The sequence below is a fragment of the Cydia fagiglandana genome, chromosome 5 (genome assembly GCF_963556715.1).
Source record: "Cydia fagiglandana chromosome 5, ilCydFagi1.1, whole genome shotgun sequence".
Lineage (NCBI taxonomy): Eukaryota > Metazoa > Arthropoda > Insecta > Lepidoptera > Tortricidae > Cydia > Cydia fagiglandana.
The window spans coordinates 3,631,089-3,919,446 of record NC_085936.1 but is presented as its reverse complement, the minus strand read 5'-3'; the positions used below and the strand labels follow the sequence as shown (position 1 = coordinate 3,919,446).

At 38.1% G+C, this 288,358-nt stretch overlaps 4 protein-coding genes and 2 long non-coding RNA genes across 7 annotated transcripts; 3 read left to right on the top strand and 3 right to left on the bottom strand.

The window, feature by feature from the left end:
* Positions 1 to 24,407: 24,407 nt before the first annotated feature.
* On the bottom strand, positions 24,408 to 25,349 carry LOC134664786 (uncharacterized). Its single transcript, XR_010098283.1, has 2 exons — positions 25,191 to 25,349; positions 24,408 to 25,007 (listed from the first exon to the last, which is right to left on the bottom strand). It is a non-coding gene; the product is annotated as an uncharacterized LOC134664786 (long non-coding RNA).
* Positions 25,350 to 43,710: 18,361 nt separating this feature from the next.
* On the bottom strand, positions 43,711 to 44,652 carry LOC134664785 (uncharacterized). Its single transcript, XR_010098282.1, has 2 exons — positions 44,494 to 44,652; positions 43,711 to 44,310 (listed from the first exon to the last, which is right to left on the bottom strand). It is a non-coding gene; the product is annotated as an uncharacterized LOC134664785 (long non-coding RNA).
* Positions 44,653 to 102,728: 58,076 nt separating this feature from the next.
* On the top strand, positions 102,729 to 226,540 carry LOC134664314 (bone morphogenetic protein 1). The gene is made up of 21 exons (XM_063520884.1): positions 102,729 to 102,794; positions 122,031 to 122,265; positions 173,944 to 174,179; positions 174,600 to 175,177; positions 178,243 to 178,552; positions 179,143 to 179,366; positions 180,303 to 180,481; positions 196,276 to 196,506; positions 197,718 to 197,858; positions 216,421 to 216,624; positions 217,027 to 217,139; positions 217,662 to 217,810; positions 218,643 to 218,848; positions 219,390 to 219,562; positions 219,994 to 220,122; positions 220,535 to 220,761; positions 221,099 to 221,213; positions 221,499 to 221,679; positions 222,174 to 222,424; positions 222,863 to 223,080; positions 226,426 to 226,540. The coding sequence occupies exons 2-21, from the start codon at positions 122,076 to 122,078 to the stop codon at positions 226,445 to 226,447; spliced, it is 4,077 nt and encodes a 1,358-aa protein (XP_063376954.1). The 5' UTR covers positions 102,729 to 102,794; positions 122,031 to 122,075; the 3' UTR covers positions 226,448 to 226,540.
* On the top strand, positions 111,298 to 115,365 carry LOC134664307 (uncharacterized). The gene has a single exon (XM_063520876.1). The coding sequence runs from the start codon at positions 111,659 to 111,661 to the stop codon at positions 112,409 to 112,411; it is 753 nt and encodes a 250-aa protein (XP_063376946.1). The 5' UTR covers positions 111,298 to 111,658; the 3' UTR covers positions 112,412 to 115,365.
* Positions 226,541 to 231,556: 5,016 nt separating the features above from the next.
* Positions 231,557 to 239,240, top strand: LOC134664304 (ubiquitin thioesterase Otu1). The gene is made up of 4 exons (XM_063520872.1): positions 231,557 to 232,106; positions 233,783 to 233,955; positions 236,166 to 236,324; positions 238,937 to 239,240. Exons 1-4 carry the CDS (start codon positions 231,725 to 231,727, stop codon positions 239,144 to 239,146), a joined length of 924 nt encoding a protein of 307 aa, XP_063376942.1. The 5' UTR covers positions 231,557 to 231,724; the 3' UTR covers positions 239,147 to 239,240.
* A 2,924-nt stretch (positions 239,241 to 242,164) lies between these two features.
* Positions 242,165 to 268,897, bottom strand: LOC134664268 (calcium-binding mitochondrial carrier protein Aralar1). Of its 2 annotated transcripts, XM_063520816.1 has the most exons (14): positions 268,656 to 268,897; positions 265,443 to 265,581; positions 264,669 to 264,845; positions 261,299 to 261,585; positions 260,345 to 260,476; positions 259,280 to 259,386; positions 257,233 to 257,323; positions 252,461 to 252,536; positions 251,289 to 251,497; positions 250,700 to 250,780; positions 249,882 to 250,094; positions 249,018 to 249,243; positions 247,832 to 247,922; positions 242,165 to 246,887 (listed from the first exon to the last, which is right to left on the bottom strand). In XM_063520816.1, the coding sequence occupies exons 1-14, from the start codon at positions 268,704 to 268,706 to the stop codon at positions 246,716 to 246,718; spliced, it is 2,052 nt and encodes a 683-aa protein (XP_063376886.1). In that variant the 5' UTR covers positions 268,707 to 268,897; the 3' UTR covers positions 242,165 to 246,715. The 2 variants fall into 2 exon arrangements, with proteins under 2 accessions (XP_063376886.1, XP_063376884.1); XM_063520814.1 differs by lacking the exons at positions 264,669 to 264,845; positions 265,443 to 265,581; positions 268,656 to 268,897 and adding an exon at positions 264,041 to 264,140.
* Positions 268,898 to 288,358: the final 19,461 nt, after the last annotated feature.

Below are 288,358 nucleotides of genomic sequence, written 5' to 3'. Positions count from 1 at the left end.
CTTCGCCCTTGCGTAGCAAAGCGCAGGCGCTAATGCTATGTGCCATTCTGCTAAATGTAGCTTATGACAGATGCGTTTTAGATCATACAAGTTATACCAAATAGAAAGAATCGAAATACGTTTTCTGCGATGTAAATATTCGCCTAAATCCTATTATGCTAAACAGATTATGCAAATCACATTTCGGACATTTAAACAAACGCAAAATAAAATTATTCGTATCAAAAGTCGGCCAAAATAATAGTAGTCTATTTAAGATTCGGACTTGCAAACATTCGGCCTATTGCATATTATACAAACTGAAGCTTTCTGCAAATTTAACATTCATCGAAATACATTTCTGCGAAATAGGTTATGCCAGATGCGTTTCGGGTCACGGAAGTTATGCCAAATAGACGGAACCCCATCTGCACACCATTACAGGTTACATTTGTAATGTGTACAAGAAATAAGAACAGATTTTGAAGTTAGCACCACAGGTTAGCACCTCCATTTTATCGGTCATAATCTTAAGGCCCCAGTACACAGTGGTGAAGGATGGGCCATGCCACACCCTGGCCATTGTGTACAGGGGGCTATGGTATGCAATGGCGGACGACTGCCGTCAGTTGTCAGCCGTGGTGAGCAATCGGGGAGTTGTCGGTTTTTTGGCACACTTCAAAGGAATCGTGGCCTGTGGTGTTCACACAGTCGCCATTGTTTGTTTAGTTTCTTGAATTTTTTGATTTGATTGATTGTTAATTAATAGCCCAAAATGTCATTATTGTGGAGCAATGAAGAGACTTATCAGTTTATTATAGATTTATATCAATCAATTTTGATTTTTTTTTTGTTTTTTTTTTTTGATGCACCATTGTGTGAACACTTACGTGATATAGGCCTACTGTTGCGCATTGCAAAGCATGGCTTGGCATGGACCATCCTTGACCACTGTGTACTGGAGCCTTTACAATCGAATAAAAGGGAATCGGTGAGCAAAATGGAGTTTGCAACCACACCACACCACCTGATTTGATCAAACAATTTAATCAGATTGGAGCAAAACTGTTCCCGTCTGGACTGGCATTAAGTTAAGCGGTTTAGTTTTAAGTACCCTGATACAATTTATGGTAAATAATAAGCAAATTCATTTAAATTAAATCATTTATTAATATACGTAATCTACCGAATGTAACACAATCTTAAAATACCTACGTTTCAACATTTTCAATAAGTAGATAAGTGTGCACCTACTTTAACTAAACGTATTTTAAGATGTATTGAAAATGACCACCGCTTTTCTGGACACATAAGTCTGATTCTTATGAATACTCTTGAGATTATTTAGTCTGCCAAGAATAAATTCATTGGTTTCACAGAATTGAACACCTCAATTATCTTTTGCCGAAGTTCATCGAGGGCATATTTAATTCCCGTGCGAAGATCGGGACTTCGAGGCGGCTATGCGACTGGGCCGTTGCGTCCAATCCATCTGCCAGGGAACTCTTGGTCTAAATGATATCGCACACAGTGTTAACTGTGCTGGTGCACAATCTTGCTGGAAATGGAGGTTCTCCAAATTTTGCTCCTGCACCTTTTGTAGCAAACACGTTTCTCAGGTATTGTTTTATTTAAAAAAAATATTGTAAAATGAAAATTGCGGAAAATCTAATTTTCAATTGACAAGTGACAATTACTACTTAATCAAAACACGTTTACTTCATAAATATTGTGACAGGTGATTGATAACCAAAGAGGAAAGTGTTCATTTGAAATTATTTAACCTTCTTTGTTAATTATTACCTATGTAAGGATAACCATGTGAAGCTTAAAAAAATGGATGAATAAAAAAAATACTTTTAATTATTTTAAAAGCATGAGACTTAGTTGAGGGGCTTAATGAAGGGAAGATATATGTAAAACATTCATTTTGTATTACCAATTTGAAGTCACCCTATATAGTAGAGGGATTAACATAAGATAACAATTTTTTTCAGGCCTGGCTGCAGGCGTTCGGAATGTTCATTATGTTTCCGTACGGAATGACAGGTGGAAACGGGACGTCGCTCTACAAATGCATGGTGCTGTCTCGCTTACATCACACATCATGTCAATCAGTACCTTCATAAAATTCCGAGCATGTGCGGCCAAGCTAATCCGTGACGTGGCAAAAGGAGACATAACCGCGAGTCCATTTTCGTGGTAAACTTTAACGCTTACCAATTTTGTTAATATCTGTAGTTTTTAGTTATACTTTTGTATGTAATCTTAGCTTTAAGTTTACCACGAATAAAATGCTTGATTGATTGATTGATTGATAATATAGATAGGTGATACGAAGTTCACCGGGTCAGCTAGTAATTATATAATTCCTTCTTCTCTGTCGTATCGCTGTTGACAGAGCGGTCGTGGTCACGTCAAGGCGTCCGCATCGGTAGTAGAGGCGGACACAGCTCTTCGCATGATCTCCCGCCATCTCTCCCTGGTGGCAGACTGTGTGGCACAGTCAGATACGCGGTTTCCCACTGCGGATTTTATTTGGTCAGTCCAGCGCATAGGTGATTCCTAGATTTATCGCACCGAAAACCCGCCCTATAGGTATAGCAAATTTCATAGAAATATAAATTCGCAACTCGTGTCGATTTGAACACTCCCTTCGGTCGTATTTCAATTTATGGCCACTCGTTGTGAATTTCCTACTTTTCGTATTTGTATCGTAATGTACTATTGCGTGCGTATATACGAAAATCTCAAAGAAAAGAGCGTACTCCCATTTTAAAGGACGGCAATGTACTTGCAACCACAATGGTAGTGCAGATTTTCATGGTCGACGGTGATTGCTTACCATCAAGCGATCCGTGTGCTCCTATATATAATAAAAAAACATAATAAAATTATACTTAGGCAGGCGTGGCTCACTCCGCGATTTCGTCGCTTTGCTACAGGTAGCTAAAAGTACATCCGTTCGACCCCAATTTTGGGGTTTGCCATAAGCCGCGCGTGGCGCTGTCGCCACCTAGCGGCCGTATCTGTGCTGATCGTGACAGACGCGTTTTGTTAGAGAGTGAGTCTTCTGTACCTAGTACTATTATTTATTCTGTGACGTAGGTAGGTAATAGTAGGGTAGGACTGTTTTCAAAGTAGGTAAGCATGGCTGCCATGAGTTGGCATTTTACATTTGATAGACAGAGTCACTTTTGCAATTATATTATTATACATATACAAATATATGTTTCGATTGAAAATAACCTAAGCCCAGATGCGAAAATACAGAAATTTAGGGTTTTAGCCACAAATAGGTACTTATTAGGTACGGCCTTAATTCTCCGAAAATCTGATTAAAATGTTTCACTGTAAAATACAAGGGTGTCCTAATATTTTAATCCAATTTCCACTCCAAGAAATTAACTCAAGTGTACTAGCATTTGAGTACTTTTATGGCTCCTCTACACGATGGGCCAACGCCGGCCACTCCAAGGGACGCAGCTATGCGGTAGAATGAAATAGCAATGTCACTTGCTCCCTCTAACGCATAAATGCGTCCCTTGGAGTGGCCGGCCCATGGCACTTGGCCCATTGTGTAGAAGAGGCATTAGCGCCACTTGCACTATCCCACTAAGCCGGGTTTAACCGGTTAACGGGGTTAACCGCTGACAAAAAGACCGGTTAAACCGTTAATCCAGTGTCAAATTCTAACCATGTAACCGGTTAACCTCGGGTTAGTGAATGGTGCAAGTGGGTCTTAAGGGGCCCACTGATTAACAGTCCGCCGGACGGTATCGGCCTGACGGTTGTTTGGAACTGTCAAAATTTTATACCTGACAGGCCGATACCGTCCGGCGGACTGTTAATCAGTGGGCCCCTTTAGGGGTCTTATACCAGGTGTGGCCTGTAATATGAGCAAAAAATTAAACAGTAGGTAAGCTGTATACTCCTCATACTGACCAACATTTATTCAGCGACTTTTAAAATAACTTGTGGTTTGAATTTTAATACACTTTAAATTTTATTCTAAGACGCAATGTATTGCAAATTTTGTTATGTTTAAGGCGTGATAAGCAACGTCAGTCAGAATGATAATGGCGTGGCGATGGCGTCCATTGAAGGTAATATTTATTTTTCTCAAACATGCAATGAAATATTTATGTTATGTTCCTTATAATAGGCTGCGAAGTATGACGTTTCAGGTGCGGCTAGGACAAAAGGTTGTTAATGAAATTTCATACAAGTCTTGCAGGCCTAGGCCGGCAAAGTCATCTTTTTTAATTTTCATTTCACAGATATTTTGTGACACAGCATCGTGGCATTCATCCATTAAAAAAAACTAGAGGCAGTATTTGCTTTATGGTTCGTAATGACACTCTGCCACTACGCCTATAAAAAAAAAACAAAAAACAATGTTTGCTATAATTTGCAGTTTTATTTGTATAAAATCAACATGAATCACTAGAGCTGCCCAGAAATCTAGGACTGGCATACTTTATAGTTAATTAAGGTTTTGAGGTGTAAAATAGATAGCCTTGGCCTCTTAGAAAAGTTTCTTAAACTTTCTGCACCTGACGCGTACTGTAGTAGACGGAGGCGCCCGCCCATATTGGCCGTAATGCACTCGCGCACTCGTCTGCGCGTACACTCCCCCGTACTGCGCGCAACTGCGCTCGCCAACTCCTTACTCGCGGCACTGCCTGAGAGTGATTTGTTTGCGACTGGGACAGGGAGGCTGATATCTGAATGGAAGGGAGTGCTTGAAAGGATGCAAGACAGATATTCGTGTAGATGTAAGTTAGTTTTAAATTAGAAAATAAGTAGTTTTAAGTTATGAATCTATGTAACGCTTTGGCGCAAGCTGTAATGTTATATATAACTTGATTCAATAAATAAATAAATATGAACTTAATAAATAATACATTATTAAACAAATTCTATAATTTTAAATTATAAATTTAAATATTTCATCTAAACGTTAGCGGTAAAAAGGTCTACTCAAACACGCGTAGTTATTTTTTTTAAATTGTTATGGAGGTAAAGTTGAAAAATTTTCATTCTGTTTTATTGGATTTAAGGTGCGTTGTTGATTTTTTTACTTTAATATACTCATATTAACGACGAAATAATGAAATTAATATAAATGGTAATCGTAGGTGTTGGAATTGGCAGCGTAACGCTACGTCTTACGTAGGCGAACAACGCGCGAACGCGGCGCGGCGCGGCGCGGCGAAATCAATCCTTTGATGCCCATAGAAGTGTCATACGTAAGCGATCTCGTTGCGAACGCGGTGCGGCGCGATTTGCACGCGAATGTCAGGCGGCGCGGCGCGGCGCGGCGCGGCGGCGGCCGCTTTCGCCGCGCCGCGCCGCGCCGCGTTCGCGCGTTGTTCGCCTACGTAAGACGTAGCGTAAGCAGAATTGATTTTAAATAACTTGCTGCTTCTGCCACCAAGTCAAAGACGAAGTATGCATATTATGGTTGCTTATGGCAATTTTATTATTTGAGAAACTAAGAGAAATGGCTTACAGTTTATTAGAAACAGTTTTGTGGCATATTTTAAATGAATGTAACTACAAATTCGTCAACACTGTGGAAATTATACTTATTTACTCCATGCATAAAGCAACGATGTATGTGAAACATGATATCAACATGAAAGACTATGTAAACTTATGTTACGAAAACGACAGTCAGACGGATACAAGGCGAAAAAAATCAAAGATACATGAAAATATACGGGTAGTAAAAATACACGACTCGTGTAAAGGGGTCATCCATTAATTACATCACACGTTTAGGGGGAGAGAGGGGGTCAAGAAAATGTGACATATTGTGACATGGGGGAGGGGGCAGACACAAACTTTGTGACGTCACTTTAACTTCATCTGTAACCGAAAATTTATTTACATTATTTTATTCGCTGTACATTTAAATAACAAGTTTTTAAAACGATAATCGTTTTTTTTTTAATCTTATTTATTTTATAAGCCATACATCTTATGATTAAGTCGGCTTACGATAATCGTTTTTATTCGTTTAATTTTCTTTCCTAAGCTGTTTTGGGTTATAAAATTACTAATATTTATATCGTCAAAAATATATTGATAAAATATTAATAATACTTAGGTACTTACTTAATTCGATTTGGCGATTTCGTAGAAAAAATGTGACGTCACACTAGGGGGGAGGGGTTTGTCAAATGTGACCAAGTGTGACAAGGAGGGGGGAGGGGTCAAAAAACCTAGAAATTCGTGTGACGTAATTAATGGATGACCCCAAAACATACGCGTGATAATGATATAGGTACATGTTGGTTATGTTTACTTTTAGTTTTTTCTATAAATAAAACTTGGGTTTCGTGGATTTTTTATTTTATCTATTTCATTGCATGTTTGAGAAAAGCACTATACATACCTCGGCGGGAAATGGGGTTGCCCGCGCTCAGACCTATCCTATCACTATGTCTTCGGCCGGCAACCCCTTTCGTCCCGGCCTCTGTAGTAATGTACTATTGAATGAAACATAAATCATAATTTTTTAAAGTTGTTGAACAAAAGTGTCACCGTTTGAGGAGTACAATCTATGTTTTAATTATTTGCTCGTGTTTCAGGCTGCACCCGGTATTCTTTAAAATACACAGAAAACCTTTTACCAGCAAGTCATCAACGAAAATAAAATAGATTCCCTTTTATCTAGTTTCTTTGCCGTGAACTGTTCTCTTCCGTCTTTCATTCCTCCCCTTTTTCATCAGCGGTTTAACCACAGCCTTAGGTATGTGCGCAAATACTCCAATCGACGAGGTATCACCAGTGGGGAGACACTATTGACTTCGGGTTAACTCGGCTCCGTTGAGCCCAGCATTGTTCCGAGCAATTATTAGGGTTGGTACAACTTGACGTCACTTTGCGTGCACGACCACAGTATTTTTTTGCTGTCTTGCATTCATTTATCTTTGACCCGAACAAAATACTCGGATAAAAGTGTAACCATAATATTTAAAATGTAAAATAAGTTTTATTTAATTTTTGGTATAAGCTATCGCTGACTGTACTTTCCTTACGACAGACAACTAATACTCATCGAGAAAATTCTAAAAACCCCTAACACAATTAGGTTGCGTTGTTTCATCACAGAGTTCCTATAGCCACCTCCTGTCTCCATCATCAGATCAGCTCGATGGTACCATAATATTGCATTGTCATCCGATTTATTACATGCATGCAAAATTTCAGCTCAATCGGAAACCGGGAAGTGGACCAAATTTAACTTGCAAGATTTGATTACAGACCGACATACAGACAACGGTCAGGTGAAACTAAATAAAAGCTTGTAATTATAGTACTAATCAAAACTTCTATAGGTACTGTAATAATTTTCACATAACATAGGTACGGTGACAGGTGTCATCTCAGTACAATTTATAAGTTTTATAACCAACGCAAAATTGTAATGAGATAACATGTAGCTCATAAACACAAACATATAGCTATACCAAAGACATATGTAACTTCGTATAAGATGAATAAAGTCTAAAGGTGGCCACTGACGAGCCTTCCAACAGTCCAAATAGCGTGGCTGCAATCCAAAATCGGTCCGTGAATGTCAAAAACGTACAATGTTTAATATTAGGATGCCGTCCATTTGGATGAAACCATTGTAACGGCATCCATTTGGAAGGCTCGTCAGTGGCCTGCTTAAGAAAAAAACGTGCCTCGGAAATCAAGAAAAAGTAATTCCCGGATAGATGCCGCACACACCTTTAGCCTATTCTCGGCTAGATGGCGTGACGACACCGTTTCATATTTAACAATTTTAACACACAGATATCAGTGAATGAACATGGGTCATAATAATATAAAAATAATAAAATCATTTATCCATGTATATTAATTTTTTGATAATTTTATACGTGTTTATTTTGAGTTATAGTCGTGTGACGATAGATGGCAGTAAATTTACAGTGACTACAACATTTACTATGACAGGACCCCTGGGCTCTATAATATCTATTCTTTTTGGCTATACTTTGTTACGAGACAGGCTACGTCGCCTGGCGTAGCGCACAGGGCGGGCGGACAACGCCAGAGTGTCTCGGCCGCGGACGGCGCCGCACGCGTTTCCCGCCCGCCCAGCGCCCAGCCGCCCTCGCGATCTAAGTTGCCCGCCTTTCCTGAAACTGTACGGTGAGTTTGTTTTTATTACGGAGTTTAAATCGCTGAATAGGTTTTACGATTTAGGGGTTAAGTTTTTTTATTTGTTGGAGTGCTAAAAAATGAGTGATCTATTTTTAGGCTTTTTGTGTGGGTTTTTATAGGTTGAATCCAATTTGGTATAATCGTAACTGTGCGCTAAGTTAATGTCCTCTTTGGTTACCGTAATAAATAGTGACGTAGGTACAGTCACCTGCAATAATATGTTACTCTTCGAAGGCCGCAAAATTATGTGACACGCTCTTATGGCTCTAAAAATAAGATCGTGTCAGATATTTTTGCGGCCTTCGTGGTGTAATACATTACACATTATTGCAGGTGACTGTACATAAGTATTATTGTATGTAATATATTTACAAAAAAAATCGTACCTATTGTGTGAAACTGAATAGAATGTGTGAGTGAGTGAAATGTTTCGGCCACTGAGGGCTTTTAAGCGTACGGAATTATAAAATGTTTATTATTTTAAGTAACACATGTAGGTACAGTCGAGTGCATAAATATGTATATTTTTTTTCACCTTATTGCAATGGAAGAAATGTATACATATTATGCACTCGACTCTACAAAATGTATTATAAAGAAGATTCTTAGGGCTGATTAAGACGGCGCGCGAAGTCGCATGCGATTTTAGTTACATTGGTCCAATTCAGCCGATTACCGACCAACCAAATACCGCAATGGTATTAAACTCGCATGCGAGATCTCGCATCGTCTGTATCAGCCCATAGCAATACATATACTCGTAGCTAATTATTATCTAACCATTTGGTAAACTAATTTCGTTTTCGTTTGAATTATATTGTATTTGTCTGTACTGTACCATATCCGTTTATAACAGATTTAGAAGCTTTTTTTATGAAATGTTTTTTTATAAATCCCACATTTCATTCTACTATTTAATTAACCTAATGGCTCCATTTTAAAAGCAGACCCAGGCAAAATAAACAAAGAAGTATTAAAAGTAAAAGCCTAGATTACGCAAATCTATTACCTAAAGAAGCGAAACGAGGATGCCTATTTAAAAAAAACCGGGCAAGTGCGAGTCGGACTCGCGCACGAAGGGTTCCGTACCATAATGCAAAAAAAAAACAAAAAAAGAAACTGTCACCCATCCAAGTACTGACCACTCCCGACGTTGCTTAACTTTGGTCAAAAATCACGTTTGTTGTATGGGAGCCCCATTCAAATCTTTATTTTATTCTGTTTTTAGTATTTGTTGTTATAGCGGCAACAGAAATACATCATCTGTGAAAATTTCAACTGTCTAGCTATAACGGTTCGTGAGATACAGCCCGGTGACAGACAGACGGACGGACGGACGGACGGACGGACGGACGGACAGCGAAGTCTTAGTAATAGGGTCCCGTTTTACCCTTTGGGTACGGAACCCTAAAAATATGCCAACTTGATAATGTTTATTCGTATGATACGAAGAGATGATGAAGGAGATATACATACCAGTGGGATGTTTACTCTTATGTAAATACCTTAAGATACAGAATATAAGTTAAGATACTTTTAATGTCGAATAGGCCTCGGGTTTTTATTTTCAACGGAACCTTTCGCCCGCAAAATCAATTTAAGGGAGCATTAAAATGTAATCTGTAAGATCGGTCGCGTCATCACTTTGTAATGGTGAATTCAAGTAAATTGGTTCAGGAAGCCGTGCTTGGTTTTCATGATATTTGCATAGCGGTTTCAAGTTAATATCCTCAGGGTTAAAAGCAGCGGTTGGCAACCTTTTAGCTGCTAAGGGCCACATATCCGTTAACGAAGTGGACGCGCCGCACTTTGTTAATATTTATGACTTTATCAGACATTGTCGTTTGTCAATGTTATATAAAACTAGACGGGCCCGCAGCTCCGCTCGCGTAAATGAAATAAAGAGTTCGTCTTATGTTTAGTTAAATACCGACATTATTATGTATTCTACCCTGCCATGGTTTAAAACTGTAATAGGGATTTCTTATTTGTAGCCGTTATTTGGATTAACTCAATTCGCAAAGTCAAAAAATGATGTGATTTGATAAAAGGCAAGATTGTACTTTTTCATCTACACGTATTTATTTAAAACTTGTTTCAAGATAAAATTATTATTTGTTCTTATAAGCCTAGTTGCAAAAACGTTCATTAGATTAATTTTCGCCTTAAGACGAATATGGACGACCACCGCCCTTAAATCGCCTTTTCATACAAATAGGTAGTCTAGTCCTCTCGGTCTTGCGATAGCTCTCGCCAGTCGCCATGGCCGAGCTTGAGCAACTACGTCGTTTCAGCGGTACCTAGGACGTCCACTCGGGCGTCTCCCATTTTGTTGTCCCAAGTACCTGCGCTCTCTTCACGGCACGATCCTCTCCCATTCTCTCTAAGTGTCCGAGCCACCACTGAATTTAGCCGCTTTTGTCTCTCAATATTTCGCCACTATATCGGACCACATCCTTATTTCTATGGCAACAAAATTATATTGCGATATTTGGCTGACTGCTGACTGTATATTTGCTTATTTTTATCAGGTCGCTCAATAATATCTGAACATGCACTTTAATCTACCTACATAACTTACTATCAACTTTGTATTTTTGGCCCATCTCAGCATTCTTAGCCCGTTCCCCGGACGAATGGCAATGTTTGCCGAAGCCGTGAAAGTCAATCTGAATAATATAACTCAAAAATAAATTTAAAACAACAAAATACAAATTGATAACAATAATATAGTAATTACTTTGATTGATAAGAATGATAAGTCATATATGACATAAATCACTCGTATGGGCTCTATAGACTAAGGTTGAGGTTGACAGCACTTTTTATTTTACTTCGTGTAAAAAAACTCAGAAATACCTGTATACCAACATGACAAACATAATTTAAGTTACTTTAACTTACGGATAATTTGGTCTAGGCTGTAGCACCGCTAAACGAAAACAACCGAGAGTTGCCGAAAATGGGCGAATATCGTAAAATCAAGATTGTTATGAAAATTTCTTTTACTTATTGTAAATTAAATACGCATAGAAAGCGATAGTTTTTATATTCTAGTTTTATTCCCATATGTAGATAATAGATTTAAACAGTTTTTTCTTATCATACGTGCGTTGTATTCGAGATACGTGTCAAAAACTTTTTTAGAAATTTGTAAGGCGCCATCTCTCTTCTTCGGTCGTTTTTTATCCCGTTCTGGTTTTTCAATTTTATATATATGATAGTGAATAGAATGAGGCGTTAATTTGCGGAAATCCATATTAATTTAAACCAAAATATTACTTTGCTAATCCGCGTAAAAGATAACGTGCTAGGCAATCAGTGCTAACCCGTTATACTTAAGTACTTGCGTACTTGCGTAGAGAGGCGAAACGCGTGTCGAGTATTATTCTTTTTGTGGTGGTTTGTTATATTTATTTGCGTATTTATTTTTACGGTGGGAGGGTGGGAACATTAATTGCAGGTAAAAAATACGCAAGTATAACGGGTTAGCACTGATTGACTAGCACGTTATCTTTTATGCGGATTAGAAAAGTAATATTTTAGTTTAAATGAATGTTACATAATACAAAATAACCAGGGAGGTTGTCGGGCCGCCTGTAATGTTGCCGACTGTCCTTAAAGGAAGAAGTTGTTCGCATTTTTTTTTGTGACGTTCACAATTTTTTGTGACAAAATCTATAGCGTAATCTCAGGTAACTATAGTCCTATAATACAACTATGGTCCAGTTTCTAACGTTGATTTTTAATTAACTTTTTTGATTTGTACGCGTTACATTTATTTCGGAGCTTAGATAAACACCCCTATAATGGACGCGGTAATGGGACTTACACGCGTATTCGGGAAACGAGATAATCACAAGATCTAGAAACGATATAGAGATCAACTAGATTTACATTAGATATCGACTAGATGTGACTTGGATATCTAAGTCATAACTTGTCGAAATCGTTCAAGAGGACCTCCAGAATCGCGGAAACGTCAAATTTGACATATCTATCTTGTCGAAATCGTTCAAGAGGACTTCCAGAATCGCGGAAACGTCAAATTTGTAAAAATAATCTTTCGTCAAAAAATATCTTTAAATTATCCATATCGTAACTTGTTGAGGTCTAGCAGAGATCTAATACATTTTCAGAATCGAGCCGTTATAATTATAATGACCGATATAATATTTCGGGGTTAGTCCCATAGTAAAAATTGCTTAGTAAGTACTTATACTTAATCCCAAAACCTCCCTGGCAACGGGAATGCAGTTATGTTTAACCACCCTGTATATAACCAGTCACCCGTGTAACACGTGAAAAAATAGACGGTTAATACATTAAGGAAATTGAAATATCCTTGTTTTGCATTATATCCCGCTTGTGTAAGCAGATACCGCTCTTTCCATTAAATCAGAATATATTCAGATACCCTACCTTCTTTATATTTAATGCTATAAAAGATATTTTCTGCTGATTATTTCGTTGTATTTTTAACAAGCTTTTATTAGGTCGACCTGTATGTAACTATAACTATGTAATGGAATCTAAGGTAACTAATTTAAACATCTTACAAGGATCGTAGCGTCATGAAAATTGGCAGCTGTATGTAGTTCTGATGACAATACAATAATATGGTACTGCCGAACTGATCTGATGATGGAGACAGGACTGATGATGGCCATAGGAACTCTGTGATGAAACAACGCAACCTAATTGTGTTAGGGGTTTTTAGAATTGTCTCGATGAGTATTAGTTGTCTGTCGTAAGAAAAGTACAGTCAGCGATAAAAGCTTGTACCAAAAATGAATTTTTTGCCAAAAACTTATTATTTTAGGCATGCCCTGCGAGTGACGAGTAGTTTGTTACTCAGCTGGTATGTGTGGGCTAAATCATGGAAGCTAAAATAGAACTGTAATATGTAGGCACTTTGCTCCAGAATTTGCTCCAAAATTCGAAATTCAAAATTATTATGATATGATATCAAAATGATTTGAACTGTTGGTATATAATTAGGACCAACAACTACTATCATATTGTAACACTTAAATGAGGTTGTGATATAGTTTTATTTTAATTACTCTGTTGGGGGACAATAACTACCCAGTCATGGGGAGCAATGTAGGCACATTTAACGGAACCTCTTCTTACGTTCTGGACTAAGCGATAAAATATCCACTATCTGCTTACTTTTTTCCTCGCTATTCTGATCTGTTGGTAGCTAGTAAATGATAATAGAAAAACGAGAGACAGTCATGTAAAAACTTGGAGGATATAACCAAACGGAGTATAGCCTTTAACAGGCCTTCTCTTCTGTCGAAACTCTATGACCAATGACTGACGTTTATTTGACATGGTTATATTTTTGCCCACAAAAATCGGCAGAAAATTACAGACAAGGCGTCTCCATTTGATTATATCCTCCAAGTGTAAAAACTTTTTTTTTAAAACGGCTGTGTGTTGCCATCCCAAAATTTTATTTGTCCCTAATAATCCTTGTCCGGAATAACATTCTGCAGAATCCATATTAAGGTTTCCTGATTGAAACACGTTACGAGCCCGGTCACTTAATGATTCAATTAAGGATCTCTGAAAGAATTTATATGGTCCAGTAATCCCTAAAGACGGCTTTGTGGGGGACGTAAATATTGGGGGTCATTAGGGACGTAAATAGAAGGGTTGAAAAGTGCATTAATACGGTCGGGGTGGATGTTAAAACGCCTAGCTAGAGTTAGACCAAGAAAAGTATGCAGCGATTTTGATAGCCCACGCAGTGCAAGTGTTATTTATACGCCATAATTTCATACAAGTTTGACGTTTAAAATGACAAAAGATTTCTTTTTCTAATTCTACTAACTTATGTGCCACATTGCATGTTATTACCCTATACGAATTCGGTATTGATGCTGTTAAGGATGACTCACGCTAGACCGGGCCAGGGCCGGGCCGGGCCGGAGCTTCGTTTTCTATGGAAAGCACCACGTGATCACCGATCAGCCGTCATAGAAAATGACATCGGACGCCTCGGCCCGGGCACGGCCCGGTCTAGCGTGAGTCATCTATATAGTCAGTATTTACATTAAAATCTTCTTGACTATAATCGAAACTGTACCTAAATATACCTACGATTAAGATCTATAGTATCAAAGCACTTGGTGGTTTATAATTGAGTACTTAACTTCAAACTCGGGTAAATCCATCTGTCAGATTATGCGATTTTGGTATTAAGGAAAGGTAATAGGGTAGATATTTGCTGAGAGGGTCGAATGGATTTACCCGAATTTGAAGTTAAGCGACACAATTCGTCGGTTCGTCACTTTCGTTTTATGGCTCCTCTACAGGATGGGCCAACGCCGGCCACTCCAAGGGACGCAGCCATGCGGTAGAATGAGATAGCAATATCACTTGCTCCCTCAAACGCATAAATGCGTCCCTTGGAGTGGCCGGCGTTGGCCCATCGTGTAGAGGAGCCATTACATTCGAGCTAGAGTTAGACCAAGAAAAGACTGCTGTGATTTTGATAGCCCACGCAGTGCTAGTGTTGTTTATACGTCATAATTTCATAGACGTTTGACGTTTAAAATAACACTTGCACTGCGTGGGGTATCAAAATCGATGCAGACTTTTATTGGTCTGACAGGTCTGACTCTAATAGCGATGAATTCCCATCTGTCTCCGGTCTGCGTGACCATCGCCATAAATAAGGTGGAGTCAAATGGGAATCATTTATATGAAGCACCTATTCCCATATGTCCGGCAGGGACAATTGGAAATACAACCAAATAGCGCAATCTGGTACGAACGAACCTACTAAGAAACCACGAAACTACGAAGTCAATTGCCGAGTTTAAATAGAAAGAATATCATTTGTGGCTTTCCATTAGAGAAGGCTCCATATTTTTCATATGCATGCCCTTATCTGACGAAAAGGTCTTTAAATATGCACAAGAAGCACAAGGACCCTTCTTTGCTGGAAATCCACATTTTATGTGGACAAAATTGCGATTTAAAAGCCAATTAGTATAATCCTTTGCATCTATGTGAATGAAATATGGCGACTGGAGAGAAGCTAGCGCAGCGCAAAAAATTATAATTCTCTTGGCACGAGCCGCGGCTTGGCATACGGCTTCCGATTAGCTGGTCACAGATCACTTGCTAGATAAAACAGGAGACTCGAGGTCAATAGCGCCACCAATACCTACGGATTTGGTAGATAGAACATTCTTACGGTAGATGTCGCTAATAAGCGCCTCCCTAAGGCGTGTCAAACAAAAGGAAGGAATGGAAAATTCCATGCTTCGGGTAAGTTTTGGTAGCTTTTGATTTTGGTTATTAGCGATTGGACCGGTGTTCCAAACGTTTGAAAGTTCGAATCTTGCCCGAAACGGATTTTTTTTCCATTAGTCCGCTAATTGCGGTTGCTGCATCGCGTATAATTAAGCTTTAAAGCTTTAAAGCTTTAAGAGGTAATTAGGAAGTAACTGATGTGAAAAAAAATCGTAAAAGTTCAATCACTATTTTATTTATCCGTTGTATTCCATGATTACAAAACGAGAAAAAGAGCTGTACAAAATGAGAAAATTAGATAGGTACCTAGTTTATGAGAAAATGATGAATTAGATAGTTCGCAATTAAAATGATAATGTAATAATCAGACTTCGTAACTTTTACAGCATTTTTGGTGCAGCGGAGTGGTGTTAACGGACTTGGTATAGATAATTCCAACTGAAATGGTAAATTAAAGTTATCAACTATTAACGTAACTAACGCTAATTAATCATTGGGGTTTAAATTGTTTACACCGATTCCGTTAACACCATTCCGCTGCACCAAAAATGCTGTAAAAGTTACGATGTCTGGTAATTATAATGACCTCGCAGTCTTTAAACGTTTGGTCTATTTGTAGTAGTCAACAACTTGTCTTGTTCTTGTGCAAGCGCAAGCAAGAGTTCTCGTCTCTTGTCCATTCTAACGTGACCTCAAGATTAGTAACAACTATGAGTAATCAGAGCGCACTTACGCTGGTTTATGGGCCTTCGACTCGTGCTGGGTAAGTGGTAGGAATGACACGGTTTGTGCAAATCCTCTCCGGGGAATTTTATGTCATGTAGCATCGGGATAGTTTTAAAGCCGATTATTAAGTGGTATTCTGCATATTTTAAGGCTCTGTTGGTGGTTAGGTCAATGTGGTATATACAGTATGTAAATCAACGAAAAACATTTACTCAAGCCCGTTAATGAATGGGTCACACTGAGCAACTTTCACTATGGCACCAACCCCGAAATCGCAAAAAAAAAAATTGACTCTCCCATAGAAAATTTCAATGCTAGATCAGCAAAATGTATGAAACGACCTAATTTTTTTTTCGCGATTTAGGGGTCGGTGGCATAGTAAAAGTTGCTTAGTGTGACCTACACATTAACAGGTTTGAGTAAAGGATTTTCGTTAGTTTACATACCGTATTATTTTTGGTTGGGAAGAAGGCAAGAAATTCCAGTGATATTATGGACGAATAAAGGATGACTCACGTTAGACCGGGCCGTGTCCGGGCCGGAGCTTACGGCTCCTACTTTTCTCTATAACATGACAGGCGATCACGTGATGTTTTCCTCAGAAAACGATGCGCCGGAAGCTCCGGGTCGGACACGGCCCGGTCTAACGTGAATCATCCTTAAACGTGACGTTCCACCAATATTACGTAAATTTAGTTGATTTGACAAGTACGGTAAAATGGGGTGAGTTGGGTGAAATTTGACTTTCAAACCTCGATAAAATTTTGTTTTTACACGTGAAAACTGAATAGTGTACATGATAAGTGGTTCCGCCGTTTGTATTTTATTTTGGGTAGTTCCATTTCATATCTTTGACGATAAAGAGGAAAACCCACCTCACCCCGTAGTGCCTCGTATTTGGAGTGAGAGGGTTTTTCATACGAAGGTGATTTAGGAAGATTGTTGGATCGATTTTTTTTATTATGCGTATTACTATAGCCCCATTTTAAATTGGAATACATTATTTTTGTAGCAGTAGCCTTAAAATCCCTTCTCACCCCCCTCTCAAACCGTCTCTCCCCATTCATAACCCAACTCTCCCCGCGAAACCTACTCACCCCGTTTTACGGTAATCTAAGCTCCGAACAAAATGGACAGAAGTTAGACCTGACCACCGTTAGTGACGCCATCTAGCTGCTGAACATTGAAAGAATACGATTTTGTATTAGACATTGTAAGTCTTCTTGTTTTTTTTAATCCACTGTAATATAGATTTATATATAGATAGGTACTTAGATGATGACGTCGAGACCCAATTTAAAAACGTCCAATCTATTTTCAATTTCTCAGCCTGTAAATGAAAGAAGGATTGTCGCTTTCACGGCCAAATTAAGCCGGCAAATTGGTTTAATTTGAGTGCGCTTGATCTAAAATTGAGTGTTTTGTTCGTTCTTAACGGAATCTATTGGGGCATAAAAGCTGAAGGGAGAATGGCAATTGGCTTGGTAGATTGTGTCAGAAATAAACGGTTAAAATTAAGGAAAACCACTTGAGATAGAAGCTTTGATACTAGATAGAGTTAGACCAAGAAAAGTCTGCAGAAGTTTGAAAAACGTAACATCTGCACTGCGTGTGCTGTCAAAATCTCTGCAGACTTTTCTTAGTTTAAGCCTAGCTAAATAAATAAAAAACCTTACTATTCCTCATATAACTTCCCCTTCTTTCCTTTTATCGAACCTCCGCCTTTACCTGCCTTTTCCTAAAATATATTAAGGCTATTTTAAGCACAACCTTACCAAGTTCTAATAATAACCCAGCACTCGCTTGTAACGTCTGATAGGCACCAATGTACACAAATCGCTGATTGTATACGCAAACATGAAGTGACAAGTCGGAATCCTTTCTACAGGAATCGGCATTGAACCAACTCTTCAAACATCTCGGAATACCAGTATTACCTGATCCTTGATTACATATAGTTGTTACTGGTCATAAGGTCACATTAAGCTGGTTCGTTGAGTTGATAGGTGTAAGAGGAAATTCTGAATCGATCAAGGCGGCTGGGGAATTGGGACTTTTTGTGCAATATGGCCGCCCAATAAAGTTTTCCAGTGGTTATCCGATGTCAACTAAATGCTCGAATAGATTTGAGCCCTTTAGAATGTAGATAAATGGTAAATGTATGCAGATATATGGGGTGAAATTGTTATCTCTGACCAAGCTGAGAGGGTGAAGATGTAGGTCATACTTAACAATTTTTGCTACGGGGCGAACCCCGAAATCGCGAAAAAAATCTGCCGTTTCATAGGTTGTTTTCTATTGAACAGCTGTTTGATTTAGGAGTTGGCCTCGTGTGATCTACATAACCACCCCTCAGAGTATGGTCAGAACTTCCACTAACCCCGGGGTTAACCGGTTAAATCTAGAGTTACCATGGTTACCAGTAAAATTTGACACTGTGTTAACGGTTTAACCGCTTAACCCCGAGTTAGTGGGATGGTGCAAGTGACGCTAAAGTGATGAAGAGGGGGTAGAATTGAAAAATTTTAACAATTCCTCGCACGTAACCGCGTTTGGATGCTAGCATGAAATAAATATTACATCCTGTTAGATGTCCCACATTGTAGTGCAATCTATCGACCAAGTCAGACGTATACCTACATCAAGTTAATCAAGTACTAACTAGGATGAAACTATCTTCAAAGGCTTGCAAATCAGAAGTTAGGCTTCGGATTGAGTTACTAGGGATACAGATAGATTAGGTTGTCTCTATTGCAGCCTACTACATAATGCAATTGTCGGAGAAATCTCACCATGCAATTTGCACATGGTTACACTATGTTTACGAAAGCGTTCTAAAATAATATAGAACATAATAGTAAATTACGATACAATAGTTAATATTTTGTGAAGAGCCGCTGAGCATCTTAGGGCATTCTGGATGCAAGCGGCTGAATGGCGTCAGATCGCACAGGAAAGGAACGAATGGCGCAGTCTAGTGTCGGAGGCCAAGATCCACTTCGGGTCGCTGAGCCAGCGAAGTAAGTAAGTACGATACAAGTGCGAAAAGTAGGAAATTAGCAACGAGTGGCGATAAATTAAAATACTACCAACGTCAGTGTTTTAAAATTTAAATCAACACGTGTTGCGAATTACCTTTTCGTACAACGTTTTACAGTACCTACATATCGCCCTTTAAATTTTCGACATACGCACGTATAGTGCTAGTATACCGCACCATATTGAGTACCGTAAAACGGGGTGAGTAGGTTTTGCGGGGAGAGTTGGGTTATGAATGGGGAGAGAAGGTTTGAGAGGGGGGTGAGAAGGGATTTTAAGGCTACTGCTACAAAAATAATGTATTCCAATTTAAAATGGGGCTATTGTAACACGCATAATAAAAAAAAATCGATCCAACAATCTTCCAAAATCACCTTTGTATGAAAAACCCTCTCACCCCAAATACGAGGCACTACGGGGTGAGGTGGGTTTTCCTCTTTATCGTCAAAGTTATGAAATTGAACTACCTAAAATAAAATACAAACTAAAATACAAACGTCCGAACCACTTATTATATACAACATTCAGTTTTCACATGTAAAAATAAAATTTTACCGAGGTGTGAAAGTCAAATTTCATCCAACTCACCCCATTTTACGGTATGTACTGTAAACATTGATTACGGCATATTTAATTATAGTTCAGGGTACAGGGACTTGTGTGTATGTCGCTTATGTATTACATATAGTAGGTATAGACACACAAACAAAATACGTACCATCCAAACAAATTCAGGACGGCCTGAAAGAAACCCATTTTAATTTCCCGTGTTTGCAGCACCGACTCCGCAATGCAAACTGAACTGTAATTCTCAACACGTAAGGCACAATTCACGAGCACATTGCTATAAATTAACCAGTATTAAAGCCGACACATAGTGAGAATCAACGCACTATAGCGTCTCCCGAGCTTCACCGTCTAGTGAACTCTCGGCCTGGCCACGACAATTGCGTGACTGCCTTCGGCTAAGCCTACAACCATAGGTTGGAGCGAGACACAGCAATCGGACCTTTCGTTCCTACCCATGGTCTTCGCCTTAACCGAAGCCAGTCGCGCAATGTCGCGGCCAGGCCGTGTGGCTGCCGCTCGACCGAGCGTTGCTGCAACTGCGCAGGGACACCATTCCATTAAGCGCTGACTAGACGGCGATACGCCAAACCTCAAAAGACGCTATAGTGTGGGGTCTCTGTTACGGCTCGGCCACGACATTACGTGACTGGCGACGGTGGCAGCGACGATCATAGGTGTGTCTTGCTCCACCCTATGGTTATCGCTGCCGCCCTCGCAAGTCGCTCAATGTCGTAGCTGAGCCGTTAGCCTTGATGCAACTGCGCAGGCGCACCATTTTCCATTAAGCGCTGATTAGACGCCGATAAGCGGAACCTCAAAAGACTAAGTGTGGGGTGTCTATTACGGTTAGGGTGACTGAGGCTGGCTGCTTGTCATACTTGTTTTCCTCTAAACGCAACATAACTAGCCAATATATAGTTGGCCAAGCCGTTAGGGTACCTATACGTGTCACCATCAACTTTAGATTAAATCCCCACAGAAAACCAGCGCCACGGATGGCCGAGGCATTAAGGATGACTCACGTTAGACCAGGCCGTGTCCGACCCGGAGCTTCCGGCTCTTACTTTTCTATGATATGACAGGCGATCACGTGATGCTTTCCATAGAAAACGATGCGCCGGAAGCTCCGGGTCGGACACGGCTCGGTGTAAGGTGAGTCACCCTTTATGTAGAGTGGAGATTTTTTATTCTATTTTAGTGTCCAAAATGTATTTTATGTCTGCCTGCCTTTCTATTTTCATGTACTATGTTGTGGCGTTAAAATAAATGTTTTTCTTCTTCTTCTTCTTCAATAGATACTGGTTTTTCTAAAGCAATACGCTCTCTAAGTCTTAGGAACAAGTCCTGATCCCACGATCGTCTACCATTGAAAACGTCGTATGTCCTCATTAGATTCCTATAGACTTACGACGTTTTGAAGTAGCACAGAACGTTGTACCCAATCTGTGTAAACAATAAACACGCTCATGTTTAAACCTTCGGATATTTTTATTTACATCATATACGGGAGTATTTGTTTGCTTATCATGAATTCGCCCGCTAAGGCTTTTATCAAAATAATGATTTGCAATACATTTTATGAGACCCTAAGAAAGGAAAACAACAGGTTTTCTTTGTCAATTTTGGAATTTTAGAGGAATGGTAGGTAAGGTCAATTAGTTAATTGATCTAGAAAATATATGGATGTGACATTTCTTCGAACAAAAACGTCACTTTTGACACTGACATACCTATCTAAAGTATCTAATCCATATCTTTTCTAGATCTATTAACTGACGTATTTTAAAGTTCGAATTGGGCCAAGAGGCTATGCCGTCCACGAGCGTATACCTATTTCTTTGATTTTCAATGAAAGAAACAAAAACCATTTGCATTTGCTGAAACTAATAGCAATAATCGCTTAAAATAATCGCTTTGTCGATCAACTTATCAATTTATTGGATGTTCGAGAATAACGCTAGCGGACGGAATAGTCCCTATGACGGAATTAGCCACATTGACTTTAATGGTATATTCAGATTCGAACTTGTTTATTAATGTCATTGTCACTTACGGTTGTTATCCGTAGTTAGTTTTGCCACAAGTGATTAAAGTGATATGCGTGAGAATATTCACGTAGGTACCTACGTTATGTGTAGTATGGATGTCATGACAATCCATTAAATAAATGTGTGCCAAGGCGCGTTAATCTCATTAATAGACTAGGAATCCTCTAGACCGAGTTTAGAGCAATTATTTCATGCAACCGATGCTGCCAAAAATGCGGGGGCGCGCGGGACGAGGTGAGCGAAGTCCCGTGCGATGATTGGTCCGTTCAAAGACACGGACGTCACACAAAGACACTTTCGACTCGAACATGGAGTCAAATTACCATATGCGTACACGTGGCAGAAGGGGTAGCGCGATTATGCTCAGTCTGGAGGATATTTTGTCTGTGATCTCATTATACACGGTGGCTAAAAAATAACTGCATTCCTGTTGCCGGTGAGGTTTTGGGATTATACTTAGCAACTTTTACTATGACCAACCCCCAAAATCGCAAAAAAAATATTACTCTCCCATGGAAAATGGACCGGCTAAAATGTATGAATCACCCAAATTATTATTTCGCTATTTCGGGGTTGGTCCCGTAGTAAAAGTTGCTCAGTATGTCACATAGCGCCAGCTAGTGGTTTAGGTGGAACTTCGTTGGTTTTGATTATTTCTGTTAGTGTTAATTTCTTTTTAGAAATATTGAACAGGATTTAATTTAATTATAGTTTAGGTACAAATATAAATATTTGTATTTCACCTTTTTTCTTGATATTGTGTCGTTAGTTAATTAAACCTACATGTTTAAAGGGTAGCACGATATAACTGGCAACGTGCTGTTCGTATTGTAAAGAGCACTAATTTGAAATGGAAGGAAAATAGAATAAGAAGAAAAGACGGCATTGATTAGTGTGAGAACATAATATTGTTTGTTACAAAAATTAGAATATATTAATATAAAACTCAGCGTGGAAATCCATTGTCGCTGTATATAGTTCCAGAAATACATATTGATATATATTATTGAATACTGGGGTTTAATAGATCGAGGCAAATGTTGCTGAGGAGAGAGGTGTGTGCCCATGAGCGTGGCAAGCTGATGTAAGAGACGGGTCTTCTCAAGATCGGGACGCCTTTCATGGCCATTGTCACAAGTTCCGACCCAAATCCTATTCTTGACCGCTGCAGACTTTTCTGTAAGTGTTACGATTCGGTTCAGTGTTTAGGTGTCTGTCAGCAGTTGTGCACAAGCTAAATCTCATATTTATTATATTTTAGATCATCAGTCTCGTTCGTCTGGCGGAATGCAGAGGAGTTAGCTTGGAGGAATTAACATCGTCTGTGGCCGCAGGTATGTGTTGGCCCTTAGGTAGCCCTTAGGTAGCCCTTAGTACGCTCATAGTTTACTTGAAGTCCAATTTTATTATTGTCATAGATCGGTAACCTTTTGCTTTTGTCTCATTTATAATGAATAACTTTAATATCATAACTAAGGTTTACTGTGATCTAATGGACAGTGTTACTTGCCAAATTTAATGCTCAGGTGTAACTTTCGTATTATAATTATCTGAATAAAATTTTATTAAGCAACTAGTTTGTTGGTGGTTTATCCTAAGTGTAAGAATACAGATATTATTGAACCAACAGCTCTACCGTTAGCAGTCTGAGCTAGAAGTTGTAATTTTAGGGTATGTAGGAGAAGAAATAAATCGACTATCAAGTGGATTCTTGTGTTTTCTTTATTTTATACATCCCTAAGTATTATGTAACCAGCCGGGTACATTTTCATAGGTTTACAGGTTACATAATTGGCGCCCACAAGGAATCTGTATTTTACAATTCAGTCTATTTGGATAAACCATCAATTTTGAGTACTAAACTGGCAAACAAGGCATTTTTCAAGGTACTTTATATAGTTGTAGACAGGGCCAACACAGTAGCATTTGAGTATATTTATAAATAGAACCAATTGTAGTCAATGAATGTTTTTATTACTTTATGTGTAATTGTTGAAGTGATTCTATAGTATTCTAACATAACACGGTTTATCTTAAAAGATAGGAAATATAAAATATTAAACATAATTTGTCTGTGTATCTATGTGTAAAATGTGAATTTAAAGTGTGTAAAAAAATACTTTGCAAATTAATTGAAATTAAGTAATACATTCAATTAACATATTTTGTGAAGTTTAAACCACCAATTTTACAGATAATTCCAATTTACAATTTTTTTTTTCCTTTGAAAATAGTAGGGTCGTTTGAAGTAAAATAATTTAGTAATTAAATATTGACATTTGGAATTATTGCTTTTCTAGCATTTGAAAAAATATACATTTAGCAGTGTGTAGCTTGTTGGTTAACTTTTCATAATGGAGAAAAGAGAGATTTCAGTTAACCCTTTGTCCAAGGAGGAACTTTCTTATGAAGTTGAAATTAGGTCAGAATCTCCGGCTTCTACAGTGGACTTGCTTAGAAAACAACTTAAAAGTTTATTAAAAGACTGTCCATCTGATTCCATTGTGGAAACAGAACTTGACCCGGCTACGGAATCTAAAATAATAATAGCTAAATTATTAGATTTGGATAAATTATGGAAAAAGTATGAACAATCAAAAGAAAATTATACTTTTATTAAGGCAAAAGCATTGGCTTATCACTTATTTCACAGAATTTCTAGGGTTCGACCAGAGGACACAGTTACACAAACACAAATAAAGGCAAGTAAACAAACACTTGACGGTTTTTTGACTAAACTTGATAACGTCGGTAAGGTGACTTCTTTGTAAACGACAGGTGAAGGTTCTTCAGGTAATTTTGTGGAAGAACAGGTCGTGTCGGAGTCGGATCGTGGTCATAAAAGCATTTTGAAATGGAATCTCAAGTTCAACGGACACACGGACCCGAAGACATTTTTAGAAAATGTTCAAGATCTTCAGCAGGCTGATGGAGTTTCAGATTCCAAACTTTTGTATTCTGCAGCCAGGTTGTTCTCGGATCAGGCTCTTATATGGTTCCGTGCAAACAGGAATAAGGTGTCATCATGGCAGGAACTTGCATTGTTGTTGTTGAGTGATTTTCAGGATACAGAGTATGATTATAAGTTAGCAAATGAGATCCGTGTTCGTACACAAGGAGAAGATGAGCCACTTCATCTTTATTTTGCATTAATGTCAGGAATGTTTAATAGGCTGAGTACGCCTTTATCTGGAAAAGAAAAATTGGATATATTGCAAAGAAATATACGTCCGTTTTACTCTCAACAGTTAGCCTTGGTGAATATCAGGTCAATAGAGGAATTGCAGGAGAAATGTAGGATTATTGAAGTTACTAGGCAGCGTTGTTTGAACTTTAAAGAACCGCAGAAGAATAATTATGAAGTTATCTCACCTGAATTCTTGTATAAACCACAAAAGAAGACACAGCCAGGAGTTTCGGCTATTTCTTCTTTTAATCAATCTGATCCATCTAATTGCATTAGTCAATCTTGCAGTAATAATAAACACAAATATGGTGAAAAGCAAATGTCAAATAAAGCATCTAGTGATGTAACACTTTAAACTCTCGCGTTTTGTACACATATTCAATTACACAAACGGGTCTACCGCGATATAATTTCATTGTTTTTACCTTTAATTCCGACGTTTCAGCTGAGTTGCACCAGCTGTGGTCACGGAAAGACTGACGTCCCAACAAATTATCATAAATTATATTAAATTATTATTATAGATTACAAATTATCGTCTACTTGGGGACCAGTGATTCAAATGTTGAAACCAGCAGATATATCTTCGGACCAGTGTACGGATACTGTGAGTGTTGTGTGTCGTGCCGTGGACAATAAACATTAAACTTTAACGGGTAGCTGCAATTTCTTTGTCTACCCCGAACATTTTTATAAACTAATTTCGGGTAGTTTAGTGTTGTTTTATTAATATCTCCGTTGACATTTGTTGGGACGTCAGTCTTTCCGTGACCACAGCTGGTGCAACTCAGCTGAAACGTCGGAATTAAAGGTAAAAACAATGAAATTATATCGCGGTAGACCCGTTTGTGTAATTGAATATCTAGTGATGTACCACAGAGTTCACAGACGTCTACGTCAAAGATGTCAAACGGAGGTGAGGTACGTTCCAATACTAGGAAGGTTTGTTTTAAGTGCGGGAAAACAAATCATAATTTTAAAAAATGCATTCAACGTGGTTGTTTTAAGTGTGGAAAAGACGATCATTTTAAAGCGGATTGTCCTCAAATGAAGAACAAGGACCAAAAAAAACTAGTAGACGACTGTGACAATAGCACGCAAAACATGCAGGTATTGGCGGCGATTGAAAAATATTACAGCTACGGATCAATTGCCACAGTCTTATTTGCTACTAATGAGGATCTACTAATCTTCAAGTGAGTGTAGGGAAAGAACAGATTATAGGATTATTAGATTCTGGAGCTTGCGTTTCTTTGCTAGGAAATTCATCACACACTTACTTTGAAAAACTGGGTTTTACTTTGGTTAAGGAAAATCAAGTTTCTTGCACAGTTGCTAACGGATTTAAAGTAGATTCGTTAGGGGTAATTTATTTACCGGTCACTTTTAATAATGTAACTCATATAATTAAGTTTCATGTCGTACCATCAATAGTTTCGAATGTCATTTTCGGTTGTGATTTTTGGAAAGCGTATCGGTTAGCGCCTGAAATTTTTAATAATATCGATTACAGGAAAGTTCCAAAAACATTTTATACTTAGTTATCAAATTAATGAAAAACAAATTCACACGCTAACATCATTTGATAATTTAATGCCGTTTCAAAGGGAATTAGCATCGTCAGTAATTAAGAGATTTGAAGACATTTCAGCGGAAAACAAAGGTTTGGGTAGGACAACTTTAATTGAACACGTGATAGACACAGGCGATGCCTTACCAATCAAGGCCAAGCAGTATCCTCTTTCACCAGAAAAGAGAGTTGCGTTAAATAAAGAATTGGATAGAATGCTTGAGCTTGACGTGGTAACTGCTAGTGAAAGTCCTTGGAATAATCCGGTCATTTTAGTTAAAAAATCAAACGGTGACTGGCGGTTTTGTTTGGATTGTCGGAGATTAAACTCGGTTACTAAGGGTGATTCATATGCTATTCCATATATACCACAAATTTTAGATAGCCTTAAAGAGGCGAGATTCTTATCGTCTTTGGATTTATCAGCAAGTTTTTGGCAAATACCATTGAATAAAGATTCTCAAGATAAAAGCACATTTAATGTTGTTGGCAGGGGGGCCTTTAAGTTTAAGGTTATGCCTTTTGGTCTTTGCGGGGCGCCTGCGAGGCAACAACGGTTAATGGATATGCTTTTTCATCAAAATTTTTGTTCAGATGTAGAGAATGGCAAGGTATTTTGCTATATTGATGATATTGTTATTTGTTCATCAGATTTCGATACACATTTGTTGCTTTTGAATCGAGTACTTGAAAAATTAAAGTTAGCAAATTTAACGATAAATCGTAAAAAATGTAATTTTTTCCGAAGCTCATTAAAGTATTTAGGTTATGTGGTCGATGAAAATGGGTTGCGAACCGATCCTGATAAGGTGTCTTCTATCTTGAACTTTCGTACTCCGTCATCAGCTCATGATGTTAAAGTATTTCTCGGCACTTGCTCGTGGTACAGACGGTTTATCCGTAATTTTTCGACAATTGCTGCCCCACTGAACAGATTAACAGTTAATAGGGGAAAACATGAGCCTAAATTTAGTTGGTCGGATGAAGCGGAGCAATCGTTCAATAAGTTGAAGGATGCACTTGTGTCAGCACCAATTTTAGCCGTGCCGGACTTTGAGAAGCCTTTTTCCGTTCACTGTGACGCATCTGCTTATGGCCTTGGTGGAATGCTATCGCAGGAAATTGAGGGTAAAGATCACCCTATAGCTTATGTCAGCAGGTCGCTAAACAAAGCTGAGAGGAACTATAGTGCGACAGAAAGAGAGGCTTTGGCAGTGATATTTGCAGTAGAAAAATTTCAGGCTTATTTAGGTACAAGGAAATTTAAGGTTATCACGGATCATGCATCATTAAAGTGGTTTTTAAAATTAGAAAATCCGTCAGGCAGACTAGCACGTTGGGGGTGTAGGTTATCTCAGTTTAACTTCGAGATAGAACATAGGAAGGGGACTGACAATGTGGTTCCTGATGCATTGTCAAGACTCTTGCCGGTTAATGTTATTAACACGAGTCAACAAGACACGGTAGAAGATTTGTGGTATGATAAAATTTTTAAAACGTGCCAAGAACATCCCGCGAATGTACCAAATTTTCAAATCATAGACCAGAAACTGTACCGCTACAGTAAAAGTAAATATAGTTTAACATCAGAGTTTGATTGGAAGGAAGTGGTAAGGAAAGAACATAGACTGAAAATAATAGAGGAATATCATTCAATGCCAACTGCAGGACACTTAGGTGTATTTAAAACCCATAGGAGAATATGTTTACGGTTTTATTGGCCAGGAATGTTCAATGAGATAGGAAAATTCATCAAGGACTGTAATACTTGTTCTGCTTATAAACACTCCACTAAGCGAACCATAGGGTTAATGAGAAAACCTAAAGTTTGTGGTAGACCTTTTCAGGTGTTTTCGGTTGATTTAGTTGGACCTTTTTGCCACGGTCTCAGTCTGGTTATACGTTTTTACTGGTAGTAACATGTTGTTTTTCAAAGTTCACACTCTTGTTTCCTTTGAGACGTGCTACGAGTGCAATTGTCGCTAAGAACTTTGAAAATTACGTTATATTGGCACATGGAGTCCCAGAGACCGTAATTGTTGATAATGGTACACAATTTACGGGAACTGAGTTCCGGAAGCTGCTGGAACGTTACAATATTCCAAAACATCATTATACTCCTAGGTATACACCACAAGTTAACCTTGTTGAGAGATACAACAAAACGATAATGACAGCAGTGGCTTCTTATGTTCAAGATAATCATCGGTCTTGGGATAAGCACTTGTTTGAAATACAATTTGCCATAAACAGTGCGGTGAATGAGTCAACTGGATTTTCACCATTTTTTTTGGTACACGCAAGAGAACCTGTCATTAACGGTAACTTTTACAAAGATACTCAAGCCGATTATTCTCTTGATATACCAAGAGAGGAGTATGCTGGCGAATTTGGGTATTTAAAAAATGTATTTGAGGAGGTTAGGAAGCATTTATTAAATGCTCATGCAAAGAATGCTTCACATTATAACTTAAGACGTAGACATGCTAGTTTTAAGGTGGGTGATATTGTCTGGAAAACAAATTATACACAAAGTGACGCACAAAAGTTTAAAATGGCGAAGTTAGCTCCAAAGTTTGTGCAGTGTAGGATCACCAAAGTTTTATCACCATTGGTTTACGAGCTGGAGGCCATGGATGGTCGTTCACTTGGCTCTTGGCATGTCAAAGATTTTATGCGGTAGAATGAGATAGCAATATCACCTGCTCCCTCAAACGCATAAATGCGTCCCTTGGAGTGGCCGGCGTTGGCCCATCGTGTAGAGGAGCCATTACATTCGAGCTAGAGTTAGACCAAGAAAAGTCTGCAGTGATTTTGATAGCCCACGCAGTGCTAGTGTTGTTTATACGTCATAATTTCATAGACGTTTGACGTTTAAAATAACACTTGCACTGCGTGGGGTATCAAAATCGATGCAGACTTTTATTGGTCTGACAGGTCTGACTCTAATAGCGATGAATTCCCATCTGTCTCCGGTCTGCGTGACCATCGCCATAAATAAGGTGGAGTCAAATGGGAATCATTTATATGAAGCACCTATTCCCATATGTCCGGCAGGGACAATTGGAAATACAACCAAATAGCGCAATCTGGTACGAACGAACCTACTAAGAAACCACGAAACTACGAAGTCAATTGCCGAGTTTAAATAGAAAGAATATCATTTGTGGCTTTCCATTAGAGAAGGCTCCATATTTTTCATATGCATGCCCTTATCTGACGAAAAGGTCTTTAAATATGCACAAGAAGCACAAGGACCCTTCTTTGCTGGAAATCCACATTTTATGTGGACAAAATTGCGATTTAAAAGCCAATTAGTATAATCCTTTGCATCTATGTGAATGAAATATGGCGACTGGAGAGAAGCTAGCGCAGCGCAAAAAATTATAATTCTCTTGGCACGAGCCGCGGCTTGGCATACGGCTTCCGATTAGCTGGTCACAGATCACTTGCTAGATAAAACAGGAGACTCGAGGTCAATAGCGCCACCAATACCTACGGATTTGGTAGATAGAACATTCTTACGGTAGATGTCGCTAATAAGCGCCTCCCTAAGGCGTGTCAAACAAAAGGAAGGAATGGAAAATTCCATGCTTCGGGTAAGTTTTGGTAGCTTTTGATTTTGGTTATTAGCGATTGGACCGGTGTTCCAAACGTTTGAAAGTTCGAATCTTGCCCGAAACGGATTTTTTTTCCATTAGTCCGCTAATTGCGGTTGCTGCATCGCGTATAATTAAGCTTTAAAGCTTTAAAGCTTTAAGAGGTAATTAGGAAGTAACTGATGTGAAAAAAAATCGTAAAAGTTCAATCACTATTTTATTTATCCGTTGTATTCCATGATTACAAAACGAGAAAAAGAGCTGTACAAAATGAGAAAATTAGATAGGTACCTAGTTTATGAGAAAATGATGAATTAGATAGTTCGCAATTAAAATGATAATGTAATAATCAGACTTCGTAACTTTTACAGCATTTTTGGTGCAGCGGAGTGGTGTTAACGGACTTGGTATAGATAATTCCAACTGAAATGGTAAATTAAAGTTATCAACTATTAACGTAACTAACGCTAATTAATCATTGGGGTTTAAATTGTTTACACCGATTCCGTTAACACCATTCCGCTGCACCAAAAATGCTGTAAAAGTTACGATGTCTGGTAATTATAATGACCTCGCAGTCTTTAAACGTTTGGTCTATTTGTAGTAGTCAACAACTTGTCTTGTTCTTGTGCAAGCGCAAGCAAGAGTTCTCGTCTCTTGTCCATTCTAACGTGACCTCAAGATTAGTAACAACTATGAGTAATCAGAGCGCACTTACGCTGGTTTATGGGCCTTCGACTCGTGCTGGGTAAGTGGTAGGAATGACACGGTTTGTGCAAATCCTCTCCGGGGAATTTTATGTCATGTAGCATCGGGATAGTTTTAAAGCCGATTATTAAGTGGTATTCTGCATATTTTAAGGCTCTGTTGGTGGTTAGGTCAATGTGGTATATACAGTATGTAAATCAACGAAAAACATTTACTCAAGCCCGTTAATGAATGGGTCACACTGAGCAACTTTCACTATGGCACCAACCCCGAAATCGCAAAAAAAAAAATTGACTCTCCCATAGAAAATTTCAATGCTAGATCAGCAAAATGTATGAAACGACCTAATTTTTTTTTCGCGATTTAGGGGTCGGTGGCATAGTAAAAGTTGCTTAGTGTGACCTACACATTAACAGGTTTGAGTAAAGGATTTTCGTTAGTTTACATACCGTATTATTTTTGGTTGGGAAGAAGGCAAGAAATTCCAGTGATATTATGGACGAATAAAGGATGACTCACGTTAGACCGGGCCGTGTCCGGGCCGGAGCTTACGGCTCCTACTTTTCTCTATAACATGACAGGCGATCACGTGATGTTTTCCTCAGAAAACGATGCGCCGGAAGCTCCGGGTCGGACACGGCCCGGTCTAACGTGAATCATCCTTAAACGTGACGTTCCACCAATATTACGTAAATTTAGTTGATTTGACAAGTACGGTAAAATGGGGTGAGTTGGGTGAAATTTGACTTTCAAACCTCGATAAAATTTTGTTTTTACACGTGAAAACTGAATAGTGTACATGATAAGTGGTTCCGCCGTTTGTATTTTATTTTGGGTAGTTCCATTTCATATCTTTGACGATAAAGAGGAAAACCCACCTCACCCCGTAGTGCCTCGTATTTGGAGTGAGAGGGTTTTTCATACGAAGGTGATTTAGGAAGATTGTTGGATCGATTTTTTTTATTATGCGTATTACTATAGCCCCATTTTAAATTGGAATACATTATTTTTGTAGCAGTAGCCTTAAAATCCCTTCTCACCCCCCTCTCAAACCGTCTCTCCCCATTCATAACCCAACTCTCCCCGCGAAACCTACTCACCCCGTTTTACGGTAATCTAAGCTCCGAACAAAATGGACAGAAGTTAGACCTGACCACCGTTAGTGACGCCATCTAGCTGCTGAACATTGAAAGAATACGATTTTGTATTAGACATTGTAAGTCTTCTTGTTTTTTTTAATCCACTGTAATATAGATTTATATATAGATAGGTACTTAGATGATGACGTCGAGACCCAATTTAAAAACGTCCAATCTATTTTCAATTTCTCAGCCTGTAAATTAAAGAAGGATTGTCGCTTTCACGGCCAAATTAAGCCGGCAAATTGGTTTAATTTGAGTGCGCTTGATCTAAAATTGAGTGTTTTGTTCGTTCTTAACGGAATCTATTGGGGCATAAAAGCTGAAGGGAGAATGGCAATTGGCTTGGTAGATTGTGTCAGAAATAAACGGTTAAAATTAAGGAAAACCACTTGAGATAGAAGCTTTGATACTAGATAGAGTTAGACCAAGAAAAGTCTGCAGAAGTTTGAAAAACGTAACATCTGCACTGCGTGTGCTGTCAAAATCTCTGCAGACTTTTCTTAGTTTAAGCCTAGCTAAATAAATAAAAAACCTTACTATTCCTCATATAACTTCCCCTTCTTTCCTTTTATCGAACCTCCGCCTTTACCTGCCTTTTCCTAAAATATATTAAGGCTATTTTAAGCACAACCTTACCAAGTTCTAATAATAACCCAGCACTCGCTTGTAACGTCTGATAGGCACCAATGTACACAAATCGCTGATTGTATACGCAAACATGAAGTGACAAGTCGGAATCCTTTCTACAGGAATCGGCATTGAACCAACTCTTCAAACATCTCGGAATACCAGTATTACCTGATCCTTGATTACATATAGTTGTTACTGGTCATAAGGTCACATTAAGCTGGTTCGTTGAGTTGATAGGTGTAAGAGGAAATTCTGAATCGATCAAGGCGGCTGGGGAATTGGGACTTTTTGTGCAATATGGCCGCCCAATAAAGTTTTCCAGTGGTTATCCGATGTCAACTAAATGCTCGAATAGATTTGAGCCCTTTAGAATGTAGATAAATGGTAAATGTATGCAGATATATGGGGTGAAATTGTTATCTCTGACCAAGCTGAGAGGGTGAAGATGTAGGTCATACTTAACAATTTTTGCTACGGGGCGAACCCCGAAATCGCGAAAAAAATCTGCCGTTTCATAGGTTGTTTTCTATTGAACAGCTGTTTGATTTAGGAGTTGGCCTCGTGTGATCTACATAACCACCCCTCAGAGTATGGTCAGAACTTCCACTAACCCCGGGGTTAACCGGTTAAATCTAGAGTTACCATGGTTACCAGTAAAATTTGACACTGTGTTAACGGTTTAACCGCTTAACCCCGAGTTAGTGGGATGGTGCAAGTGACGCTAAAGTGATGAAGAGGGGGTAGAATTGAAAAATTTTAACAATTCCTCGCACGTAACCGCGTTTGGATGCTAGCATGAAATAAATATTACATCCTGTTAGATGTCCCACATTGTAGTGCAATCTATCGACCAAGTCAGACGTATACCTACATCAAGTTAATCAAGTACTAACTAGGATGAAACTATCTTCAAAGGCTTGCAAATCAGAAGTTAGGCTTCGGATTGAGTTACTAGGGATACAGATAGATTAGGTTGTCTCTATTGCAGCCTACTACATAATGCAATTGTCGGAGAAATCTCACCATGCAATTTGCACATGGTTACACTATGTTTACGAAAGCGTTCTAAAATAATATAGAACATAATAGTAAATTACGATACAATAGTTAATATTTTGTGAAGAGCCGCTGAGCATCTTAGGGCATTCTGGATGCAAGCGGCTGAATGGCGTCAGATCGCACAGGAAAGGAACGAATGGCGCAGTCTAGTGTCGGAGGCCAAGATCCACTTCGGGTCGCTGAGCCAGCGAAGTAAGTAAGTACGATACAAGTGCGAAAAGTAGGAAATTAGCAACGAGTGGCGATAAATTAAAATACTACCAACGTCAGTGTTTTAAAATTTAAATCAACACGTGTTGCGAATTACCTTTTCGTACAACGTTTTACAGTACCTACATATCGCCCTTTAAATTTTCGACATACGCACGTATAGTGCTAGTATACCGCACCATATTGAGTACCGTAAAACGGGGTGAGTAGGTTTTGCGGGGAGAGTTGGGTTATGAATGGGGAGAGAAGGTTTGAGAGGGGGGTGAGAAGGGATTTTAAGGCTACTGCTACAAAAATAATGTATTCCAATTTAAAATGGGGCTATTGTAACACGCATAATAAAAAAAAATCGATCCAACAATCTTCCAAAATCACCTTTGTATGAAAAACCCTCTCACCCCAAATACGAGGCACTACGGGGTGAGGTGGGTTTTCCTCTTTATCGTCAAAGTTATGAAATTGAACTACCTAAAATAAAATACAAACTAAAATACAAACGTCCGAACCACTTATTATATACAACATTCAGTTTTCACATGTAAAAATAAAATTTTACCGAGGTGTGAAAGTCAAATTTCATCCAACTCACCCCATTTTACGGTATGTACTGTAAACATTGATTACGGCATATTTAATTATAGTTCAGGGTACAGGGACTTGTGTGTATGTCGCTTATGTATTACATATAGTAGGTATAGACACACAAACAAAATACGTACCATCCAAACAAATTCAGGACGGCCTGAAAGAAACCCATTTTAATTTCCCGTGTTTGCAGCACCGACTCCGCAATGCAAACTGAACTGTAATTCTCAACACGTAAGGCACAATTCACGAGCACATTGCTATAAATTAACCAGTATTAAAGCCGACACATAGTGAGAATCAACGCACTATAGCGTCTCCCGAGCTTCACCGTCTAGTGAACTCTCGGCCTGGCCACGACAATTGCGTGACTGCCTTCGGCTAAGCCTACAACCATAGGTTGGAGCGAGACACAGCAATCGGACCTTTCGTTCCTACCCATGGTCTTCGCCTTAACCGAAGCCAGTCGCGCAATGTCGCGGCCAGGCCGTGTGGCTGCCGCTCGACCGAGCGTTGCTGCAACTGCGCAGGGACACCATTCCATTAAGCGCTGACTAGACGGCGATACGCCAAACCTCAAAAGACGCTATAGTGTGGGGTCTCTGTTACGGCTCGGCCACGACATTACGTGACTGGCGACGGTGGCAGCGACGATCATAGGTGTGTCTTGCTCCACCCTATGGTTATCGCTGCCGCCCTCGCAAGTCGCTCAATGTCGTAGCTGAGCCGTTAGCCTTGATGCAACTGCGCAGGCGCACCATTTTCCATTAAGCGCTGATTAGACGCCGATAAGCGGAACCTCAAAAGACTAAGTGTGGGGTGTCTATTACGGTTAGGGTGACTGAGGCTGGCTGCTTGTCATACTTGTTTTCCTCTAAACGCAACATAACTAGCCAATATATAGTTGGCCAAGCCGTTAGGGTACCTATACGTGTCACCATCAACTTTAGATTAAATCCCCACAGAAAACCAGCGCCACGGATGGCCGAGGCATTAAGGATGACTCACGTTAGACCAGGCCGTGTCCGACCCGGAGCTTCCGGCTCTTACTTTTCTATGATATGACAGGCGATCACGTGATGCTTTCCATAGAAAACGATGCGCCGGAAGCTCCGGGTCGGACACGGCTCGGTGTAAGGTGAGTCACCCTTTATGTAGAGTGGAGATTTTTTATTCTATTTTAGTGTCCAAAATGTATTTTATGTCTGCCTGCCTTTCTATTTTCATGTACTATGTTGTGGCGTTAAAATAAATGTTTTTCTTCTTCTTCTTCTTCAATAGATACTGGTTTTTCTAAAGCAATACGCTCTCTAAGTCTTAGGAACAAGTCCTGATCCCACGATCGTCTACCATTGAAAACGTCGTATGTCCTCATTAGATTCCTATAGACTTACGACGTTTTGAAGTAGCACAGAACGTTGTACCCAATCTGTGTAAACAATAAACACGCTCATGTTTAAACCTTCGGATATTTTTATTTACATCATATACGGGAGTATTTGTTTGCTTATCATGAATTCGCCCGCTAAGGCTTTTATCAAAATAATGATTTGCAATACATTTTATGAGACCCTAAGAAAGGAAAACAACAGGTTTTCTTTGTCAATTTTGGAATTTTAGAGGAATGGTAGGTAAGGTCAATTAGTTAATTGATCTAGAAAATATATGGATGTGACATTTCTTCGAACAAAAACGTCACTTTTGACACTGACATACCTATCTAAAGTATCTAATCCATATCTTTTCTAGATCTATTAACTGACGTATTTTAAAGTTCGAATTGGGCCAAGAGGCTATGCCGTCCACGAGCGTATACCTATTTCTTTGATTTTCAATGAAAGAAACAAAAACCATTTGCATTTGCTGAAACTAATAGCAATAATCGCTTAAAATAATCGCTTTGTCGATCAACTTATCAATTTATTGGATGTTCGAGAATAACGCTAGCGGACGGAATAGTCCCTATGACGGAATTAGCCACATTGACTTTAATGGTATATTCAGATTCGAACTTGTTTATTAATGTCATTGTCACTTACGGTTGTTATCCGTAGTTAGTTTTGCCACAAGTGATTAAAGTGATATGCGTGAGAATATTCACGTAGGTACCTACGTTATGTGTAGTATGGATGTCATGACAATCCATTAAATAAATGTGTGCCAAGGCGCGTTAATCTCATTAATAGACTAGGAATCCTCTAGACCGAGTTTAGAGCAATTATTTCATGCAACCGATGCTGCCAAAAATGCGGGGGCGCGCGGGACGAGGTGAGCGAAGTCCCGTGCGATGATTGGTCCGTTCAAAGACACGGACGTCACACAAAGACACTTTCGACTCGAACATGGAGTCAAATTACCATATGCGTACACGTGGCAGAAGGGGTAGCGCGATTATGCTCAGTCTGGAGGATATTTTGTCTGTGATCTCATTATACACGGTGGCTAAAAAATAACTGCATTCCTGTTGCCGGTGAGGTTTTGGGATTATACTTAGCAACTTTTACTATGACCAACCCCCAAAATCGCAAAAAAAATATTACTCTCCCATGGAAAATGGACCGGCTAAAATGTATGAATCACCCAAATTATTATTTCGCTATTTCGGGGTTGGTCCCGTAGTAAAAGTTGCTCAGTATGTCACATAGCGCCAGCTAGTGGTTTAGGTGGAACTTCGTTGGTTTTGATTATTTCTGTTAGTGTTAATTTCTTTTTAGAAATATTGAACAGGATTTAATTTAATTATAGTTTAGGTACAAATATAAATATTTGTATTTCACCTTTTTTCTTGATATTGTGTCGTTAGTTAATTAAACCTACATGTTTAAAGGGTAGCACGATATAACTGGCAACGTGCTGTTCGTATTGTAAAGAGCACTAATTTGAAATGGAAGGAAAATAGAATAAGAAGAAAAGACGGCATTGATTAGTGTGAGAACTATTGAAATATTATGATAATGTGATATTTGCAGTTGCGCCTACTTTAAGGTTCCACAGTACTGGCTGTAGGTGAACTCAGTCAAATTTGATTTTGGATAGCAACGGTTCCATGAAATGTTTGTTTACCTTTAGATTTGTCAGTCGATCAATAACAGTACTCATAAAAGGTCTGAATAAATTTATAGTATTGGTTTAACTGCGTTTTAAATCTCTGCAAAGTCTATCCCCCACAGTGGTTATGGGCCCAGCACGCTTCCAAGGGACCTGCGAAAAAGGCTACGCTGTTGAAAGAGTTGTTACTGCGTAAATTGGATGAAGATGGTGACTTGAGAGAACATGTCATGAGATTTTTCGATGTAATAAGCCAATTAGCGGACATGGATATTAAAATGAATGATGACTTGACGTCTATAATGCTCTTGTATAGTTTGCCGTCCAGTTTTGATAATTTCAGATGTGCCATAGAATCTCGAGATGAGTTGCCAAAACCAGACGCATTGAAAATTAAGATATTAGAAGAGGAACATTCCAGAAATCGAAAAGAAAGTGTAGATAAGGCACTTCTTGTGAAAGGAAAGAGGTCTTCTAAGCCAAAGAGTGGTACAGAGCAACGTCAACACGCATGTGATGAGCCGACTAATTCGAAATTTAAGTACAAATGTTTCAAATGTCACCAGCATGGACATAAAGCTTCCGAGTGTACACAAAAGAAGAAAGAACAACGTATAGATAGTGCAAAGTATGTGTCGAACTCAAGTGACTTACAAAATGTTGATTCCAATTTTGTAACATTCAATTGTGTTTCAGATGTTAATGCTGTTTGCAACGAGAATGGAGATTGGATCGTCGACAGTGGGTGTACGTCACATTTGTGCAACGATGCGGATAAATTTGGTACTACATTACTACCGTTGTCCGGTAAGCTAAATTTAGCGACGAATTCGAGCACAAACGTACAAGGTAAGGGGACAGTAAGATTTTCTTCATGCGATAATGATTCTAAAACTGAAGTGCAACTGCCTAATACTCTATTTGTTCCGGATTTGCGATGTAACCTAATTTCAGTAGCTAAAATTACTGATCAAGGGTATAGCGTTACGTTCAAGAAAAACATAGCTAGCGTTCAAGATAGCTATGGTAACACTAAACTTGTCGCGAATCGTAAAGGTAATCTTTATTACGTTGAGGAACATTGTGAAGGAGTGTCAGCGATTTCTGAGCGAAAGGCTGACGTATGGTCGTGGCATGAGCGTTTAGGTCACTTAAATGCGAAAGATCTTGTCCGAGTCTTAAACAAATCTGGCATGAACTTAAAGATGACAGATGTAACTGAGTTGTACGATTGTGATATTTGTGCGAAAGGAAAAATGAGTAGGTTACCCTTTTCTAGGTCGAGTGGGCCATGCGATGAAAAGTTAAGAATCATTCATTCTGACGTCGTAGGACCCATGCAGCATACGTCAATAAATGGAGCGAAATATTTCGTAACCTTTATCGACGATCATACGAGATGGTGTGAAGTGTATTTTCTTAGCAAGAAAAGTGAAGTCTTCACTACATTCAAGGTATATAAAAATCACGTAGAGAACCTATTCGGACGTAAAATAACTTATCTCCACACAGATAACGGAGGCGAATACTGTAATCGAGATTTCGACGAGTTCCTGAAGAAAGAAGGAATAGCAAGACAATTGACAATTCCTGGAGTACCTCAGCAGAACTCGGTAGCTGAAAGGAAGAACAGAACTTTGGTAGAAATGGCAAGATGTATGCTGATTTCATCAGGACTTTCTCCGGGTTTCTGGGCAGATGCTGTAGCAACGGCTTGCCACGTTAGAAACCGTTGTCCGACCAGAAGTCTTGAAGGTGAGATACCTTTTGAGAAATGGTTTGAGCGACCTGTCAAGTTAGACTACTTACATAAGTTTGGGTCTAAGGTACACGTCTTGGATAAGTCAACCGGGAAGGACAAGTTCGCACCAAGAAGTCTGGAAGGAATCTTTGTAGGCTATCCTAGAGATCGCAAGGGTTACAGAGTATGGATGCCGAAACAACGACAAGTTATCATGTCAAGAGATGTGAAATTTCACGAAACAAAAAGTGAAGATATAGAGAACGTGAACCTGAAGATTGACCCCTTTGAAATCGATAAGGGAAGATCGGTAAATATTCAAAATCAACCTTTATCGGTAGATGTAGAATTCCATCCGACTCAAACTAGTGGAAATCCGGTCATACATATCTTCAATCACGAGGATGAGTGCATCGACTCATCGAGTGATCGTGATCCAGAGCCCGAGGGAGGAGATGATGTTTCCGTCGAAGCCCGCCAAATGACAGACGATCCAGACACTGTCACCGAACCATATCAACATGATCATCATCAAGACGACGTTCATGTTGATGGGGGGAGGATAGTTAAGAGAGGTCCAGGGCGACCGCGACTGGAACGAGGTCATGTTGGACGTCCACGGAAGATATACAACATGGTTGACGTAGAGCCACAGGTTCCATTGGAACCACAAGTTCCCTTGGAAGGAGGCGTAGAATCGACTGATAACTCATCAGTAGACTCACTCATCAATGACGAGTATGCAGACTGTGAGGATTTCGTTGGAGTCGCTGAAATAACTCTGAAGGAGGCCTTATCCGGTAATGAGCGAAAAGGATGGAAAGATGCAATAATTTCAGAAGTTAAAAGTTTAATCAAGAACGATACTTTCGATGTTGTCAAGAAACCTATGGGTCGAAATGTTGTTGGTTGCCGCTACATATTGACAACGAAGTTGAATGTCGACAAAACTGAGAAGAAAAAAGCCAGACTAGTTGCGAAAGGTTTTAGCCAACGTTACGGCGTCGATTACCAGAAAACCTTTGCGCCAGTCGCTAGGCTTGACTCGGTAAGATTATTAGTCGCACTTGCAGTGGAACTAGATCTTGAAATTCATCAGTTGGACATCAATACGGCATATTTAAATGGATTATTAGAAGAGGAGATATATATGAAGGTTCCAGATCTCCTAGATGAGTGTTTGCAAGATCTAACACGATTGGAGCAGCCAGGTTCAGTTTTGCATGAAAAGGCTAGCAAGATGTTATGCGACCTGAGGTCTGGAGGCAGTGTGTGCAGGCTCAAGAGGTCGCTGTACGGGCTTAAACAAGCTGGTCGTCAGTGGAACATCAGACTGGACGAGCAGCTGAAGTGCATGGGAATGCAAGCATCTTTGAATGAGCCGTGCCTTTATTTTAAAAATATAGATTCGCAAACTAAACTCTTTGTATTAGTTTACGTAGATGACATTCTCGTCGCTTCGCAAAGAGGTGAATGCATACAAGATTTCAAAAAGGAACTGGCCACTAAGTTCGAATTGAAAGATTATGGCATTGCGAAATATATGTTAGGCATAGAGTTTGACAGATGTGACAAAGGAATGAAATTGTCACAAGAAAAATATATTGACGATTTATTAATTAAATTTAATATGCATACAGGTAAAACGATATCTACGCCTATGGAATTTAAACAAAAGTTAGAAAAACCTGTGAGTAAGTGCAGTGAAAGTGAACAGTATCCATATCGTGAAATTATAGGTTCTTTGATGTACCTCTCTACGGGAACGAGACCCGACATTACGAATACGGTGGCTGTATTGAGTCAATTCTTGGATTGCCCTAATGAGGAATGCTGGAACGCTGCAAAGCGCGTGCTGCGATACCTAAAGCATACTAAACAATATGGACTTGTTTACAAAAAGACAGGTAAATCATTGCATGGTTACTCGGATGCTGATTGGGGAGGGTGTTTGATAGACAGGCGTTCTTATTCCGGTTATGTTTTCATGTTAGGAGGTGGATGCGTGTCGTGGAAGTCACAGAAGCAGAAATGTGTCAGCACCTCATCCTGTGAATCGGAATACGTAAGCTTGGCCTCGTCAATGAAGGAAGCAGTTTACTTAAACAGCTTGCTTACTGAAATTGGGTTACGTAAGTTTGCACCATTATCTTTACATGTAGATAATCAGGGGGCGATTTGTCTTGCGAACGATCCAATGTTCCATTCTCGGAGTAAACACATTGACATAAGGTACCACTTTGTACGAAGTGTATTAAAGGACAATAAGAGTATTGAGTTAAAGTACTTACCGACCGACTCAATGCTTGCCGACATATTAACGAAGGCTTTGCCTAGAGAAAAGCACTACAAGTGTATGCGTGGTTTGGGCATTGCTTGTTAATTGTTTACTTTTGTAATAGTTGTTCTTTGATATCACTTTAATTTGTTTGTATGTTTTATTGTGTTACCATTTATTTAGAATATGCACATTAAAGGGGCGTATTGAAATATTATGATAATGTGATATTTGCAGTTGCGCCTACTTTAAGGTTCCACAGTACTGGCTGTAGGTGAACTCAGTCAAATTTGATTTTGGATAGCAACGGTTCCATGAAATGTTTGTTTACCTTTAGATTTGTCAGTCGATCAATAACAGTACTCATAAAAGGTCTGAATAAATTTATAGTATTGGTTTAACTGCGTTTTAAATCTCTGCAAAGTCTATCCCCCACAAGAACATAATATTGTTTGTTACAAAAATTAGAATATATTAATATAAAACTCAGCGTGGAAATCCATTGTCGCTGTATATAGTTCCAGAAATACATATTGATATATATTATTGAATACTGGGGTTTAATAGATCGAGGCAAATGTTGCTGAGGAGAGAGGTGTGTGCCCATGAGCGTGGCAAGCTGATGTAAGAGACGGGTCTTCTCAAGATCGGGACGCCTTTCATGGCCATTGTCACAAGTTCCGACCCAAATCCTATTCTTGACCGCTGCAGACTTTTCTGTAAGTGTTACGATTCGGTTCAGTGTTTAGGTGTCTGTCAGCAGTTGTGCACAAGCTAAATCTCATATTTATTATATTTTAGATCATCAGTCTCGTTCGTCTGGCGGAATGCAGAGGAGTTAGCTTGGAGGAATTAACATCGTCTGTGGCCGCAGGTATGTGTTGGCCCTTAGGTAGCCCTTAGGTAGCCCTTAGTACGCTCATAGTTTACTTGAAGTCCAATTTTATTATTGTCATAGATCGGTAACCTTTTGCTTTTGTCTCATTTATAATGAATAACTTTAATATCATAACTAAGGTTTACTGTCATTCATGACTAATGGACAGTGTTACTTGCCAAATTTAATGCTCAGGTGTAACTTTCGTATTATAATTATCTGAATAAAATTTTATTAAGCAACTAGTTTGTTGGTGGTTTATCCTAAGTGTAAGAATACAGATATTATTGAACCAACAGCTCTACCGTTAGCAGTCTGAGCTAGAAGTTGTAATTTTAGGGTATGTAGGAGAAGAAATAAATCGACTATCAAGTGGATTCTTGTGTTTTCTTTATTTTATACATCCCTAAGTATTATGTAACCAGCCGGGTACATTTTCATAGGTTTACAGGTTACATAATTGGCGCCCACAAGGAATCTGTATTTTACAATTCAGTCTATTTGGATAAACCATCAATTTTGAGTACTAAACTGGCAAACAAGGCATTTTTCAAGGTACTTTATATAGTTGTAGACAGGGCCAACACAGTAGCATTTGAGTATATTTATAAATAGAACCAATTGTAGTCAATGAATGTTTTTATTACTTTATGTGTAATTGTTGAAGTGATTCTATAGTATTCTAACATAACACGGTTTATCTTAAAAGATAGGAAATATAAAATATTAAACATAATTTGTCTGTGTATCTATGTGTAAAATGTGAATTTAAAGTGTGTAAAAAAATACTTTGCAAATTAATTGAAATTAAGTAATACATTCAATTAACATATTTTGTGAAGTTTAAACCACCAATTTTACAGATAATTCCAATTTACAATTTTTTTTTTCCTTTGAAAATAGTAGGGTCGTTTGAAGTAAAATAATTTAGTAATTAAATATTGACATTTGGAATTATTGCTTTTCTAGCATTTGAAAAAATATACATTTAGCAGTGTGTAGCTTGTTGGTTAACTTTTCATAATGGAGAAAAGAGAGATTTCAGTTAACCCTTTGTCCAAGGAGGAACTTTCTTATGAAGTTGAAATTAGGTCAGAATCTCCGGCTTCTACAGTGGACTTGCTTAGAAAACAACTTAAAAGTTTATTAAAAGACTGTCCATCTGATTCCATTGTGGAAACAGAACTTGACCCGGCTACGGAATCTAAAATAATAATAGCTAAATTATTAGATTTGGATAAATTATGGAAAAAGTATGAACAATCAAAAGAAAATTATACTTTTATTAAGGCAAAAGCATTGGCTTATCACTTATTTCACAGAATTTCTAGGGTTCGACCAGAGGACACAGTTACACAAACACAAATAAAGGCAAGTAAACAAACACTTGACGGTTTTTTGACTAAACTTGATAACGTCGGTAAGGTGACTTCTTTGTAAACGACAGGTGAAGGTTCTTCAGGTAATTTTGTGGAAGAACAGGTCGTGTCGGAGTCGGATCGTGGTCATAAAAGCATTTTGAAATGGAATCTCAAGTTCAACGGACACACGGACCCGAAGACATTTTTAGAAAATGTTCAAGATCTTCAGCAGGCTGATGGAGTTTCAGATTCCAAACTTTTGTATTCTGCAGCCAGGTTGTTCTCGGATCAGGCTCTTATATGGTTCCGTGCAAACAGGAATAAGGTGTCATCATGGCAGGAACTTGCATTGTTGTTGTTGAGTGATTTTCAGGATACAGAGTATGATTATAAGTTAGCAAATGAGATCCGTGTTCGTACACAAGGAGAAGATGAGCCACTTCATCTTTATTTTGCATTAATGTCAGGAATGTTTAATAGGCTGAGTACGCCTTTATCTGGAAAAGAAAAATTGGATATATTGCAAAGAAATATACGTCCGTTTTACTCTCAACAGTTAGCCTTGGTGAATATCAGGTCAATAGAGGAATTGCAGGAGAAATGTAGGATTATTGAAGTTACTAGGCAGCGTTGTTTGAACTTTAAAGAACCGCAGAAGAATAATTATGAAGTTATCTCACCTGAATTCTTGTATAAACCACAAAAGAAGACACAGCCAGGAGTTTCGGCTATTTCTTCTTTTAATCAATCTGATCCATCTAATTGCATTAGTCAATCTTGCAGTAATAATAAACACAAATATGGTGAAAAGCAAATGTCAAATAAAGCATCTAGTGATGTAACACTTTAAACTCTCGCGTTTTGTACACATATTCAATTACACAAACGGGTCTACCGCGATATAATTTCATTGTTTTTACCTTTAATTCCGACGTTTCAGCTGAGTTGCACCAGCTGTGGTCACGGAAAGACTGACGTCCCAACAAATTATCATAAATTATATTAAATTATTATTATAGATTACAAATTATCGTCTACTTGGGGACCAGTGATTCAAATGTTGAAACCAGCAGATATATCTTCGGACCAGTGTACGGATACTGTGAGTGTTGTGTGTCGTGCCGTGGACAATAAACATTAAACTTTAACGGGTAGCTGCAATTTCTTTGTCTACCCCGAACATTTTTATAAACTAATTTCGGGTAGTTTAGTGTTGTTTTATTAATATCTCCGTTGACATTTGTTGGGACGTCAGTCTTTCCGTGACCACAGCTGGTGCAACTCAGCTGAAACGTCGGAATTAAAGGTAAAAACAATGAAATTATATCGCGGTAGACCCGTTTGTGTAATTGAATATCTAGTGATGTACCACAGAGTTCACAGACGTCTACGTCAAAGATGTCAAACGGAGGTGAGGTACGTTCCAATACTAGGAAGGTTTGTTTTAAGTGCGGGAAAACAAATCATAATTTTAAAAAATGCATTCAACGTGGTTGTTTTAAGTGTGGAAAAGACGATCATTTTAAAGCGGATTGTCCTCAAATGAAGAACAAGGACCAAAAAAAACTAGTAGACGACTGTGACAATAGCACGCAAAACATGCAGGTATTGGCGGCGATTGAAAAATATTACAGCTACGGATCAATTGCCACAGTCTTATTTGCTACTAATGAGGACGATATTAGACCCTATCTTCAAGTGAGTGTAGGGAAAGAACAGATTATAGGATTATTAGATTCTGGAGCTTGCGTTTCTTTGCTAGGAAATTCATCACACACTTACTTTGAAAAACTGGGTTTTACTTTGGTTAAGGAAAATCAAGTTTCTTGCACAGTTGCTAACGGATTTAAAGTAGATTCGTTAGGGGTAATTTATTTACCGGTCACTTTTAATAATGTAACTCATATAATTAAGTTTCATGTCGTACCATCAATAGTTTCGAATGTCATTTTCGGTTGTGATTTTTGGAAAGCGTATCGGTTAGCGCCTGAAATTTTTAATAATATCGATTACAGGAAAGTTCCAAAAACATTTTATACTTAGTTATCAAATTAATGAAAAACAAATTCACACGCTAACATCATTTGATAATTTAATGCCGTTTCAAAGGGAATTAGCATCGTCAGTAATTAAGAGATTTGAAGACATTTCAGCGGAAAACAAAGGTTTGGGTAGGACAACTTTAATTGAACACGTGATAGACACAGGCGATGCCTTACCAATCAAGGCCAAGCAGTATCCTCTTTCACCAGAAAAGAGAGTTGCGTTAAATAAAGAATTGGATAGAATGCTTGAGCTTGACGTGGTAACTGCTAGTGAAAGTCCTTGGAATAATCCGGTCATTTTAGTTAAAAAATCAAACGGTGACTGGCGGTTTTGTTTGGATTGTCGGAGATTAAACTCGGTTACTAAGGGTGATTCATATGCTATTCCATATATACCACAAATTTTAGATAGCCTTAAAGAGGCGAGATTCTTATCGTCTTTGGATTTATCAGCAAGTTTTTGGCAAATACCATTGAATAAAGATTCTCAAGATAAAAGCACATTTAATGTTGTTGGCAGGGGGGCCTTTAAGTTTAAGGTTATGCCTTTTGGTCTTTGCGGGGCGCCTGCGAGGCAACAACGGTTAATGGATATGCTTTTTCATCAAAATTTTTGTTCAGATGTAGAGAATGGCAAGGTATTTTGCTATATTGATGATATTGTTATTTGTTCATCAGATTTCGATACACATTTGTTGCTTTTGAATCGAGTACTTGAAAAATTAAAGTTAGCAAATTTAACGATAAATCGTAAAAAATGTAATTTTTTCCGAAGCTCATTAAAGTATTTAGGTTATGTGGTCGATGAAAATGGGTTGCGAACCGATCCTGATAAGGTGTCTTCTATCTTGAACTTTCGTACTCCGTCATCAGCTCATGATGTTAAAGTATTTCTCGGCACTTGCTCGTGGTACAGACGGTTTATCCGTAATTTTTCGACAATTGCTGCCCCACTGAACAGATTAACAGTTAATAGGGGAAAACATGAGCCTAAATTTAGTTGGTCGGATGAAGCGGAGCAATCGTTCAATAAGTTGAAGGATGCACTTGTGTCAGCACCAATTTTAGCCGTGCCGGACTTTGAGAAGCCTTTTTCCGTTCACTGTGACGCATCTGCTTATGGCCTTGGTGGAATGCTATCGCAGGAAATTGAGGGTAAAGATCACCCTATAGCTTATGTCAGCAGGTCGCTAAACAAAGCTGAGAGGAACTATAGTGCGACAGAAAGAGAGGCTTTGGCAGTGATATTTGCAGTAGAAAAATTTCAGGCTTATTTAGGTACAAGGAAATTTAAGGTTATCACGGATCATGCATCATTAAAGTGGTTTTTAAAATTAGAAAATCCGTCAGGCAGACTAGCACGTTGGGGGTGTAGGTTATCTCAGTTTAACTTCCAGATAGAACATAGGAAGGGGACTGACAATGTGGTTCCTGATGCATTGTCAAGACTCTTGCCGGTTAATGTTATTAACACGAGTCAACAAGACACGGTAGAAGATTTGTGGTATGATAAAATTTTTAAAACGTGCCAAGAACATCCCGCGAATGTACCAAATTTTCAAATCATAGACCAGAAACTGTACCGCTACAGTAAAAGTAAATATAGTTTAACATCAGAGTTTGATTGGAAGGAAGTGGTAAGGAAAGAACATAGACTGAAAATAATAGAGGAATATCATTCAATGCCAACTGCAGGACACTTAGGTGTATTTAAAACCCATAGGAGAATATGTTTACGGTTTTATTGGCCAGGAATGTTCAATGAGATAGGAAAATTCATCAAGGACTGTAATACTTGTTCTGCTTATAAACACTCCACTAAGCGAACCATAGGGTTAATGAGAAAACCTAAAGTTTGTGGTAGACCTTTTCAGGTGTTTTCGGTTGATTTAGTTGGACCTTTTTGCCACGGTCTCAGTCTGGTTATACGTTTTTACTGGTAGTAACATGTTGTTTTTCAAAGTTCACACTCTTGTTTCCTTTGAGACGTGCTACGAGTGCAATTGTCGCTAAGAACTTTGAAAATTACGTTATATTGGCACATGGAGTCCCAGAGACCGTAATTGTTGATAATGGTACACAATTTACGGGAACTGAGTTCCGGAAGCTGCTGGAACGTTACAATATTCCAAAACATCATTATACTCCTAGGTATACACCACAAGTTAACCTTGTTGAGAGATACAACAAAACGATAATGACAGCAGTGGCTTCTTATGTTCAAGATAATCATCGGTCTTGGGATAAGCACTTGTTTGAAATACAATTTGCCATAAACAGTGCGGTGAATGAGTCAACTGGATTTTCACCATTTTTTTTGGTACACGCAAGAGAACCTGTCATTAACGGTAACTTTTACAAAGATACTCAAGCCGATTATTCTCTTGATATACCAAGAGAGGAGTATGCTGGCGAATTTGGGTATTTAAAAAATGTATTTGAGGAGGTTAGGAAGCATTTATTAAATGCTCATGCAAAGAATGCTTCACATTATAACTTAAGACGTAGACATGCTAGTTTTAAGGTGGGTGATATTGTCTGGAAAACAAATTATACACAAAGTGACGCACAAAAGTTTAAAATGGCGAAGTTAGCTCCAAAGTTTGTGCAGTGTAGGATCACCAAAGTTTTATCACCATTGGTTTACGAGCTGGAGGCCATGGATGGTCGTTCACTTGGCTCTTGGCATGTCAAAGATTTTAAAGCTTGAACTGTCAACAAACAATTTAATTCTCTCGTTGCGTTTTCATAGTATTAATATGAAAACACAAAAGTGAAAGTTGCAACAGTAATATTTAAGAGGAAATATTACTGGTAGTAAGTATGATGATTGTATGAGTGTTTTACCTATGAAAGGATTTATGTATTGGCAGAATTTATAAAAAAGTTGTGTTGAGACAGTCTAGTTTGGGGTTAATCTAACATTATTTTTGTATCAGGTTGTTGGTTAGATATTTTCTTCTGATTGGAGAATTGTTAAAACTTTCAAGTTTTATAACAGAAGTACTTGTATGTCAATTGTTTATCTTACTCTGGGTAAGTGACACAAAGGTTTGGTTATCGTCAACCGTTGGTTGTATTAAAGTTAAGATTTATATAAAATTTCACTTGGTAGTTGATAGTAGTTTTGTTAATGGTTATTTATTAACAACTGTCAGGTTGTACAGTTTGGTAAGTCGTTTAATTCATATGTACTTTGATGAAAAGTTTCGCGCGGCAGGTTGTTTTGGAATCAAGTAGGGTTGACTTTATTGGTTGTTGGTTCTGCTTGATTTTGTCGTCGCAAGTTTTGAATTTATTTCAAAGCAGTCATCCGGGAATATAGGTACATGGTAGAAGTTAGGTAGGTTTATTGTTAGTTTAAGGTTAATCGTGCCTGAGGACAGGCAAGTTCACTAATATATGGTGTTTGATATTAGTGAACCTTCTTGTTGGAAGGGGGGTATTGTCACATAGCGCCAGCTAGTGGTTTAGGTGGAACTTCGTTGGTTTTGATTATTTCTGTTAGTGTTAATTTCTTATTAGATATATTGAACAGGATTTAATTTAATTATAGTTTAGGTACAAATATAAATATTTGTATTTCACCTTTTTTCTTGATATTGTGTCGTTAGTTAATTAAACCTACATGTTTAAAGGGTAGCACGATATAACTGGCAACGTGCTGTTCGTATTGTAAAGAGCACTAATTTGAAATGGAAGGAAAATAGAATAAGAAGAAAAGACGGCATTGATTAGTGTGAGAACATAATATTGTTTGTTACAAAAATTAGAATATATTAATATAAAACTCAGCGTGGAAATCCATTGTCGCTGTATATAGTTCCAGAAATACATATTGATATATATTATTGAATACTGGGGTTTAATAGATCGAGGCAAATGTTGCTGAGGAGAGAGGTGTGTGCCCATGAGCGTGGCAAGCTGATGTAAGAGACGGGTCTTCTCAAGATCGGGACGCCTTTCATGGCCATTGTCACAAGTTCCGACCCAAATCCTATTCTTGACCGCTGCAGACTTTTCTGTAAGTGTTACGATTCGGTTCAGTGTTTAGGTGTCTGTCAGCAGTTGTGCACAAGCTAAATCTCATATTTATTATATTTTAGATCATCAGTCTCGTTCGTCTGGCGGAATGCAGAGGAGTTAGCTTGGAGGAATTAACATCGTCTGTGGCCGCAGGTATGTGTTGGCCCTTAGGTAGCCCTTAGGTAGCCCTTAGTACGCTCATAGTTTACTTGAAGTCCAATTTTATTATTGTCATAGATCGGTAACCTTTTGCTTTTGTCTCATTTATAATGAATAACTTTAATATCATAACTAAGGTTTACTGTGATCTAATGGACAGTGTTACTTGCCAAATTTAATGCTCAGGTGTAACTTTCGTATTATAATTATCTGAATAAAATTTTATTAAGCAACTAGTTTGTTGGTGGTTTATCCTAAGTGTAAGAATACAGATATTATTGAACCAACAGCTCTACCGTTAGCAGTCTGAGCTAGAAGTTGTAATTTTAGGGTATGTAGGAGAAGAAATAAATCGACTATCAAGTGGATTCTTGTGTTTTCTTTATTTTATACATCCCTAAGTATTATGTAACCAGCCGGGTACATTTTCATAGGTTTACAGGTTATAACAAGTATAATCCCAAAACCTCCTTGGCAACGGGAATGCAGTTACTTTTTGTATCTTATGAAGCAAATAAAGAACAAACAAACAAACAAACAAACAAACAAACAAACAAACAAACAAACAAACAAACAAACAAACAAACAAACCCTGTATTCACTGTATGCATTCTAAATACCAAGCTCCCATTTTGCGTAGAGTCTCCCGAATGTTTTACAGACCCTCCAAATCCTCTTTTACAACATCATCTATTTGCCTACAGTAAACTATCCGCACCCATCTGATAACTTGCGACCAGCATCCAGTGAAATATTATTGGAATTCCAACGTCCACGATAACCCGGTGACGTAGATTACTATACCAGATGGAGTATTTAAGAAACAGAATATTATGTCAATGTAAAAATAATTAATAGTACCTACTCTAAAGTGAAATTATTAGTGCAATTTACACTAATCACATAAGTCCGATTTGTAACAAAAAAATATGGTTATCTCTACAGTCGGTTTACGGACTATATTTTTCCGTGATAACGTCATAAGAAAACATTACCTTACGTAACGTTACCATGGAGATCTGTCCACAACGTTACGATAGAGATCTGTCCACAACGTGACACTTTTTCATGCATGCTACCGGTGTTCATCGATGTATAAGATGTATATCACGTCAAAAGTGTGAATTTATCCATGTCGAATGTAGGTATGCCGTATGAGCAATTCATACATTTGGGGTCATCCATTAATTACGTCACACGAATTTCTAGGTTTTTGACCCCTCCCCCCCCTCCTTGTCACACTTGGTCACATTTGGCAAACCGCTCCCCCCTAGTGTGACGTCACATTTTTTCTACGAAATCGCCAAATCGAATTAAGTATATAATTAATATTTTATCAAAATATTTTTGACGATATAAATATTAGTAATTTTATAACCCAAAACTACTTAGGAAAGAAAATTAAACGAATAAAAACGATTATCGTTTTAAAAACTTGTTATTTAAATGTACAGCGAATAAAATAATTTAAATAAATTTTCGGGTACTGATGAAGTTAAAGTGACGTCACAAAGTTTGTGTCTCCCCCCTCCCCCATGTCACATTATGTCACATTTTCTTGACCCCCTCCCTCCCCCTAAACGTGTGATGTAATTAATGGATGACCCCTTTTGAGAAAAATAAAATAGAAAGGTTTTAGGGTTATAATGGATACCGTGAGTTTCCAGGACGCAGTATAAGGTAAAAAAAATTGTATGATGTATTTTCGCCTCATAGGACATCATTTTAGTAATAGTTTTGAACTCAAAGCTTTGGGGGCAAAGTTTGAAAGAATGTTATACCCTTTTATTTGTTTTCTAATGCACAGTCCGTGGGGTGGTAGTCTACGCCCGACGGCTGTAGAGCCCGACAAATGCCGGCCTCTATCGGACTCGTAATAACGGATTGCACGTTTATCTACGATCGTCGCCGATACGGGGAGTTAGGAACATATTACACTCGCTTTTACGCCTTTTTTAGGGCCAAAGGGTAAAAACGGAACCCTATTACTAAGACTCCACTGTCCGTCTATCTGTCACCAGGCTGTAGAAAAAATGACATTTAAAATGACACTTTCTCACTTTGTTATGTTTAAGTCAGTGAAAAATTTGCTAAAACGGACTAACGCTTACACGATGCAAGTACGAGTACTTTTTTTATGTATAACGTTCGTATTAGCGTAGAATAAATAATAGTACTACCGTACAGAAAGTACACTGCCTACAAAACCGAAGTTAGACAGCGATTCAGGGACGAATCACGCTGTCCCTTTCTAATGCACTATCCCTTCTCTTCTGTGGTCGTGCACGCAAAGGGCTTCAAGTTGTGCCAACCCTAATAATTGCTCGGAGCAATGCTGAGCCGAAGGGAGCCGAGAATACCCGAAAGGAGGAGTGTCGCCCCACTGGTATTAATATTCGTACGTTACATTTTAGCATAGCAGAAACACAAATCTGCATGCATACTAGCAACTAGTAATTATGTTAACCAGCATGCTCACTTGCATGCCAGTAACTCGCCTCGTGGAAACCCCGTGGGTAATGAAAACAGCTCGGCCTGTGATCATTGACTGTAATACTGTATCCCGTAGATTCCGTAGTTACTACATCTTGTAAAACAAAGTCCCCCTCCGCCGCCGCGTCTGTCTGTTTGTAAGTTCGCGATATACTCAACTTCTGAACGGATTTTCATGCGGTTTTCACCTATCAAATAGAGTGATTCTTAAGAAAGGTTTGGGTGTTTAGGTTTGCATAATTTTATTTAGGTTTACCCGTGCGAAGCCGGGGCAGGTCACTAGATAATATTAATCTATTCTTACTTAATAATTATGACCACTTGCGTAGGGTCGCCACTCACAAGCGCGCCCCGCTTTGTTCGGTTGGATCCTACACTATTTATTTTTTTAAATAAAAAAAATATTTATTTCATAACACTTACACATACAACTTACTGAGACCTTTAGCTAGTTAGTCATATAATAAAAAATATTATTTATAATGTAGCTTTAATAATAATTATATTCTGTTCAAATAATAGCCGCAAGCCGCAACATATCGGTATTCTGTATTTAATTTCTCTAAGATTCCCAGGTTACAGGCTGAGCAGTGTGGGGATGACTGTACTGCTTCTCTAGGAATGCTAATTTCTTGAAATTTTAATATATTTTGAAGTTGAATTTGCTCCATCTAGAGTGTACAAATGATCAGTGCTGCAATCAAAGCCTGCATTACGGAACTTTTGATCCGCAGCCCTTTGACGAGCATCACTCGGATTAGTGCGAGCACTGCGAGTTTGCTGTTTATAGTTATGATTAGAAACACTAGCGACTGTAGAACGCATTTTACCACGGCATGGGACCCTGTAAAAAAAACGTTAGTATTAAGTAATAGAAAGAAAAAAGAAACATTAAGTTATATATTATTGATACAATCTACTTAGCTACCCTTTTTTCGGCCTCAGTTCAAAATCTCTAAACGAGGTCAGAATAAAATAATCCCATCAAAAACATTACATGTAAAAAGGTGCAAGTCTCGCAAGTCGCAACGCTATTACTACAAAAAAGTTTTGAGATGTAATGTGAAACCAATTTGGTTATTTTAATACCCGATACTTCATTCTTTGTCTGATTTAGCTTTAAAAACACGTTAGATTAAAGCCATTTGTTTTGGTAACTGAAAAGACGCATTTGCACGAGCTTTTTCAGGAATTAATTGCATCGGGACGTTCATTAAGCCAAGGAGTGTAATTCCTATCGTTAAGTTTGCTACTAGTGGCTACCTTACAAGTAATATACCTGTGCACACTTCTGGCACTATGTAAAAAGTAATAGTGGACCGACGCTTTTGATGTGTTTAAATGCCGACACTGCACAAGAACACAATAGGGTCACAGACTTTTACACAACTGCCCAAAAAACTTCACATTTCAAATAAGACACGCTATAATAGCCATGTATTCCATGTAAGTAGTACCGGGATGGTGATGTATGCAGTTTGGGAGTGCGCTACGATTCGAACGCTTGAGACTGCAAGCAATCCGAATATAGCAGTGCAGTAAAGTTGCACGGAGTTAGAGTCTTATGGGATTGGTTAAAGTTGTTTATGGGTAGAGAGGAAATAAAATGAATGGGTACACTAAGCGGGAAACAGTTAAAAAGTTACTGCACGTAGACGGATTGCTGATTATAGTAGTCGCAAACCAGTATACGGCCTGCCTGTAGGTAACCATCGCTGCAGCCTATGTATAAGTATGGACGCCTGTAACTTTGATATGTCAAAATAAAGATTAAAATTAAAATGGAACGGGAGACCTTTTTATAGGCCTCTGGGCGGCTAGAGGTAGAATGCAATCAGAAATTGCCCTTTTCTTCTGCCAACAATATGATACGTTTCCCTTAATACGTCACGTATTCCCGAACTACAGAGCAACGTCATTACGATAAGAAGATAAGGCAAAGAAAGAAAAAGCGTAATCCGACGCCCGCGACGAAATCACGAGGCATTTTGGCCTTGGACAGGATTTTAGCACAATTTCAACCCTTAGGGCTAATTTAGACGGCGCGCGAACTCGCATGCGATTTTAGTTACATTGCGGACTGTTGGTTACATCCAATTCAAATGACCGATCAAAAACCGCAATGTAATGAAACTCGCATGCGACTTCTTGCACCGTCTAAATGAGCCCTTACTTATTTAAATATACAAACGGGTCTACCGCGATATAATTTCATTGTTTTTTCCTTTAATTCTTTGTCGGGAAGTCAGTCTTTCCGTGACCACAGCTGGTGCAACTCAGCTGAAACGTCGGAGTTAAAGGTAAAAACAATGAAATTATATCGCGGTAGACCCGTTTGTGTAATTAAATATGTGTTCAAAACGCGAGAGCCCTTACTTGTGGGATAATTACCTACCTAATGTGCACAAGAATGAATGCACAAGAAAATTCAACGGTAATATTCTTCGATAATGCGATCTGGATTTGATATTGTTTTTACTTTTGGTAAATCTCGATCGCGCCAATACTTACATCGGTGCGAGCGATATGGACTGCGTCGCATGCGAGTTTCATTACATTGCGGTTTTTGATCGATCGGTTGAATTGGACGTAATCCATTGTCCGCAATGTAACTAAATTAAACTAAATTAACTAAACCTTTAAGGTGGCCATTGACGAGCCTTCCAACAGTCCGAATTGCGTGGCTGCAATTCAAAATCGGTTCGTGAATGTCAAAAACGTACATTAGGATGCCGTCCATTTGGATGAATCCATTGTAACGGCATCCATTTGGAAGGCTCGTCAGTAGCCTGTTTAAAATCGCATGCGAGTTCGCGAGCCGTCTCAGCCCTATAACGTCAAATGTAAACTCGTAGTTAAGTAGCCATCTAATACCTACATATACCGGGTGTGGCCTGTAATACGAGCAAAAAATTAAACTGTAGGCTGTACTCCTCATACTGACGAACATTTGTTCAGCAACTTTTAATAACTTGTGGTTTGATTTTTAATACACTTTAAAGTTTTAAGTCGCAATGTAAGTATTGCGAATTTTGTTATGTTTAAGGCGTGACAAGCAACGTCAATCACAATGATATGGCGTGGCGATGGCGTCCATTGAAGATAATATTTATTTTTTATGAAAAATACGGAGTCTAAACACTTCATAATTTTTTAAAGTTGTTGAACAAAAGTGTCACCGTTTGAGGAGTACAATTTATGTTTTAATTATTTGCTCATGTTATAGGCCACACCCGGTATGAAATGTCTCCCAACATGATAACCCTCACGGTTCGTAATATGAAAGTTTTATAGCGGCATTATTTTCGATGACATTACGATGAATTTTTTATACGTTTTCCGTTACATGAGGAAAGTTAGCTACATATTTGTCGTCTCATAACATAGGCACTTGTACAGCTAGCAAAGTAGCAACACAAGCCAAACTTCGAAGCAGATAAACAGAGATCGGCCTAGTACTTACTAGTGCGCCAATTCTTGGGATTAGTTGCCAAGCGGACCCCAGGCTCCCCAGATGAAGATAAGAACATGTATAAACAAATAATAACTTCTTCTTTATTTTAAAATAATTTTTGAATTTTCGCTCGTCGTTATTTTATTTCTAACCAAGATTCGATTCCGAAATAATAATTATGTAAGTACTTATAAATGAAGAGGGCATTTATTTACATAAATATATACCTATACAATGGTACTACTAAACTAAATTAATAGGCCCTTGAGACATTGTACCAAGGATGCTGGCGGCATTTCCTCATTGTATCGCAATGCTTATAAAAATATGTTAAACAAAACAAAGCTGCAGCGACCTCTAGTAAAGGAAAGAAGCATCAATAATTGAATTTATCGATATAGGAACTCCGTGCCTTGTCATTAAGCTTTGCTCCCAAAATTCCGATGTCTGCAAATCATTACAGGCCTTCCGTCTATTACAGAAGATTTATGCATTGCTGTTTAGACAACGGGTTTGGTGACTGTCAAGGCCGTCCTAAACTATGCTGGGGCCCCTGTCCATTTAAGAAGTTGGGGCCCTTTTGGAAAGTTTTTCTAATATGATCTTTTATTCATTATGGGTAGTCAAATATACTGTTACTGTCTGTCCTTCGGGGCCCCCTGAGGATGGGGGCCCTGGGCACGGGCCCCGTGTGCCCTTATTGTAAAGACGGTACTGATGGCTGGAGGCTGATGCGTGACTGGCACTACCTCCCACATTTTTGGCAGAAAAAACTCATGCCACCTGAGGTTCCAGTCCCCTTAAGGATTTTACAGATCATAATTTAATATGGAGTAATGCCGTAACGTTGTCTTCATACTTAGTTGTTGACTGTACAGTCAGCAGCAAAAGTTGTTAAGCGGGCGAGGGTTTCAAAATTACCTTGACACGCTCTTATTCTCTTAACAATAAAGTCGCGTCAAGATCATTTTGAACACCTGGCCCGCTTAGCAACTTTTGCTGCTGACTCTACGTTATATCAAACAAAGTTTGGAATTTGTGTACGTCTCGGCTAGGTCTGACTGATAGCAAGTGCTGTTCTATATTTATGAAGCTACTTTCATTTTATATCTATGAAATTTTTGTTTGTATAACTAGAATAGATAGAATAATAGATTGTAACAAAATACCGGTTTAATATTGAATTGCTTTTTTTCTTTTGAGCACTATTCCCATATTCTCTTCTTTTTCCTGGCGTTTGTCCCGGCTTATTGCCACGGCTAATGGGACCATGGGGTCCGCTTGGCAACTAATCTCAACAATTGGCGTTGCCGCTAGATTTTACGAAAGCGACTGCCATCTGACCTTCAAACCCAAAGGGGAAACTAGGTCTTATTGGGATTAATCCGATTTTATCACGAAGTTTTTCTTCACCGAAAAGCGACGGCTAAATATCAAATGATATATCTTATTTATGTAGGCACATAATAAGTTCCGAAAAACTTATCGAAATACCGATTTAATATAGAACTGATTTTTCTCATTTGAGCACTATAGATTCAAAGATTCCTTATTTCGTCATCATGAGTTACATAAGGCGTCAGTTTAGGTCAATAAGTTCTTATGGTCCATCGGTGTGCGTTTCGTCGTACTACATAAAAATATATATATATATATACTATAGGTACTAATTTTATATAATTTTCTATTTTTATTCGTAGGACCCAAAATTCGCTCGAAAACCTAATCACAAGAACTGGCGCAGGCTTTTTACGATAGCGTGAGCTATCTGACCTTTTAAACTAGGGCGAACTAGGCCTTGTTAGGATTTCTACTAACACCATTTTACAATTTACGGTCAATCCAAGCTTTTAGCTGAAACCATTTGCTTAGATTTTCGGCCTACTGACAACTGTACATCGGTGGACCTTATTACAAGAACTACAAGAAACATTAAGATCTACCGATGTACAGTTAACAGTGTAGGCGATGGTACAGTAAGAGTAAGTAGTATTGTTAACCAAGGGATGAAATGGTGCCACGGTTTATAACTTTTATAAGCGCCACTTGCAGCATCCCACTAACTTTTGTACTGGTAACCATAACTCCAGGTTTAACCGGTTAATCCCGGGTTAGTGGGATGGTGCAAGTGGCGCTAAGAGACAAGAATAAATGAGCATCGCTCTTTAAATACAAGAAGGTTGCGAAGTTCCGCACCCCGGGCGAATCCGATGTAAATTGTGGGATCAAGACAAACAGTCAGCAAACCTTTCCTTATATTGTTCGCTGTTTTACTACTGTTTTATGGAAAGGCTGACGAAAAAGGCAAAAAATTTAAACGATCGATATCGATACTTATTGATGAATTCATCATAGCTCAGCCGTGCTTTCGCGAGCAAAAACGTAAATACGAGTGCTATACCTACTCTGTATCTTTAGGTATTTAATAAAAGTAAACAATAATATGTATGTCGGCGGCCGATCGTAAGATCAGGCAGATCGTAATGTTCCTGTGTAATGTTTTGACGATAGTCACATTAAACCAATATATAGGTAGGATAGGTTCCTTAGATTGCTTCATATGCCCGAAAGGCAAACTGGCCAGAAATAGGAGTCGCCGGCTCCGTCGACTTGGAGAACGGGTCAAAGATTTCACGTTTCACGATATGCCTAGGAATTTCACGATATGCCTGATCTTACGATCGGCCGCGCCGACATGTACATTTTCAGGTAGTTATAAGTGTTATAAATAACATTTATTGGTTAACCAACCAAATACAAAACCGCTTTAAGTAGTCTGTCACTGAACGACCTGACTTTAACCTACATTATTTGATCATGTAATGTTTTTGTCAACCGTCAACTGGCTTAAGGAGCCATTTGAGGGTAGATGTATGTTTACTTTTATTTAAATACCTAAAGACACAAACTATAGTGACCAGAGTAATGTACCCAAAACAGACCAAAAGCTTCATTTTCTAATACCCTTTCATTAAAAGTAGAATTCACTGCACTAAAAATATTTACATAAATCATTGAAAAATAGAGTAAGCGCACATGTGCTAGGGAATTAATTTTTGCAGCGATGTTCGTGCGACTGGTCGCAAATCTCATCAAAGTGGAAGTTTTTAATTAATCCCGGATTAATGGGGCCGGTGCGTGCTGGTTGCATTTTTACTTTGGCTTGCATCATTGGTAACTGCTAAATAATAATATATATTATGAAGCATAAGAAGAATGATGAATAAAGCAAATATATATTATATATATTTTAAAGTAACAACAAGTTTATTTAAACTGAAACAAGGAACAAAAAATACATACATGAGATTTACATAGAGATTTGGTTGATAGTGGTGGGTTAGGGCTAGGGCTGCGGTAGGGCTGTCCCGTCGTCAAAGGATTTTGATCTAAAATGCCAGTCCATTAAGATACTTAGGGATCTACGAGCCCCGATGCATATGTTTTCGTCTAGTTCCACGCAACAATTTTGTTTATTTTAATAAATTTTACACATGAACATTAAATTACCCAGTAATGGGAACCATAATAGTAATGTTTAATGTAGTTTATATTGATCGTATAATAAAATTGCATGAGACTTTTATTGCTGAAAAAACGTACTTTTCAAAAACGTTGTCCAAATCTTATTGTCCTCTCCTACAGCACTGCTGCTTGGGCGTTTTTAGAATTAGAGTCCGTCACGTAATGGAATTCCACCCACCAAAAAAAATTTTTTTTTGACTAAAAATGGGTTGAATTTAATCTACTATTTATATATTTTATGAAAATGTTACTTTGCTTCTATATAAATTATTTATATTCCTAATAAATCACTTTAAACTGAATGACAGCGAATGTGACGATCCATTACGTTACAAGTTTTAGGCAGGTTTTAAGTGAAGATCGGAGTGTTTTAAGTGAACCAGTTTTTATTTATTGGAATACAAAACAATATTAATTTTCTAAAAACGAATAACAACTGCAATACTAAGTATTACAATAAAGTTATTTAAAGAAGTCTTTCCAATACGTCACATTTTTCGTTTTAATTGTTGCTTTGCAATCATTTTGTTATAATAAACGTAAGGTAAAGGTATTATAAAAAGTTGTTTTTAATAATTATCATATATTATTCTTGCAAATGAGATCGAAATCAGTATCAATTATCCTAAAAATTAATATAAATTCTAATAAAATCAATCACAGCCACAGTAGGACAAAGTGACGTTATGGACCATAATATCGCGTTTAGGAACTACATGAAGGGTTTACATGTGCGGAAAATAGCTACTTAATTTAATACCTACTTAATGTTGTACTAAATTAAATAATTTAGTAATTAATACCTATTATTATAGTTTAACTTAACAGATTTTGAATTTCTTGCAGTAATTATGCTTTCGACTGCAGCAGTATTGCAGCACGATAATACTGCCGACTGCATTACTGCTACAAAATCAAAATAGATGTTGCTGCCCAGTTTTTTGACATTTGCAGTTAGCAGTATTGTCGTACTGCAATACTGCTGCAGTCGAAAGCATAACCTGCGCCTGCCAGCGTTTCTTAGGTCGAGCCGCCACTGGTGCTAAGTAATATTTTACTAGTAGGTCGAGTAGTTAGAAGAATATTGCTAGAATAAAATTATTATTAATGTAACACACAATCAATTTTTCTGAGCACATATGAAAGAAATTCTGTCATTCAGATGAAATAAATCCTAAAACCCCAACTAAATACTATATTTAACCCCTTATGCCACTTTAAACTTACATAACAATAACAGTATTTGCTCCATACATTTACGAAAAGGTACCTTATGGAAATAAATCTATCTGTGTGTTTTTAATATCACTCTACCTACTATATTTTGGCAACTTAAACTGACGGCATGTAAACCGTTCATTTTCATTCCATACGTCACGTTTTTTTGTTCCACTAATACATCACGTAACGTTTTGGATGTGACGTAGGCATGCCGGTTGGTTAATAAAGCGAAATAGCGGTCTGATCGTTAGAATTTTCTTAATTATAATTATTTGATATCATACAACACATAATAATCTAACGTAATTCATAAATATTTAGTCAATAATTGACTCCTTATCTTCAGTTTAATTCAGTTCGTTGTGGAAAACAAATTTCTGCACATCGTGACGCACAACCTACACTAGCTTTTTTCGAGCCCAATTGCCTTGTAAAACCTAAACACCGGGTAATTATAGGAACATAATGTTACGATCATGTAAAAATCCGTATGATATTAGTAGATTTTTGCTACTAAGTTGGTAAAAACTCCGTGACGTTGGTGGAAATTTCCACTACGTCGATATTGAAGGACAACAATAAATTAAACTTTAATGCATATTTTTACTTTAGGTGCTAAAAAATAAGGTTTTTAATAGATTTTGGCTGGTACGATCTTATCACACAACAACCAGGTTCGGGCCTAGAAGGAGGCAGATATATAATATTTGGATCCAAAGTATGCAAAGTGTGCATGGGACACTCAAAAATCATCTCCCTTTCTTCAGTTTTTGTACATTTTCTTTACTTTAAAGTACCTTTTAATCAGTTTTTTTACCATAAATACTCAGATAATAAATCACTTTACAATTTTTGTATACATGTAGTACACTTTAAAACAGTATTTGATGGTAAAAAAGTATACCAAAGTCGTAGGACAGTGATATTTTACCCAAATATTTTTTTCCGAAAACGCCCGCTTGCATGGGCTCGAAACAAAATTGTCAGTACATTGGCAGAGCCCTGTTGCTTTCCCTAGTAATAGCCCTTTTCATATATATGTTGTAATCCTACCCGACAATAAAAAAAGAAAAATCGTTATTTTTTTCTTTCAGTACAAACGGTATTTCTTGTATTTGGATTTAGTTATTGCACAGTATTGCCATATAAAATTAGATTACATTAGTATAAGCATTAAATATTAGTAATTTTTGAACTAAAACATTATTTTTTAACAAACGCGAGAACCTCAAAAAATGGTCTTACTAGACGAAAACGTATGCATCGGGGCTCGTATTCCAAAGGTCAGCAATAGCTTTACCGAGGTGTTTAATGAAGGCGGACATTTGAGGAGCGAAACGACTAGTATAAAATAAGTAGTAAATAATAAGTGGATTATATTATAAATTGGCTCTTAGCTCAGCTTTTTCCTTTTTTAATAACATTTAGCTCTTTAATAGATCAACTCTTCTTCTTCTCAGCATATTTGCGTCCACTGCTGAACAAATACCTCTTTCATGGATTTCCATGTTGTTATATATGCGGCAGTTCTATACTTACGTTAAAGATCATAGATCAATAGTATTTCTGCGTGTTTCGACATATCTCTTCAACATTCAACAACGTTTCTTATCAATGTTCTTCTCAATGCTTCGACCATTCATATTCTAGTCGTTTTAACTCATTTGAAGTTAGAACTAATCTTCCAAGTGTTGATGTTTATTTAAGTGCTTCGAACCTATAAATACCTACAATACAAGTCGAGAAATTTCTATAAAACTATTTCAGGCATAATAGGTCTTTCGTTTCTATCGATTCCTATTAATCGGATTGACTTCAGTTGGCGAAAAGCTGTAATAACGCTTGATAGGTCTCATGCAAGCCGATTAAGTATAATTTTAGATGACGGTTTAGTTTAAGTTAGACTGGATATTGGTCATTAAGTAATACCTACAACTGGGTTAAGGATGACTCACGTTAGACCGAGCCGTGTCCGGGCCGGAGCTTCCGGAGCTTACTTTTCTATTACATGACAGGCGATCACGTGATGTTTTCCATAGAAAACAATGCGCCGGAAGCTCCGTCTCGGACACGGCCCGGTCTAACGTGAGTCATTCTTTATACGTCAGACAAAGATCAAAAGGTTTGAGGTTTTGTGAATTCAGCGAAATTTGATAGCTCTGAACAACTGACAGACTGGTATCGTCCGAATTGGTAATCTGTGGAGTGTAGTGTGAGTGTGAGAGTGTCCCTTAAGACATGCGTTATTTCCACAATGATATGCAGTACTTTTTGTGTACAATTTAATAAGCTTAGACAACCTTAGACTATATTTTCATAGAGAGAGTAGATTCAGAGTAGAAGGCGAATTTATAAAGGATGAAAAATATTTTCCAAGATGGCGGCGGTTCCTCGAGGTCCCCAGCCGTCAGATGGTCTGGACATGAAAACAGGACCTTTTGTTAGCATAAATACCAAATTTCAGGACTAGTCTAAATATTTCGATCTTTGGCCTAATTCGGTGGTCCGATATCTTTAACCCAATTTGAAGGATAAATCAATTTATGTGAAATTTACCAAGCATGCATTTTTGTGGTAAGTATAGGTAGGTAGTTATAAGCCATTTCTATAAGGGGCGTCTACTGAGCATATTAGTAGAACGTGATACCAAACTGTGTCATTTATGTCCTTTGGACAGCCGGATATTCAGTCCCAATAAAAAAAGAATCCATCAATTTTCATTTTTGTCAATAGCTTAACCACCATAAAATCCACATCCATTAATTCAAATTATTAATAAGTAATACGTTTCTCGGTTTGCTAAAATCACGATAGATGTCGCACTGTCATGTTCAAAGCTTGAACCAATTATTTACAACCCCTGCCACGTATGACATAACATTTTACACAGATGCGTCACTCACTTAACAACTACAAGTAATAACATTATTTTAATGGCAAATGATATAAACACAAATAAAACGAGCAAACAAGTATAGTTATAACCTCATGTATACAAACCGAACTACGCTCAGCGTACGCATCATGCCCATAGATATAAACTATGGATGAGCGCATGCATATGAATTGCCCGTTGCGATCTTCATGTCAGCAAAAAAGCGCCATCTGTTACACACTGCGTACAACTACGTGAGCTCGACTCTCGCGATAACTTTGTACGGGCGTACAAGGCTTGTTAAGTTTATTCGCGGTTTATATCAGAAGAGCGTCGATTAAGTTTATGGTTAATCAAAATTATTTGTTGTATTTGTTGGCGTTGTTTGATATCCGTGTCGTCGACACTGACGCTCCTTCTTACCTCTCAAGACCCGTGACATCTGTACTAAAATCAGCTGAAGACGAAAAACAGAGAAAATATTCCACGGCCTGTGAAATGCGACATGCAACTTTCACACCACTTGTAACATCTGTTGACAGCGTCTATGCACCCCAAATGTCCTCCGTTATAAAACATATGGCAGAAACCATATCTCAACGTTGGAACCGATCTCTAAGTACTGTACTGGGCTGGCTGAGATGCAGGATCAGTAACGCCGTTATACGTGCCACCACCATGTGCATCCGAGGCACACGCCACCGGTTTAAGTCCCCCGCCTGGTGGCTTGGGTTCGATGACGGTGCCGCCCTTCCACACATCGACTGAAACCCCTTTTCTACCCTACCTACATATGTCTTAACCTAACCCTTTGCCTATGTATTACGCTACGTCTTACGTAGGCGAACAACGCGCGAACGCGGCGCGGCGCGGCGCGGCGAAAGCGGCCGCCGCCGCGCCGCGCCGCGCCGCGCCGCCTGACATTCGCGTGCAAATCGCGCCGCACCGCGTTCGCAACGAGATCGCTTACGTAGGACACTTCTATGGGCATCAAAGGATTGATTTCGCCGCGCCGCGCCGCGCCGCGTTCGCGCGTTGTTCGCCTACGTAAGACGTAGCGTTACTTATGATTCTCGTAATAAATGCTTTAGTTAACATATTTATTGTATTAAAATGGGCGAACTTATCCTTATAAGTTTCCGTTCTTCTACGTTATTTCGTGATGTCATTATCGTCTCAGGTGGCAATGCAATATTTTAAACATTCGCGCAGTGCGGTGTGCCGCCCTGTGTAAGCCGGCTCTGTCAAGGTCGACAAGTTGGCCGAGCTACTAGCTACAGCAGTACAGTTCGATAAGTACCTCCCGAGCTTTCGCGAGTAAAATGCGGCGAACAACTATTTCTGTTAGTTTCTTGCTTGCAAAACAGGTAGAGTAAAAAAGAAGGAAACAGCAATACAAACTAACTATTTTGGCTCAGTGATCCAAAGAGAATCTTGGCCTCCGAAACGAGAGCGTGCCACCTGTCCACAAATATGATGCAAAAATATAAGTAGGTAATGGAAAGTATTAAATACAGCGATGTGAATTAATCGGTGTTTGAAAATGCGCGCTTTGTTTCTAGCGCTCACCTGTTAATTTTTTTTGAGTTTTACCTACAGTTAATTAAAAACTTTAACCTGACTAAGAATTAATATACTAGGTACCTAAGTCAACGAATAAAACAATAACAAATACTTGATCTTGTTATTTCGAATGTTTTTAATAATTATGTAAAAGAAACGGGAACAAACTCTGTAAGACAGACAATAGGTACTTTAATTTCGGTAATTATATCCGGTAGGTAATCAACTAATCATATTTAAGTAAATTTACCTATACAAATCACGCAGTATGCATTTCTACTTCATAATAACTTCCAAAGAGAAATGACGTCCTTACAAGGTTAATGCATTAGCGCTATGACGTACGAGCGAACATTAGTTGCTCGTGAGAATGAAATAAAATTATCGTTTAAAATTGGTTTTAAGCAATAAATAAACCTAATTGGAAATTACTTACCGATGATATGAGATCCCATTTTTTTTCTTATACTTCCTATAATGGTTTTTGCACCCTTTTACAACGCAATAAGGCATTTTTGTGTTATGCTGCGTGACAACTTTCTACTGCGCAATTCGCCACACGACTGAGCGCCGGGGTGTGATAAATGCAAATATCACACCCATGTAGCGGCCCCCTTTTTAGTGCTCGTTAGCCGCGTCCTTACGAAGTAATATATATGTCCATGATCATGCCATATCTAGCTGTAATGACTCCATGTATTACTTGTTTTGGTGTTATTGTCACTAGTTGCATGCAAAGCGCGCGGTCAACAAATAGTTGTTTGATCAGGTACCCTTTTTTTACGTCTTAAAATGTTGTTATAATTTAGTGCCTGTACGCTCATATCCATATTATTATAATCTTTTTATTATTAATGTTTTATCTCGTGCAAGTGAATTGTAAAATTCTTAATGAGATTAAATGATCTTAAACCATAAACCATTAATAGCCATGATTACGGCAGGTAAAGCGTTCGACACACTTGTACAGAACTTGCGGCCCGATTCGAATTTAAAGATACCTCAACTTAAAGTTCTGTTGGTTTGCCTGTTATAGTCTGTACCAAGTAGTTAATCATGCTATTCATGATATGTATATTGTAGACAGGATTTTAGAAATAGTGCTAAAACACTATGAGCCACTTGCACCATGCCACTAACCCGAGGTTAACCGGTTAAACCGTTAACACAGTGTCAAATTGTATTTGTAACCATTACATTGTTTAACAGGTTAACCCCGGGTTTGACACTGGGTTAACGGTATAACCGCTTAACCCCGGGTTAATGGGATGGTGCAAGTGGCCCTAAGTAGTTACAAATAACCCCACGCATCCGTATCTATTTTAATACCTATTACGTAATCTATGCCAGCCAGGGAAATAAGGAAATGTTTGCTACCCCTGGCTGTGTGCTCGCAGGCGCGTTTATTTTGGCGCTTATTGGTTTTTACAGACAACATGTCGATGCCTTTATTTTTAGATTCCAATTGGTTTCGGCGAAGGCTTAGCTTTGTGTTGACATTTCGTTTGTATTTATTAGTTGTGGACTTATTTTTATTGTACATCAGTGGCGGCGTGTCCATAAAAGCCGATTCCCACTGGCTTGCCTGTTTCTGGACGTTTGAGCAGAGTTGTAAAGGAAATATGTAAGCCAAATTAGCCCCGTCTTGCCTATGGATATGTTTGACGCGCCGCCATTGTTGTACATAGTTATCTAAGTGTTCTTTATTAAAAAAAAAACACACACACACACAACTTAACACACGCACACTTTAATAAATGACATTCGTAATATCGAAGGTTGATAGTACTGCTTAACGACAACATTTTAGGGTAAATCAACTTTTTCTTGACACTGGTAGCCATATGGTAACGGTCCCCTGGGTCACTCCTTAAACCGGGGTTTTATGGCATTTAAATGATCTAAACATGATTTTTTGTAGCAGCTTAGCTATAAGCCCTTTCCATAAAAAAAAAAAATAATAAAAAAAATGGGTCATCTACCAAACATGTTTGTAGAATGTGTTTATAACAGTTCTACTAACAAAATTTTGCTGCTATTGTCCTCTGGTTAACGGGCCAGAATAACAACTAAAAAATTTTTGTTTCACCCTTTAAACCGAATTACGTAAGTATACTGGGTGTAATTTTTCAGGTACGCGATTGTTCTCATTGCTATGATCGACTTTTGCTACAGGGGTAACTCTGAAATGATCATAACAAAAGGTGCTTAAATGAATGAGTCGTGTATATCTTGTATCAGACAAAACATGACACCCCGTATTATTTTTGTATGCTGCTCGCAGTCTGGGCTATAACCGAGAAAATCGAATCTTTCGTTGTTACTCTAATTACTCCTTAATTAGAGTAAAAGTGAAAAATGCCCGCAATTTGCGAGCTTCGGTGTTCGCGGTAGGCCCCCTGACATCGACTGACTCTAACTGTAAGCGCTCGAGATGTCTATACACTACACTAAGCACTAACATTTATTGTAGTTGAAAACCACCATTCTACTCCTAAAATATTAGCCATGAAAATTTGGCGTATTGAGAAATTCCCATATGAATAACTTCAAACAAAATTACCTCTTAGCTGCACACTTTAAGGTTCATAATCCCTTGCTAACTAAATATAAGGTTTTGTTGACACAATGTAATCCTTAAAGCAAACTTAATATGATTGCGGTGTGTGTACCGACTGGCTCTGACGTGTCATTAATTCACTTCGATGTTAAGTTAACATGCTGTCGTGTCGTATTCGAACTTCAAGATATTCACAAGAGACGACACGTACTAGATCCATTCTAGATACGTTATAGTTTAGATATCGACTAGTTCTCTTTTGCAGCGCAATTCGGGCAACCAATGCCAATCTGCCGGATTCGAACTTTAAGATACGTCAATTAATAGATCTGCAAACGATATGGATTAGATATGTCAGTGTCAAAAGTTACGTATTTGTTTGAAGAAACGTCACATTTGACACTGACATATCTAATCCATATCGTTTGCAGATCTATTAATTGACGTATCTTAAAGTTAGAATCGGGCCGAATGTCACTTTTACGTTAGATAGCGTAAGATATCTATTAGATGTGAATTGGATCTCTAAGTCATATGCTGAGGAAATCGTCCAAGAGTATCTCCAGAATCGCGCAAATGTCAAATTTGACAGGTTTGATCTTAAACATATGGTTATCGGATCTTGGTGATGTCTAAAAGATATTTAATAGATGTCCATTTCAAAATCCGAATCGGGCCCCTATTCATTCTCGGTGAAAGATTTAGGTTGTACCACAATTCGGTTTTACATACGAGTAGAAACATTTGGTTATTGGTTTTTAGGGTCCGGAACCCAAAGGGTAAAAACAAATGGGGATTACTAACACTCCGCTGATGTCCGTCTGACCTTCTGTCTGTCTCCAGGCTGTAAAGGATGACTCACGTTAGACCGGACCGTGTCCGGGCAGGAGCTTCCGGCGCATCATTTTCATCACCTGTCATGTTATAGAAAAGTAAGCTCCGGAAGCTCCGGCCCGGACACGGCACGGTCTAACGCGAGTCATAGTGTAGTAAATAAAGGTAGTGGACCCCGCAGTAATTCCTCAGCCAGAAAAAGCTTTACAGTATGATAAAGTATCAATAAATAAAAAGTATTGTATAAATTTCCAAAGAATAATAATAATAGTATTTAAGTAAATACCTAAAGTCTTAAATCGTTAATATCTTTTTACGGAAAATTGCTCCGTTTAAACTTTCTTCTCCGGACATGTTCATGTAACGTATTGCAACAATATATGAAATATCAAAAAAAAAAATCCCCGCAGAAATACCAATATTAACAAAATATAATTTTTTGGCGTGGCTTGGACCGGAAAATTGCTCAGTCTAATTTTTTCACTGGAATGCCATTTTATTGCCGATTTATACGTACATATTGAAAATCTAAAAAAATTACCATGTAACTATATTTTTTTTCAGAAATTGCCTTTTTACTCGCTGTGGAAAATTTCTCTATCCATTTTATTTATTGAATTAAGTTCACAGTTTTCTTTCCATTCAACTATAAAAACATCCAAAAAAATAACGAGCGTATTCAAAACTAAACATATCGGGAGCAGTGTATAGGGAGCGGGTGTACAAGGGATGACAGTTCTTTTGGATATTTTGGATTTTATTAATTTCTTACCTTTTCCCCAAATTCAACTTTACAACCAGAAGCTGGCTCAATGAAAATTGTGGCTCATAGCTGCTCGGACAATACCGCCCCTGGCATGACTTCTCTCTGCACGTGCACCCCTCTTACCCACTCCCAGTGTATTCAGTACTTGGGAATAATAATAGACTCCAACTTACGCTGGCATCATCACATCGAGTACCTAAACACAAAAATTAGAAAACTCATATACGTATTTAAGAATCTAAGATCTGTGGTCGGCCCTGAAACACTAAAAACTGTATATTTTGCTCTGGCGCAGTCCTTGTTATCTTATTGTGTTTGTGTATGGGGTGGGGCAGGTAAAACCTTACTTTTGAAAATAGAGCGGGCACAACGTGCTGTATTAAAGGTTATGACTAAAAAACCCTTTTTATATCCTACTTCTAAACTATATCGGGAATGCAATTTATTAACAGTAAGAGGTTTATTTATTCGACAGGTTATAATGAGGAAACACAATACCCTTGAATTTAAAGAGGATGGCAATTTAAATAGGCGTCGTACAGACTATGTCTGCGAGGTCCATAGCTTCCGCCTGGCACTAGCAGGACGGCTTTTTCACTACCACAGCCCAAAACTATATAATAAAATAAATAGGCTACTTGGAATTTATAAATTGACATTTAGAGAATGCAAATTGAAAGTTACAAACTGGCTGGTTACATTGACATATGAAGAAATCGAGGATCTCCTTTCAGCGCATTCATACACACACACACACACACACACACTCACACACACTCAGCACTCACATAACATACATATTATAAACTAAAATAGGCATGTGCACATTACTTTATTTTCTTATAACTATTTTTGTAAGCCCTTATCTTCTACTTTTAATGTACCTCATAAATTACCACTGTCACCACTTTAATTACTGTAACGTTATCACTGCAACTTGTATTTCCGGGGTGAGGGCCTGGAGATCTGTAATACAGGTCCAACCTAGTTCGGACTCCAGTCCCTCACAAAGGTTATTGTAAAAATAATATAAAACAAAAAAAAATGTTGTAAAATTATCCTTTGTGAGGTGAAATAAAAACATTTTTATTATTATTTTTTTATTATTATTTAAGTATATACGTGACTACTTAGTATATATTTAAAAAGAAATCAGACTGAGAAATTTTCCACTCTCAGTTTTTTATAGTTCTAAAATACATAAACTTGGGTATGCATTTTTTTTTGGATTTTCTTACCCACTACGCCAAATTATATTCTAAGATCATATAAGAAGGAAAAAATGGCAGAGCAATTTTCCGATGAAAAAGAGCGCCAAAAAAGGAATTATCGTAAAAAAAATATTCTCATGTTTGACAAAAGTTTTAGATTTTTTTCTAGTATCACATACTGATACAAATAACTTATTTGGTAAAATAATTTTGGACGGAGGAATTACTCGGTTCAATATATAAACAGGTTTGTATTTTTACGTATACATATCTAACTTAGGAGTGGTTTTTTTTTGGATATTTATATGTTAGTTTCGGCTCATACTATACAATAACCAAGCAAAATTTCATCGACTGAGAAATTAATGCATGGGTCTCCATACAACAACTTGCTTCGTTTACTACACTATCATCCTTATCTCAAGAACCGTGATAGCTAGACAGTGGAAATTTTCACAGATGATGTATTTCTGTTGCTGCTATAACAACAAATACTAAAAACAGAATAAAATAAATATTTAAGTGGGGCGTCCATACAACAAACGTGATGTTTTTTTGCTGTTTTCTGCGTAATGGTACGGAGCCCTTCGTGCACGATTCCGACTTGCACTTGACCGGTTTTTGTTAACCTATGTAGTTAACTAGCTGCGGTCACAGATGACTGACGACCCAGCAAAATGTCAACGGAGATATGGGTAAACGGGCAAATCAACTTTTTGACCGACAGTTTTGAGTGACTCGTTACTCAAAATGTCTCTTGAGTTACCAAGAAATCAATATGTACAGTCAACAACAGAGCTATGAATACAGGCAAAGTGCCAAAAATATGTATACACGACCTTAATGTACAGGCAATATGGCAGGCTAAGATGGACTAATTACCTACCTAACCCTTATACACTATACCTAAGAACTTATGTAAAAAGTAATGAAATAAACGCATTTGTATTGTATTATTGTATTGTATTGTATTGCAATAAAGTACTGTATTGTACATATTTTTGACACTTTGCCTGTATTCATAGCTCTGTTGTTGACTGTACAACAACAGTTGGGGCCTTGAATGACATGACATTTCCCCTAGTCTGTAATTATAATTATAACATTAGTTACAATGTTGAGCATGAGTAGATTGAGTAGTTATGTGGTGCGTACGTATGTTGCTAATTAGTAGGACTAGTGTATAGTGGTGTAATTATTCTGATAAGGAGGTAAGCGGTACCTAGGTATATAGCTATGCAAATGTTTAAGTGCCTATTGTTAAATCTAATTATTAATTAATATTACACAACCATTCCAAACTATGTACCTACTAAATTGATGTATTATATACTTACAACTTTATGCATTTCAGTTTTTATAAGTCTTAATAGTTACGATACTAATGATTTTCTATTTTGTGTTTCTTCATTTCTGTAATTGTGTCACTTAGGCCCACTTGCACCATTCCAATAACCCGGGGTAAAGCGGTTAAACCGTTAACCTAGCGTCAAATTGTGCTTGTAACCATGGTAACTCCAGGTTTAACCGGTTAACCCCAGGTTACTGGAATGGTGCAAGTGGGCCTTATAGGACTAAAGGACTTTTTGTGTAGGTACATAGGTACGGACACAGCTCAGCGTAAATTAGTATGAGTTTTTTATTTATTTTCTATGTTAACAAATTTCGTAGTTAAGTGCATACTCGTACTACTATAATAATTATATGAGCAATAAGGGCTTGATACATATTTTTGGTATTTTGTCCGTGTCGATATTTAATACTTTGACTGTTTCGCGAGATTTCAATTCATGGAAACGTAAATTTAATCTGTTTCCAAGTTATAATTGATTGAGTTACAATGCGGATTTCAGGCAAAGAGGTGTAAGTCATAAAAATACAGATATTTTACAAAATTAGAAGTTGAATAGAAATGTGTAATTTTTTTGCGGATTTGTAACGCCGAAAAGAAAGTTTATAATGTTGTATTATTTGATTGGATAAATTATTTGCTTTTGAAATAGTATAAATTTATTTCAAGATATAGTTAATCACCCACCCACCCACTATCAGTCCGCTAACCTTACGTTTGGGAACGCTAGCGCTATAAAGTTAAAAAGTGGTAATTTTTTTGCAGTTTGTTTTTTTTGCACTCATGGAATGTTCATATATGTGAGGACTAGTCTTTTCCATTTTGCATCGTTCTAGATCTGTTATACAATACCTGGGACTTTAACAATACAAAATGTCTGCTTGGCCATGATATCGAACAACACAATACTTATCTACTTATATAATTCACAATTTACGTTTTCAAACCTGCTTTAAGCCAAAATCTATTCAACGCAAATCCGTATCGAAATGAACAAAATACACTTTGCGGGTTTCGCTTTACGTGGTTAGGGTTGCCACCTTCTGTCAAAAGCACCTGATTGTTCGAAACAAATTAATAGCACGTCGGCGCCAGCGGACGGTGACGCGCCACCCCTCAAAATTACTCATTTCACTTTTCAAGCGTCGATTGGGAGCTTAAATTTGTTTGTTGGTTAAGCCTGTGGTTTTCCAGTTTGTAATTATAGGCGACAAAAAGGTCTTTCAATTTTGTTTTGAGCTATAGAAAGAATTAAAATTGAATTTTTAAAAAGAAAAAAAATCAAATGAATGTTGGAAAAACTAATAAGTATTCGCTAGCGACGGCGTAAACTAACTCACTGCCTACTTAACTGTACGGTTACCATCAGTTTGTCACTGACATAAACGCCGTCGAGAACGTAATTTACTTTCTATACATCTCGCTCGCACTCGCATATTAGTGCAAACGGGATGTATAGAAAGTAAATTACGTTCTCGACGGCGTTTATGTCAGTGGCAAACTGATGGTAACCGTACTGTACTGTATTGAACTACTCACTCAGATTGGTGCAAAAGTGATCTTCTCATAGCTCCTCTACACGATGGGCCAACACCGGCCACTCCAAGGGACGCATTTATGCGTTAGAGGGAGCAAGTGATATTGCTATCTCATTCTACCGCATGGCTGCGTCCCTTGGAGTGGCCGGCGCTGGCCCATCGTGTAGAGGAGCCATCACACATCTGCCCTGCGTTTGTGAGCTGACGCAGCAGTCGCTGTGTGAGACCGCATTAAAACTCATGAGGGTACAGTTCTGGTTTAAATCTTAAGGTGACTTTCGGATTTCAGCTGCATGATTTCTGCTGTAATATTGTCAATTTCCTTGATAAAATATAAATATAAATATATGATTAGGACTTTTTTTTACACAAATTGACTAAGCCCCACGGTATAAGCTCAAAAAGGCTTGTTTTGTGGGTACTCAGACAACGATATATACAGGGTGATTCATGAGACGTGAGCAGGACTAATCCTGCACACTCAGTAACGGATAATTGATTGATCACCGTCGTATTTAGATGAAACAACCACACTTTTTCCTATTTTTTAACTTTTTGGTGAGGACAAATTTAATTCTCTACAATCATGGTCACCCTACAGACCTAATTAATAAACATAAAACCTCTTTTACGAAGAAAATAAAATGTCAAACCTGAGTGAGATACGAGTTTTCAAAAGTAACCAGACCGTGATGACAGTGATGACATTCAATTTGACACAGAATATCGATAGTTTAGTAATCTAATGTTAGGGTGACCATCCATGTCGTAAATAAATTAATAACTTTTTTTTTCAACACGACTAGAAAATTAACGTTAACCTCACTAATACTGATAGGAAACAGTTGCTTATAACTTACAAAATGCGCAGTGTTAGTCCTGCTCACGTCTCCTGAATCACCCTGTATAATATATAAATACTTAAAATACATAGAAAACAACCACGACTCAGGAACAAATATCTGTATCATCATACAAATAAATGCCCTTACCAGGATTCGAACCCGGGACCGTCGGTTTCTTAGGCAGGGTCACTACCCACTAGGCCAGACCGGTCGTCAAAATTATAGCAATGGCTAGGCCCCACAATAGGTACCTCCTAGACATCCTGACAACCTTAGCTTATGCCTCGTGGTAACCATTGTTGCTAAACTAGCGTCTTGATCAGACATGGTATTATCAAACCGCTCGAACAACGTGTCTACGTCCCGGCTTTGATCTTCCTTAATTGGGAAAGCCGTATTTCGGGACGTAGAATACCTCCCAGTAGACGTCACGATATAAAATCTGTGACTAACACTCACCAAAAAATGAAGAAGACAGTGACGTGACCGAAACCTGTTGTGGATGTATAATTTGTAGGTACTGAGGGCTTCTCGTGAACACCAAATTTCGCAAATTGCGGGCATCTTTCTTTTTAAGAAGCGTGTTGCAGATGTTTTTTGCTTAAGTAAGTATACGCTGGACCCGGGTATGTCCTTAAACTACGTCCAAGACCACCGGTGGACGGGCAGCAGCGTCCCTCAAATTCGGTGTACTCGACTGCGATCGCCAACCCGCCTGCCAAGCGTGGTGATTATGGCATTCACGCTCTATCATGCAGAGCACAATAAAACTACGGCCCCGAGGTTGCGCGACCCCCGGTGCTCTGGATATGGTAGCGGCCAGGGCATTAGCGGGGTCAGGGGTGCTAAGAATCTCCGGCAAAGATCTGGCTACCCGCCCCGACGACGACTGGCTCTGGTAACACACAAAGGGGGAGGTCTATGTTCAGCAGTGGACGTCTTAGGGCTGAGATGATGAAGTATACGCTGCGTTGTGAATTTTACCTTTGTCTCAGTATTGCATACTATTTTCTTAATTCAATGATGTTTACTATATAATGCTTCATGGAATGATTTTGTGTGTAATCTGTGATCCTTAGGCCTGTCGGCGTCATTTCGTTATTTCCGCAACCGACTTGCACGATAAATTGGTTACGTTAAATTAGGTTTTGATGTGTATTCAGCTTGAATAATTGGTTATGTGACTACATCCAATGGAAATTTGGCGAAGGCACATCATCATCTCAGCCATAAGACGTCCACTGCTGAACATAGGCCTCCCCCTTGGACCTCCATACGTGCCGGTTGGAAGCGACCCGCATCCAACGTCTTCTGGCGACCTTAACAAGGTCGTCTGTCCATCTTGTGGGTGGACGTCCTACGCTGCGCTTGCTAGTCCGTGGTCTCCACTCGAGCACTTCTCGACCATGCACATGCATTGAAGTAATAGTTCAATGGTATAGGAATTGTATAATTTTTTGGTAATTTGTAGTTAACAGTATACCTAGTTTATGTTCTTCTTCCTCGCGTTGTCCCGGCATTTTTGCCACTGCTCATGGGAGCCTGGGGTCCGCTTGGCAACTAATCCCATGAATTGGTATGAGTAGGCACTAGTTTTTACGAAAGCGACTGCCATTTTAACCTTTCAACCCAGAGGGTAAACTAGTTTAGTAGTTTCCTTGAGATGTTTTCCTTTACCGAAAAGTGACTATATCACGTACAGTTCCGAAAAACTCATTGGTACAAGCCAGAGGGCCTAGCGCGAACCATGTTCGACGTGTTGCCTTCCTGTCACACTTACGTACGAATTTACAAGTGCGACAGAGAGGCAACACGTCGAACATTGTTCGCGGTTGGCTCTCAGGGTTTGAACCCGCGACCTCCGGATTGCAAGGCGCAGCACGCTCTTACCGCTAGGTCACCAGCGCTTAATAGAATAGAATAGAATAGAATAGAATAGATTTATTCGTAAGCACAAACAATCGGAACAGTACATAGTATAAAAGAAAACACAAAATAAGATTAAAGTGCCACGAAATGGCCCCATCTCAGCATGTTGCTGGTGGCTTCCAGCGCTGATCTTCCGATGAGACCATCAAGTGAGAAGAATCACGGAAGGTAACAAACAAGAAGAAAAAAGACAGAAATAACATACAGTCAACAGTTAATTAAATAAGAGAAAAAAAGTTACACAGCAAGAAGATACAACATAATGACTATTTACAATTAAGATTAATTAATACATAAAACAAGCATCGTGCTCTAAATCGCTGTATCGACGTAATAGTAGTTTATGTGACTGCTACATATAATGAAAAGCATTAAAATACGAGTGTGGGTTTATGAAACGAATGAAATGAGCACAAAACCTGTCTTTACCGTTTGTAAGATTAAATCAAAGAAAAAGAAAGAAAACATGGAGTTCTCATAAAAATACACTTCGGTTTTCATTAACGGGTGTTCGTAAAAAGTTCCCGTTCCGTTCGATTTAGCTTACGGCCCGATTCGAACTTTAAAATACGCCAGTTAATAGATCTAGAAACGATATGGATTAGATATGTCACTGTCAAATGAGACGTTTCTTCAAACAAAAACGTCACTTTCGACACTGACACATCAGACATCTAATCCATATCGTTCCTAGATCTATTAATTGACGTATCTTAAAGTTCGAATCGGGCAAGTAATCTCGGAAATGAAACGAGTTTCCGAAAGAAACTCGGACGCCAATTCGAACTTCTATTTTGATATCTAAATACTACTAATAAATAAATCTATTTTAATATTTCATTGGTATTTTTTTTTTATAATTCTATTTTGATATTTTGCTGTCATTCACGAGTATAGTTGTGCCTTTCTCGTGAACATTCTCCGTTAACGTTTTTTTGGTACCTATGGGAAACGTTCTTGCTCGAGAATATTCCCCACTTAAACTAATAACGCATAGACAGATAGTCCCCATACGGCTAACCTGCCAAAAGTGAAGCCGAAACACGATCGATGTGTGCGTGGAACGCTCGTGTTTTACGCTCAGCAAACACACACATATATACAAAATATGTTGCCAGTATTCATTTACTTCTCTCAAAGTAGAGGAATTTTAACAACATCCACACTTGGTTATTAATAGTTTGGAAGTGTGTAGATTCGATTTTGTAGCAAAAGCTTTTTGTTTATTTCGGGATTTGTTGCATTTCTGTACTTTGTGAAATAAGGATTAAATAAATAGCTGATAAGTGATAAGTTTTTTCTATTTTTATTTATTTAACAAATGTGCATAAAATAATAAGAATAAATTTAAATAGAACAGAGCATACTCGTATTCGACTGTGTTTAGTCCATTTCCAATGTTTCCATATTGCGTCATTCCGATCAGTCAGAAAACTGAAACGAACATGACACAAAATAAAAGTAAGAAAAAAGTAAATACTTACCTAAATAATTAACTTAATTATAATTTTCTATAATTATACAATGAAATTTAATTGAGCGTATTTATTTTAGAATGTAGACGCCATGTCCCATTTGGAGGAAAAAATATTCACTACACTGGCAACATTTAGAAGAAATGGCGACTGACGAAAATTTGGATTTTTGTATTTACGATTATGTAAAAATATCACATTAATCTCGATGCTTACGCGTGAAATGCAATATCAGGCGGTTTGTTTTCATTATATGATGTGTTGTGACACCCATTCACTGTACAAACAACCATCTTTCCTGTAGTTTTTGAATTTTAAACGAGAGGTGTACACATACCGATTTGACTTTGAGTACTGCGAGGGCCGTTCGAATACGATGATACGAGTGTGACGTGACGTAGCACTTGAAATGGCTTCACTGGGGGTGTACGAACTAGGAATCTATGCCTTATAAATCTATGATTCCCCATAATAAAGGGAGAACGTTTCGAATTCCATTCACGTGCGTATTTCGCTTGTATTTTTATTTTTATTTAGAAACCAGACAGTCATTATAAACTGTAATAAGTATGCACTAGGTACTTACATAAGATGTGCAACAACAAAAAGATTTGGAGTTTCATAATTATAAATAAAATGAGGTACCTAATAAAGTAGGTACTTAGGTAAGTAGCTATTTCAAAATAAAAAAATATATATCAAAAGGCAGCAGTAAAAATTGCTAAATGTACTTATTTTCAAAATACTTAGGTAAGTACGTTTAACTATATTTTTTCACGACTTCACATAAAATAGAGTCTATTGTTTTCAAGATTCATGTTTGCATGTATGTGTGGGTGAATGATTAGAAAGTGACATCATGTTGATGTCAGAATATAAGTCCGAATTGCCCTTCGACTTCTGCCTGCAAATCAATGCCTTGCTTTGATCATCTTGTAATTCATTTCGCGGGACTCAGTTTTCGTGGTTACAATGGGAGCGTTAAGTTTGATACGTTTTCTTTTTGATATTTTGATGTTCTTTATTGTGAAGTTGTTTCAATGTTTATGACATATATGGCATTGCGTAATATTCTTGTAGGAGTAGGTAATCTAATTTGCACATTTGCGTACATTCTTGATTGTATAATATAATAGCGATTAATACCTGTATTTTCTAAAATATGTATAATTTTATGATTCTGTGTATTTATTAGGGTTTGTAATCTAAGCACTAATTCCGATTACAAAATAATTTTTAAATATTTACGCATCTTTTACACCAGACACTTTATGAAAAACTAGGAGTTGTTACAACTTACCCCGTAAGTTTTTACAGTAGGTACCTGGTCGAAGTAGAGGTCGTATGCACATCCACTCGCTTCGGTGTCTGGCGGGGCAATGGCGGTGTTTACGTTATCCCTCGAGTTATAAGAAAGTCATTCAGCAAAAAAAAAATTTAAATGTTTTTAATTCCGCGTTAAAATTGAGCGTTACCACTTACCCACATACTTACCCCTGTTACATAAACGTAAAACTTGAAACAATTTTCTCTTAGTCTACTGTTTTATAAAACACACTCTATCTCAGTAAAACAAACTCCAAATACTTTTCTGAACTGTTTACTTGCCTGTTTATCTCCTCCGAAGAACATTTGTTCCTTTTATACACTTCAGGACACGTTATCGCCTTGTGAACTGAGTCATCGTCTGGGGAGCATCTAACGCTTGCATTTACATTTTTATTGTCTTCCACTTCATCGCATTGTAACGTTAGACACACAACATTTAACAATATAAATGATAAATTGACATAAAGGCAGACAATGTGTTTATTTAAGAGTGGATGCAGTAAGGAAATTAATAGGAAACATAAGATATGGCCGCTGCGCGGGATTTTACCTTACTTCTAAAATATATTTAAAAAATGTTGGTTGTTAGATGCCTGGGGTATATCACTACCTATTTATTTTCTATTAAAATTATACTATATACAACGATATAAAATTGAAAATAAATTAACATAAGTATATTTATTTATACATTGCTTACATATTTATACACTATATTATTATAGCGAAGTACCTAATTTTCAAAATGTGATATATACATTATCTAAAAACCAGAAGCACTTCATACGTAGATTACGGTCGCTATACGCTACAGTAGATGGTGCTTATACATACATAGTTTATTATAGTTGGTCAAACCAAATTTTTCAGTAAATAAGAGCAAAAAAACTATACTCATCGTTTTCTTTTGGGTGCTAGTACTAGTGTAAGACAAATATAGTATGATTCTGTCTATATTTGAAATGAGGCAGTATTTTGATAAACTATAGATAGGTACCTATTAGCCAAGTTAACCCAATGCATCTTACATAATGAACGAATATTGAATGACTTCAAGATCTAAGGGCCCGATTCGGATTTTGAAATAGACATCTACGAGTATTAGACATCTTTTAGACATCACCAAGATATGATAACGATATGTTTAAGAGCTAACCCGTCAAATTTCACATTTGCGCGATTCTGGAGATACTCTTGAACGATTTCCACAGGATATGACTTAGAGATCCAATTCACATCTAATAGATATTTTACTCTATCTAACGTAAAAGTGACATTGGTTGCCCGAATTGCGCTGCAAAAGAGAACTAGTTGATATCTAAACTATAAGGTATCTAGAATGGATCTAGTACGTGTCGTCTCTTGTGAATATCTTGAAGTTCGAATATGGCAGTAAATCATTATTTAATGATAATGATCTTGACATTATTTATCACGACTCCAGACGTCATCTGCGAGCTATTTCAATTTTGAAACTTCAATTTTTCCCGCGAATCTGCGGCAATCAATCTAGGGTCCCTCATTACCTTGCTCCTGTTCACGAAGCGGTTCCAAGTTATCTGTGTCATGTCTGGTATACCTTGACCCGTAGTCCCGCAAAATGATAAAATAAATAAACAACCGAATACAGAACCTCCTCCTTCTAAAATGGTTATTGAGTTAACACAAACATAGAACAGAACTATTGCCTCTTAAAAGTCAAAAACATTTATGTGTCCAACATAGGTATATATACATAAGTACAGGTCCCATATAGGTACTTACATCATCACTGTATCACTATGTTGCACCATAAGGCGTACAATTTTCATTTATGGACTGTCGGCGCGATTCGAACTTTAAGATATCGCGCCGTTAGACATTCACTAGATATGAAATAGTAAAGATATGTGACGTTCGACGGCAAAAAGGTACCTTATGGCAGCTGGCGCTTACGCTTATTATTAACGCCGCTCCAATATTCAGTCGGGGTAATGGTACCTTTCGCTGTGGAACGTCACATATCTTTACTATATCTTATCTAGTGCATCTCTAATTCATTTCCCGAATCGCGCCGTGTGACTGTCTTTTAAAGCGTGCATGATATTTGCGTCAAGAAACACCTCTCTTCCCTAGGTGGAAAAAGAAACACAAATGCACATGCATATATTACACTATCTTATATATGTGTAACTTGCTAAGAATATTGTCAGTGGGTAAATACCAGTATAGCATAAAACATTAGATAGGTACACCACCAAAATCTAATCAATTACCTAGCAATTGGTATTATAGTCGCCATACAGCGCGGCAATTCCACCATCAGCCTTTTGGGCATCCTGCCATCTAACGCCGAGCATTATTTATCTGTAATTATGTGTAGTTGTGTTATGAATGTCATATATATTTTTCGTAATTTATTTAAGTGTTATTTTCGTTTTTGTATTTTTATGTTTTTTGTTACATTTAATTCCAGATAGGTCAGTAAATGAATGCTCAAAAAACGTTGTAGAGGGAAATGCTAGGAACACAATTTTTGACTCCGTAACTTTGTTTAGACTAGTTAGGAGCCCCGGTGCTGCGGAGAGAGGGGGGTAAGAAGGTCGAATTTTTCGGTTTTTCATTGATATCTTGGAAACTTTGCATCTTAGCGACATGCCTACTAAGACAAACCGAAAGCTCATAAAATTAGTTACAAGTTTTATCTAGTCAAGTTTTTCGATATCATGAAAAGTTTTTGAGATACCCGCTCTTGAAAGTTTATTTAGGGATTTTAATTTTATCTTGATATCTACATCAGTGATGCTGTTAGGCCATGTTTGGTATCATTTTCGTATAAATCGGGGGTGCTGAATTCATTTATGGTATCACATTGACACTATTCCGAAGTAAAACCAAAATAAAAATAAAATATATTTTTAAAAATCCCTCTTCACGCTTAAACCGCTGAACCAATTTCGTTGAAATTTTGTATAGAAATAGTTTCAGTCTCGACACAGGACATAGGATGGTTTTTATAACCAAAAGCATCTTTTGAGGATGTGAAAAGTGGGGTGGAAGTTTGTATGAGGAGTCAATAACCGCTGAACCGGTTGAGGTGAAATTTAGGATGGTATACATCTGTGATTTAGATGAAAATGATACCTAACATGACTTCAAACTTTACCTTAAGCAGTATTTACCTCAGGAATTCAGTTTCGTCGACGAAGTTGAATTCCCCCCATACTCCATTTCACAACTTTAAAGGATGATTATTGAGATAAAAAGTATCTTATGTCCTGTCTTGGGACTCGAAATATCTGTATACCAAATTACAATTAAATTGGTTGAGCGGTTTAAGCGTGCAGAGGAATTTAAAAAAAAAGGTATTTGTTTAAAGTTTATATGTTTTTTCTAAGGAATGGTGTCAATGTGATACCAAAAATGAATTCAGCACCCCCGATTTAAACGAAAATGATACCAAACACAGCCTAGCAGCTTCACTAATGTAGATATCAAGATAAAATTGAAAGCCCTAAATAAACTTTCAAGAGCGGATATCTCAAAAACTATTTAAGATATCGAAAAACTTGACTGAATAAAACTTGTAACAAATTTTATCAGCTTTTGGTTTGTCTCAGTAGTCATGTCGCTAAGACGCAAAGTTTCCAAGATATTAGTGAAAAACCGAAAAATGAGACCTTCTTTCCCCGTCTCCCCCCCAGCACCGGGGCTACGGCCGGGGACTTTTGATATGTTCACCTCCTAACTAGTCCAAACAAAGTTACGGAGTCAAAAATTGTGTTCCTAGCATTTCCCTCTATAACTTCTTATTTCTTGGCCTAAGAGGCAGACTTTAGTGAGGTTTTTGACACATATTTAATTCGTAGTTTAGTTTAGTTTAGAATAATTTACTTGTGTAAACAAATGTGTACCTATATGTAATATGTTTTTAAAATCAATATACATACTTAGTTTTCGTACGCCTATAATCTGAAATATAAGGCCAAAGTTACACTGGCCTGCTCGTAATGGTTTCGTGAATATCATCCCTGGGCCCTTAGTAGGGTGATTCTCCATAAGTTCTCTCCATTATTCACTGAATGAGCAATTCCGTGCGTTGACAAATGTGCGTTTCAGGTGTTCAGCGACAATTCGAGTTCAAACGTTATTGTATCTGTAAATCATTTGGGATTTGTGATTTGATTTGCATTTTAAACTGAAATAATGTTACTAGAAAAGGGGCCTCCAATAAAATGCACACGTTAAACTTGCACGTTGTAATATAAAGACTCTTATGAGAGACGACACACCGCTTGCGTGACGTGTGCGTGCGTGGCTCCAACATTTTAGCGCACGCCCACGTGCACGTCTACGCCTCTACGCACACGCAGCCAATGTGCTCTGGCCTTAAATGGAAAAACAAATTGTTTGTACTTCCAAATAACAAAAAATATATATTTCATAATACGTATTTATTTATTTATTTATTTCTATTCGGAGATCCAACAGCTGTTAACATGTTAATAGGTTTTATATAAAGAGTTGGCCAAGCGCCTAATAGACGCAACGGGTGACCGGAAGACTGAAGCTTACCTCGCCCAACGCATTGGCGTTACCGTTCAGCGCGGTAACGCCGCCAGCCTTCTGGGCACCCTACCGGTCGGCACAGACCTGGGGACAATTTTCTATTTGTAGGTTTTTAGGTACTTTTTAGGTACTTTTAGTTTAGACCGTTTTTCTTAGTTTAATTAACTTATTTTTGTTCTTAGGTATAATTTTTTTGAACAATAAATTCAAAAATCTCTTAATACTTATACATTACACAACAAACATTAGGTAGATTTGTTTTATAGTAACTTTGTATTTTTTTTACGGAACATTGATACAACGCGGGCCATGCACCATTCCACTAACCCAGGGTTAAGTGGTTTAACTGTTAACCCAGTGTCAAATTGTACTGGTAACCCCTGGTAACTCCAGGTTTTACCGGTTAACCCCGGGTTAAGTGGAATGGTGCAAGTAGCCCTAATAGATCACCGGTCAACCGCGTGATAGTCTTATCCCACCTTACATTATTTCTTTATGTTGTCTGTCCCTACATATATTGTCCGTAGAGTTTCGTATCTTCGCCTGGGTTTTGACACTTTTCCCAAAAAATCTCTCAAATTTGAAAGCATTTTAATCCGTTAAGACGAAAAAACGTTTTTTAGTATTCCTAACTATCAGTATACACCACTAAAACTTTGAATTTCATTGGTTAAGTTGATAATAAATAGCCCCAAAGGCAATAGGCGATGTTTGGGTGTTTTTCCCAATCTTCGCCTATGGCATGCCTTGCCGCTAATACTTACTTTTCTGTGACTTAAACATGTTAAGTCGTATCTCCTTGGAATGTGCTATTATGCTATGAACCTTAACTACACCAGACTAGGCATATATTTAAGAAACGGGGTAGTAGGCGAAGATTGGTAACAGTTTGAAGTTGTTTTCATACATTTTCTATAATGAAGCTAGGGCTGCCAAAAATTAACCAACATGCCATATAAAGGGGAGTAATGGTTTATAATTTAAAAAAATAATAATTTTTGACAAAATTGTTTAATTGTTGCAAAATTGTTGTTATTATCGTAATCGACATCAAATTAACCTTATTTACACAAAGTGAGACATAAAAATACCTATTTGGCACCTATTCAATATCGGTAACAGTAAGTAGAAATAACCATTTGCATATAGCGTAAACTGAAATAACGAAACATAAGAAAATATTTAAATTTGGGAACAAGTAATGTCATTCACCAAAAAATTTGTCAACCCTAGGGGTAGGCGAAATTTGGCAACAACATGGACGCAAAGTACCCTCACCAATGTTTTATCCAATTGTGACTTCTAAACGTAAGCTAGCCATTAAATAATAGTTTCATATGAAAAAGAAATAGTTATAGGATATAATCATGTAAAAAGTTTACCATTACCAGGTCCGTATCACCGTTTAAAACTGAAGTTAAAACACTGCTTTGAAAAACGTGTGGTCGACGTCGCGAAAAAACCTCACTAAATGACAACTTTGTGAAGTTAGCCGCAGAATGTTCGAAGAATCTTGTCACCCATAAAAAATACTTTGTATTTAGCAGTTTTAGGTAAGGCTTACATTAGAAACATTTTGTTAATGGCAACTTATGTCAAACTAGGCGAAAATAGGTAGCGCAGGCAAAGATACGACACTCTACGATACCTATCTACTACATTTATGTAAAAAGATATGTTTGTACTGAAAGATAGATCTTACAATATTTTTTTATTTTATTCAACAGACCGAACATCAAGAATGGTCTCGTATAAATTTAGTTGAATACTCTTAAAAACATTTTATCTTTTTCCATTGTATTTGATAGTTTCTCGAGAACTAAGGTTTGGGATTTTTGATGCCTATGCTTAGCATAAAAATAGCCCTTATACCTTTTTTGGAAAGCCCATAGAAATTTATGTGTATGTGCATAACAATCCTAGGCTCTTAAAAGTCTTAAAACACCCAAAAATATACCCTAGGTGTATTGGCGCTTACGTCGGATTTCATCTTACATATATTAAAGCGTCGTTAATATAGACGTAAGTGCCAATACTGCCAATACCCATGAAGTCTATTTTCGTATGAATTTACAAAATATTAGAAATATGATTTCATCTTTTAGCCAGGGGATCTCAGATGCTACTGAATTCAGTGTTGAATTACGTAGGAATATTCTCACCTGTTACCCCTACTGCCGTATTCGAACTTCAAGATATTCACAAGAGTTAGTTCTCTTTTGCAGCGCAATTCGGGCAACCAATGTCACTTTTACGTTAGATAGAGTAAGATATCTATTAGATATGAATTAAATCGCTAAGTCATATCCTGTGGAAATCGTTCAAGTGTTCAAGAGTATCTTCAGAATCGCGCAAATGTCAAGTTTGACAGGTTAGATCTTAAACATATCGTTATCGTATCTTGGTGATGTCTAAAAGATGTCTAATAGATGTCTATTTCATAATCCGAATCGGGCCCCTCGTTGATACCCACTGGTAACAACTGGGATTTGTAGGAATCCTTATAGTTTAACTATCGGGCCGATTCGAACTTTAAGCTACGTCATTTAATAGATCTCGAAAGACAACAGAACTGACAAATAAAAGACGTATTCAACGTGCACCATTTATTCCGAGACAAAGATCCCTAGCTACCCACATATGGGTTATTATTAATGTACCCTACATATACAACACCTCCACCTTTATTACTAGCCATACACTCCTACAACATATGGTAGATAACTTAACTAGGTACTTAAATATATGTAATCACGAATAAGATAATCGTGAATTAACTTTCACTCCGGTTACACAAAACTGAACCTTGTTTCAGCTACACAAGGCTCGATCATGTGAAAATTAGTTCACTCACTCTGGTTACAACCAAAAACACATATGACATCTTAGCAACTATAGGTAACATATTTATGTAAGTATATAAGAATATAAGCAGTATAGGCAACATAAGTAGCACAGTAGTATAGGTAAGTTACAATAACAACTGTTTCTTTTTTTAAATTCTTAATTTATGAAAAAGTTATACAGAGCTAATTTAACTTAGGTAGTCTTATAGGTACGTCAAAAGTAGTCATCAAAACCGAATCTAACGGGAGGTTTCACAACTCTTTTCGATTGCACGACAGTTGGTACATTAGGTAATGGTGCTTCTGCGATTTCGACATTCCCTGCTGCACCCTTAGCATGAACACTGTTCTTTGGCACCCCGGCCCGGGTCGGCTCGGCCGGCCCCGGAGCTACTGGCAATTGCGCCGCCGAGCCGGTTGACGGCCCCGGGCGCGGCGACATCGAGCCCTCACCGCTATCTAGCTCCGGCTCAGGCACCTCCTCGGGCAACACAAACGAGCTACTGGAACGACGTTTAGCGAGTTCAGGCGATGCACGTACATTTGCAGTTGCTTCGGACACCCTACGTCTTAACTGGTCGATATGTCTATGTATTCCGGTTCCAACATTAGATTTTATTGTGTAGTCTGTACTGCCTAATTTCTCAGAAACCTGTCCGGCGAGCCATTTATCGTTAGAACGGTAGTCGCGATACCACACCGGGTCCCCCGGGCTCAGCTGGCGCCGCAAGCCGCGCGCCCGCGACTCCGCCTGCGCCTGGTGCTCACCGACACGCGCCGCGCGCTCTGGTTTCATTTGATCGAGCCGCATACGCAAGTTACGACCTTGTAAAATTTTTGCTGGGCTCTCACCAGTCGTGTAATGTTCGGTATTCCTATAAGTTAACAAAAACCTGTTCAATGCTACATCGACGTCGACTTTCTGTTTTTGAGCCTTTTTAATGACTCGTTTACAAATTTTTACGGCATTTTCGGCGGCTCCGTTGGAAGCTGGATGGTATGGGGACGAAAAGATGTGCTCGATACCATTTCGCTTTAGAAATTCTTCGAATTCAGAACTAGTAAATGGCGGCCCGTTATCACTAACTAATTGCTTTGGAAGCCCAAACCGTGCCCACATATCACGTAATACCGCCACTACTGACTGCGTGGTGGTGGTTTTCATTTTCGCGGCTTCTATCCATTTCGAGCAGGCGTCCACGGTGATCATATAAGTCAGACCCGTAATTGACATAAAGTCGATATGAAGTCTCGCCCAAGGACGGTCCGGCCACGGCCACGCGCACGGCACGTGTCCGGCCGGTGCGTCGGCCACGCTGGCGCACACCGCGCACGCACGACACCGCGCTTCGACAGCCTCGTCTACCCCCGGCCACCACACATAACTCCTAGCTAATGCCTTTGTTTTTACTATCCCCATGTGCGCCTCGTGTAATTCGCGTATAACCCGTTCCCTGCAGGATGCTGGAATTACGACGCGACGACCCCATAGAATACATCCAAGCTCGCAATATAATTCATCCCGCCTATTAAAATACGGTTTAAGTTCATTAATTTCTATGTCTGACGGCCAGCCGTCGGACAAATAAGCTAACACACGACTTAAAATAGGGTCCTTGCTAGTTTCTCGTTTTAAGACCTTATAATCTAAAAGCAACGACTCCGTTGCAAAATGCAAATATGTCTGCTCGGGCAGTTCCCCCTCTTCAGCGACCGTTTCCTCCCTATGAGTTTTAATTAATCGAGATAGAACATCGGCCGTATTTTTATCCGTACGTACATACTCAATGATAAAATCGTACGCTGATAATTTAATTGCCCACCTTTGTAACCTACTCGCTGCCGTCACAGGTACGCCGGTGTTAGGCCCAAAAATGCTCACCAGAGGTTTGTGGTCAGTGCGCAAAATAAATTTCCTTCCGTATAAGTACTGATGAAATTTATCCACTGCGTAAATAATGGAAAGTGCCTCTTTATGAATCTGACTATAATGTTTTTCATGCTCGGTGAGAGCGCGCGATGCGTACGCCACGACGCGCTCCTCCCCCCCGGGCAGCCTCTGAGCCAGTATGGCTCCCAGGCCGCGCGCGGATGCGTCACAAGTCACCACCGTGGTGCGTGTCATGTCGTAGTGCGCTAGCACTTCCGTGCTACACAGCAACTTTTTGACGTACTCAAAAGCATCGTTCTGTATTTTACCCCATGTAAAATGCCTACCCTTTTTGAGCAACTCATATAAGGGGCCAAGATACCCTGACAAATTCTTTACGAATTTGCCATAAAAGTTGACCATTCCTAAAAATGATTTTAGTTCTGTGGTGTTAGTGGGATGCGGCATATTCACTATTGGTTTAATTTTATCAGGGTTAACTCTCACGCCGTTTTCATCTACAATGAACCCTAAATATTCTACCTGCCTTGATAAGAAATCACACTTTTTCTTTTTCAATTTTAACCCACTAGCTTGTAATATCGTAAAAACCTGTTTAATAGCCTTGACATGACTATCCAAGTCCCTACTCTTTATCAATATATCATCAAAAAATACCACAACGTCCGGAATGTCCCTTAATAAACTGACCATAAACTTCTGGAAAATACCCGGACTCGACGCTAAACCAAAAACAAGGCGATTATATTTGAAAAGTCCGCGATGGGTGTTAATAACCGTGTAAGCCCGCGAATCTTCGTCTAAAACCAACTGGTTGTACGCCTGAGATAAATCTAGTTTAGTGAAATATTTATTATTACTCAATCCACTAAATAAATCATCTAATTTTGGAACCGGATATCTGTCGACCTGTAAAACTCGGTTAAGAGTTACCTTGTAGTCCGCACATATACGTATATCGCCATCCGCTTTGCTCGCTATTACCAGAGGAGTCGCCCAGTCGGAGCGGTCCACGGGCTCGATGACGCCGGCGCGCAGCATGGCATCCAGCTCGGCGTCGACGCGCGCACGCATTGCGTAGGGCAAAGGTCGCGCGCGACAGAAAATCGGCTCGGCGCCCTCGCGCACGCTCAGCCGCACCGGCGGGCCGTTATACCGGCCCAGCGTGCCATCGAACAGTGATTCATGCCTGGAAATAAGGTCGTTTATTATTACACTTTTGTCCATTTCTTTGTTATGCAATACAGGTTGACTGTTTATTGTTGACTTTACTTTAGGAACTGTAATATCTAGCTCGCATAGCCATTGTCGACCTAGTAAATTAGTGCTATCACCCCCTTCTAAAATATACAGATCTAATACTTTTGTAATATTGTTGTGACTGACTTTCACCTCTAAATATCCCCGAAGTTTTACTACAGACTTGTCATAAAACGTAATATTTACGCGACAAGGTTTTATAGGTAAATCATTAAAACATCGCCTATAGGTATCTTCATTAATACAAGATAGCGCTGACCCCGTATCAACCTCCATTAGAAAGGGCTTATTCTGTACTAAAAGTGACATACACACCGGTTTATAGTTTGCCAAGGACATCTGGTACATAGGTTGTTCATCATCGTAATCACCATCACTATCAGCAACAGTCACGCCCGACTGCTCCGAAGTGGTCGTCTCGTCGACTGGCTCCTGCATCCAGTAGGCACCAGTAACCCTGCGCCCGCGCGCGCCGCCTCGTCCGCGGCCGCCGCGCCCGCGCCGCCCGCCGCCGGTCACGCTCGCTCCGCGTGATGTGCGTAAGGGATCCTCCTCCATTTCTTTTCGTCGTCTCAGAGTCGGCTCTTGACCCGTAACATGATTTTCAGGACACATCCTCCGCAAGTGACCCACCCTTTTACATAAACTACAATCATAGTTGCGGAATTTACAGTTTTCCGTTTTATGTTGAGTATCACCACAAGCCATGCATTTAAACATTATGTTTATTTTGTTCATATCGATGGGGGTGGTTGGGTTTTGGTCTACTGCGCTGGCATCCCGCTCGGCCGCCTCCAAAGTGCACGCTAGTGTCACCGCCTTGCCGTAGGTTAATTTATCGTCCTCCGCGAAAAGTCGTTGTCGCGTATTTTCACTTCTTATGCCGCACACTAGCTGGTCACGTAAATTGTCTTCTAAAGTTGTCTTAAAGTCACAATGTAAAGATAACTTTTTAAGTTCTGCCACGTAATCCGCTACTAGTTCGCCCTCCATTTGCCGTCGCTGCCGGAATTTATATCGTTCGGCCAAAATAGAAGGTTTAGGTTGGAGATGTTTTTTAAGTAAGTCGACAGCGTCCGCGTACGTTAATTCTGAGGGCTTCTTCGGACTCGCTAAGGTTGATAATAACTCGTAGGCCTCCTCTCCCATGACCGCAATCAACGTGGCCAACTTAACGGTACTGTCCACTTTGTTTGCAAGGAAGTACATCTCCACTCGCTCGCAATACGCAGTCCAATTGCCACTTTTCATATCAAATTCACGCAACTTTCCCACTGACATTGTTTTAAACTTGATGAAAGACAATTACACTGTCTTTTTCGAATAATTTTTACCTCGATCGCCACTGACAAATAAAAGACGTATTCAACGTGCACCATTTATTCCGAGACAAAGATCCCTAGCTACCCACATATGGGTTATTATTAATGTACCCTACATATACAACAGATATGGATTAGATATGTCAGAGTAAAATGTAAAGTTTCTTGAAACAAAAACTTCACTTTTGACACTGACACACTTTAAGCGGTCGGTGTATAGTTTATCTTATCCAGTGTGGAAGCAGCTTTATAATGACAATCTTGCACGTATCTGAGAAGCATCTTTATTAAGAACGTGACGGTGTGTGGACACGACCTTAGCACAACTATTATGATTCATTCAAGTCAAATATTAATAGTGATAGGTAGTATAATATAGGTATGTACAGTCAAGGAATTTAAATTCCGACCCATTTCGTACTTTGTCACAGTGACAATCAATATGAAAGCCGCTAGAGACCTCATACGGTTGTCACTGTGACAAAGTACGAAATGGGTCGGAATTTAAATTCCTTGACTGTACTTATACAAGGTGCTTCCTGTAACAGGAGCAATAAATTAAACTAAAGGCTGTACTCACTCAAACTGACCAACTTTTGTTCAGCAACTTTTAAAAAATATGAATCGTTTAGACTTCCTCTTTTTCATACAAAATAAATATTGCCTTCAATGTACGCTGACATCAGTGTGTTTGACGTTACTTGTCACGCTTTTAACATAACAAAATTTGCAATACATTGCGTCTAAGAATAAACTTTAAAGTGTAATAAAAATCAAAGCATGACTTATTTTCAAAACTTGCTGAACAAATGTTGGTCAGTTTGAGGAGTACAGCCTGCAGCTTAATTTATTGCTCCTGTTACAGAAAACACACTGTATATTAAAACACAGTAGGTACCTAGATATAAATTTACCAATTTTTCATGATGTTACAAATATTATTTACATAAAGTTAAAAGTAACCTTACGGCTTCCGAATAGAAATTATTTTAAAACTGCGCTTGCGTCTACGGCACCTGAGCTTAGGGTCTACCGCGAAAACCGTAATTCGCAAATTGCGGGGATCTTTCTCTTTTGCTCCAATGAAGGCGTAATAAGAGTGTCTGAGAAAAATATCCGCAATTTACGAGCTTCGAATTTTGTGGTTATAATCTTTATCACATCTAAAGACGCAGCAAAAGTGGGTATTTTTGGACATTATCACCAAATTCCTTAATAAATTGCCTTGTTCTCTTTGCTACAGTGAAGTCATGTTCTCGCGAACCAAGGTGACAGTCAAAACAAAGAAATCGCTTCACGGGTAAAGTAATCACTCAGTAGCACAAGTCTCATTGTTGGGTAATCATTTCTACCACACAAACCCTAAGTAAAAACCTTTCTTCATTATTCAAAAATTGTTTTGTATATTTCCATGCAACATAATAGGTACCTATTGTACGAAAATTTTAAGCGCGCGATAAAGTATAAGTACATCATGAATTCAACAAGAGTATTCTGTCACATTTTTATTTTATTGATTCAAAAAATGTACACAGCATTACAGCGGGCTAAAGGACGCCTCACGTTAGACTGGGCCGTGTCCGGGCCGGAGCTTCCGGCGCCTGGCGCATTGTTTTCTATGGAAAGCCTCACATGATCGCCTGTCATATCATAGAAAAGTAAGCGCCGGAAACACCTTGTTTGTACTTGCTTTTATAGCAAAAACTTTCACCGGTAACTTCAATCTAATGAGAATTTGAAATATTATGTAGTTATTTTTTATCAAAATGAAACCAATACCTAATTGTAATCTTGCAATTCTTGGTGCATAAGACTTAGCATGTTATTATTGAGCCTAAAATGTGTAGGTATCATATTTTTTCTGTTATTTTTTAAGGGGGGTTTCTGTCACAGGTATTATACATACTTACTAGGAAGTCCCAACCATGAATTTGTTATGTTGTATTTAACGAAACTATTTAACGAAATAAATGCTTTTTGATTTTTTTTTGATCTTGAATCCACATAGTTCAAATTGAAAGCTAGTTCAATTATTAAACTAAATGCCAAATACAAAACCTACTTGCAAAATTTTCTATTTTCAAATTTAAAACCCTCATTCTACTGCACCCGTTGCTCCCCTAATACCTCTCTAGACTCTTTATTATCGCTCCTCATGATTATTTCTAAAGATCCCCGACTAATAGCCTTAATTAAAAATACCCTGCAATTATGAGCTCTTTAACGCTCATGGGGGAGGCAGCGCGTAATTATTAAGGAATTTTTAATAAGACGCTTGACAGAAAAATACTGCACATAGATTAAAGTTGAATGGTGATTAAACCAATTTGGCTAACGGTGGTCCATCATCCACTTCATGAATTGCTGATGAATGTAAATATTATACAGTAGCGGAATCATGGCTGCATTTTTATCACCTGTCATGCCATGCGCATGTATTTGTTAGAAGGTGACAGGTATATAGTGACAAAAGATAAAGAGCTGACCATATTAGCCCTACAGGTTTTGTCTGTCATGTCATGCGTCACTTTCGCACTTACATATTTGTTAGAACGTGACAGGTGTATAGTAACAAACGATAAAGAGCTGACCATATTAGCCCTACAGGTTTTGTCCTGCAGCAGTATCATTGTCGCATTTTTATCACCTGTCATTCCATGCGTCACTTTCGCACTTCCATATTTGTTAGAACGTGACAGGCATGGATGGTGACAAATGATAAAGAGCCGATCATGTTAGCCCTACTGTACTACGAACAAAAAAATAAACAGTAGGCTGTATTTATTCCTCAAAGTGACCAACATTTGTTCAACGACTTTTAAAAATAACTTGAGTTTTGATTTTTAATACACGTTAAAGTTTATTCTAAGATGCAATGTATTGCGTATTATATTATGTTTAAAGCATGACACGCAACGGCGTTAAAATGATGATCCATTGAAGATAATATTTATTTGTATATGTATGAAAAGGAAGTCTAGAGATTTCATAATTGGTAAAGTTATTACCTTTAACAATTATGAACTTTAGACTCATCGTTTGAGGAGTAGGTAGGTACAATCTGTATTTTAATTATTTGCTCGTGTTACAGGCCCCACCCGGTATATAAAATAACAAAGATTAATTTCCAAACTCCGCAGTTCGCAAGCTAATTTTTAACGTAAAACGCGTCAATCATCCCGTTTCACCGCGATTTCTGTAACGGATATACAAAATATTATTTAGAACTGTCTTGTCCGCGTGATGAGGGTCGGGGTGGTTTCGAAGGGTGGTTTAAACACAGGCCTAGGTTATAAATTAGGATTAACTTGAAGAAATCCCTATGCAAGCAACGTACTTGAGGTCTGGTCTGGTGTTATGTCTTAGGTTTGGACATATGTAGATACCTAAGGGCTTATTTAGACGAAGCAAGCGTAGTGATAATAGATACAGGGCCCGATTCGGATTTTGAAATAGATATCTATTAGATATCTTTTAGACATCGCCAAGATACGATAACGATATGTTTAAGATTTAACCTGTCAAATTTGACATTTTACGCGATTCTGGAGATACTCTTGAACGATTTCCACAGGATATGACTTAGAGATCCAATTCACATCTAATAGATATCTTACTCTATCTAACGTAAAAGTGACATTGGTTGCCCGAATTGCGCTGCAAAAGAGAACTAGTTGATATCTAAACTATAACGTATCTAGAATGGATCTAGTACGTGTCGTCTCTTGTGAATACCTTGAAGTTCGAATACGGCAGACACTCAGCGCAAAATTTTAGACAACTTTCATGTTTTTTACACATACGAATTAGAATAACACGCGTATTCGGGAAACAAGATAATCACAAGATTTAGAAACGATATAGAGATCAACTAGATTTACATTAGATATCGACTAGATGTGACTTGGATATCTGAGTCATAACTTGTCGAAATCGTTCAAGAGGGCCTCCAGAATCGCGGAAACGTCAAATTTGACATATCTATTTTACAAATATCTTTAAATTATCCATATCGTAACTTGTTGAGGTCTAGTAGAGATCTAATACATTTTCAGAATCGAGCCGTAAGAATAAGGATAATTTATTGGTAATAATTAAGACAGTACATGCACAGGAGGTGTTGGTAAGTTATTTTATAAATTTACTATTTTTCATAATATATGAAGTAAACCAACGGCGGGTAATCTTTCTATTAAATAACACAAGTAGGCACACCACAACTAGGCACACAAGTACATACGTAGGTGGTAGATACCTTAATTTGTATGTATGTATAATAAACACTTTATGTTGTGGTACATAAGAGAGGTTAAATCACAATGAAACTAAATATATATAACGTACAAAGGCGAATTGTAGGTGTATTTTTAGAGCACCGTACAAAACTTTGTATTGTATAAAACGTACATAATTACTCAATTGTAAATTCCCCAAAATTATTCATTCCCATTCCAATAAATACAATTTCAATAAAGCATTGTCTACTCCCAGACAAGTTAAATTGAATTACTTGTGGGTTGTAAGGGACAGTGATTATATTAAGAACTTAGACGGGCAAATAACCTTCATACAATGATACAAAATGTCTAGTTTTCAATACAAATCAATCAATCAGAATTACAAACTTAGAATTGGAATACGAGTAACATTCAGTACTTCATTAAGAATTTAGGTAATTTATATTTAAGAAAACGATCTTGAAGTTCTAAGTTAACTTTGCATCGAATTGAATAGAACAGAGTGTGGGGGAGTCATTATAAGCGTCATATTTTCTTTAAAATTTGACATAACCACACTTTGTCATTGAAAATGCCATGTAGAGTTGGGTTGGATCATTGGGAATGTTAAAACTTTAATATATGCACCATGAATTTTCTTTTAGGCCAGAAAAGTGGGAAAGTACCTATACTTAATTTTATTGAGGCATTTAGTTCAGAAATCCTTTTGTTTTTGCTGGGAGTACCTGCGAAGTTGACAAACACGAGAAAACCACATAATAGGTATAGAACGACAGACAAAGACATACATAAAAAATATACTAGCCAAATTCAAAGTCACATGACCGTGTATGAAGACGCAAATTTTAATAAAAGAATAAATAAGTGTCTACAATACTCTGGTTTCACCAAATATATATCTGTCGTCCAATCCAAATTTACGCAGTGAAGTGTAAATATTGTGGCCGGTTCACAGGTTAAATTAAGGTTAAATGTAATGGCTAAAAGTCATGTCCTTGATAGAAGGGCTTGAAAAGGTCTACCTCAAAGTCGCTCGTTAGAGGTGCGTGATTGGTCAGGGTATCAAACAATTGACACGCGCACTGAAGCACGTTCGTGACGTGGTAAACGAAAGGGTAGCAACTCATCTGTACTAGTGGGGATGTACACATTCGTCGAGAGACCCCGAGACAGGCCGAGAACGAGTGTGTACAAAGTGGTAAATGCTTCTTCCTTCTCGTCTCGGATTTCTCCGATTGGATCATAAGTCATGTTCTTTGTAGAGTCATGAGATCTGCATACTCTTACGCTACGTCTTACGTAGGCGAACAACGCGCGAACGCGGCGCGGCGCGGCGCGGCGAAAGCGGCCGCCGCCGCGCCGCGCCGCGCCGCGCCGCCTGACATTCGCGTGCAAATCGCGCCGCACCGCGTTCGCAACGAGATCGCTTACGTAGGACACTTCTATGGGCATCAAAGGATTGATTTCGCCGCGCCGCGCCGCGCCGCGTTCGCGCGTTGTTCGCCTACGTAAGACGTAGCGTTAGGTTCAACTCGCTCGCACGTTTGCCTACGACGCTTAATACAGGGGGCCGATTTTTGAGAATCTGTGGAAAACGGTGATAAATATTTGAAATACGAGGTACAGAAATTGGGAATATATTTAGTGGTATTGACCACTCGTTTTCAATTCTATTAGTAGAATTTAAATGCTTAGTAGTGAAGGTATATTGAAGGACACGAAATCGAGCGCTCGAAATTCAAAAATCCTGCCCCCGAGACTGGCACGCTTTGCAACTACATTCTTGACGCACGAAGCACGGCCCGATTCCAACTTTAAGATACGACAGTTAATAGATCTAGAAAAGATATGGATTAGATATGTCAGTGTCAAACAACTGTCAAAATTGACGTTTCCTCAAACAAATACGTCACTTTTGACACTTGTTTGACACTGACATATCTAATCCATATCGTCTCAATATCTAGTATTTGACGTATCTCATTATTAGAATACGGCTGTCAGTAGAAACTTTCGACGACCTCCTAGCCTAGTCGGTAGTGACCCTGCCTATGAAGCAGGAGGTCCCGGGTTCGAATCCTGGTAAGGCCATTTATTTGGGTATTTATCACTAATAATTATTTGTTCCTAAGTTATGGATCTTTCTATGTATATAAGTATTTTATATATTATATATATCGTCGTCTATACCCACAACACAAGCCTTATTGAGCTTACCGTGGGACTAGATTGATCTGTGTTGAACTGTCCTATAATATTTATCTATTTAATATTATTTATAGCATAGCTGTTTTATACCTATTACATACCTACATACTTATATTGTGTGGTCTATAGGTACTACGTAGTTGTCTTATGTATAGCATGGCCTTTACCTTTATTAGCGAAACGTGATCGAGTGGTGATCACTTACATGGTGGGGTAGCTAGGTAAAGCAAGTTAAGTATAAAGTGGAAAAGACTCTTGAAAAGGAAGAAAGGCTTTTTACTTGTGCTTTGTTATATACGATTCACACTTGGTCAGCAGAGTGCAGCTTACTGGATGTCAATTCACCTTAGTTACATTCCATTGGCGTTTAAATAAATAATTATGGAACAATAAGTAACAATAAGTACCTAGTATGTTTCCCACAGAATAAAAAAATAAATTAGAAATAAAAGTAGTCTCGATAGCAGGTATTCAACAAACAACGAGATAACAAACTAAACCTAATTTCCAGTAATTCCTAAAGCACTTTATAAAAGTCAAATTTAATTTTCACTTAGCACTCACGACAAAGAAAACTAAGATAATTAAAGCCAACTTTGTCGTATTCCTAATGGCAATAAAAAGTTTGCACAAGTAACATTAAGGTTGAGACCATTAAAAAGACCTTTCATTCCCTGTTCACAGAGAAAAAGAATGTGCTGAAATGTGGCAAGCGTGAAACGTGCTCGATATACAAAGGTTCTAGGACTTGGTTGTTCTTTTGGTGTATTTCTTAAGAGCCCTTCAACGTGCACACTAGCGCCACAGCTAAATAATCGTGATTATTTAAATTTCACGAAACATATTTAAAAAAGGGGGCCGCTACGGACTGTATTGTGTATTTAAGTACCTTTTGAATACATCAAACTAGTTTTTATGTTGCTGGATTTGTCAATCTATGCGTCCAAAGTAAAAACGGCCGTTTTTGTTTTGAGTTCCTAGATCGACGAATCCAGCAACATAAAAACTAGTTTGATGTATTAATTAAATACCTGACGTTAAATTTAAATAATCACGATTATTAAGCAGTGGCGCTAGTGTGCACGTTGAAGGGCTCTTAAATAAAAGTTTTTGACTTATGTAACCAATTATAATAAATAATAATAGGACCAATTTACACAGATCCTAGTCCCACAATAAACTCAATACGGCTGTTGTGGATATAAATAATTATATACATAGTTGGTTATATTTATGTAAATACTTATGTACGTAGAAAAAATCCATAACTCAAGAAAACATATTTCTGATAAACACACAAATAAATGCCTTTACCAGGATTCGAACCCGGGATATCCTGCTTCGTAAGCAGGGTCACTATCCGACTATTAGGACGCCGTCAAAAAACTGAAAATGAAGGCGATAAATTGACGAATGGCCGACGCCTTTCCTCTTGCAAGTAAAGGATGACTCACGCTAGACCACGCTTCATTTTCTATGGAAAGCACAACGTGATCACGGATCAGCCGTCACAGACCTCGGCCCGGGCACGGCCCGGTCAAGCGTGAGTCATCCTTAATGGTCCTTCTCTCCGCGGAACCCTAGCCCAGCAAATCATTGTTCGTCGCCAGTCTATCCGTCATTCTGTCGGGAGTTCGACAGACAATACGCTGGCGAGTAAGCCCACTGTCATTGCGCGTTTTATATGGATCCCGGGAAACGCCAATTCTTTGTGTTTTATATTTATTCATGCCGAAGCGTGACGGTATTTTTCAGCTTCTTTCATTTGAAAACAAGTCAAATTCCATTGTGAAAGTTTATTTGGTTCGTTTCACTCGTTTTATAACAAATAAATCACAACAGTGATGCCCGCTTTGTTACATAAGAACATAACATTTTATTTTGATTTATTAGCCTATTGTGTCCCACTGCTGGGCAAAGGCCTCCCTCTATCTTCCACACGTCTCGTTCTATGGCAATATTAGGCCAATCTTTCCGAAAGACGTCAAGATCGTGCCGCCATCTCCTTCGAGGTTTGCCCTGACCGCACTATGTTTGGTGTCCTCTCGGTGGTTCCAATGTTCCAATGTTCGTCAGGGCACACTTGAACTTTGATCCTATTTTTGACTTTCCTTCGAAGTGAAATAAGTTCTGTACCTCTAGTGGATTTCATTCGATAGCGTGACATGAGGTAGGTAGGTACCTACGCGTTTCCGTTAAGTGTCATTTTGTATGTGAGTCCAAAACGTCCTGCTTGGCGCGCTACTCAAAATGCCATACAAAAATAACGCACGAACTAAAACGCACTAGGGGTTATGTACATAGTTAAAACGTTTGTTTTGCTCCTAATGATTCTGCGATTATTGCAAGTTCAAGATTATTGTTATCACAATGCCAATAGTTTAAGGCTGTGGATCAACGGGAAATGTCCTTAACTTCATCATATCAGCCGGACACGGCCATTGAAGGCCGAAGGTGTAGGTAGGTATGCTATTTACTAGGTATCTATTTTCAAACCTCTTTGATTATGACCTTTTTAAAAATGTCGATAAAATCATATGTACCTAATTACGAGTACCTGAAGAAATTAAAAAAAACAACGGGTTGCACTCCGGGAGTGCCGGCAGAAGTGAAAATTCAATTACTACTCCAAAATGTATGCAGCACTATGTATAATTGACCCCTCCTCCTTTCTATTGAAAAACTTTAGTTCCGGAATTGCTGGCCAGTGTACTTAAATTTGTAGCGTTAATTGTTTAAAATTCGAATAGAAATTGTAAACTACTAAATTCATAAGGTCCTATGTACAACATGAACTACTTGAATACTTAATTTATAATTATTGTTTATGTCTAAACGCTTATGGAAATACTATACATAGTGGTTCATAGTATGTACATATTAAATATTCGAATACTTTTACCTACTATATTTTCTTTGGAAGGCACATTAAATAATTTCGTTATATCATAAAGGGCCGTTTTCCTTTTCTCTTATTTCACCCAAATCTCAAAATGCTCACACAAGAAGTATTACTGGCAACAGGGAGCTATTACTTAATTAGCATAATAATTATATTTAGCCCCATATAAATCACGGGGCACAATTACCGCCTCGCGATAACCTTCGCAAACTCATAACTACACAATATTATTATTTCAATATTGAACTTTAACACTATCATGATAAGGTCTAGTATGGTGTGAGTGTGGGGGCGAGTATGTAGCGTGCGAGGGCTATTGTCTGTTTGCCCTGAGAGATAAAGCTAACGTAATGATGAATGCGTTGTTGTTAACAGTTTTGACAGACGTTTAAAAGCCCTCGTACGGTCGGCAGATTAATTTGTTTCCTGTTTTTATTTATTTCAATGATAAAATGGAGGAATTAAAGTTTTTGCGATAAATTGTGGGAAAATAAATACATAAAATAAAATAAAAAAATGTTTTATTGCACAACTACCAAAAAAGAATAATACACGAGAGAAAAACAAAATACACTTTATGTCACAAGGACGTTAAATATACACAATATGCACAAAAATTCGTGGTATAGGCAATTGGTACCAATCTCAGCTTTTTGCTAGATAAATACCCAGCTAGATATAAAATGTTGTCATATATGCTTTTTAGAGAGATTATTATCTTTAACCAACTTCAAAAATAGAGGAGTGGTTCTATTCGAATGTTTATTCAGTTTTTTGTATCTAGTCGTTATTAATCGACCATGTTTTTTTTAATTTTGTAAGCTCTTAAAATTATAAATCACTTACCTACTACAAATTGTTACGTAGGTATGATTCATGGTAAGTCGTAAGAGAAACGAATTATAAAAGTAAGCTAAAATTGAATACCTAGGTACATAATACAGCTATAATGTGTTCTACCAAGCAAGCACATACAAGTTTAGTGTTACAAATAAACTCATGTGACTTGTAGTCTGAAAAAAAGTAATCCCTCCTGCATCATCACCATTCAATTTAAGGGCTTTAGTGTCCTGGTACGACACGGCTCCTTCATGCTCCTTAACTTGGCTCATATTTTTTCCTTGGTCTTCCCCTCCCTCTCCTTTCATTTATTTTCCCTACCATGATGTTTCTGATGAAGTGGTCGTGTCGTAGCAGGTGGCCGATCATATTTCCTCTTCTATTTTTAGTAATGCTCATTAGACATAGACATAATAAAAAATTTATTTACACCACATTGAAAAATGTTTAAAGGCCATGCTACAAAACATTACATGAGCCTTAGAATTAAACTTAAATAGGCACAAATTAATATGTTTACGTAGATATAAAAACTTTTAAAATTAAACTTCTCTTTTCCTTCACTTTGTTTAGGATGGCTTCATTGATAATCCCTTCTGCATCGGGATGTGCAAATTTTGTGTTTAAATTTAAATACTAAGCCCATCGGAACCCAAAATCTTCAAGGATACGGAAAGGCTTGACAAAACGGACGTCACAAAGGTCGGACCTTTCCAATGACCCAATATTCATCTTAATCCGACTATACAGGGGACCAATTCGAACATGACTTGAAATTGACATGAAAAAGATGTCATTTTGCTATCACTCTGTGCGTCTCGTTTGCGCCAACACTGAAAAAATGCTTGTCGAAAAATAATTGCTTACTATACTTACATTAAATAATATTGGAACTTACGAATGTTACACCGGCCAACAGATCGGTTTGGATTAAGAATCGGTCAGAATTAAGGTGACAGTCCATTTCCAACGACAGCTGCACTACTGTTCATTTTACTATGGAAATTGACAATGACAGCTTGACAGCGACGCTTTCAGTACCGGTAGTGCAGCTACGGTTAGAAATGGAATGTTACCATTAATCAAAATTGGTATCGAATTACTCGAGTTCGTATTTTTTTTTTCAGTGAATACATTCGACTCATTCGAGGTTCGAGCGAAATACACGTGGAAATAATAACTAAATGAAATCACTTCATATCAAAATTCTCGTTCGAATTTGCCTATACAGCCCGGTCCAATGCACGGCCTAATTTTATTACTCCACTTTCAATTTATTCCTTTTCCTCGACAGATAATTCGATTTATTCAAATCACTGTTTTAATAATCGATTGGCGATTTTAATGAATTGATTAACAAAGTCTGTTTGATTATTGTGCATAAATTGTACAAGGAAACGTAGATTTGAATTTAATTTTCTTCTATTCGTTTTGAAATTGTTATTGTTTGATCGGTTTGATTGGGTCTGCACGATTTAATCTTGCCAGATTTATTTTTGTATTTTCTTTTATTCTTTACTCGTTTGAATTGTTTAATTTATTCGTAGCATTTACTAGTAGCATACTACTCAACAACATAATATGTATATTACATGGATAAAAGTAAAATTTATATGAAACATATCTGCCGACAGTACTTGCTCGACACTGTGACGTGGTGTCAGTTGACCGCGGGACGCCACGCGTGTCCGACCGCTCGCGACCGTGAGTGCAGTGTACGACTATATGTAAGTTACTGCCCGTTGACATAGTCTATCGTAGACCTTATTTCAAAGGAATAAGGTCCATTAATAGCTAGAAGTTTTGTTTCAACCTCGTAAACCCCGCGTACTTGTATAAGTACTAATTCAATTTAGAACTTTTATAGGAATAAAAGAAAGTTCCGAATTTAAAAACACGAAAATTGTCCTGGGTCCGACGATAAGTATTTTGAATTGTGTTTTAGTCATCTTTTTGTGCAATACATACTAGTCTTTAACCCTCTCCCCACCCGTCCTATTAAGGGATGACATCCGGAATAATAGATACCTATGTATTTAGTGAGTTTACTTATTTTATGCGAGCCAGATGTGATTAGGTAAGACATTCATAACATAATAAATCCAATTTCCCTTATTTTCAGTAAACATTATTAGTTAAATTATGGCAATTATATAATTTGCATCTACATTTGCCATACATTGACATCAGATATGTCCGCCATTCAGATCTGTCAGAGTAACCGCCATCACCAACTTGATAATTGACAAATGTAAACATATTTGTGACGTCGACTGTACCTACAATGGCTCCAGCGTGCGTGCGCCCTTCTTCGTGCACCCGCGCCTTTCGTGCCGATATATACATATCAGCTATATATAAATAATTATGTGTATATAGTCCAATTATAAATCTCCTTTACAAAGTCAAGCCCGGTACAAAAATAGACCGATTTAAGAGAAACATAAATTGTACGTAATTTTTTGTCACAAAAAAGTTTGTTGATGACACGTTTATGTCTCCGTTTTCCCTAATTACTAAGTTGAGAACAATTTGCGGAATTTATTTTCAGACGACAAAGTGAAAAATGTTTTATGATGGAACTGGGAATAATTGTAATTATATTTAATTGGGTTATATTATTATCCTAAACAATGATGCAAGTTGTTTTATTGAGAACATCGTAATTAATTTGTACTAGCGACCCGCCCCGGTTTCGCATGGGTTAACAAATTATACACTAAAACCTTTCTCAAGAATCTCTTTATTGATAGGTCAAAACCGCATGAAAATCCGTTCTGTAGTTTTTGAGTTTATCGCGAACACACGGATAGACGCGGCCGGGAGACTTTCGGCGCGATTCGAACTTTAAGATATCGCGCCGTTAGACATTCACTAGATATGAAATAGTAAAGATATGTGACGTTCCACGGAAAAAGGTACCTTATGGCGGCTGGCGCTTACGCTTATTATTAACGCCGCTCCAATATTCAGTCGGGGCAATGTTACTTTTTGCCGTGGAACGTCACATATCTTTACTATATCTTATCTAGTGCATCTCTACTTCATTTCCCGAATCGCGCCGTTTATTTTATAAGATGTATAGATTTGCATAAATAATAAAATGATTTGATGTTTTGACAAATCGTATTTTGAATGGCGCATAGTACAGTCAGCAATAAAAGTGTTAATCAAAACATCTTATCAAGATTTTTTATAATAAATACTTAAATCAATGACCATTAATTGTTATTTTTTTGTTCTTTCAGCCCTCAATTCTACAATTCAATTTTAGTCTAATGTTTAACGAGAATTTTTCACGTAGGTAAATATTTTACGTAACAACATAAATTAGGTACTTAAATTGTTATAATTGTAATGACCGTTGTGGCTATTTTTATTCACTGATTTAAACCATATGTTATAAAAGGCCTATAATATTTTTGAAGTCAGTATAAATGCCCGTTGACGCAACCAACGTTTAGGCTGTTTAAATGAAATTTTTATGAAGAATGTTTTCGTGCGAGTAGTAAACGGAGAACGTTCTCGAGAAAACACACAAGTATGCCGTTGGGTCATTATTAGTCAAACTGGGGCAACGGGTTAATCTGGTAATCTCAAGATCCATCCAAAACGGACCGTATTCATCAAATGCGTGGTCACTGCGCACCACAGACAAAACATCCTCCAGACTGACTCCCCTATTCGGATTTCGAGATAATCACAAGATCTTGAGACGATTTAGAGATCAACTAGATCTACATTAGATATCGACTAGATGTGACTTGGATATCTAAGTCATAACTTGTCGCAATCGTTCAAGAGGACCTCCAGAATAGCGGAAACATCAAATTTGACATATCTATCTTACAAATATCTTTAAACTATCCATATCGTAACTTGTTGAAGTCTAGTAGAAATCTAATTCACTTTCCGAATCGAGCTGTGAGCATAGTCGCGCTACCCCATCTGCCACGCATACGGTAATTTTACTCCATGTTCCAGTCGAAAGTATCTTTGTGTGACGCCCGTGTCTTTGAACGGACCAATCACGGCACGGGACTTTGCTCACTTCGTCCCGCGCACCCCCGCATTTTTGGCATCATCGGTTGCATGAAATAATTGCTCTAAACTCGGTCTAGAGGATTCCTAGTCTATGCTGCGCACACTTAACCAGTTGTTTCTAGGACCGTGCATCATTTAACTGAATTATGGGGGTCAATTCGAACGTACATTTTGACATCAGAATTATCATTCGCACGTGCAGTTTGCTCATACTTACATGACCTACAGGTATTGGCGAAAGCGAGACGGACGATGAATGATAACAAATTACATCATTTTGACTATTAATTGCTACAACCAATATAGGACAACCCTATTATTTTCACACAATACGTACTGAAGAAAAGAGAGTAATGGCTGCTGCTTTAATAATAATTAATAAACTACCTAGTCTCAATTTTATTGCAGAAGTACGGTACCTTTTGTCGTAAAATCTTGAATTCATGACTCCTGATATAACAAGATGTTCATATTGAAGCATTTGAAGCCAGGTGCGCGCAACATTTTAATTGTTCCATTACAGGGCCCGGGAGATATAGAATTAGTTTTGCTAGTTTCACTTTTGGTGAAGTGATTATTTTATCCACATTATCTTTCTTTTATGGTACCTTGGTAAAACTTAAAGAAATGTTTTATACAATATATTTATATTTTATTAACACCCTAAAGGGCTAAATAATAATACAAAAAGCCAAAAACATTTGATAATTATGATTGATATGATATGACTTACCTGTTCTTAAAGCAGCAAGCCACTCAATTTATTCTTCCTGTAACGGATACCTAATTAATTGATTGATGTATTCGTATAAACAATGTATTAATTGATTGAAGATGATATTTTTGGGGAATTAGGTTCTCTTAACTGTCCATCGGTGGACCTTATGTCTATTGTAATAAGGTGTACGAACTGTCAGTCAACAGTGTGGGCGATGGTACGTAGGTAGGTAGTTAACTAGATACCTACATTATAACTACCTATAATAAAAACCCCTTTAATACCTAGTGGACATAACTAGAGTCATCGAGCTGCTTAAGTTTGACGTTTGATTAATATCTGTCAGTTTTAAAAGAAATGGCGCCTGGGGAAAGAAACATATTTTTAATTTGTTATTTATATTGAAACCAAACATGTATTTCATTTAATACGCTGAAAACATAAAATACGAATATAGGACATTCAACGCGCCAAGCTATAGACATTTTACAAACCAGAACCCGGGATTTTGAACAGCGCGCGAAGCTAGACGTTTTCATCATCATCATCAGGCTATATTAGTCCACTGGACATAGCCCTCCCCTAAAGAGCGCCAAAGCGCCCTGTCTTCAGCTTGCCGCATCCAGCATCTGCCTGCAGTCTTTCGCAGATCGTCATCCCACCTGGTCGGAGGGCGTCCTACACTATTACGTTTGCCGAGTCGCGGTCTCCACTCAAGAACACGTTACCCCAGCGGTTGTCGGTTCTTCGTGAGATATAGCCAGCCCACTGCCTCTTCAGCTTGCGGCTTGCTTGTTCAAAGTCGCTCAGCGAGCTATGGAGAGAGCTATGCTCGGGGTTTCTCTGAAGGATAGGATACGTAACGAATACCTCCGACAGAGAACCGAAGTTACCGACATAGCTCAAAGAATTAGACGTTTTAAAAACTCAAAATTCTATACAAATTGAGACTTAACGCAAATGTGTAGGCACGTCACGTCACGCTATCGAATGAAATTTACACTAGGGATATAGGTAGGTATAAATAATCAAAAATACTATGGGTAGGTACATTTAAATCCGATAACGTTAATAAGTTCAGTCCCATACCTACAGTAGCGAGTTAACCGTAAACTTAAGATCTGATAACCCCTTTATAGGGTTACCTTTAAAAAGCCTTTCAACGAAAAGGGTTTTCCGGTCCTTCGGTCGCGGCGCGGGTTTCGGATCACTAAAGTTAGTTTTTCTTTGAACTTTGGTAAGCCCGCCAAAGGTAGGTGTGACAGAGAGCACACCAAGTAAGTATTTGCGTGCAACGAGTGTTTGGCACAACTATCGGCGCGATTCAGGAAATGAATTAGAAGATTCACTAGATATGAAATAGTAAAGATATGTGACGTCCCACGGGTAAAGGTACCATATAGCGGTTGGCGCTTACGCTACCTGTTATTAACGCCGGTCCAATATTATTGCAGCGCTACCACCCCAGGAGTCAAGACAGATCTGTGATCGATGTGGCAAGAAGTGCCGATCGGCTATTGGTCTGTACCAGTGGCGGCGCGTCCATAAAAGCCGATTCCCATCGGCTTGTCTGTTTTTGGACGTTTGAGCAGAGTTGTAAAGGAAATATGTAAGCCAAATTAGGCCCGGCTTGCCTATGGATATGTTTGACGCGCCGCCACTGGTCTGTACAGTCATCGCAGTCGATGTAGGCTGTAGACTACCTCCTCAAAATACTTTCTTCAGTCGCTGCAACTATCATCTGCAAAGATGCTGTGGCCAATGATGATGCGACGTAAGGGCCCCCCCACATCTGGCGTCTTTCGAGCGTCAGCGTCTACAATTCTATGGCCGACGTCGACGCAACGTCGACGCAGCGTCGACGCAACTGCGCAGCGACGTCATTTTCCATAGCGCTGGACCGACGCCGACAGACGCCGACGCTCGAAAGACGCCAGATGTGGGGGGGCCCTAAGCGCCAGCCGCCATAAGGTACCTTTTGCCGTGGGACGTCACGTATATTTACTATTTCATATCTAGTGAATCTAATTCATTTTCCGAATCGCGCCGTATACATAACTCACTGTATTCAGCTAGCGTAATTCCGAGTATATTATTATAATTAAACGAGATAAATAATTGCTCCGCGGCGCGTAGACATGAAATTACTAACTCTTAGCTACATTTACATTGGAAATGTCTGTTTGTCTTCGTTATTATATTACACATAACAGCCGTAAGAGAAACCAGTTTGAATTCGGAATTTATAGCGCGGGAATACGGCGAGGTTGATGGCTGTTAAGGATGTTATACACGTGATAGTATGGCATTAACATGATCTTTCTGTTAATGCATGATCTGTCTGTCTGTCCGTCGGTCACAGCCTATTTTCTCGGAAACCACTGGACGAATTAAGTTGAAATTTGGTATTTGGTACATATGTAAATTAGGGACCCAAAGATAGACATATTTTTTTTATAATTTTAAAGTACATAGGTTCGAAGTTATTTAAGAAAATAGCCAAAAAATTACCACCCCCTCCATAACTTCTGGGTCTATATAATGTTTTGTATGTATGTAAATGTAACTAAGTTAAAAGCTTTAATGCGTACCCCTAAACCAACGTAATTTTCCTTCAACTACATTATTCCAATCACACACGGGAAATTATATTAAAATGACATAAAATCCACATTGATTATACACACAGTACACGTTTATATTCAGTACGTTCCGAAGATTTACGACCCACGCCGCGGTAACCATTTAAATTTCAACCCGCGCAATTTGTATAATTTCATAGCGACTAACTACGCAGGGAGGTGTGACGTGCGAGCGACGTTTTTGGAGATTAAGCTGTTAAAATTTAATTAAAGGAGGTTTTATTTGTATAAATTAATGACAGTAATTTTGATTGAGTGGCCATAACTTATTTTTTTTATATTGTCATTCCATTTATGATATAAATGATGCGATATTGTTCGTAAAAACTCAATATGAAACAGATAAATATCATAGGAAAATTTTACACTGATCCACTTAATCCCACAATTATTAGTTTTAATTTAGTTTTATTTTATAGATAACTTAGTTTATTTTCATTTTTAATGTTTGTATCTACCTTATAAATAAATATATCCCACAGTTATACCATGGAAGTAAATTCATTTTAGGTTTTTGGAGCTGTCTTAGCAAAAATATTTTAGATAGGTACCAACGTAAATAATTAGGTCTTAAAATTCGTCTGTATTACAAAACTCTACTTCGTTCTTATTTTGTTACTTCGGCCCTGGAATATTAAGAACCCTTATTATGTAACTGTTGCACAAAATACTATTATATAGGTACTAAAAATACATCCCAACCGTGTTTATATTGCTAAAAGAGATAAAAACAAAAACATGTCGACATTTTTTGATACTGAAATGGACGAGACTGGAGGCTAACGTTTATTTTTTTCACAAATTTGATCCATTGTTTTGTGAGGATTGATGTTTTAAATAAAATTCAATGATAACGCACAGTGCAGAAATTATTTTTTATTGGAAGCGGTAGACATATATCAAATATGCATAGTAATTCACTCGAAATACAGGCTGCGCCAAATATTTTTTTGCCACACCAGCCGTAAAAGCTCTTTTATTCGTCAAAAACCGATGTCGCATTTTATCCGTGCGAGGCAAAGTAATTTTATGCAAATATTGAGTTGTTTCATCATGTTTGTTGGTAGGATTGACTTTTAAAGTGATGATTTTGAATGATAAATTTTTAATAGAATTCATTTTGATTTGATGTGTAATGCTTTACAATCGTCATTGAACTAAATAAATTGCTAGTCGAAACCTAAATAATGTATGGAAACAGTCACGTGGTTTTCTTAGCATCTGTCGTCGCGATACATTTTTAGGGTTCCGTACCCAAAGGGTAAAAACGAGACCTTATTACTAAGATTCCACTGTCCGTCTGTCCGCCTGTCTGTCACCAGGCTGTATCTCATGAACCGTGATAGCTAGACAGTTGAAATTTGCACGGATGATGTATTTCTGATGCCGAAATACATCATCACCAACAAATACTAAAAACTACGGAACCCTCAGCGAGCGAGTCCCACTCGCACTTGTTCGGTTTTTTTTCTTTTCGTTTATGGCGTTTGTCGGTATAAGATTGTCATCTTGGCAAGGCCTCCTGTACGGATATGATGGTCGTTCTTGTCCACGTGACAGCGTGATAAAACGGTGTCCGTCACTTTCTGTCCCACGGTGTTAAAAAGTGACAGTTGTTTTATCACGTGGATAAAAATGGATAAAGCCATCCATAATACGCCGCGCCGGCTGAACTTATAACGAAAATGAGCATCTAAAATGTATAAATAGTTGTCCAACATCTTAAAACACTTTGACGTAAAATTTTAACTTTAAATCTCTCGTGTTTTACGTGAAGCCTGATTAGTTATTTAAAGCTTTGCTTTTGGAAGTTTTGGATGAATCAACTAAGCTTTTCGGAAACTTGAAATTGCTGGTAAGCTTAAGTTTAAGACAAGTTTGTATTGTTTTGGAATTAGAATTCTTTTTACTTAATAATTTGGCCTAGCCCCAAACTAAACAAGCTTGTACTAAGGCGGCGACGATATACATACCTATTTACATACTCAACTATACATAACTCGAGAACAAATATCCGTAATGAGCATACAAATAAATGCCCTATCCTTAGTTATTCTTCCTGTCCATTGCTTCTAGAAATATATTCTGTATGTTTAGATAAATATTTAAATAAAAGTAAACAAAATATACCCTCAAATGGTAAGGGGCCATCACCAAGCCAGTTGAAGGTAGATGAAAACGTTACATGATCAAATAAAGTAGGTTAAAGTCAGGTCGTTCAGTTGGTTAACCTACCCGAAAATACACAAATTATTTGTTTACTTTTATTTTTAAAATACCTAAAGATACAGACTATAGAGAAATATTATGACGATTCCATACAATGTTCATTTTGCTGCAATGTCTTACTCTGACTTAGATACATGACCTAATTTCTAAAGGGCCCAATCGTCCATATAACCCCAATAGCGAACAGTTACCAAAACCATTTGCTATCATCCCGACACAAAGAAAGCTAGACCACTCTATTATTGGAATGTATCTCTTATCATTACTCTGATAGCTGCCCGCCGCACCCATGCAATTCACAACGACTCAACTCAGGCCGGCAAATAGCAAAAAAGAACCGTAACATTATGAGATAAAGTTTGTTTTTCCATAAAGGTGTGTGGCCGGTTGTGCAATAAGAGTGAATGGCTAGGGTCAAAGAACAGTGGCTGATTACGGCGAATTGATAGTCCCTAGAATATTACGTTTTACATTATTTCGTAGTATTGAATTTATTTAAAATCAGTTTATTTTATAGGTAAGAGCGCAGAAAAATACTGCTTTACTATTTCGCCAAAGATGAATTTGTTATTTCTAGCCTAATCTGTAAGATTCCGTTTCCGGTACTAGAACTGTCAACACTATAGTGATAATATCCAGTGAAATTAAACGAACAAAAATAGTTATAGCACACTTGGAACAGCGACTTCGTAACAAAACACGAGTAAAACTACTAAGAAGTGTTAACAAATAATCAGAACTGTGTTACTGTGGAAGATCACTGAAAATTAAAACCACGGATCATCGCGGAGTTGAGGTTAGAAACACAACAGACAAGACAATATTATTACTCATTGACATTGTCAAACACCGCCAACAAAATTGACGTTATAGTCAGTGTTGCCAACTGCAATAAACATTTCTACCATTTTCTACTATTACGTTCCAACATACGCAAATACAACTAAATAATAGTAAAATGGAGGGACAATTCCAAACATTATTTGATAATTTGAAGATCGAGATGCAAAAACAAAATGAAGAATTGAAACAATCCGTCACAAAAAATATTTTAGACAAAATGGAAGAGAAGTTAATTCCTATAGTGGAAGAAAATAAAAACCTAAAGGTCAGAGTAGAAAAATTGGAAAAAGAAATAGAGTACCTAAAAAAAGGAGGGAGAGAGAATAATATCATAGTATTCGGCCTGGATGAGAAAGAAACGTCTACCATTGAGTTATTACGGGAATTTAAGGAAAATCTGAAAAACGACTTAAATATTAATATGGAAGACTATGAAATAAACAAGATCTATCGTTTAGGTAAGAAAAACAGAGAAAGCAACAAGCCGAGGCCGGTATTATGTTCGTTTATAAATAACTGGAAAAAGATGGAAATCATTAAAAACAAAAAACACCTAAAGAAAATTCATGTATCTGAGGACTACTCAAAAGAAGTATTAGAAAAGAGAAAAACACTACAAGCAGATTTAGCTGAAGAGAGGAAAAAAGGCAATATAGCATATCTGAGATACGACAAACTAATAATAAAAGAGACCAACGACAACAGCCAAGAGAAAAGGAAAAGGGAATCATCTGCCTCACCCTCTGATTATAACAACCAGCCTAAAAAGCAACTGACTTTATCCACAACCAAGACCAACAGAACAAACGCTTTTGATATGATGCGTTCCAGCTCTCTTTCTAATATATCTACTACCAAAAAACAATAGCAATTAAGAATCGGCAAACGGAATCCAAAACCAACCGAAGAAACTATTAACAACAAAGAAACAGAAAACTACCAAACTCCCCCAAGCCGACTGGTCCTCGTGGGGGAAAGAGACCACAACCCTCCGGCAATAACTGGCAACAACAACAACAACAACAAAAACCATAAACAACAAACATCGAAATTTTACATTGCAGCCCTAAATGTACTTACCCTAAAAAATGAAGAAAATCTTACAGAACTAATGTATGCGTTAGAACACATCAAATGGGACATCGTTGGCCTGAGCGAAGTGAGAAGAATGGGTGAAAATATCACGTCACATCCAGAATACATGCTTTACCATATAGGGGAGACCCCGGGCCTTCATGGCGTTGGATTTATTATCAAAAAGCATATTACAAAGTATATAGAAGGATTCATCGGTATCTCGGAACGTATCGCGATAATGAATTTGAAAATACCTGGATACAAAGATCCTTGGTCCATTGTACAAATATATTCTCCTACTGAACAAGCAAATCTGGAAACAATAAATAAATTCTACATTGATCTAAACAAAGCGATCCAAGATCACGGTCATAAAAACCTTATAGTAATGGGAGACTGCAATGGACAAATTGGGGAAAAGCACCCAGAAGAAAATATGATACTAGGACCATTCACATATAGTAACAAAACTAGAAGTAGAAATGGAGAATTTATCACGAACTTTGCACTAGAAAATAACCTTACAATCTTAAATACTATGTTCATGAAAAAGAAGAAAAACATGTGGACCTGGATCTCGCCTGACGGTAAAACAAAAAATGAAATTGATTTCATAATGACCAACAGAAACAGCTACTTCACTAACTTTACCGTAATCAATAAATTGAACTTTAACACTAACCATAAACTAATTAGAGCAGAACTGGTATCAAAGCAACCAAAGAAACCTAGACCAAGGCAACACCCAGAAAACATAAACTTCGGAAAACACGAAAAGACACTTTGCCCTAAAAGACAAATTCACAGACATCCAATCTAAAACGAAAGGATTAGGGACACAAGATAAATACAACTGGATCGAAAATACCATTAAAGCTCAGATACAACTCAGTGCAAATGCCAAAACCGAGCCGAAGAAATGGCTAACTACAAATACCACAAATCTCCTAGAAGAAAGAAGCCACTTAATTAGTGCAAGAGATGCTCCAGACAGACGAAAACATTTAACGAAAATTAACAAAGAAATCAGAGAAAGTATAAGAAAGGATAGAAAACAAAGCAGAATGGAAATTATAGAAAAGTATATAAGTAAAACGGGAGGAGTAAAAAAAGCATACAAAGAATTAAAGAATTCAATGGATTGGATAAAATGAAAAAAGACAATGGAAAATGTAAACACAACAGAACGGACATATTAGGCACAGCTACATCCTATTACAAGAAACTGTACGAAAATAACACAACAGAAGACGAAATTGATTTAGCAGAAAACTCAGACATTCCTAGCATTATCCAAGCTGAAGTCGAGAAAGCTATAGATACACAAAAATTAGACAAAGCACCAGGTCCCGACGGTATAAATAACGTTATCTTAAAACAATGCAAAGAAGTCTTAACACCAGTCCTTACAAACATATTTAATGATATCCTACACACTGAAATAATTCCCCAGCAATGGACAGAATCCAACATAACCCTACTATATAAAAAAGGGGATAAACACGAAATCGGAAATTATCGCCCTATCAGCCTTATGTCCAACATTTATAAAGTATTCGCAAAGATCATTTTAAAACGGATTGAAAGAACACTAGATGAACATCAACCTATCGAGCAGGCTGGATTTCGGAAAGACTACTCGGTGATCGACCACATCCATGTAGTACGTCAAATTCTAGAGAAGTATCACGAATACCAGCTCACATACTACATCGCATTCATTGACTACAGCAAAGCTTTCGATTCTCTACTACATAATAACATCTGGGAAGCATTAGTAGATCAAGGGATTGAACATAAATACATTCGACTGATCAGGAACGTATATAGGAATAGTACAGCTAGATCCAACTAGAAAAGAAAGGTAATCCATTCAAAATAGGAAAAGGCGTCAGACAGGGAGACCCCCTATCTCCAAAACTATTCTCGGCGGTACTAGAATCAATTTTCAGACGACTTAATTGGCAAAATCTCGGGATTAATGTGAATGGTGCATTGTTGACGCATTTAAGATTTGCTGACGACATAGTGATATTCGCTGAAACACCTGACGTCATCAATCGAATGATAAAAGATCTTACTTTAGAAAGTGGAAAAGTAGGGTTAAAGCTAAATCCCGAAAAGACTAAGATGTTGACAAACGGAAACAAAATTACGATACAGTTAGACAACACCGAAATCAAGTACACCGATGAATACATATATCTGGGGCAGCTCATAACACAAGAAGAACCTATGCGAAAAGAAGTAGAGCGAAGAGTGACGAACGCCTGGAAAAGATACTGGAGCTTAAAAGAGGCTATGAAAGACAAAAATCTGCACATAAACATCAAAAGTCAACTATTTAACACGTGTATACTACCCGTCCTTATATATGGCTGCCAATCATGGAATTTAAATCAGGAAATGACCAGAAAACTCGCAACCTGCCAATACGCTATGGAAAGGAGTATGCTGAGTGTCAAGAAATCAGATAGACTGGGAAATCATGTCATCAGAAATAAAACAAAAACCATAGATGTAACACGGAAAATGAGAAGACTCAAATGGAAATGGGCAGGGCACATGATTAGAGGTATTGATAAATGGAGTAAGAAAGTGACAGGATGGTACCCCAGGAACAGCAAAAGGAAGAGATGTAGACCACGGAAAAGGTGGGACGATGATATTAGAAAAGTGGCAGGAGTAACATGGAACAGAGTGGCTCAAGATAGATCGGAATGGAAAAGGTTGGAGGAGGCCTTTGCCGATATACCCCCCGCGGGTTGCTCACCTTGTCGTGGTGGAGGGGCTTAGTAATCGTGGCTTGGTCACCCACGGTGAAGCGAAGAGGCAACCAGGGCCGGCCTGTTTGACGGTCGGGCTGGCCCGAGGAGGACGCTCCAAGTGGGCTTGTTAAGCCCGCTTGTGACGCGTTGGAGGTAGACCGTCGAGGAAGAGGAGTGTCGGTATTGCGGTGAGCCGTTCTCCCTATCCTCGGCGGCCGAGGTGGGATCGCAGGGGAAGAGGCGTGATGGTATTACGATCGCCACTCGCCCTATCCCCTGCGAACTTGGCGGTGCCGTTCCGCTGTAGCGGCGTTGGTGGGGCTGCAGAGGAAGAGGAATGTCGGTGTTACGATGTGCCGTTCTCCCTGTCCTCTGCAGCCGAATTGTGGTTTTGCGACAGAACCATAGACCTGATCTGTCGCCGGGCGCCGGAGAACTTTCTGGCGCCCGTAGCTTCCTTGTGGCGGGCTCGGGGGGGTCCGCTACAGTGCAGAACGGAGGCGGAGGAGGAAGGCGCGTCGAACCATCTGGCGTGCCTAGCGTGAAGGGCCTTCGGGCATTTGCGAAGGAGCCGCTCGTGGGCGGCTGCCGCCGGTGGGGTCGCGGATGAGTACGCAAGCGTCCCCGTAACCCCACCAATAGGGCGGCGAGGCGGTTTGGGGGGGGTTTTTAGTGGGTATACCGTGGGCCTCATTAGCCTAGACGGGAGTCCCACATAACCACTAGGGTTACCCCCCGCACCCGGGTGGTATGCGGAATGCATTTTCCCCCCTAAAAAAAAAAAAAAAAGGCCTTTGCCGATTGGCAAACAGATCTACAAAGAATAAGCAAGAAGCAAATACTAGAATAAGTTTTTATGTTTATGTATCTTTTGTTTGAATCAGTTTAATGTCATTAGGTTAAGTGGATCTGAATAAACCTATAATCCCGGTTTTTTGATAGGCTTGCGTGGGGACACAGATCCAACACGTAGAGGCCCCTTGGAGAGCTTTAATGCCATGTAGAACGCCTGCTGGAACCCGTTCACAGGTGCAACAATAGACACCCATGAACCGGTCTCAGCAGGCATTGGGACTATTGTAGCAAAAGTGAATAGTATACCGGTCTATGGATTGAAGTTTGGGTGGACTATGAGACTGGGCTATTGTAAAGAGTTCGGACACCTGCCATAACAATGCTAACACACGTTATCGAGGCAGGTGGTGACTTGCCGCTGACTAGATGGGCCCCTGAAACTGCCGTCGTGAAGACGACCAGGGGCAACATCGGTGTGAGCGGCTCAGGGGTGTCGAGAGGTGTGCGCCGCTTTCTACCCAGTGGCTGTTACCAGCCACTGTGCCAACTCGCGTCTTATGCATCTTTCACTTCCACCCCTGGAGCATATAGCTCTAGCGACTCCTCTCTGGACGGCCAATTAAGGCAAGCCAGAGCTGAGAGTCCTGCGGGTCCCCTTGGGGTCCACTCCGACCGACGAAGACACGCCGGAGACGGAGACCCTGACCGACTCTCGGGAGCACTCGGGTCCGTGGGGTCGTTACTCCCCAACAGCTCGCCACAAGCTGCCCTGCGGGCTTATTATTATTATTATTTGTTTGTCCTTTCCAGATCTCGGGACCATGGGGTCCCGGACTTTTGGGAGGCGTGCGTGGGGCCGTAGCCAACAGCGCAGAGGCCCTTTAAGACAATTTAATCTAAAAGCAAGGGATACACGTGGCGGATACCATCCCCGAGCGCACAATATGATACATTCGGAGATGGTCCCCGCCAGGTGCAAAGACTATTGCAGTGCAGCACTTTTGTGCTGCGATGGGAACTAAGGTCATAGGCTATTGATTTGAATGTTGGATGGACTGGATATCGGGCTATGAGATAAGACTAGCGGACACCTGCCGTGACAATCAGTCTCAATATTGTTAAAGACAGGTGGTGACTCGCCAACTCATTGAGTGGGCCCCGCAATGGCCGCACGCACAGTGCGACAACAGGGCAACACTTTGGAGTGGCTGTAAAGTTGTCGAGAGGTGAGTCTGCGGTGTGCCAGATCCCGGTAATCCGTTCAGCAGGCCGCCGGCGTTATGACATTTTACACTTCCAACCTGGAGCATAGGTCCCGCTCTTGCGACTCCACTCTGGCCGGCCGGTCAAGGCAAGCACAGAGGCGAGGGCCAGATGACAGGGCCCTCTGAAATAGGGGTCCGCGGTGTCGCCACTCACCGTCAGCTCGCCACAAGCTGCCCCCGCGGGGTTATTATTATTATTATTAATCTGTAAGATGAATGAATACTAATCAAGTTAGGTAGGTACATGGTCTAGGTCAGTGTTTTCCAAACTGAGGGACCCCTCAGGGGGTCGCAAAGCCTCATCCAGCCTTAAAATGATACATACGTGAAACATTTTGTTCATACTAAGGGGGTTGGGTTGCGTCATCAATAAGTTTGAAAAACACTGTAGGTCATACTACGTTATACTAAACAAGTTTTACCATGAAATCGTTTTTACATTTCAGCGTACCTATCATTTGTATCTATGTTTTCTATAAAAATTGTTCTGTCAAGGGTAATCCCATAGAATAGCTATCTATGTTATTATTTACCTTTTTCTCTCAGAGTTTTAATAGGGAGACATGACATGACATCGCGAAATATGCACACTTACGAGTATTCGTAGTTGCCGGAGCTTGTGTATATGTATTACCAAAGTAATGGTAAGTAACATTCCATTTCTGACTGCAGCTGCACTACTAGTATTGAACGCGTCGGTGTTATTCTCAATTTCCATAGTAAAATGAATAGTAATGCAGCTGTCGTTGGAAATGGACTGTCACCTTAATAAAACATTAAGAAATGACACAGCTAAAACTTTATACCCACATTATAGCTACCCTTTTTTATCAAACTTTTTTTCCGTAAAAGTGACTCATGTTATCGCATTCGCGGGACAAATAAAAACATTTCTCCGCGAGGATACCCTTATCGCCGGCCGTGACCCGCGTTATCAGTCACGTCGGGTCCTGGCCGACATTAGTCAACAATTTTTACAACTAATATTGACTGACTAGCGACCGGCCGTGGCTTCGCACGGGTTAACAAATTGTACACCTAAACGTCAAACGTCAATAAAATTATGACGATTAAATATTGATTGCACTGCGTGGGCTATCATAATTGCTGCAGACTTTTCTTGGTCTAACTCTATCTCTCCTTAGCTAAAATACTTAGAGTAGGTATGAAATGTTTCATAGCATATAATGATGACTCGCAACCGCTACTAAAAGTATGCTAAGTAGCTCCAACTTGCGAGCACAAAGTGCCTAACTTCAACACCTTAACTTAGATTATGTTAAAGACATACTAAGTGGCATGGTTGAGAGTTTGTGTGTAGTAAATATTTGAATAAAATTCAATGCATTAGCCAATGAAGTATTCGAGACACTTCTATAATAATTCCGATTGCGGGAAATTCAGCACACGGGTTTATCATCATCATTATCATATCAGCCAGAGGACGTCCACTGCTGGACATAGGCCTCCCCCAAAGAGTGCCACAATGACAGGTCTTGCGCCACCCGCATCCAGGCCATCCAGCGGACTCCCGCATCCAGGTCGTCAGTCCACCTTGTGGGGGATCTACCCACGCTGCGCCTTCCGTTACGTGGTCGCCACGCGAGAACCACATTTTATAAAAAGTTTAAGTTCCTACTAGAATTTAACTAATTCTTTTTAATCTCTGGAAGAAGTCTACTCTTTAAGGTCGACTTATTTCGTGAAACGATTATAATAAACCGATTTTGATGATCGGACCATAAAATAATCAATTCATCACCAAGAAGGAGATAACAAAACTTCCGTGTGACACACACATATTAAAATACGAGAGTGATCCACTTTAAAATATTTAAGAAGAAGATAGATTATGTGCGGGAAACAATACATTCTACAACTCTTCTCTTTCCGCACAGACTCTACCCAAGAAAGACTTACTTTTAGAAAACTTACTGTGATATTTAATTGTGAAACGATAGAAACGAAACGAAACGAACGAAATCGTAGATAATGATATCGTATGTGAAACCAAAGTCCAACCTTAAGGGCAAATCGCCTCAATACTTTTAAAAGTTAAACAGCAGGTACTAAATCTGTGTTCAAAACGCTTTTAATAGAAAAATGGCGTAACTGCCTCTAATTTACAAGTAAATTATTACCTTTTGTTTAAAGTTCAAAGTTTAGGGGACCGTTTAATCTCGAGGTTTGTATTCCGAGTCGATATGCGAGCGTCTCAGAGAAACCAATATAAGTATGAACTCCGACTTTTTTTTAATACCACGTCGGTGGAAAATAAGCATACGGCCCGCCTGATGTAAAGCATTCCTCATAAACCGCACATTGCGCGACTATTTAGGCTCTAGAGTATGAGGATGAACACCGACGGCGACGGCGAGCGGTGCGGTGTTAGAAAGTGGCCGTGGGCATCATGTCAAACAAATCTTCAGAGCACACACAAGGAGGTAGAGTCTCCTTAGACTTAATAAGGTCCAATAGGTACCTCTTGTGTGTTTGTGACTCCGACTAAGGTTACATTAGGATTCAGACTGCAGCAGCATTGCTGCCGACTTCATTGCTGCAACAAATGTGACAGTCAATGTCGATGTTTTGTCATTGACATTTCCTGGAGCAATAGGTACTGTAGCAGTAACGCTGAAGCAGTCTGAATCCAAATATCATCTTGAGACATCATCGTTTCCATTTTTATCGTCTGTCACTCAATGCCCGACACTTTCGCACTTACATACGATAAAAATGTGACCGTGTTGCCGCCGCTGAGTACCAGAGTCATTTAGGTAGTTTTTCATTTGAAACCTTCTTGTAGGTATTCCATTATAGTTCAAAATTCGATCCGAATTTGTCCTTTAAAGGGATATCGGGACTTAGAAGGCTAGAGATCACATATGACTGGTTAGTTTAAGATAGAGTATCTAAGCGATGGAAATATATCTGGTTAGGGTTCCGTCTTGTTGTGGTCTCTGCCATTAGTGAGGAGTTTGAATAGTTTTGTTACAGTTGTGTTATGTGGATGGAGATTTGCGGTTCTAAGCGGGATTATTGACATGTTATAAGAACCACACCCACAATTTAGTCTCCATTATTCGAAATTTTCAAAACTTCGGCATTAGGCACAATTGCGAAGGTAGATTCTAATCACTAAAATAATATTACTTTGCAATTCCATTAAATATCAAACTAATGAAGCCAATTTTAACTTTAAACTTCAAAATGTTCATTTACTTATTTGAGTAGGCCTATATTACAAGCACTTTCGAATTGTCGTTTACATATATTCTACAGGTTGGCTAAAAAATAACTGCAATTCTGTTGCCAGAGAGGTTTTGGAATTATACCTAGCAACTTTTACAATTGGACCAACCCAGGAATAGCAAAAAAAAAATGGTTGTTTCGTACATTTTGACTGGTCCATTTGCTATGGGTAAATTTGCCAGGGAGGTTTTAAGATTATTCAGTTTAATCTTAATACCTGCCTGGCAACGGAAATGCAGTTATTTTTTGGCCACCGTGCATAATATGATCAGTTACTAAAAAGCGTTTTTCAATAAAATTACATGTTCAAGCTTCACGGTTGTACATTCGCCATCAGATATATCGGAGCGTCCAAGGTGTTCACAATATCTGAACACGCACTTTAACGCCCTGACAACAGAGGCGTGTTCAGATATTTGTGAGCGCCTTGGCCGCTCCGATATATCTGATGGCGACTGTAGTGGATGAGCAGGATGAGGGTTCTTTCCCAAAGTTTGCGTTAATTCAATTGAAATGATTGAATAACACACAGATGGTAAACAATAGGCAACCCAAAGCCCCATCAGCCCTTACGTTGGAATCTTTTGAAATATGCCATTGTATTAATTTCAATGAACGTGCTTAGGCATAGGAAGGGTTATTATTGATATTATAATAGTAACTTTGATAACGGATTACTTTGTTTAAATAAGTTAAACTTTGTGTTATTGTATTTGTATAATCTTTCTTAGCCAGGTATAAGGTATAGCTTTTAGTTGACAGACTGGAGATTAATTGAAAAGATAAATTTATTATTGTTCAAGCATTATTGAGAAGACAATTTGAAAGTATTTAAATTTCAAATCTAGGAAACTGCGAAATCCAATTTAGAGTTAACTTTCACAGGCATAGAAGCGTCAATTTCTTAGAATTTCCAGACAAAATGACCAATTTTTATTGTTCGTAAATACTTAGATACAGTAGCCTATATATGTAACAGTGACTTTTACCACTTTAGACAAAATTGCAGAAACACATTATGGACAAATTCATTAATAAAGTGGCCATCTTTGTGATCTACTGTAATTAAGTACCTATTTTATTAAAATGTTAGCAAGGTAGAAGTACTAGTGCTCGACGCTGCACTAGTATTCGACATGGGCAATTTATGTCAAAGTAATATAGGTTAAAAACGGCGAAGATTTTTCTGTGTTCAAATTTAATCCTTGTCACTTTCACATAAAGTGCCCATGTCGAATACTAGTGCAGCGTCGAGCACTAGTGCTTCTACCTTATAAGTACTAGATTTGTATAAGTAGGTACAAATCTAATATTATTCTTATTGTTTCAGGTGACATCAAACAATGTTATAGTGTTTGTGAGTGCATAAAACAAAATGAAGTCTCGGTGTAGACGTGCGTCCGCCGCGACGATCGGCGCGCTACTGACAATAATCGTGTGCGCAGTGCCCGAAGTTAGCTCGGTGGAGGGGAGGGAGTCGCATAGGTATACGATAGAGGAGCTCATGACGATGCATGTGGAGCATAAGGATTCTGGGGATCTTGGGATGGATCCGTGCAAAGCTGGTAAGTTTATTTTTTCGCCTCCTTTTAGGTACGATTTAAATATAAACAATATAATCATGATCATTCTATGACTCATACATATATACATACTTATATCACTGGCTCAGTGACTCAAAGACGATCTTGGCCTCTGACACAAGAGAGCGCCACTCTGTCCTATACTACGCCACTTCACGCCAGTTGGGTATTTCGAGGGCGGACAGGTCTTTTTGGGGTTCGTCACTTCAGCGGTACCTATCTGGGACTCATAATGTTACGTAATATTTTGCCTACGCCACGCAACTCGCATTTTTTGACCCTTCTTATACAACGGTTGCATAAAATACTATAAGCTGACGAGTGTTCAAATCTATTTCTAAAGCGACGCAAAACATATATAAATATCCCAAAATCTGTTATTTCTCACTTTTAGTCCAATCAACCCAACATGATCGCAAATTAAAATCTAAAATCGAGTTAAAATAACATTTTACGTTCTTTTTCCCGAAACCATTTTACCTCCGAACATTAAACGCGGGGTTTTCGATGCCGCTAAAGGGGCGCAAAACCGGATTTCCGGCGTGGACACCTTATGATTCCATCATTTTCAACTGATTGCCCGGCGAATTTCACAGTTTTATTTAGGCTGTGGTATAAAATATGGGAAATTAGCGTATCTTTATACAAACCTTTGTTTAATTTGGTCTAGCTCTAAGAAACAAAAACTTAAAAACCGGGCAAGTGCGAGTCGGACTCGCGCACGAAGGGTTCCGTACCATAATGCAAAAAAAAACAAAAAAAAAGCAAAAAAAAAACGGTCACCCATCCAAGTACTGACCACTCCCGACGTTGCTTAACTTTGGTCAAAAATCACGTTTGTTGTATGGGAGCCCCATTTAAATCTTTATTTTATTCTGTTTTTAGTATTTGTTGTTATAGCAGCAACAGAAATACATCATCTGTGAAAATTTCAACTGTCTAGCTATCACGGTTCATGAGATACAGCCTGGTGACAGACGGACGGACGGACGGACAGCGAAGTCTTAGTAATAGGGTCCCGATTTACCCTTTGGGTACGGAACCCTAAAAAGGAAATTGTATTTTCAGATTTAGCCGAAATCTAACCACACCTATGGTTATTTTGATTTTGAGATATTGAGATATCATTATAACGTAATGACATGGACATGATTAAAATAGCTCAACTATCCAGGCACAGTCGCCGTCAGATATATCGGAGCGGCCAAGGTACTCACAAATATCTGAACACGCCTCTATTGTCAAGGTGCTAGAGTGCGTGTACAGATATTTTTGAGCACCTCGGCCGCTCCGATATATCTGATGGCGACGGTACCTAACTGTAGGTAATGGACGTCGTTTGTGCATATTAAAGTCCAGAATCGATAGAGTGATGACCGCTATACTACGAAGAAATATTGATAATTGTAACTGCACTCTAGACCTACGCCGATATTGACATTAAGTTATGTACCTATGTACATAATTAATATGTACTGCAATGGGTGCTTTTATGTAAATAGTGACGTCCTGAAATATATACTTCGATATTAGAAAAACATCCTCAGAAAGTGACTTTCCAAGGCACAGTCCTAGCCATATCTCAATATATCTTCTACTTTTGTTAACACATTCAACACCAAGAACCCGACTGTCGGGTACACTGTTCGTAGCGTTCGTGTTAACACATTCATTACCACTAAGTGCTACGGGTTACGCTCGTAGCGCGTAGCCACGGTTTCGCCGTATGTAGCGCGTAGTCGCTACGAACAGTGTACCCGACAGTCGGGTTCTTGGTGTTGAATGTGTTAAAGGACACCTCTGGAGTTGCAGGCATCCATAGGCTACGGTGACTGCTTACCATCAGGCGGGCCGTATGCTTGTTTGTCACCGATGTGGTATATAAAAAAGACCAAGCCAAAAGTAGCTTTCAAATTAAAATGTTACTCTGTAATCGGTCCACCCGCCGTATAAATACTACAACGCAGACAGATAATGACCTCCGAAAATACCCAATCGTCTGTTTGTCCCGCTGTTCTCCCGCATCTTGGCACCACCCTTCAGAATTTCAATGAAAGGGGGTTTTTATCGCCAGCCGTTGATTTCTGTTTTAGCACTTTTTAATAGCCCGGCCTCGAGGTAGAATTTAATTCTTCGTCCCCTCAGATTCCTGAATAGTTCAATTTTTGAATTTTCGGTCTGAAACTTTTTCAATTTCAGTAACAGTTTTAGTGGCGTGCTGCTAATTGTGTTTTTATGGGGCCGGTGACTTGAATTAAGTTTTCAGCTATGCGTTTGGTGTGAGGTACTAAAATTTGTTCCTATTCTGTTAAATGCAAAACTTTGTAGGTTTTATATTCTTTGCGTTAAAAACTGTTGAAAATATACATGTAACAGTAGATTTAATACCTACTCCCGAGTATATGGGGTCATTGCGCTAGTTTTCGTCCATGCTCCAGTCTTAGTTCACTTGATGGATTAGCAAATAAATAGGTATTTCAGTTTTAATTTGCTTCTTGCGAAATAGCACTTTTACTTAGATATTAAGGATTGCAATAAGTCCAAATTTGTGTTTATATTAAAACTTCGTCAACTGGACAAAAACTAGCGCAATGACCCTATAACTAGCAGCCCGAAAAACGTATACAATTTCGCAAGCAACACTGTAAAAGACAATTCCAATACTCGTTTATCGTTATCTAAACTCAATCGGTAAAAACCGACAACCTTTATCGGTACGGGCCGGACACGGCGCCGTAAAGTGGAATCCGGCACTGCATAAACCTTTAAAGTCAATAAAGCGGACCCTCATCAAGCGAACCGTAAAAATCGGACAATACCGGTTTTCAGCCCGACGCCGATTTATTCCTGACGATTGAACGGTTTTTTTGCCGTTATTTGTTTAGCTGTTGATCGTCTTCGTTTTACTTTGAGTTTATTTTAAATGGATATGTTGGCGGCCGATCGTAAGATCAGGCAGATCGTAATGTTCCTGTGTAATGTTTTGACGATAGTCACATTAAACCAATATATAGCCAGGATAGGTTCGTTAGGTTGCTTCAGATGCCCGAAGGGCAAACTGCCAAAAAAGCGGGGCTCCGTCGACTCAGGGAACGAGTCAAAGATTTTCACGTTTCACGATATGCCTAGGAATTTCACGATATGCCTGATCTTACGATCGGCCGCCGACAGATATACGGGTACAACACATTACTCTTTATTGAACACCTCCCATACTCTCAGTTTACAATAATATAAATGTACGTTACAAACAAAGACAATAGAGTTAACAACAGGCGGTCTTATCGCTTAAGTGCGATCTCTTCCAGACAACCTTTGGGTATAGAATATACGGTAGGTAGCGCAATGAAAAAATTTGAATATAACCAAACAAAACAAAACATAGATAAACATACTTAAATACGTATAACCATAAAAATACATAGACATAGACATACATAAGTATATGTCGCAGTAAGATAGATAAAGCCGTTATATAGTTATAACCCTAGGGATATAATTATATGACGTAACATAGTTATACGAAAGCGATTCATTACTATCTTACTAGGTATATAACTATAATACGGCTTTAGTTTAGTGATATAGTTATATTACTGGATTAAGTTTAGTGATATAGTTATATTACTGGATTAAGTTTAGTGAAATAATTGTAGGTAGGAGTGCAGCGGTGCGGCGGAGGTATAGTTATATCCCAAGGGATATAGTTATATGCCGTATAATACTTTTTAGCAATATTACGTAAAAGTACAGGTCGATTCACGAAAGCTGGCGCGAGATTTCAACTGAGTGACAGCTATTTTCATTGAAATTCTGTCAATTCTCGCGCCAGCTTTCGTGAATCGATCGCAATGCCTCATAAACCCTTAAAAATAGCAGCATGAAAATATATATAATAGTTATCTTACTAGGAATATGATTATAATACGGCATATAACTATATCCCTAGGGATATAACTAAACCTCCGCCTCACTGCCGCACTCCTAATACCTACAATTACTATCTTACTAGGAATATGATTATAATACGTAGTTACGTATTATACGGCATATAACTATATCCCTAGAGATATAACTATACCTCCGCCGCACCACTGCACTCCTACTTACAATTATTTCACTAAACTTAATCCAGTAATATAACTATATCACTAAACTAAAGCCGTATTATAGTTATATACCTAGTAAGATAGTAATGAATCGCTTTCGTATAACTATGTTACGTCATATAATTATGTCCCTAGGGTTATAACTATATAACGGCTATATCTATCTTACTGCGACATATATACTAATTAAGTATATTTTTTAGTTATAATTAATGTAAATCTGGTGATGCTTGTAATGCTATTTTAATAGTTTGTAAAGATGGATAACAGGAACGAAAAATGTTAAAATGTGTTATAATTTCACGCTTTTTTGACAGTGTTTTTTATTTAAATATATAGCTTTATGTTAAAGTAACGTGGCTAATTTATAAGAATAAAATTTTGCGCAGTATTAATTTACACGTTAAACTAACACATAAACTAGGTTTAAAGAACTTTATGTCTCAAACATATAAATTAATATTAAATAATCTTAGATGAATTCGCCCGACAGCACAATATTAAAGAACTCTTAGCACAAAATCGTAGGCCAAAAAGCCAATTAGAAGCAAATAGTTTTTTATTTCAGCCACTGACACCAAATCAAATTGTTTTAATTTTAAGTTTAAGCGAAATTTAAATTTCGAACTGTCACTCGGAGATAGTATTTTAATTTCATTCTAAACCGTTTGAAGACGACAAATTGGATTAATTCGCTGAGTTCATAGATTTTTTCGTTATTAAAAATATTCGCGAAGTCGGCAAAAATGCAAGGAGTCCCTTTTGATGTTGGAGCACCCAATTTTGCCGATATAAGACGTTGTTACGAAAATTTCTGTCGTGATTTGGAACGCTACTCAACCGCTCTAGAGGCTATTGGAGAATCTGTAACTTGAGAGTAATGTAGCCTTGATAGGAAAATAATCCAATATTGGGTAATGCGAAGTAAATTTTAGATTTTATTAGTATAGTTACCTACCCTATAGGTAGTTACCTAACTATATTAATATAATCTAAGCTTTTGAAGCTTATAAAAATTAACAAACACAAAAACTATTCACAATTACGTAAGCTATCCTAGTATACATCGATATCACCAGTTGTTAAGGTCGTATCAAAACCAGATCAAAACCATAACAAATCGTGAGATTAGAATCGACCTCCGGTTAACACTTTACCAGGCTGACATTTCAAAAATGACAGTCGAATGTCAGTCTTACTCATCGAAAATAGAACACATGTTTGAAGTGCCGTATGTGGGAAATATATATCCCTTAGCTATACTTGCACCATCCCACTAACCCGGTGTTAACCGGTTAAACCGTTAACACAGTGTCAAATTATACTGGTAACCATGATAGCTCCAGGTTTAACCGGTTAACCCGGGTAAGTGGGATGGTACAAGTGGCCCTTAGCCTGGTAAAGGGTTAAAGAACCACTTGCACAGTTGTAAGTGATCAAATACTCGTAAGATTGCACTCCTCGAAGTGCTTTCGAGCTCGAACGAGCGTGCAATTTGTTACCTCACTTCATTTCGCAACGACTTCGGATTGTTGAATCAAGTTTTTTTGCAATATCTTTACTAAGCTTGAACTCGTATTTTTTACGTTTATAGTATGTTGTATCTTTAGGTATTTAAATAAAAGTAAACTAACAATTTGTAAATTTTCGGGTAGTTATAATATTTATTGGTTAAGTAACCAAATACTGGATCAGTCACTGAACGACCTGACTTTAGCCTACATTATTTGATCATGTAATGTTTTCATCTACCCTCAACTGGCTTAACACATTCAATACCACTAAGTGCTACGGGTTACGCTCGTAGCGCGTAGCCACGGTTTCGTCGTATGTAGCGCGTAGTCGCTACGAACAGTGTACCCGACAGTCGGGTTCTTGGTGTTGAATGTGTTAAGGAGCCATTTGAGGGTATATTTTGTTTACTTTTATTTAAATACCTAAAGATACAGAGTATAACTTAATTAAGTAGGTACCTTTGTATATGTACGTACCTACATAATGTTAATATACAGCGTTGTTGTAATTTTAATGTTGTCTTAAACTTCTTATTTAGGTAATTATGTAAAAAATACCACCTCAGCATGACCACAATCTTTTGCCAACAAATCTACCAACTAAGCTTTGCATTTCCATCTTACTATATTTTTCCTGAGTTATTTTCCATTTCACTAGGTTATAATTTATTGCACTATATATTTATGTGAAAATTTTCCAACTAACTTAATTTTTTTTATTTATATTAATTATTTTTATTTTGTCAAAAATTACAGACAAACAATCGGTAGGTTCAAAAGGCTATAAACACAATATACAAATTAAAACAAAACTAACACTATCTTAATCTTAAATTATAGCTACAAATATGTCCTATTCCGCTGGCACTCGGTAGGGGGCCCAGAAGACTGGCCGCCATTTTTATTTAATTAAATTACACAAAAAAAAAAAAAAACATTTTTCTAACCTAACACCTTGCCGAACTACTACCAACAAAATAATTCTTTACTCTCGACTCAGAACGAACATTTAATCTACAGCGTTTATACTGCATTTAAGCAAAATACCCTCGCTTGCTCAACCTGCCACTGGCAGGTAAAAAAAATAAAAACTCGACGTTTTCATTAATTTTTCGTAGCAAACTGCAGTAAATCGTAGACGTGTAGCGCCCGTAGAGCCTGCTACGACCGCTACGGCGTAGCGCCTGATTTATGAAAGCCTTCGATGCATATGCATGTTTCGGTGCGGTTCTCATTAAAGTAATGGTTTGTTAATAAATTAACGCCATTTATCGGGTTTATGTCTTGCACTGTTTAATTAAATTAGATTTTGGCATAATGAGATAATTTAATGCAGTTAGCGAATTTAAAAAAGTGTACATAATATAATTATTGGTACATAATATAAGAATAAGTTGGAGGGACAAAGAGCGATTATAAGTCAAAGTTCCAGTTTTCGTTAGTTTAAAAAGTCTTGCATATATCATCATCATCATCATCATTTCAGCCTGTATACGTCCCACTGCCTGCTGAGCACAGGCCTCCTCTCATGCGCGAGAGGGCTTGGGCTATAGTCCCCACGCTAGCCCAATGCGGATTGGGGACTTGCATATATAAATGGTACTTACTCATCCGTTTTTGAAGAATAAAGAGAGCTTTTAGGTACTAGCTGTAGGCCTAGCACAGGAGGGGCGCGACAGTATGTCGCTAGCGAGATAGACTACCTGTCTTTTTCTAACTAACTAATTAAAGAGAGATGGGTAATCTATCGGGGGGCCGGATACTGGCCGATAACCGCGAAAATCGAAGTTCGCAAATTGCGGGCATCTTTCTCTGTCACTCTAATTACGCCGTCATTGGAGTAAAAGAGAAAGATCCTCGCAATTTGCGAATTTCGGTTTTCACAGTAACCCCTCTGTCCCGGCTCGTGGAAAAAAAAATATGATCGCGTTTCACACATTAATAAATCTGATTCGATTTCGGTCGCTGATAACAGTGATAACACAAACTCAACCGGAATATAAGGTACGCTTTTGTTTTACTTTCCCGTCATAATGACCCCTTTGTGTTGAGTAGGGCCCGGGCCCTACTAACATTAGAGATAGCTGATAGGGCACGCTGACAGCTCGCGTCTTAGAGCATTTAATAACTAGAGTCGCCTTTAAAACTGCCGAAAAACTTGCACAATTGTGCAAACTTTAGTATGGACTGACATGGCTATTTGTACGTTACGTACAAATCATGTCTTCTTCTTCCTCGCGTTATCCCGGCATTTCGCCACGACTCATGAGAGTCTGGGGTCCGCTTGAGAACTAATCCCATGATTTGACGTAGGCACTAGTTTTTACGAAAGCGACTGCCATCTGACCTTCCAACCCAGAGGGTAAACTAGGCCTTATTGGGATTTAGTCCGGTTTCCTCACGATGTTTTCCTTCACCGAAAAGCGACTGGTAAATATCAAATGATATTTCGTACAGTCGACGGTAAAAATATGGGTGTAGACAACTTACTCAAAAATATGTCCCATAGTTCTTAATTCACTGACATAAGAGTTATGGGACATATTTTTGAAATGATTTGTACACCCATATTTTTACCGTTGACTGTACATAAGTTCCGAAAAACTCATTGGTACGAGCCGGGGTTTGAACCCGCGACCTCCAGATAAAAAAATAAAAATAAATAAATAAAGCGTTTATTCACAAGCTTACTTACATTTAGATACAATACATTCTTCTGCCAAACCACATAGCGGTTTGTTGGCAGACGAGGCTCCTATTATAATTAGCTTAATATGCAAGTACTAGGTAGTTTATTTATATGTAACTTAAACTTATTGATACTTACTGATTGCAAGTCGCACGCTCTCACCGCTAGGCTACCAGCGCTTCTATTGTGCAAACTTTAGTATATACTGGCTATTTGTACGTTACGTACAAATTATGTAGAAATAGCAATACATTCGACGTCCCCTCCCCCGCAAACATCGGCAGACTGTTTCGTACAGAAGCCGTCTCCAGTTACTAAATGCTCCAAGGCTTGAGTCGACACCGGCGGGCCTATGATGGTCGCGCTTTTATCGTACCACCGAGCCCGTCACTATCTAACGAGTATGTTAGACAGTGACGCATGGCATGATAGACGATAATAGTGCAACCATTGTAGATTTTAATTCTGTTACTGTCTATTACTGCTTGTTAAATTAATGCCTATGATATTATATTAAGGACTTGTTTATATTATAGCGATCATACAGGATGGCAAAAAAATACGTTGACCAATAATTTTAGAATATTTTTCTTACATATTTAACAAAATTTAATTTAAAATTAAAACTACATAAGTAGGTATATACATTTAAGTAAAATAATATAATTATCTTAAAAAAAATATTTTTTAACGGATCTAAAGCCATAGGAGAATAGAGTGAAGAATAGAAGTAATATTTTCCTTTCCCAGAAATGATCCTCCCTATGATCATCTAAGTAATTTCCGTTCTCACGCAATACCTTCACTAAAGTGTCGGTCTTCTATAAGAAGCCACCTACTAAAATAAACACTAAACGCCAACTATTATATGAACTGCCCAGTGGCTCCCCATAATTTTGCCACTAAGTGTATCATAAAAAGTGACGTTTCGTTTAGCACGTCGCGGTACAATCGCGGCCACTTTAACATGCCTTCACTGGAGGCTATTTTTCCTTTTGCCAACGCAATGCCTGAAGGAAATAGAGGAGGTACGCTCGGAAAACTTCTAATTATGTATATTCTCATTTTTTTGGGGTATAATAACGTATGCTGTACATTTAACTGCACTTGTGTGCAAAATCATGTATATTGTGTATTGTATTTTTTTTTAGGTTTTGCCCGTGATTAAAACGAGTTTTTATTTATATTTATATAGGCCTACGGCTCGATTCGGGAAATGAACAAGAGAGGCACTAGATATGAAATAGTAAAGATATGTGACGTTCCACGCCAAAAGGTACCTTACGGCGGCTGGCGCCGCGATTCAGGAAATTAATTAGAGATTCACTAGATACGAAATAGTAAAGTTATGTGCCCGGGTTGGATCCGGGTATGTCCTTAAACTACGTCCAAGACCACCGGTGGACGGGCAGCAGCGTCCCTCAAATTCGGTGTACTCGACTGCGATCGCCAACCCGCCTGCCAAGCGTGGCGATTATGGCATTCACCCCCCAAAGGGGGAGGCCTATGTTCAGCAGTGGACGTCTTATGGCTGAGATGATGATGATGAAAGTTATGTGACGTTCCACGATAAAAGGTACCTTATGGCGGTTGGCGCTTACGTCGCATAGCGCCGCAATAATATTGGAGCGACGTTAATAATCGTAAGCGCCAACCGCCATAAGGTACCTTTATCCGCGGGACATCACATATCTTTACTATATCGTATCTAGTTAATCTCTAATTCACTTTCCGAATCGCGCCGCTAGAGTGTCCTACTGCTGGGCAAAGGCCTCCCTTTCCACGTGTCCCGGTCTTGATCTGTCTCCCACCAGTTCCTATCAAAGTCGTCAAGGTCATCTCGCCAGCGCCGTCGAGGTTTGCCGCGACCCGGGTTTGATGTGGGTTGTTATTAACCGACTTCCAAATCTCAAAGAAGGAGGTTATCAATTCGGTTGTATGTTTTTTTTTTTAACCCACAGATCATCCGGAATATGGCAAACGTGTCCCGCCTAGTCCCACTTTAGCTTGGCGGCTGATTCAGCCACATCATCTATTTGAGTTTTAAAGTACCTAGGTATAAAACGAGTATAAATTAAAAATAAAAGTTCTGTCTATTGTAACTCATACTATGATTTCGTTCCCTCATTGCTTAGGATCACAACCGCATGTTATTCGTCTCCATTTTGTCATAAGCCATGTGAACTGCACGGTCTGGACTGGACCTCTCCATAGCATGGTAACTACCATTTACTTTTTTTTAGAAAAATCATCAACTGTTCGGTTATTTAGAATCATGAGTAGACTATTGAATGAGACAAAGAAAAAAGTATCCCCAGCTTTTTTTTGTGACGGTCCATGCAAATTTATATGAAAATGCGTCACAAAACCGTCATTTTTTTGGAGACATATTTTTTTTTCTTATTAAATCGATAGTCCTTGTGATTCTGTGTACAAATAACCAAAAAGTTAATGGCTTTCGGAAAAAAGTAAATGGTACACTTTTAAGTCAAAATGCCCAGGTAATGTTAGCCAGCCTTGGCGACTGTATGTCGTTCTAGCATTTAAAAGAAGCTCATATCCAAACGGCCCAGCGGCGCTGCGCTCATTTAGAGCAGGAATGAGCGGCCGATAAGGGACGCACATAGACTAGGAATTCTCTAGACCGAGTTTAGAGCAATTATTTCATCCAACCGATGATGCCAATAATGCGGGAGTGCGCGGGACGAGGTGAGCGAAGTTCCGTGCCGTTATTGGTCCGTTCAAAGACACGGACGTCACACAAACAGCCGTATTCGACCAATGAGATATGTCAAATACTAGATATTGAAACAATATGTATTAGATATGCCAGTGTCAAACAAGTGTCAAAAGTGACGTATTTGTTTGAAGAAACGTAAATTTTGACACTTGTTTGACACTGACATATCTAATCCATATCTTTTCTAGATCTATTAACTGACGTATCTTAAAGTTGGAATCGGGCCGAAAGACACTTTCGACTCGAACATGGAGTAAAATTACCGTATGCCGTAATTTTTGTAAAAATCTGTCTGACTCTTATTTGTGTTTGTATTTTCTGTTTTTTTCTATGTACTGATTGTTTTTTTTCTGTCATTTTTGTATTTGAATATTCTGTGTGTGTTGTAGCAAACAATTAAACAGATTATCTATCTATCTATATATCATGTATGCGTGGCAGAGGGGGTAGCGCGACTATGCTCAGTCTGGAGGATGTTTTGTCTGTGGGGACGCATAACTTTTAACTTATCGCAGTTTATGTTGCTTATGGCTGGCCGTTGTAAACGGTAAGCTGAAGAAGGCTTATGTTATACTCAGACAACGAAATACATATATACATATACTTGAGCTGTGAACGAAAGTGACATACATGGTCATATGGGTCTCTATTGTTTCCCAAATAGTTTTAAGTCGTAATGTATTATTTGTCCGAATTTTCGTTAGTCATAATTGGTTTTTCTCAGAAACGCGTAACTTTTCAGGATTGCCATAAAACAAACCTAACCTAACCCAACCTATCTACAGCATAACCTTACGAAAATCCTGAAAAGTTAACGGTTTCAGTTTTATGACTAACGATAATATGACAAACAATACATTATGACTTAAAACTTTATGGGAAACAAAGGGACCCCTGGTCATATTTGCGTACCCTAAATATAAACCGAATGTAGACATTTTAGATACGCTCAAGCTTATTAAGTTGCTCCTCAGTGAAATCGAGATAAGCCACGTTAACGTAATCCAGAATGATAACAATGATTATGAGAATGACATAATTCGCATATAATACAATAGGTACTCTTTATTGCACACCTCACATACTTCAAATGTCGGCGTCATTACCAAAACAAACAGCATTTAGAAAATTGTAGTGTCCGATCAACATACTTATACAAAAGTTTTCGGGATGTCATCGTTGCTTGTATACCGTTTATTTCAATTACATGTAAATCGGTGTTACTTAAATCAAGACACTTGCGAAAAATCCACGCAAATGTGAAATGTAAATTTGTAAAGCCCGCATTACACGAAACAAATACGCAATTTAAATACACGTCCCAATTATACCTCGGCCGTGGGCTTTGCGAACAATTTTTCACAGTAAAAACAATGACAAACGCCCGAGGTTATCCCTCCGTTTTTCACACTTGGAATGAAATATGGGGGTGGGTGCAATAATTTTTACTTTCCACTAATTGGTGAACCCGCGATGAGTAACGACTCACTTAACTCGACTGTCGGCGCGATTCGGGAAGTGAATTAGAGATTAACTAGATACGATATAGTAAAGATATGTGATGTCCCATGGGTCCCACCTTATCGAGGTTAGCGCTTACGCTATTATTAAAGCTGCTCCAATATTATTGCTGCGCTATGCGACGTAAGCCCCAGCCGCCATAAGGTACCTTTTTCCTTGGAACGTCACATATCTTCATTTATCATATCTAGTGAATGTCTAATTCATTTCCCGAATCGCGGCACCAGACGCCATAAGGTACCTTTTGCAGTGGAACGTCACATATCTTTACTATTTCATATCTAGTGAGTCTCTAATTCATTTCCCGAATCGGGCCGTGTTTGTGCTTTTCAGAGAGGGAAGTGGATTAAAAAATGAGCCATCTAAACTAATTAGCGGCAATTTGAATAAGGTGGTAATAATGGTTACTTTGAGGCAGACTTATTTATAAGAAATAAGGAAATTTTGTTTTCATCTTGCAAAATAAGCTAAAAAATATCCTGTACATTCACAAACAGTAATCTATCTAACTAAACATACCTATTTAGATATATGACATATTATAAACAACGAAACAAACAAATTTTTAACGCATCATAGATCTAATGCTTATGATAGGTAAGTATGTGTGTAGATAAAATATCCTTTAGCATATTGTTGACTGTACAGTCAGCAGAAAAAGTCAAAAAACTATTTTAAAATCGTCTTAAAAACTTTTTTTTTTGAAAAGTAAAGCGTGTGCAAATCATTTTGAACACCTTTTACCCGCCTCGTAACTTCTGCTGCAGATCATCCTGAGGGACTACCGCGAAAACCGAAATTCGCAAATTGCGGGGATCTTTCCCTTTTACTCCAATGAAGGCGTAATAAGAGTGACAGAGAAAGATGCCCGAGATTTTCGAACTTCGATTTTCGCGGTTATAGCCCAGTACACATGTTTACGCTAATCATTCTCACAAATTGTATTTAAGCGTACTGAAGCGTTATAAGGAAAATAAGCTTTTAAATATTTTTGTTTTTGTTATTGAATGTTTACAAGCAAGCTAAAAATAGATGGGTATTGGCAGAGATATATATAACTCCGTATAAGATAAATAGGTAAAGACTTAGAAAAAAACGTGCCTCGGAAATCAAGAAAAAGTCATTCTCGAATAGATGGTGCACACACCTTTAGCCTATTCTCGGCTAGATGGCGTTGACGACACCGTTTGATATTTAACAATTTTAACACATATTAGTGAAAGAACATGGGTCAGTCCATACTGACCGATACAAATTAACAACACAAACACAACACAACAATCAAAAATACAAATTAAAAATCATTGATCCGTAAACATATATTTTGATTAATTTATACATTTTCAATTTTATTTTAAGTTTCAATCGTGTGTCGATAGATGGCAGTAAATGTACCGTGACTACAAAATTTACTTTGGCAATAGCCCTCTATACTATATATTCTCTTTGGTATTGGTATACCCATGGTACAAGGCAAATTTCTTAGCAAGTAAACATTTTAGCATACAAACATGGCAGAGGGGGTAGCGCGACTATGCTCAGTCTGGAGGATGTTTTTGTCTGTGAGTATGCGGATCAATTTTAAAATATGTCTCACGAAAATACTTCGATTACTGCAAAATCCTTTACGAGTCACTGAATTCTTTAAAGTCCCAATCCCAAGTATCTTCAAGAATAAACAGTCTTAAGATATTAAACCTGCTTTGTTCGGCGGTTTTTGCGGATGACTCGGCTAGGTGGACTTTGAAAAGAAGAGATTAAGGAGTAATCTGTGGGATCGAGAATAATGTCATGCTTTGTCCGAACTTCGTGGAATGTAATCGTTTATTAAATACTTCGCTTCGCTCCGCTTTTTTGGGGGGTAAAGAAGTTGCATCGTACGAAATTTTTCCATCTTCTTTTGTTTAGTAAATTCTCATAAGGTCCCAATTTTTGACCATTTTTAGGGTTCCGTACTCGAAGGGTAAAAACAGGACCCTATTACTAATACTCCACCGTCCGTCTGTCCGCCCGTCTGTCTATTTGTCACCAGGCTGTATCTCATAAACCGTGATAGCTAGACAGTTAAAATTTTCACAGATGTATTTCTGTTGCCGCTATACAAATACTAATAAGTACCTACGGAATTCGGAACCCTCGGTGGGCGAGTCCGACTCGCACTTGTCTGTTTTTTTGTTGTTTAATTTGGATGTAATTTGGCAGATTTGAAGAGCCCTCATTCCGGGCAGTTGAGTAGATACTTGTTTGCTATATGTGGCTGTAATATCACAAAAAATGAACAAACGGACATACAAACTAACGGCCTTCTAGCCTAGTCGGTAGTGACCCTGCCTACGAAGCAGGAGTTCCCGGGTTCGAATCCTGGTAAGGGCATTTATTTGTGTGTTCATCACAAATATTTGTTCCTGAGTTATGGATGTTTTCTATGTATATAAGTATTTATATGTATATGTGTGTATATTATATATATCGTCGTCTAGTACCCACAACACAAGCCTTTGAGCTTACTGTGGGACTAGGTCGATCTGTGTAAAATTGTCCTATAATATTTATTTATAAACTACACTTACGATATGTGACAGTAAGTAGCCCGATTTTATCCTAAGAAGGATTCTATTACAACTCTCCTCTAAGATCTCTGAAAGCACTCCAAGCCGGCGACCTATGTTGACAGTCGTCCAACTACTGTTGATATACCCAACCACCTTACCAATACCATCTCTACAACCCATTACCAATCCAATACCCTTGCAATAGAGGTGGTAATAGAAGCTGGATTAAGTTTGTAAAGACGTACAATACGGCATCAGAATTCGATAGCAAAAACGGCGTAAGCGACTCTTTTGTTCATTGGACGGGGATAGTTACTTTGAATTGAGCTTTTAGCTGTATAAGATCATAACTATGCACATAGCATATTTAATATTGAATTGACACTAAACAGTCAAAATGATGTTCGATACCGTAAAATGGGGTGAGTTGGGTGAAATTTGATTTTCAAACCTCGATAAAATTTTATTTTTAAATGTGAAAACTGAATGGTGTATATAATAAGTGGTTCGGACGTTTGTATTTTATTTTGGGTAGTTCCAATTCATAACTTTGACGATAAAGAGGAAAACCCACCTCACCCCGTAGTGCCTCGTATTTGGGGTAAGAGGGCTTTTCATACAAAGGTGATTTTGGAAGATTGTTGGATCGATTTTTTTTATTATGCGTATTACTATAGCCCCATTTTAAATTGGAATACATTATTTTTGTAGCAGTAGCCTTAAAATCTTAGATTATATTAGTATGTTGTCCTATGTGGAACCATGTTGCTGTGCCCTAATAGGGCGTCACATCAACAGCTTATATTTAAGAACACCTGTACCTGCTATATGATATGCAATAAACGATTTCAATCGCTTCTCACCCCTCTCTCAAACCTTCTCTCCCCATTCATAACCCACCTCTCCCCGCGAAACCTACTCACCCCGTTTTACGGTACGCAAAGTGTATAGACGTTGTCGTATCACGTATGAGCGTAGATGTTTAGTTCGTTTGAAATCCTGATTGGGAATAGTCTGCATGTGTGAGGTTACAATTTTCCATCACCAATGAACACTAATGATAAATATTAATTTACTTTCTGTAAATATTTTACTTATTAATTAAACTTATTTCAAACGTAACTATGAAAAATGTTACCTCAATTGGTTATAGGTATCGTATAAGTTAAATTTTGGTAGGAACTGACCTAATCAAATCAAAAGAAAATTATTAATTCAAAATCACAACAGGTTGTTATGTAAAATATATTTTGCTGTATTTACACATATTCCTGGTTGTGATGCAGGGCAGCGCCATCTGTCGTAAAGACTGCATCGGACATGGGCACGCAAAGCTGCGCCTCATTTACCGATATTGTGTTGCGTAACGTCGCGATACTCGATAACACTAGTCAGGGGAAGTCTATCGATAAAAAAATGTATTCAAAAAAACAAAGTTTGAACAAGACAGTGAACATGTCTGTAGGCCGTAGTCTAGCCAGTGTCCTAAGTGACATATTTTCAAGGCCAATTGCACGATTGTGAAATTTATTTTCATAGATATTAGCATGAGATAGACTATCACATAAAAAAACATGTGATCAGCGAAGAAGAATAATAGTATTAAATATCGATAGTTAAGAGCCAACAGGAGTGGTCATTTCTCCATACAAACGTACTCGACTGATTCCTCCGTGGGTTTTGATGCTAGAGCAATGATTTTTTCAACACAGATTAATATTGTTAATATCTGTGTCGGAGCGTTTTGCTTTTTTTGATATTCTTGTTTTTTAAGGCGCTAGAGCCCTCCAAAAATGGCCAAAATGTCCTAATTGACTATGCCGCAATGAGAGGCGCAGTATTCAAAACTGATATCAATTAGCCAAAAAATCAAAACGGTCCGACACAGATAATTTCATAATCATTTAGATTTCCAAGTTTAGTTAGGATTGGTTAAGTTTTGGAGGAGGAAACAGTCGAGTACGAAACCTAAACAAAACCATAGGCAACATATAAACGACAATTCGCGACGAGACAGAGACAGAGTCGCTTGTCTCTGTCGCGGCGCGAACTTCTACCTTTAGGTCCCAGGTATCGCTGGTGTGGCATGGTGGTGGCGGATGTGCGCGAACTTTGAGTTAACAATTGGCGAGAGGTCGCATGACCGAGAAAAGTGGCGCAGTCTTGTGGCGGAGGCGACGTCTCATTTTGGGTCGCTAATCCAACGGAGTGAATAGTAAGTAAATATCATCATCATAATTATTCTTAACAGTTGTGGAGTAATCGTCATTCCATTCTCTCTGCCACTGTTTTGAGCTCCTGATACGTCACTACGTTGATTTTTACATTAGCCTGGTCCAAATACGCACGTCTCAGTCTTCCTCTGTCTCACTTTTTTATATTCTTAAGAATAAAATTAATATTAAATATCGATAGTATGTAATCGGATATAGAAGAGCCCGTCCCTAAGGGAAGCTGCCGGCATTTACGATCACTGCAACTGTCCGAGCCTGCCGCTAATGTGCAGCGGATCGATCCCGGTACATCCGAGCACACAATGTATGTTTACAGTACATCTGGTGCTACAATACACCATGTGCTATAATAAGCACATTACGTAACTACGTCGAAAATTGAAAGGGCCGTATATACTGTAAAATACCGGTATTTAAAGCCAGGTAAAATGATTTTTGTATTATTATAAATCAACTTCATGCATCCAAGTCTTTAAGTCTGAGAGCTACGACGTCACAGACAGACAGTGGCATCAAACATAATAACACCCCTTTATTTGCGTCGGTGGTTAAAATTAAAAACTCAATGCTTAGGAAAATACAAAACAAAATGCAATAGGTCCCGTGCATGAACTACATCCGAAATTTGTAATATGTTTGCAAGTCACTTCTCCTCTACATTTTCACGACATTTCCATCCTCCAATGGGCGATGTGGTGTCCAAACAAATCTCCATTGATGCACTGAACAACACGTTTTCTTCAGTTCGATTGAATGAGTCATCTGTCATGAAGGAGCTTAAAGCCCTCGACGTCAGTAAGGGCCCCGGTCCCGATGGCATTCCTCCGTACTTTATAAAAAAATGTAGCAAATCTTTGACTGCCCCATTGGTTAAAATATTCAACGAGTCACTGCGACACTCCATATTCCCTACTATCTGGAAGGAGGCTAACGTTGTTCCGGTTTTTAAGAAAGGTGATAAGACAAAGGTATCCAACTATAGGCCGATATCTCTTTTATCTATTTTTCCTAAGGTCTTCGAGTGCATCATCTGTAAAAAACTGGCTTGGCATGTTAAAGAAAGAATTTCTCCTTTGCAGCACGGTTTCATAAGCTCTAAGTCCACTTCTACAAATTTGCTTTGCTACGTGAACGACGTTGGTACAGCTATTGACTCGGGCCACCAAGTAGACGCCATCTACACCGATTTTAGCAGCGCTTTTGATAGAGTGGACCACAGTATTCTCATGCATAAGCTTCTCGACCAGTTTAACGTCACAGGCGAAATGTGGAGATGGTTTGGTTCGTATCTGTCTGGTAGACGGCTGAGAGTAGTGAAAGATGGATACTTTTCAAACACGTACGTGGCGATATCGGGGGTTCCTCAAGGCTCACATCTTGGCCCTGTTCTATTTATTTGCTTTATAAACGACTTAGTTTCGTCTGTCAAGCATAGCAAATGCCTGTTATATGCTGATGATATGAAGCTTTACAAAGTGGTAACATCGGTAACTGACTCGTTGCTATTACAAGACGATTTGAATAGCGTAAAGACCTGGTGTCTGGAGAATAATATGACTTTAAACGCTGACAAGTGCCTCTTTATTAAATTCACGCGAAAAAAACTTCCTACCGACTCAAAATATTGTCTCAATGACGTTGTGCTTCGGGAGGTTTCCAATGTTAAGGATCTTGGAGTATGCCTGGATTCTACAGTTGCCTCCAGAAACTCGCGAACTAAATTGACATGAGTTTGACAAATAAAATGATACCAGGAATAGCAAAGAAAAAATAGTCACTGGTATATGTCGATAAAATGATATCGATAAGTAGGAAATGCACCTACTACCTATTCATCCATGTCATAATTATAAAGGGGTCACAAACGATTTCAATTTGTATGAATGTGACGAGAAAAGTGGTTGATTCGATTGTAAGATTGTGACGTTACCGATCAAATCAGGAGGTGCGGATGTGAAACTGACAAATTTCAGTGTTAGTATGCAATGCAGGTTTGGGGGCAAGTTGTTTATTTCAAGAGCTCGCGGTTGTCGCCATAAATCTAAAATTGGTGTTTTAATTGTATGCAATGTGGCCGGTAGATGAGATTGATCCATAATTATATGTTTATCCAATATCCTTGTATCTATTACTATAAAATTTTACAATTTTCGAAATACCAAGTAACATCTGTAAAATAACTTAAATTACTTAAAGAGACATTTCATCTGACCGAGCAACAGTAGCGCCGCTAGCGGTGAATTCTAGCGATATTCTCTAATTCAAACTTTTTCGAAAATATCGATATGTACAGCACTGGCCAAACTGTGGTATCATTTGTGCACATTGACCTGTCAATTTAGTTCGCGAGATTCTGGAGGCAACCTTAAATTAAACTTTATAAATCATATTGATTCAGTTATTAGTGAAAGCAATAAAATGCTTGGGTTTATAAAGCGTATAGGCAAAAAATTCAAACGCGCTGACACATTTCAAACTCTTTTCAATGCTCTAGTACGGTCTCGTCTTGAATACTGTTGTCAAGTTTGGAATCCAGGCTACGCAATTCACATTAATCGGTTGGAAAAAGTCCAACGTTCTTTTACTCGATTCTTAGTGTTTAAAACAAAGACCGAGGGAGTTCGTAAAAACCTAACATATGAAGAGAGACTCCAACGGTTTAAAATGTCTTCTTTACAGCTCAGGCGGTCATTCCTTGACATGGCTTTGTTACACAAGTTGTTAAACGGTAAAATCGCGGAACCTTACCTACTGGGCGGTTTAAACTTTACAGTACCAAAAGCTAGCACCCGGTCTGGTCGTCGCACTACTTTTCGCCCCAGTTCTACCAGGACTAAACTGGGCAAGTCACTTCCGGTCCATAGAATGCAAGTAACATGGAACAATCTGTCTCTTGAACAAAACTTTGAAATAAGAAGACATATTTAGTGATTCTATACAAAATTTAAAGCGCAGAATGCTCAAACAAACTTTTAACAAGTAATGTTTATAGTAGTTATATAGTCTTTCCTGCATGCCTTAATTACTTAACCTATTAATGTATATTTATAGTTTGTAAAGTAGTGTAAAAGCCTCGAACTGTTTGAATGTTGTTGCACACCTGTTATTGGTGCATAAATATCATACGTGTCTGATGTACTTATGTAACTTTACTTGCTTTGTTTATGTACTGTTGGTGTGTCTATAAAAAAAAAAAAAAAAATATATATATATAGGGGACTGCATAGGAGCAGTCAGATTTTTGACGCGAGGCGTAAATGTGTCGTTTATGCTTCCAATGTAGCCCACAAGACAGCAGAACCTATTATGCACAAGGAAACGTACCGACGAGAACGGTAGATGGTAGCACTTGCTTTGGCAATGTACATGTGCACATATGTTTCCGATTCTGGCCACAAGATGTCAGACCCTCCAACGCACACGGTCCCTATACCGAGAACTAAAATTTCTAAAGCTTTCAACACAAATCACTATTCGCTCCACGTACTAATATACATTCCAGCCAATTGTTGTGTTTTTTATTTCGTTCGCTTTGCGCTTTGTGCGCGACAGTACTAATCAATGGGAACCCATTCACCGATACTGTGACGCACACACGCGCGTTATTAATATGAAAGCGTTTGGTACATGGGAAATGGAATTGAATTGTGGCCATTTTATTTTGACACAATGGTTAGAATAGTACATTACTACAGAGGCCGGGACAAAAGGGGTTGCCGGCCGAAGACATATAGACGGCCGAGCGAAGCGAGGCCGGATAGGTCTGAGCGCGGGCAACCCCATTTCCCGCCGAGGTATGTATAGTGCTTTTCTCAAACATGCAATGAAATAAATAAAATAAAAAATCCACGAAACCCAAGTTTTATTTATAGAAAAAACTAAAAGTAAACCACACCCAAAATATAACCAACACGTACCTATATCATTATCACGCGTATGTTTTACACGAGTCGTGTATTTTTACTACCCGTATATTTTCATGTATCTTTGATTTTTTCGCCTTGTATCCGTCTGACTGTCGTTTTCGTCACATAAGTTTACATAGTCTTTCATATTGATATCATGTTTCACATACATCGTTGCTTTATGCATGGAGTAAAGTAAATAAGTATAATTTCCACAGTGTTGACGAATTTGTAGTTACATTCATTTAAAATATGCCACAAAAGTGTTTCTAATAAACTGTAAGCCATTTTTCTTAGTTTAGCAAATAATAAAATTGCCATAAGCAACCATATATACATACTTCGTCTTTGACTTGGCGGCAAGGCAGCAAGTTATTTAAAATCAATTCTGCTTACGCTGCCAATTCCAACACCTACGATTACAATTAATATTAATTTCATTATTTCGTCGGAACTCATATTAAAGTCAAAAAATCAACAACGCACCATAAATCCATTAAAACAGAATGAATATTTTTCAACTTTACCTCCATAACAATTAAAAAAATATAACTACGCGTGTTTGAGTAGACCTTTTTACGGCTAACGTTTAGATGAAATATTTTAAATGTTTTTATTTGTGTAGTTAAATTTATAATTTAAAATTATAAAATTATAGAATGTATTATTTATTAAGTTCATGTTGATTTTATACAAATGAAACTGCAAATTATAGCAAACATTGTTGTTTGTTTTTTTTTTTATAGGCGTAGTGGCAGAGTGTCATTACGAGGCATAAAGCAAATACTGCCTCTAGTTTTTTTTATGGATGAATGCCACGATGCTGTGTCACAAATATCTGTGAAATGAAAATTAAAAAAGAGGACTTTGCCGGCCTAGGCCTGCAAGATGTGTATGAAATTCCATTAACGACCTTTTGTCCTAGCCGCACCTGAAACGTCATACTTCGCAGCCTATTATAAGGAACATAACATCAATATTTCATTGCATGTTTGAGAAAAATCCTTTACTGCAGCAGTATCGCAACGCGACATTAAGGTAACATTCCATTTCTGACCGCAGCTGCACTACTAGTACGAACGCGTCGGTGTTATTGTGAATTTCCATAGTAAAATTAATGGTAGTGCTGCTGTCGTTGGAAATGGACTGTCACCTTTACTATCGATTGCTTTGCTGCCGAAAATGTCAGAATCCGTCACAATAAGCCAGTATAGGGATAAGTTCGCCTTTGTACTTCTTACCTACTAATTGTATGTTATTTTTAATATGTCTTTTTGTACAATAAATAGTTTACTACTACTACTACTATAAGCAATAAACATATCACAATAAAATCGGACAAGTGCGAATCGGACTCGCCCACCGAGGGTTCCGTACCTTTCGAGTATTTGTTGTTATAGCGGCAACAGTAATACTTCTTCTGTGACAATTTCAACTGTCTAGCTTTCATGGTTCATGATGTACAGCCTGGTGACAGACGGACAGACGGACGGACAGTGGAATCTTAGTAATAGGATCCCGTTTTCACCCTTTGGGTACGGAACCCTAAAAATTTACAGTAACTTGTTTAGATGGTAGACATACTTAGGTGCCTATGTGTCTATTCAATTCGTGATCTTCTGTATTCGAACTTCAAGATATTCACAAGAGACGACACGTACTAGATCCATTCTAGATACGTTATAGTTTAGATATCAACTAGTTCTCTTTTGCAGCGCAATTCGGGCAACCAATGTCACTTTTACGTTAGATAGTGTAAGATACTCGTATCTATTAGATGTGAATTGGATCTCTGTCATATCCTGAGGAAATCGTTCAAGAGTATCTCCAGAATCGCGCAAATGTCAAATTTGTCAGGTTAGATCTTAAACATATCGTTATCGTATCTTGTTGATGTCCAAAAGATATCTAATAGATGTCTATTTCAAAATCCGAATCGGGCCCCTTCCCTTCATACTTTTATTACCTACAGCAAATCTCAAATAACACGTCAACTGAAGTACATCTACAGATCAGTTCTTAGATGTTGCGATTCTCCCCGTCCCACTTACGACACAATGAGGCCGATTCTGTTTAAACATTTGATAAATAAACTGTTCATGTTGTTTTGATAAGACCTTGACCGTGAGCACCAATCTGCGTTAACGGCTCTCGCGTATTGGCACCAACGAAAAGCACCGTCAACTGCTGCAACTTTACCAACACGTTCCAACAATGCCTGTTTAGATAAAATTTAAATTTCTACTAGACCGTTATCTTATTTTCACTTCTAATAATAGGAGATTCGACTCGATTTATCTGGCAACCCATTTTTTTCTTTTTTTTTGTGGCAACACTACTAGTTTTGGAAGCAGTCGCTGTCAAAGTTTTGAAGACACCGCAAAAACACGTGGTGACTTTGCAAACTTTGACAGCGACTGCTTCCAAAACTAGTAGTGTCGCCACAAAAAAAAAGTCGAGTCGTTTCTCCTATTATTATAAGTGAAAATAAGAAAACGGTTTAGTAGAAATTAAAATTTTATCTAAACAGGCATTGTTCGAACGTTGCAGCAGTTGACGGCAATCAAGAGAGAGATTCATCTCATAAGGAGACATTCGGATGTCAACTGCAGCTACATTATAACCAATAGCTACAAGCAATATAATAGTTACAAGAATAGCCATTACCATAATGTGATTTTCTAGCGTTTAGTTTCAAAATATATTTTTAACTGTTAACTGCCACTAGTTGCCTGAAATAAAGATTTTCTTTGTTTCATTCATTACTGTTGTGGCATTGTTGTAACCGCTGCTGTATCTTACTGCCCGATTCGAACTTTATGATACGTCAATTAATAGATCTAGAAACGATATGGATTAGACGTGTCAAAAGTGACGTTTTTGTTCTAAGAAACGTCACATTTTACACTGACATATCTAATCTATGGATGTATACTGGTAATCTATGGATGGATTTGACGTATCTTAAAGTTCGAATGAGGCCGTTATAATTTCTTAGATAATATTAGTGACGAAATGAACATCATAATCGCGGCAGTATTGCAGCTTGCACCAATAAGAGTGACATTCCATATCCAACTGCAGCTGCAATACTGTTCATTTTACTATGGAAACGCGTCGCTGTCATTGTCAATTTCCACAGTAAAATGAACAGTATTGCAGCTGCAGTTGGAAATGGAATGTCACTTTAAGTGCAAGCAAACGGCTTTTATGAGACGAGTGGTGTTTGATGACAACTCAAAGTAGTATCAAAATGAGATGAAAACCATATCCAATTGTAATATCAGAATCGGTTTCAATATGTCCCATTGATGACACTTAGCCTTCGGAGCTTCCGGGGTGCGAGAACTTTTCCTAGCTCTAAATCGCTGGGCGAATGAAAATGGAATCTCTAAGTGTGATGTGAGCAATTGAGCATATAGTACTTGTTGAGCTGAGAAAGATCTGTGGCCTATTTTATAAAGCTACAAGTTACAATTTACAAGCGGAAGTCTCGTTCCAACACATAGGGTTAGGAAGAGACTTCTGCTTGTAAATTGTAACTTGTAGCTTTATAAAATAGGCCACTGACATCGAATTATTGACTCGAATAGGTAACTGAGGGTGAGGTAGCAGTGGCGGAGCGTCCATAGAACTCGATCCCCATCAGCTTGTCTGACATTCAGGCTCTTGGGCGATTTTCTTTAAACTTATGAAGAAAAGGAAGGGCAATTTAGGTACGGTTTGACTACAAACAATCGAGACACGCCGCCAAATTTCTATGCCATATTTCATGCTGCTACGTGAAAATAGGCTTATGAGGCTTTCTCTTACTTTTTAGTAACATAACTACACAGATCCAGAATCTCAACTTCTTTTTACCCTACTAAGGAAAGGGTTATGATTTCATTATAGTAATCTATGTAGGTACCAAATTTTATATTATAGGAAAAAATGGAAAAATTTACGCTTCCGGTAGGACTTGAATCCGCAACCACCGCAGTCCGTGCGTTTGCTCTAACAAATTGAGCTACAGAAGCCTGCCAAAACCTCGCGTATCTTTCCATTCTTTCCATTATGTATACACGCCTTTGGGGTGGCGTATAAGATTTGGAATATAACCCGCAGACGTATCTACATGTTTAAAAATTGGTCTATTTGGTACCTTTGTATGTAGATTGTGAGTATAATTGCTTGACATGTTCTACCGTTAGCTTGAGTATTGAGCTGATTTTATGGTCATTATTTCCATTCCGGGTCCCTTTGTTTCACACAAATTTTAAAGTCATAATGTATTGTTTGTCATTTTATCATTAGTCCTACAACTGAAACCGTTAACTTTTCAGGTTTTTCGTAAGGTTATCCTATAGATAGGTTAGGTTTTTTCATGGATCCTGAAAAGTTACGTATTCAAATTATGACTAACAAAAATGTCGACAAACAATACATTATTAAAACGTTTTGGGAAACAATAGAGACCCGTTCCATTCACTATAGGCTATAGATATTTATGTAATACATATACATATGTACCTAAGTATTAAGCACGCGTTTGAAGTATGTAGACTACATTTTAAGAGCTTCTTAGTTATAAAACCTACATATTTATTATGAGAAAATTCAAACCTTTTGTTTGTTTTAAGTAGTTGTAAGTTTAGCGGGCTTATTAGTGGTTTAATTAAAGGACGAAATGCGTCAGAATTTATGTCAAAGGACTCTCAATCTAAAGAGTTTACTAAGTTTGCAAACTACTTACTGTAAGTTATTTTAGAAATCATTTATACTTATTTTATTAGTTTGTTAGTTATTTAAATCTTGGAAGCTAAATTTGACCCACATCCTATTTCCGACTGAGCTGAAATTATGCATACATATGTAAATCGAACCCGGTTAAAGTCGCGGGAAACCGTTGAGGGCAGCGAATCACCTACCATGGGAACTCTGTGATAAAACAACGCAACCGAATTGTTTCCGTGTTGTTAGAATCTCGATGAGTATTACACGCGTATTCGGGAAACGAGATAATCACAAGATCTAGAAACGATATAGAGATCAACTAGATTTACATTAGATATCGACTAGATGTGACTTGGATATCTAAGTCATAACGTGTCGAAATCGTTCAAGAGGACCTCCAGAATCGCGGAAACGTAAAATTTGACATATCTATCTTGTCGAAATCGTTCAAGAGGACCTCCAGAATCGCGGAAGAGTCAAATTTGAGATATCTATCTTACAAATATAGTTCAATTATCCATATCGTAACTTGTTAAGGTCTAGTAGAGGTCTATTTCATTTCCCGAATCGCGCCGTTAGTTTCATGTGGAAAGAAAAGTACAGTCAGCGATAAAAGCGTGTACCAAACATGATATTTTTCTTCTATAATTTCTTAAATCTGATTTACCCATGGCCGATCACGAACCTCATTAAATTATAAATAACTTTTAACGAGTTTAGCTGTAATTTGATACAGCAAGACAAGTGTTAAACTAAGTTTTAATGAGGTTGTCCTTGTGACGAGAAACGGATTCTCCATTCAATGTAAGATTTTATCGAAATCGCTTGACAATAAAATATAATTTTATAAAGGGCAAATCTGACTCTACAACATTGTATGGTCAGAGAATTTAATTTCAGTACCATTTCGTAGATATACAGGCGTAATCGGATTTCGAGATAATCACAAGATCTAGAGACGATTTAGAGATCAACTAGATCTACATTAGATATCGACTAGATGTGACTTGGATATCTTAGTCATAACTTGTCGAAATCGTTCAAGAAGACCTCCAGAATGGCGGAAACGTCAAATTTGACATATCTATCTTACAAATATCTTTAAATTATCCATATCGTAACTTGTTGAAGTCTAGTAGAAATCTAATTCATTTTCCGAATCGAGCCGGCAGTGTCGTATCAGGCAGGACGCCAAAGGATGAGGATGATTCACGTTAGACCGGGCCGGGCCAGTTCGGAGCTTCAGGTGCATCGTTTTCTATGGAAAGCACCACGTGATCACCGATCAGCCGTCATAGAAAATGACGCGTCGGACGTCTCGGCCGGACCCGGTCCGGTCTAGCGTTAGTCATCCTCATCCTTTAGCGTTCTGCCTGGTACGACACGGCGACTGAAATTAAATTCTCTGAAGTTTCCTGCAGTGAGGCAGTCAGCTGGATGGAGCAGAGGGCGTACCGCAAACCACTTTCAACGTGTTGCCTCCCTGTCATACTTATGTGCAAATTTACAAGTACGACAGAGAGGCAACACGTCGAACTTGGTTCGCAGTAGACCCTCAGTATTGCAGCGCGACATTACTTCTGACTGCATTACTGCCGCAGTGACGGTGGTGTGGTTTGAATCCGAACAGTACCTTTATTGTCACTTTAGTATTTTCTGTTTTTGGAAAGAAACATACCTATTTTAAGTACCTTACTGAAATATCTTTCGTTTTATAATATAATAAAGCATTGACTGCTTTCATTTAAGCACACTGTTGCTTTTTGCGATTAATTTTAACAATAACAGTAAGTATAACTAAAAACCACAATTACCGGCACCGAAATATCACGAAAAAATTCACCTACTCGCAAACCTTGAATCATCGGTATTTTATAACAAAAATGAAATGCGACCAGTTAACCTTAACCCCTCACAACCTTCTCATACTCACCAAAGACCCTTTAAAATGATACAAAACGATGAAAGGGGGAGGTCTTGTTAAATAGGTTTCATGCCTCAAAATACCCAACAAAGACAAGCGCGGGACAAAAAATTTCGCCAAATATTTGTTAAGAAAATGGAGTACCTTTTGAAGCCTTGTTACAGAGTGATGATAAACAAAAATAAAGAGGCGAGAGCCGATGTTTACCGAACACTGACTGGTTACAACTTTCACAATACGTTTTATTAATATATAAAAGTGAGTTTAGTGAGTAATAAAATGTTTTCTTTTGTTGTTGGTAGATGCATCTTTTTCTAACGCTCATTTGAACTCATATCGAGTGTTTTAGTGAAAGTTGTCATAAACGACATCAATCCCGTCATCTGTGCGGCGTCATCATCTGTCAGCACGTTGAATACCTGCCGGGCTAGCACATGATTGGCGCAACAGTATCTCGCGGCTAGATTTATTATAGGATTATAGGACATTTTTTACACAAATTAACTAAGCCCCACGGTAAGCTCAAGAAGGCTTGTGTTGTGGGTACTCAGACAACGATATATATAATATATAAATACTTAAATACATAGAAAACACCCATGACTCAGGAACAAATATCTGTACCATCATACAAATAAATGCCCTTACCAGGATTCGAACCCGGGACCATCGGCTTCATAGGCAGGGTCACTACCCACTAGGCCAGACCGGTCGTCATTAGATAGACTACCCATCCCTCTTTTGTTAACATACTTAGAAAAAGACGGGTAGTATATCTCGCCGCGAGATACTGTCGCGTCAATCATGTGCTTGGCCTAAAGGTGCCCTATGAACAATATTCACAGATTATGTATATTTTGTAAGCTACGAGTACCTATAAGTAAGTGGCCTGTTTTTATTTTGTTTCTGTGTTGTGGGATGTTACGTCACCCCTCTTGAGTACCATTCTATTGCCGACTATCTACTTGTACACATTTAGTAGTAAATGCTACGAGTATCCACCAAGAACATACAGTACCAATTTTAATTTTAAGAGTATCCACCAAGAATATACAGTACCAAGAATTAATTTATTGTCTTTTTATTTTTTTGCTTTATGTTATTTACAACATAGACTGATAATAGTTATTCCATCTTCGTTAAAATTGTAAATTTATATGTACTTAAAAAATAAATATACGACTATACGTACCTACCAAACTAAAGGGCCCTTATCATTCGCAGTGGCAGAGCAAACTTTATCTATTCTCGATTCCTCTGTCTTTTATTAGTTCACAAGTTGCTCCAATTCACAACTTTATCAGTGCCGCTGACAACTTAGACGCATATTCAGATCCTATGTCTGTGTCAAAGTTTGTGCTTTCTATGCTCTTTTGTTTTTAATAGTCTGATTTAAAATTGTGAGGAAGTTTTTTGCTGTCTTCGCTACTGACTTAACTTATGATATAATATTTTAAACTTTCGCGTTTTGAATACATATTAACTCAATAATTAACATTATGTGTGGTGGGTGGTTTGAAAATGTGATGTCTACCCCAAACTTTTCCATACACTTTTCGTCGGGTAGATGCACAAATCTCTGTTTTGACATTTTGCTGGGACATCAGTCAGCCGCGACCACGACCAGTGAAACCTGTGTCGAAACGTCGGTAAATCAAGGTAATTGAATATAATTCGCGTTAGACCCGTCTATAATGTGAGTTAACTTATGATATCTACAGTTATCTTTTTAAATGAAATTGAGGTATAATACCATGGCAGTCTACTTTAATTATCAACAATAGGCAATAAGTAGGTACTATGGAGTTATTAAATCATAATATTTTAAAGATTAAATAGGTATCTACCTATTAAGATCTTAAAGACCGGCGATCTTACAAGCCCTCTGGTGTTGCGGGTGTCCATGGGCGACGGTAATCGCTTACCACCAGGCGATTCGTCTACTCGGTTGCCTGGTATATCATTTAAAAAATATTACTTTCCTTTTAAAAAATAAGTTTTCAAAATACTATACGACTCGACACTCAAGACCGCACAAAGTTTACTAAAGTGTTAATAATTGGGTGCTCCTACTGGCATAGAAACTTTACGCCAATTTCTGAAAACCACCAGCCTCATGCATGCCTAAATTATAAATTAATTCATTTACAATGTGTCCATGCAGTTTTACAGCTCGCCGTACGTTATTACAAAAAAATCCATTCAGTAAACATAACATGACGCAAACTAAACAAGTGAACAGCGCCATCTCAGCATCTGAAAAGTCGAACAATGACGTCACACGTGTAAAAGGCTGGAAGCCGACGGATGCAGCGGCTGGCCCTTTGTTTCGAGGGAATTTACCGCCAACCGGGGCTAGGGCTGTGCCAAGGGTTTTCTGGCTTTGATATTTTTTTGTACCAAAAGACCAGTTCAAACTTAGCCATTTGTTACAGTTTTGAACTGGTTTTGATTCGACTTAGAGTCCTAGACGATCGTCTGGTGTTTAGCGAAAATCACGCATGATTTTAACTTTGTTTCGCATGCATCAATCAGCATGTGCGATCTTCAAGGTCCCCGCGTATGTCTGTGTCTATGTATGTTCACGATAAACCCTAAAACTACTGAACGGATTTTCATGCGGTTTTCACCTATCAAATAGAGTAACTGCCGTATTCGAACTTCAAGATATTTACAAGAGATGACACGTACTAGAGCCATTCTAGATACGTTATAGTTTAGATATCAACTAGTTCTCTTTTGCAGCGCAATTCGGGCAACCAATGTCACTTTTACGTTAGATAGAGTAAGATACCTATTAGATGTGTGTGTGTGATGTTCAACATATCGTTATCGTATCTTGGTGATGTCTAAAAGATATCTAATAGATGTCTATTTCAAAATCCGAATTGGGCCCTAATTCTCGAGGAAGGTTTAGGTTTTTAATTTCTTAAGGTTCTGTGTAACCCGTCGAAGCCGGGGCGGGTCGCTAGTTAAAAAAAATTACAGACATATTAACTGAAAACGGCAGAGACCCTTGAGCAGAACCCTGCAAGGGCACTGAGGCATCTGCCAACAACGTGACGTAACCAAGCACGCCATCGCGACATACATACATAACATATTCGTGCGAACATACCTTAACATAGCATACATGACATTAAAGCCAGAGATCAAATACTTAAGTTAATAAATATAGCAAGTGTATGTTACTGAGGGCCCGAATCGGATTTTGAAATAGATATCTATTAGATATATTTTAGACATCACCAAGATACGATAACGATATGTTTAAGATCTAACCTGTCAAATTTGACATTTGCGCGATTCTGGAGATACTCTTGAACGATTTCCACAGGATATGACTTAGAGATCCAATTCACATCTAATAGATATCTTACTCTATTTAACGTAAAAGTGACATTGGTTGCCCGAATTGCGCTGCAAAAGAGAACTAGTTGATATCTAAACTATATCGTATCTAGAATGGATCTAGTACGTGTCGTCTCTTGTGAATATCTTGAAGTTCGAATACGGCAGTGAAGTAGATGTTATATTTTCTTAATTAGTAAAGAGAAATAATTCTACATACCTAGTAAAGAACTACCTTAAATTTATTTATTATCATACAAAATACCAAGTGACTTTGACCAAGTGACCATACATTGAGGGGTGAACATATAGGTCATACTGAACAACTTTTACTATAGGACCACACCTGAAATCGCGAAAAGAGTACCGGCGAATAATATTTCAATGTTTTCTTTGGAAAAGCAGATTTTTGTATAATTTTTGTATCCCAACTAACACCATAATTATATTATGTAATATATTACTATAAGTGCCTATTTGGAACGAAATATTAAGAGTTATATAGGTACCTTCCAGAATAAAAGGTTTGGTTTAGGGGATATTCCTTACTTTCCCATATGAATAAGACAAACTCATTTAAATAATGTAAGATAGTCACAATATGCCATGTTTGAAAAACTTTTCTATTTTAAGATTAACGTATAAGCCAAAATGGTAAAATTGGATCACTGTTGATGAACAATTTCTTTCTCATAAAATCGTCAGGATTTTTTATGTATTTTTGGCGCTCCACGTGTAAAACAGGGTAACAGAGGCGGAACAAAAAATAAACAACACTTACATTTCTTTACAATATTGACTGTGCTCGATAATTTTAAGCACTTTCTCCATTTAATCCCACCCATTAAAGGTTAAAAATGGGTCAAATCCCTCCATTTTTTTCCATTGTTAGATTTGTGGAATGTTTGTAGAGAGATAATCTAAGGTCCTATTGAGGACCCACGAACAAAGGTCTGGGACTGGGACAATACCCGTACGTAATGTACGCTGTACGTCCTTGTATACCAACACCATAAGACATACGTAATACGAATGTAACGTATGTTAAGCTCTAGAGATGTATTTGTTGTAATGTTTTGAACAGAGCCAACAATATAGGGCTTATTTAGACGGCGCGCGAACATGGCGGACTATTCAGGTTACATCAAATCAGCCGTCCGATCAAATAACGCAATGTAATGAAATTCGCATGAAAGTCGCACCGTCTATATAAGCCCTCGTACCCCTAGTATATATTTCATTCAATAACGTAACGTGACGTGACGTATGCGTTTGCGTTAAGTGTAATTTTGTATTGGATTTTGAACTTCCAAAGCTTCCCGCTTGGCGCGCATGTTTATTTGGTCGGCATGTCGCAAACTGCCATTAAAGCAAGTTGAATTGATCCTGAACGCTCCATTTCGACCGCGGCCATGTCACCGGTGAAGCGAGCCGCGGCGCTGCGGGTGGCGGCCGTGATCGACGATCAGACTGATTGTAAAATAAAGGGACCGATATCGGATATTGGTAAAATAAACATTGTTTTATATTTCTATCAATTCTAACATTTGACAAATAATACAAATGACAGTCAGCTGATATGATTCCAATATGATTCGAATGTGCCACCACAATCGTCAAATTACACACTTACCACCTTATTCATAAAACTTTAACGGTCCTGATTTAGTTAAATTATGTTTTATCCCTTTCTTACATACATTAGTCAAAATGACAGATAAAGACTAACGATTATTAGCTAATTGAGGTTTGTAACGCGTTTATGAATAAGGGGGTAAGGCGACGCATAGTATATTAAAAAGAAATGTCTCCCATGAAAACCGTTGCCAAAGGCACCTCATTTTGAACATGACACGCATGAAACTCTATTTAAAAGTAATCTCCCGTCAAGCCCTTTTATAGCACGAAAATATCACGACTACGGCAACTACACTGCCGTATTCGAACTTCAAGATATTCACAAGAGGCGACACGTTCTAGATCCATTCTAGATACCTTATAGTTTAGATATCAACTACTCGTAGTTCTCTTTTGCAGCGCAATTCGGGCAACCAATGTCACTTTTACGTGAGATAGAGTAAGATATCTATTAGATGTGAATTAGATCTCTAAGTCATATTTTATCCTGTGGAAATCGTTCAAGAGTATCTCCAGAATCGCGCAAATTAGTCCTGCAGCGCTGGCTATATTTTGAGCCCTAACTTAAAGTATTATTAAAGTCAAATTTTTTTTCGCTTACGAATGCTGTTTTAAGATGTTAATCTTACATTTTGTTTTGTGTCACAGATATTATTTGCTTTTTAAGTTATTTAATAATTTGTGGTAATTATTTTTATATTGAATTATTTTGGAGAAAAGAATATTCGAGAGAAAACATGTAACTGTGTCGCATTTAGGATAGTTTTTTTAATGTGAAAACATAGTTTGTGTCAATTACGTCCATTGCAATCGGATACTATGTCATACTATTCAAAATTACTCAAAAAATAATTAAAGTTAAAAAAAATTGCTGACGTCGCATTTAATCGTGTCAATATGGACATTACATGTTTTTGTGTCTTATTGAAGCACAGCTTCATAAGATTTTTGATAATTTTGTTCTAACAAGCTATTACCATAACAAAAGAATATTAAGGTTACTAGAGTTCACACCTTATTAATATAAAAGGCGGGATAAATAAGAAATATGAATTTGTGTCAGTTTCATCCATTGCATAAACAAATAATACAAAAATAATGTTCGCGTTCATACGACGCTAGCGGGTGGCTCTTAACGGGCAACGCGGGCCATGCACGGGGAGCGGGCGCGGCGGGCGCGGCGCGACCTTGGCGTGGCGGCGGGTAAGGGCCTCTCTCTAAAAACCACACGTTGCGTACGCAACGCATGTTTACTTCGGCTGCGCGCCAAATTAACGCAACTTATGCAAAGTTATACTACTACAAAGAGAACTTATAAATATTGTACAATGTCACTAGGGATGTACCGACTAGTCGCCGACTAGTCGGGAAAGCCGACTATCCGGCCACATTTGTAGTCGGCGATTAGTCGGCGACTAGTCGGCAAAATTGGCCGGTTAGTCGGCACTTTATTAGTGAAAGAAAAACAGAAAAAAAGAAACCAACAGTCAATATTTACCATATGTTTTATGTCTATTTTACCAAAATACCTATTCAGGGTGTGAATGTTTTTGTTCATATAATTGACCGTTTGATCGTTATCGTATGGTGGTGGGCTGGTGTTTTCCTCTACAGGTCGATCTCAACTGATTCTCGTGTAATTTCATGGCCAAGTTCTATACTTAAAGGATTTTATTATAAATGGTGGAGGCATGGGGAACTATTAATGTTATTGCAAAATTTAGAAACTTATAAATAGGGCACGTTACTCGTAAAGACGCTGACCACAGGGGATGGGTTCTTAACTGGCGACTACGTACGAGAAATAGAGCGTTGGAAATACCTCCTACAAGTTGTACCGACTGACGGTCTGCTCAGGATCGCAAAATAAAATAAAAGAAAGACAGAAATTGAACGAGTATTCTTGTGATAGGTCTTTGAACCTGTAGAGAACACCTTTTAGCCAAGCTAATATAGGAATACCGCAACGCATCACCTGAACTTATACGAAATTAATGATCTGGCCGACTAGCCGACTAATCGGCCATTCGAGTGCCGACTAGTCGGCTAGTCGGCCAAATCAATAGTCGGTACATCACTAAATGTCACCATTTATCAGAAGAACTGTAAGTAAGTACATCTTATTGCGAGAATTAAGGTCTGTTTATAAATCTATACACATTATGGTTACGCATCATATACTTGTGACAATGACAGGGAAAAGGTACCACTTGAGTAAAATTTGCTTATTAATACCGTGACTTGAGGTAACTTTCATTCTTTGATAAAAATATTACTTCTTGAACTTAATTTATATTAATGTTCTCAAAATTTTGATTTCTATATCTAATCAAGTCTAACTTCAATATATCTTAATTATATGGACTAATAAATTTTAATATATTCATTTTTTTTCATTATAAATAGCACAAACCAGTCTTTCCATACTTAACGTAAATTATGCACATTATTTTTTTAATGTATTTTTTGTTCTTAGCATTTTTTTATAATAGATATTATTAATTATGTACACGTATTGAGGTTATTTAATGCCTGTTTATTCTGATGTTTTGAATACATTTACCTTAAATAATAATTACCAATACTTTTGATAGTTCAAGGTTCTTGGATAATAATTACCTTTGGGTTCAATTGGCGTAAAGGACATTTTGGCGAAAATGAGTTATATCCACTACCGTAGCCTCAAAGGGCTTAACTGACAAAACGCCAGGATATCTTTCCAGGAGAGCCAAAAATCAGTTTTGTTTTGAGAAAAAAATCAGACCTTTTTTGTTTGTTTGAATTAACTGATGCCTGTATGTGGCTTATTCCTAACTTTTTGAGGTCTTTTAAACTGATTTCTTGAATACAATGCTTATTTACAAAAATAGCATGTCCGTTACGCCAAAAAACACGACTATTTTTAAAAGGCGTCCCTTACGCCTCTTCTTTAATGTTTATCTTATCAGAAACAGGGCGTAATGTACTAAAAATTAAACTGTTTTAGTACCATTTGGCGTAAATTCAACAATTTCATGGCAATATTCGCAACTTGCATTTAGGGAACACTGTACTTCTACGTACTATAATTTCCATTTTTTATCTGAAAAATTATAGAGATGTATGTATTCACTGTCAAGTTTTCCCCATTTTTGTTATTTTGGATACTTAAACGTGGAAAAGGTCGTTTTTAAGAAAACAATGTTTTTTTACACACTACAAAAACAAAGTTTTTTTTTATTTGTTTATATTACTTCAAGTATATTAATTAAATTAAATTTGGTAGGTGAGAAGAGATCTCTGCTAAAAACAATTGAAAACCGAAGGGGAAACATGTTGGGGCACCTGATACGTCACGATACTTACATAAAATCTATAATTGAAGGCAGAATAGAAGAACAGAGAGGCAGAGGAAGACCGAGACGTGCATATATTGACCAGGCCAAAGAGAAAATTAATGTAGTGACGTACCATGAGCTCAAAACAGTGGCAGAGAAAAGAACGGAATGGCGAATACTCCACCGACAAGAGCTAGGCTCTTAAGAACAATGATGATGATGATTACTTCAACATAATCACTGCTGTCCTACCATTTATACAGGGTGTCCAGTAATTAATGGACAACCTTCTAACCATCGACAGGGCACCTTAGGCTGGTCCAGAAAATGCACTTATAGGTTTAGTAAAAGTTTCGTGGTTTTCGAGATAATCGCACTTTTCTAATTTTGGTTCCTTGTTTCACTGTAATGATCGCTTAGGACATAAATGAAAAGATTTTTACCTTCTGTTTTTTGAAAAATATTCTCAAATAGGCCTGGTAACCGAACCGATAGGCAATACAGTTTTTCCATAGCCAAGGTATATTTTTAGAAGACCTTAATCCAAAAAAATACATTGGACTCTAACATTTTTAAGAAGTCTGATCGCTTGTTGTGAAAAAAAAAACGTATGGAGAACAGAGTGGTCAACTTTTTTAAAAATAGTTTATCTAATACTGATTCTAAAATGGTATCACACATGCTATTTACATTTCTACAAACAAATATTATGGCCTAGATGGTGGTTAAAGTGAAGTATGGTGCTAACTAGTAAAAAGACATAAAAGTGCGATTATGTCGAAAACCACGAAACTTTTACTAGACCTATAAGTGCTCTGGACCAGCCTGAGGTGCCCTGTCGATGGTTAGAAGGTTGTTCATTAATTACTGGACACCCTGTATATATTGATATACAACAATTTGTAACAAATTAATTTTACTATAGAAAGTATTACGCGTTATTTCTGTTTGTAATGTTAATTGGATTATAAATTTTACTTTTATACATACTAAAGTACTATTAGGTACAGTAGTGGTTTTGAAATTTCGTATGTCTATTCAGTAAAACTTATTGAATATGATCGCATATTTATGACATTATATTAGAGTAGAAAAAGGCATGCGGCCAGGCTTACGTACTTCTATGGATTTAAATGTAAACGTTATACCTAGACAGTAACTTTCATAAGGTTAATCCTGTAAATTAGGGTTTAAACAAAAAAATATTAATATGACGTCTTAATTAATATTACCAATGACCCAGTCACAAACAAACATACTAATAGTTATCAGTCTAACCTTAATTCAACGCCATAATTATCATTTGAATATAGTCTTGTTTTATTATTTTTATAAAACTGATGAAAAAGTACTAGAGATGCAAGGGATTTTTTTTTTTTGTAATTGAGTAATTTATTTGAGTCAAACGGTCCTCGCTAGAGATACGGGCGGCCGTTTGCTCTTTGATTCAGTAAGAGCTGTGTTGGTAGTGGATTGCGGTGTCTGTTTAGTGGTTTTGGACAGGTTCCCACAATAGTACGGGTGAACCTGCCCCAAGTTGTTGGTAGGGAGGTATTCGCCATGATGGGCAGCAGAACTGCTGCAAACCAGGTAAGGGTAAAACCCTCAAGAATCTCAACAAAACGAATATAGGTAATAACCTATATTTTGTTGAAATTCCTGAGAGTATCTATTATATATTTCGTGTATGTTATGAATGAGTCCAGTATTTCTTCTTTTCCTGTGATATGTTTTATATTGTACGGGTCAATATCCTGATATTTCCCACAGATAGTCTCGTGGACACACCTTGCATATGCGTATCTTGGACAGTTCCTAATCAGGTGTTCGATTGTTTGTTTTGTGTCCTTGTCACATGGACAAGCATCATCATTGATTATGTGGAAACGTTTTAAATAGGTTCTATTGTAGCCATGGCCTGTTAGTATTTGTGTAAGCTGGAAAGTTATGTTTATGTGTTTACGGAGATGTTTGATGTCGTCCAGAGTAGGTAAGGGAAACACGTCAGATGCAAGGGATAGTTGTTTGGCCGGATACCGGATACCGGATATTCGGCCTGACCATCGGCCGAATATCCAGTATCCGGCCGCCGAATATCCGGTCAGAGGAACTATACCTACGTTTCGGTTTTTCAGGTGCGCATTCTGCAGGTTTGACCTGTTTCCTAGTAAAAGTTCGCGCACACTCATTTCTAGGTTCGAAATGAGTGCGCGTACAAGTCAGTGGAATGATTAAATTGTTTTAAAATAATAAATGAGTACGATTATGACCGTGTCTGTTTCTTAAATCCAATTTTATTACTCCGAAATCAAGCAATGTTACTATCCGGTATCCGGCCGGATAGTAAAATAATAGCCGGATAGGTCAATACTGGATAGTAACCGGATATCCGGTGCATCTCTAAAAAGTACCCACTAGTTCAGTTTAAATTGTCAAAATTTAGTAACCCTATAAATAAAGCAATGAGCACATGAGCAGGTAATGCAAGTACCTACTTAACAAAAAAATTGACAAGGAAAGTAGGTATAACTAGGTCATCCCACGTAAACACAAAAAAGCAACAATTATAAACCCGAAATTATACATAGTATAGGGGCGCAGGCGTATCTCTTACATTGAATCTCTCTCTCGCATAAATATACAATAGTTATACATTTTTTGTACATTAGTTGTGGGCGTAACGTACATTTAGCACTCAAAAATTTCCGATGCAAAAGGGCGTATCCTACACAAAGTTGGGAGTGACGCCAAAATGTCTCACAACATTTTTTTGAATTGCGGCCAAATGCGTTTTGGAAACTGTGTTCAAGCATTGATTTTTCATAGGGCTTAACGGACATTTTTTTCAAGTTATCAATACGTTAAATATACTATTCGATAGAGAAAAAAATACTGAGTATAACAGCATTTTTGCAATTTTGTCCCTTACGCCCTTTGAGCCTACGGTAGTCGTTATACGGTAGTCGGTTTTGTTCAGAATTCCAAGCGCTTTCGTTCTGTATAGTGAAATTTTTTATATCTCTTACAAAGTTGCCTTTACGACCAAATTTTTGCACTATGAGCTTAGTAAAAACAGCTTATCTAAAGGGGCGTAAATGACCAGTTATAAATTAGAAATTCATAGATATTATCGTTAAGGTTACCGCTAAATATAAATATGATTGTAAATGACTTACATGTATTTTGTCGTCCTTTAAGCCCTTCATTTGTCTTGATGATTTTTCATATCGTATCTCGTATGGTCAATATGGTCGTAAAGGACATATTTTACTATTGACAATTTTTATTTTACTTGCCCTTTATGACCCGCCCTAAAATGATTTTACCATAAGTATATGAAGCGAACAAGGTTGTAAAGGACTTTTCTAATATTTGTATCGTTTACTACCACGAATTAGTTTCTAAACTCTAAATTTAAAACAAGTAACATGGACTTAGCGACACGGACTTACATTTCTCTTCAAATTAAAAACCTCAGCTCGGTGTTTTTCAGCAACTGTCATCGTTTTACTCGCAGTGGAATTTCTTATAGTATATTATATATATACATAATTTCTTATATTCTATAATATCGTTGTTTATCGACTAAGCCAATCTGTGTAAGAATGTCCTATAAAATCATTCATTCATTCAATTGTTTCATAATCGTTCTAACAGAAAATATTCTGCTCCTCAAAGGAACATATTTTTTTCAATAACTTTTAAAATTTATGAAGTTTTGTATTCAATGTACACCATCATCATTGTAATTGGCGTTGCTTGCCACGCTTTATACATCACAAAATTAGCAATACATTGCGTCTTAAAATAATCTTAAAAAGTGTACTAAATATCGAATAAAAGTTATTTTTAAAAGTTGCTGATGTAACATTCTCATTCAAAAGGTAGGGACCACTTTGTCCTTTACCATAAAGACGAAATTTTATTGTATCTTTATACAAATAACCTGTCAGAGAGTCCTTATGGCAAGGATAAAGTGGTACCTTTTGATTGCGAACGTCACGAATGTTGACTGACCAGTATGAGGAGCCTACATTTTATTTTTAAATATACTTACACATACCTACTCCCACACTATGAAAAGACTTAATATAATAATTATGCCTCCGAATGAAATAAATACACTGTAATGGCTCCTCTACACGATGGGCCAACGCCGGCCACTCCAAGGGAGCAAGTAGGTACTCGCTACCCGCGTAGGAAGCCTTCCCCGCGTACGCCGTTCATGCAAAGTTTTATTTTGCCAAATAGTAAAAAACCGTTGTTGAAAATGACCCAAATTATGAATGTTGTCTCGATGTGGCATTATAATAATGTAGACGTAAACTTAATAACATGAATTTTTTTTTGTGGCAGATACATGAAGTTTATAAGAAAAAAAAAGATTAAAAATAAAAGCGGTGGATGAATTTGACACACATTTGTTTGAATAACATATTATAATATCCTGTGAAGTACAACACTTCACTTACCGACTATAATTTTATTTTAGGCATTTTAGGTTCACTATTAGGTGTTTATTAAATGTCATTATACCCGTGGATGAAAATGACACAAAATGCGTGTGTACGTCAGAAGCGACTTTGCTTTTACAGGGAAACAAAGAATTTCATCTCGAATATTCTTTTTACCGAATGCTGTTTAAAAAAAGAAATACCTAAATTACTACCTAAGCAAATACCTAGGATGACACAAATTATTATTATTAGGTTTAGTATATGGTCTGAAAACTATATGTAAAAAATAGGCAACATTAATAATCTTATAACTTCAAAAGTTATTGCTATCGGACTAAATGTCAAATTTGACAGGTTAGATCTTAAATATATCGTTATCGTATCTTGGTGATGTCTAAAAGATGTCTAATATAGATGTCTATTTCATAATCCGAATCGGGCCCACAGTATCGAGTCAATTCGATCACAAATCGAATGAGCGCCGCGAACTTTGTACACGCGAGGAAACTTCTTGAGAGCTAAGATGTGTAATGTCTTCATACTTAGCCAGTTTATGTGACTTTGGTTATAGTTCGATTATGTACATTAGATTTACTGACAACTTTATTGCTATGTCATTTAGCTTGGCTTTAATATATGTATCTAAATGTCTAAATACACATAAAATGCAAGAACACCTCGTCTAAGATAGGAAAATATCAACAGGACATTTAAAATTCTGAATTTTTCTTATCTCTGTGTGTGTGTGTGTGTGAGTGTGTGCTAAAGTGCTAATATTATGTCGTGTTCTCTGCTTAAATTACAAAATATAAATATTATGTGTAGGTAGGTATTTCATTTCCTGTTTCGAAATGCTTAAAACAAAACGTACCTAATTAATACCATTATTTCACAATTAAAATTATGTAAATATTTAATTCAAATTTGGACATCTCAATTATTGTTTAGCTGACATTTACACGCAAAGTAATCTAAGTTTGATTTGATGTGGGCAAATTATAGGATGTGTACCCTAATAGCTTGGGACGGAAATAGACCCTATGAGGAAGGCCAGTAATTAAAGTTACAAACTGCCGTATTCGATCTTCAAGATATTCACAAGAGACGACACGTACTAGATCCATTCTAGATACGTTATAGTTTAGATATCAACTAGTTCTCTTTTGCAGCGCAATTCGGGCAACCAATGTCACTTTTACGTTAGATAGAGTATGATATCTATTAGATATGAATTGGATCTCTAAGCCATATCCTGTGGAAATCATTCAAGAGTATCTCCAGAATCGCGCAAATGTCAAATTTGACAGGTTAGATCTTAAGCATATCGTTATCGTATCTTAGTGATGTCTAAAACAAATCGGGCCCAAAATCAATCACTTAGTTCGTCGACGACTTGTATTAGCTAGTCATTTGATTGTTTAATGGAGAAGGACCCCGCAGCAAACATAGGGAACAAGTGGTTTCAGTCAAATCTCACAAAATTTTAGTATGATTTAGATTCATGGCTCTCGCCATTTTTTTGTATGGGCACTACTCTCTCAGAAGTATACTTTCAGAAATAATCAATTAAGTAGTTTCATACAAAATATATCCAGCATACCTAGTTTTTTTTTATTCATAACATCAGTAACTGTCAGTGTGTGTCACAAGGTATCGATTTTAGGCAAGACATCACAGAAATAGAACAATAAAAACCTAATTATGCATAAAAAATTTGATTGACTCCCCTTCTAAATCAATCTGAGTCAAGAGGGTCGGCGCTTAACCCGCTTTTTTTGACGCTGCAAAAGGAAATTCCATCATCATCATTAGCCGTATAATTAAGTGTACATCACAGACTACAGTTTATAGATACGTAAACGTTAGCGTCACAGGCGCGAGATATGCTAATTGTGCAGCGCTCGATCGCGGATTGCATGCAATGCGGTTCGCTGATTAAATTATACAATGCACATCGGCCAGGCACAAGCTAGGAGCGGGAAGCGCGTTATGATTATTAAAAAATATATAGTTGTCTGTAAAGTCAGTTTACGGACGATAATTTTGCGTGACGACCGTCATAAGAAAACATTGGAATTGCATACTTTGGCCGTAACCATGGAAATCTGTCCACAACGTGACACTTTTTCGTGCATGCTGCCGGTGTTCATCGATATTTATAAGACGTTTTTACGTCAAAAATATAATATTATTTATCAAGATAAATCTACATCTCTAAATAGCTTCACTTAAATAGATTCGATCTAAGGTAAACGTACTGGTGCACGACGGGTCCCAGTACGTGTCATCTTGAAACTTAAGTCATTGTCAATAGAGGTGACAGCGAGGTGTCATCTATTGGGCATTAGCATGTCGAGCACTAGTACGTTTACCTTGCCTACCCACTCAAAAGCAATGAAATCGAATTAATCAGTATAACATTTCAATACAAAGTGGATCATTTTTATAATTCGAGTAGCTATGACATCGATTCAGAAATGCACCTTAAACTTCCCTACCGGCAATACCTTGCGCGCTGCGGTGCCTATAAATTTTGCTGTAAAATTTAATTGTTTAATTTCAGGAAGCTACGGCGATTATGGCCACGATAAAATTAGGCTTGTGACGGAATGTTCCTCATACTTAAAACGTAGCTATTATAAGTACTAGGTACCTATTCGCAACATAACACACACTAAAGGTGACATTTGGATGGTAACTGCAGCGGCATTACTGTTGCGGCATTGACGCGAGAACTGTCACGGCATTGACGCGAGAACTGTCACGGCATTGACGCGAGAACTGTCACGGCATTGACGCGAGAACTGTCACGGCATTGACGCGAGAACTTTCAAGGCATTGACGCGAGAACTGTCACGGCATTGACGCGAGAACTTTCAAGGCATTGACGCGAGAACTGTCACGGCATTGACGCGAGAACTGTCACGGCATTGACGCGAGAACTGTCACGGCATTGACGCGAGAACTGTCACGGCATTGACGCGAGAACTGTCACGGCATTGACGCGAGAACTGTCACTGGTAAATTACTTGATAAGTGAGTGATGGATTGAACGTTCTATTAATCGTTGGTTCGTTCTATCAAGCTTCGTTTTCTATCGAAACCACCGCGTGATCACCGATCAGCCGTCATAGAAAATGACATATCGGAAGCCTCAGCCCGGGCCCGGCCCGGTCTAGCAATTTACCCTTAATTCAGCGGCGAATGTCACCCATTTTATCAAGGACATTCACTGAAACAGCAGCGGCATTAACTAAACTATGCAAATAAATAAAATTTGCAAATAGTTAAGTTTATTTTGGAAACAGCTATTGTAAACCTCAAATGGATGAGCGGGGTTTTCTGACACAGATGTATGTAATTCATCATTTTGTAATTGTAATTTGTTTGTTACCCAAATAAACATTTCAACACAATAAACAATAAGATAAGCAAAAAGATGTTTCAGCATAAGCAATAAGATGTACCTAGATAAGTTAACAATTAATTAGGTAATTAGCTAAGTCTACCCATCTATGTATAAGGGAGTTCCCTCTGCCAACAAACTGCCCTGCAGTTTGGCAGAAGAAAAACGTCTACGTAACGTCTGTAAAATAGGGTTTATTTCACCTGAATAAATGATTTTTTTTTTTTTTTATTCATTTTCATTAACGCCGCTGGTGGCAGACGTTTTTAATCTCGCTTCTATATCTTCTCGCTTCTACCAAAAATCGTATATCTCCCATCATTTGCTAGCTTTGCCGTTTGATTCGCCTAATTCAAGCGCTTCCCAGTTGTGGACGAAACAATTAATATCACCGCTCGATTGGAGCTTACACGAGCGAGAGCTACGTGAATCGGTCAAATGCTCGCCAATTAAAAAGAGACTGTCTTTACATAGGTAGCTTGAAACTGAATAAATGTACGGCTTTACAATTTTGAAAGAAAAACAAAAACTGATCTACAAAAAATTTACAATAATGATGACATTGCCATACTTTATGATTGATGATGCCATTGTAGAGTTAGCATGCTCCGACTCTACGTTTACATCAAAAGCATATCCAATAATGGACCTACTAAAGGAATTTAACAGCTCTAGAGCTGAGCCTGAATCGCTATTTCAATTTTATGAATTCTTTCCTTGCTATTTCCAATAGAATATCGAAGAAGAATAGGGAAATGGAATATAAAAAAATACTCAAAAATAGCAGCAGTGGTGGCCGAGTGGATATGACGTCTGACTTTCAATCCGGAGGTCGCGGGTTCAAATCCTGGCTCGTACCAATGAGTTTTTCGGAACTTATGTACGAAATATCATTTGATATTTACCACTAGCTTTTCGGTGAAGGAAAACATCGTGAGGAAACCTGCATACATCTGCGAAGAAATTCAAAGGTGTATGTGAAGTCCCCAATCCGCATTGGGCTAGCGTGAGGACTATAGCCCAAGCCCTCTCGCGCATGAGAGGAGGCCTGTGCTCAGCAGTGGGACGTATATACAAGCCCGCTCGCGCATGAGAGGAGGCCTGTGCTCAGCAGTGGGACGTTTATACAAGCCCTCTCGCGCATGAGAGGAGGCCTGTGCTCAGCAGTGGAACGTATATACAAGCCCTCTCGCGCATGAGAGGAGGCCTGTGCTCAGCAGTGGGACGTATATACAAGCCCTCTCGCGCATGAGAGGAGGCCTGTGCTCAGCAGTGGGACGTATATAGGCTGAAATGATGAATGATGACTCAAAAATAGAATAAGATAAAATACGATTACAAAACAAAAGACTACACAGACACCAGAACCACTACCACCAGTTTTGACATTGACAGATACGCTCGCGTCTAAGTAACTTACTTTCTATGCATCTCGCTCGTACTCGCATATTAGTGCAAGCGAGATGTATAGAAAGTAATTTACGTTTACGATAGCGTGTATGTCAATGCCAAACTAATGGTAGCCGTACAGTTTAGTAATTCAAAACCTCGATGTATGTTGAATTCATCTTTGAAAATACAAGAATCGGTGAAACGGGAATGGGTGGGAACAGAGATAATGGAATACCAAAATTTATATTATTCTGCGTTTACTCAAATTATTCATGTTACTAAATAAGTAAATATTTATGACTTCATTTTATTTGTCATGGCTCAAAAACTGAAATTTCAAAGCCCACGCCCGACATAATGAACCACATCGAAAACAAAAGAATCAAGTTCGTTACGTAAGTACTTATTCCTATTTTTAAGGTTCCGTACCCAAAGGGTAAAAACGGGACGTCCATCTGTCCGTCTGTCTGTCACCAGGCTGTATCTCATGAACCGCGATAGACTACTATACTACACACTTGAAATATTCACAGATGATCTATTTCTGTTGCCGCTATAACAACAAGTACTAAAAACGACTGTCTGTTTTGACATTTTGCTGGGACATCAGTAGCCGCGACCACGACAAGTGACTGTGTCGAAACGTCGGTCAAATAAAGGTAGTTAATAAAATAAATTCGCGATAGACCCGTCTATAAATGTGAGTTAATATGTGTTCAAAACGCGAAAGTTTTAAATATTATAAATACTGAAAAGTACGGAACCCTCGGTGGGAGATTCAGACTCACACTTGTCCAGTTTTTTGTAAAGTGGTCTTGTAAGCTTATTGTTTCGATTGATGTTGTCATTATTATTTTCTAAAAGTTGCCTGTTCCTTTTTGAGTGCCGAAGTTTTTCTATTTGTCCGAACCCTCGGAATGGCTCCATATAAAGTCGCACTGTTAACCAATTTGTTGAAACGTTTATCTAAATTCTCTTTTGTGAAACACTTGGAACCAACAAATGTATTTCCTTCTAAATGAGAAGACGCATTGTTTAATCTTATTTAGGTACGACCACTACGATAAAAGGTTACCTTTTTAAACAGAGTAGTATTATTAGGCCAAGAAATAAGAAGTTATAGAGGGAAATGCTAGGAACACAATTTTTGACTCAGTAACTTTGTTTGGACTAGTTAGGAGGTGAACATATCAAAAGTCCCCGGCCGTAGCCCCGGTGCTGGGGGGGGAGAGGGGGGAAAGAAGGTCTCATTTTTCGGTTTTTCACTAATATCTTGGAAACTTTGCGTCTTAGCGACATGACTACTGAGACAAACCAAAAGCTGATAAAATTTGTTACAAGTTTTATTCAGTCAAGTTTTTCGATATCTTGAATAGTTTTTGAGATATCCGCTCTTGAAAGTTCATTTAGGGCTTTCAATTTTATCTTGATATCTACATTAGTGAAGCTGCTAGGCCGTGTTTGGTATCATTTTCTTATAAATCGGGGGTGCTGAATTCATTTTTGGTATCACATTGACACCATTCCTTAGAAAAAACATATAAACTTTAAACAAATACCTTTTTTTTAAATTCCTCTTCACCCTTAAACCGCTCAACAAATTTAATTGTAATTTGGTATACAGATATTTCGAGTCCCAAGACAGGACATAAGATACTTTTTATCTCAATAATCATCCTTTAAAGTTGTGAAATGGAGTATGGGAGGAATTCAACTTCGTCGACGAAACTGAATTCCTGAGGTAAATACTGCTTAAGGTAAGGTTTGAAGTCATGTTAGGTATCATTTTCATCTAAATCACAGATGTATACCACCCTAAATTTCACCTAAACCGGTTCAGCGGTTATTGACTCCTCATACAAACTTCCACCCCACTTTTCACATCCTCAAAAGATGCTTTTGGTTATAAAAACCATCCTATGTCCTGTGTCGAGACTGAAACTATTTCTATACAAAATTTCAACGAAATTGGTTCAGCGGTTTAAGCGTGAAGAGGGATTTTTAAAAATATTTTTTTTTAATTTTGGTTTTACTTCGGAATAGTGTCAATGTGATACCATAAATGAATTCAGCACCCCCGATTTATACGAAAATGATACCAAACATGGCCTAACAGCATCACTGATGTAGATATCAAGATAAAATTAAAATCCCTAAATAAACTTTCAAGAGCGGGTATCTCAAAAACTATTCAAGATATCGAAAAACTTGACTTGATAAAACTTGTAACTAATTTTATGAGCTTTCGGTTTGTCTTAGTAGCCATGTCGCTAAGATGCAAAGTTTCCAAGATATCAATGAAAAACCGAAAAATTCGACCTTCTTACCCCCCTCTACCCCGCAGCACCGGGGCTACAGCCGGGGACTTTTGATATGTTCACCTCCTAACTAGTCTAAACAAAGTTACGGAGTCAAAAATTGTGTTCCTAGCATTTCCCTCTACAACATTTTTTGGGCATTCATTTACTGACCTATATGATGTAAACAAAAAAACTACACTGAATTTATCTTAAGTCCGCCAGTCGCGTTTCAGAGAAAAATACATTAAAATGATAGCAAGAAAAAAAAATTATGACAAGGAATTTAATTTTAGTACCTATAATTTCGTACCTTTGTCACATTGACAATAGTATGAGGATATCCCTTGTCACATTATAAAGAGGTACGAAATGGTACGGAAAATAAATTCTTAAACTCTACCTACATTTAAATTCAGTATCCTTTTCTGTAAACTAAATCACATTTTGCCTAATTCATTCAACTTTTATCTCAAAATCTAGATAACTATAATTTACTAAAGCGAGGAAATGCGGCCAGACTTCTCTTCTCTTCTCTTCATTACCCTGCCCGTTTACGGCGAATTAAGCCATTTTTTTTTTACCTGTAGGTTAAGTACTTATAGTATTAAGTTTTATCATGTTGGTTTTGTTTATTTCATTTAGTTTTAATAAATAAATTGAAAACACTATAATTTCCGTAAATTTATTTTTGAAACGACATCTTTTTACAGCCAATAAAAAGTGATTGTGAACGCACCCTCATGTCATGAAATATAATAATGGCGCCGTAAAATTGGCTTTACGTCCAATCAGTGGTTTTGCAGTAAAAGTTTTTTCACTTAAATCAGATCCATACTTCATTATTGAGGTTCTTCAAATGCTCATGCAGATTGCCTACATTTATTTCATGTAGTTTATTTTATATTTTACTATCAATTTGACTGTATAATATTTTCAGTTTTGTTAATTGGTTTATAAATACGCAAAACAACATATCCCATTAAAAATAAATACTCTCTAATAATAGTTATTTGTTTTACATGGGGGCAAAGTTGTTGTTTAACCGCTCGTGCTAATATTGATACCCGATCAAGCGAAAGATTCCAAAATTGAACCACGAGCGTAGCGAGTGGTTCGAAAAATGGAATCTTGAGCGTTGCGAGGGTTTCAAAGCACGAGGGTTAAACAAAATTTGCCCCCGAGTGAAACACAAAATTTTTCACCACACCAACCCGAAGCACATATTAAATGTAAAATATCAAACAAAATCAAATCCAAATTAATGTTATTAAATATTTATCATCCTAAATCATCATTTAAAAGTCAATTCTACCAGCAAACATAAGAAAACAACTCAAAATTTGCATTTGATTACTTTGCCTCACATGTGGATAAAATGCAACTTTGCTATTCGTTTTTGAAGTGCAAAGTAATTCTTTCCGAGCCGGTGTGGTGAAAACTTACAATCTAACGATCGAATTCAAATTTGGAATCCACATCGCAGACCCAATGTTGCCACTACCATGAATATTCATAGTAAGCATCGTAAACTGCGTTGTCCGATTCAAGCCGCAGGCATAGACAATTAATAACGGCCAGTGTTGGACCAGCTGCCATAGACGCATTAGATTTTATGACCGGGCAAACATGTGTTACCTGCCAGTGTAAGGGATAAGTTATCTAGGTTCTAGATAACGGCTAACGGCTTAAATGAGAGTGGTGTCTAATTAGAAATTAGGGATCAATTTGATAACCTAATTTCAATGGATTAGGTTTTAGAGTTTAAATAGGTGTGCCTATCACTATAAACAGTTGTGAACATTAAAATAATAGGTCTCCGAAACTCTATCGTTCATAAGTCATACGAATTTATTGGACGCTTCAGAGCAACAACCTTGAGACGTAAACATTTCCTAAAGTTTGCTTAATGTACCGAATAGTTTTTCATTCTTTCGAGAAGACACCTTTTTTGTTTGTTGATGCTTCAAGATATAGATAATTGAAAAATAGTATTTCTTGTGAAAAATGACATACTTACTTACTCGTAATACTGTTTTTCTGATTAATGCACTTTCTTACGTAAATAACTTAAGCGGTTTTTCTTCTTTGGGAAACTAAAATAATGTTTTTATTTTACAATAAATTGAGTTATCTCAACAATTTCCAATAGTACCCCTGGAAGGTTCAATAAATTATTCGTCTTCAATTTTATTTTATTTTGAAATGTACTTTTATACTTTATAAATATGAATTAGGAAGTTAGGGACTTACTGTCCATGGAGCCATTTATAAACGCCATTATTCCACTATAAAATCACCTATTCAGTTTCAATTGAACCTGTTTAATCTATTTAATGCGCTAGTTCAATTAGCCATTTCACTGTCAAACACGGGCGCCGGGCGTTCCGAAATTGGCAACATTTCCGACTAGCAACTAGCGAAACAATTTGGCCTTGAATCGACGGCATGTTGCTGATAATTAGATCTGCCGCAGTTGCTGCAGCGCTGCAAGTTTCATTGCTATGCGCGGGCGAGGTGACCGTTAAACCTGTATAAAAATAAAGTTGTACAGGAAAAGTTGAAGGCACGAGACCTCAGGGCCCCTCCGCTAGTAGATGGTGTGCTCTTATTAGAGAAACTGGGTAGAGTGAGTAAATGAGTACATGGTAGATATTCCACCAATTCGCACGAAGCGCTTTGCTTCTACTTTCCTTATGCGCACTGCCAAGGAATGGAATTCCCTGCCGGCGTCTATATTTCCGTGTTCTTATAACCCGGCAACCTTCAAATCAAGAGTGAACAGGCACCTTCTGGGCGAGCTCGCTCCATCGTAGGCCACGTCTACGCCTCGGCTAGTCTGTGGCCATGAGTAAGCCCATTCATAATAATTAAAAAAAAAAAAGACTCCGTTGACTGGTAATCTTAGACTGATTTATTCAATCATACCTAGCGTTTTATACATCCTGTTATCTTTACATCACAAGTCTAATCTGCGGCGACACATACACTATCTCAAATGAATCAGCGCGTAGGTACTCTAATCTACATATACTAAGCTATCGACACGCGCTGATTATATTTTGCTGACCGCCATGCGGCACCTATGTAATTAAAACTGGACAAGGCCATACGCTTGGCGAGGGACAGAACCCTATGAAGGAACCTAGTCTTCAACAGAAGGACATGACGTCACGATTCTCAAAACGTCACGCTATCGAATGAAATTTACAGAGGTCATGTTACACTTGTTCACCGGTAAATTGACTCGCGCAAGTTTCCGGAATATGCGGCTAACTAGATCATGTCTATTTGAACCTAACTAGCCGTGTACGTCAGTGACGTTATTTGCGAATAACAACATTAAATTATATGATGCTAGACAGCTCTTCCTAGATCACTTGAAGAGTTATTAACTTAAGATATGTATGTATGTCGTTATAACTTTTATAATAGTTTTTGATTTACGAAGAACGGTTTGGTAGAGTCAAGATTGTGGAAGATATAGAACGACTTTTATTGGCATGGTACTACGATAATACTTAGTTACTAGAAACTATTTCATCTGGGATTTTGATGTTTGTACATTCAAGTAAAGAACTAAAAGTGTAAGGGATATGTGTATAGGATTAGAAAGAGCTGTGTTGTATACAATTTTCCGCACCAGTACTGCATTTGCTGCACGGATGCGGCCCACTTCATAATACATCTCGTGTGGTGTGTGCCTTACGAGTTCGTTCGGTAAGAATGCACAGCAACCGATCGACATCGTAGAAAGCCTCTATTTAATTTCTCAAAATATTGTAAAGATTTTTACACATCCTAAATTCAGTGTAGTTACTTACTCAACAATATACCATAAGAACAGCCTACAATGCCCTAAGCATACAAATTGATATCCTCTATGTCGTTGTTACAGGTAACTTCCAAGGCGACATCGCCTTACAAGACACAGACTTCAAACCCATGAAGCCTTCCTCCAAAATCAATAAGTCTCTACAAGAAGAAGTAGAGAGGTTAAAGAAGGAAGTACTACTTGAAGGGTTACAGGTAGAAGAAGAAGGTTTGCCAGATATATTGAGGAAGAGGACAAAGCAACCGGCGCCGGCGCCAGAGAAGCCAAAGAAGTACAATGACGCGATGCTAATGACAAAGGTAGGCATTGTGAAGTAGCAAAAATATTAACATTTGGAAAAGTTGAAGTAGGGCATGAGAAATACTAATGGGAAAGTGTGTATGGATTGTCATACAATTTACCCAAAGTACTTAATCTTATAATTTTAATGAATTTTTAAGCCAGTTTTCGTTATGGTTCCGATTCTATTCAGATTCGTGTAGTACATAATTAAAGTGAAATATGCCCGGGCTGATTTATAGTATATTTATTTCAATTTTGCATCAAACGAATTTCATGATATCGTGTATACATTATTAGTATCGCTTGTTAAAATTTTGAATTAAGACAATTTGTTAAATTACATGCTTGATAAAGTTTGTTTGACCAAAAATAGAAACAAAAATAGCACAGACTGGTAATGTCATATCTTGATTTAAACATCATTCCTTACTTCACAGGTTTTACCTTCGGGCTTAGACAAATCAATATTGTTAAAAAATGGTAAACTGCCACCCGGAGAAATGCTAGATAATATAACTAGTAAAATTAATCAAACCAAAGAAGAATTAGTTACTAATCAAACTAGCCCCATTGAGAATCTGACTGAATCAGAAAGCTTAGAACAAGATGGTGTTCTAGTCGTTAATATTTCAACGGACAATATTTTAAATTTAGATGAACTATATCCAAATATGCATTTAACAAGCACTGCCAACAGAGTCGATGAGAGAAATAAAATCCAGAGCAACAGCCGTGAGATAACAGGAGACTCGAATAATAATATAAAAGTGAAATCTCCACCTGAAAATGTGACAATGGCTCCTGCTCCAACTAACGGGGTTCTAGTCACTAACGAAAGAGAGGAAGATATTGAAAGTGTGGAAAAAGGAGTCATCAACAAAACCGGTGGTGATTTAAATGGGAAATTTCTAGAAGCCAACGATTTATTGAAGCCGACTGAAAGTTTGCAGAGTCTGACAGAAGAGACGTCGAGCAGACATCGAAGAAGGCGAAGAAGACACGGTAATGGGAGACGGTATGATATTTTTCATATCGTTAATAAGAATTTATCATATTTAAAGGGGCCCACTGATTACCAGTTCGCCGGACGATATCAGCCTGTCAGTTAATCGCAAAATTTGACAGCTCCGAACAACTGACAGGCTGATATCGGCGGCGAACTGGTAATCTGTAGGCCCCTTTAAGGATCACTTGCTTAGAGATTTTCTCTTGATACCTTGGAGGATATAACCAACGGAGACGCCATGTCTAAAATTTTCGGTACAAAATAGTCTGCCGTTTTTTGCGGGGGAGGGGCACATCAAATGTATAGGTGCGTCATGTCAGATAAACGTCAGTCCATACATATGGTTGACATGAGGTTGACCATTGGCCGCCTATTTTCGACAGAGGGGAAGGCCTGTTAATGGCGGCTCCATTGTTAATTACTCCGAGCTTGATACATTACTTGCATAACATATAGGCAGTCTAATTAAAATTAAAATATTATTACCCCAATCCGCGAAATAATAAAGTTAACAAGTAGGTAAGCATAAGGGGTCAGCACGTTGGTGTTTTGAGGATTAGCAAAGCAATACCTATTTATGTTTTAATTATTATGGATTTCCGCAAAGTAAATAATTCTTGTAATAAATTGTTGCCCCGTGTCCCGGCCTTTATAATGTATAATTAATTACTTAGCTAGAACTATGGCACCTGAAAATCAAGTGTATAGTCCCTGCAACATGTCCTCATAACGTAATTTCCATGCACCACAAGTAAAGCCAGTAAAATATTCTCCGCATCTTGCGTCAAAGGATGCCTCCTGAGAAGTCGCTGCAACTTAATTGCGATGTTCCGACTTCGCCCACTTTCCCGTACTATGAGGTTTAATAATATTATATTGTACACGTCTCTTACACAGCAATTAGGTTCACCTAGCTGCAGTGGACATACGGAAAGTTAAGAGATATACAGCCTTATTTCTGATTAAATCCTAGGCCACACCACAGTGCCTATGAATTTCCCATACTATATATACATATACTATATTATACTATATATACTATATACCGGGTGTGGCCTGTAATATGAGCAAAAAATTAAACTGTAGGCTGTACTCCTCATACTGACCAACATTTGTTCAGCAACTTTTAAAAAAACCTTTGGGTTTGATTTTTAATACACTTTAAAGTTTATTCTAAGACGCAATGGATTGCGAATTTTGTTATGTTTAAGGCGTGACAAGCAACGTCAATCACAATGATATGGCGTCGCGATGGCGTCCATTGAAGATAATATTTATTTTATATGAAAAATAGGGAGTCTAAATACTTTATAATTTTTAAAAGTTGTTGAACAAAAGTGTCACCGTTTGAGGAGTACAGTCTATGTTTTAATTATTTGCTCGTGTTACAGGCCACACCCGGTATATTTAGCAAACGCAATGTGCATGAATATTTCGTAAGACTTGTTGCATATTTCTTTTTTAATTACTAATATGTAAATATGTAGTAGGTACTTGTACAAATTAAAACTAAACTTAACTAATAAAGATAGGTTACTATCTTAATAATTAATTAATATATGGGGTCTAAATTATAGCTACAAATATCTCCTATTCCGCTGGCACTTGGTAATGTTCACAAGACTGGCCGCGTTTCCTCGCTGGTTGGCAATGCCAATGCGCTGAGCGAGGAACGAACCAGCCGTGCGGTCACTATTGGAACGGATTAGGAGATATATTCGTTTTTGAAAAAGTACAAAAAAAAATTACAAATAAAATTCATCATCCATAAGACGTCCACTGCTGAACATAGGCCTCCTCCTTGGACCTCCATACGTGCCGGTTGGAAGCGACCCGCATCCAGCGCCTTCCGGCGACCTTAACAAGGTCGTCTGTCCACCTTGTGGGTGGACGTCCTACGCTGCGCTTGCTAGTCCGTGGTCTCCACTCGAACACTTTTCGACCCCATCGGCCATCTTCTCTGCGTGCAAAGTGGCCTTCCTATTGCCACTTCAGCTTGCTAATCCGGTGGGCTATGTCGGTGACTTTAGTTCGTCTACGGATTTCCTCATTTCTGATTCGATCACGTAGAGAATCTCCGAGCATAGCCCTCTCCATAGCTCGTTGAGCGACTTTGAGTTTTGAGATGAGGCCGGTAGTGAAATAAAATTATTGTACTAATAATTTGATTAAGTGTGTCGCTTTCTAGAAGTTTTATAGTAGGGTTAGCTTGCAAGCAGCGCTTACAAACTCCCGCCCAGCTTTAATGCCTATTCATTAGCCTCATATTCAAGCCTGCGCCATTTCAGATGCATTTAGTTCATTTCTAGCTTAATAGCACGTTTAAATTGTAGAGTTATTTGTTCATTTCTAGCTTAATAGCACGTTTAAATTGTAGAGTTATTTATGCTATGCAACGTACATTATTTTAAAAATTAGCACCCTGATTTTGAATTTTTTAAATGAAATTAAAGAAACAAATCTGTTATATCTCATTGTACTTGTGTATAATTTTGAATAACGAAATAGTAACGAATTTCATTATATAAGATTTAAAGTTCACTATTATGTTTTTATTAAGACAAGATTAGTACAACTACCACAAGTTTGACACTGACATATACACAAGAGTGTGCTTAACTTACTTTCTATGCATACTCGCTTACTAGTGCAAGCGAGATGTAAGTATAGAAAGTAAGTTACGCAGACCTACGTAGGCATAATAATTATCTGCTTTTACGTTAATTTAAGTTATACTTACACAACTCACCTAAATGTTTTTGTTTGATCATTGCTACACCCACACCTCGACCTTTTTCTTGAAACCTATTTTTGGCATTATCGTGTTATATATAGTATATTAATTATACTTTAAGAACAAATTAAATTACTTTCGGTTTGTAATATTAATTATATACGAAGGTACGAAGGGCAGAAATATCATTACAGAAAATGTACATCATATTATAACTACGTAAGGAAGTAATTTATTTGTGTTAATTTTAGAACAATCGTATTTGTTTGTTGACATATATTTGACCGTAAAGGGATTTTACGGATACATAAACATATATTTAACTTATTTTTACTTCCAGGTTAAGAAACATCCACTCAGGCGAAAGATCCGGGAAAAATACACTCAAATCGGATGAGCAAGGAGAAAATCAATCGGGGCGTAAAAAAAATTTTCGTCACCGAAAAAAGCACTCAAGCAGAGAACATAGCGGAGAAAATAGAAAACTGGTTGTACCAGAACATGAGTTCGAAGAGAAATTCGATGTAAAACCACCCCCGAAGAATATTATAGAAACCGGGAGTGGACAAAATCAACAATTTAACAATTGGTTTTTTCGTGACACCACTGAAGATTTAGATTCAATGGAAAGCTACCAAAGCAGTAACGGGGTATGATATTTAGAAAATTTTAATTTCCTTTTACCAAAGTCAGAAAGGGCTTGACTTCTGTGCTACTTGGTACCTTCTCACAGTACTTAACAATCAAAAATCCGCTAGAGATCTTTTGTTGTCACCGTGACAATAAATTCCGCAGAAATCAAATATCTTGGCCAAAATTAAATAAAATATTCTGCTTATGAGTACCTTTAAGCTTTTATTGATGAATTATAGGTAAACCAACAACGTTCGTAGTATTTGTTTTCGTCTCATCATCATCATATCAGCCAGTGGACGTCCACTGCTGGCATAGGCCTCCCCCAAAGAGTGCCACAATGACCAGTCTTGCGCCACCCGCATCCAGCGGACTCCCGCGACCTTTACCAGATCATCTTGGTTTCGTCTAATGGCTCCTCTACACGATGGGCTAACGCCGGCCACTCCAAGGGACGCAGCCATGCGGTAGAATGAGATAGCAATATCACTTGCTCCCTCTAACGCATAAATGCGTCCCTTGGAGTGGCCGGCGTTGGCCTATCTTGTAGAGGAGCCATAAGAGCACATTTTTGAATATTTTCCAATGAACAGCAAAATGTTTTTAGACCACCGTTCGTCACCGCTCCATTCGCGCCGCCACCAACCGCAAGGAACGCATCTGGGAGAACGGCGTGATCCCCTACGAGATTGATGGGAACTTCAGCGGCGCCCACAAGTCCCTCTTCAAGCAGGCCATGCGGCACTGGGAGAACTTTACGTGCGTGAAGTTCGTCGAACGAGATGTGCTGCTGCATAAGGATTATATCGTGTTCACGGAGAGACCTTGCGGGTAAGACTTGGCTATAGCTTTATTGGACATAGATTTCAGTTCTTTCTTTTTCTTTTCTTACGCCTCTGGGAGAACGGTGGGATTCCCTACGAGATTGATAGGAACTTCAGCGGCGCCCACAAGTCCCTCTTCAAGCAAGCCATGCGGCACTGGGAGAACTTCACGTGCGTGAAGTTTGTTGAACGAGATGTGTTGTTGCATAAGGATTATATTGTGTTCACTGAGAGACCTTGCGGGTAAGATTTGGCTATAGCTTTATTGGATATTGATTTCAGTTCTTTCATTTTCTTTTCTATTATAGATATAGAAATCGTAGTGTCCTATTGCTAAACCTGTATCACACATTAATATACGAGGTTGATCAGTATTTCAACTATTTGTTCTACAATGCGTCCAAATTACGTGTATATCCTCCAACATTTATCTTAAGCTAAATAAGGGAAATTTCATGATTCATGAATCAGATCCTGCAAGTTAAATTTTACCTACTCGCGAGAGAAGTGTATGTACCTATAAATTTGTGTATGTGAAGAATTCGAGGATGCATGTCTCTAGTAGTTCTGCACGTGCATCTAATGCCAATATTCCTTGCTCAAAAGCTAGCGAAATTATTGAGCGACTAAACTTAAGCAGTGGGACACTCCTGACTTCGGGCAAACTCGGCTCCGTTCGGCTCAGCATAGCTCCGAGCAATTATTAGGGTTGGCACCACTTGACGTCCTTTTGCGTACACGACCACAGCTAATAAGATAATGACTTGAATTTTGACAGCCCTAAATAGCTGAAAGATATAGTGTCATACATTAGAACGGGATAGCACGATTCGTCCCTGAATCGCTGTCAAACTTCGGTTTTGTAGGAAGTGTATTTTCTGTACGGTAGTAGGTAGGTTACTATTATTTATTTTATTCTGTAACTTAAGACAAATATTTTTAGATGCTGCTCTTTCGTCGGCAAGCGCGGCGGGGGCGCCCAGGCCATCTCCATCGGCAAGAACTGCGACAAGTTCGGCATCGTCGTGCACGAGCTCGGGCACGTCGTCGGCTTCTGGCACGAGCACACGCGCCCCGACCGCGACCGGCACGTGCAGATCATCAGGGACAACATCATGATGGGTGAGTCGAGACATATCAAGTTCGGCATCGTCGTGCACGAGCTCGGGCACGTCGTCGGCTTCTGGCACGAGCACACGCGCCCCGACCGCGACCGGCACGTTCAGATCATCAGGGACAACATCATGATGGGTGAGTCGAGACATATCAAGTTCGGCATCGTCGTGCACGAGCTCGGGCACGTCCTGGGCTTCTGGCACGAGCACACGCGCCCCGACCGCGACCGGCACGTGCAGATCATCAGGGACAACATCATGATGGGTGAGTCGAGACATATCAAGTTCGGCATCGTCGTGCACGAGCTCGGGCACGTCGTGGGCTTCTGGCACGAGCACACGCGCCCCGACCGCGACCGGCACGTGCAGATCATCAGGGACAACATCATGATGGGTGAGTCGAGACGTACATCTTCTTCTTCCTCGCGTCATCCCGGCATTTCGCCACGGCTCATGGGCGCCTGGGGTCCCGGGACCACTTATCCCAAGAATTGACGCAGGCACTAGTTTTTACGAAAGCGACTGCCATCTGACCTTCCAAACCAGGGAAACTACTCCTTATTGGGATTAGTCCGGTTACCTCACGATGTTTTCCTTCACCGAAAAGCGACTCGACTGATAAATATCAAATGATATTTCCATACATAATTAAGTTCCGACAAACTCATTGGTACGAGCCGGGGTTTGAACCCACGACCTCCGGATTGCAAGTCGCACACTCTTACCGCTAGGTCACCAGCGCGAGTTGAGACATACATATCGTGTAAAAAATTAACTGGAAAAGCCATCCGAGAAGGCCTTCCTGTCACCTATTCTGATGCTGCGTAACTTCATGCCAATTATTAACTTGAACTAGACTATCTATAAATTGTATACTTGGGCCGACTCAGTCCCAAGGAACTCGAGGAACTACCGCGGAAAGCGAAAATCGGGATTTCGCTATCTGCTTTTCTATCGCCCTATTCGAGCAATAGAGAGAAGAGTACGATTGTGGTGTCTTGCAGTAGGTAGGGCCTCTGAGTATGAGATTTTATTTTCTCATCGCAAATCTCTTAGAATTTTGGTGGCAGCACAATCGAGTTTTAAAGTAATCTGTATAGCCAATGCTTTCAAGATCTTACCTAACGATCTCCTTTAAATATTCCTAATCTTTTAAAAATCTGGACTAAAGCTTCCACAGTTTAAATTTAGAGTATTTTGAAAGTTTTCTTGTTCAAAATGCATTTCGCAAATGTATGTTTTTGTTTGCTCTCTGGTTGCATTTTTAGATTATTATTTCTGCAGCAATCTAAAAACAGGATCGTGCTCCATCGCATAACTCTCAAATTCAAAAGCGTCCAATAAGCAAGCAGCGTCCGTAATTTAAAAGCATAGTCGCGCAATCCTAATACAAATGTCATCCGCATGGACTGCCTCCCATAGACTCAGCTTTACAGTCTGGTCCAAATATGAGAAAAAGTCAGTGTTGCCAGGACTCTGGAGACCTAAGTTACGTTTCGTTTCCCTAAAAGTCACGTTTTTGCTGCTTCAGTCACATTTTTATATCATTGTATTGTATGGGTAGGTATAGCTGGTCAAGCAAAACTTGCCAGTAGAAAAATGTGCGAAATTCAAATTTTCTATGAGACGATATCCCTTTTCACGTACATTTTTCAAATTTGCCGCCTTTTTCTACTGACAAGATCTGCTTGACCAACTTTAAATCGATTTTGTTAGAAGAAATTCAGAAAATAATATATTTCACAAAAAATCTGCCTTGTATGATTTTTCTTTTTGGAACACACACATTTGCATCATGAATTTTAAATTTTAAGGCGTATCCAGACTAATAAATTTTTCGCCAATCTGATTAATTGCCCGATTGAATCAGGACAGGGCGGTTGAATTTGGCTCGCCGAATCAACAATCAAGAATTCTTCATTCATTTTTAATTTTTCATTCATTTTCTTAATTTTTTTTAATTCTGTCATGTCAAGGTAACAAGTATCATTTTGCCACGACTGTTATAATAAACATGATGGTGAATTTAACGTCCAAGTGCCAGTGCAAGTGTCAACTTGGGTGCGTTCACTGCGTTCCTAAATAATACGAATTCCAGTGCCTCTACCATCAGTTGGCAGAGTATTTTTCACTTACTTTCAGTGAATAAACGTGCCGTGAGTCACGTTTTACGTTTCTTTACGGTCTTATGTACCTAACTTCACTCCACTCCAAACGATGCTGTCCCTTTCTAAGTATACTAAAAAACAGCGCCTCTAGGATTCACCTAAAGAACTAAATAACAAAATTGACACATTTTCTCACGTCTACGTAATTTACTATCTATGCATCTCGCTCTCGCATATTAGTGCAAGTGAGATGCACAGAAAGTAATGTTACATATACTGATGGTAGCCGTGAATATGGAGGGTAGAGGTAAGGAGAATCCTTTATGACTTTATGAGAGAACTCCTTTATGGGAGAATATTTGCAAAAACTGGGCACGCTGTCAGCTATTATAATTTTTCTAAATCTCTCCAGAATAGCGAAAAAAAGAAAACCCATAAACCTAGTTTTTCATTGTATCAATACCGTACTAAAAATCATGGAGAATGGAAGATACTCGTATTTATATGCAAGTGGAAAAACGTTTTCTCTTTTTGTATGGACGATTACGTAGTATACTTCCCTCTTAAGGTTTTTGACGGACACTTTTTCATTATTAATTACATGGAGATTGTATTCCTTACCTCTACCATCCACTAAGAGCATTTAGAAGGGAGATGTCATCGCTGTCATTTTCTTTACAAAACAGTCTGCCGATTTTTGCGGGGGAGGGGACGTCAAATGTATTGCTATTTCTACATGATTTGTACGTAACGTACAAATAGCCATGTCGGGCCATACAAAAGTTTGCACAATTGTGCAAGTTTTTCGGCAGAGGGGTAAGTAATAATGTCAACAAAAAAATAAAGAGTATACCTACGAGACTACTACGACTATGATATTTGATTTATTCGGTTGTCAATATAAAACAAACGTAGGTGTTCTTTCTTCTCGTATGAGACGCCATTACTATGTATAGTTTTGCTTGAGATTAATTAATAAAAATTACCTATATGGTGTTAAAACAAGCTTTTCTTTCCTGCTTGGAATCCTAATCCTAAATCCTAACAGTAAGCACTCAATGACCACTCCAGTTATTAAATGCTCTAAGACCAATTTTGTCACTTTGTTACTGACTCAACCTTCATTCTACAATTTTTTAAAGATTTGACGTTGCCATAGTTACGAAAATAATAAACACATCAATGTTAGTAAACAATGTATAAATTAAAATATATTGTATTCAAGACAAAAATTGCAAAATATGATAATTACGTAAACATCATTAATAATCGAGTTAAAATTATGACTGCGTGTTAAAAAATAGGAAGCAAAGTATACGGCGCGATTATACAGGCTACTTTTGGCTACATATTTATTACGTTTGATGAAAATAGTACACACATGAGAAGAAATCTTAAAATATTAAAATAGGTATGTATTATAATGGTCCGCTTCAGTCCGCACCGCCTACTGCTAAGTAACATTATCTAATAGAGTGTGCGGAAAGAGAAGAGTCGTGAAATTTAGGGGAGCCCATACATTATACCTACGACTCTTCTCTTTCCGCACAGACCCTACGTATGACCTTAATAGCGATCTTAATTTTATAGTACCTATATGATCTCGAGTATATTTCAGTGCCAAGCGCCCCATTTCCAATACAAAATGAACCCACGCAGCGGGTTTTTGGCAATAAATGTGTTTAAATCTCATCTAAATTTTCAGATTCTGAACCACCAGCAAAAGTTTTTGAAGAAAGTTTTATATTTCCTGTTACCAAGTTGACATGAAAAACGATTACCTAGGTACAAACACAATAATTTGAACAACGGAAAATAAAATAATACTTAGTAAAGAAAAATAAATAAACTCACAGAACACTTGTATGTTTTATTTTATTTAAGATAATAATGCTTAATAAAATATTGGCAATTCTTGTGTAAATATTATAATAGGTCTTGCGGTATGTTCTTACTATGTGTTATGTGCACCCAGCAACAAAAACAGCAACATGTCTATGTACCGCTCCTTGTATTGAGCCTTAATTCTTAATACATATGTAACTTCTACATGCATACGCATGCATACATGATGCAATCCGGGTTTTCATGGAAATGTTGTTTTCAATCAGCTTCTTGCCTAAAACCAAAAACTGCTCGTAAGCAATGTGATTTTCGCAAATGTAGCAGTAGAAATAGGAAAATATGATGTCAAGTATAACTCATTAGTCTCATTACCTTTATACGAAATCAGCCTTTTATCGAACTATTAATTGATTTATCCCTTAAAGTTTTGCTTGAAGTTCACATACTGTTATAAATTTATACATATTACGTTGAAAATTGCATTAATATTCGTGAAAAATCTGCGTATTTGTTGTGTTTACAAGTTGACAGAAATGTCACGTTGGAAACGCACGTATTTTTCCATAACATCTGTCACGTTTATTCGCGTAAAGTATTTACGCAGAATAATTCTGGCTCAGTTTTCATTATACAATTAGAAAGAGAGCGTTTTAAGTGTGAAGTTAGGCAAGTATGGAAAACTCGCGTAAAAACGTTTGTAACTCATGGTACAAATTGAAATTTTTAGTTCTTTACGTGACCGGTAGAGGCACTGTACAATTACTCCATACATTTTCCTTAACTTTCTCACTATCGACTGTCATTCACGGAACTCATAGTAGAGCTACAGAACTAAACTTGTCCAAAATTCGACTAGCTTAAAAAGTCACAAAAATTGCCTCATGATCAAAAGTCACGCACATGTCACACGAGAAGGCGAAAAGTCACGAAAAATGTGACTTTTGTGACCATCTGGCAACACTGGAAAAAGTGTTTTAGGAATATTTTTTCAATACAAAATGTCATTTAATTTTGTCAACATATTTTTAAGCCATCCTATGTGAAGTATAATATTATGTAAAGACTATAATTAAAGATTTTAATTATCATAAAGTAAATCGTGAGTCCACTATTTTATACAATTATGTAGGTTATGCGATTTTAGGTTAAGGGAACTTAATTTTTGTTGACATTCTTAATTTACTCAGGCACAGGCAGCCTGCTGCAAACTTTAACGTAATTTACACTCGCGAGCGCGATCATATTATTATATATTTATGTGTGTCAATTTAGTAACTAGATCTGCTTTTACGTGATTACTTAGTGATGTAAAACATCTAAATAACTAATAATACAAATTCTCACATTTAGTTACGAGTATATTTTTATTAGCGTTATGAGACCACCTCGTGGCGAGCGAGAATTTTCTTATAAGCTCTCTATTGAGCAGTAATCTGTGGGCATTCGCCTCTTTCGTACAACGCAGAGAAATATCGCCGAGCGGTGGCCGTGGATATTAAAGCGCAAATGAAAAACTGCCAGAAATTCCACATCTGATTCTAAGAATTAGAAATGCCTTCCTTTAATTATTACGAGTGTTTGCGTCTGTGTGAAATATCGGATCCCTTTGTTTGACATAATTATTGAAACTCATAATGTAATGATTGTCAGATTATCGTTAGTCATAATTCTGAAACCGTTAACTTTTCAGGGTGTTTCGTAAGGTTATCCTAAAGATTAAGTTAGGTTAGGTTTGTTTTATGGCAATCCTGAAAAGTTACGTGTTTCTGAGAAAAACCAAATTATAACTAACAAAAATGCGGACAAACAATATTATTATGACTTAAAACTTTATGGGAAACAATACAGACCCGTGAAGTATAGTAGGTATAGGTAGTGATATAAAAAATAGAATTAGCTAGATATTCAAATATCAAATATCAACATTTATTCAGCAAATAGGCCACAAGGGCACTTTTACACGTCAACATTGAATTTACATAAAAGCAAAAATAATAACATCAACAATTTTATAAATTGTTCTTCTTTTAATTGAATCATCTTTTATTTATGAAAATTGTTTCTGCCCGCAACATCGTCTGCTTTGAATGATGATGATGCTGATGGTCCTAATCATCACTATCATCATCACTACACCATATAAAACAAAGGCCCCCGCCGCGTCTGTCAGTTTATGTGTATGTATGTTCGCGATGAACTCAAAAACTACTGAACGGTTTTAGCCTATCAATTAGAGTGATTCTTGAGGAAGGTTTAGGTGTATAATTTCTTAAGGGTGTGTGTAACCCGTGCGAAGCCGGGTAGGGTTGCTAATGATCGATAAAAACTATTCTATGCCCTTCCCCGCGTCTCAAATTTCTAAATCGGCTCAGCGATTTAAGCGTGAAGAGGTAACAGACAGACAAAGGTCAAGGTCGTTTTAAAACCAGATCAACTTGTGAACCTACAAGTGACCTCCTTGTGACTAACTAATATGACTCTCAAACCTAATTCAGTCACGAAACCAGTTTAACATCTGGGTTCTGAGATGTCATTCAGCCTCCTTATGAAACACGGATGAGTCCAATTCTCGAAGTGCCCAGTTAACTGATTCGGGGCTGATAACACGCCTGCCGTGTCATCAATGTTTTTTACGTGTGGCGTATGACACGGGAGGAGTCGTGTCGTCATATTCTATGGCGCATGGGGCCGCCGTGTCATGAAATGATTGTTCCGCGCCACAGCCAAAAGTTTTCGAAAATGGAACACGCAACGAATCGGTTAACAGTTTAGGTCATCTACGCAAAGGTTAATGAGATCCCTTATTAGATAGTAGTTCGGCTTTTTGTCTATCCAGGGCCATATTTTTATATTTGTTGTACAATAAAGAGTTAATACATAAAGTGTATTCATCCTTACGTGTCTTATCATGTAAACAAACGTAACGTCAAAGTGTCATTCCTACAATACGATTCATACAATCTAGACATCGTAATGTCAGATGTTTATGAGGTCCGTTCGTTACTGTGATTATTGATGAAAATCTTGTTATAGTTAGACCAAAAAAATCTGCAGCGATTTCGATAGTCCCCGCAGTGCAAGTGTTATGTATACGTCATAATTTCACAGAAGTTTGACGTTTAAAATAACACACGTGGGCTATCAAAATCGCTGCAGACTTTTCTTGGTCTAACTCTAGACATGATATTTTTCAGTGGTTAAGTATTTGGTTGATATCAATACTTTGTGAGTTTTTTTTTATTATAAGTACAACAACATTTTAAGTGATGATTAAATATTGTGCAAGTAAAAAAAAATTAAAGCCTGTAAAACATTGTATATAAATACTCGTACTGGGTCAAGCAAATCATGTCAGTAGAAAAAGGCGCGATATTCAAATTGTTCATGGGACGATAACCTTCGTGCCTACATTCTTTAAATTTGCCGCCTTTTTCTACTGACAAGATTTGCTTGACCAGCTATATTTACGCTGGTTCGGATAAATATTCAACTCGACCTCGTTTGAGTAGGTTATACCAACACGGTCTGCGTGTCAATTGCCGGTATACATCCATCATGTGACGCGTAATTCCGTTAACGACTCGCTCCAAATTAACCTCGTTCATCTTTGGTTAATGCTTTAGGTATATTTATTACTGTTTGGATTACACCTATGAGTTTAGATGGCGTCATAGAGAAATAGAGGGCTCAATCTATACATCCGTTTTGGTACCAAAAATACTATTATTTTCGTAGTCGACATCTAGCATCGAGTAGCGGAAATATCAGTACTTACCGCTACTTAATACTCGATGTCTCGTGAGTAGCGACTCACAAGAATTGTATTGAACAACAATTTACAACTAATAAAGCAGCAGGAGTTGAAAAATAGAGTTCCGGTTAATCCGGTTATAATATTAGCTGAAAATTGTTGAGCATTAGACTTTTAAGATAATTCCGCTACTCGATGCTAGGATGTCGACTATGAAAATCATAGTCTTTTTGGTACCAAAACTGATGTATGGAATGAGCACTCTATGTATTCAGTATTGATTTCTTTATCATCTCAGCCATAAGACGTCCACTGCTGAACATAGGAGGCCTATGTTTTCTTTATGATGGCGTGAAATTATGTGATGTGTAAAGCGGGGTTTTCACTCTGTACCCATATGCTACAACTAAAACTATGCGTACTTAAACAGAAATATTCTGAAGAACTCTTATTTTCTTCTTTCTCGTTCCTTCATTGCTAAGAATCGCAACCACGTGCGATTTGCCCCACGTTTGCTATTCATTCGGCCTAAAATCATATGTTTCTCCACATCTATCCGTTCACTAATACAGTCAAGAAAAATGTCAAGCAAAAAAATTGTAGACAACATTAAGCATCACCATGCGAGTATAACATGTGTATGAGAGTGTTTAGAAAAAATACGTCCTTATTATATACTCTCCCGGCCGATTTCGACCACGGCCACTGTTTCAACTCCGCTGCTGAAGACATCCGTGTGCCCGCGTGTGGCTTGAGTAGCCGATCTTATTAACAAAGACCCGTCTTATTACCTAAATAAGAAATCTAATATTTAGTTGACGTCAATTCGAGAATATATCCACGTTATTTCTAAATTAAGACACCCTTTTTAGATTTTGAACTTTGCTAATATTACATTAAACATCAATATCTTTGGTGTTTAATTATATAAGCTAAGCAATTACCAATCAATTTCGTTGCCAACTGAAAGTCGTCGAATAAAATTAATTACTCATTTGTCAGGTCAAGGGCCTATTCGAAATTTAAACATTGCAACTTGATTTGTTATCGATATTATACGATGTTGTCACGACACACGGCGCGATTCGGCAATAAATTAGAGATTCACTAGATATGAAATAGTAAAGATATGTGACGTTCCATGGCAAAAGGTAACTTATGGCGGCCGCAATAATATTGGAGCAGCGTTAATGATAGCGTAAGCGCCAACCGCCATAAGGTACCTTTTGCCGTGGAACGTCACATATCTATACTATTTCATGTCTAGTGAATCTCTAACAGCCCGATTCCAATTTTAAGATACGTCAGTTAATAGATTTAGAAAAGATATGGATTAGATAATTATGTCAGTGTCAAATGTGACGTTTCTTCAAACAAAAACATCACTTTTGACACTGACACATCTAATCCATATCGTTTAGAGATCTTTAATTGACATATCTTAAAGTTCGAATACGGCAGTAGTTCATTTCCCGAATCGCACCGACACAGTGCGTTTCGATCGTACATTGTCGCTCGCACAAGTTCGTATCATATCGACAGCAAATTAAATCAATTTGCAACATCTCGAATAGTCCTCGAACTTCCCAATTCTCCAAAATTAAATAAAATTACAAAGTTCAGATTATAATTTGTAAACTCCTCGAGTTAGCGAAGTAAATATTTTTGATTAACAATAATATAGCTTCGGGAACGGGATTAATGGTAGTTAAGAACAATTATTTGGGTCGCAATGCTAATTTACGTAACAAATTAGATGCTTAAGACGAAACAGGAGCTGAGTTTTAAATATTTTAGGTAAATATACCCGTCTCGCTAACGGAAGCGGCCCCTAAAACTAAGTGCGATAAGGACAAGTCGAAAAATCCTGCGTAAAAATGTCAAAAATCGAGGTTTCGTACTCCTCTGTTTCCTCCTCCAAAACTTAACCAATCGTAACCAAATTTGGAAATCTAAATGATTATTGAAATTATCTGTGTCGGACCGTTTTGCTTTTTTGGCTAATTGATATCAGTTTTGAATACCACGCCTCTCATTGCGGCATAGTCAATTAGGCCATTTTGGCCACTTTTAAAGGACTCTAGCGCCTTAAAAAACAAAAATATCAAAAAAAGCAAAACGGTCCGACACAGATATTGACAATATTAATTTGTGTTAAAAAAATCATTGCTCTAGCTTCAAAAACCACGGAGGAAAACGAGGAGTACGTTTGTATGGAGGAATGACCACTCCTGTTGGCTCTTAACGATCGTTAGTTATGAAAATGTTTGTGTCAATGTTAGAACTTGTCGGAGTAAAATATTTTAGGTCGATGAACTCTTACCCCGTTCTATTGAGGACCATAGTTATCATACGTATAGGACATATTGCTATAAAATGTGACGTTTTCAATCAAAAGGAACCAAATTGTCGGTTGTCGATAACGTTGATTTCAAATTGAAGCTATATGAAAATAGCGCCTTATTGACAACCGACAATAAGTAACCTTTTGTTTGAAAATGGCACATTAATGATAAATTATTGAATTATAAGGCTATTTCAAAAATTGGGACATCTATCCTGGAATTACCCTACAGATAAAAAAGTCCTTATTGCAAATCATAGTTATACAAATAGCGGCAACAGAAATACATCATCAGTGAAAATTTCAACTGTCTAGCTATCACGGTTCGTGAGATACAGCCTGGTGACAGACGGACGGATGGACGGACGGACAGCAGAGTCTTAGTAATAGGGTCCCGTTTTACCCTTTAGGTACGGAACCCTAAAAACTAGCATATTAATTATTGGTCCGGAAAATACAGATAGACAAGACAAAAACCTTTGTCATAGTAAGGGTTACCCTAACCCCTAACGGTACGATTAAAGGACCCTTAATACGGATTACCCATTATGCGAGGAAATCCAAATGCGGCCACTAAGAGTTCCATTAGCAACCGTATTTCCTCTCTAAACACTCTTAACAAGTTCTCACTCGCACTCTTAACAACACTCTAAGTGTTACTTAATGATTGCTATAATACTTAATGTCGATCTTCACTGTCAATTGAACAGCGACAGTGACGAAAATTAATTAATTTTCTTGATAAAATAAGTAACGTTCGTTGCTGCTTTACTCCAACTCCAATTATCTGGCACCCGTTTCTTAAAAGGTCGTAACTTGTAATACAAGTGGAAGTCCCTTTCTAACAATAGCTGTCAAAAAGTGACATCCGCTTGTATTACAAGTTACAAGTTTTTGAGGAACCGGCCCCTGAACGTTTGATCTATCACTCATTTTACCAAGGAAATTGACAGACACCGTCCGCAGTAACTTCGCAACAGTAATGCGGTCGTCATTCAAACGTCACCTACTTGAAGGATAACACGTGTCTAAAACGAATAGGTACTCGTACACTTGACCTGATTGCGTGACGTACGCTTAAATCTTCTTTTCATTCTCTCACACCGAGATGGACTACGTAATTAGATTAGCGAGGCCTAATGTAGAGCGCGGCACGAACCTTGCGCTCGCATGTTCGCTCTTTGTCAGTTTATGGATTCGTGACAAACAGAGGCCCTATCGGGTTTCTTTATGTGCCTTTCTATCGCTCGAATATGCAAAAGCGATGTAGGCGAGTGTAGGCGAGGCGCCGGCGCCCTCCAGTCCTTGTTGTAAAATCTACTCGACCAATTTAGAAGGGCTGTCCGTCTCCATACATATTATTAGCCATCAGTTACCTTCTTAAGCCAGTCGGATTATCAGTCATTACCTAAAAAGTGCTATAATATAATGAAAAACCACACGTGCGTAATATTTCGGTTTATAAGCCTAAAAGCGGTTCAATAAATTCCACATTATCAAACTCCACAACGGGACTTAATCGCGTATTTAAGTTTTAAGATTTTATACCTCCGACGTTTCGAGGACGGCGTTGTTCCCGTGGTCTCGGAGGTGGTGGTCGTTGTGCAGTTTGATAATGTTTAATAATCGTGAAAGTTTAAATAAATTCCACGTTGCGAGCAAGTGTGTAAAAAAATTGGTATAGTTAAATTGTGTCGGTAGAGGTACGTGTTGAAGCTTAATAATTGATGACAGTTAAATTTTTGATCGAATTGGTAGTTTGATTGCTTAGTATCGTCTGGACTCCCAGTCCCGCCCCATTTGAAACGCCGAAACGGTGTGACAGTGAGCCCGCGAGCACAGTACCATTGTCAGGGCACATTGTAACAAGCACGCCGCTTCCAACGCATAATCTCGCTCGGAAGAAAGATGGCTTCCGGCCCATTCACGATTTAGGCGCTATTCATCAAAAATAAATAAACTTGCATGCGTAGGCGCATGTGACTTTTATGATTAGTTACACCAATTGGTTTAGTAAGAACTAGTACTGTCGTACCTCTTATCTTATAAACTCGTGAGAACTAAAGACATTGGCTTCTGCGTGTTATCGGTATTTTAATAACATTTTCTTGCAATAATAGTTAGATTTATAAAATGAACTGATGTTGCCAATTTCAGCTGACATGGTGAATTAAAGATTACAACTAGAGAATATACAAAGAGAAGGGACAAACATAAAAAAAACACTTTTGTTAATAAGGGACTTTCAGGGGGCCTACCGCAAATACTTAAGTTCGCTTTCGGGCATTTTTCTCTTTTACCTACTCCAACTAAGGAGTAATTAGAGTGACAGAAATAGTTGCTCGATAGTTACGAACTGTTGGTTACTAACCTAACCTAACCTTTGTTTTATCAATCTGTGCTGTGTCCCACGGATGCACTTGCACATTATGCTTGTGACACGGATTATGTAAAACTTATAAATATAAATTGTTGTGCTAAAATTCACACGCTTAAGAAATATAATTATAATTCACTTGCAAATAAACTAAACAAACATTTATTAATAGATTAATTAATAAAGAAACGTGTTGTTTTCCCGGTCGTTATCTATTACGGGATGTCTCGGAGGTCAATAAATTGTAAACATTGTATACAAGGTAATGAACTAATGACATTACTCATATTTACATCGAATTATTTTTGCGCAGTATTATGCCTACAGTCAACCTATGCTACATACGTGAAAAAGAGAAACAATGCAGCGTTAGATACATAACGTATCGCTTGTAACAATTTTTAACCAAGAAAATAAAAAAAAACTGTTTCAAAAAATGTCCAAAATTTTCACGGAAAGTTCAAGATACTTTTTACAGGAAACAAAGGAAACTTTTATGATGAAAAATTGAAAATGGACAATTTAGATTCCCATACAAAAATATTAGAAGTTCTCGAAATTTTATCACGGAGGAAATTTCGCAATTTTGTAAAGTATTCGACGGCACATCGGTACCTGCATATAAGAATATAAGTAAGTATGTTGACATTAACTCGTTATTCAAGCTTTATGAAAATTATCCGAATTGTTGGATTGTTGAAGGTGCAAACAACCCAAAAGCGAAACACCGTTTTAGCGAGTTTCAGGTACAAATGAAATAACCAACATGCCCGCTATTCAGGAATGGCAAGGGTAGCCTTATCCTAACGACACATAATAATTGGGTCACCTCACTTTGTCCAGGAATTACTAAAATACCATTTAACAAGCCCACTGGGCCACTAGGTATTTAAACTATCTTTGCAAATTGCCCCGAACTCATTCAAAAGTGAATGCTCAGCGTACACTTTTAAAGTACTATTCAGGTTGCAGATTTAGTTTCTAAAGAATTTAAACTTTGTGACTTCGGATTATAGTTGAATTTGCAACAGGGTACTTGTAAATCAGCATTGTTAAAGTTCTTCGGATGTCCTGGGTGCGCTGAATCGTTTGAGTTTTGCTGATAACTTCGTGTTGAATGGGAATTTGGAATTAAATTAGGTTGCGCTTGACTCGGTTAACTGTTTGAGCTAGACTTAAGCTTTGGACCTATATAGATTGTATAGACCTAGATAGTATTTAACGTCACAAAGTTCTAGTGAATACGTTTAAAATAGAATAGCCATTAAATAGTATGTCTATGTTGAATAGTTTATCTATTTAATACTTGTTAAATATTATTACAGTTCATGCATTTACAATTTTTACGGTTTACCCACAATTTCGTTGAATATTTTTAACAATAAGCGTAATTTTATTTTCTGTGAGAACTATAGTATGTAGCTAGAATGTATGAACCTATCTAGTCCGAAGAAGAATTGTCATTACATTCTGGAATCTGATTGTGCTGTGAGGTTGAACCCACAAAATGGCTAGCGTAAGTTGTTATAACTTCCAATATATCATCAATAGAGCTCTAATCGCTCAAAAAAGAGCGATTAGAATCATGTTTCACATCCCACAAAGGACGTCTTGCAGGCAGTATTTTGAAAAACTTGGCATCCTTACGGTGCCTAGTCTTTATGTGCTCTTATTACTCACGGATCTCGTAAAACATAGCTCTAGATTTGAAACTGATGAGGAACATGAGTTGCGTAAAGCGTCGCGCACAAAAAATATAAAAGTTAATTTCCGTCCATCATCAAAAATAGAGGAACACTGTATAAGACACCAGGCCGTTAAATTGTTTAACAAACTTCCTGTAGAACTTAAAACAATATCAGAAAGTAATATCTTTAAGAACAAATTAAAACTGTTTTTATTGAGAGGGTGTTTTTATACTGTAGATGAAGTGTTCAATATTGTTTAGTCTCAAGTGTTGATTTACTTGTTTTTGTTTAGTTTTAAGTGTAAGTATGTGTAAAATGTATTTTCAAACACAATCCTGTATTGTTTATGAATAAAATACTATGACTATGACTAAGACACGTATATTCACTTATTGGAAGTCGTCGTATAAATCTCTGTTCAACTGTAAACAAATTTTGATACAAATTGTATTAGAACAACATTCTACCCGTATTCTACCCCACTCTACGCATAAGTAACAGTACTAACCGTAACCCTTTAGAAAACGCATGCAATTATCTACCATATTCTCATGCTATAAAGTCCAGAATCAGACTGATTTTGCAATGGCTGCTACAGCTTTTATGCTTGGTGAGGCCACAAGGGTAACGTTCAATGTTTAACAGTTCATTTTGCCCTTGCGACAGCTTCGGTCTAAATCTAAGTTCAAAACTCTTTGCCCTCTGTTCGTAGGCAAATTGCTCCAATCGGCTTCTGAATTAATTCTGTTTACAATTTTAGCATTCAACGATTTAAATATCCTTGTGGCCTGCAGAATGGTCTACGGTTAATTTGGATCATTAACTCTCTCTAAACTTTTACATTTAAACTTTAGGTGTTTTGCTGTGTGTCTCAAAGGGTCGAATATGATTTTAACATTCATCTTTATACGAGGATACTTTTCCTTTTCTTACCTACAGTGTAACTTGCATAGTTACGTAGTTGGTTTACTGCACTGCTGCTAGTAGGTACTACATAGTAGATAGGTCTACTAGAGATCTGAGTCGTAAAACATTGGCTAAATTCCAGATTATGGGCCACTAGGCTAAAGTAGTTGTCAATTGTCTTTAGGGCCCGATTCGGATTTTGAAATAGACATCTATTAGATATCTTTTAGACATCACCTAGACATGACAACGATATGTTTAAGATCTAACCTGTCAAATTTGACATTTGCACGATCCTGGAGATACTCTTGAACGATTTCCACAGGATATGACTTAGAGATCCAATTCACATCTAATAGATATCTATCTATCTAACGTAAAAGTGACATTGGTTGCCCGAATTGCGCTGCAAAAGAGAACTAGCTGATATCTAAACTATAACGTATCTAGAATGGATCTATAGCACGTGTCGTCTCTTGTGAATATCTTGAAGTTCGAATACGGCAGTTAGACTTAATTTTTTTTTTTTACTTAAATTCGGTTTTTCAACTTTTCAACGCTTTGCTATAAGATAAAACATGATTCCCGCTAGACCGGGACTTGCCTGGGCCGAGGCGTCCAACATGTCATTTTCTATGACGACTGATCGGTGATCATGTGCATGGTGCTTTATTACATAGAAACGGAAGCGCTGGAAGCTCCGGACCGGCCCTGGCCCGGTTTAGCGTAAGTCATGCTTATTAGCCCAGAAGAATTTGTTCTCATTCCTTTTTTCTTTTCAGGACAAGAATATAACTTCAACAAGCTAACAGAAGAAGAAGTGAACTCCCTCGGGCAGACGTACGACTACGATTCTATCATGCATTACGCGAGGAATACCTTCAGCAAAGGCACATACTTGGACACTATTCTACCGCTGGAGGTCCATGGAAAGAAACGGCCGGAGATCGGACAGCGAGTCAGATTGTCCGTGTCTGATATAGCGCAGACTAATCTGCTGTATAAGTGTGCTAGTAAGTTGAACATGAACCTAATATATATTTTTAAATCCGTTAGTAGGCACACAATTTTATTTGGACACATTTCTACTGCTGGAAGTCCATGCGAAGAAGAGGCCTGAGATCGGACAGTGAGTCAGACTATCCGTGTCTGATATAGCGCATAAGAATCTACTGTAAAAGTGTGCTAGTAAGTATCTACATAAGTATGACACATATGTGACAACACCGCTAGTAAGGAAGTAAGGGCACTCTTGAGGAAGCTTCGTATATAAGGAAACCAAAAGCGGGGTGTTTTAGAATTCAACCGCGAAAGCGCTAAGGAAGGAAGGAGTATTTAGAATAGATATTAATTATTAGTTACAGCCTATTTTATAAAATGTTAAATTGTGTAGAATGATTTTATATATTTCAGATTCATTATTTTAGAAAGTTTCTTTTGTTTGGCTCTTCTCAATATAATTAGCCTACATTTAAAGTACAGCTAATTGCAAACTGAATCCTTACGATCACGGATAACTCCTGGGTACCCTGTTATATTTAAAATGTGAAGATTGGAGCACTTTGCGCACTTCAAACTGGAAAACAAAAATAACGGTGTTAATAAAGGATATAAGTACATACCTACTTCGAAAAAATCCACAAACGTTCATAAGTAGGTAACTTTGAAAAAGCACTGGAGAGCTTTTAGCCTGTCAGTAACTTTATAACATTTATTTTATTTAATCCTTTAAGCCTCGAGCTTTTGCAGTTGCGAAATCTTTTTCCCCCGTAACGAACGCCTATAAATCAAAATAAATAAAGTGTTTTTTTCCGGTGATGGCGTTTCCAATTTGAAGCACTATTCAGGTTTTAAAATTCTCAACTTGGCACAACTCTTATGTGCTTCTTCTTCGATTTCAATAACAGTTTAGAATTTTTAATATGTAATTAGACCTCCTAAAAATAAACTATACTTTATTATAATGATCAGCTGCTACTACAATTTATCAGCCAATTTTTGGCAGTCATGTAGTAAAATAAGATCTATGTGACATATAGGAGTCTCATGTCTCCTCAACGTCATCCACCAAACGAGCCAACGAACCAGGCGCTTCTTTCATTCAAAACCAGCCACCAATCCGTCAACATTTTGGTCCACCTGCCATTTGACAACATGTCCCACCCAACTCTATTTAAGCTTGGACATTTAAGCCTTAAAATATATCAATTCAATTTCTCAACAGAATGTGGTCGCACGCTCCTTGGCAACTCTGGATGGTTCAACTCGCCCGGCTGGGGCTCAGAGACCGCACCGGCCACACCGGAGCGCTGCGAGTGGCGCATCGTAGCTACACATGGCGAGCGAGTAGTACTTAACATCACCGGTGAGTTACGGTACCACTTGACAACTCTGTGTCAACAAAATGTGGTCGCACGCTGATGAGCAACTCTGGATGGTTCAGCTCGCCCGGTTGGGGCTCGGAGACCGCACCGGCCAAACCGGAACGCTGCGAGTGGCGCATCGTAGCTACACATGGCGAGCGAGTAGTACTTAATATCACTGGTGAATCTGTTTCTCCTAATACAAATATCTGGCGGAAGTTTCGGTAAGAACATTCGGTTTCGGTCGGACACATTTTGCAACAAAACAAGTGACTTGAGCAATATGATACACAAAGGTTGGAATTCGGCTTTGCTTGTTTTTGGTATGATATAATACATGTTCAGATACATTTAAACCCCTTTTTATGTCTGCTACTTTCTGAAATTGAACATTTGTGTTATAGCCCATTTCAGACAGCAACTTGGCAGCACTTGGCATGAAAAAAGTGTAGTCCGACTCTAGAATTTCTTATTCTGTGATACTCTAAAATCTAATGTTATTTGGAATGTAGTATAGTAAGTAACCTGTTTAAGATTATTTAAAAACAAACTCTTTATTACAATTTCCCAAAAACATTCCGCGCGAATGACTTAAAAATACGTGAGTTACACTGTAATATTAGCTTAATGTTAGTATGACTCACGACAGTATAAATTAGAATATTTTATACCGAACAACAAAACTTAAGACTTGATTTAGAAGTTTACCAACGAGTGCCCCAGGAAATGCTTTATTTACCCAATCCATTAACTTGTACGTCTGTTAACCCTCTATTATTACGGAGAGATGGATCGCAAGTTGGACTGCTGCCCGCGGGCTCGCCGCAGAACTTATCTTTTTAAACTTCAGCTCAAAACGTCAGTGCTGCAGACAATCTTTGATTCATTGGTGTAGTTTTCTCTTTAGTTTCAAGTTTGATAACCTGCAAGCCGAAATACAGTCTTATGTTGATGAATTTATAACGCATTATGTCTGAATATGCACGCACCGATTCAAATAGTTGGTACTTTAAAGAACTACAAAGTTTTCGTAGTTACCGTAAAACCACCCAACTATAGGTCCAGAACTACACCTATGGTCCGCAAGTTCAAACAGAATACCGTAATTAAGTATATTTACATAAATACCAATGTTATGTTTGGTTTTTCTTCCATTAATGAACATTTTTCTTCAGAGCCACGACATTTAAATATGTATAGTAAGAGTAGAGGCTGATTTAGTCTAAGATTATTTCATGTCCTCGTGAGCAATTTCATAAGTAAGTAGGCATCCTTCATTTTAAAGTTGCTAGGAGCCTGATTCTGACTTAACAATCTGTTACAGTTTGAATCTTATTTTGATACGACCTAAAAATCTCTTACGCTGATTAGTGTAACGAAATCAAGTGTAAGTCGTGTGTGAGATCCTGCTTGCCAATCACCAAAACAATGGTCGAGATCGTATAAAAATCATAGCCAATTGCTACATTTTAATCGACTTCTTCGTAAATTACCTAGTAATATCAGACCAGTACGGTTACCATCAGTTTGTCACTGACATAAACGCCGTCGAGAACGTAATTTACTTTCTATACATCCCGTTTGTACTAATATGCGAGTGCGAGCGAGATGTATAGAAAGTAAATTACGTTCTCGACGGCGTTTATGTCAGTGAGAAACTGATGGTAACCGTACAGTTCACCGATTCTAAAGCTCCTTCCAAGAAAACAAATTTTATTAAGTAAGTTTCTATGATACTGTTAAACAGAAAAGTAGGTGAGTAAGTCAGTAGGAATCTAGAAATATCACTGAGCACAAAATCACTTCCAATTTCCATCTGTTTTAATGTAATTGTTCTCCGAATTGTGTAAGACACCGAAGATACTTTGTAAAAGAAGCGTAGCTTGTTGAATTAAGTTATGTTATAAAACAATTAAGTTATAAAGCAGGAATGTGCTCGTGTTAGGTACTTGTGTTTTATGAAGTTTCTAAAAGTTCAACGAAGTTTCTAAAGATTTAACAACCCTCGTTACAAGTCAATTTAGTGAGTGACACAATACAAATTGTATGTGTTGACTTAGAACACAGTTGTGTGAAAAGTCATGTAGTACGGAAAAGTAAATATTAATTAGATATTTACATGAGTATGTACGTATACCTTCTGGGAGTGGAGGCGAGCCGTCAAACGTGTCACAAAGGGAGACTTCCAATGATGACCACGACCGCTCTGTCAAGAGTGACCCGATCAAGAAGAAGATACCTTCTGTATTAGGAAAAAGAAGAAATAAATACATCGATTAAATAAAATTACATAAAAGGTAAAACCTAGGTACAATCGCCTGCGCTCGCGGTGCTCCATTCCACCCTTAGGGTGATTCTCGTTTGAATGCCTTGCCGGTAGTAAGATGCAAGACGATTTTTTCTTTAAGTGGAACACCGCGAGCGCAGGCGATTGCAGCTGTGGCTAGTTTTCATATATTTTACACGTAATCACTTTTAAAAGTGGATTTTCGTTAAAACATAACTTCACACATTCATGATATTCATGTTACGAGATGTTATTAAACAGTAGGTATGTTTTTTTTTTTTCAAAAATACATAAGTCTGAAGTCTGAGTATCTTCAGATGAACGCAAGTCTCAAACCATTATTCACAGTTGCAATCTAGATTATCTAGCTAAATTACAGACAAATAACCATGAAATATCCGTTATATACTCGTTATCCATAAAAGAGCGGTCTCAAGAGTTTGCCGACGGCTTGAGCAATTCAATTTCATGTTGAGTGGCCCCGAGCACGTTCTGAGTAGGAGGACAATGGTTAGACGATGGATTTGGGTGAGATATCGATCTAATCTTGCCACTTTTGTGGAAATTGCTGTCGTACAGATTTTACACTGCAAATATTGTCTGTCTAGAAATAGCAGAGATACTTCACCTCCTAAGCTAATTCCTAATCGTAGAAGATATGATCATTATTTGACAATCGGCACAATTCGGGAAATGAATTAGAGATGCACTAGATATGAAATAGTAAAGATATGTGACTTTCCACGGCAAAAGGTACCTTATGGCAGCTGGTGCTTACGCTATTATTAACGCCGCTCCAATATAATATTGAGCCGGGGAAATGGTACCTTTTACTGTGGAACGTCACATATCTTTACTATTTCATATCTATTGGATCTCTAATTCATTTCCCGAATCGCGCCGAAAGTAAAGATACGGAAAGCTACTGTTTGGTAGAGATTTTTCTACCAACATAGTAGTAGTGGTTTGGCATAGTAGGTAGGAATTTTACTGTTGTTATTATTATGGTTATTACCACGATCTTGTTGTTACTTTTATTAGATATATTTACGTACCGCTACCTATACTACAAGTGCGTGTTTATTAAATTTTTTACGCCTAGCACTTCGTAATACCTACCTACTACAACTATAACTTAGTACGGTGATTCAAAATTAATAGGTATTTATACTATTTATATATCACTTATTCATGAGTATTGAAGAGTCAATAGTCACGTGCCCCAAACATTCGGATTGAAGTAATTTTTAATAGCATTTTTTTCTGTTATGTACTTCTTAGTTTTTATTTATAATTGGCTTTTAAAACACAATTTATTTCGTATCTATGGAACATCGTGAGGAAACCGGACTAATCCCAATAAGGCCTAGTTTCCCCTCTGGGTTGGAAGGTCAGATGGCAGTCGCTTTCGTAACAACTAGTGCCTACGTCAAATCATGGGATTATTTGTCAAGCGGACCCCAGGCTCCTATGTGAGCCGTGGCAAATTGCCGGGATAACGCGAGGAAAAAGAGGAGTTATATTAAGATTCTCTGACTGATTGTGATTAGCTACACAATACAAATAAATCATTATGACTAGCATAATCCACAAATCCTTACCATCAATCCGATTGACAAGAATGACAAGCATCCATTGACCCGCGGTCACCGTCTCCACTAAACTTTCTATTTTAAGCCTTAAAATTAATAGCTCTAAACTCCGTGCCACTACAAACGTAACCTAAACTGTAGTGACCAGGCAAAATTTACGAGCTTAACCAACCAGATTACTTAGAGCCCGCACCGATCCCTGCTCCTTTAAACTTTACAGGGCAAAGAAGACTCGTTATGGGATTACGGAGGTCAAGTTATACTGGTATATTTGCTTGGAACGGTTCTGGTATTGCCTCGGCCCGCCCGAGTGGAAAGTTATTGCTGGCTATAATATTGGGAGTACGATGTGTAATATTAGTACTAAGGTTTTTTCTGCGAATGGCAGGTTATGGGAGGTTAAACGTTGTGGCTAAGAAAAGAATGCTCTAAGCAAATTCACTTTTTAACGTGTGGATGGTAGAGTAATCAAACACACTAATATACTTAATCTAATTGTCCAAAAAACTCGATCTCCTCTTGAATAAACTGTTTGCTGTGCCCTACAGGGTGTCATGTTGTACACAATTCTATGTAATAGGTTAAGATACAATGTGATATGCAATAAAGATTATGAGTATGAGTATGAGTATGAGAGAGGAGAAACTATGTTATGTACAAGAGAAGACGCGGAGAGTATATACAAATACATTTACAATATTATTTACATCAATTTACAAATTCCACTGTAGAAGGTAGAGAAGCAATAGAGAGTACTCTCTCCAGGCGGGTGTTATGCCTGGGGACCGAAGTCCATTGAGAGTTGGTCGGTAGTTATATATATAGTAACTGACATTATAACTCCGTAAGCGCGATGTAAGTCTCACATACTAATCGCGTTCTAGACCTTCTTAGTAGTTTGTGCGTTCTAGCTCCCTAACGCCATCTGTTCGATTATTATGGCACGACGTTGGCAGTGACAGCTAGAGGAGTCGCCACAAACGCAGACCCTGGTGCCAGCGTGAGTTGAAGTTACACCAAACTTGAAGTCACACAGAAGTTATGCTGCTCGATTTCGTGGTCTCTTCAATGAACATCTTATTTTAGGATGACTCACGCTGGACCGGGCCGAGCCCGAGCCGAGGAGTCCGACATGTCATTTTCTATGACGACTAATCGGTGATGGAAGCTCCGGCCCGGCACCGGCCCGGTCTAGCGTGAGTGTGTTTACTCGTCAGCGTTCAGTTTACTTTTCCTAAATATGTGTTTCTTTCGGTAGCAACGTTTATAATGTTTCTCTCACAACTTTGAAACTCTCACAACGCTCAAGATTCCACTTTTAAAATCTTTCGCTTGCTCGGGGATCAATATTAGCACGTGGGATTAAACAACTTTGCATCCTTGTAAAAAACTGGTCAAGTGCGAGTCGGACTCGCGTTTCAAGGGTTCCGTACATCACACAATTTTCAAAAAAAATTTTTGTACGTGTAACGTGACGTGAGTGAAACGCCTTGAAAAACCCGAATGAGTCAATCTAGTTTTCAACACATGTAACATGAAGTTTTCTGGCGTGGTGGCTTATATCTCTGCAAATATGCAAAGTAGCTTCTAGATAGGAAATTAAATGCCGAACAATAGTACAAGTGTCTAAATGCGAAGACTGAAGACCGAGCTCCGCGTAGGGCTGAAACTCGGAGCGTCCAATGGGTCGCGCTTCCTACAACTTCTGCAAGTGTTGCAAGTGTTTTAAAAGCGAAGGCCGAAGAGAGATAATACCTACACAGGGTGGCCAAAAAATAAGTACATTCCCGTAACCAGGGAGGTATTGGGATTATACCTACCTACTGAGCAACATTTACTATGGGACCCGTAATCGCGAAAAGAAATGTATCCTCCCATAGAAAACGGACCAGTCAAAACGTATGAAACAGCCAAATTTTTCTTTGCGATTTCGGGGTTGCACGTCGGCAACGGAAATACACTTAGTTTATTTTTTGGCCACCATGTATAGTGCTTTTTAAAACACGTGACAATACCTAGTAACCTAATCAATCAGTACTACACGTAACATTGCGGCTGTGTGCCAGATACAGCTTAGTCGCATTTTTTATCTTAAGTCCGACTCACGCTTGAAGCTAAAGGCACGTCTCTTCGGGACGCTTCGGGTCTTCGGCCTTATGCGGATATAGGCCTAGGGCCTTCGCAATAGCTGTCTAGAACTCTAATACATCACGTTTCACTTAAACCATTGCGGCTGTGTCCCTAAAAAACCTAAACCGCATTTTTGTTCTTAAATCCGACTCACGCTTGACTCTAGATTTCTAATAGGTTTTCCTGTCATCTTTAGGAAAAGGACTATTTTGTGTATTTTTTTCAGAGTTTTAGACTTAGTAGTTTCGGAGATAGAGGGGGGGGAATGGTCATTTTTTGTCTATTTTCTTGAATAACTTCTAGAATTTTTATCGTAAATTTATAAAAAAAATTTATTTGAGATTCTCACAATGAACTCTTTCGTTTGATATGTAACACGACATAGTTTACAAAACTTTGATTTTTAATTTTATGGTTTACCCCCCAAAAGTAGCCCCTATGTTTAAAATTCATTTGTTGACGTTACATATCCGTCTTTGGGTCACGGACTTACATATGTGTACCAAATTTCAACTAAATTGGTCCAGTAGTTTCGGAGCAAATTGGCTGTGACAGACGGACGGACAGACAGACGCACGAGTGATCCTATAAGGGTTCCGTTTTTTCCTTTTGAGGTACGGAACCCTAAAAATTAACTACTTTAACGTTACCTAATGATTGAGTAGGTAGGTAAATATTCTAAAAGGCAATTTCCAACTACCGATCAATCACCAACTAATTGCTAGTTACTTGTGAGGGTAACTAAATACCTACCGCATTCGACTCGTCCACAATTTGCAATTTGGCAACCCTCCAAAAACTCACGGCTTAGAAAATATATGACGCGAAAACATTTATTTTTTATTTATTTTTTCTATACCTAACGACATTTGTACGCGAATTCAATATAATAATCGGCCAAGAGCATGTCGGGCCATGCTCAGTGTAGGGTTTCGTAGTTACCATTCTGTCAAAGTAGGCCTTTAGGGGTATCTTTGCAATTACTCAAAAGCGACTGGACCGATCATGTTCGCTATAGTTTTCATTGAAAGTATTTATTGTGTAATAGTTACATAATTATTATTATGTAATGTAATCACATCATAATACTTTTCGTTACATCTCGTGTTTTTGCAAGACTTCAAAACGATTTTAAAAACGTTTTTCTTCAAAAGATCAAAAGGTTCTTCGAGTTAATAACTGTTTATATTTTAATTGCCATAAAATTATAAAGTTACTGAAATCCTTTAGAAGGAAGTTGTTATTGGCAATTATTATAGCCGAGTGATTCGCTATTAAACTCGTCGACATTAAACAGCTACCGTAAAATGGGGTGAGTTGGGACAAACTCGAAGTTCAAACCACAATAAAAGTTTGTTTTAATATGTGGCACGTTGATTTATATAGGTACTTGAAAAGTGTTCCGGTTGTATGAACTTTAGGTTTTCAATTATAATCTGTCGTTTCATTTCATAGATTCAACGATAAACACAATAAGTTTTTGGCAAAAATTTCATTTTTGGTACAAGCTTTTATCGCCGACTGTACTTTTCTTACGACAGACAACTAATACTCATCGAGACTATTCTAAAAACCCCTAACACAATTAGGTTGCGTCGTTTCATCACAGAGTTCCTATGGCCACCTCCTGTCTCCATCATTAGATCAGCTCGATGGTACCATAATATTGCATTGTCATCCGATTTATACATCCATGCAAAATTTCAGCTCAATCGGAAACCGGGAAGTGGATCAAATTTAACTCGCAAGATTTGATTACACACCGACAGACAACGGTCAGGTGAAAGTAAATATAAGCTTGTAAAATAGTAGGAAATTCCAGCTCACCCCGTAGTCGCGGTTATTGAGTGAGATATGGGAAAGTGTTTACGTAACAATGTGATAACTCAGGTCTAAAATACCATCTCACCCCCCCCCCCCTACCATCCCTCCTCACCCTATTCATAACCCAACTGCCCTCGTAATCTCACTCTAATTGCTCTAATTGGATTGTTATTGTTACTACTTTTAGTGGATATGAATACGTAATGAATAAATGTGTTGTTCTGTTGAACATTAGATGAAATTTTCCAATAGTAATATTTTTTAAGAAAAAAAACCGACTTCCATGGGGGCCGATGAAAGATTATTGTATAGACGGTTAAGCAAATCTTGTCAGTACAAAAAGGGCGCGAAATTCAAATTTTCTATGAGATGATATCCCTTCGCGCCTACAATTTTCAAATTTGCCGCCTTTTTCTACAGACAAGATCTGCTTGACCAAGTATAGATGGTACACTATGTAGAAAAGGAGGTAAAACCACCCACTTTTCTACTAGCATTTCGCTTCTGTATAATGGCTCCTCTACAGGATGGGCCAACGCCGCCCACTCCAAGGGACGCAGCCATGCGGTAGAATGAGATAGCAATATCACTTGCTCCCTCTAACGCATAAATGCGTCCCTTGGAGTGGCCGGCGTTGGCCCATCGTGAAGAGGAGCCATGAGGGTCGTAGTTCTAGCCTAACCTAACCCACTCCTCAGATAGCAGTTCGGTTCTGTGCGGATCGCAGTTCGAACCTAATCAAACCCACTTTTCAAGTAGCATTTCGTTTCTGTAAGGCTCGCAGTTCTAACCTAACCTAATCCTTGTTCGGTTCTGTGAGGATCGCAGTTCAAACCTAACCTAACCCACTTAATGGCGCATGCCGTGCGGTGTACGGGGGTTTAAGCGGGAGGGGCTAGTAAGATTGGCATCATCGTACTTTATACCTACATTAATTTTATGATAGGTAATCATAGTTGTTTATTTAGTTAAGGTATCATATATAGTGGTTTTCTGGGTCAAGGTCCGGGTCCGAGTCCGGGTCCGAGTCCGGGTCCGAGTCCGGGTCCGAGTCCGGGTCCGAGTCCGGGTCCGAGTCCGGGTCCGAGTCCGGGTCCGAGTCCGGGTCCGTGTCCGGGTCCGAGACCGGGTCCGAGTCCGGATCCGAGTCCGGGTCCGAGTCCGGTTCCGAGTCCGGGTCCGAATCCGGATCCGAGTCCGGGTCCGAACCGGATCCGGGTCCGAAACGGATCCGGGTATGAGTCCGAGTCCGGGTCCCAGTCCAAGTCAAAATCGAAATTCGTAATCACCAAACGTGTACCATGCGTCATTGAAGAGTTCTGTTTTGGTCATCATCAACAGTTCCACTTCATCAAATGCGACAGTTTTTAATGTAAATGCTTGATTTTATGATGAAAATACAAAAAAATCTATACGTATGCCTTTAATATTTGAGGAGTTCCCTCGATTCCTTATGGATCCCATCATCAGAACTCGAGCTTGACAAAAATGTGGCTTAAAAACTTAACTTACTTAACAAACATAACGAAGAGGACAAATCGCCAAACGTGAACTATGCGTCGTTGAAGAGTTCCGTTCTGATCATCATCAGCAGTTCCACTTCATCAAATGCGACAGTTTTTAATGAAAATGCTTGATTTTCTGATGTAAATACAAAAATCTCTATACGCATGCCTTTAAGATTTGAGGAGTTCCCTTGATTCCTCATGGATCCCATCATCAGAACTCGAGCTTGACAAAAATGTGGCTTAAAAACTTAACTTGCTTAACAAACATAACGTCGAGGACAAATCGCCAACCGTGAACTATGCGTCGTTGAAGAGTTCTGTTCTGATCATCATCAGCAGTTCCACTTCATCAAATGCAACAGTTTTTAATGAAAATGCTTGATTTTCTGATGTAAATACAAAAATCTCTATACGCATGCCTTTAAGATTTGAGGAGTTCCCTTGATTCCTCATGGATCCCATCATCAGAACTCAAGCTTGACAAAAATGTGGCTTAAAAACTTAACTTGCTTAACAAACATAACGAAGAGGACAAATCGCCAACCGTGAACTATGCGTCGTTAAAGAGTTCCGTTCTGATCATCATCAGCAGTTCCACTTCATCAAATGTCACTTTTTTGGGTGTATATGCTTGATTTGTTGATAAAAACCCAAAAATCACTATATGTATGCCTTTAAGATTTGAGGAGTTCCCTCGATTCCTCATGGATCCCATCATCAGAACTGGGTTTTGACAAAAACGGGACCAATCTGTATGCATATACATTCAATCAAAAAAAGAATTTTCAAAATCGATCTAGTAATGACGGAGATATGGAGTAACAAACATAAAAAAAAATAAAAAAAATAAAAAAAAACATACAACCGAATTGATAACCTCCTTCTTTGAGATTTGGAAGTCGGTTAAAAATTGGATTGAATGGAAAATCATTGGATTGTTGTTCATAAAGACCAGTAATGCCATGCCATGCCATGTAATGTAATGGATAGTCTGAAATCAAACAGTAGGTAAGGAAGACCGAGGTGAGTTGTGACAGAGGAGAGTTGTGACATCGTCGATTTTTTGGAATCTATTAACTAGAAACTAATAGGTCGCAACAGTGTGCGTTTGTTAGCTCGTAACTTGAACTAGGTAACAAACGCGCGCTATTGCGACCTAGTTTCTAGTTAATAGATTCCAAAAAATCGACGATGTCACAACTCTCCTCTGTCACAACTCTGCTCGGTCTCCCCTACGTTAAAACCAACGTGGAGACAACAGAAAGTTGAAAAGCCGGCGCGGAGTTGTGACTGGCCATATGCCTATTACGTAATATTAAGCTTATTTATCAATATAAAACTTACATTTTAGCGGTGAAGGAAAGCTTCCGGGAGCTTCCTTGCCGGTCGTGCGTTTACGTTCCTGATTTTCATTGAAATTTCTAAAAATGGTAACTCGAAGCACTTGATTTCATAGTCTAATCTTTATCACATGTATCCACAATTAGATTAATTGTTAATTGACTTAGTAAAAACAAAATAACGACAAGGATTTGTTTACGAAAACATTTGACAGTAAGAGAGGTTGTTTACGTTGACTTTGACAGGTATGGGCGAGGAGCCATTTAGGTATTGTTTTAAACCGTAAAATTCAAAAAGCGTGAGGTAGATAAAAGATTACAATAATTAAATCATTATTTACTTTTATATGTTTAAAAACATTATTATAAAGGTAAACATGAAATACTTCAATATGAACGCAATATTTGGAATCATAAAGGGAAAAATGTTAACTCAAACATACTTTTGGTTGCTTTATTTGTGCATTCGCTTGCGTAAATACAATTTAAAACTACCCTCATCAGCATTTTATTATTAGAATATGGACCTTAACATGTAGGATATAAGGTTTAAGTAGTTACGTAAGAGATTCATAGGTGTCTCAGATTAAAATCATCATGGTTAATCAAGAGTAAATCTTAAAGTATAAGGCATAGGGACTACATGCGAAGCATGTCAAGAATCGGCATTAAACGGCTTTATTAAATTATCCAACCAAAAATAAGCTTTAAGTAAAGTATGTAAGACTTATGTTTCGGTAAAGTAAGTGGGTATAATATGGGACGATGGTTTGTCTTCACTGACGACAAATGGAATGTCTGAGGACAATGGGTTGCACTCGCCAAGGTCAATTTTGTCTTCACTGACGACAAAAGGAATGTCTGAGGTCAATGGGTTGCGCTCGCCAAGGTCAATTTTGTCTTCACTGACGACAGATGGAATGTCCGAGAACAATGGGATGTCTTCAGTGACGACATGGGTAAAAGTATAAAAGGATTGATGGGGAAGGACGCGAGTTAGTATTTTACTAGCGTCCGGACCGACAACTGACTTTGGTTTTTGTATAATACGCGGAGATTATTGGTGAGGGGTGGGGATACTCTGTCCAATTTTTTCTGAGTCGCTGGGCTTTATCGAGATTAAGACGCAAGTCCCAAATCTCATAGAGTAGCACTTGGAATTGTGTCTTTGTTTTGGCATGGCGGAAATATGTTTCCGTTTTGTTGAAGCTTAGGCATCTTTGGTTAGAGTGTGCCCATTTTACTAATAGTTTTCTATAGGAGATTTTCAATAGAAATGTAGTTGTTTGGAAAGTGTTTACTTGTCCTAAATCTGAAAACTCCTAATTTTATTTTTTCATATGATTCAAAACCAAATCAGTGCCTAGACATACAGTTTAGTCTAGCCTTTCATCTGCTATCCTAACGGTGACAAACAGCGGATGGAAGGAGGTCTATTTTGTTCCAAGATGAGGGTTGTCTTGGGGTCTGCTTTATATCAACATAGCAGACTTAAAACATCTCCCTCCCTAGCTTTTCGATGTCCAACTGTAGATGAATAGCACGGACGTCACGTGCGCGCCATCCGGGGTAACCTGGGCTTGCTTGAAATCTACAGTATTCGAAAGCTTTGTATTTTAAATATATTTATTTATACCAATTATATACACAATAGGGACCTGTCCTATCCATGTTGCATCCCTGCCTTTGTGCAAAACGCCATGGAGGGGGGCAATAACTCGAGTTGATAGGTTGCAATCTCGGAGTCACTCGCCGAATGCTTAGCTTGTATCTAATAGGGACACACTTGCGTATATTCCAAAGTACCAGGGTCGATGGTAAGTACGAACTGTGCTTTGGTTATATATACTAGAGTAGGGACTGAGGATAGGGTTAATAGGGTAGAATCGCACACTATTACTAGGGAATTAGGGTTTCTTTAGAGATTTAGGGTCAAAGATTGAAACGGTTGATATTTTTCCTCGTTTAAAACCTTCGAATATGGTTTCTTCATTATAAAATTATGCGGAGTTAACTGTTACTGCTAATGAACTTATAATTTATCTGGGTAAAAGGGTATTCTCTATCTTATTCTAATTTTATCTATTAAAATTCTGGTCGTCTGGAGTAGAGATGAAGTACTGAGTAACATAATCAGGTTTCCAAGGTATTTATAAAACAAATTCTAAAATATCAAATTGAGTTGCTAGGAAATGCAGTCTATTCTGAGATGGAATATCAAAGAATAGCTGTTTTAGGGGACCTTTGGCAGACAAGAGTAAACCAGAGGATACTTTGAGTGGAATAATACTCATTTTGACATTCATAGTTCGTTTTCAGTTTCATAATAAATTTAGTACTTCGTTTATACTACTAAGAGACCAGAAATGCAGCTTATATTTTAGTTTGGGGAATGGAAATGGGATTAATATCCCTTAGCTTTTGAATGTAAAAAAGATTAATTTTGATGACTGATGAATATTTGGCACTTCTCTTCATAGTCATCTAGATATGCATAAGTTCCGAAGTGTTGGTAAAAGCCCGTCTGGCTAACAAGTTAGGGTAGGTGTTCCGACTAACCTTGTTGACTGGACTAAGAGCCCCCAATCCTGCATCGAACGTATGAGTAGCATCTTCGCAAGAAGCTGGTAGTTAATTATAATCTTGAAAAGTTAGGGTGTAAATGGGCTTACCCCAGGAATGCTACTTATATGTTATCCCGGAGGCTTAATAGGTGTGGCAGGTTTTTACCAACAAAATTTTTAAACTCATTTTATCAAGAATATATAACTTTCTTAATATTTTATATACTGCATTACCATACCATTCTAATATTTTTAGCAATACCATTTATACTTTACCTTAGAACACGTTGAATATGCTGCGACAATAACTTAATAAAATATTCCTGAAATGTTTCTTTAATAACATAATAAATAATACTCTCAGTAATAAAATCTCTATTTTATGAACTAGGTAATAATAAAATAAAACAGAGTCCAAAATAAGCATTACTCATTAAAGGATCTAGGTTTCCGCGGTCCACTGCGAGGGGTCCTAACTGTTTACTAGACGATTACGAGGCCAAATTTTAGGAGTATTTATTAAGGGTATTTATATATTTATTTATTTATATATTTAAGGGGGAGGGTACAGAGTGCCGGAGTCGGACGCGTCCACCGAGGGTCCCGTACTTTTTAGTATAATTTGTTGTTATTGCGGCAACAGAAATACATAATCTGTGAATTCAACTGTCTAGCCATCACGGTTCATGAGATACAGCCTGGTGACAGACAGACAGACGGACGGACAGAGGAGTCTTAGTAATAGGGTCCCGTTTTTACCCTTTGGGTACGGAACCCTAAAAATCACCTGTATAATCCAATACATTCTTATTCTATTCAGACAATACTCATTTCAGCGGTTTTTTACCTGTACCAAGCATCAGTCCGAATATTTACCTACTCGTAAATTCACAGAATTCTATGTACATTTTATTTGTGAAGTTACAAAGGCGACCGACACAAAGGACACAATTGGAAAAGCTATAAATCTGCGCGACACAGCTTTTGTTAGTAACGTCACATTGCTCAATGAACATTACGTGAGGAAATTCGGTACGGATGACCTGTTGCAAATGGCATTACCATTTTGCCACATTTTGGGTAAATAAACAACTTCGCGGTAAATATTTCTTAAGCCAATTAAAATGAATATTAAAAGAATGAATGAATATTAAAAGATAAATGTCGTGGAAGTCTTATTTCTTTGAAGATCTTCCTTTGACAGATGTAGTGCGCATAATTGTTTTCCATCGTATTTTCTCGGAAACGTTCGTTATTGTCATGGTATTTTTTGTACCGAAACTGACTCAAATAGCAAGACACGTTTCCGTGAAAATACGATGGAAAATAATTATGCACTATATCTGTGTGCGTGTTAAATATAGAGTTGACACCAATGAAAAACTCAAAACTAGTTATTGGTGAATGAATGTATTGTTTTATAGTCTTTTTAACGATATTTCATATCGATACACTAACGACTTCCGTCTTCTGTGTCCTCATTATAGATTGACGTGACACGGGTGTCCTCGTTATAGGTATATTAAGACAAATGTACTTTTGCAGCTCTAACATCCATTTTATCGCAGGATTTCGAAGAGACTTTTATGGAACATCCATAGAGTTAGAGAAATTAGTCTGCTTTGTTAGAGCCTTGATGGCTAGGCATAATTATGGAATTCAACCGTTAAAAAGATGAAAATGGATTGAAATTTTTTAACGACATGTAATACGCGAAAAATTTTAGCGGCATCGAATGACATTACTGAATTACTGAATTATTAAAAAGATAAGATAAAAAAAGATAAAAAAACAGTTTATTCAAGTAGGCATATTACAATGCGCTTATGAACGTCAAATAAACCTTTACCGGCTCCAACCGTACACCTCTGCCCCGAGAAGATTTAAATCCCCCCTCAATTGGAGGAGGGTATCCCAATCTGGGACCGGCAACAAACTCGGCGGGACACATCTTTTCAAAACATTATTACATCTTATAATTAACATGCATTACGAGTAATTAAGAAAAATACAATTTAAATTACTATAGAATTCATGCAATTATACTCAGTGAGTACATAACTTTATAGAATTTGATATAAAAAATAAACATATATGTACATGAAATCACAAATACGTAGCTCTTTCAGAAAACATATCAAATCTTACAAAAGGAAAAGAAATTAAAATCAATAAAAGAAATGAGAATACATATTATATGAATCTGACTGATTGTTATGAGATGCTTTCATACAATTTGATGTGCTTTCTTACCTGAGCTGAGTCACCTTTAACTCTACACATAATACAATATTTTTAATTGCTACTTGTCGTTGTTACAGTTTCTGGTTTGGACCATGCATGTTTGTCTGTCAAGTAGTCCTCGACTCTGTAATAAGCCTTCAACATCAATGACTTTTTTAAGTAATTCTTAAGAGCTGGAAAGGGTAATCTTAAAGCATCCTCAGGTAACTTGTTATAAAAATGAATGCATTGCCCAACGAATGACTTCTGTACTTTACGAACACGAAACTTTCTGATAGCAAGCTTATTTTTATTTCTAGTATTATAGTTATGGACATCAGAATTCTTAGTGAAGGAGTCTAGATTCTTAACAACATAAATAATACTATCATATATGTATTGGGAAGCTACAGTTAAAATATTAATTTCTTTAAAAAGTTCTCTTAATGATTCACGCACCCTTAAATTATATATAGAACGAATGGCTCTCTTTTGTAAGACAAATTTAGTCTGTATGTCAGCTGCTTTGCCCCAAACCAGAATACCATATGACATTACACTATGAAAATAACTATAATAAACAAGGCGAGCTGTCTCAACATTAGTCAATTGTCTAATTCTCCTCACAGCGTAAGCGGCCGAACTTAATTTGTTTGCTAGTGTTCTTATATGAGGACTCCATTGTAGATTTTTGTCCAATGTTAAACCAAGAAACAGTGCTTTATCTACCATATCTAAGCATTCATTATTCAAAAGTATCTTAGTATCGACTGGTTTAACATTCGGCAAAGAAAATCGAATGCATTTAGTTTTCTTAGCATTAAGAAGCAAATTGTTCATAGTAAACCAGTTTAGTACATTAACGAGTGTGCTGTTAATTACACTGTAATCGGTAGATTTACGATCAACCTTAAAAAGTAATGATGTGTCATCAGCAAAAAGAACAATTTCACAAAGATTTTCTACTACACATGGCAAATCATTTATATAAACCAAAAACAGGAATGGACCCAAAATAGAACCTTGTGGCACTCCTAATTGGACTACAGTACCGCTAGACCGGGTTTTGTTTACAACAACTGTTTGTGTTCTGTTGCTAAGGTAAGAAGACATAAAGTTTAGGGCATTTACTGACAGACCATAGTGTTCTAATTTCAAAATGAGCGTTCCATGATCCACACAATCAAATGCTTTAGAAAGATCACAAAATATGCCAATTGCATCACAAGAATTTTCCCAAATATCATAAATATGTTTAATAAGTACCGAAGCAGCATCGGTCGTGGAACGGCCCTTTGTGAAACCAAACTGATTGCTTGTAAGTAAAGTATGTCTGTTGAAGTGACCCAGTAGATCATTTAACATTAACTTTTCAAAAACTTTACTTAGTACAGGAAGTATTGATATTGGACGGTAATTAGCCATATCACTCGAATCACCCGATTTAAAAAGAGGTATGACTTTGCTATATTTCATAAGATCTGGAAAGACGCCTTGTGAAATTGAAATATTATAAATTACGGCTAAGTAAGGCGCTATTACGTCCAACACATGACTAATGACTCTAACAGATGTTCCCCATAAGTCTTCCGTTTTCTTTAAATTGAGTGACTTGAATGTTTTAACAATAATTGCTGAATCTACTAGACTAAACTCAAAGTTAATATTACATTTCTTAACATTAGCACAAAGTAAGGAATGAGCTCGAGACGAAGATGAATGTAGACATTTCGTGGTATTAATAGCTATTTTAGAAAAATAATCTTCGAATGCCGAGGCAACATCGTTGTTTGACATGTTGTTTGACATGTATTGCGAGAGAAATTACTGAACCCTTAGCCAAATTTTGAGAGTTGAATAGGTATATTAGGTATATGATATAAGTTATACCGAGTAACGTTTACTATGGGACCAATCTCGAAATCGTAAAAAGAAAATTTAGCCGTTTCATACATATTGGCTGATCAGATGTCGATTGGAGCCAAATTTACTAAAAGTTTTGTTAAAATTATTCAGTTTACCTTAATCCACCTCACAAGATTTGGCTAAGGGTTAAAAACCCCATATATCTGTTTTTTCTGCATCCGCCAAAGCTCTCTGCACGCACAATTATTCACCCCTGCAAATGTATTCTCTGAATTAATGAATTTACGGTCACTTTTATTCCGTTCCCGAAGTCGGTCATTGGAAACGATAAATCTCTGTTGTCTGCTCAATGGAATAATGTACCTGCTGTAACACTAGTTGATGGTCGTGGCTTTGTGTGGTGAATCTATTCAGAATATCGTGTTACAGAGTGTTCCTCTTGAATCATGGTAATTCACGTTCGCTCTTACTGTAATTTAATACTTTTGTGGTACCACTACTTAATGGTAGTTTCTAATATAGAATAGAATAGAATAGAATAGAATAGAATATCGTGACTGTATTTTTGTAAGCCAATGTAGGATTGAAAATTGTCGCAATATAACCGTTTATGACCAACTGCCCGATTCAGACTTTAAGATAGGTACGTCAATTAATAAATCTAGAAACGATATGGATTAGATGTGAGTGTGTCAAAAGTGACGTTTTTGTTTGAAGAAATACACACTAATTTGACACTAACATTTCTGATCCATATCGTTTCTAGATCTATTTATTAATTGACGTATCTTAAAGTTCGAATCGGGCCGCAAGTCGTTGCAAGTGCGGTAAATCAGGCGTAATAGCAATAGCATACAATCGTAAGTTTAGGAGAATGCAGAATAAGTCAGCTTGAGTATGTCATTTAACGATAAACCGCTTGTGGTCTGTGCACTAGCGTCCAGTACAATTCTAACCCTCGTGGTTATTCTGTCAATTTTGACTTTGGCGTGATGGGGTATATGATAATCATTTAACTTATCAGTAGGTAATGGGATCTTCTTCAATTTGCGATAATTTCTGTGCACAAGGCGTACCTAAACTTATACCTAAAGCTGACGGCCTACATACAGCGTGCCCTGCCCGCACTGTGCCTTTATTTGGACTTGATCGTAATCATTTTGATTTCATTTTTATATTACTAAATAAAAGTATCAAAAGTTTACATAAAATATTCTGTTGTTTTTACAGAAATCGACATCCACAAATCCGAAGAGTGCCGCTCCGAATGGGTGGAGATCCGTGACGGCTACATGCCAAATGCGCCGGTCTTGGGGCGTATATGTGGCTCCGGGAAGGGTCCCATGATGAGGTCTACGGGGTCCAGGCTGACTGTGGTTTACCAACCGGGGCTTAGGCCTAAGCCGTTTAAAGGATTTAAAGCGCATTATGAAGGTAAGATGCAACACCTTAAGTGCTTATAGTCTGTAAATTAATGTTAAACACTTTCTCTTACCAAACATCTTGTTTCTTGAGGAAGCAAATCAATGCCATGAATAAAATACTTTCTTAAAAAGGAGCATGTGAGAGATCGTTTTCCTTTTATTACCATGAACTAACTAGTGATTTACACTAGGCTCACCCGGTATATACTAAGTAGTATAGTGACAACAATATCTAAGATCAACCTCACTTGTCAGTCACGATCACTAGTACCTAGGGATAGTGAGAAAAGTAGAGGCAAATGTAGACTTGCTTCGTTTTGCAGCCTATACAGCTTGTCTGTATAAAGATTTGCATTGTCATTATATGTGGGAAATTACAGTTATTTTAAGAGTGTTTTTCATTTATTTGCAGCGGTGTGTGGCGGAGACATAGAAGTGGACAGCAGCGGCCATCTTGAGTCCCCGAACTACCCGGACGATTACCAGCCCAACAAACTGTGCATCTGGAAGCTGTCTGTGCCTGAAGTAAGCGATTTATAGTGGGAAATCCATCAAATATGAGTTTCTACTCTCACCCACTAACTATTTGACTTAGCCGATTCAGACAAAAGACTACCAATGTTGGGATATTACCTAACCTTGTGTATTCTAAGTCAGAGGCCAAGTGGTGGGGTGAAAATATACATCAATATCGTTCCAAATGTCTCATGCCGCACATACCTATATTAATTTTAATTTAATTACTAAGGTTTCAAGTCATGTCAATTTGGAAAATAAATATATTTGTATTTGTATTTGTATTTGTATACCACCACATGAAGTGATGCGCCAAATTAACCGTAACAATAATAATGAATGAAGGTTTTCTCTCATTTTCCCCAATTATCTCACTGGACAGATCTCTTTATTTTTTAAATTGAACTGAACTCTCCACGGGACCTAGGGGTTAGCTAGGCTGTCTACGTTCGAAACAAATAACCAGTTAGGGTAGAAATGCCTTACCTTACGTATTATCTTCGCGTCTCTAATACAATATTCATATTCCAGGATTACCAAGTGGCCCTCCGTTTCCACTCGTTCGAAGTGGAGAATCACGACACCTGTTCCTACGACAAGGTGAAAGTGCGTGATGGACACTCCATGGACAGTCCGCTTATTGGAGTATTCTGTGGACATAAGATTCCTCCTGACATCAGGTTGGTATTCGAGAATATATGTAGAACAGGCCCCGTAGACAACATGCCAATCGCTAATGCACCGTAGCGAACGAAACGCAACTGTCACTATCACACTAATATGGAAGAGTGATGGAGAGGCACAAAGCGATTCGATGGCGAAGCGCAAGCGATATTGTCACCTTGGCTAGACCGGCTGTAGATACACACATGTTAAGCTAATGGTATCCTACTTTTTGCGTCGGAGATTAAAATGAGAGAGCTCCCTGCATCTAAAACAGAGCATGTAGGGCAAAATATCTTGGATCTCCGTGAGATCTCCCCGAGATCCCACTCAACATCGGTGCTACCCCCCACTCCCTTCACGAAAAATAAGCACCAGTCATCCAGTTGCGGAAACTTGCCCCTGCTTATACAGTCAACGGTAAAAATATGGGTGTACAAATCATTTCAAAAATATGTCCCATAACTCTTATGTCAGTGAATTAAGAGGGTCTCTATTGTTTCCCAAATAGTTTTAAGTCATAATGTATTGTTTGTCCGAATTTTCGTTAGTCATAATTGGTTTTTCTCAGAAACGCGTAACTTTTCAGGATTGCCATAAAACAAACCTAACCTAACCTAACCTATCTATAGAATCACCTTACGAAAATCCTGAAAAGTTAACGGTTTCAGTTTTATGACTAACGATAATATGACAAACAATACATTATGACTTAAAACTTTATGGGAAACAAAAGGACCCGGAATTAAGAACTATGGGACATATTTTTGAGTAAGTTGTCTACACCCATATTTTTACCGTTGACTGTACAATAAAATACAATGAACCCCCCTAACACTTTATTTCTAGATCCACATCCAACAAACTGCTCGTAATCTTCGAGTCAGACAGCTCAGTGCAAAAGGCCGGGTTCTCCGCCACCTTCATGAAGGAGTTCGACGAGTGTTCCATCATCGACCACGGCTGCAGCCATTCGTGTGTCAACACGCTGGGCGGATACGAGTGTGCCTGTGATATTGGCTACGAGCTGCATTCTGATGGAAAGAAGTGTGAAAGTGAGTATTGTATATCTAGTTGGTTTAGTTTACTGAATGACTCTTTCATGGATTTTAAAGTTGTTCTCGCTGCGCTGCGAAGGTTCTATGCCATGTCGGTTTTGCCTTCTTTTGCGACCAACTGGCTCATGGATTTCCATCGTTATATTCCCAATAGAAAACTTCAACACAGTATTCACTGACTACATCGGTCGTCATCCCTGCGACCGATATGACTTCTCATTTTCATTTTAGATGCAACTCCGACGACAAGTTTAACGTGGACGAAAATGTCCTCATTCTCAAGTCAAAAGATCCCAATTCCCAAGTATTGAGTACACCATAACTAGTTTAGTCATTTTGAGTTGGAGAACCGTTCTAGCAGACAAAGACCTCGTACTACAGACGTCTGACGTTTTCAACCAAATGGTACCACATTGTCACAGTTCACCGTTGCCGTGGCCGTGCCGTGAGGACTTAATAATTGTAGACAGTGGAATTTAAGACTTAAAAACTTTATTGAGCTTGTCAACTTAAACAACACTAATAATCTATCTTCCAGACGCCTGTGGTGGAGTCCTGGATGCTCCTAATGGCACCATCACTTCCCCGTCTTTCCCCGACCTGTACCCGCCCTCCAAGAACTGCTTGTGGGAGATCGTGGCCCCTCTACAGCATAGGATCACTCTCAACTTCACACATTTTGATCTGGAGGGGAACAATATGTATCAACAGGTAAGCTGGAAGAGTTAAGGCCTAAAACCTGAATGGTAAATTTTGAGGAAATTTTTCGCGAATGCTACGGCTGTGGAAAGAATTGTTGAGGATTTCTCCACAGTATGGGTACAGTATCTTCTAAAGAATATATAGAAGGTTAGGCATTTGAATTACTGGCGTCCATAGGCTATGGTCACTTACTAGTCAAGCTTTATGTGGGTTTACCACCAACGTTGCATTAAAACGAATATTTACGGTTTCTTGTAAAGAAAGGGGACAATTGAGTTGAGGACCTTGAGTATCCTTATACTGCAACTTACTACTGTTCTACTGTACTGTAGGTACTGTGCTGTGTGTGTGTACTGTGTACTTATGCTAGAAGTCCTCTTCTAGTTATGGATCTTATTGTTTCTACAGTTTTGCATTGTATTTTTGGTTTTTTGTTCCAGGAATGCGAATACGATAGCGTGACAGTGCACTCTCGTCTGAGTGCTGAAAAGTTACGGAGGCATGGCGCTTTCTGTGGCTCCCAACTGCCTCCCCCTGTTACTTCTGATGGAAACGTGTTAAGAGTTCAGGTTAGTACAATATATTTATTAATACCAGTTAAATGTATAAAGAAATCTTCTCCCTCTCTCTCTCTCTCTCTTTCGTTTTATCATTTAAACCAGCAGTTGCATCGTCAGCTACTACTTTGAAGCTCCTTGTCCTCCCCTCCTTCCTCTTTTAGACTTACTCTTGCGCGGTCTTCGTCTTTCTTTTGTTTAATAATATTCACTTTATAATTGAACAGCAGAATCGTGTAAATAATTATGATAAAAGCTCACTGTAAAATTTCATAATCATTAGAAATTCAGCATCATCAGGATACACAACAAATTCCACTTAGGAAAAATCTTACCATAAACAATAACCTTTAAAAGGTGTAAAAACATGCATCAAAAACATTGTCCCGACTTCAAAATTATTTATTGTTAATAACGATTCCAGTTCACCTCCGACGCGTCAGTCCACCGGTTCGGCTTCGCTGCAGCCTACTACATCGACGTCGACGAATGCGCTGAAAACAATGGCGGATGCCAGCACGAGTGTCACAACACGTTGGGAGGATATGAGTGTGCCTGCCGCAGTGGATTCACGCTGCATCCGAATAAGCAGGACTGCAAGGAGGGCGGGTGCAAGCATGATGTGACGCAGCCGCATGGGACTATTGTCAGGTGAGAATCTGAGAACAGCTATGTATTGCTTAAAATAAAACTCGTATATTTAAGTGTTCCATCAGACACTGCGAAACTAACAGATGCAAATGCAAGTGTACCTTCTTCTACAGAGCTGGGGACACCTTGATATATTAGTTAAAGTCAGCCAGATTATGTTGATGGCAACGTTCAGACCTTTATTGGCATAGTTGAGGTATTTGGTTTATCTGCCACTTCGTACTTTGTGACAGTAGGTACTCAGTGACAATTAAAATGAAAGCCGCTGTATCAAATTCCTTGACCTTACTTGTCGAATTGTTCTTGCCAATTGGAGTTTGATGTAATTTATTTTCAGCCCGAACTATCCCGATCTGTATCCATCGAGGAAGGACTGTGTGTGGCAGTTCTCAACCACCCCTGGGCACCGGGTCAAACTGATTTTCAACGTCTTCGAGTTAGAGCCACATCAGGTATTCATAATTCAAATAATTTCCCGTTACTGAAAGTATAACTTATATTATATCTTATAATATATCTTATCTTATCTTATCTTATAACCTTACCACACGCCTTCAACGATCGCTTGTCTTAACATAGACTAAGCCATCTTATATCATGAGAGAATCACATAATACGAGATGGTTTGGTATCTATGTCACGTCGCGGAACTTTTTTCTACCTTCCATACAACTAAATGGCATTACGAGTATTTAGGTTTACATAATTGAAGATTAAGATAGTAAGAAATTCTCCAGGAATGCGCTTACGACCACGTAACCATCTACGACGGCGCATCAGCCGACGAGAAGACCCTCGGCCGTTTCTGCGGCGGTAAGCTACCGCATCCTGTCGTCGCGTCGCAGAACCAGATGTACGTCGTGTTCAAATCAGACGTATCCGTGCAGAGGAAGGGATTCTTGGCTACGCATTCCACTGGTAAGTTATTTAACCATAATCATAAACTATACCTATAGTTAGTTGGTTAGTGGCCAAGCGGACCCCAGGCTCCCATGAGCCGTGGCAAAAAGCCGGGACAACGCGAAGATGATGAATCATACACTAAATTGTTCAAAGATTGCACTGATTTCTGAATAGAATTCCATCAGACCTTGACACGCTTTTGTCGATGTAAAGTATAAACAATTATTCATCATCCGCCCGTGTCGCATTTTTTCTTTCATACCTACCCCCGTCGCCTATCCTTCGTTTTCATGTCGTCTTTTATACCTCATCCACTTATTCCTTATTACTTTTCATGGACCCGACGGAAGACCAGCGCTAGCCTAGCCAGGCTAGCACCATGCTGAGTCGGGACCATTTCGTGACTATTATGTTGTTGTGTTACTTGTTGTTTTCTTTTATTTATTTTTTGTCACGAATAAACGCTCCCTATTCTCTATTCTATTCTTTAAAACTCAATTATGTTTCAGCATGTGGTGGCTACCTGTCTGCTACAGAATCCGTGAAGCACCTGTACTCGCACGCGCGCTACGGTGACGACTCGTACGAATCCCGCGCCGACTGCGACTGGAACATCGTGGCGCCGCTCGGACACTTCGTCAAGCTCACCTTCCTGACTTTTGAGCTTGAGCCGGAGTCGCATTGTGGATACGATTATGTGCAGATCTTTGGGGGGTATGAGGGGAGTGCGGGGGACTATGGGAAGTTCTGCGGGACTGTGGTGAGTATTCATTTAATACTTGTATGCCATGTTTTACACTGCGGGGCCTTCATGGCACAAAGTCGGGTAATCTTCGCACTTACCTAACTGGACTGGGCACCCGCGGTGTCCTCATGCAGTACAGTCGGGTGAAACCCGATATTCGTCGCTACGTGCGCTCCTATGCTGGGTATATTGCAACACTCTCATACTACAAAGAGCTCTCCTGCCCTGGCATAAGTCGTGTTATACGTAGTTCTGTATTGGGTGATTACCGCGCCCACATGTTACAAAGCCAAAGTTCGGCGCTGTACGCGCCTTTGTACTTGACGCATGCGAGATCTTGATGCTACATATTGTGCGATGAAATAATGACCTTGTTTCGTCTGCAGAACAGAACAGAATAATAATACAGAACGATTTCGCTCAGAATTAGCGATAGTTAATCACATTTTACAGATGCCACAAGAGCTGATCTCCACAACAGAAGCCCTCCTCGTCCGCTTCCGCACCGATGACTCCATCGTCTTCAAAGGCTTCTCCGCGTCCTACCAGGCCATAAAGCCAGAAGTATGGAGCGGAGAAGATAGTTCGGAGGGCGGGGAAGATGAGGAGGAGGATGAACGGATGCCACCGCTGGTGGTGGGGAGAAGGGGGTTACGCGCGCCGTCACCCAGGTAATATAGCCTCGATAGACCCAAGTAAATTTTTGCGTTTTTTTAATTTGGAACTTTCTTTTATTTCTATAAGAGTTTATAACTCGAATTTAATTTGTACTTGTACAAGTACGCGGGGACTTACAAGGATAGAGAGGACGCTCTTTATAGCACGTCATGGAAAACAGATGGATGGAATGTCAGCCATGTACCTGATTAAAATTAAAATTAAGCCTAAAATGCGAATTAAAACAAGAACAGTACAAGGTGACGAAGATAAAGAACATATGTTCATGTATTATTCTACTAGTTGTTACCTACTTAGTCTAGCGAGCCAAGTTTTTCAGTAATAAAATAAATTAATTTAAAAATTAAAAACACGACTGCTGAATTTTAAAGCGAACTGAAAAGCTAAAAATAATGTTATGTTAGTTACATAAGGGGTCATGCACATTTATGACCGTGACTGTAGGTAGGTACGTGTGCATTTAGTTTCGATTACAGTGGGGGGACCTTAATTTACCTACTGCATTCTTTTATCCAAAAGGTCCCCCGACTGCAATCGAAACTAAATGCACACGTACCTACCTACAGTCACGGTCATAAATGTGCATGACCCCTTATGTAACTAACATAACATTATTTTTAGCTTTTCAGTTCGCTTTAAAATTCAGCAGTCGTGTTTTTAATTTTTTAATTAATTTATTTTATTTTACACATTTTAGTGACAAAACGAACTAAAACTATTATTTATAAATATTACCTGAGCATTTAGTTTGTCCACAAAGTTCTCTTTATGTGGATCTTTATGCTCCTGGGACTGGGACCTTTTAATTAAACTCACAGTTCCGGAATACCGGCGTCTTTTCTGTGGATAATTTGTGGATGTGTTCACGATATGGGACATTTAACATTTTCCCATATAGCTTCTTAAAAAGAAGTAGAAGTTTTTAACATGTCCATGAGGGTTTGAAGGTCCACAGTAAAGACTCATAACTTTAACTCCCTCTAAAAAAGTTATTGACTCAATTACCTTCGATGCGACTTTAGCAGGACGCACACGGCCCTAGGCTAATAAATAGAACGTTGCTAGCAACAAATCGAACAACAATCATATGCGTCAGATTGCATTTCATTATTCAGTCTACGCGACGCTAACATCTTTATGTGGCAGTAATTACCTACTACCTACTTACAAATGATGAACTGGCGAATATAGATAGGTAGCCCCGACAGACTAGATGCTGAGGGCCGAGCTTTGCGTAGGGCCGAACGCCCAAAACGTTCAAAAGAAGCACGCTTCTACACGAGGCTGAAAGCCATGCTGCGGGACGTTAGCGGTGAAACACAGAACCATTGTACACGTGTCAAAATACGTAGACTGAAGACCGAGCTCTGCGTAAGGCCCACGGGTGCAATTTCTTCAAATGTCTGACCGAGTTCCACGAGTACTAAACTCCTGCAGGTCGGTCTTCGGCGTCGCGTGGAATCGCGCCTTCCCAATTAAGATACTAAGGGAAATTGAGGATAGCGCATGTACCTGTCGCACGCTCCGGACCTTCGGCTTTACGCGGAGTTTGGTCTACGGACTTCGCATTAGACACTTGTAACATTGCATTGTTCTGTGTTTAAATACTAAAGGTATGCCTCTCTCGGACGCTTCGGGCATTCAGCCCTACGCGATGTTCGCGGCCTTCCGCCTTCGTATTTAGATACTTGTATTATTGTCTATATTATGGTATGTTGTTGTTGTTTGAATACTAAAGACGCGCCTTTCTCGGACGATTCGGGCCATTGGCTTTTTTATTGCTATAAAAGAGGTGATTGCGGCCATACTAGGGGAAATTGCAGTAAGTGAGTTACACCTGTCAGACGATCCTGGCCTTTGACCCTACCCCAGCTCGGACTTTGGCCTGCGCATCTAGACACTTGTTCTATCGGTCTGTGTTTGAACACAACACTCTTGCAGCTCGGCCTTTGGCCTTCACAATTAAGATATTACTTAGAGGAAAGTTGCGAAAAGCGCGCGCTCTGGCCCTTGTACCCTACGCGGAGCTCACATTTCGGCTTTTGAATTTTGACAAATGTCTACTACTTCTAGTTAGGTTAGGAATGAATAAAGGAAGGTTCGAAGCATTCGAGAAGAAAGGAAGAGATGTATAAACATTGTCACATAGATACTTCTTACAATAGGGAATATTACGCGAAACTCTTTGTAGGGGCGCCACTACTACAATCCATCACAATCTCGGGCTCTACCGCGAAATAAGAAAATCGAAATTTCGCTATCACTCTTGCATATTCGGCGGAACATTGCAGTATCCCTATTATGAAAGTTAGTTTAGTACCTACTAAAGTAAGAAGGAATGGTCGAAGTTGGTAGGTACCTACCTACGTACGTGTTAAAACAAAACCATTTTTTTTTGCAGGTGGGTTAAGTAGGTTTAGTAGGCAAGGATAATTTTATTCACAAGAAAGATAAGAATCCAATATGCCAGAAATTATTCGAAGCCCATCGCTTAAATATAAGTAAGTTCACAGGTTTAGATTTCAATTGCGCGATTTAGAACATGTTTGTGTTTAGTTCCTGTATTTACCTTAGGTATACTATATGATTTATATATATTTTAATGATCAGCGGTAAAAACCCTTTCATTGGATAGCTCACTAAATAAGATAGAAGGATTTATTTTTCTTAGCACATTTTGTGAATCCTTATTCTACCAAAATAAGACTTGAACGCGTATGTTGCATATATATTTTAAATCGTCTTTCAAAGCTCTTTATTTTGAGGCCCCACTCGATAGGTTTGCAAGATTTTTTTTTCTAAGCATCATGCTTAATCATGTATTATGTCCGCCATATTGATTTTATTATGACGTCACATATCCTATGTTAGTTGGGATGACGTAAGGATTCGAATGATATATTATTTATCTAAATCGGTTAAGGTATTCAGAAGTTATGGTGGAATAAAGAAACTCACATACAAACATGAACCCTGAAAACAATACACTCTTTTTTGGGCAGTCGTGTAAAAAAAATAACAAAGATAATGTAGAAAAAAGTGAACGCTAAGGAACTCACAATAAATGTATTTCGCGCTACTAAAAATAGGTTCTCCAGACTACAAGAACCTATTTAATCAAGGAGTAGAGTTAACCAACTTTGGATAGAGTTAGACCAAGAAAAGTCTGCAGTGATTTTGATAGCCCACGCAGTGCAAGTGTTATTTATATGAAGTTTGATGTTCAAAATAACATTTGCACTGCGTGGGCTATCAAAATCGCTGCAGACTTTTCTTGGTCTAACTCTATAAACTGATTTGTCAATGGCTTCTAGTTTTCAACTCATTGCAACTTCCAGGTTCGTGCGGCGACCCACGTGACGCTGGCCGCTGCCGCGCCACCCGCGCCACCGCCGCCCGCACCGCACCTTCCCCCGCAACACCGAGAAGCTCTAAACACACCCCATCATGACTCCTCTACACGATGGGCCAGCGCCGGCTACTCCAAGGGACGCAGCCATGCAGTAGAATGAGATAGCAATATCACTTGCTATCTAACGCATAAATGCGTCCCTTGGAGTGGCCGGCGCTGGCCCATAGTGTAGAGGAGCCGTTACTGGCTAGCCTGGGGGCCTACCGCGACAAGCGAAGTTCTCAAATTGCGGGGATCGTTCACTTTCACTTCAAGGGGCGTAATTAGAGTAACAGAGAATGATGCCCGTAATTTGCGAACTTCGATTTTCGCGGTTATACTTGGCTTGCTAAGGCCCAGACTCGCGTTCCCGCATGGGACTCGAACGATCTAAGGGGCTACCGCGAAAACCGAAATTCGCAAATTGCGGGGATTTTTCTCTGTCACTCTAATTACACCGTCATTGGAGTAAAAGAGAAAGATCCCCGCAATTTGCGAACTTCGATTTACGCGGTTATAGCCCTGATCTTATGGCCAGTTGCATCAGCCATACTGATCAACGTCATTCTGCAGAGAACTATGAAACTTCCCATACAACACAAATTTGCGAACGTTTTAGCGACGGTTTAGTGCAACCGACCCTTAAAACAGGAAGAAAGGAAAATTTCTAAATTCTCAATCCCAAGTGATCTTATCAAAACAATATCAGAACTTTCACACAAATAACCTGGATACTGCTATGGGCTGCATTTTCTAATAGGATGAAACCGGGCGGGCAATAAGTTAAAGACAAACTCAAACTGCCGTCATGACTCCTCCAAAGACCCAAGGTTCTACCTATAGTATACCACTTCAGTTCGATGAAATTTAAATCCTATTCAATTGGAACAGAGTCGCTTTTTCTTTGTTTCCTACTTTGTTTCAACTATTTCCTACACTATAGGTTTAAATTTCAATAGCAAATTTTGGAATTTTCATTTGTATGGCTGGGCCTTAGGAGGGGAGGGTATTGTATTCAAATCAGTCAGGACGATTTTTGCATTAATTTGCGACTGAAGAAAATGTAAATAAGTACCTAATTACAATTTTATTCATAGTTGAATTGATATAATACTTAATTTTGTAATAAGTTGTAATGCCAAAAATACTCAATGATTTAATTAAGCTAACTGGAATAAATAACGCCAGCTGTTTTTATATTATACTTTTAATTTTTATATAAAAAATGCAATCTTTTAATATCAGTGAACTCCAAGATGCGTTATCCTGTGCAGTTATTATGCATTATAATATATTAACTGTTTCAATAATTTATAGTCACTATTATACATTCTGTCAGTTGCTTTTAACATATTTTACGAATGCTTGTTGCATATAAATTGCGATAGTTTTTACCAAAATTCCTTTAATATTTAAGTACATTCCATACCAAAGACACGGAACATTCGTTCATAATAGTGCCATAGTTAGTTCTTAAAGTAGGTACATAGGGCATAATAATTATTGTTTGAGAACAAGCACAATTTAGTAATAAAAGAATAACAGACAATATTTAATGATAAGTATACTTATAATGTAAAATATATCGTTAAATGTTAGATGTTTGGAACCATATCATTTAAAAAAATCCTGGATCATTTAGTCGACATAACCTAACGTTCTTTTTAACCGACTTCCAAATCCCAAAGGAGGAGGTTATCAATTCGGTTGTATGTTTTTTTTTTTTATGTTTGTTACTCCATATCTCCGTCATTACTGGACCGATTTTGAAAATTATTTTTTTGATTGTATGTATATGCATACAGATTGGTCCCGTTTTTGTCAAAATCCAGTTCTGATGATGGGATCCATGAGGAATCGACGAAACTCCTCAAATCTTAAAGGCCTACATATGGTGATTTTTGTGTTTTTATCAACAAATCAAGCATATACATTCAAAAACGTGACATTTGATGAAGTGGAACTGCTGATGATGATCAGAACGGAACTCTTCAACGACGCATAGTTCACCTTTGGCGATTTGTCCTCTTCGTTATGTTTGTTAAGCAAGTTAAGTTTTTAAGCCACAATTTTATCAAGCTTGAGTTCTGATGATGGGATCCATGAGAAATCGAGGGAACTCCTCAAATTTGAAAGGCATGCGTATAGAGATTTTTGTATTTTCATCAGAAAATCAAGCATTTTCATTAAAAACTGTCGCATTTGATGAAGTGGAACTGCTGATGATGATCAGAACGGAACTCTTCAACGACGCATAGTTCACGTTTGGCGATTTGTCCTCTTCGTTATGTTTGTTAAGCAAGTTTAGTTTTTAAGCCACATTTCTGTCAAGCTCGAGTTCTGATGATGGGATCCATAAGGAATCGAGGGAACTCCTCAAATCTTAAAGGCATACGTATAGAATTTTTTGTATTTTCATCATAAAATCAAGCATTTACACTAAAAACTGTCGCATTTGATGAAGTGGAACTGCTGATGATGATCAGAACAGAACTCTTCAACGACGCATAGTACATGTTTGGTGATTTCGAATTTCGATTTTGACTTGGACTGGGACCCGGACTCATACCCGGATCCGGTTCGGACCCGGACTCGGACTCGGACTCGGACCCGGACTCGGACCCGGACTCGGACCCGGACTCGGACCCGGACTCGGACCCGGACTCGGACCCGGACTCGGACCCGGACCCGGACTCGGACCCGGACCCGGACTTGGACCGGGACTCGGACCCGGACTCTGACTCAGAGACCCGGACCTTGACCCGGAAAACCCCTATGATACCTAAACTAAATAAACCGCTATGATTACCTACCATAAAATGTAGGTATAAAGTATGATGATGCCAAACCCCTCCCGCTCAAACCCCCGTACACCGCACCGCATGCGCCGTTAAGTGGGTTAGGTTAGGTTTGAACTGCGATCCTCACAGAACCGAACAAAAGTGGGTTAGGTTTGGTTAGAACTGCGAGCCTTACAGAAACGAAATGCTACTAGAAAAATGGGTTTGATTAGGCTCGAACTGCGATCCTCACAGAACCGAACTGCTATCAGAGAAGTGGGTTAGGTTAGGCTAGAACTACGACCCTTACGGACACGAAATGCTACTAGAAAATACTGTTTTTACCTCCTTTTCTACATAGTGCACCATCTACCATAATCTTTCACCGGGCCCCATAGAAGTCGGTTTTTTTTTCTTAAAAATTATAGAAGAACAAATTCATTCTTGTGTGATCGGAATGTCAACTAGTGACTATTTCGTTTAAAAATATAAAATATTTTTGTAATTTACCAAAAATGTAAGAGTTAAGTAGTCATTTATAAGGTAGGTATGACTTATTTGGTAAATTAAGTAGGTTTCTATAACATTTTTGTTGTAGTACTAACCTAGCAGAGGATATAGTAAAATGTAAAAATAATAATTGTTAAACATGTTACCAATATTAGATTATAAGTATAATTACAGTTAGGGTTGCCAGATTGAAAGGCGCTAATATCGGGAAACAATATCAATTTTTTCGGGATTTTGGGACTTAATTCGGGAAAAAAAAATACATTCATATTAAAGTGATTATATTAAAAACAACAAAATTTTACATTATTGGCACTAAGTCAGCTCGCTTGCTCGGCGAGAGTTCGGAACTTGAAATTATTGTTTTATAACGTGAAGCTGTTTTTCGGGACAAGTTTCCCTTTGTCGGGAATCGGGAACACATGCTAAAAATCGGGAGAATCCCGCCAAATCCCGACCATCTGGCAACCCTAATTACAGTCCTGTTTTTCCCACTTCATAATTATACAAGTTACAATACTCCTACTTTTAATTCTTACACTTTCTTCTCAACCATAATAACTTATTTTAAGGGCCTACTAGATTTTGACTGTTTCTTCTGTAGGTATACTTTAATTCGGGTTATGTGAAATAGGCGTAGGTACGAACTACAATTGTGTATTGAATAGTTGACACTTTCTTTACGTAAATATGTCGACAGGAACAAAATTTCCGTGAGACTCACTATATTCAATATTGAAACAGGTTACTAACGTTTAAGTCGAAAATTGTTAAACATATATACCTACGGTCATTGCGTCAGTTTACCGTCCAGTGCCTGTTTCCGTCCACTTGGCGTAGTTGCTACAGAATTACGTATAATAAATTCCTATACGAGCATATTCAAGAAATGCGTAAACCTGTATATTCAAATGATACGCAATTCTTTGTAGCAACTACGCCAAGTGGACGGAAACGGGCACTGGACGGTAAACTGACGCAATGACCCTAAAACGTGAGTGACCCGTTTTAATAAGTTATGTCGATTACTTATCCAAAAATCAATATGTTTAGACTTAGGTAGGTATTGTATTATTGTGCCAAAAGGATACTTAGTTACTTAATAAGTAGTACCCTAAGTTGTGTAAAATAATAATTATGCTAGTGTTTTGTAACTTAGAGAAAAAATATGATTGCGTAGACGTTACATTATTTTTATTAAAACGCCATGAAAATACCATTCGTGTTTGATTTTAGATGCATTATATTACCAATTTACAATTTTATCAGCTTAAAGCTTGAAAGATTGATTATACATCAAACCTGTTAACAACTTGTTAACAAAATTTCACGAAAATCGGTTGAGTAAGTATTGCGACCTGTACCTAGAGGAGAACATATATCCGGACATACGAAAAAAAAAATCCAAGATGAAACGGAGACATTCACTAACTCTCGGTCAGTTGTATAACATATCTGCTTGCGGCATTTTATCGATCGATTGAATTAATTGCACCTACTTAGCCGGCCAAAATCGTATGACTATGGGGTTTGTTGCACGGTCTGTAGAGAGCTTAACATAGCACATTTTTTGGGGTTGCGCAATTGGAGCAAATATAGTTCAAATGTACAAAGGCACAATGTGCCTACAAGCACACGTGAGTGATGTATGTGAGCATGTTTTATCATAACTTTACATCACCATGTTGTGCGCATCGTGCGCAAATTAAATTGCTCATCTTGATTTGAACGCATCTTATTGCAAAGCAATTTTTTTTTTCAAAAGTGGCAACCCACGAGCAAATCACTGTCAAACGAAAGTCAAAAGTGACTTGCCAACTTCTCGAGCGGGCCAAGCCGCGTTTATTTATTTATTTCATACTCATTTTGTTGCGTCTTTGACCTAATTAAAAATATCAATCGGCACCACGTAACGCTTCCGTGTCAGTTATTTTAATGTAATACAATTTCTCTAAAATGGCAGCAGTCGCGTTAAAAGTTAAAAGTAAAAACGGCCAGCAAATCCTAAAGGACTTGACCTCTAATAGTACTGTTGGTGAATTGAAGGTGTTTTTGTCTAGTATTGCTGAAATAAGCGCGGATAGAATATGTGTCTTGTGTGGTTACCCCCCGAAGCCATTGGATACTAGTGACGATTCTAAAAAGCTAAATGAAATAGGTTTGAAAACGGGTGAAACTTTGATAGTGGAAGAAAAGTCTGTGCAGACACCTAGTAAACCTACGCCTTTGAAGCCAGTGCAGAATGGGGTGTCCCATGAGCCAATAGGGCCCAGCAGACCCGGCATTTTAATGAAGAAGGTTGTGCCTTCGGATAATTCTTGCCTTTTCACTAGTATAGGTAAGTTAGTACAGTAGAGGTCATCTTATTTTATGTAATAGGAAATCCTTTGTTTTATTTTATTGTGATGTTGGTGATTGTTCTTTTATCAGATTATTCAATTGGAAGTTAAATGGATAAATTTTCATTGTTGTGAATGAGTGATTTATTTATGATTTATGTGAGTTTTTTAAATGCTATAGAGGTTTATATTATTTTAGTTGCAAATCTGTACAAATATGGACAGATAAACTACTTAATATTTTTAGACTTTGTTAAAAAGATATTGTCTTCACTTTCATTCATTGACATATTACATCTAGAAGGTGCTAAAAATGGTACAAGTACAAGGTTCAGCGGTGTCACTCACGAATTCGAGCCAATCATGCAGCCTAACGCAACTAGTTGAACTGAACTCATCAACCAATCGTGCGTGACGCGAACTCATCAACCAATGGCGTTGTAGCGGTGTCACACCTATGTACTAGCACTACTCATTCCCCATTCTTATTGCTCATAATGCCAGGGCTATAACCGCGGAAATCGAAGTTCGCAAATTGCGGGGATTTTTCTCTGTCACTCTAATTACGCCTTCATTGGAGTAAAAGAGAAAGATCCCCGCAATTTGCGAATTTCAGTTTTCGCAGTAGCCGCTCAGTCCTGAGATTTATATATGTCAATGCTTCCATTCCTTTTTATTGATTAAGGTGAAGCATGTGGGTGTGGTGTGGGTGAGGACACCTAGGTAAATTGAAGATACAATCATAAGTAAGATGTCAATATGACAACCTATTCATAATTCATTACTCTAGCTGCCCAGAGGCCTATAAATAGGTATTTTCATTCCATTCAAAGGTCCAATCAATTTCGTATCTATATTTATATAAATTTATATGCATATGTGTTGGAAAGATCAGGAAAAGAACTAAACTTGTGGATGCCCTAAAACAAACACTGCGTCTAAAATGGCAATGGGCTGGTCATGTGTCAAGATATACAGACAAAAGATGGACTAAGACTGTGACTGAATGGACAGGACCACCTGGAAAAAGACATCAAGGAAGGCCACAGAAGCGCTGGTCAGACGACATAGTTCAAATAGTTGGAAAAACAGGAATAAATTGGATGAAATTAGCTACAGATAGAGAACAATGGAAGGGACTCGAGGAGGCTTTTACCCAATAGGGATCAGTGAAAAGAATTAACAAATAATACAACAACATATAAACAAACATTATATTCGCTGAAATAAATAAAGCTGTAATAAAAAAAAAAAAAAATGTGTTGGAAAGTTTTTATGTGTGGGTGGCTAGAGGTTACACAGATGGTATTTTTTTTAATAAACAAAAAATACTTTTAAAAAACCGGCCAAGTGCGAGTCGGATTCGCACACGAAGGGTTCTGTACCATTACGCAAAAAACGGCAACAAAATCACGTTTGTTGTATGGGAGCCCCACTTAAATATTGATTATACTCTGTTTTTAGTATTTGTTTGTTGTAGTGGCAACAGAAATACACCATCTGTGAAAATTTCAACTACCTAGCTATCACGGTTCATAAGATACAGATGGTGACAGACAGATGGACAGAAGAGTCTTAGTAATAGGGTCCCGTTTTTACCCTTTGGGTACGGAATCCTATAAATGCCATCATGGTGATGTTACCAAAACATTATCATCTTTGTCTTGAATTACAGGTTTTGTATTAAATGGCGAAGTAGACACAACAGTACACACGCTGATGCGACAGATCATCGCAATGGAGGTGGCGAGCGACCATGAGACTTATAACGAGGCAATGCTGGGGAAGCCTAATGCGGAATACTGTATGTGGATACAGCAGCCCAGCTCTTGGGGCGGTGCTATTGAGGTGAGATATATTTTTTTAAATTTAACCCTTAAATTGACGGAAGATACAGAATGTTGTGAGTTCAAACCTTGGCGTTTAATAGTATCAATGATTCTGGTTTACAAATAATACAAAAAGAGGGTCAAAGTTCATGTCCAGTATTTAAGGGTTAAATGAACTGGTAAGTGTTTTAAAAACTACTAAAGATTGGAAGCACTTTAAAAAACGAAAACACAAAGGAAATGTAAAAAATCTGACTACAATAGTTATTAACAAACTGCATATAACTGTAAAAACTGTAAAAAATGGCATATAACACAGGGGCAGGCGTGGCTCACTTCGCGATTTCGTCGCTTTGCTACAGGTAGATAAAAATTCATCCGTTCGGCCCCATTTTTGGGGTTTGCCATAAGCCGTGCGTGGCGCTGTCACCACCTAGCGGCCATATCTGTGCTGATCGTGACTGACGCGTTTTGTTAGAGAGTGAGTCCTAGTACTATTATTTATTCTGTGACAGGGGTGATTCTGATCATTCATCTTCATTTTATCATTGCTTTATATATTATATTTCGATAAACATCATCCTTTACAACCCCCATTTATTTTAGATTCAAGAGCACTTGACACAAGAAAAAAAAAGTACTGTACATTAAGATTATTGTAATATACAGCAACATAATCAGTAAACATATTGTTCCGTTCAATCTAAATATAATGCTATATTTAGACCACTAACTACGACTACAAAGTAACTTATGATAGTGTTATCATACAATATAACCCCTGTCTCACCACAACAGACTACGTCTGAATTATTCGACTACGTTGGAATTATTTGTATTTAACAAGTCTCTCCTCGCAATTTCGTCCGTAGAAATCATTAAACTACCGTCACCCTGACCTTATTATTACTGCCATACTAAATTGCAACCTCAGTAAATCTTTATCCAGTAGACAGTGGCGGATTTGCAGTCTTTGCGGCCCTAGGCCCCAGGCCCTGTAGCCGCCCCTTTCAAGGCACCCATAATATTGACTACATTTTGAGTTACTATTTCTTGTTACCATCAGCGAATTTTTTGTCACAATTTGCCGCCCCTCAATATCTTGCCGCCCTAGGCCCGGGCCTACTGTGCCTTAGGGCAAATCCGCCACTGCCAGTAGAGCCACCTCAGATCAACATGATGGCCCCAATTTATGGTATAGGCATCTGTAGGTATAATCATACAAAGTTTCAACTCTTATCGAGAGAGCTATTAGATCATAGATGTAAGTTAGTTATAATAAATAACTACGTGTGGTGACCGGCTTTAGAATAGCGCTAACACGTCGAATAAGGGTGTCGTACGTGACGACTAAGTCCAAAAACGAGGCATAAAGCTATTTCGCCACAGGGAAAATGGTCCTCTTAGCATTGGTTTCCAATCCATCTAATAGAAGTATACTCCAAAATAAAACCCGGAATGAAGTTACCGTAACGATCGGTTTTCCTAGGATAGCGGTGCCGTCATATAGCGGCCGGCTCCATACTAAATAATACGGCTAAATATGGATGTCGTAGTATTTGTATGGAGACGGCCGCTATATGACGCACCGCTATCATAGGAAACTAGAGCATAAGGCGCGAGTAGGGTCCAACCTGAAATAAGCGGCAGATTCCTGCAGCCAACCTGTCTCCACACGTATTGGCTCGCCTTTCCTGTGGGATAAGACAGTGTGTAGCCGAGAGGGTAATGCAGGTGCTGGGCATCCCTGCGTTTCCTTAATTCGGTCCCAGGCGGTGTAAGGCCGAGCCACACCGGCTTGCGTGTGCGTGACGTGCGCGTGTGCGTGCGCTAAAATGTTGGAGCCGCACACGCACACGTCACGCAAGCGGTGTGCCATCTCTCATAAGGATCTGTATACTACAACTCCACACGCGCACGCAGCCGGTGTGCACAGGCCTGTAATGTCTTATGGCTCCTCTACCCGATGGGCCAACGCCGGCCACTCCAAGGGACGCAGCCATGCGGTAGCATTCTACCTATCTCATTAGATAGCAATATCACTTGCTCCCTCTAAAGCATAAATGCGTCCCTTGGAGTGGCCGGCGTTGGCCCATCGTGAAGAGGAGCTCTTACACCTTAATCGTCTGCAATACGACGAAAAGGCCAATGATAAGTTACTTATTAACAACTTACAAGTGAACTTGATATTTAAAACGTGATTAAAACTTTTCATACCTTACATTCCAGGTGGCTATTCTCTCTCGCTTCTACGGCATTGAGATGGCAGTCGTGGACACCCTGAACGCGATCATCAACCGTTTTGGGGAAGACAAGAACTACGGCAACCGGGTGTTCCTACTGTTTGACGGGGTGCACTATGACCCGCTGTATTTGGAGCAGAATGATGTAAGTACTTGTGAATCCTTTTTTTGTCCCAGAAAATAAACTGAGAGTTCAAATGCCTGAAGTCTGTCCAATCTATCGTTTTAGTGTAAAATTGATACAAAAGCACATGACTGGGTAGTAATTTGGCCATTTGTACTGTCATTTTTGTATCTGAGATATGAAAACAGAAATTAGAATGACCCTAAGATAGTGAGTGACTATAGTGACTTATAATATAAGTCACTCTGGGGGACGGTTTATGAATTTCGATCACTCGATTTCGTCACTCGAAAATCGCTGGAAAACGACGAAATGCTAATTTTTGAAATCCGAGCGATAAAAATTGAGAATCTAGTGGTATTGACCACTCGTTTTCAATTCTGTTAGTAGAATTTAAATGCTTAGTAGTGGAGATATTATTGAACGAAATATACGAAATAGAGCGGTCGAAATTCAAAAATCGGCCCCCTGAACGCGATCATGAACCGTTTTCGGGAAGACAAGAACTACGGCAACCGGGTGTTCCTGCTGTTTGACTGCGTGCACTACATATTAACCGCTGTATTTGGAGCAGAATGATGTAAGCATACCGTTGATAATCATTGGTCACTATCGCTCATCTACGTTTGTTAGAAAGAGACAAATATTAACAAAGACTTGCTAAACTTTATGAATAAGGAATTAGTGAGTTTATGATACGATTAACGATAGTTGCGTGTTCTTATTTATTACTTCGAGCAGTCTAATTTAAATACAGAAGGGGCTTAATAGACAGTGTTTACAAAGATGGCAGACATACATTAATGTGTAGAGAAATTATGAAAAATTATACATTCAAAATAGTGCACATGCAACATTTTTAAAGGTGTCTATTTTATATGATACTAGCTGTTGCCCGCGACTTCGTCCGCGTGGAATCTTATCTTCAACATTTTACATCTTTAGTACCTATAATTTTCATATCCAAGCAATGTTGAAATTAAGTCCTTTCTTTTTTAGCAAGTTGTATGAAGTTTTAAGTCAAGTGGATTTTGATGTTGGTTGCTGAAATTACTTTTCTTGTATTCTTATAATAGGTACCTATGCCCTTATACAAAGATTCAAGTTCCGCATTCCGCACTCACAAAATATCTGATCTCCATACAAACTTTCAACCCCTTTCTCATCACCTTGGGGGATGATTTTCAAAAATGCTTGAATTAGTTATCATGTTTTTTAATTTATTACCTTTTTTCCAAAAAGTTAAAGTTCCTAGCTTAAAATTAAATTTACACCCCAAGACGAATTTTCATCCCCTTTTTAGCCCCCTTAGGTATTGAATTTCCAAAAACGTTGCAATTACTTTTTTTTGTAATCGGCTATTATGTCTTTCTAAGAAGTTTCAAAGCATTTGTAATGGATTCAAACTTTGAACCCCATTTTAACCCTGTTAAGGGATGAATTCAACAAATCGCTGAAATCACTTTTATTGTCTTCTAATAATATACCCAAATACAAAGATTCAAATCCCGCGCTCGAAAAAATGCATGATATCCATACAAACTTTCAACCCCTTTTTCACCACCTAAGGGGTTGAATTTTCAAAAACGCTGAAATTAGTTTTCTTGTATTTTAATAATATATCTTTTAACGAAGTTTCAAATTCGTAGCTCAAAAGAAAACTTTAACCCCATACAAAATTTCATCCCCTTTTTAACCCTGTTAGGGGATGAATTTTACAAAACGCTGAAATTACTTTTATTGTCTTCTAATAATATCCTCAAATACAAAGATTCAAGTCCCGCGCTCGAAAAATTTTTTGATATCCATACAAACTTTCAACCCCTTTTGGGATGACCACCACCACCTTGACCACCACCTTGGGGGATGAATTTTCTAAAACGCTGAAATCAGTTTTCTTGTATTTGAATTTGATACTTTTTTACAAAGTCTCAAGTTCCTAGCTTAAAAGAAAACTTTAACCCCATACAAACTTTCATCCCCTTTTTAACCCCCTTAGGGGATGAATTTTGAAAAATCCTTTCTTAGTGGACCCCTAGACCTTCTACACTGGCTGTTTTGCGAAATTGCCTCGCGCGTATGCTCGCTGTGTGGACCCGGATAATGAACTACAAATATCAAAATATTAGTGTACAGGGGCCTTACCATGATGTCCTTATTGCGATTCTGTTTAACTGTTAACTGAATTGCTAAAGGACGGAGCTATATATAAATAAATATGATAGGACATTTTTACACAAATTGCCCTAAGCCCCACAGCCCCTAAGCTCAAGAAGGCTCAGGCAACGATATATATAATATATAAATACTTACATATGTACATAGAAAACAACCACGACTCGGGAATAATATCTGTATCATCATACAAATAAATGCCCTTACCAGGATTCGAACCCGGGACCATCGGCTTCATAGGCAAGGTCACTACTCTTTAGGCCAGCCTGGTCGTGTAAGTCGTATAACTCCGTCCCTTAGCCGTTCAGTTTAGGTCCTAAACAGAATCCCAATAAGGACATCATAGTAAGTCTCCAGGTTTTTAAAACGATTTTCAACTCACGACAGCATTGTGGTTGAAACGTGCACTATACTATAGCCGGACTAGATGTTTGCTCAATATTTAATTTATTTTCCAGGGTGGCATCCAAACCATGTTCCCAGCCGAGGACATGGAGACCTATCGCGAGGCCGAGCAGATAGCCCACGAGGCCAAATCCTCCCGCCAGTTCACCGACCTCAACAAGTTCACGCTCAAATGCATGATCTGCGACAAACTGCTGACGGGACAGGTGGAGGCCCAGAAACACGCTAAAGAGACGAAGCATGCTAACTTTGGGGAGGTCTAGCGGATGACGTCTGTGGTTCCCAACAAGGAATAAGTTTGTATATTGTTGTTACTTTACCCTTCAATATGGTCAAGCTCTACCGTAAGTTTACTGGACGCTTGACGGGTTAGGCCCCCCCCACATCTGGCGTCTTTCGAGCGTCGGCGTCTACAATTCTATGGCCGACGTCGACGCAACGTCGACGCAGCGTCGACGCAACTGCGCAGCGACGTCATTTTCCATAGCGCCGGACCGACGCCGACAGACGCCGACGCTCGAAAGACGCCAGATGTGGGGGGGCCCTTAAACAAAGGCCGTCAGTTATCACCTACGTAGACCTTACACATTATAGTATTCTATAGGGCCACACACACACTAGCGTCTCCCGAGCGTTGGCGTGTAGTCAACTCTATTGCTGCTGCTCGACGCAACTGCGCAGCGACGCTATTTTCCATAGCGCTCACTAGACGCCGACACTCAAAAGACGCTAATGTGCGGACTCTTATAAAGTTTAACTGCTTTTAAATAAAGATTGTATGTATTGATATATCGTCGAATTGAATTTAACTATTTTAACGTCAAAATTAAATACGTCGAAGTTCCCTAAACTTTTCATATGCGTCGATACTGGCCGCGTAGCCGAGATGCCAATCGCTTACGCTCCGTAGCGATCGAAACGCAGCTGTCACTGTCGCACTAATATGGAAGAGTGATAGAGAGACATAATGCTTTTCGTTGTCGAAGCGATGGCGATTGTAACCTTGGCTAGGCCGGCTGGCTCGCTTATACTATAGATAGACGGCGGGAAAGAGGGATCATAAGGTTTTGTTTCTGTCACAAGGTCCTGAGATTATTAGCGGCAGTAATGTTCTTTGCTACAATTGTTGGGAACCACTGGGATAAATAATTTTATTTATTAATGTATTTGTACTTCTGAAAAATGCACCGATGACTTTACTTCGTGATATAAATAACTTTTTTGGTTAATGTCAACCTAAAAAAAATTATATAAAAAAAGGAAACAAATAATTATTTGGCCTAATTTTAAACCACGTGGTATCTATGTAAACCCTGACTATGGGAAATACATCAAATGGTTAAGACTTCAGAGTGTGCCAAAGAATAATAACATACATAGTATGCATATTCCTAAAAAAGAATAATTACGTACATAGGCATACATATTCCTAAACCATAATCCTATTCGGGCGTTTGGCTGAAGTTTATCCAATCGTCTTAAGGCTTGCAGGGACTTTTAAAACTATAACGCATAGGAGTGCCAGAAATTGCAAAATTGAATCCTATCACTTTGAAACAAAGTTCAAAATATATTCTGTCTTATATCTGCTTTCTTCTCTACATAAAAATACATTTCACGGTAGAAAAAGTCGGTGCATTTTTCCAAGCTCTAGGCTATGTACCTAAGACTTTCACACATTTATTTTTACCCTTTTCTATTGGGAACACATCTAGTTGGTGATAATTTGCTAAAACGATATATACGCATCGATCGGCTACGCTGGCAAGTCTGAGCCTTATATACAACATTAGCTTTAATCACTAACTGCCATCACATACAACACTATGAATATGATGTAAGCCTTGCCTGGAGGCGAAACGCTCAAATAATATAGTACTTGTTATTTTTGTTTGTAAATATATCGTGCTTATTCATTTGAAGTGTCCGTTACATTATCGTTGTAACTTTTTTTTTACATCATAGGAAACAAGAATTCGAGCAATAGGTCCTTGTCTATATATATTATTTTTGACAGTCAATCGAAAATTAATTAAATACTTATAACTGTTCTATAGCAAATGTTTCTTTTCCATGTGAAGCAATTCACTCGATCGATTTTTTAAGAAAGCATTTTAGTTATTCTATGTATTGGCAAATTAGTTCTTATTTGGCCAATGGCAATAAGACCTGAGATTATACCTACGTTAAAATTATACGGATTAACTGTGGGATAACGTAATTTTTTAGTAAAATTCTTTGGTCTGTTAATATTTATTTCTTCTGGGTTTTTTAACATGCAGCATGCACTTGTAAATTCTTGTAATGGAATCACAATATTTATGGATTTTACACGAATTTCTTTTTATACATACCAACTGTATCGTCATAATTTTTAGCCAGTTTTACTAATGAACTATTATTGTTTTAATACACGGCTATTTAGTTTAATTATTTATTCATGTTTTAGTTGTAATTCTTCACAAGTTTAAGATAAGATTCGCGGAAGAAACTGGTTCAATTGTGGTAACTATGACACAAATAGCTTAATAAACCTTACATCCTAAGATAAATCGTTTTCATTTGATTACCTTAGTAACTATACAACCTGGGGTGCGAAACTCCTCACTTCGGGCAAACTCGGCTCAGTAGGCCTAGCCAAGGTTACTATCGCTATCGCTTCGACAACGAAAAGCTTTATGTCTCTCTATCACTCTTCCATATTAGCGCGACAGTGACAGTTGCGTTTCGATCGCTACGGAGCGTGAGCGATTGGCATCTTGGCTACGCGGCCTGTTCCGCTCAGCTTTGTTCCAAGCGATTATTAGGGTTGACACAACTTGACGTCCCTTTATGCACGACCACATAATTATAAGATGGCTTGAATTTTGACAACCCTATATAGCCGAAAGGGATAGTGCCATTTATTAGAAAGGGACACCATGATTCGACCCTGAACCGCGGTCAGATTTCGGTTTTGTAGGAAGTTTCCTTTCTGTACGGTAGTAACTATTATTTATTTTGTACTACAACCCCAAACAATTAGTTTGCGTTGTTTTATCACAGAGTTCCCGTGGCCATCTCTTGTCACCGTCATCAGATCAGCTTGATGTTATCATAATATTGCATTGTCAGCCGATTTACATATGTATGCAAAATATGCTCGATCGGAAATTGGGAAGTGAGAGAAATTTACCTTGCAAGATCTAGCCCGTACAAACATAGATACATACTTACATACATAGGTACATAGCTAGTTAAATAAGGGCTTCTAACTAAAGGTGTCAATAAAAATACAGCACTAATTTTCTCGATCGATTTATTTTTAACACAAAAATATACAATATCAATAAATATAGTCACATCGGCTGTATCACTTGTTATACCTATTACGATTTATACAATGTTGTCATACAACACTTATGTAGGTACGCTATAGTTTCTGTATTGAGGAAAATACAGACTATGTATATATTCAACTTTATTTTGATTAGACTCACAGCTCCATCAATACAAGAAAAATGTTAAAAAAATAAATCAGTAAAAAAATAATTTCAAAAATTTCGCCAATTCACCCATCCATCCACTTTAAAATCATTTCGGTGCGATAAGAATGAAAGAAGGTAAACTTTTTCAAAATGTGTTTTCAGCCAAACGGTACTCGGTACTTACACCTTGGTTAAAGCTGTGTTTCCACCACAAATTACACCTTGGTTAAAGCTGTGTTTCCACCACAAATTACACCTTGGTTAAAGCTGTGTTTCCACCACAAATTACACCTTGGTTAAAGCTGTGTTTCCACCACAAATTACACCTTGGTTAAAGCTGTGTTTCCACCACAAATTACACCTTGGTTAAAGCTGTGTTTCCACCACAAATTACACCTTGGTTAAAGCTGTGTTTCCACCACAAATTACACCTTGGTTAAAGCTGTGTTTCCACCACAAATTACACCTTGGTTAAAGCTGTGTTTCCACCACAAATTACACCTTGGTTAAAGCTGTGTTTCCACCACAAATTACACCTTGGTTAAAGCTGTGTTTCCACCACAAATTACACCTTGGTTAAAGCTGTGTTTCCACCACAAATTACACCTTGGTTAAAGCTGTGTTTCCACCACAAATTACACCTTGGTTAAAGCTGTGTTTCCACCACAAATTACACCTTGGTTAAAGCTGTGTTTCCACCACAAATTACACCTTGGTTAAAGCTGTGTTTCCACCACAAATTACACCTTGGTTAAAGCTGTGTTTCCACCACAAATTACACCTTGGTTAAAGCTGTGTTTCCACCACAAATTACACCTTGGTTAAAGCTGTGTTTCCACCACAAATGTGTGAAGATGCGTGGCGCGGGATTTGCTTGTTACGCCCAGTGAGCGAGGATAGGTAAATGAAGTGAGTCTATAGGTTCTTAACAAACACACTTCTCGCTGCGCATTCTCGCACATCTCTGGTGGAAACGCATCCTAACACTATTTTTACAGGTTCTGATACATTTGATTTTCTACCTTATTGTAAAAATAATTAAGTGTATAAGCACAATAACCATACAAATGAAGCTTTTTAAATATACATAGGTTATATTGTGTTTCTATTAAGGTAGACTTCTCTTTTATTGATGCAGTTCAGTTAAATATAGCATATAATTGTGCATTGACATAAAAAATAGGTCATCCATATAAATATCGGTTATGTTATAGTTACTTAAATGTAGTTTAGATACTTTTGGTGCAAGACTTAGTCTGTGATTACCACAGTTAAAATAATGTCAGAATTTACTTAATCGCCAACTTACACTTAAATCTCTCATTTAAGATCTTAAAATAAATGTGTCGAAGTCTAGTCAAAGGTTGTCGCTTACCATAAGGACGAGATTTGCTTGTATCTTTATACGAATAACCAATCAGCGACCTTATGACAAGCGACTAAGTGGAACTTTGCTTGGAAGCGACACAAATGTTTTTGAACATAATTATTTGATATCTTAAAATTGGTTTGGTTTATTTCCCTTCATACACCGTATACATAGGCTTATATTAACACGTTTAAACGTGTAGAAGATAGTATTCACAATGGAAAACTTCTTATTACCAATATTTACAAGTATTTTTGTACTTGACAGATCTACAAAGTAAAATCTCACTAAAACCACAAAAGTATTATAAATTTACAATTCAAGCTCAAAATAAAACCTGACAGATATGATGGCTGCACTTTTCTCGTCTAACGAGCCACTTACTAGAAAGTGGCCACGATGATAGACGAAGAAAGCGCGACCATCTTAGGCCTACTTTTGCTTGAGGGTTATTACATTTTTTTAAATATTGTTTTTAAATCTATAACTTATTGCTGACAGATTGCTAAAGTTTATTATATTATTTTACAAGTGTTTTTGTAATAAAATTATCCTTGATATGAAATACCGTGATTAGTTCAGTGATATTTAATTTAAAAGCATATAGTTTTAATATCATAAAGATAACATGATTACATAGTTTAGAACTTAGAACAATAAAACCTAGTTCCGTAAAAACAAAAATCCAACGATCTCCATCGATAATGGATACTGTGAGTAGGGTAATTCGCTAGTAACTGGCCACCCTAAACTAAAAAATAATTCTATTCACCTATATGCAGAATTCATGTTAGTATATGATGGCTAGTTATTGAAGGCTGGCCAGTTATTGAAACCTTACACTAAAATGAATTCTGTTCATAGGTGAATAGAATTCATTTTTAGTTTAGGATGGCTAGTTATCGGCCGGTGGCCAGTTACTGGCGAATTACCCTACTGTGACATAGCATATTTTAACCATTTGAACGCCAGCCAATCGTGTGCGGCGTGTCATCTTGAACGTAGTCGAAATGGACGAAGGTTGATAAATTAATTAATTTAAATAAGGTTGAAAATAGCTGCGCGCGACAGTTAACGTCTTTGGCGATCAAAAGGTTAAATCGCTTTACTTTGCTAGAACTCATCTTCTAGGCTTTATTATTCTAAGGTTTAATGCCTCTTTATACTTGAAGTTATTAAAGCAATAGCGGCTTAAGATAAAAAATTAGCATAAAAATCAACATAGGGTAATTCGCCAGTAACAGGCCACCGTCCAATAACTGGCCACCCTAAACTAAAAATGAATTATATACCTAAACAAAATTCATTTTAGTATAAGGTTTCAATAACTGGCCAGCCTTCAATAACTAGCCACCTTATACTAAAATGAATTCTGTTTATAGGTGAATAGAATTCAGTTTTAGTTTAGGGTGGCCAGTTACTAACAGGTGGTCAGTTACTGGCGAATTACACACACACACACACATTTAAGCTCTAATCTCTCATGGATGGACTTTTGATGTTAAATTGGCAACAAAAAAGGTTAGGAGCTAGCAGAATATACTAGTTAGGAAGAAATGTAGCGTATCAAATGACAGTCAATGTCACTCAATTATTGCAATATTTATTGATCATGATTATAATAAAGGCCAGAGCACACCGGCTGCGTGTAAGTGCGCTAAAATGTTGGAACCATGCACGCATAGGTCACGCAAGCGGTGTGGCGTCTCTCATAAGGATCTGTATATTACAACGCGCACGTGCACGTCTACGCACACGCCTCCGATGTGCACAGGCCTTAAGATTTGTTTATACAGGGTGACATTACACGTGATAAGGAATAACACATACTAAAATTGGTGTTTCTTGATTTTAAAATAAATGTGAAAATATAAACACATATTTATTGACTCTAATAAGTAGAGTCTATACTCCATATTTTTAAGAAATGTGCCTTTCATACTCATTTCACACCGTAAAAGTTTGGTTAAAGTATCGAAAAGTCGCTTGGAAATAGGCATTTATTAATCCATACAAGAATTGCGACAAAAATTCCTTATACCCTTAACACCACTCCGCTGCACCAAAAATGCTGGAAAATGTACGATCACTGCTTATCACATATGAAATGTCATCCCGTATGCATATACATAAATGTCTACCTATTCGCATGTTATACATATACAGTATGCATTTTCTTTGAAAATGCGAAATTAAATGTAAGCGATAACATCTTTTCCGAATCTCTGTACAATCTCAATATCAAAGTTCACACTGAATTATATTCATAATTAACTTCACTTGATTTAATAATCATAACAAAAAGTATATCAGTATTCCTGACTTCGTTTCGATATTTACTTACAACTATAAATAAAATCTAAAATAGGACTTTGATCAAAAATGCGAAGTGCGAACAATTTTGTGTTCATTTGAATAATTATGTTATGTATTTATATTTGCTTAACGCTCTGGTGGCAGATGGAAGCATAAAATGGTAAATAAATGTAGTTTTGGCAGTATCATTGCATGAAGCCGAGTCGGCTATGAATATTAAGACGTAAAATCGCACTTCATAGGGTAAATCGTCAATAACTGGCTACCTTACACTAAAAATTAATTCTATTCAACTATAAACAGAATTCATTTTAGTATAAGGTTCCAATAACTGGCCACCATTCAATAAATAGTATTTTTAGTATAACATGGCTAGTTATTAAACAGTGGCCAGTTATTGACGAATTACTCTACAGAGCACGTCAATATAATTCAAAAATTTCGTCACGCAGAAAAATTGTGATTTGAAATGACTCATTTCTACTGTACGTGGACTCAAATTTACCCTAATACTCACTGGTATGTCACTACATTAGCTCTTTACATTAGTCACCAGAACACGTATAATATTGTGACCGCTTTTAGCGTAAATTCAACCTTAAGTTCAAGGTATACGGTTTACTTTAAATTCAATCTTACTATACAAAACATACCCATTTCTCTGTCCTCCGTAGGCTAGCTTACTGTGCGGGAGCGTTCTTAGGGAAGGAGAACCTCGGCAACGAGATACCGAACTTGGTCTCGAGACCGGTGAGGACTGGTATCGCGACCTGGTATCCGCCGATGTGGTGTGGCTTCTTTACGGTTTCCTCGATAGAAGTGGCCACGGTTAGCTCGGAGCCCGTTGGCCGGCTGGAAAGAAAATGAAATACATTTCCTCGATATTCTTTAGAAACTGTATGTGATGTTCCATGCCTAGAGGGTCCTTTTGTACATGGTGCCTATAGGCATATATGTAACGCCAAATATTTTTTTTTACTCCAGCACTTACATTTGTCAAATAAAAGACTCTTCGTGATATTCAAGGTTTAAGTTATTCAAAGCGTAAAGCCCCGTTTCCATATCGCGCGGCAAACCATCGAACATTAGCGGCAGCCCGGTATCCATTGCGCGCGGCTGCCGCGCGAGGCAATGTTCGATGGTTTGCCGCGCGATATGGAAACGAGGCTTTAGGCGAGCGGCGCTCGTGTGTAGGATCATAATATTAATAACAGTGTCATGAATTTTCATACAATATAGTACAACTGTTGTATTTTTTAAATGCTAACTTCTAGGCAAACATCTCCAAACCAAATTGATTCACTCTTGTATCGGTATTTACTTCGATTTGTTTATCATTTTAGGTGTTTGCTGCTGTTAGAGAAAAATATTGTGGGCATAAGCTTGTAATTTGCATCTAGTAGATAAGTCTATTGACCTATGCATATTAGGCAGTAAGCATCCCGAATAAAATAAGGTCTTAAAATTCAAGGTCCGAAGACGAAATACAACAGTTGCTCGTAATCTAAATACCTTTTTGTTTAAAGAAACATTACTTATTGATTATACTTCGTTTTTTTTAGCATTAGAAATTAGGTAAACAATCTTGATGTGTCTTTTAATTGAAAAACACATTTTAAAAATAAGTTACGGCAAATATGTAACAATTATGAATCTAATACGATCATTTATATTCTTCTGCTTTCATAAGTAATAGTTTTTGATTTTTAAAAAGCGACATGTCAAGATCGCTTAACTTCTTGCAAGTTCTTTCTAATGCTAAAAAAAACGAACTATAGTGATATGAAAATACTCACGATCCTCCGAAGTCGACGTAGAACAGACGCTGCAGGATTTCATACGTCACGAGCGTCACACCGAACTGTGGCGACGACCGGAACACACGGGCTGCAAACAAGTTAAAGTTAAAATAGTTACATTTAAGGGGCTCCCCACGCCAATGACCTTCGATCTGAATCCCTTAGTTTTCTAATGTTTTTTGTAGCTTACCATATTAACAGCAACCGCTTTAAGCAATATAGTATCCCATATTTACTTTAAAGTTCACTGTATTCGAGATATTAGGCATCAAAGTTGAACAATTTTAGGCTAAAAAACTGGTTTTCTGGCCATAACTTTTGTGTTAATTAGTTTAAAATTAAAACTTTGGACACGATTTTCGAGACTTCAAAGACGAACCCAAATATGTAGATTTCGTACATGTAAGATCCTTCACTGCAAACTAGATACGAAAAAAGTGTTTTTTTAGACAATGTTTAAAAAATTCATTAAAAAATAAGATTTTTTTTTTTTTCAAAATCCGGTGGACAAAACTGGAGATAAAAGATTGAAGAACCGATAACCGTTTGTCTTATAATTCTATCTGTAGTGCAAAAAAAGAAGATACGACTCAAAACTTGTCAAAAATCAATGAAAACCACGGGTCCTTTAAGGCGCCATTCCAATTGTAAGAATGCAATCGTCCTTGCGATCGCGATTGAATACAGCGACATTACTGGTTCACACCATAGACTAGGAATCCTCTAGACGGAGTTTAGAGCAATTATTTCATGAAACCGATGCTGCCAAAAGTACTGGGGCGCGGGGACGAGGTGAGCGAGATTCCGTGCCGCGATTGGTCCGTTCAAAGACACGGACGACACACAAAGACACTTTCGACTCGAAAATGGAGTAAATTGTGGCAGAGGGGGTAGAGCATGCTCAGTCTGGAGGATGTCTTGTCTGTGGATCACACGCCTTTCAATAAAAGAGCAACAGATCCAAGTTCTAAATGACCAAGTTAAGTTGTTAGGAACTTATGCTCGAACTGTGATCCTATAAATTTTCTGATGATTAATTATAAGTATAAATAAAGCCTCGTGTAAGTCAGCTGCCGCTCCGTCGGCTGTCCCATCCGTGCCATGACTTACAGCCTCGTTTTGATGACGTCAGCGAGGGTGACGACCTCCGCTTTAGACATCACTTTATCACTAGACTACTCACCAACTGATCCCTTCCAGAAAGCCCTGAATCCTTCCTCCGCATATATCTTCCTTGTGGCGTCCAGCACACCAGTATAAGTAGTCTGTCCCGTTCTCGCGACGACCTGCAGCCGTGTCTTGATGACGTCAGCGGGGGTGACGAGGGAGGCGGCGGGGACGCCCGCGATGGCGCCGGCCGCGAGCAGGGTGAGGGGGTGGTTGTAGCCGTTCTCATCGGCGAATTTCGCCTGGAAAAAAGAATTCATCCGGTGGTGTTATTGGCAAAAAAAAAACATTTTTTGTACTCAAGCTTTTATTGATTGTACTTTTCTTTGCAACTAATACTCATCGAGAAAATTTTAACAACACCAGTATTGCGTTGTTTTATCACAGAGTTCCCTTGACCACCTCCTGTGTCCATTATCAGATCACCTCCATGATCCATGTCATCATAATATTGCATTGTCATTCGATTTACATATTTATGCGAAATTTCAGCTCAATAGGAAATCGGGAAGTGGGCATTATGTAGGCAACACCACAACACTAGTAGCACTGAACGGCATATATTTAAGCGGACAAGCCCTGGTGCCTTTATATAGACCAAATAGAGCCAGTTCTTAGACCAAGGCCCAGGCCCGGACTTTCTATCCATTTTATGACGTACCATTACTTGTATAAAATAAGAATTAATAAACATACCTTAACATGAGCATAGGCAGGGAAGTATATCGCGCTGAAAGGTATACTCTGAGCAGGCAAGCCCTAGCGCCTTTATATAGGCCAAATAGGCCCAGTTCTTTGACCATGGCCCAGGCCCGGACTTTCTATCCATTTTATGACGTACCATTACTTGTATAAAATAAGAATTAATAAAGACACATACCTTAACATGAGCATAGGAAGGGAAGTATATCGCGCTGAAGGGCATATCTCTGAGTAGGCAAGCCCTAGCGCCTTTATATAGGCCAAATAGACCCAGTTCCTTGACCACGGCCCAGGCCCGGACTTTCTGTCCGCCCGCGATCTCACCGGCCACTTGTAGACGGATCTTCACGATTTCTAGTGGATTTGTGAATACTACTTGGGAACCGCCAGCCTGGAAAAAATTATATATATGCGATTTTATATTCAGCACAGCACAGTAAAAAGCTCTGGCGGCCTAGCGGTAAGAGGTCGCACTTTAAATCCGGAGGTCGCGGGTTCAAACCCTGGCTCGAACCAATGAGTTTTTCGGAACTTATGTACGAAATATCATTTCACATTTGACATTTACCAGTCGCTTTTCGGTGAAGGCAATTATCGTGAGGAAATCAGACTAATCCCAGTAAGACCTAGTTCCCCTCTGGGTTGGAAGGTCAGATGGCAGTCACTTTCGTAAAAACTAGTGCCTACGTCAAATCATGAGCCGTGGCAAAAATGACGGGATAACGCGAAGAGGCCGATAGTTTCAGGCCTTTTTTTAATCTATACATAATGTAAAGTTAAATAAAGATCCTAGAGATAGTTATGACTATGTATTAAGAGTATAAGTGTTTTGGCATATCTAGAGCTGTAAACGTATACTTGTATTTATTTAAAGAATAAAGAAGGATTTTATATTCAGAAGCACTATTTAAATAAAGGAAAAATCATAGAAATTCCCGTCTCAGGCGAGCTTATTACCTACTCGTTAGTCTAAGCATTCCCCGACTTTATACTTACGCATGCACCAGCAAAGATTTCAGCATAAATGCTAAGATTTCCGTTCTTGTCCATTAACTTATCACGAACCAAGTCGTTTACCTGAAACAAACAACATTTATGTAGATAACATTTCTTACAATATAAGCTCTAGAAGAATTTGGACGGTTAAGGGTAACCGCAGCTGCATTACTGTTCATTTTAGTATGGAAATTGACAATGACAGCGACGCGTTCAGTACCGGGAGTGCAGCTGCGGTTAGAAATGGAATGTTACCATTAATGTGGTCTTTGAACAATAACAATATATCGTTGCTCTAAAAGAAAGAATACGACTTTCCCTGTACCCTTCCTAGGAGGCTTTATTATTGTAATGTTGTGCGCTTTTTTGAGTGCCACTGCCACGTCGACCAAGTAATCTATTGTGGCGACCCTTTCAAGTTCATTACTAATGCCCGTTGAATTCTAGGTATCTTTAAAATAAAGTTTTGTCAGTTGTATTGATAGCTTTCAATCATTTCATAGATGTTTTACAGGGTTTTTGGTTAAATGTAGCCGAATATACCCTCATGTCGAATGTCCTTCCTGAAGCACATTATTTTATCACTCACCGTCAGCTTAATGGCCTTCTCAGGAGCCACACCAATGAGTTGAGGCACGAGTCCTCTATATAGGCCGAATATGCCCTCATGCCGAATGACCTTCTTGAAGCAGTCAAAGGAGTTGCGGTAGGCCACTTCACCGATGAAGGAGCCTGTACGTTGGTTCTGCATACGGGTTTTTACTAAGTCGATGGGGTATACGGCTGAAGCACCCACCGCTAGAAAGAAAAGGTTAAATTCCATTAAACTTCTACATTTTCTCGACATGTTTAACGGTTCGCTGACTGACAAAATCATTATTGTTTCTTATTGCCGTCTGAGAGAGCAGACAAGGCCTTATTAAGATTGGTCCGCTTTCTCGCTGTCTATTTTTTCAGCGCATAATGGCAAGTAAAACCCGGTTTCGAAACCGAACTTTTTACGGCAACCTTTGATTCTTCAAAGTCGGGTAAAAGCAGAATGAAAGGGTTAAAGACACATGATCATAAAATGAATATCTGGGAGCACGGCCCCTGCCCAGATGAGCAAAGCGAAGCGCAAGGGCACTACCTACCTTTTCTCGATTTTTATAGTCCTCTCTCCTCTTATTTAAAAGTTATTTACGTTACAACTGCGGCACAGAGGAAATTCGAAACGAGTGGCGATAAAACACGACCGAATGGAGTGTTTTAAACCGACACGATTTGCGAATTAACTATTCGCACGTGTATCGTACGAAAAGTGCTATATTTGGAATTACAGCGCTAATCGGCCACAAGGTCAAACGTCTGTCAACTCTATACATAGATAAGACCCCTATTTCAGAGGATAAGAAAAGAAAAGTTATTCCAAGGCACTAGTGGCCTAACAGTAAGAGAGTGCGACCTTCAATCAGGAGGTCGCGGGTTCGAACCCCGGCTCGTAGCAATGAGTTTTTCGGAACTTATATACGAAATATCATTTGATTTTTACCAGTCGCTTTTTGGTGAAGGAAAACATCGTTAGGAAACCGGGCTAATCCCAATAAGGCCTAGTTTACCCTCTGGGTTGGAAGGTCAGATGTCAGTCGCTTTCGTAAAAACTAGTGCCTACGCCAATTCTTGGGATTAGTTGCCAAGCAGACCCAGGCTCCCATGAGCCGTGGAAAAATGCCGGGACAACGCGAGGAAGATGATGAAGAGAAGAAAAGTTATTCCACTTACCACCGGCGATAGAACCCAGCGTGAAACGGTAGGTCTGTTCCAACACTTGGATGAAGAAACTTCTGTCTGCGGGACTCTGCAACAAGCAGACATGCACATAAACCCAGCTACTAATAGTTACTAATAATATAAATATGTAAATGAAAATATTATGTGGTACAGTCAGCAGCAGAAGTTGCTAAGCGCGCGAGTAGTTCAAAATTACCTTGATGCGCTCTTATTCTGTTAACAATAAAGTCGCGTGAAGATCATTTTGAACACCTGCACATACGTAGATTTCCCCAATCTAGGCGGCCAAAAGTCCAATTAGTGAAATTCATTATCGGTATAATTTACTAATTACCTTATATAGTTGACATTCCTGGACCCCTATTCGACAAGCGACGTTTGACGTATCGTGTTGATCTCCCGTTGATGTGGGAAAAATCATAAGTTCTCGAATACGTACAATGTCAAAATTTGACATTAACAATCAACAGTTAGGGTGACAAGCAAACCAAACCGAACCACCCTTAGTTCAGGGTTGAGTTTTGGTTGTACCAAATGATATTATCCACCGCTGATGGAATCAACACTCAGTATGGAATAAAATCAACTGTTGATTTGACGTGGATGCGAAATCTGACAGTTGTACATGTCGAATTTGGCCCCTGGGGACCCACCCCCACCCTATTTAACTTATTTGATAAAGCATGTGCTTATCAACAGGTATTCAAAACTAGATCATCGCTAGCAGTGTGCATATCAGTTTTAAGCGCGTTAAATTTACTCTTACTTACAAAGTTCATAATTATTTTTTTACGATCTAAAGTGACGTTAACGTGATGGATTCTAATAATTCAGGTAAGAATCTATGTATTTGCTTCATAAAATTTATTCTTTTCACCTTATTTTCATACTAAATGATAAGTTAAAGTTGAGACCTTTTTTAATGATACTTTTTCTTAGTTATCAAAGTTTAAAGGTTGTTTTGAAATGCATTTTAGTCCGTCTCAGCGACCATTAATATTTTAAAATTTTGGTTACATATTAAACATAACAAAACCGGTGAAAACGGCTGCTACTACGTGCTACTCGCAATTTCTAAACCAATCTAAGTTAACAGGGCAAAAACTCTAAAACGTCTTCACATTTTTCTACTTTAACATAATTCGTTTTTTTTATTTCAGAGTTATCCAGTGCTTCTGGTATTAAAGAAGTGACTCGTAAATATTTGTATGAACATATAAAAGAACAGAATTTACCAAGTTTCAGTGAAAATTTGGAGAAATTGGAAAATAATCTCTTGGAGTGTTATGGCCACACCGAAGAAAGTAAAAAGAACCTCAAACGTAAGTTTTCGAACTTTAAGGCACAAATAAAGCAAAGGTGGATAACTGCAAAGAGGAGAGAAGATCTGTTTTTAACTCAAAATCAGGCTTGGTTGGAAGGAACCTTCGAAATCCCTTGTGAAACGATTCATCGGCAGGGTCGTCCCAACAAATTATTTGCGGAATCGAGTGAACGGACCAAAAGGAGGAAAACAGAAGAAATCCGAGCTACTGTAGATGATGATATCATAGTCCATGCTGCACAAGTGTGTTTACAAACAGGTGGAAAAAGAGATGCTTCAAAAGTCCTCAAGGAAATAACGAATTCTCCAACACGAGCCACTAAGTACAAGAAATGCTGTAATAAGGAATCAGAATCAATCGCACCATCGACGCATATGCCTTGGACACGGCTAAGCTGTGTAAGCTGTTAATGAATATGGTTGGCATCCCATGACGCCAACTATGCACAAAGTATTAATACATGGTGCGAAAATTATAGAAAGTGCGATATTGCCAATCGGTCAACTGTCTGAGGAAGCGGCAGAAGCCCGGAATAAGCATTTTCGGAGTTACAGGCAAAACTATGCGAGAAAGTTTTCTAGGGAAGCGTGTAACCTGGACATTTGCCACAGGCTACTGCTAACCTCGGACCCACTTTTGAGCAGTACGAGGACCAAAAACAAAAGGGCACACAAGACGTTTTCCAGCGAAGCAATGGAATTATTAATGGCTGCTGAGCCGAATAAATAATAAAAGTATTCTCATATTCTGTAAATTTTATGTTTTTTGTATACTTTTATTTATTTTATACTGTATATGAAAATGACTAAGATGCAAAAGTGTATTTTTATAGCTTAAATTAATTTTTGATATAAATTTTTTATATAAAAAAATTTATTACTTTTTTTTTACTTATTTATTGAAATAATATTTAATTATAAAAGAATACAAGGTTTTTTTATTAAATATCCCATATTAAACTCGATTATACGATAAAATGTTTTTGGCCGCCTAGATTGGGGAAATCTACGTATGTGACCTGGTCCGCTCATCAAGTTGTGCTGTAGTAATATGTTGTTGTGACTTTGAGGAATGAATGTCTTATTGATAGGTAAAAATGTGTATTTAACAATGTTTTTGTTGATTCACAAGCAATTTTTGTAATGTAAAGGTGTTCGAGCTCAATGGAATTGTCTTATTTTATTGGTAGGTGATTATGAATATTTAACAATGATTTTTTTTTAATGTTTCAAGCAAATATGCACATTTTCGTGTATGAAAAATGAAAAACAGTGTGTTAAACGGTAGCCATATTTTTTTTAATCTCAGAGAGGCACTTGAATTCTTCACACGGCTCAAGGTTCACTAAAACCCCTCGCTATACTGAGGATTACATTATGGAACCTTTTAAAAAGCTTTGGATTCAAAACGCCTCCCTCTATTGGTACAAATAAAAACGGTTGTTTTATGATGTAACATGTTTCAAAATTTACAAAGGTGTCTGAATAAGTACATAATCAAGCTAACAAAAACTCTTGAACTAGCTTAATGTACTTAATTAAGATATAATTAAATTGAAAGGAAGGAAGAGTGAGACTTTAACTAAAGCTAAAGCATGCATAACATCACTTAATCTTGATGTGCTGAAAAATAAAGAAAGGGGAAATTTGAACAAATATTTCACAGACAAAACATCCTCCAGACTGAGCATAGTCGCGCTACCCCCTCTGCCACGCATACGGTAATTTTACTCCATGTTCGAGTCGAAAGTGTCTTTGTGTGACGTCCGTGTCTTTGAACGGACCAATCACGGCACGGGACTTCGCTCACCTCGTCCCGCGCACCCCCGCATTTTTGGCATCATCGGTTGCATGAAATAATTGCTCTATATAAACTCGGTCTAGAGGATTCCTAGTCTATGCAAATATTTATTATAGATTAAGGCAATTCAAAAACTGAACTTTACCTATAATTTCGTGAATCCAAAGAACACAGTCCCAATTTCCCTTTAGATAAACTTCACTAAGATAGAAAGGAAAATAATTAAATTGTCTCTACTACTTAACTTCGACTGTTCGTCATGCATTTGATTCCTTAGTTACCATCTCGTTTAAGAATTTAAATTTTACTTATATTTTAAGTCAAATACAGTCAACCATTTAAGTTTGCCATCTCATAACTTTATACAAACCATCTCAGTTAAGCAGTAAATTTGTAGTTCTACAGAACTGACACTCCATATATCTTTGAACAATTTCTTCACTGAAGTAAGAACTATGAGTAGGACAGTGGGGTCAGTGGGCTTACTATGAGTAGGACAGTGGGGTCAGTGGGTTTACTATGAGTAGGACAGTGGGGTCAGTGGGCTTACTATGAGTAGGACAGTGGGGTCAGTGGGCTTACTATGAATAGGACAGTGGGGTCAGTGGGCTTACTATGAGTAGGACAGTGGGGTCAGTGGGCTTACTATGAGTAGGACAATGGGGTCAGTGGGCTTACTATGAGTAGGTCAGTGGGGTCAGTGGGCTTACTATGAGTAGGACAGTGGGGTCAGTGGGCTTACTATGAGTAGGATAGTGGGGTCAGTGGGCTTACTATGAGTAGGAAAGTGGGCTTTTAGGACACAGTTCTGTAAAACTACCGGAAAATACAAAAAATACATGGTAACTTCAATGACCTGACTTACCAGCATTCTGTCGACAAGATCTATATATCTAGGTCTCATCATAGTTACCTCCTCCTTTGTGCGCGATTAAAAAACAGCTAGAGTTAGTGATGTTCCCAAATCCCAACCTTATAACTATACACATAAGGTCTCATCCAGAAATCATGGTGTTTACGACGAAGCAAAAAACGGGACCCTATTACTAGGATCCGCTGTCAGTTTGTCTGTCTGTCTGTCACTAGGCTGCATCTCATGAACCGTGATAGCTAGGCAGTTGAAATTTTCATAGATGATGTATTTCTGTTGCCGCTATAACAACAAATACTAAAAACAGAATATAATAAATATTTAAGTGGGACTCTCATAGAGCAAACGTGATTTGGTTTGCCGTTTTTTGTGTAATGATAATACGCAGTCCGATTCGCACTTGGCCGGTTTTTTTAAAGGTCTGAAAGTCGTGATCAAATTTTGTGTTTATTTTGATCCCCTTTGGTAATAGGTATTTGGGTTGGATCGACTTTTTTTGTTGTTATTATATCCGTCAGCCATTGGGCATTATACTAGCATAGTTTGATTGTCCCATTTGGTGTATTTTATTAGGAAAATAATTTTTACTTAATTTTTCATTTCGTGCCATGAACGAAAAATAACACGTGATATTTTGATACTTTTACCCCTGCCCCATAGTATCACATGATTTCTGGATGAACCCTAAGGCCTATATTTCACTACACATACATTGGTCCGTTGCTGCGTTAGAGGAGGATAGCTTGTTGTGAGAGAGATATACTTACGGACACAGCTTTTATTTCGGCGACTCGTCGGGTAACTTGTTTGAAGTATTGCTCGGGGGTTATCGAGTTTAGATCGTTGTACACGATTCGTCTGGAAAAGTAAAATTTTGGTTAGTTGTGTATCAAATTACTATTTCATCGCACTTCCTAATAAAGCGTGGTATTATCAGCAGGCGTAGCGGAAATTATAGCCCATTTTTCTCAGGGAGTTATGGAATTCTTTTTCAAAATATGTCACTAAATCATACAAACAAATCATTCATAGGGAAATCTGGCCTTATTGATATTAGTCCGGTTTCTTTACAATGTTTTCCTTCATCAAAAAGGAAACTGGTAAGATATCAAATGATGTTACGTACTCAAACCATTTCTTGGAAAATTAAAGAGCAAAACAAAGTCTGACAAAGCCAAAAAATATATAACACAGAAATTAAACTTTTGTGAGACATATTTTAAACTGTTTAGGGCCACTTGCACCATCCCACTAACCCGAGGTTAAGCGGTTAAACAGTTAACTTAGTGTCAAATTGTACTGGTAACCATGGTAACTCCAGGTTTAACCGGTTAACCCGGGATTAGTGGAATGGTGCAAGTGACGCTTAGGGTCACTTGCACCATCCCACTAACGCGAGGTTAAGCGGTTAAACCGTTAACCCTGTGTGAAATTGTATTGGTAACCATGGTTACTCCAGGTTTAACCGGTAAACCCCGGGTTAGTAGGATGGTGCAAGTGGCGCTTAGACGACAAACGCTTTCACTCACTTCACATGTCGCCAATGGCGACTAAAAATTCAAGTGAATGAAACCGTTGTCGTCTAAACAATATAAAACAGAGTGTATGTATCTTTTAAGATACAAAGTGTCCAGAAAAAGGTTAAGTTTCAATTTTTTTTAATGACATACTAAGCGCTGGTGGCCTAGCGGTAAGAGCGTGCGACTTTCAATCCGGAGGTCGTGGGTTCAAACCCCGGCTCGTACCAATGAGTTTTTCGGAACTTATGTACGAAATATCATTTGATATTTGCCAGTCGCTTATAAGGAAAACATCGTGAGGAAACCGGACTAATCCCAAAAAGGCCTAGTTTTCCCTCTGGGTTGGAAGGTCAGATGGCAGTCGCTTTCGTAAAAACTAGTGCCTACGTCAAATCATGGGATTAGTCGTCAAGCGGACCCCAGGCTCCCATGAGCCGTGGCAAAATGCCGGGATAGCGCCAGGAAGAAGAAGATACTAAGCGTAGGTAAAGCGCCGTTATTTCCGCTAGGCCAACTGTTTCCCTCTGCAACTTGACTGTGCATTTCTCAACCGATTCTCAAGAAATTTGGTGAGCTGCCGGGCTAGCACATGATTGGCGCAGTGTCCCTTTTATTAACATTGTTAGAAAAAAACGGGTAGTCTATATCGCCGCGAGATACTGTCACGGCAATCATGTGCTAGGCCTAAGGTTCGAATAACATGGAATTTGTCGATTCACTATTTAGATTTTTTTCTAAATGGCGAAGCTCTGGGTCCGTGAGGTCTACAGCTCACTGGCTATAATAGAAGCCAAACGATCGTTCCGATGGGGTAATAAACCGAGCTGTCAACAAGGATGCGGCTAGTCGATATTGCTTATCGATGAATTACGCTTGCTCGATAAAACAGTATTATACATCTGCATTTATTATAGTACCGATGGCTTCATTAATATTTTTAATAGTTCAGTAATAAATTTACAAGATGACAGTGATACCGACAGTTCCGACGACGAAAACTATGTAAATTAAGTTTATTGTTTTAGTTTTTATTCATCGATATTTATTATGTTATTTCTTTTCATGGTATTTATTACAAAGTTAGAAATTATCAGCATAGGTATATTGTACAATGCGTTCAGAACGAACATAACCAATTATTATTATAAATACCACCATCGATAATCTGCGAAGGTTGCGACATGCATCCCTACAAGCAGGTAGGAAAAGGGGCAGGGCCGAGCTAAAGATTTATGGCCTCATCGGAACGATCCTTTGGCGTCTACAATAGTTATAATATATATGTTAAACTAACCCATTGGTATGGTTGATGGTGTCACACAGGAAGAATAATATGTCGACCTCTAGCGGCGTGATTTGACTCATCATCTGTGCGGAGTGTAGGAACTCTTCCTTGGTCACCTGTAAATTAAGAACAGAACATTATTACAACTTTCTTTTGCATTAGGATAGGTAGGTATAGACAGTCCGAGTACCCCACCCCACACGATTGGGTTTGCGAAAAAATAAATATAAAATCTTGTAATTTTTATTTTACCATTCTGTCGCCATGCATGATTAATGTATCCATATTGCAGCTTTCTAGCACTAACGATCACGGAGCAAAGCCTCGGACAGACAGACATGGCGAAACTACATAATTATAAGGGTTTCTCGGTGACTACGAAACCCTAAAAAACCCACTGCGTCTCCTTCGCACTATCGAAAATTATTTGAATTTGAAATCGGGAATCTACCACGGGACACCATATACAGGGTGATTTCGGGGTCGTGGAGCAAGAGAGCCAGACATACCGAATTCAAAGATGAGCCTAATAATGTTGTTAATTATTGTTTATCACCAATAATGATGATTATTTTCCAGATGACAAGTAGGAAAAAATATTTTTGCATACAATTTGGTAACCCTACTCAATGTGACGTCTTGTCGCTTTCCATACAGCGTATGTCAAAAGTCATAGGGTGACCATAATTACTTAGTATAACATTAATTTTAGTTGAAAAATAAGAATAATTAAAGTAATTATCTTTTAATCAAATACTACCATATGATAATGTGGATCATTTACAGAGTCAGAAAAAATGGTTCTGGATCACGACCCAGAAATCATCCTGTATATGCCTATATCGTTTACACACCTCTTGTGACACATATACACGCGCTTGATAAGTTGTTCCATATTGTTGAGCACAAAGTTGAACGCATGTTACTGAACGCGGCGTAGTAAGGGAAGCTGATCTTTCTATACCTATGTACACAGTACACAAACAGTACAGTGTGCACACAGCAGTGCTGTGCTGTGTGTGCAGTGTGCAGTGTGTGTACACAGTACAGTGTGTATGTATACAGTATACAAACCTCTTGTGTGCGATGGCCGTTGGTAGCATTCAGATACACTCGTTTGATAAGTTCCATATTGTTGAGCAGAGAGTTGAACGCCATGTAGTAGGGGAAGCTAATTTTCCTTGAGCCTTGAGGGAAGCCGGTAGCCTGTAATAGAAAATAAATTACTGTACACTGACTGAAATATGGAAAAAAAACCGGGCAAGTGCGAGTCGGACTCGCGCACGCAGGGTTCCGTACCATAAAGCAAAAAAAAAAAAACTGAAAAAATGCAAAAAGAAAACGGTCACCCATGCAAGTACTGACCACGCCCGACGTTGCTTAACTTTGGTCAAAAATCACGTTTGTTGTATGGGAGCCCCACTTAAATCTTTATTTTATTCTGTTTTTAGTATTTGTTGTTATAGCGGCAACAGAAATACATTATCTGTGAAAATTTCAACTGTCTAGCTATCACGGTTCGTGAGATACAGCCTGGTGACAGACAGACGGACAGACGGACGGACGGACGGACAGCGGTCCCGTTTTACCCTTTGGGTACGGAACCCTAAAAAGATGTCAATACGAAAGAAGTAGATCAACTGCCTAGCTAACACGGTTCATGAGATGTATCTCATAAACCTGCCTAGTGACAGACAGACGTAGACGGACCTCAGAGTCTTAGTAACTATAGGGTTCCGTTTTTACCCTTTGGATACGGAACCCTAAAACCGCCTTGCTGCATCAATGTCATATTTATTTATAACAAAGAATCTGTATGATGTAGTTATAGACATGTATATTTTGTATTACGGGGGTGGCTCAGCCGCATTGCTAAAACTCCCATGATAAATATAAAAAAAAAATCTGTTAATACTTGTCAAAAACTGTTTATAATTACTCTATGGTGTACGGTTTGTGCTAGTGCTGCACTCGGGCGGCATAACATTGCAGTAATACTCCCTATTAGGTAATAAAGAAGCTACTTACATTAATAACTTTATTCTTCATCTCCTTCGTCAGCAGATGACTCTTAACGGACAGCATGATATCCTTAAAGTCCCCCGCACTGATGAACCCGCTTCCATCCTTGTCGCACTTCTTGAAAGCCTCCACTCCGTACTCCTCGTGGAAGTCGTGGAGGAACTGGCTGAACTCGGGGTATGTGACCAGCCGTTTCTTATCCTTGCCGAAGTAGAGGCGAACAAAGGTACTCTCCATGTTGAATGGGAGCTTCTTGTTCAGGACCGTCTTTTGCATGACTTCCGCGAACTCGTCTGGAAGTTAAAATAATGGGTAAGATTAAGTAAGGTTAAATATGAAGTGGTGCTCCGAATAATTGCATCCGAAACAAGACCATAGGAGTCTATTATTGTCAAAATATAAATGTTAGCTTGAAAACACAAAATTAATGTGTGATTACAACAATTAATTTTGTAATATTTTCATTTTCCAAATTCCAAATTGCGAACTTATAAATTGCGAACTGTTCTACAAGTTTTTCTGTATAATTTAAAATTATTGTAAAATTGGTTTTTATGGATACATTTAAATCCTATTTTAGTCCATAATAATGTGTAGAAATCTTGAAAGTTGAAACACATTTTAGTAGAATCCAAGTATAAGCGTCATCACGTCATCAGTTACATAACCATGACGTGTACTTGTTTATAAAGACATTGGTTCAAAAGAGCTACAATTCAACCCCATTATATTAGCTGTTCGATTTCAAAAGGTCACATAAATATAGGAAAATCTCTGTACATAATGTTAGCTAATATTATAAGAAGTACGTGACTACGTGAAATTGGCTTACAATAACTACAATCAAAGTGGCTTTGATATAAGACGCGAGGCTATCTTGATAAAGGAATATTATAATAATTTCATTGGCCTTATAATGAAGTCTGCCCAATGCCGGAAGACTCGTGGGCCAAGTTAACCAGAGAGTGGGAGCCCCACGAGTCTAACCGGGAGCCGGCAGGCCTCGTCGGCTTCGGATAACTTGGACTCCTTCTTGAGAGGCTGGCCAGATATAGCACTAAACATAGACGAGTGGTAGAAGAGGGGGGGGGGAGGCCTTTGCCCAGCAGTGGGACAGTGGGCTCTGAATAATAATAATATAATATGTTAAGTATTCCACCCGAACTCTGTAAGCAAAAAGTAGGTTTATTTAATTTTCGGTCCGATGAGATTCATGGATTGGCATGCAAATTTTACAGTGGCAAACCGAAACTCTTCATTAAGTAGTTGTTTTATAAGCATAAGAAATAATTTCGCAAGATTGAACATGAGGGTTTTTATCGAAAACTTATGCGATGTAGTATGTAGTAATGAAATAATCTCAAGTATGACTGATTCCTATTTGGATTAAAATATTACCGCGCCTTCACATCTTTCTAACGCGAAAAAAGTTGAGTTTTCGTAAAAAAATGGTAATCGAACATAATGGGAGGTTGGACTCCACAGACAAAACATCCTCCAGACCGAGCATAGTCGCGCTACCCCCTCTGCCACGCATATGGTAATTTTACTCCATGTTCGAGTCGAAAGTGTCTTTGTGTGACGTCCGTGTCTTTGAACGGACCAATCACGGCACGGGACTTCGCTCACCTCGTCCCGCGCATCATCGGTTGCATGAAATAATTGCTCTAAACTCGGTCTAGAGGATTCCTAGTCTATGATAGACTCAAACTCACGAATGTAGAAGAGCGGTCCACGACAGACCCCAATGCAAGGAGCTGAAGGAAGCCTTTGCCAAGCGGCACACTGAGCTAAAAGACATACTCTAACTCAGAATAAAAGGGCTTAATAGTTCATCGATAGAAATAGTAATCCAGGGGAATGTTCCAAAAGTGGTTTGCCTTTATGTAGTAGGTAACACAATCGGTTAAGACTAGTTACTTTCAGATATATCTAGATCGGAATGCATTGCTATTACAGACCACTAGGATACCTAACATTATCCTATTAAGGCCAATCGCGTAGCTAGGGACGCTAAAGTAAGAATGCATAATAATTGTATGCCAGGTGACTTCGAATAAAAATTGTACAATAATACATTTCATGTACAATTTAATTATTTTGTGCAATGAAACATACTCGTTGTTCTTTTGTATGATCGCCATGATTTAATTTATTTATATTTATATGAGCCTAGAGTGTCCCACTGCTGGGCAATGAAAGGCCTCCCTCCTCCCTTTCCACGTATCCCTGTCTTGACCCGTCTCCCACCAGTACCTATCAAAGGCGTCAAGGTCATCTCGCCAACGCCGTCGAGGTTTGCCGCGACCCCGGGTTTGATGTGACCCCTCCAACAACATGATCTAATTATAAAAATTAAATCATCTCAGAATTTACTCTCACGGAAAAAACTGCAGAAAGTCTCTAACCTCTAAGATAGAATGGAAGAAATCTCACCAAAAGCGACAAGTCCGTTGCCGTTAGTATTAAAGAGTTGGAAGGCGGTTTTATGGCTCCTCTACACGATGGGCTAACGCCGGCTACTCCAAGGGAGGCATTTATGCGTTAGAGGGAGCAAGTGATATTGCTATCTCATTCTACCGCATGGCTGCGTCCCTTGGAGTGGCCGGCGTTGGCCCATCGTGTAGAGGAGCCATTATACAGCGCATCGGGCACGAGCCGCCCCTCAAACGCATGTTACTCCTTATTAAAGTAAAAATATTGAACTACTAGTACTAATTTAAGTCTCTAAAATGACAGAAATCTCACCAAAAGCGACAAGTCCGTTGCCGTTAGTATTGAACAGCTAGAAGGCGGTCTTATACAGCGCGTCGTGCTCGCAAAGCCGCCCCTCAAAAGCGTGGAACTCATTAAATTAAAAATCTGGAACTACTAATTTACATCTCTAAAATGACAGAAATCTCACCAAAAGCGACAAGTCCGTTGCCGTTAGTATCGAACAGCTGGAAGGCGGTCTTAAACAGCGCGTCGGGTACGCAGAGAAGCCCCTCGAAGGCGTGGATCTCATTAAATTAAAAATCTGGAACTACTTATATTTAAGTCTCTAAAATGACAGAAATCTCACCAAAAGCGACAAGTCCGTTGCCGTTAGTATCGAACAGCTGGAAGGCGGTCTTATACAGCGCGTCGGGCACGCAGAGAAGCCCCTCGAAGGCGTGGAACTCATTAAATTAAAAATCTGGAACTACAAATTTAAGTCTAAAATGACAGAAATCTCACCAAAAGCGACAAGTCCGTTGCCGTTAGTATCGAACAGCTGGAAAGCGGTCTTATACAGCGCGTCGGGCACGCAGAGAAGCCCCTCGAAGGCGTGGAACTCATTAAATTAAAAATCTGGAACTACTAATTTACATCTCTAAAATGACAGAAATCTCACCAAAAGCGACAAGTCCGTTGCCGTTAGTATCGAACAGCTGGAAGGCGGTCTTATACAGCGCGTCGGGCACGCAGAGCAGCCCCTCGAAGGCCTGGAACTCCGGGAACGATATGAGCCCGTTCTTGTCCATGTCCACGATGCCCGCAATGAGCTCAACTGAATCTTTGTTGAAGTCATCTGGAAAAGATTGAGAAAGTTTAAAATAACACATCTTCAAGACAAAACGGTAATTTTTAAGTGGAGATTTAAAAAACAAAATACTTTGGCACTGCTCACAATCGACCATCAATGTAATTAATTATGCATTTGTTTAATCCATATTGGACCTACATTAATAGGTAGGTACTTAAGCTTGTCGAGCGAAAAAAAAAGTTAAAAGATTGTCACATTTATTTTGCTTGATCCTAACTATGTAAACAATAGTCACTAGTAAAGTGTCACTCTATGGAACTTGATAACTATGTAAACAAACCGCCATATTGAAATTGTCAAAGAATGATGAATTTACTACATAGTGACTTTTGTTTACATAGTTAGCAAGTTCCACAGAATGACACTTTAAATTCATCATTCATACACAATTTCAATATGGCGGTTTGTTTACAAAGTTAGCAAATTCCATAGAATGACACTTTAAGTAGCTAACTAATCTACCTCATGTTCTAAGAATGTGTAATTATGTATATAATTGTTTCAACATTCATTAAACGATATGGCAAGTTGAATGTGAGGTGTCACAAAGGTTTCAAGAACAAGAATTAAAAATCAACTTACTTTCGTCGAATAATCCAAGGAACTTCCTAACAAAATCTTCACTGGTGATGAAGCGTTCTCCATTCTTCTCTACTGTGGCGAACTTCAGAAATATCTCATGAAGGCGGTCTGTGTCGGCCCTTTTTAGGTAACCAGCCCCCTGGAAATATAGAAAAAAATATTATGACATACCATTAAGTATATCTGGGGCAACCAACTGAAGACTTCCAGTCAGAAGGCCTAAGTACCGATGGATCGATCGATCTCTGGAACTGTGTGACATCCAAGCGACTGTTGGCTTAAAGGACTCGCATCCAGGCCATAATTGTAAAAAAAACAGGCCGCTGAATGACGAAATCTAGTGTCAGAGGCCAAGATCCACTTCAGGTTGCTGGGCCAGAGAAGTAGTAGTAGTACCATTAAGTTAACTAAGAATTTCCTTCTATGGCTCAGTCATGGAAAAAAATTAATCTGTGATTTGTCAGTGAAATTTGAACCTATAGTGTAGGATATAGAGTTGATATTATAAATATAATAAAATAAAACAATTGCAAATCTATTCTGATTGAACACCATTTAAATTTAATTAAACTTAATAAGTAATACAGACGAGACTGTGGGCCTTATGGGGCGTATTATCAAAGTCTAGTTATTTAAAATGTCTATGGCATACATGCATATAGCCAATCTGATGGTGAGCTATTATTGCATTTTAAAGCATCTATAAAGCCCAGAAATGTAAAATTCCTTATGGGAAAATGAATATTTCAATTTGATTACTCCAGTATATATAATGGAAACTTATGAATAAATAATGGAATTTTACCTTAAACTTTCAAAAGCTGTTTTGGGATTTGTTACACAATAATTTTATCAATACTATTCGTTGCATTGCAATTATCTTATCTTCATTCAATTACTTACACTAAAATTTTAGTTTAAACTAGATTTTGGTAATCACATCATTGTGATTGTAATGAAATGATAGGAACAGATTAAAAGATACAGTCTGGTACAGTCAACAGCAATAGTATGTTACACAATGAAGGCCGCAAACATATGTCACACGATCTTATTTGTAGAGCCATAAGAGTGTGTCACATATTTTTGCGGCCTTCGAAGAGTGACATATTATTGCAGGTACATGAATTATGTAAGAACAGTAGAATAAAAAGTTATACTCAATATACTCGTCCCTCTTTTTGGAGTTATAGTAATTTTATAAAAAAAAAAACGGAATGATTCTCTCTAAAACACACAAGTGACTCTTGATAAAACTATATCTACAACAGCTGATTTAAAAACTAAACCATAACTTTTGAAATCCTGAATACTTCCAACTATTTATTGCAAGCAATACAAGTTATTAGAAATGGATTCACCTATGTGAATGCTTCTTGTTAAATGACATTACATCAACACCCAATCTTCATAGCCAATTATATGTATTATTCTCAACCAAAAGGGTGCTTATTGTCGGTTGTCAATAACGTGCCATTTCCATTTCCATATAGTTGCCAGGTCTCTTGATACAGCAAATAGCCTCATACACGTGAGAGAATTTAGATAAATACCACAGGTGGGGTGACAATAGCGACCGTATTACACGATACGGGCACAAACTAGCAACAGTGCCTCGTAGCTTAGCAAAGATGGCAAAAACTATACATGACATGGGCCCCTCTGTGTATAATAATCTACCAACAGTAATAACAGACGCACCTAGTTTGTTAATTTTTTAAAATAAACTTAAAGCTTGGCTTGTTGAGCAGTTGTTCTATAATAGAGAAGATTTTCTGACTGCGAAATATTAATGATAAAAATAGAAATCTACGCAAGTAGCTAATGTATTTTTTCATTTAATTTTTTTTTTATGTTATTTGTACTAGTTATGTAAGCTGACATGTAATTACCTATTACCAATAAAAAATGAGTATGAGTATGAGTATAGCTTCAATTTGAAATCAACATTATCAACAACCAACAATGTGGTACCTTTTAGTTGAAAATGTCACAAATTATCACATGACAACAGTCAAACCATGTTATTGGAGAGTTATCAATCAACCTTGTATTTCTCCATGAGTTAATGTCAAATGTTATGGTGAGAACTATATTACAGCATAACTCCATTATCTTATCTAACACATCCTACCTACGCGTGACATATTTTCATATCATGTTTGAGGTTATGTAATAAGTTCCATGTATAAGAACGTTATTAGAATGAAACAATTGAAAAGCAAAATACAGACAATTATTGATACAAGTAGTTGACCGATAAATTGAATGATTGTTTGATTTATAGCAATGACAAATGAATTAAGAAGACGTTAACACAAAAATCTGCAGTAAACATTAAGATTACTTATCAATGACAATGGAATAAAACTTTTAATTAATAATCAACAGCACAACACATTTTGAACTCATTCGGTAAGATTTTAAAACTACTTTCCAATACACTTTCTTTCACTTAAACACAATCACTAAACAAACAGTTTTAAAGTTTGAAAGAATTTGAAAAAGGAACTCTATGATACAAAACTTTTTATAACTTATTTTTTAACTTAAAATGGCACAATAAATAAATGATGAACAGTTACCCGACGTGAAGTCATTTTGTTGTGAAGACTCAAATTGAACTGAGCTGATAATTATTGGATGAGTTGACGTAACTGATAAGTAATGTTATCTTGTGTATAGAAGCAATAATACAAAAGTCAAACACAGCTGTATGTTGGTGCACTCCTAGTGATGCAAACATAAGTTTAGGATTGATTTGTATTCCCAATTTAATAGAATTAAAAAAAAAACTAGTATTCATTAACATCTGTAGCACTGGTGAGTAACAAATATATTAAAAAAATATGGAAATGTATGTTCCAAATTTAAATAGTTAAGGTCACGGTTCTTGTTAAGGTTATGTTGAATATTATCATCTAATAGTGTTGTTCCTATCGTAGATATCTGTAGATTGCATAAGTTCATTATCATTAGATTGTTAAGTCTGATGCAGTCGGTAGTTATGAGTAACAAACAAATGCCGCACGACACAGGTATGTGAAGATATTAGGTTCAAGGGCGGACGTCTCAAGGGCAAGGATGCCGTATTAGCGCAAAAATCACTGCAAACACCTCACGCCTACGATTCCTAACTGCGGTATTTACTAACATAATGATCTTCACTTATAATAATCTACGAAAATACATTGTATTCAAAAACTTACCCACCTCTTGACAGCTGGCCTGAGTTATCAAAGAGTCGAACAACGTTTTAAACATTACAGTGTTTTTTGTCACTATAAGAAATTTGGGCAAAGAAAAAAACTAATGTCTAAACCCGAAACTACCAAGTTCGTTTGCCCTGATAAGACGTCACGTCACGTTAAAAATACGGCAAATCTATTTTAAGTTATCCACGCACAGTGCTCATGATCGTCTATCGCCCGGCTTTGCTGTAAAACGACTATTTGACGTGACCTTTTGTTTTGTCCGGATAGCCTAGCCGGATACCAACTTTTTAATTTTACCGGTTATCATAGAATTCTTGCGGAATTTTGACAAAAATAGGGACGTGTTGCCAAGTTATGTTTTCAACTTTTTATCGATACTTTTACGTCGATATGACGTGGTGGACGTGTCCTATTAAACATTATTATTTTTAAGTCATCAAAACGAATTAAAAATATAAGTTTTATGTAGATATAGTGTTAATTGTATTAATTCATTAAAGAATCAAGGAGATTTTATAATAAAGTCTTCCAACTGTTTTATTACTATCGGGCATCGGCAGAAATTGTTTTACCATTCTATCTAGATCATTACCTATTATGATCATATTGTGACAAACTAAGTACATACTGAAAATGAACATAGGTAAAATAATGTATAGTTGGTTAAGCAAATCTTGTCAGAAAAAGGCGGCAAATTTAAAAAAAGTAGGCGCGAAGGGTTATCGTCTCATAGAAAATTTAAATTTCGCGCCTTTTTCTACTGATAAGATTTGCTTGACCAAGTATATAAGAGACGCATTTGCATAAACGGTTGCATTATTATAAAAGTTTACTTTCTATTTTTAATGCTCAATGGAGACTTAATCAGAACTTTGTGTCTTATTAAAAAAAAACAAGAGTGATGACCGCATGTTTACAATGTTATATTGCTCCATATTCATAATATTTTCTTTACTACGTATTGTACTTAAAACAAATAGTAACGTATTATTTATAGATAATTTTGACCTTCCCTTTTTTTATAGAAAACACTAAGCAATGTTAGCGCCATCTACGTAACACAGATTGAACTACTTTGAAACTGAAACAAGTGTTTAAATATGATACGAAAACAAAGATGGAGCTGAACACGATTTCAATTTACTAACCTCCTTATTCATAAAAGATTCAAGTCTTAATTAGTTAATTATTTATGCTTCGTCCCTTTTTTACACGACTGCCCAAACAAAAAGAGTGTATTGTGTTCAGCGTTCATGTTTGTATGTATGTGAGTTTCTTTATTCCACCATAACTTCTGAATGCCTTAACCGATTTAGATGTATGATATGTCATTAGAATCCTTACGTCATCCCGGGTGACATAGGCTATATGACGTCATTATAAAAACAATATGGCGGACGTAATAGACAATATTGCGTGACGTTTAGAAAAAAAAATCTTGCAAACCTATCGAGTGGGGTCTCAAAATGAAGAGCTTTGAAAGGCGATTTAAAATATATATGCAACATACGCGCTTAAATATTATTTTGGTTAAATAAGGATTTACAAAATGTGCTAAGAAAAATAAATTCTTCTATCTTATTTAGTGAGCTATCAAATAAAAGGGTATTTACCGCTGATCATAAAAATATATACAAATCATCCATATGACTTGTATAGGTATATTTTTATAAAGTAATTTTAGGAACTAAATCGCCCTATTGAAATCTAAACGTGTGAACTTCGATTTAAGCGATAGGGTTTGAATAATACTAAATGAGTCGGGCATAGCACGACATACGTGGCGCGCTGCACGTGGTCCAAAACCAGGCGCCTTCGACCTTCTCATACTAAAAGAGTCGGGCGTAGCCCGACTTTGTGACACGTTTTACGCTTACCAAAGCCGGGCGCCTTCGGCGCCCTCATACTCAAAGCGTCGGGTGTAGCCCGACGTACGTGGCGCGCTGTACGCTTACCAAACCCGGGCGCCGTCGGCGTCCTCATACTCAAAGCAGCCCGACGTACGTGGCGCGCTGTATGCGTTCCAAAACCGGGCGCCTTCGGCACCCTCATACTGAAAGAGTCGGGCGTAGCCTGACGTACGTCACACGCTGTAGGTACTCAAAGCGTCGGGCTTAGCCCGACGTATATGGCGCGCTGTACGCGTTCCAAAGTCGTGGCGCCCTCATACTAAGAGAGTTGGGCGTAGCCCGACGTACGTGACATGCTGTACGCTTACCATATCCGGGCGCCTTTGGCGCCCTCATACTTAAAGCGTGGGGCTTAGCCCGACGTATGTAGCGCGATGCACGCGTTCCAAAGTCGGGCGCCTTCGGCGCCCTCGTACAAAAAGAGTCGGGCATAGCCAGTGTTTAAATGCGAAGCCCGTAGATCGAACTCCGCGTAAAGCCGAAGGCCCGGAGCGTCCGACAGGTACGCGCTTTCTACAATTTCTCCTAGAATTATAATTGAGAAGTCGCAATTCCACGCAAGGCTGAAGACCGAGCTGCGGGAGGTTAGTACTCGCGGAACTTGGTCAGATATTTGAAGAAATTGCAGGAATTGCTAGAATCCCTAGCCCTTCAACTTACGCGGAGGTCGGTCTTCAGCTTATGTATTTTAACACATGTACCTACAGTGGTTTTGTGTTTCACCGCTAACGTCCCGCACCTTAGCCTTCAGCCTCGCCTAGAAACTCGCTTCTCTTGGACGCTTTGGGTGTTCGGCCCTACGCAGAGCTCGGCATTCAGCCATCTAGTCTGTCAGGGCTACCTACTTTTATTTGGAAGTTCATCATTTGAATGTAGGTAGGTACCAGTGGCGGCGCGTCCATAAAAGCCGATTCCCACCAGCTTGCCTGTTTTTGGACGTTTGAGCAGAATTGTAAAGGAAATATGTAAGCCTAATTAGCCCCGGCTTGCCTATGTATATGTTTGACGCGCCGCTACTGGTAGGTACTAACACTTAAAGATATTAGCGTCGAATAGGCCCTTTTACATACAGTCTGTCATTATTGATCTTTGAATTGGTGCTATTTTGCCAAAGGCCATGTGTGCGTCGTCGTGCTGAAGTTGCGACGAAGATAATTGGATCAAAAACTTTTTTAGTGACAGTTAACCCTTATCTTGGCATCGTAACACCCGTGATACATGGAACTTAAAAAAATCTAGCAGATTCACTGTATTACCTAACAAAATAATTCTGCCCTCAATATGTCGAGGTACCCTCCTTACTTATAGAAAAAAAGAATGGACACAAGTGTCATTGTAAATTAATTAGTAATAATCAACATGGCGCCACGGAAACAACAGATTTCGGTTCGCACTGGATGTTATGCATTTATTTCTTAGATTATTATATATTTTTCCATAATCTACATTTTGATGCATTGACTATCTGTTAGTGCATAAATATTTACAATGCTTTCGAATTTAAAAACATTTAATACACAGAACCTGACATAAAACTGTTATGTATTATATTTGATACATTGCCAAGAACTCATAAATGTACATATCGAAAGGATTGTATTACATTTAATACTTTGCCAAGTTGTCGTCAAAATAGTTTTACAGGTTTTTTAATTTTTTTTATATTTTTAGGGTTACAAAACATGTTTCAAGTATTTAATATTAGTTGTCGTATTATTTAGTAATTGAACTTTGATTTTTTCAAAGTACTAGATGTTATTTAACTGTATATTTGTACGCTGTAGCACTATTGCTACGCCGTAGCCCGTAGCACGGAAAAATCTGTGTATGGCAAAAATGCTCCCAAAGTGAAAAAAAAAATTTTTTTTGTCTTTTAAATTATTTGTTTACTTTTCATATTTTACTAAACTTTTTGCTGACAACTTTTTTAAAACTTTGCGGGATCAAATTTTCCGCCCATGTGATCAGATATTCGTAGATATAATTTATTTTTACAGGTGTAATAGTTATCTGATGCTTTGGATTGCTTTTAATTTGCAATAAATGATAATTTCTGTTGCATTACATGTTTTATTTTTATTAAAATCCGCATTTTTCTTCTGAAAAGTAGGTAACTATTTTGTCGACGGATTGGCATTGTATCAAATATGATACATATGATTTTCCGAAACTGGAAAATCCTGGATTTTTTCCCTTATTTTTTAATAGTCTAGTATGCTCAATAGGTGGCGAAAAACTAAAAAAATGTTTATATTTAAGACATTTTGAGCCTTGCCAAGATAAGGGTTAAAATTATGAGTCTTTATTGTGGACCTTCAAACCCTCATGGCCATTATAATTCAAAATTCCACTTCTTTTTAAGAAGTTAAGAAGCTATATTTAATATCAAATATCAAATGTCCCAAATTGTGAACACATTCACATATTATCCACAGAAAAGACGCCCGTAATAAGTGTGTCTCTGCCTTTAGAAGGTCCCAGTCCTAGGACCTAATACCTATCCAAATAAAAAGAACTTTGTTGACAAACTAAATGGCCGGGGGAAATCCTTATAAATGGTAGTTTTACTTAGTTTTTTCACTAAAATGTTTAAAATAAAATAAATTAATTAAAAAATTAAAAACACGACTGCTGCATTTTAAATCGAACTGAAAAGCTAAAAATAATGTTAATATGTTAGTCACATAATTTTATGAATCTAAATTGGAATGTAAATATACACTCACGGTCATTCACAGTAAGTACAAAGGACTATGTACATTAATGACCGTGACTGTAGGTATACGTGTACATTTAATTTCAATTGCAGTCGGGGGAGCTTTTGATTGAGATGCACTTAGGTACATCAAGGTCCCCCGACTGGAATTGAAATTAAATGTACACGTACCTACAGTCACGGACATAAATGTGCATAGCTCTTTGTATTTACTGTGAATGACCGTGAGTGTATATTTACATTCCAATTTAGATTCATAAAATTATGTGACTAACATATTAACATTATTTTTAGCTTTTCAGTTCGATTTAAAATGCAGCAGTCGTGTTTTTAATTTTTTAATTAATTTATTTTTACACATATTATATCAAAATGCTGTGCTCAGCAGTGGGACGTATATAGGCTGAAATGATGATGATGATATCAAAATGACAGATTAAGACAAACGATTATTATTTAATTGGGGCTTGTAGCGCGTTTATGAATAACGCCATTAGTGGTTTTGTAGTTTATATTTTCACCTGATATTTTAATTAGGATAAAAATCCAATGGTTATAAATGATATTATAAGAAAGCAGATAGCCTACCGCAAACACTGAAGTTCGCAAATTTCGGTCATCTTTCTCGTTTACGTTTAAGACGTAATTAAAGTAACAGAGATAGTTGCTTGAAATTTACGAACCTCGTTTTTTGCGGTTATAACCCAGGTGAATGATGAGATTACGAACGACAGAGAGGGACGGAGGAAAAAACATGCTGCGCCGACCTCAAGTCACGGAAAAAGAGCAAACTGATGATGACCCACAGATTATAATTGGTTTCAATTTTCAGGTGCCCAACAAAAGTTTATTTTTTAGTCTGTGGTTTCTATTTCTTTGGATTAGTCATTTGATATTTGCCTATTTAATGATTTTTTTTTGTACTTATAACGATTGGAGCGACATCCGCCTCAGGTCCAATCCTCATTATCACAGCCAAAATGGTTACTCTTTTGTGTTAGGGTATTATTATTTATTTTATATGTCATAGTCATATTTTTGCCATAACTATGCTTAATGCTATCAACTGAAGCATCTATAATAATGTCGCCAGTATTTTACCAGTTGTCGCTTAAGAGTGACATTCCATTTCCAACTGCAGCTGCAATACTGTTCATTTTACTATGGAAACGCGTCGCTGTCATTGTCAATTTCCATAGAAAATGAACAGTATTGCAGCTGCAGTTGGAAATGGAATGTCACTTTAATTTAGCAGACATTTTGTAATTTCTGAATTACCCTGTTTATGGAATAAATCCAATACACCTTAGATCTTAGGGTGAATGCGTCGATTGTCAGTTCATATACTGGTTTATTCGGCAAAAAATGATATATGTACCTACTACTGTTAGATACTTCTTTACTGTCCAGTGTCCAGTCGTTCCTAAACACGAAAATAAACTATTCTTACAGAAGAGCTAACATCAGACGGTCTAGAATGAGCGCGACTTCAAGTATGGACGCGCGCGAGAACGCAACTTATGCCAGGTGAATTTTCAACTTGAGCTGGTGGAGTAAAAAAGTTCTTCTGATATTAGCTCGACTATATTAGAAAATGTATAGCTATTTTTCTTCCCTGTCGACTTTAGATTCCCCAAATGCATTAGCTGCATTAAAATTACAATAATATTTATTGCACCTTAGGGTACAACAAACTTAATATTTAATATCTGCTCAATAAATTCACATTTTCATTGCGATAATTAAAACGAAAACCATTTCTCTTAAAGCTCATGAATAAAATGTTAAAACTTAAAACTGAAGCATGTACTGAAAAACGATATAATAAATTCTATTTTGAATTTCGAATCGTTGGAACTGGCTTGTAAATCGTAGGTATTCGAAATGCAAATAATAAGTTCGTTAGCGTTCCCGTGTTGTGGTCGCGAGCAAACAAATGCAGCACATCACTATTCCGTGCCACAAGGCAAAATACCGCGAAAATTCGGAGCGCTACCAACACCAAAATACCAACCGTATGTCTATGGATTAAAATTTCTATTAAAATGACCAAAGCGAATTTATTTCGCTTCGGTTTATCACGTTGGCAGTAAGCTATGATTACTGGCATAGTAACAATGTAATGGGACGTTCGCTGCCTTTTGCATGTGCAGAAATCATTAAATTGTTGGATTTGTAGTTACTAATGACTAAAACTGAAACTGTCGGATTGGATTATCAATTAATCACTATTTCAACCGAAACAGCGCGTAAATAGATTTTATAAATGCGGCTAAATGATAAGCTTTTATCATTTTTCTTAGCTTTTTTTATTCTTCATTGTATATCGCATTAATTCGTATATAAGTATTAAGGAATTAAACGGACATGCGCATCCAAGCACGAACCCACGCACACTCTTATACAGGGAGATATATTACAGAGTACTTATAAATCAGTTAAAGGTGATGTGTTTAAGGAGATTTACGTTAATCCAATTTCAGAAGCTAAATCCGGTTAGCCAACATTCTACTTTAACATTATACACAGGAAAAGTAGACTCAAAGGAGTGAAGTACCAACCTACGTATCCTATGTTAGTCTGATCTCGTATCACCATTTCTGCGACAGGGGCATAAGTAGTTGGAAAGTTCCGTGCACGATGTAACCCGTACTATGTTCACTAGATACTGTACTGTGAAGATGACCTAAATCTTAGCAAGATCTATTTTCTAGCACAATCTTGGAATGACAAGACAAGTATCCAAAATTCCAAACCTCCCTTACTGACTTTTTTTCTGACAATGCTTATCTCTGTTAGTAGTTGACCACATGATATTTCAGGCATAATTACGTTTTAGCCTACGAGCATCTATTAATAAAAAACGTACGTCTCGCTAATCTCTCAATCGTAGTCTGGCCAGTCTTGTCGTTTTAAAAAAGAGTCGTAATATGCCAAATACGATAAACGTTTTTCTCAATTTTTAAAGTCTGTACAGAACAGATAGAGGAGAGACTAAATCAGATACAGGAAACGACAAGCCAGACTAAAGATACCATTCGGCTTCAGAATGTGTTACCAGCATTATTGCAGCGGTAATGTGGTGCAGCATTAATTGTTGACGAGACTGTTGATGCCTAGAGTAACGCTGGTGCAGTCTGATTAAAATGTTATCTTGCCTTCAAGTGGTTGCAGAACGGTGACCAAACAAGCTTGCGACGGTCCATGATTATTGATCAGCTTGACCTTGCTTGGGATACGATTAAATTTGGTGGCATACCACGGACCGTCTATGCGGCCCGAAACCTTGTTGGCAGCCGTCCGGCCACCCCTTTATACGACAACATCTGTGTTAACTGCCAAAATAGTCATTTTAAGAACAGAACAGCGTAGTAGGGGTACACGCCGGTATAAGCTGGCTTCTGCACGCAATTTCCATAATAATATTCTGTAAACGCTGCGAGGACTCTGAATAATCTCGCTCTAACGGTCAGTCGGAGCTGCTGTTTTAACTTAGTCCTCAAGAGAACGATTATGATATCCTCATGCACTTTTGCATAGCATACTTGTATTACTGGATTTTAGTATGTATTTTGTTTTAAATTTGTCAATCATTCTATTGTCTTATGTTAGATATTGTGTCTATCTCACACATAAAAAGTTACGGACACACAAGCCACACGTTGAATTTTTTAATTATCTAAATGCATAATAAGCATAAATTACCTATACGGTTGCCACCAGTTTTATGACATGTTCGCTAGCGTGTACGTAACTTCTTTCTATGCACCTCGCTCGTCGTGCATCGATAATAGGTACCTATGTTAGCACTCACTCACCCAATCTGTTTTTTGATTTTGCTTTTGAAGTTTCAATATTTACTTTTTTTTTTTCAATAATCCGATTATTCACAAACATTGCACCAAATTATACCTTAGGCAAATAATGACATTATTAAAACAAAACACAATTCACCTGCACTTGTGAAACTTGTAAGTCCTCCCGAGTTAGATTTCCTCCGGGACTCGCTTGTCGCCTTCCAGCATCCGTTAGTCGTTACGAATTTGAGAATGCATAGAGAAGAGATGGCATAGTCGAGTTTAAGGCTCCTTTGTTTTCTTTCGCTGGTTAAAATGCTCTATATAGGCACTCCCAACAATCCTATTAAAAATTGTATTTTTAAATGGAGCATTTAGTCGGATGCTTTTTTTAAGTTTTTTTTTTAAATGTACTACAGAAATATAGTTTTTAAAACAAAGCGATCACTAGTTGAGAAAAATATCGATAAGTTAGATTATCGACATAGGAATTCCCTATCTGTCAATAAATTTTGATCCAAAAGTTACTATGTTTACTTACCTACTTTTAGATCTTCAATTTATCTGTCTACGGTGAAAATGTTTATTCTACCAGAGATTTTCCAGCACAATTCGGCGCTCATTTCATTTATAGTAAATTCTAATTGATTACACAAATTAACTCGGTTTACTCAATTCAATATAAGAGGATCAACGTAGAAATAACGAAAGCCTATTTGAAACCTAAATAAATTCTTCCAGATTACTACAATTTAGGTTAGACATCGCGTTTACAATGGAGATCTACCTTTGGGCTTGGGACGTAAAGCCTCCAATTTTTCTGCCGTAGCCAAATAACAGCCTGGCAAAAAAGAGTACCTAGATATTAAAAAGTGGCAACACTGTAGTGTCATCCCTTTCAAATCAATTTATATGAGAACGGGACGATACTACAGTGTTGCCACTTTTTAATTTCTACTCTTTTTAAATTAAGTAACTTAAAATTACGTTGCTCAAAGATATACTTTTATGTATTTCTGTCTCGTTTCTTTTACTTAGGTACCTAGTTGATATATATGGCTGTTCAGAAGTTATATTGGGGATTTACCTCACGGCCCGATTCGAACAATGCTCATAAGATGTCACAGCGATACGATACCGATCTGTCAGTGTCTAAACTTCTAAAGGCTCCTCTTCACGTTGGGCCAACGCCAACGCCAACGAGGGACGCAGCCATGCGGTAGAATGAGATAGCAATATCACTTGCTCCCTCTAACGCATAAATGCGTCCCTCGTTGGCGTTGGGGTTGGCCCAACGTGAAGAGGAGCCTTAGAGTGAGGTTTCTGGTTGAAAAAATGTACATTTTTTGCATCCGGTACAGCTCGCGAAGGTCTTTTAGAATAAAATATTTTATTTAGCTTTGTAGTGTATTCACTAATTTTAGATATACCTATTTAAGTTATTTTTTGTGATTGTTCCTACCTATTTACTTAAATTCTGTCAAGCTATTTCCGTCAGTAGAAAAGAGCGACAAATTTAAAAAATGTAGGCGCGAAGGGTTATCGTCCCATAGAAGATATGAATTTCGCGCCTTTTTCTAATGACAAACTTGCTTGGCCGGCTAACCTATTTACTTACTTTATCTGCTGAATAAAATTTTCTTCATAGAAAATAAAGTTTACCTATGTTTAAAATGTTTGTTGTAGCAGTTATATTCGTCAACAAAATATAAAAAGCGGCCAAGTGCGAGTCGGACTCGCCTATGAAGGGTTCCGTACCTAGTACCTACCAGCAAGTAATATAATAAAATTGCGGTTTACGATTTATGATGTATAAAAAAAAAACTACTTTCCAGATCTCGTTCAAACCAACTTTTGGAAGTGTCTCTCGCGCAAACTATTCAGTTTAGAAAAAAATGATATTAGAAACCTCAATATCATTATTGAAGACCTATCCATACGTATGGGTTTGATGAAACAAAAAATTTTGAGTTTCAGCTCTAAGTATGGGGAACCCCCAAAATTTATTGTTTTTTTTTTCTATTTTTGTGTGAAAATCTTAATGCGGTTCACAGAATACAATGTATTCTAAGTAGATGTCATCTACTTACCAAGTTTCAAGAGTATAGTTTTTATAGTTTCGGAAAAAAGTGGCTGTGATATACACGGACAGACGGACAGACATGACGAATCTATAAGGGTTCCGTTTTTTGCCATTTGGCTACGGAACCCTAAAAACCCTAAAAACTCATAATGAATTCAGAGAAGGGTTCAACTGTGGTATCAAAATTTCTAATTGATGTGGGTCGATCGAAGCCATGGGTTGCCAGGTATATATAGAAATTTATCTGTATTTATTTACATAAAGTCTGTCAAGCCAATTTCGTAGAAAAAAGCGGCAAATTTAAAAAATGTAGGCGCGAAGTTTTATTGGCCCATAGAAAATTATAATTTCGCGCCTTCTTTTACTGACAAAGTTGTTTGACCGGCTATAATTAAGTTGACGATAGTTGATTAGTAATAATTATTACATTGTGGTATGGTAAGTTTGTTGATATAGGTACATATAAGCCGAGTCCGAGACCATCACTACTAAAATGTTATAATAAAATGAGGTTGCGAAATAGTGTTCATATGTTTGTAGGTATATTTTACTAGATTTGTGGTTCGGCACATGGAAACACAGGCGGCATTTTGACTGCCGATGTATGGAACTGACAGCGCATCAGTGACCCAAATTTAGCCGGAAACCCGACTCCTAACTCAAAACTGAATTGATGATGCTCAAGCAAATTACTATTACATAGCCCCATGTTACGGTAAATTACTTCATCATTTTAGTAAAGTTTAACTTATGGCTATTTTCCGTATAGATTATTGAATTCAGAAGCGGTATCATGGTCGCATTTTTATCACCTTTCATGCCATGCGTCACTTTCGTACTTATATACCTGTTAGAACGTGACAGGCATGGTGACAAATGATAAAGAGCCGACCATCTTTAGCCCTACAGGCGGCGTAGCACGGTCGCGTTTTTATCGCTTGTCACCATGCTTGTCACGTTCTAACAAGTATGTAAGTGCGAAAGGGACGCGCTTAGTGATAGGCGATAAAAATGGAACCGTGCTGCGCCCGCAGGTAGGGTTTTTTTTATCATCCGTCATCATGCCTGTCACGTTCTAACAAGTAGGTACCTATGTAAGTGCGAAAGTGAGGCACGACATGACAAGTGATAAAAATGCGACCGTGATACCATGGCAGTACGGATATGATGGTCGTACTTGTCTACGCTACAGCGTGATAAAACGGTGTCCGTCACTTTCTATGCCACGGTTTTAAGAAGTGACAGTTATTTTTATCACGTGGATAAAGATGGATGAATCCATCCATAATACGCCGGCTGGTTAGTATAAATCACGTGATTATGAAATACGAGGCGTGATTATGTTTCGAAGTAGATGTAATATTCGTAGTTTCTTGTTCTGACTTCTGACATTGTTAATTCTAGATCGCTTGTCAAATTTACGGTTCCTTTAAAATTATAATCATGCAACTATCATCACTTAATGTGGGGTACAAGGTAAGAGTTACCACGTAGCTTATTTTGCTCGTAGCAAGATACGAGGGCGGCTGAATAGTAATCTCCTTGGTCAAAAAAATATTAAAATATGTTACTGGTTGCAATGCAATTTTATTCGTTATTTATTCTTTTTTCAAATTTTGTGACATTCATTTGTTTCCGTAAATGCCATTTGTGTACAATTTTCGAATTTATGCAAGATGTCGGGTGAAAAAATCAAAATAGTTAAAATTGAGCACCGTGCAGTGATCAAATTCTTAACAAAAGAAGGAAATACGCCCTCGCATATCCGAGAGCGTATGTTGCGTGTGTTTGGTGATTCGTGCCCTTCAGAATTCACTATAAAATTTTGGTCCAAGCAATTTAAAATTGGTCGTGAAAGCTTGGAGGATGACCCCCGTAGTGGAAGGCCGATTTTTGCGGTTACGGAGGAAAATGTAGCCAAAGTAAAAAAAATAATTCTAGAAGACCGACGGGTGAAGCAGTGGGAGATAGCCCGAGATGTGGGCATAAGTAAAGAGAGAGTTAATGAAATAATTCATACACATTTGAACATGTCTAAGGTGAGTGCGCGCTGGGTCCCCAGAATGTTAACGCCTTTTGACATGGACAGACGGGTGAAATGTTGTAAGGACTTTTTGAACATGAGTCGGGGGAAAGAAGAAGAAATTATGTCAAAAGTAGTGACGTGTGATGAGACCTGGATCAGACAGTGGGACCCAGAAAGTAAGCAAGAGTCTTTACAATGGAAGTTCAAAGACGAGAAGCCTCCTAGGAAGTTTAAAGTTCGACCGTCAGCTGGCAAACTTATGGCTACGGTGTTCTGGGATATAGAAGGAATATTAATGATTGATTATTTACCAAAAAGAACTACCATGAATGCCGAATATTATTCTAACCTGCTACGCCAGTTAAGGGATGCAATAAAAGAAAAAAGGAGAGGCAAATTAAGCAAAGGAATTTTGATGTTACACGATAACGCACCTGTCCATACTGCCCGCACAACGCAGCTGGTTATGAAAGAATTAGGCTTCGGTACCATTGACCACCCACCGTATAGTCCAGACCTAGCCCCCTGCGACTATTTTCTCTTCCGAAATCTGAAGAAAGACCTCCGAGGCAGAAAATTTTCTACTGATGATGAGATGAAGGCTGCTGTAACGGACTTTTTTGACGACAAACCAAAAGATTTTTTTTTTCATGGGTTAATGTCATTATTTGACAAATGTAATAAGTGCATTTCCCTCGAAGGGGACTACATAGAAAAATAAAATAAAACTGGACACTACAGTCTTTTATTTCATACTTAGGTAGATTACTATTCAGCCGCCCCTCGTAAACAGTAGGTATGGGGATTCCCTAGAAGTGTTTCTCTTGCCATCTAACTTTAATTGTTTTTTTTTTCATAAAATTCTCAAACAGATTCATGAAACTGCTCAAAATATAACCCTTCCAGTAGCAAGTAGGTATACTAACAAGAAATATCAACAAATCCAATATGAACTAATTAAAACAAACATTTTTTAAGGTTTACCCGGAAACTTTAAATTCCAATCAAAATTCCTGTTACAATTTCCCCCGAACCCTATCAAATGCAATTCCAACTGATACGAACTAAAAATAAAGTTATCTGCAGTCACATTTGCTTTCCGAGTTACAATCGAAAAAGAACAAGTCAAACTAGATTTCGCTACTGGAATATGAAAAATGTATCAGACAATTTTAAACACGAAACTGGTGGCGTTCCAATCGCGTACGAGCGTTTACATTGTCCGATCCGATATTATCAGATATCGGAAAGAAGTGAAATTGATAAATTATTATATAGGTACGTAGGTAAATTTTTTTCTGTATTTATTTATTCATTTAAGAAATCTGTATGACAAAATAAGAATGTTAACAAAAAAAAAAACAACGGGTTGCACTCCGGGAGTGCCGAGAGAAGTGAAAACTCAATGACTAGTCCAAAATATCTGCAGCACTGTGTATAATTGACCCATCCTCCTTTCTATTGAAAAACTTTAGTTCCGAAATTGCTGGCCAGTGAGCTTAAATTAAAATTCGAATAGAAATTGTAAAGTTACCTTGCAGACCTCGCATCTAAATATATTTGGTAATGATATTTTGAGTTTTATTCACCAGTACTCTAGTTCACTTTTATTAGCGATTTCACCAAGATGTAGCTTTATTGAATTATATTTGAGTGATATAAAGTTAGAATGTAACTATGAGATCCTCCTATTTTAGCCCGAACAAGATTAGAACATTGAGCTTTATTGCTTAATATAAAAGTCCAGTTTTAAATAATTGACCTGATTATGATACGTTATGACTAAAGTTCTTTGGTGAATAACATTGTCCGTGACACATGACGTCAGCGTTACGTTACGCGTTACGCTGTATCGAGTTTATAATTTTTTCCCCACCTCACAAAGTGCTCAGCGCCGCTAAAGAAGTTTTCACTTCAAAAAAGACGGATTTAATGCCACAGGGCACTCTCTTACATCGACTCCTCGTCAGGTAGCTATCGGACCGATAATTTTTGTTTGTGGGCCGCTGAAGCAAGAACGGCTCGCCCCAGTATGTAATGCACAAATGACATCATTTTAATGTCATTCTGGTGTCAGTATACGTTTGAATTGGCCTGTGTAGTATCACGATTGTGTATTTTTTTTAAGCGCCAGCCGCCATAAGGTACCTTTTGCCGTGGAACGTCACATATTTTCTCGGAAAGGTTTACACTGGATTTGGATTGTCTGAAAACTCGACTTGCTCGCGCTAGCACAAGTAGCACAACCAATGGGAATACACGGCCCGAAAACCTGAGGGGAAGTTGGGAACTAGCAGGGAACGGGTTAAGTTTTAATGCGTTGTTCAATTGTTTCCGGGGCGCCTGAGCGCTTTGATATTGGTATAATCTTATATGTTAGGCGTATTATGAATAACTTTATCCAAGTGCTAAAATAACCGTCACTTTATAATATAACACCAAGGGATTGAAAGTGACGGACACCGTTTTATCACGTTGTCTCGTAGACAAGAACGACCATGATACCCGTACTGTTCTACCTAGGTACTTACGAAGCATGTTTGCTGGCATTATCATTGACAGTTACGTCACAGTATTATATTGGTTCATAACAAACAAATCCCTCGCTACGCATTCTTGCACATCTCTAGTGGGAACATAGCCTTAAATAAACATATGATGGAACACATATCCTGCCACACAGAGCTAGATGCGGTCATTAAACTTATTTCAGTTAAAATACGTCATTTGAGAGTGCTAACCCACAGCCGTAAACAGTATGTGGGCGGAACTAGTGTCGGTAGGATCTATGTAGAGTCTTTTGAGTCTATATTTCAAGAATTCGACTTTACATGTGCGCATAAAATAACAGTCTTGAGTCGAGTCTTTTTTTAATTCAACTGAAAAGACTCGAGCTTCCGAATAAAGACTTCCGGCTCGATTCGGAAAATGAATTAGAGACCCAGTAGATATGAAATAGTAAAATATGTGACGTTCCACTGCAAAAGGTACCTTATGGCGTCTGGCGCCGCGATTCGCGAAATGAATTTGAAGCCCCCTCCAGACTATGCGCGTGAATCGCGGGCGAAGCCGCGAACGCGAGTGTGGAGTCGATTTCGCTGTCTGCGAAAATCGACGCCACACTCGCGTTCGCGGCTTCGCGCCGCGATTCACGCACGAGTGTGGAGGAGGCTAGAGACTAACTAGATATGAAATAGTGAAGATATGTGACGTTCCACGGAAAAAGGTACCTTATGGCGGCTGGCGCTTACGTCGCATAGGGCCGCAATAACATTGGAGCGGCGTTAATAATTGCGTTGCCAACCGCCATAAGGTACCTTTACCCGTGGGACGTCACATATATCTTAACTATATCGTATCTAGTTAATCTCTAATTCATTTCCCGAAGCGCGTTCGCGCCGTTCGTCGATAATTTTATATATTTTATCTAAATTAACAGTAAGGACACTAGGAGTGAATCAAATTCATGTACCTACTTGAAAATTCATGAGTTTTATGTAAAGACGCGTTCCAATTTTTTTCTTAATAAATTTTTGATATCTCTTTTTTTTAGTTTTTTTTTTTAAAGTTTGACTCCATTATTAGAGTGAGTCGTCTTACGCTACGTCTTACGTAGGCGAACAACGCGCGAACGCGGCGCGGCGCGGCGCGGCGAAATCAATCCTTTGATGCCCATAGAAGTGTCCTACGTAAGCGATCTCGTTGCGAACGCGGTGCGGCGCGATTTGCACGCGAATGTCAGGCGCCGCGCCGCGTTCGCGCGTTGTTCGCCTACGTAAGACGTAGCGTTACAGAGGACTCAAAGGGCCAACACTATAGGCGAAACTAGCCACCTTTACGATCTAAAGTTGTCTCCTCTGCGGAACAAACAAGACTAAACTGGAATAGACAAACAAGAATATTTGCTGTATTATTCATAAAATGAATGCTAAAAAATAACTGACTAAAAATGTAATTATTTCATGGTCGGCATCAGCAATTCCATTTTATTTCTTGGTTCATTTCGAGAGACCTGTATCATTTTCATTTTGTACATAAATATATGACCTTTTGTAGGTATTTCCCCTCTAGATAACACGAAACATAGTTAACATGAAAAAAATCCTAACGAATTGACAAACTGATCTTCGTTTTTAGGGTTCCGTACCCAAAGGGTAAAACGGGACCCTATTACTAAGACTTCGCTGTCCGTCCGTCTGTCTGTCACCAGGCTATATCTCACGAACCGTGATAGCTAGACAGTTGAAATTTTCAGAGATGATGTATTTCTGTTGCCGCTATAACAACAAATACTAAAAATAGAATAAAATAAAGATTTAAGTGGGGCTCCCATACAGCAAACTTGATTTTTGACCAAAGTTAAGCAACGTCAGGCGTGGTCAGTACTTGGATGGGTGACCGTTTTCTTTTTGCAACTTTTTCCGTTTTTTTTTTTTGCTTTATGGTACGGAACCTTTCGTGCGCGAGTCCGACTCGCACTTGCCCGGTTTTTTTTTTAATTTACGATTTTTTACAGCCTGCATGATTGCAGCTTTAAGATAGGTACGTCAAAAACTTGCTAAAGATGCGACATGGATCGGATATGTCAGTGTCAAAAGTGACGTTTCTTCAAACAAAAACGTCATTTTTGACACTGACATATCCATATCATATAATATTTGGAATTTTTGTTTTTAATAGACCTACCCTTAACATCTCGTCCACCTATCACTCAGGCTCCGGTTCTCAGGGTGGTTCTGGAGCAAAATTACCGTATGCGTGGCAGAGGGGAGAGGGTAGCGCGACTATGCTCAGTCTGGTGGATGTCTTGTCTGTGTCCTGCCCACAGTACCTTTACGATCGAAAGTTGTCTCCGCTATGGAACAAACAAAGCTATTTTATTTGTCTTAGAATCTTTCATTAGGGATGTCACTACGAGTATCTACAGCATGTTCCGATTTTGAAGGTTTGAATAATTGGAACCGGATCGACGCTGTGGTAAAACCTAGCTTATCCTAACCCATGACCTAGCTAAATATGTGACACTCTACTCGCTTTTCCTTGAATAATAAAAAGATTTATTAGGTAGGTAATATTTAGAGGCGGCATTTGCGATGTCAAAATGTGGAAATGAAATCATTAATCTCAAATTCAGTACTAAGAAAATATGACGATTTCAATTTTAATCTTTGCATATAATCTATCGAATATATTTATGTACATAACTATTAGGTGTACTTACTAAATCTACTATAAAAAATAAAAAATAAATCAGAACTAGATGCCTAAAGGATAAAGGCTGTTCAGTCAAACACATAGCTCTCCTTCGTCCTCGACGCAATCGGATAAAAACAAACTTCGAACCGAGCCCTGTTCTATAAACAGGAGACGAAAGCAAAAACATGTTTCCAGTTCGGGCTTCCTTCTTTCGCCGAGTTTATTGTTGTAGTACACTGTGGGGAACGAGGCACTATGACTAATGTTTTTCTAGACGAGACAGAAATAACAACCGTAAAACCATATAAAGGCGCCATTCATTATTACGTAATACTAGTTTTGCTAGTTTTTGACCCTCCCCAACCCTATGTAAGAAAAAAAGAGAAGGCTGATCCCCCTCCCCCTATATTAGTTATACTACGTAAGAATCTAAAGAAAAAAATACACATTTGGTTTGGTGAAGTCTTTATTAAAAAAAATACGTTTTTGGAACATGTACATATTTGTACAAAGGCTTCTAATTTCATAGAAAATAAATAAAAATCCCTCCTCCCTCCCCCTTGTAAGCAAAATAAGACATTATGAATTTAATACTTTACCTTAATCTATCTATATATATAAATGCAAGTGTCCTGACTGACTGATTCATCAACGCAGAGCCGAAACTACAAAAGCCAGAAAGTTGAAATTTGCACACCAGATTGTATTTATAGAGTGTACAAGAGATAAGAAGCGATTTTGAGAAATTCAACCCCTAAGGGGGTTAAAAAGGGGATGAAATTTTGTATGGGGTTAAAGTTTTCTTTTAAGCTAGGAATTTGAAACTTCGTAAAAAGATATATTATAAAAATACAAGAAAACTAATTTCAGCGTTTTTGAAAATTCATCCCCTAAGGTGGTGAAAAAGGGGTTGAAAGTTTGTATGGATATCAAATTTTTTTTCGAGTGGTGGACTTGAATCTTTGTATTTAGGAATATTATTAGAAGACAGGAAAAGTAATTTCAGCGTTTTGTAAAATTCATCCCCTAACAGGGTTAAAAAGGGGTTGAAAGTTTGAATCCATTACAAATGGTTTTGAGACATACTAACATTTAATAATTTTACGGTTTAGACTCACTTGCTTTTAGTCACTCGCGCCACATGTTTCTAGAAACAAGTGAGTCATTATTCAATCGTCTTTTGTTTTATTATAATAGTTAGTTTCAAGGAATAGCTACCAGTATTTATAGTAATGTCAGTTCTGTCTGTCTGCATCGTAAGTGAGATCTCAAGTAGCCTCGCCCGAGGAAGTTAAGTATTTATTATTTGTGGCTTCCCTGCACCAACGAGAAAAGCTTTCCTCGGCCATCGTGCATTTTTCAGGGTAAAAACTAAATCCTTCTACTGCTAGTACAATAATTATTTATATATTGGGTGGAAGAGAACGAAGAACTTTCACGCAAACAGCGAGTTGTTTTGGCTATGTACTTTATTTTTCACTTATTAACATTGATCGTACATTTTCCAGCATTTTTGGGGCAGCGGAGTGGTGTTAACGGAATTGGTATAAATAATTTCAACCCTAATGATTAATTCGCGTTAATTACGATAGTATTAACCTTAATTTACCATTTCAGTTGCTAATTTACCAATTCCGTTAACATCACTCCGCTGCACCAAAAATGCTGGGAAATGTACGATGTCTGCTTATTAATCATGTTAATATTTTTAACCGTGTTTGAGCTCGGAGTAATTAACAACGGAGACGCCATGTCTAAAATTTTCGGTACAAAATAGTCTGCCGTTTTTTGCAGGGGAGGGGCACATCAAATGTATAGGTACGTCATGTCAGATAAACGTCAGTCCATACATATGGTTGACCATTGGCCGCCTATTTTCGACAGAGGGGAACGCCTGTTAATGGCGGCTCCATTGTTAATTACTCCGAGTGTTTGAGATACAGTTTGTTAAACATTAGTGCAATATGTATATT

Excerpts from the sequence above, each read along its gene's own strand:
- LOC134664307 (XM_063520876.1), top strand. The coding sequence starts at position 111,659 with ATGGAGGGACAATTCCAAACATTATTTGATAATTTGAAGATCGAGATG.
- LOC134664314 (XM_063520884.1), top strand. The coding sequence starts at position 122,076 with ATGAAGTCTCGGTGTAGACGTGCGTCCGCCGCGACGATCGGCGCGCTA. Across the intron at positions 221,214-221,498 it reads TCGAGTTAGAGCCACATCAG|GAATGCGCTTACGACCACGT; the intron begins GTATTCATAATT and ends GAAATTCTCCAG. Across the intron at positions 223,081-226,425 it reads TTACGCGCGCCGTCACCCAG|GTTCGTGCGGCGACCCACGT; the intron begins GTAATATAGCCT and ends TGCAACTTCCAG.
- LOC134664304 (XM_063520872.1), top strand. The coding sequence starts at position 231,725 with ATGGCAGCAGTCGCGTTAAAAGTTAAAAGTAAAAACGGCCAGCAAATC. Across the intron at positions 232,107-233,782 it reads TTGCCTTTTCACTAGTATAG|GTTTTGTATTAAATGGCGAA; the intron begins GTAAGTTAGTAC and ends CTTGAATTACAG. Across the intron at positions 233,956-236,165 it reads CTTGGGGCGGTGCTATTGAG|GTGGCTATTCTCTCTCGCTT; the intron begins GTGAGATATATT and ends CTTACATTCCAG.
- LOC134664268 (XM_063520816.1), bottom strand. The coding sequence starts at position 268,706 with ATGTTTAAAACGTTGTTCGACTCTTTGATAACTCAGGCCAGCTGTCAA. Across the intron at positions 250,781-251,288 it reads AGAAGGCCATTAAGCTGACG|GTAAACGACTTGGTTCGTGA; the intron begins GTGAGTGATAAA and ends TGTTTGTTTCAG. Across the intron at positions 247,923-249,017 it reads TTTCTGGAAGGGATCAGTTG|CCCGTGTGTTCCGGTCGTCG; the intron begins GTGAGTAGTCTA and ends ACTTGTTTGCAG.